This window comes from Euleptes europaea, chromosome 2 (genome assembly GCF_029931775.1).
Source record: "Euleptes europaea isolate rEulEur1 chromosome 2, rEulEur1.hap1, whole genome shotgun sequence".
Classification (NCBI taxonomy): domain Eukaryota; kingdom Metazoa; phylum Chordata; class Lepidosauria; order Squamata; family Sphaerodactylidae; genus Euleptes; species Euleptes europaea.
This window is the reverse complement of record NC_079313.1, coordinates 89851833-90095625: the sequence shown is the minus strand read 5'-3', so window position 1 is coordinate 90095625 and position 243793 is coordinate 89851833. Positions and strand designations below refer to the sequence as shown.

Sequence of the window (243793 nt, the reverse complement as noted above, 5' to 3'; positions counted from 1 at the left end):
CGCTGCTCTTAACCACTACACCACACTGGCTCTCTATATGACAGAACTAGCTGATGTATATAATTATAAATTACAAAGAGTACCCAGCTTGCTGGGGATAAAAGGAAGATGACTGGGGAAGGCACTGGCAAACCACTGCATAAACAAAAGTCTGCCTAGTAAACGTTGGGATGTGACGTCACCCCATGGGTCAGGAATGACCTGGTGCTTGCACAGGGGTCCTTTACCTTTACTTAATTACAAAGAATACAGTTTTGTGTTCTGTTGGAATTTGGTTTAATAATTTTTTTGCCTCATACTTCACAAAAAATGACCAAATATAGTCATCATTCATGCCAGTAATATGTTGTACAAGATGCAGCCATTTAAAAAAGTCTTCCAAGTGGCAATCTAACTTAATCCAGCATTAATTATCCTTTCAGCTATCTCTGGCAGATGTTTGTATTTGTTGTTCTTGATTTTTGTTTTTAAAAGTCTTTGGCAATTTTCAGTAATAGCAGAATTGTGGGAGCTGCTCTCTGAATCTCAAGAGCCCTGCAGTAGAAAGTAAATTAATCCAAACTTTACAATTTCCAGCTACAGAGCTAGTTGTGGGCCCATTTCCCCTCTTTTGTGTAGGAGGACAATGAATGTCATACTAAGCATTTCTTCTGAACAATATTTTTATTATGTAGTGTTCTTTATACAAAAAAAATCAGGATATTTTTTTACAGTGATTCAAAAAGATTTCTGAATATTTTGGGCTTCTTTTTTTTCAAATCGTTCATGCACTCCATATATTAAACATGTCTCCATAATCTGTAAATCTATTCACTGTAAATCATTCTTTACAGCCTCAGATATCCATTCATCTATTGGAAAGCAAATTAACACAATATTTCCTGCCTTTCCTTTTTTTCATAGAAGGCAAATAAATACACAGAAAGTACTGGAACAATTGGGGAGCCGTTAGGGAAAAGAGGTAAGTGTGGATATTTACAAATTAAAAACAGACAAAACCAAAAACATTCTGATAATTTCTTGGTGGGAAGTGTCTGAAACCTCCCCGTTGCAATGGAAGGTCTCCTGGCTTTTTTAAAATTCAACATGAGGGGGTCCAAGACTGCCTTCGGACATTACTATTAAAGCATGCTATTTACTGGAAAGGGGCATACTCTGAGACAGGCTCTCCTGGGTAAAATGGAGCCAAACAACATTCTGCAGTTGTTGGCTCCCATTATTAAGATGAGCTGCAGTGCAGAAAAGAAAATGGACCTTACATATTATTATTGCTTAGCCGACGTCTTTTGATGCTAGTACAGAATTAAGACAGATGCAATGGACATTTATTTTATGGATCGAAGTCCCGATTCTGTTCAGACCCACCTTTTGCATTCGCAACTTTCCAGGAAATGAAAGCAAGGATTTCTTTTTCCTGCAGCTGCAAGCTGGGATGGGGAAAGGCCACAGTAGGTCATATGAGTCAGGTAAAACTTGCAAATGAGAGGCTGAGTCCTATTGGAAATCAATAATGACCATCTCCTTTGTCACTCCCCTAAGATGTTTCTGACAGGTAGTGTGCTGCATCTTGTTTAGATCCATGAATCCAAGGCATTACAGGCAGATCAATTGCCAGGGTCAGGATTCTGTTATGTTAGTTGACCTGTGGGTCATTGCTGCAGGGTAGAAATGGAGTGGAGGAAAAGGCAATGTCAGGATGGCCCTGGCCTATGCACCTTTGCTGTTGGTTTAATTGCAGTGAGCAGCTTCTGTACAATTCAACCATCTCTGTCACCCACAACTTGAAAGGAAAATTAGCCAGTATTCTCACATCACTGGCATGTAAGGCAGACTCTTTCTTCCCACTCTAACATTCCACAGGAGAGGGAATGCATGTCCCTTTCAAGGCCACAAACACTGAATCAATTACTGTGTGTGGTGTACTGGTTAGACTAGGATATGGGATTACCAGGTTTAAAGGTAAAGGTCCCCTGTGCAAGCACCAGGTCATTCCTGACCCATGGGGCGACGTCACATCCCGACGTTTCCAAGGCAGACTTTGTTTGCGGGGTGGTTTGCCAGTGCCTTCCCCAGTCATCTTCCCTTTACCCCCAGCAAGCTGGGTCCTCATTTCACCGACCTCGGAAGGATGGAAGGCTGAGTCAACCTTGAGCCGGCTACCTGAAACCGACTTCTGTCGGGATCGAACTCAGGTCGTGAGCAGAGCTTTTGACTGCAGTACTGCAGCTTTAACACTCTGCACCACGGGGCTCTATTTACCAGGTTTAGAATCCCCAATATGCCATGGAAGCTTACTCAGTGGCCTAGGGCCAGCTACTCTCTCTCCACCTAATCTACCTGATGGGGTTGTTCTGAGAATAAAATGTAGGAGAGGAAACCATGTGTGCTGCTTTGGGCCCCCATTGGGGAGAAAGGTGTGGTATAAATGCATTAAATAGATGAATGAAGATGTCTTTCAGCCAGAGATGTTGCCTCATGTTTGAACTCACTGGCTTAACTTGTTCACAGCAATGGAGCCCAGTGGCAACATCTGAGTCACTCTGTTTACCCTAGAATATGGAGCATATGTTTGAGGTGCAGATCAGATATTTATGTTAAAAACACAAAATTGAACAGATGAATATATGAATTGATATTTTAATTACTTCTATAGTTGTGAACTGGTAAAGTTTAGAGAGTTAAGCCATTTGGAAGGTGGTACACACAGGGGATAGCATAGATGATCAGGGTCAATATCTGTACCTGTAAGTTAACACAATGGTACATGGAGAGGACTTTGGCTATCCATGCGCAACAAGAGGCTAAAATCTCAGCAGCCTTTTTAGTTGGTGGGCTGGACTTGGTTAGAGCCATGATGCATTGTTCAGCAGTGGCTGGTTATATTGCTTGCTCAAATCTCTTAAGTCTAAGAACGGGGTAATGCAAAGATGACTTTTTCATACTGGTAGCCCTGCAACTGGTGTGATTAGTTAGCATATGCTGGTGATAGTCTCATGTGATGCTCAAATTATGGTTAAAGGAAAATGCTTCTCCTCTAGTATCACAAGCATAAAGTTCAGCTTGTTATCAATGATAATTTTGGGAACTGGGGTGGATCTAGGTATGCCACCCTGAGCTCTTTGTGGAAAGGGCATGATACAGATTAGATACGCAGACAGAATCTTACTCTTCAGAGTTCTCCTGTTTCTCAAATTCCTCAGATATAATAAACAAGCAAAGTGATACTCACATTACTGCACATCTTGTTGTATCTATATTGCTTCCAGCCTAACAAAGCATGCTACGTTTCCTAAATCTTTCCCCCATCTGGGTACTAATCAGGCCTCATCCTGATTAACTTTAAAAATCAGACAAGATTGCTCATATCCAGAGTGATTTGGCCAGAGATCTTTTGAAGTTTTTGACATGTTACATCTGTGATAGAATTTGTACTGTGCCTAGTTCCATATGATTCTTGTTTCTTCAAATGATGTTACATGTATTTTATTGTAATATATTTTTGTTGTTGGAAGTCACTCCAGACATTGCAGATGAGGCAGGATATGAATATTTTAATAAAATAAAATAAAGCCTGCCTATGACTGTCAGCTTTCCTATTGTGCAAATGTTTTCTAAACCCTCAGTTCCTGTTACACCTTGCCAACTGCTTGGTTTCTTCAATATCTGATAAAACGCATTACCAGGTGATTTATTTTTGCACAACAAATGCGATTGCTGCTCATAACTTCTGTCAGATCCACATTTTTCCTGAAGGTGTTGGGACATTGCATTTTCCCTGATACAGTGTTTTGAGTTTGTTGTGCAGAGTTAGAAATAGCGACTACATAGTGCTTGTAACACGTTCTCTTCCCTTGTCCCATGCTCTCATTGCTTTGTGGTCTTTCAGACTTTTAAAAAATTAATTCTTTCAGAGCTGAGCACTCCCTGGCAAGCCCATACCAATATAGCATTCTGATGAATTCAGGCTTTTATTTTATAATTTGAAGGCTGTGTGCGTCTTCTCTCCTGTACAGGGAAACCCCTCCCCCCCCAATTTAACATAAAGAAAGCAATGCACTAGAATTTGGTTACCTCCTGTAACTAAGGTCCTTCCCTTATCCATTACATGAGGATGGAACACCTGACTCTGGATCAGGGCTAGGATGACTATACCACTCTAAGAAAATTCCAGTTTTTCAAACCATTGGAAAAGCTTGCTTGGTACTTAGCCGGCATTTACCTAATTAAATACTTTTTAGCCAAACACTTGAAGTAATTTCTCAAGGATAAGCAACTCATTTTGTACTGAAACCCACATTGGAACAACATATCCAGACATACCAGTGCAACCATAAATGGGGACCCTTAAGTGAGCAGGATTTTATAAAAAGCTTGCAGGATGCATATATATGTCTGCTTCTAGTATCCGTGGTATCTGACACAGCCCAATTGTCTGTATGTTTACCTGGATGCAATTGGCTTAATCCTCAATGAGTGTGTACAGAATGACAGTGTAAAGAGTGTAACATTTGATACACATTAAAATAAGATGCTAGAAACAGCTGAGATTTAGTTTCATACATTTGGTAAGGAATGTTACCCACTGGCAAATTAATGACTCTTTAGGGAAACAACCTATTTTTTTCCAGTTCATCCTTATCAGAGAGCCCATGATGGTCTTACAAGAAGGAGTAACCTCCTCTGGACCCTTAGCACCTACTACAGAAATATCTTACGGACAATTTTTGATTTAACTCTGTTCAGTTCTTTATAGGCTTTAGTACTTGATGTAGATTCATTGAAAGACAAAACAAAGTACTTCACTCAAAGAGTAATTAACATTTGGATTTCACTGGCATAGGCTGCAATGATCGTTGCCGGGTTAGTTGGCTTTAAACCGGGATTAGACAGATTCATCACTGGGTATTAGCTATGATAACTAAATTGAACCTTCATGCTCAGTGGCAATAATTCTCGGAATATCAGTGCTTTAGGGAGGCTTTGGCTTCTGTGCCCACTTGGAGGTCTTCTGAGCATATCTGGTTGGCTGCTGAGTGAAACAGGATGCTGGACTAGACCCTTTGCCTGATACAGCACAGATGCTCTTGCGTTCTTTACCATAAGATATGTATCGCTTGAATTCAGATCTCATATTTTAAACATAAATCCTAGGATAACTCCATTGACTGATATAACAGATCTTAACATTATTTGCTGAGACTTCACTTTCTTCTGAAATCACAACACAAATCTGGTGATGGGGTGAGCTTTGCTAATAGTGTTACAGATCCCTACTGTCTGCTGTAGTCTGAGAACCAGCATAATCTATTATTTAAAAAGAGGTATTTTTCTAATCTTTATTCAGCTCCTGAAATGCACCCCTACATTCTCTGGAGTCATCACTGAAAGGCAACGCACAAACTTCTCATTGCAATCTTCTTCAAACAGATGGTCGGGCACCGGCTTGGGAGAGAAGAAAATAATGCATAGCTCTAGCACATGATTTGGCTAGGTACAGCTGAGCGCCTAAATTGGGTTCTCAATAACACATCCCACATAAAAGTGGCTAACTGCTCAATCCTACACATTTTTACTTGGAAGTAAGTTTCACTTTGTGCAGTGTAACTTACTCCCAAATAACTGCACAAAATTGCAACCTTAGGGTGTCTGGTTTTCTCTAATTAATTACTAAAGAGTCAAAGTTATCTCATTCTATCTTTACATTTAGGGACAACAGCCTCTATACATAATATGGAATGCTTGTTGAGCTCATCTTAGCACTATTTGTTGCCCTAGTATGTTGTCAAATTGTTGTTTTCTTTCATGGTGTGGCTCATTTAGCATCACCCCTTGAACGATTCCACATTAGCCCATTATGGACTAGCTTTAACCCTAGATAGTCAAAGCAATATCCTGCTAAAAGGGGTGGGGCAAAATTGACAAACCCACCCAAAGGGTGACTTGTACTGCAGCTTGAATCAGCTAAGCATGTAAAACCTCTGGGATTATGAGACATTCTGACCATACTATTAACAGACTGTAGTCTGACCCAGTTTAAATGTGTGAGGGGGGGAATCCAGTCCAATCAATCCACACAACCATCCTGTCTCCACATTCCTTTGTGTGTCTTCTGCAGAGGCTTTACTTGAGTAGTTCTGCAACACAACATGGCTGCATTCAGGCTTTAGCTGAATTTATTTAACCTTACAGTAGCCCTGTTCACAAATGACAATGAATGCATGTACCATCCATGTAGTTACACTTTAAAAAAATAAGTGCATTAATTCTCATGTAATTCAATGCATGTACATGTGATTTATCCAGGTACTGGTCCTCAATTTCATTTGTAGTGTGAATATACATTGGCTTTCTTACAAACAGCTTTACACATCTACATGCAGGGTGTATGTGCATTCACTGTTAACATGAGAACAGGGCTAGTATCCAGACCTCTTACTTGTAGTGCTGAACTCCTTTACTGAACTAGTCTCTATTACCAAAAACATCCTAGTTAGCAAAGCTTCCTAGAAAGCAAACCAGTTTGCAAGTTTAGCCATATCATTCCGAACATCATGCTAAAACAGATGGTGAAATTTCTTGCTCAAGGCCATCAGTTTACATCTGTGAAATTGGCTATAGGTTTCCAAGCTCTCCGTTTAGCTACCCTCAGTGTAGTGAGTGAAGAGAACATATAGGGTATTTCGCTGAACTCTGTGTAGTATATAAAATTCTACCTTCTACAAGGATCCATGCTCTGTATGCTTGGCAAGCTGCAGAAGCCTCCTTATTTGTACGGCATGGACAGATTACAGACCATCACACCAGGGGCTTAAATCTATGGGTAAATATTCATAGTTTATTAAGCTTCAGGGAAAGCATGAAGCTGTTTAAGGCATATATGAAAGAACAGTGTAACAACAGAATCTGTATCTGAGGAAAAGGGGGTTACTGGGGGTTAGCATGTTAGCTTGCCTTGAGTGCCTTCCATGTGTAACTAACGAGATAGTGTGAGCTCCATGCTGCTGCTTATTTAGTACTGCAAAGGCCTCCTTCAGGCTAATTGACTAAAGTCAGTGTGTGTGCATGTGTGCGGGAGAATGACAGGCCCTTGCATTTGGTGAAGTGTACCATTTATCTTAAAATGATAGAAAGATGGACTAGTCCAGATTGGTTCCGAGTGCACGTGTACTTTTGTATCAAACATACCTAGGGACAAGGAATCCCTGATCTTTTCACAAAAATAACACTTAAAAAAAAACGACTGGAAGGGCCAAGGTCAGGTTAGTGAATTCTTAGTAGGTACCATCTTTTTTTTTTTAAATCAGCAGTAGGAAAGCATATGTGGGGTGTTGTTCTTCCTCTAGTGACCCATCCTCCCTTTCCTGCTACATACAGGTTTATGGGATGGTAATTAACACCATGTGTCTGCACAGGGAGCATTGCTTTTAGAGAAAAGAGATCAATCTCCCTGCCCCCCAGTAGTTATTCACAATCCCTCAGTTCTGTGCTGGATGAGCAGAGCAACGCAATTGTTTTCATTCAACTCTTTGAAGAAAAAAAAGATGCCAAGTAGCATGGGGAAAGTGAAACCTCCCTTTGGCACTTGCATCAGAACCCATATTTGAATAATAGCATTGAGATCCAAGACAATTTTGGTCAATGATGCAACACCCCCTTGCCACCCCATCCTTCTGCACATGGCTTCCATACTGGGGCCAAATGCAATTCCGTTTCATCATACAGGAACGAGTGTCATACAACTTGCTTAGTGAGGTTTATAAGCTAAGGCTTGGCTGAAATGACATCCAACAGAAGTGAATCACCAGAATGTTTCCTGTTTATAAAACAGCTGATCGTTTTTGCCAATAGCAAATTGCTTCTTCAATGTGGTTTCATGCTATGGTTAGCCTATGAGGCCCCGCTATCATCTCCCCCATCCTTATTTCAGATTTTCTCCATGTTTGGGTATTCCAACCCCCCCCCCCTTGACAGCAACTTTGAATCCTTAAAAAAAATATCTCAGCAGTGTACATTATTAATGAAAGGAGTTGCATTATCTCACAAAGTAAACATAGGGGTATAGAGGGGTGTTTATTTCAGTCCAAGTTCTGAAGCCTGGGGGGCGTAGAATCTGTGCATCCTGCTCTCCTGCTGATCTCCTGTGGGTCAGCTCAGATTTCAGCCGCTGTGCGGTCACTTCAGCAGCTTGTGTATTGATGCCATTTGTTTCCTAAAGAGATGATGGCGCTGGTGACCACCTGGTCTGGTTTTGTGTTTGGTCTTTGTTGTCCTGCTCTGGTTACTTTCCGTTACCATTGGTGACTTTGCCAACCCACATCAACTACATATCTTTTTTTGTTGTGGCTGTTTCAGTGGTGTTGCGTTATGCCAGGGAGTAGATAGCATTAACTGGTGATGTGGCTTCCGAGCTTTCATTGCCTTCTGTCTCCTCTTTGTCCTTCTTGACTGTGTACTGGCCAATGAAGGAGCCATCCTCATTGAACTGCCCTTCACCGCCTTCACCATAGTCCACCAAGCTGTCGTCACTTTCTTGTTGCTTTATCGTGCCGTCTAATGAGGTCTGACTGCCCTGTAATGGCTTGTTGTCTTCATCACTAGCATCAAAAGGAAAACAAGGGCCATCAGAAGTAGAAGGGCATGGATGGTTTCAAAGGAGCAGTAAAAAACAAACAAACCACCTTTAAACTTGTGAAAGGGTCCATCCACCTGCAATTCTATTCCAAAACCGTTAAAGCAGTGCTGGGGATTCTGGGGTAACAGGATTCTAGGTGGCTTATTGCAAATTATCTGGTAAGATCTTTGCAGATGAAGTAACTGCTTTAATATATGTAGGTACAAAACGTGACTATTTCCAAAGAACCTAAATAAATTAGAAAGGATCAAATTCCTTCTTCAAAGCACTGTTACGGTGGAAGCCCTGCTGAAGTGCTACGATTGTAAAATGCTTTGAAAACTGCATGAGCCCCAGTCCCTTGACGGCAAAGGTCCCCTTGATGGCACCAAGTGCTCTTTTGGCAGGAGGCTAGAGAGGCAGTAGTCACAGCTGAGTTAGCTCTAAATGTGACACAGATGTTTAAAAGCTATTGTGGCTGTTTTAAATTTACTCTTTTACATTGGCAACTTTTAAAAATGATATAGACCTGCTTGTAAATGGGCACTTTTTACTGTACCTGGTTATTTAAATGCTCTTTTTTGTAAACAGGGTTATTTTAAAACATGAAACTACACACCTTGTATTACACTACACACAACTCCATACATAGTACTAGATTTCTTCTTTTCGGTACTGTTGTCAAGACAGTTGGCAATACTGAGCAAGTGGTTGCTGAATTTGAAAGGATAGGCTAACAATCCTGTAGCTTTCAAAAAGACTAAGGCAAATTCAAGGATTATAAGTCTATAATGGCTATAAGCCACCATGGCTAAAATGTGACTTCCATAATCAGAGGTAACAAACAATACAAGGGACAACAGTTTTCTCCATATCCTCCTGTGAGCTCCCCAAAGGAATCTGGCTAGCCAGAGGGATGTTCCAGGGAAAGGTTTGGATTGACCAAATGGGAATTTTTCTGTGAGAGAATTAAAGCAGGGGCATTCATATATGTATTGGCATGGGCACGTATATAGGGATGGATGCCCTTTGCCCAATGGTTGCCTTCCTTTTACTCTATATTAATTTACATTTTAAAATTTTATTTTTAATCAATCTCCCTTGGCCATTGCTATGACTCTGAACTTTTTATCCCAGCCAGCACTGAATAATATCATTACAGGTTCTGTCCCTTCACCACCATTCCATAGAATAGTGTTTTGCCATTAGAACAGACTTACTAGATAAACAATCCCTGTATCCCATTATCTTGCCTGACAGTAGTCACTGCAAGCATCACCAGGAGGTCACATATAGCAAGCACAGGAACAATGCCGGAGTATTCAAGCTGTGTGTCGTTCCTTCCCTTACATTCCCTGGAAGGCTTGAACAGCTTGCAAGCCACCAAAGGACTTAAAGCTCACTAGATAAATATGGTGGCCCTTCAGGGACTCAAACAATAAGCCTGTCTGGAACTACAACAACAACAAAAAGTTTGTGTGTGTGTGTGTGTGTGTGTGTGTGTGTGTGTGTGAGAGAGAGAGAGAGAGAGAGAGAGAGAGAGAGAGAGAGAGAGAGAGAGAGTGTAATGTACCAGAAGAGCCACCACATGTAACTGGTAGTGTTTACTTTGGTGGATTGCAAATTGAACAGGTCTGTTATAGACACTGGAGACATTCACAAAGTTTTGTGTCCCCACATTCCTCACCCATTAATATGAGTGGCAATCAGTACCTCTTGTCATAGCAAGTGCGATAGATATGCACCGTGTGAAAGATGCATCACCCAATACCTCTTTCCAACCATCTGCCTGTTGCTATCTGTAGGAGGCTGTTCTGGGTCTTTTACATTACACAAGTGTGATTTAGAACATCACCTCCCTAGCCTTTTTGAAAGAGTTGGTGATCAGCAGTGCCTGAATTTCAGTTTGGTCTATCTAGCAAAAACATAAGACTCACGTTTGGAAATCATGGTTTAACCTGGGTTCCCAATACACCATACATGTTAATTTCATAATCAGCCACATTTGTAAGGAATTCAGTCAGAACTAAGAAGAACTATTAGGATAAAATAAATAGTTGCATTATTTGTTAGTGCATGGAGGCACAAGATAATGGCGAAGCCAAGGGATATTTGTCTGAAATATTTTTTCCCAATATTTAGGGAGTACTAAAATGTAGTTTGCATCAAAACGTGCCCTTTACATTCTGCCCCCAACCGAACTAGTAAATACTCCTGCTGGTGTTGACTTTCCACAGACTACAGTCCAGAGAACCACATAACTGTGTGTCTTTAGAATTCTTTCCCCCACCCCATTCCCCAAAGAGCAGCCTCTCAAACTGCTTTTGACAGAGAACTGCTGCTAAAAGTGTCAGAAGTTCTTCTGGGCACGTGTAAACCTTTTGGTCACCCCTAATGTTGCTCTCTGGACTGTGGGCCAACAAATGGGATTTGGTTGCAGTTAGTCCATTAGGTCAGTACACACACTCTTTCACATATAAATACAATTTATTTAGTTTGTGTTAAAATGGAGTATTTGCTGCTTGGCTGAAAGTATTAAATAAAGGAAGCTCAATTTTAAAACTGTTTTAGAGGCATCATGTTCAAGAGTTGCACACGTCAGAGCAAATATCTTGTCAGTGAAAGGTTCACAGAGAACCGTCACTCTGAATTGACACAGCCGTGGACAGCTTTGTTGTCCCCCCCCACCCCCCTTCGCCTTGTTTTGAAGCACAGAATTTGAAATCAGGTGACTCTAGCTTTTTAGGAGCATAACATAGAAGTAACTTACCTGAGAAATTGGAATGGATCAAAATCCTAATCCAGAAGTCCCTTTTTCATGTGAGTAATCCACCCTCAGTTGTGCAACTAGCTGAAGGCAGTCTTTGCATAATATAAGGATTAGTCACAGAAAAAAGGATGAAGTTGAGGGCCATGATAATTCAATTGGTTGTGGCAATGGCTCCCCATCTGCAGGCAGAATGCAACTCATTGGACAAAGGATGCCCCAAATTTCAAGTTAAGGGATACAAAATGATGATTTAATGGTGTTAGATGAAGGTTGGTGGTGAAGAGGCAGGGGGGGGCGGGGAAAAGCAGAAAGTAAGGTGTGTTTTAGTGATGGAACTGCTGAAAGAAAAAAGCTGTGTGCGCCAGACTTTGGGGCAGTCCACAGTCCTACCTTTCAAGAGACCTTCATGGTCCATGTAGAAAGACAAGGTGAAAAGGAGAAGGAAGAATGGGAATAAAACAGAGAGAGAAGCAGAAAGAGCCTGATCAGAGAGCAAAATGGTGAGGTATGCATTTCGGGGGGGGGGCAGCGATCAAAAACACCACTGTTTATCTGAGGGATCTACCACCTTATCAGACCAAGTGAAGTCAGCACTTGAAAAACACTCACATATTGTTGTGTACACATAAAAAAACCCTCATCCATCACAATATATATATTATGAGAAAATGATTTGTGGATGAACCCTTTAAAAATGGGGGGAGGGGATATCTTCTGAGCTAAGCAGTGAAAGGCTCAAAGGATAGTAGTGGCTGTTAAGCAGAGCTGCCAGCCTGCCTCGCCTCATTACATGGACTGGTGAAAAGCAGCTGAGGAGCCACTGGGTCTGGATGCCGGCGGGCCTGTCATGCTCTTCCTGCGATGTGAGGCAAATCAAGCACTGGTTTGAAAAACGGCCTTCAGAGAAGGCAGTTCCCACTTAGCACGGGCCGAGAATGGACAGCTCTGCACACGAGGGGCCTGTTTTTTATATTTCCCTGTTCGAGTAGGCTACAGGGTTTTTTATTCACCTCATTTATAGTTCACTTTTCTCGCCGAGACACAAAGGAGTCTTTGGGAGGGTCGACTACACTGTCACGCTGCAGTGATACAAAGACACATTAGTGCCATTATTCACAGATTATAAAGGGTAAATTTTCTGACACAGAAAATTGCCTTAATATGATAATAATAATAATAAAAAACGTGAAACGTGCTGTCACTCCTTTAGTAGTGACCGCAACAGGCACTGGGCAGGCACAAAAAAATGTGAGGTTGCTTAAGTCATCACCATCATGAATAGGAATCCTATTATCAGCTAGGGGAAACATCTGATATCTGAGGGCAGAGAGCAGTTCCACCTTCAGAATATTTTCTGCCATCATGAAATAGTAGCGCAAAAGGCCCAAAACAACAGTCACCTGTGTTCACGTGAAACTACTTTCCAGCAGTTGTTGGGTAATAGTGTCTAGGTGTGAGTAAGTTCTCTTGCTTTTTTAGCAATCAGTTGCCAACTACCCATACTCTCTATTGCCATGCTTTATAGAAACACAACTGATCTGTATTTCAGAAATTTGGCCCTGCAGACTACTGCGCTAGGCTGACTTGGAGCCCACTAATGATATGGGAGAGAGCAGGCAGTCGCAGTGGGAAGAAGACAGCAGCACAACCAATAGGCTCCCTACCCTCCTCTTTCCCTCTGTAAACCAATCAGTTGGTACAAGAAGGCATAGCCATGGGAACAGAATGCTATCTAAGGATAATGGTTTCAAGCCGCCTTAGTTTAGCCTTTGCACAAGGAGACCATTATTCTGTCAGCAGAGTAGAATGAAGTGACAGTAACTCTTAATTATAGCTACAGAGACTGGAATTCTGCATGCACAGGGCACCAAGGATGTGAAGGGCATGATGACAGCATATCAGGCATGCGTCTGTGAAGGAAGAAAGCAAACCAATAAAGAAAGCATGTCAGCTCAGATCCCGTTCACCTTTCGAGTTCCAACAGCAGCTCTCTCTGGACTAACATCCAAGTTCTGGTTTATCTAGTCAGTTTCCCTACACGCCCTCCCCACCCCCTGTAAGCCAGTCAGTTGGTACAGTAAAGCATGGCGACTGGAAAGAAATGATACCAAACAGTTGTACATCTTAATCAGCCAGCCCCGTGTCTGTTTCAGGTATTCAAATTCACCTTCATTTCTGGACACTTAAAGGATCTGTCATGTCTCTAACTCCCTGTATAAATGTGTGTAGTTCACGGAGAGGACTCAATGTGTTTTCTCTTTGTCTCACACGCACTAAAGGATGTGTAGTGTCTTTTCAAACCTTTCCTACTCCTAGTTAAGGGCAGACAGCGTTTAAGTTTAGAGGAATTGATTTCAGCACAGTTCTGACTCAACTCAATTCTAACAGAAGATGAAAGAATAGGATTAGAATTTGAACGGTCTCTTTTAAAGTAGTCAACAATATAGCCATATCTATGTTTTTAAGAGCCCTTCAGTAATTCTTTCTAAAAGCAACCCAGCACTGCTTGCAAAGTTTCTGATGCTATAATGTTTGGAGTTCAAATTTAAATTAGTATATTTAAATCATTCTTGATAGATTATACTTCTGTTCTTCCCATCCTTTGCATAGATTAGAACTAGTCCTTCACATTTCTGTGTACTAATTAAGGGCATAATGGCATAAAAGCCTGATAAAAGAGTATGCCATTCTTTTAAAATTTGTGCTAATCCCCAGGCAGCAGAATGGAACTGAGCTGCAAGCACGTGACAGGAAGTCATGTGATAGTCACGTGGCATGATAAGGTGCCAGTTATGATATCACCAGTGGGAAGAAGAGGCTCCACACCACAAGTGCACATGGAACACTGTAAGACGATCTGATGGTGATGTTGGGTGACTGAGATGGAGGAAAAAAGAAAAGGCAAAGGAGAACTTTTGCATATGTGTACAGTATTGGAGGACTGATTTTTAGAATATATGGGATGGCCAGGGAAGACAGAAAAGGCAAGAGAGAGCTTTCTCAGAGAGAAGTGTCTTGGAATTCACCCATCTAAAAATGGAGTACCCTTCAATGTTGAGTAATTCTGCCTACCTATCCTGCTGCTTTGCTCAGTGTGGGCGAAGAAAGGCAGAAGCTGCAGTGCCTTTGTTCTCTATGCACGTGCACTAGCAATAGGTGTTGCCAAAAAGCATAAAAAATGGTGGTTCTATAAGGGTTTGTGACTAAGCAAATGGAGGCTGATTACAAACACCCTCCAATGTCCAGATGGGCTCATTTTAGATTGGGACCATGGCATATGTGGAGGAGGGGCTTCAGCCTCCCCATGCGCCCCCCCCCCCATTTTCAGATTGGGAAAACAGTAGTGTGTGTGGGAAGGAGGCTTAAACTCCTTCTCAATGCATGCCATGATCCCGATGCAAAATGGACCCATGGCATTTTGGAAGCACAAAATGCCCATGACACATGTGATACTAAACCACAGGAAACTGGTATAATGTGAAGCAGCCCTGAGGCTCTGCATCCTCCGAAGGTCATAAGCCATTTATTGAAGACCGCTACTTTAGAACATTTTAGAAGAGCATGAGTAAACCACTCATTTATGTGTGCAAATAAGAGAATGGTTGTAGTTTATAGGGTAACAAATCAGTGTGTTAAAAATTGCCCTCAATAGCTAATATATCCTTTTGCGGAAAACAGTCACTATTGGAATGCAGTGATCTCAGAAATGCTAAACATGCGGAGTCCTCAAACAATCCACTCATCTAATCTCTGATCATATAGTTGTGTGCTGCAAGATTTACACACTGTGATTCTTTCAAAATTCTGTAGGAGACTGTCTGAGCAACATGGTATTCTCGAGACCAGATCTCACGTGGCGTTTTTCAGATAAGTCCTTCAACTATACTTCTGTTGGTTATCAAGTAATTCTGTGAACAGGGCCCAAATCCAACGTCATTGAGCAAATCATCCAGTGAGTTTTGAATAGCTTGGCTTTTTGTTTAACACCACAGAGGAAGGTCCTGATGCACCAAAGAGCAGGTTTGGCCGCTAAGTCATTTATATTAACAAAACATAATTAATCCAACAAATGCTAACAGTGTTACCTGTTTCCATTCCTTGGAAGCAATGGGGAAACAAATGTAAACCATGAACGCAGGACCCATCTGTGAACAGCCAAAGAAAACAGCTTGCTTTGGGAAGCTAAGATAAAGGTGGCTGCTGTCCTTAAAAAGATATCATTAGGCTGAGGGTGGTGGTAGCAATGGAACAAGGTCAACCATTATAAATGTCTATGAGGTGGGTCTGCTAGGTTGCATAGAGGATATTAACAAAATCAGTTATTTTGCTTACAGTACCGCCCTATGCAGAGTTACTCCAGTATACACCCACCAAATTCAATGGACTAGAGTCACTCTATATAGGAGTTCTGTTATGGTTCTTAGGGGCAAAAGTCTGGAATTTATTAGGATGCTTTTTGAAAGTACAGGATTTTTTTATAAGTCTAATCTGATAAATGTTTGGTTGCCCCTTTTTGGAACATGAAAGAGATAAATATCTACCTTTAAGATGCCACTAAACACCCTAACTTGGGTATACGTGATAGACGCAAAGCAAGTGTCTGATGGTACCGTAGCCTCTTATTGTGCTTTTTTATCTGATATGGGGGTTTTCACTGAAGCAAAATCCACGCTTAGAAATAATTTAGCCCTCGTTAAGAACATTTTATTATCCTTTCAATTTTTTAAGAGAATTTGGTTGATTTACACATCTAGATAAATCATGTGATACAGTCCTTGAGGCACTACTCATGCAGCTGAAGAGGAAGGACTTCCCATGCCACCATCCCCATCTGCTTAGACAAGGTTGGAAATCTTACCCTTGATAGGCTAATTTTCCATGGGCAGGGAGATTATAAAGTGTGGGAAAATTTTAAACCTGAATTCCTGCGCCTGCGGTCTAAAACGGAATATGTCTAGGGAACGCATACTATTATTTAGCAAGGCATGTATATTAGCCCTTTATTTTCCTTTGCAGAAATCTTGAAGCAGTAGGGACAGGAGGCAGCTGAAGATGTAGATTTATGAGATGGTGGTAGCTTGATGACTTTTGAATCAACAAAGGAGCAAATGAGAGGCAGGGCATGAATGTTTGTTAAACATGCTAAGCAGGAAACATACCTGTAATCAAATGATCCGTTATCTACTTTCTGGTCATCAGGGTCCAGGGGCACATCTTTGTTTTCTCGCACTGTGAAGACAGGGCCAGGCAAACAATTAAAATGAAAAATTATTTTATAGGCCTTACTTTCAAGCTTTCCGAGCTACATATTGAATAGTTTTCCCATTTATATGTAGGAACCCAGATGAAAAGGATCTGAAGTAAGAACAGTAACTGATACTGAAATGACTTGAACATGTCTTGGATAAAATAGAGCTGTGGGAAATAAACTTGTAAAGCCACTGATCAGTTCACATTTGTATATATTGACGCATAACATGGAATGATTTTATTAAAGAGACAAGAAGCAAAATTAAACATGGGCCAGTGGATAAACGTGACGCATGTATATCCCAGGTCAAGCAGGATTCTAGCTCAAGCCCATTCAAAATCTTGTCTGCTGCCACTTCTGCATTTATTACAACTTGTTTTTTTTCTGAGAATGTCAGGCTAAAAATTATGTTTGTTGCACATTGGAGAGAAATTGGAATAAAGAAATGGTCCTGTGAGTAATGCAGTTGGCATACTGTGTACTGGAATTACTGGAAAACTCTATCATGAGCTCAAAGAGTTGCACAATACAGCAAGGCCATTTGCCTTATTATAATCACTTTTATTCCAGTATTATTTCAATGGTCTTTAAAAAGCCTACACTTTTATCTATTACCATGCAGTGGGAAAGTGAGAGAGATTTGGAAGTAATAAACATACCACAGGATACTATGGCATGGAAGTTATGACTAAGGAGTGACTATTATAAATTACGAAGAATAAATCTTGAGATTATTAATGGAACTTCTTAATAACCTGTTTAAGATGACATGGTCAAATACTTTATCTCTATAGCAACATTTCAGCATTTCACTATCACAGTTCCCCAGTCTTAACCATCTGTACCATTTTGTAACAAAAGTGTGTGTAGATCTCTTTCATACACAAGCACACAAACCTACCTTTCCCTTTAACAGATGAGAAAATGAGGTATTCTCATCTAAACATGGTAGGCAGACAAGACACCTAATAGCTTCATCCTGAAATCATGCAACCTATTTCTACTGTTGTGCATATTCATTGTCATATTGCCCTTTCTCAGTACTATGTTCTGAATTTATACATAAATAAAGTTGCAGTTTTGGCAAAGGGTTCAGGGACAAGAAAACAATACAAAAGTACCTCTAGCAACTGGACTAAACCAGAAGAAGACAGGTAAATTTCAAATACATCTGGCAGAGAAAAGGCAAGTCTTGTTATTTTTTTTCATACCTTTTGATTTCATTACCTACTCCTGCAATTAATGCATAAACTGCTTGGAAATGCAGGCAGAAGCCCTCATACATACCCTGGTGTGATCACCTTTGATTTTTAATTCTTCCTACTGTTATTGTAAGGAGATAAAAGACTGAGAGAAGTAAGGCCTTTGCCTCCTATCCATCAGAATTATCTTTTAGAGGGGGAGGTGTTGCATGAAGGACCTCTAAATGATTTGTGTGTTGCAAAGTACTCTCTCTCAAGACAGGCAGAAAACGGACTCAGATAAGTTCAGTGTGAACAAGCTTCATACTGCAGAAACTTTATTTCTATTTGATGCAAGGATTTAGATATTGGTTACATTTTAGACCTTGTAATTTCATGCCATTCTCAGGCACTAAGGCGATTGCCTGTAGCTTAACATGGTATGTTCCCTGCCACAATCTTTAATGTGTCCTTCAGGATCTGGCTCCAAGCTGCCTTATACTTAGAAGTTGTTAGATCTTGGAAGACACCATGGTGGCCTTTACACCACCACAGTATACAACCCAAAAGGATGTCAGGAAAGGCACAATGTATTGGCGCTCAGCCCTTTCCCAACCTTTTGAACATTTTAATGAGATTCTTTCCATGAACAAGTTCTATTGCATACACTGAAGGAGCCAACACACTGAACAAATGTGAGGTCAAGTCTTAACAAAGGTAATGGGATCTGTAGCATTACCTCCTATCTAGCAAGAAATCCTACTTGTCTTGTCTTTAACGAGATTAATTCTTTTTAGTGCCACAGATGTTCAAAACATAGAGGAATAAATCCTCCGAGTGGGAAGGCTATTGCTAAGATCCTAAGATCTAATTAGATGCAAATTAAATACTTAAAACACGCACACACTCACACACATCCTAAGAGACTGCTCTTTCTCTTACCTGGATATTTCCCTCCTCGGCTTCTCTTAATGAAGCAAACTATCAGCAAAATGAGGACCAGAAGAGCGATGGCACACATCAGTCCAATAAACCAACCTTGAGTTGCAATGTCCCCTTGGTTCTTAGAATATGCTAGTAGTAGGAGTCAAAAGAGAAAAGGTGAAAGTAGAACTGAACCACAAACATAACAGAAAGATCAAACCAAGGCCAATGGATTCTCCCTCTCCCATCCATTGCCGTCCTACAGGTTTCAGGACTGCTTTATCTGTGGGGGTTACCACACTTTGTATTCCCAGCGATGTATTAAGAGTTTGAAAATGTTATAAAAAACACAGCTTTAAAAGGGTTTTTGGATACCACGGCTTATAAATGGTTGGAAGACGACTTCACAGCTAAAGGGGCCAAACAAAGTGTGAACTATATTTTTTTATAACATTTTCAAACTCTTAATACATCGGTGGGAATACACAGAAAATGCGAACAGTATTTTTATAACATTTTCAAATTCTTAATACATCGCTGGGAATACAAGTGCGGTAACCCCCTGTGTTCATATTCCTATACTCTGTGACTGCGTGCCCAGGAAAAAGCTGTTTTTAATTTGAAGCACAATGTTGAGCCCCTCCCCCAGCTGCATTGGAATCCACAATTCTGACAGGGACAATGCAGATCAAAGGGTAGCAGTAAAGATCAAAGGGTGGCAGTGGTGTGTGGAATGGGGTGGTCAAGAAACAAAACACTGCCCAACAAAGGAGGGTATATAAAATGGGGAAAAATCAGAGCAAAAGAAGCTGGGTAACAGATATGATCTTTTACTTATAGTCATAGTCATAGATTGCACAGCAAGTCCTCCAAGAATCAATTGAGGTCTTATATCTATGTAGCACACAGCTTGAATAAACTAATAAGAACAAATAATTTCCCAAGACATTATGCACTGCCTTGATAACTGTGAGTAGCAACAGAACTAAAAGGAATCCATGCCAAAATGAACAGAGTGGAGTATGTAATTGATTTATATTTTCAAGCTTTTACCCATTCTGAGTTTTTGAAGGGGGTTAAACATATCTTCACTAAAATATAATCAGCGAAAGAAATAGCCCCAACCATACCAGCTTAACACTGGCCTATTAAAACACTAAGAAATAATTATACTGGTTTGAGAAGAACCCAGAAAGTTGCTGGTGAAACTCTGAAGGTATTTACAACTCAAGAATGACTACTGAGATTGCTTTTTGCCTTTGACATAAGGACTTGGTACATGGAAGACAGAGACAAAAGGTTTTACCCTTTCTCTGTTGTTCCTCCTTTTTCCTTCCCTAAACTCTTTTAATCAATGACAGAGGACTCTTAGATTACTGGAAAACACACTCCCAAAAGGAGGAGAGATGGAAGATAACTACAATTTTAATACAGCAACATATTCTTGATGGGGAGCAAACACATTCAGTTTGAATCACTTACTGTGATGATTCTTCTGAAAAGCAAAACAGGTCTACCTTCCTACTCCAATAAGAAAATACACACTAGTGCTGCAATGGATTTGTATAGAAGTTATTTTCCCCGCTTCATGTATAAACAACATCAAAGTCTTACGTGAGCAAAAACTTAGTGAAGTCAATTTGTAGCTTAAGTAGCAAGTAGGGGTGGACTGTGAGGCAAAAAGGGCCCTGGAGAATGCCCCCAACCCTGCCCCCTGATGGAGAGGGAGGGAAGGAGCAGGCTCGCCACAGCTTCCACATGGCCCCCACTCAACTACCTTGTGCTGGGCGTGGAGTACTGGTTTGCAGTGATGGGAGCTCCTGCCCCTTGCAGTGGCCACCAACCCAAGAGTGGCAGTAGCTCCTGTCCATTTCACGTGAGCTGCCCCAGGGTTGGGGTGGCTTCAGTGGGGGGGGGCAGCCCCCCAAGCCATTGATTGGCCCAGCGGGACTTTGCCCAGTGGCCTTAATGGCTAATCAATCCCTGGTAGCAGTTGATTCTATCAAGCAAAGATCATTTCAGCTGACACAAACATTCCACATCACTTTAAACAAAACACTAGTACATTTCAGAGTCCATAAAAAGCATAGCTCATCAAGACTGTATTTCTTCCTCATTGTAGGAATAATTAACTTGGACCAAATTACGAAAAGACGTAATGGTTGAATTTGTGACTATTGAGTCAATGAGTCTCCCCCCACCCACATCCTGTGAATTAATGCAGAGCTGTGGTATAGCCTAATGGTTTTATAAAAACAGTAGTACCGAGTACTTCATATAAGCACCTTTCAAGCTATCTATGATAAATATTTTTAAATAGCACTAATGGAATATTATCACAGCTGTACAGAGTTGAAGTTCTGCCAAAATTATAATGAATATACACTTTACAATAATAGCTGACAGACCTTTCCCAGTCTCTGTCTGTGTCTCCTCACATAGTAGCTTTAAGTGCTCCATTCTGCAAACTTCTACCGAGAGTTTGCTCATAGGAAATGTTTTAGAGGACCCTTTAAATTACATTCAGACATGTGAATGAAACATTTTATTCCCCAGCCCTGCTACAAATCATCTTCCCATTTTTTTTTCAAAGCTGGGGAAACATGAAAAATGCATGCTTACGATCAGGATGTGTGGGGCTTAAAACCAAGAATCTCAGTCAGGGACTAGTCTATGAGCTACAGTGAACTGGGTGGACTTAGTTCTTGGAGTTCTCTTCCAATGTGGAAGAAATATGCATAAACAACATCATCCCCAGTGACTGGCAGGTACTATGATTCCTCTGGATTGATGTAAAGATCAGGACCTTGACTTTTCCCTTGTCAGCATAGCAGTACTTTCTAGTAGTTGCAGTCAGGACTCCATCTCAAACGGTTGATTTAATTGCATCCACGACATCTATATTTGAGTATGGTTGCTCAAACCTTGGGCCTGGCCCTGACACTCAAGGTCAAATGACACTAAATGGGTGGCTGGTGGTTGGCTCTCACAACATTTTTTGTTAATGTTAAAAAGCAGTGGCAGGGTGAGGGGATATTTGAGGTTATATTAATAGAGTGGGGGGTTAACCCTTTCCATGCTGTTTCCCCAATAGACATTGTTGCCCTACTATGAGTTGAAGTGTATGTGTGGGGAAGTACACATACTGTACCTGTCTTTTCACTTACAATGGGTAACAGCGGTTCAGTAGAGAAATTTCTATCAGGAAAACAAAGATTAGCTCCTCAACCCACCCCTGCTCTGCAGCTCCAGTTTAAATGCTCTTTCTATGCAACTCATTTCTATCATTAAAGAAAACATCTTGAGATCCTACAAGTAATGTGTAGTTTGGTCCTGAGTATCCATTATCAATCTGTTAATTATTTAAAAAGGGGCTTAGTTTAAAAATCTCTGCATTAAGAGTTGTAGTTGTTTCTCATGCCATCCTCCTTTGTCTCCCTTTCCTAATGAAACCAGGTTGAGAAATAAAATATCATGTACTACTAACAATATGAGGATAGACTGATTTCCTTTATGGCAGTCTAAGGAGTAGTTTACATTATCACTATATCTAATTCTCAACATGGCCAAATCTGTGGATACTTAAATCCAGAAATTGGGGCCATGAACAGGCAACACAGATCTTTCTATAACCTGAAAAAAGCCTCACAAATCTAACAAAAAGGGAAAAAAGAGAAATACCCTCCCTTGCCATTGCTAGGCAACCACAACAGTATGGCCAGCTTTCAAGCCTTGATTTCTGTCAGTAAAAGGAAGGGGAGGGGTCAGGACTTTTTCTAGGGCAATTTTAGCTTTTGTGGGAGGACTCTTGGGGCTAGGAAAAATGAAGTGTCCCCTTTGCAAATCCTTGCCGGTTCCCCATGTGTTTATGATTGGAAGAATCTGCCCTATGTCTTTACATACTTTTCAAAAGATATAAGAAGTTTAATTGACTGAAAGAGTGCCACATGCCCCTCCTAACCTTTCTGGTTTAAATGTTCCCTTTCCCTCCTGACAGTTGATTTACCATGCATTTTCCTTTCCTGTTATAAAAGCTCTACTACGGGAGGTGAGCATACTTTGAAGCAATGACATTTTTTCTAATGGAAGGAGCAAGATTTGCATTGAGAACTGCATTAGACTAATAGAATTTACAGACCAGGGGTAACGGGAGTAGAATTAAGCAAGAGGCCTTTAGATTGAATGGTGATTCTATTAGTGACACTAGCATGGAAAAGCTGTCAACAGAAGAATAAAATCTGGAAAGAATGAATCTTTAGAATTGTGAAACCTAACTCAAAACAATACAGATAAACAGAAGCATGAAATAGCAAGCGTGTTTTGGACAGTATGATGTTCAAATAATTTCTTCTAGTATCTATAGCAGGGGTGGGGAACCTTTTTTCTGCCAAGGGCCATTTGGATATTTATAACATCATTCGCTGGCCATACAAAATTATCAACTTAGAACTCACCCCCACATATTCTGGCTCTGCCCCCTTTAACCCCTCTATTGTTGCCACTTCCGCCCCCAGCCCTCTTGTAGTGCAGAGGGAATACGTTTCTCCACGACCCGGCTGGGAAAGGGTTAACATAGTTTCTTGGGTGGTCCTAGCAGCTCCATAGCTAATAATTCTTCTGCAAGGGGGGAAAAAGATTCATTTTCTCGGCAAAACAAACTCAAATCTGCCTTGAATAGAGGCTATTCCTGTCCATGGGAGGGGGCAGATCGCCAGTCTTAGATCATTCTGAGCTAGAGATCTGCCAGGACCCACAAAGGGCCAGACCAAATGATTTCGCGGGCCTGATACGGCCCCCGGGCCTGACGTTCCCCACCCCTGATCTATAGAACTTAATTCTAAACATGGCCCCAGAATGGTGGTAGGGTGGCTTCTACACCCTGCCCCCAGACTTGCAGAAAAAATCTGAAAAGTTTAAACAAATGCTAAAGGTTTGTGTGTTAAAATCTCCCCAAAATGGAGAATGCACTCTGAGATCTTGAGAGATTTTGACAGCTAGCCTTGTGGGGTTGCCTAGAAATCAAGGCACTAGAACCCAGGTCATAAGAACATAAGAAAGGCCCTGCTGGATCAGACCAAGGCCCATCAAGTCCAGCAGTCTGTTCACACAGTAGCCAACTAGGTGCCTCTAGGAAGCCACTAACAAGACGAGTGCAGCAGCACCATCCTGCCTGTGTTCCACCGCACCCAAAACAATAGGCATGCTCCTCTGATACTAGAGAGAATAGGTATGCAGCATGACTAATATCCATTCTAACTAACAGCCATGAATACCCCTCTCCTCCATGAATATGTCCACTCCCCTCTTAAAGCCCTCCAAGCTGGAAGCCATCACCACATCCTGGGACAGGGAGTTACACAATTTAACTATGCGTTGTGTGAAAAAATACTTCCTTTTGTCTGTTTTGAATCTCTCACCCTCCAGCTTTAGCAGATGACCCCGTGTTCTAGTATTATGGGAGAAGGAGAAAAAGTCTCCCTGTCCACTCTCTCCAAACCATGCATAATTTTATAGACCTCTATCATGTCTCCCCTTAGCCGCCTTCTTTCCAAGCTAAACAGCCCTAAGAGTCTTAACCGCTCCCCATAGGACAGTTGCTCTAGTCCCCTAGTTGCTCTAGTCTGGGCAACACTGGCAGAACACAAGGCTGGGAGAAATCAGCAGGGGCCAAGAGGGAAAATGTTGCCATCTCATCTTTCTGTGTACTGGCTGGTCATCACAGGGTATGTTTATCTGCTATCTAATAAACAAAGTATTTCTTATAAGGTCACATTATTTGCAGTTACAGCAAAAAAAAAAAAAAAATAAGAAAATGAAATAAAATCCAAGCCAGGATTGTGAGAAAAGTGGCCTACAAATGCTGGTTTTATTTCAATATGATACATCTGACTGATACGACTCATGTTTATGTACATGATTAATTTGTTTGCATTTGGAGTTCTTGATTTTTTTTACCAACAATTTAACATGTTTTGCAATGATCTTTGACTATTGTAATAAAGTTTGATTAACTCCCTTATTTTTGTTGCAGCATATATAACATCACTACCCCATTGGAATTGTTAAATAAAACAAGAGAATATACTGAAAATAGGGTATCTAAATTACATTCAGGGCCAAACTGGCCACATGAACAGTATCATTAAAGCATTAAAACAGTATCTATATTAAGTGCCCAAATCAGTAGACTCTTTCTGAAACTATGTATGAAACTAATTGAAAACAAAATGTTCCAAACATTCCTCCCACCACCACCACGCAGATGTTAGAATTTCTAGACCATTAACTGTATGAAGTTAGATGGCAAGGGACGAAGTTCCACACGAACTAATATTCTAGGATATTATTTTGGTTTTGGAAGACATTATTGTGGAATTATTGCTGGTTTTTATAGGTATGCAATGCATGCCTGCATTTATGTACATACAGGGACACTAAATAAGGTGCATCTCATAAGCACAAACAAATAATGCAGCCGATGTTCCTTTACATTTTTTGTATATGAAAGGATGGCAAGGTAACCTTGCGGTTTTTATGCCTACGGTTATTACATTTTAAAGGAGAGAAGAGTATATTTCTGCATCTTTTTGTGTTTCATTGTGTGTAACTACTCCTGCAGGGTATTGTGAGGGAGAGAGAGGGAAGGCAGTATACTCCGCAGGCCTCTCTTTCAAAGTTATGTTGGTAGCAAGGCCTTATGGAGGACAAACACTGAGTATACCAAGTTCTAGCAGAAAAGAAGAGGGAAATTTTACCTCCCATTTATTTTAAAATGATATATGACGCCTTTCTACAAAAAGCAGGTAGTACAGTGCATCAAAAATGGATGATACACCATGAAAGACTATCCCCAATTAAAGATATTAAAAATTGCAGTTCAAATCCAAACACACAAAAGCATCATTAAAACAGATAAAATCATACATCAGCATGCATCACCCAAACATATAGCATACCGCCCAAAAGGCTAAGGGTGCCTTCTGTTTACGGTGAGTAGTACACAGACAGTAGCATACAGCAACTCCTTTAGAGGACAGTATAATCCTCACCTCCCCAGAATGCAGGATGGTAAAATGATTGCAAGCCATTTAATGTGAGGAGTGGAGGTAGGTTGCCTGATGGTGAATGCTCTAGGCATGACCTAGTATATATGGACAGCAGCTGTGGCTGGGTGCCATGCTGTCCTCTAATGGAGCTGCTCCAAATACTGTCATACCCAAAGGAGCTAAAAATGGTGTTGGCCCCCCATGGAGGAGCGCGGAGACACACCAAAGCAAAGGAGGCACAGGGGGACTTCCCTCTGGTCCCTTCCCTCCCCAGCTTCTTGGGCTGATCACCCCCCCCGGGGCCTCTCTGCCCCTGGCCAGCCAGAAATCCCACCCTCCCCAGTTCTCTGCTTCCACCGTGTGCCGCCCCCCACCCCACCAGCCCAACCTGCTTCTCCAGCCAGGGCCAACATGAAGAGGAGGAAGAAGAAGGGTTGGTTTTTATATGCCGACTTTCTCTACCGCTTAAGGAAAATGGTGTTGGAAGATGTTGCCAAGACATGAAGCTACAATCAAGAATGCCCTGCTCCAGGCCAACATAAAAGGTACATTCCTCCAGTAATGCCTGGAGCAGCTGGCTACCTCCCACTCAAACTCACAATGCCCAATAATGGAAAATTATCCAAAGTATAATTTGCAAAATGGTCTAGATCCAAAGAGTGCTTGTTCACACAAAATAAATCATGACTGATGATGTTGCTGTTGCAATATGCAGAGTCTTTACAAGAAGCAAAGTGGATTTAAACAAGTATGCCAGAAGATTTTATTACTCATATAGACTAGAACCTGACACACGCTTGGGGGGGGGGCACCAGAAATACGTAAATGATAGCATTCAACTGATGGCGTATGCATCTCCAACATATATTCGAAGAGTAAGCACACTAATATCAGCCTGGTGTACCTAACTGCAGTAAGGAGGGAGAACTTTGCCAGGTTTCTCAGTAGTTATAGTTGGACATGTCTTGCCCATCCAAATAGAACCAATAAACCCCCAATAAAATCTACAGTTTTTGCTTACATCACAATTTGTGAACCTCCTGAAATGTAAAACCAGGGTCAAAGTAATGGACCTAATCAGCTGCAGTAGAGAGATATTTTCCATGCATTTCCAAATCTGAAAGATTTCACCTGACACGAGGAAGGAGAAAACAGTATCACACGCTACTCAGTATGACATACAAACCGCACAGGGACAGCAAAAATGAAATTTTCCCAATCAAGTACTTGGTTTCTTGCCTCAAATCATTAGCAGAAATGATGTCACTCTTATTAAAGAGATTGCTAAAACTGTATCAAATCTGTGGAATTATTTACAAATATCACAAAGGCCCTGTACCTTTCAGCTATCCAAGTCTTTTTTGCTTTTAGTGTCTTCATTCATTCATGAATAAATTTTTCCCCGCCTTTCCCTTGTGGCTCAAAGTAGTTTATTATTCCAAGATTGAGAACATACAAAACACATTAAAACCACAAGGGAACCCCTTCCCCCAAAAGCATAGCATGAAACAGTTCAAAGACCAGTATATGTGTTAGAGATTTCAGTTTCACAACAGTGCTGAATTCAGACCTTTGTCATGAGCAGAAATATAGGCACAAGCGGCTTCAGATTGTTTGACATTTTAGAGGGTTAGTGGGTATGAATCATGCTTTCACCATTTCTAATTTTTCCTCGGGACTCTTCTCTCCCCATTCTGTTTGTTAATTTAGAAAGTTACCATTGCTTTCGCTGCAGCCCGATTTAGCTGTGAGGCAGAGAGCTTCCCCGTGATCCCTTGCTTGGGCTGAGCATCATCTCATTGCAACTGGTCTGCAAACCATGCAAAACAACTAAGCATCTTTAGCTGGCATGGCAGCACAACATCCTCAAGGGCTACAGAACTCCAGTGTGCAAACGAAGCACATCTAGAAGCTTTGCACAGGTGGCAGCACAATATAAATGATACGCTGACAGTGTAATCCTAAAAACATGTTCATGGGCGTAAGCCCCACTGAATAGGCCGGAGTAGAATAATGAGGAGACCTGTTTAGAATTACTCTCTGTCATCTAGGGGGGCTCTTTTGCCCCACCAGCCTCACTTTTAAGTTGTGCCTCAGCCTTTAGATCCTGTTGTTGTTTTTGATCCTTCTCTTTTGTCTTCTCAGATTCTATCATTAGCAAAGTCTCATTATTGCCACTTATCAGATATCACTAACTTTGTTCTTTTCTTTCTCAATTCTGCCCATACTTTGGTTCCTTCTATAGTACCTCTTATTTATCTTTTCTCTCTCGTTTTGGAGTATTTTCCTCCACAGGATCCTCTTCACTGCTTGATAAACCTAATCTCTTTTCATCGTATTTTCTGTCTTTGGAATTTTCTGGTTATTGTTCCTTATTTACTATCCACTATATATCCACCTGTTGTTCCTCTTTACTATCCACTGTAATTCCATTGATTCTCTTTCTTTAACATGCCTTAAAACTAATCTAAGATAGATTATGTCTAATAATTTTTGTTGTGTCTTCCAGTTTTAGTTTCATTTCTGTCTAAATTCGAGTCACAGACCATTGGGCAAGGCTTTTCTATTGTGTGAATTATGCACAGTGTTTAGTTTTTAAGGCACTTCTCACACAATAAATGTCATCACTTTTACTTTCACATGCCTTCATATTAGAAGTCATATTAGAAGAGTTTTCTACTCTGGGTCTAAATCTCATCATATGTTTTAGCATTTTATACGTATAAAACTTCCTTGATAGCATTTTGTTTACAGCTTGCTACACAATGTCTGTCCTATTCTTCTTGTTGGGCTCCTACTGAGTGGATTTCAGATATTTCTTACAAGAAATCTGCACCTAACTCTGCTAGCCTGCTTCTACAAAAGGACCTACACACCCACTACAGGAGGCCAACTGGGATATTAGAGTGTATGATTAACTACCACTTGAGCTAGCTGCTTGAATATTTCTGTGCAATCCTAGCCAGAGTTACACCCTTCTAAGTCCCTTGAAGTCAATGGGCTTACAAGAGTATAACTATGCTTAGGACTGTACTGTTTAATTAATATTTCCTAAATTACAGAAATGGAAGTTCAGAAACTTGAATGTTAACATAGCAGCTACTGAAGTCTATAGTGAATTTAGGGACACACAGGGATGATGCATGGCAACATTCTGAGAAAATAAACTGATAAAATTTCCAGATTCCTATTTATTACTTCGTTTATTGGTATAAGCACAATACATCTCTTTGTGTATCTTCTGAAGGTTAAAAAAATCCCTCACACATTTCCCCCCACAAATACCCAGATATAAAATTCTTCATATGATTACATGTGTTCATGCGTCAGCTGGCATCATGACAATGGGAATAACCAGTGGCAACATGACAATGGTTACCATCAGTAGGTGCACACAAGTGCACCCCTCTCCACCAACACAAAAACATAACACATAGCAACAGGATAGCGGATTTCTTGACAGGAGGGTTCATCTTCAAGTCTAAACAAAAAGCCATGGTTCTCTGCCCTTGTTATAAGCGTTATGGTGCAAAATCAGGTCGATTTGCTAAAAGGCCATGCCGACACATTTTCAGCAAATAGTGCATAAAATGGAAGAGGGGAAAACATGCGTGCCAACCTAAGCTTCTTGGAGGGAAGATGGGATTAAAAATGAGATAGATACGTATTCAGATAACTTCAACAGAGATGATAAATTTCATTTTGTTAGCTCTATAATAAGGGCAGCATGTGCAATGTCAGCCAAAGAGTGGATGAAGTTTGTTCCATGCATGGCTTAATTCCTCCATCCAAAGAAATGGCACAAAAAAAGCAATAAAGTCTGGAATGGAACAAAATGTCTCCAAGATGTATTACACAGTGGGGCTGAACCCCATCTCACCTGCACTTGTGTTAAAGGTTATGTTCGAGCTGGTGATGGTATCATTCCCTTTGAGAAAAACCCGTACTACATACTTCTCCCCAGGAGTCAGGTTAATCAGCTCCATAAAAGGTCTATCAGTGGTAGATTTCATTGTTTTGTTACCTAAGAAACAGAAACCTCACATCAAAGGCAGCTAGCAGAAAAATCAGAGATTACCATGCTGGCAAATTCCACCAAAGTTACCTTGGGCCACTAAAAAGACATATGTCCCTGCTGATAATAAGCAGTGGGTTAGAAGGATGTATCATAGAGTTGGTTTTGGTATTATCAATTCAAAGAATTAGTGTACAAAAGTTGTGCCATTAATTCATGCTACTTGTATGTAGAAGAATGAATTGCCTAAAAAGCATTTAGGCTAATAAAGCACCCATTTCAATATCCTTAGACTGCATCCAGTTGAACCTTTCCCATACTGCAAGTTCAGCAATCTAGTACAAAATCAGAAGTACAAGAAAAAGAAATCAGGAGGTGTTCACATAACCATCTTTGAATACCTCTTAACTGGACTGGAAGCAATTGGCATATCCCTTACTTAGCTTTGTGTTGTCGTACTGAATCTGAAGGGTACATCACAGCTGAGCAATCCTCCCTCTGGAAGCACCCTTAAGCTATATTAACAGCACCATCCTCAGGAGAATTACACTCTTCTAGGCCTAAGGACTTCAATGGACTTAGAAGGGTATAACTTTGCTTAAGATTGCAGTGTAAAAAGTGCATTTTCTGAACTAATCACTGTACAGAGTTAAATAGAATTTACTTAAAATCTCTTATTAAGAACATGCTCATGGATTAAAATAAGGTTAAACCTGTATTAAATTTATGTGGTTGAAACACACATTCATATATTAAATAGACAATCAACCTTGTTACAGGTAAATCCTATGAAACTGCAAGTATTCCTTGTACTGTGAGAATTTTACTAATCGTGTTTGGATTCTGCATTTACCTTAGCAAACCATTGGCACAAATATCCCAACTTATGTTACAAAAAGGGTTGAAATCCAGAGCAACCCCTTTGCTAGCAGTGGCTGTGTTTTATCAGAGCATTACTGGCATCCCTTAAAGGCTCACCCAAGAAACAAGTTCTTACACTTCTGGCTTATCAATGGAGCACACAAGAAGCATCTCAGAAAAGATACTTGTGATACTGCAGGGATTAGCTGAGTGGGCTGCACAGGGTTCCCACACTATTAAGCCATGCAGATGTGCACAGAATAAATACTTTTTATTCTGTTACGCTAGGTAAAAGTCTTACAAGGGTTACTTATTGATAACTTGTTTCAAATGCTGTGAGTAATGCAAATGATGAAAAACTAACCTAATCTGTTACAAGCAACCCCAAAAATACAATATAGAGGATGCCCCAGCAAATTAAAACCATGGAAAGCATAGCTGCAAACACACATTTTGAATGAAAGAAAGACAGTCAGATGAGATTTGAGTTTAACTCTTAATCAAACACATAATTATACACTGCATATAACTAGTCTGCTTAATATGCTCAGCAAATCAGGAGAAAACAGTGTAGGATCACAATGGTTTGTGAACAAAGTATATGTTGGTTACTTTGATTGCTACTTACTAAAACAAATGTTCAGTACAGAAAAAAAGGAACAGATCTGGAATTTTAGAGATTCTAAATATGGTTTTACTATTAATCTCCAAAACTTCTGTTATAGTGGCTGGGCCAGTGGCAGACTCCAAATGTTCTCATCTGATGGCTGTGGGTTTTAACACTTTATCTCTCTCAACCCACAATTCGTCTCATTTTCCAAACCTCACCTAAGTATTTGCTGCCAGTTCGACATTTATGGATAGATTTCTATTTTAATCTGTGAAATTCTGCAGCCACCACAGACCGCTTAGGCCAGTTTTTAAAAGCAGCTGCATCGGGGTGTATTATTCTGAATCTACCACCAATGGGAAGGGGAGGTGATTAAATCCCATAGGGCACCAACATAAAAAGCACAGTTCCACTATAATATGATTTATAAAGTAAATACTATGCCTATTCCTTGCCTGCCCTCCCCTCCAGACTAAGCAACAGATGTAAAACTTGTTGAGACGCATGAAGATCTGTGAACAGCTCTCCAGCATATTTAAAAATTTTAAATGGCAACCGTAGGGTCTATGGCAGAGGGCCCTCCCCCTCCCTTTTCTTAATGTCACATAGCATCACAGAGGTGCTGTTTACCTCACCAGGGGAAACATTCAGATTGACTATATGGTTACCCCAATGGGGCAAATATCAGTTCTAGGAGCCATTTGAGGCTGGGAAAGGGGGAAAGGAAAGTTAAGCCTCTCTCCCTAATTCAAATTCAGGACCCACAAGCTTTTTAACAATAAAAACATGTTGGAAATGCATTCATGGATCCTCCTGTTTAGCCTGGTTTGACCCTGAGTTACACATATAAAAATCCATTAAACCCCTGAGAGATGTCAGGATCCCTTGTGGCATCAAGGACCCTGCAGTATTCCCATGCCCCAGTGCTTACTGTTGATATACTCAACCACAAACTCAGTTTCAGGATCAAACTTGTGGTTCCAGGTGATGTTTGCCCAGTTACTGGTAGGTGAAGCTTTTACGTCCCAGATGGGCTTTCCATCGCCAGCTGGTGAACAGGTTAGAACAGAGGTTAGTAAACTGGATTATAGACAAATATGCATTCTAATTTCTCTTCTGAATTAACTGATCACTTTAATATGAGGAAAAACTGAAAGCATAGTGTAACAGGATTTGGAAGCTAGAGTACTATGTCACATGGGAAATGAAAGAGAAAGTCTTGCATTTCCACTTCAAACCATATGTTAAATACTGATAGAACTTTTCTGTAAACATGTTCTTTGAAATGTCAAGGTTATATACAAATCTCTATCACACCAGATAAAATCACTCACTGAAATGCAAAAAGAGACTATGCTAAAACTCTTGGCAACCCAACCCCAATCATTCTGTAATGAGCAGTTTGGAAGGTGAGCTACATAATAGCCAAAGAGGAAGACATTTTTTTGAAAGCTTATGTTGCTGCCATCCACCTAGTTTGTATACCTATGCTTAGTCTACACATGAGCATTGTGACTGATGCCAATGAGATTCTATATGTGCAAGAGTTGTGAAGCCAAGCTCAATCAAGAACTACAAGGGTCTGCTCTAGCTTTGATGTAAGTTAGCAAGAAGTTATTGCAAACCATGAAGTGGCTACCTTATTAAAGGCGTTATAAGTAAAACAAGGCCAAGAACATCAGAGGTGACTTTTCCCTTCAATAATCAAGATTCATCACATCAGAAATGCAGGCACATTTTGCACTCTCAGTACAGTGCATCCACATCCAGCATCTTAGCTTTGAATTAAAAAAAATTGAAGGAAAATAATGTTATGTTGAGGACTTTTTAGAAAATGATTTTTTCCATCTAAGGTAAATGTTTGGAGGTACACAAGGTCAGTTTCTGGGTGCTGGGAGCCTGGCAAAATTGATCCGTACTTATAGAGGAGCCTCTTATAATCGTTTTGCTAGTAACTGCACTTACTGGGGACTTCTTGTTATTTAAAAATTTAGATGGCTGGCTACACAAAGCCAGAAAGTCCATGGGTCAAATTTTTACTTTGCCATAAACTCACTAGGTAGTCTTAGTTTTGCCGGTATCTCTCAGCCTCAACTGCCCTTCCTTATCTACATTGGCTGCATTCCAATGCCATGTTAAAGTATGGTTTGCACAACAAACGACGGTTGAACCATCAGATGTAAATAACAAATCCAGTTTGTGCATAAACATAAACTTCTTGTCTCTGTCCTGCCTGCCAATGAACGAAGACATCCTCCCAATAATGCCATCTTTGCAGCCAGGTGGTGCTATTCAAAAAATTGTGGTGTGGGAATTCAGACATCAAAACAAACCACAATTAGTACTCACCAGCTACAAAGTCTTGGTTGCATTCCTGGTACAGTGATGACTAACCATCTCTATTTGGGCATCACAGCCAACCAGGGCTTGATGAAACCAAGTTTTATTGTGATATATGAATGCAACCAGTATGAGGATGGTAACCTTCTGACCTCTTTTACAGGGCTGTTGTAAGGATTATTGAAATAAGGTACATGAAGTTCTTTAAACACCCTACAGTGCTATACAAATACTATTATTATTATAATTATTATAATCTTATACAAGGGAAGGAACATCAGGCCAATCTCTGTAAACTTCTGTGGCTGTAGAATTCCACCCCCCTCCCAACAACAGGTTTTTTTCCCTGTGCTAAATCAACAGCTGCAGTATCTAGTGCTGGGTAGCCCAGTTTATTAGCCAGAGAGCACCTGAGAGTACACATGTAACTAGTAATCTTCAGAATGCCCTTGCTATTCATTATTAAAAATCCACAGTTGTTCCTTGTTAACAAATATCTTACAGCCTTTTTTCCTGGAATTTTTAGCATGAAGAGCATCATGCTCCATAATGAAGTAGATCCATAACTGAGTTAATCACATTACTGATTTTGCCACATTAAGCATTTTGCAGATGAGAGCTTCTCTAGTCCACTAAAAGCATCTGTCCGAGTCTGTTTTAGGCTCTACAAGGGGATGGAGCTCTCTGGAACTGAAGAAAAAGCCACTATTGCTTTTCTTAGTGAAAGATGCAGCATTTCCAGTTGGTATTTCGTGTGATTTTGATGAAAGATTATTTTTCTTCTGAATGTTGCAGCTTGATATGGTACGACTGCTAAGTTTCCTGTTCTCTAACGAATGCAAATGAAAACTGGGATCCAAAGAATTGTACGCCTAACTCCCTTCCTGTTGATCACAGTTCTCCATGCTTTATGCTATTACCCATACAATCTGGGGCAGCAAGAAACTGTTCTGGGGTTGGTCTGGTTAGAAGTCCTGTGCATGCTTACATGGGTTCTTTTAATCTTGGCCAAAGTTATTAATTATGTTATACATAACATAATTAATAAGAGAGAGAAATAATTTGGAGGCGGGGGCTCAGATAATCATGAACTGCATATATATATAGCAAAGTTTACACTATTTTGACATTAATTTCAGTACTACTTTATAAGACTGATCCCATTAATAGAATACCATTTGTGGTGTTCAGTATTCATTGATTGGTCACATATACAGGACCTTTTGAAAATGGGGATTCAGACAGTTATCAAACTAGATACTCTGGGGCAATCTAAGAGCAGGTGCTGATGGTAATGTCCTGCAACTAACTTCAAGATAGTTATGGATGGCAGTGGTTGGCTTTTAAGGCAGATGGGCCTTTCTGAAGAGTCACTCTAAAGCAACTTTATTGCAGCTGCCTAGGGAAGTACACTGCCTCAGTATTTCATTTTCTGCTAAGCAATTCCCATATTATTGAGAAAATCTCTATGCTGTATGGCTTAAAAAGGCATTTGTATTTTAATGTTAAGCCTTAATTAATGGCATAAAGTGTTTGAAAAAGATCTAGGTATGGTTTAGATAGCTAATAGAAAGGAAAGTGCAGTACCAGAATCATCTGTTGCAATAGCTATTGTGCTCGCAACAATTGTGGTGATGGTAGTTGCTTCCGTAGTAGTCGTAGCTTCTGTGGTGGTAGTTGCTTCGGTAGTAGTGGTTGTAGCTTCAGTAGTGGTGGTGGTGGTGGTGGCCTCTGTGGTGGTGGCCACAGTTGCAGTGGTAGTTTGATCAATTGTTGAAGGCCACTGTGTTGGAACTAGGAGGGAGATGCAAAAACTGCATTTTGAGAGGTATTTGCATGTTTAGTCCTTGGCTTTGCTGAAGCTAAATGTGTACGTGAGAGAAGGCAAAGTGGATCAAGACACTCGCACACAAAAAATCCAGGATTAAACCAACCAAGTACACTGCAAAAAGAACAAAGCTCCAGTTTCACTTTCTTCCCTTGGTAGACCTTCTCTAGAAATAGCTAAGCCATTCAGCCATAGAGTGGGCAGGTGTGGGAGAGGCTTGGAATCTCTCAAATAAAAGCTTCATGCAAAAAGCCTGATAGGCAAGCACAAACATGCAGAAAAGCAACAGGAAGTGGGAGACCTCAGCCAAAGACAAATAATTGCCTACAAGTATGCTGTTTGCTTTTAGACTCCATTCACTGACTCAACAGATTGTGCTGGTTCTTGTAAGAGAGTTAGGGTACTCAAAGTTCTTGTGACTCTGAAAAGCAAAAGTAGGTATAACCGGATTGAAAAGGAAGATATAGGGACAGGTTCTACTTCTCAAAATGAAGCCACTTGTTAATCCAGCAAGTAAACCTTTTGATCAGCACGTTGGAAGTTCCAAGAATGTGGAACGATGCACAGCACAACAGTGTGGAATGCTATGAAAAACTGTAATTCAGCCATTTATTTTGAGAAAGACAAGTGCAATCAGCATGCGTTGATCCCTGAGTGGCTTCTATAATTTAAAATCTACCAAATTTAACAAACAGATATTTTAGAAGACTGTGAGGTGCTAGTAAGAAGGCTGAAAAGTCATACACACCTGCAAGTCTGGAAATATGTTTATAGCTTCTTTCAAACCTATCTGAGTTACCCTCAAGCACAAGGTAAAACAGTATAAATTAACTTTTAAACTATTTTCATATTAGTTAACTGTACACCTGAGGTTTCTCTTAAAATAAAGCACTTTGGTTTCTCTTCAGGTCATATATATCATATAAAACAAAGCACTCCCTTTCATTTATCACATCTGGTAGGAGAATGCTAGCATGTTCCATTTTTACTTAGCATTTCTACCAGTAGAAAAGGGCAAGAGTCCAGTAGCACCTTAAAGACTAACAACGTTTCTGGCAGGATATGAGCTTTTGTGAGTCACAGAAGAAGTGAGCTGTGACCACCCTGTCAGAAATTTTGTTAGTCTTTAAGGTGCTACTGGACTCTTGCTCTTTTCTACTGCTACAGACAGACTAACATGGCTACCCATCATTAGCATTTCTAGCAACTGAGAATTTTGTCAGTGACCCTTATGACTTAGGCAGGAAAAATGAATTAGCTACACTTTGTTTCTGGCTACTGAGGACTGAATGGATGGCCATTACAGAGCTTTGCAAATTAGTCAAATAAACTGTTCTAATGATCTGCACAACACGAGTAATTCAGAGGTGACTTCCTCTGGTGGATAATGTAATCCAGGAAATCAGAGGCAGGATAATACCCTGGAATTCTGCAAAAAAAAAAAAAAAAAAAAAAAAATGCTCAGTTTGCATATACTTTGGAGGACGGTGATGTACACCATAGTTATCACCTGCTGCTCCAACGGTTTGGGAGGAGGGAAGGTATCTATAGGCAGATTGCAATGGATAGGGAAGAAAAATGGGATGGGAGAGAGAGTTCTGCTTAAGTGCAAAACAGAGAACCTATACATTCCTTAATTTCTTGGTCAGACAAAGGGTTGCACCCCACAATCTGTCAGCAGAAGGTGCTGCCAATTGCTGATCTACCCAAGTTTCTCCTAGCCCTAGCAACTGTTTTCGATCCTGCGAAAATTATTTGCCATGGACCTGCATGGAGTACTCACCATGTGGGTTGGGATGCTTCAGTGGAGAGGAGGAAAGGGCCAAAATCACTTCCTGTCCTGCCAGCTGCATAACTGGATCTGATGGAGGAGGAGGCAGGGCACGATTTTTCCACCTCTGCCTCCTGAGCCATGTGGCTGTTACTTCACACATGGATCCTGTGAACCTGGAAATCAACCTTCCTAGGGAGAAAGCCAGGAACATCAAGGGTCCTTGCACAGACTTTGTATGATCCCTGAGTTGGATCCAACTCATACTATGGCCTTGAGACTCTGAAAGATGGCATCAATGTGGGTGGGATCTTCAGAAATGAGAAAGGCAGAATGCTGCTAATATGCTTGGACAGCATTATTTCCACAGATTGTAGCAAAGGAGGGGAAACCCTGGAAAAAGGGTGACTAGTCAGAGGAAGATGTCATATGGATGCTCCAAAAAAACAACCCCAAGCCTTCTTCAGCTTGGAAACCAGGACAGCAACATATCCGTGTGGCTGGAGCCTTAATGATGCATACTTTGCCTTGTCTGCACAGCACTGCAAATGTGACATTTTTATTGCCTAGCTGTTCTTTCTGCACATGCCTAGTATATTGCTGAGGAAAAGGAGTACACTGAACTACCTGCAGTGCTGAACAGAAGCATTTTAGTTTAGGGTTCAAACAGTGGGCAGATGGGAAGAGAAGAAAATGATCTTATCTCTACCCACTCAGCACGTTCCCATTTTTGTAGAAAAGATACTGTGCTAAATGGGCAATTGGTAATGATATGCCTTTAAACCGACAGAATTTGCCCTTAAGTAACCAAGTCTCCTTTAAAATTGACAATTAGATTTAAAAACTTTTAACAGAATAGAATGATCCAATTTGTCATGGAGCGGGCAAAGCCAAATTAAATTAAATGGTTGCACACCCTGAACTGGAGCTAGAACATTTCTCAGTGAACAGTTCTCTGCCAACAGAGATATCTGCAAATCACACATTAATTTGTTATAAGCTCTGCAGTAACAGGAGTGCTCACCACATCAGTTCTCAGACCTTGCAATTTCCAAAATATTTCATTCCAATGAGATTGCATTGCATAATTTAACCCCCCCCACACACACACACAAATGAAGCCCATTTCTCCCTGCCTCTTACAGGAGGAAGGCGTATGCTTCTTACTACTATATAAATATAATGGGGAAATATATTCCTGATAATAGCTTTGTGATGCAGCGTACTTAACAGTTTAAATTCATCTGCCTGCCATGAAATTGGGGCTGCACGTTTTGTGTATGTCTGTGTTTTATACATTCTTGGCAGCAGCAGCTGAAAGTGGAATTTAAGGCAACTTTTAGCCTTCCTTGCACTCTGCTCAGGGTCAAGACCGGAATCCTCAAAGGATATGAATGGGAACAGGAACTATGCTTTTGGCTAACAATACAGAAAATGGGCTGCCTCTTAGTAAACTTGAGGTGAAATAAGCTGGTCTGGGTTAAGGCGGGAGGTCAGGCTGTATGATGAAAATGGACCCTCCTGGTCATTAAAACTATTCTAGCCTTGATGGTTTTGTTATATTGCCCTCTAGGCAGAATCTCACTGAAAAGCCCTGCCTGGGAAATGTGAACAAAATTTGCTCTTGCCAAACAAATCCCACCTTCTTCAGCTCATACACTCCTACTCTTTCATTTTTTCAATTAAAACAAAAAATGGAATACTGATAGCTTCTCAGAAGTGCCAGAGACATACCTCACTTGGAACCCAACTAAACGTGATGGCAAACTCGCAGTGCCCACAAGTTCGCCATCATGTTTAGTTGGGCTCGAGGTGATCCAGTATTGCAGCATGTTATGGTTTCAAAAAATGATGCTAGTTTCTTCAGATTTATAATGTGATGAACTTAGAACTTTAAGCTTCAGGCTGCAACCCCTAAGAAGCCTTTCCTGGAAGTGAGCCCCAGTGGATAAAATGGGATTTACTTCTGCGTAGACCTGCTTAGGTTTGCTGTCATAGTCAATTAATCAGAGAAGATGGATAAACCAAAGCTTTAATTACAGACTTTAAAAACTGATCATTGTTTAATTGGTAGAGCTGACAACAAGTAAAACGTCTTGAGCGAGCTTCTGAGGGACATTGGTTCTATTTTCTCCCTGCATCAAACTTGATGAAACAGAAGCTGGCTTTTCCTTCTGGTCTGTATCCAAAGCTAGCAGGCAAGAAACCTTAAAAGGTGTCTATTTTTCTTATAACAATGCCAACAAGGACCACCAGGGCCATCAAGTCCAACCCCCTGCACAATGCAGGAAATTCACAACAACCTCCCCCCCACACACCCCTAGTGACCAGAAGATGGCCAAGATGCCCTCCCTTTCATCATCTGCCTAAGGTCACAGAATCAGCATTGCTGACAGATGGCCATCTAACTTCTTCTTAAAAACCTCCAAGGAAGGAGAGCTTGCCACCTCCCGAGGAAGCCTGTTCCACTGAGGAACCGCTCTAACTGTGAGAAAATTCTTCCTAATGTCTAGACGGAAACTCTTTTGATTTAATTTCAACCCGTTGGTTATGGTCCGACCTTCTTGGGCAACAGAAAACAACCTGGCACCCTCCTCTATATGACAGCCCTTCAAGTACTTGAACATGGTTATCATATCCCCTCTTCAGGCTAAACATACCCAGCTCCTTCAACCTTTCCTCATAGGACTTGGTCTCCAGACCCCTCACCATCTTTGTTGCCCTCCTCTCGACACATTCCAGCTTGTCTACATCTTTCTTAAATTGTGGTGCCCAAAACTGAACACAGTACTCTAGTTGAGGTCTATCCAGAGCAGAGTAAAGCGATACCATCACTTTGCGTGATCTGGACACTATACTTCTGTTGATGCAGCCCAAGACTGCATTTGCCTTTTTAGTTACCGCATCACACTGCTGACTCATGTTCAGTGTTTGGTCTACTAAGACCCCAAGATCCTTTTCACACACACTACTGCTCAAACAAGTCTCCCCCATCCTATAATTATGCATTTGATTTTTCCTACCTAAATGCAGAACTTTACATTTGTCTTTGTTGAAGTGCATTTTATTAGTTCTATCCCACTTCTCCAGCCTATCAAGATCATTCTGCATCTTGACAGGCTGGAGAAGTCTCACCTGAAATCTGCATGCATTTTAAACCTGGATCTTAAACCTGGATCTTACACAGACCTTCATTTTGTTTCTCCCACCCCTTTTCAAAGCTCTTTTGGGTCTGGAGTCTTATTACAGGGAACAATCTATACTTCCAAATTTAATGAAAAAGGAGTGATTGAAGACAGCCTTTCATTGTAATGATTTGGGGACCCTTTCATTTATTAAATAGGAGACCTCCCACATGTAGGAGAGAAACTGTCTCCCTTGCTTCGCAAATCAGCATAAATTCTGCCTCAAGTCTGACTTCCAGTCACAACTCAGAACAGTTTTGAGTGCAATTCCTTTAGTCTTGCCACCATCAAATATATATAATGAGCAGTGTTAAAACTATTGTGTCCTTTTTATTTGCCATCTACCTTTATGAAAAAAATTCTGTGGAGGGGGTGTTGAAAAATGGCTGCTCCATTAAAGGAAAGCACCGTCCTCCCTGGATTCTTATCACAAGTAAGGATTTGGTTGAAGGATTAATTAAATACACTTATGATAATCACAAAAGCTAGCTTGACTACAGATGGCTCCCCTGCTGCTGAAGACCCACAAAGTCCCCTAGCAGTACCTACAGGTTCACAGAGGCGGAGGTACATATGGCAGTTTGTCTTTGAAACAGCCTGAACAAAAACATATAGAAGAACAGCTTATAATAAAGGACAGAAAAGCACACACACATAAGAATCTGCACTGGTATTCATTTGAGGGGGAAACACTGACATCAGAGATGGATGAAAACTGTCAAGCCGCACAGCTCATTTTCCTGCTGCTTTTCCTCTAACGACAAGAAATAACACAAGCCAGTAGTATTATCCATACTACAATATTTTAACAACAAAATGTATATCCACTTGAGTATAGCACAGCATAACATGGTGGCACAGCAATAGCATTCCACAGCATCATGCAAAAGCACAGCAATCACAGTAAAGCTGTCAAGTACTCTAAATGGTGTTGGTGATATATGATGACACTAGGAGTGAAACAACACTGAAGTAAAATCCAGAGGAAGTGCAGTGTATATTCGGAGTTCATAGGTGGATGAATCCCAGCATGTATGCTTTAGAGACAATTGGTGTATATAATCTCTCTGTGTGTGGAGGGGTGTCTTTTCTTTTTTAAAAAATTTGATTGATTCAGTCAATAACTGCAGCAGTTTGCTCAGGCGCTTTCAAGACTAAATGGTTTATAGTGCCATGAGTTGGCATAGATAATAGCCTTCTACATTTGATACAATTTACTTTTTGCACTGAAAGAACCACCCACAATCCTTTTTCGGGCCTTGAGAAATGCTGTCAGATTTGTTAGTTTGTTAATTGATTCTGATCCCGAAGGTCACCAGTCCAATTGCTGCTTAAATTTTTCTGTTTAAATACTTGAACAAAACACCATTTGTCTTTCACCTGGCACAGAATTCCTTAAATGATTGAAAGAAGTAGTTCTTTTAATTTGTGCTGTTATATCAGGAGTGGTTTCTATTCCTTGTGAGTTAAAACAACAAAACAGACTACTAAGGAGTGACAACAGTTGAACTTCAATACTCTCTCGGAATCCTTCCACTCTTTGGAGGCTAAGGGATCATCGTGATTATTAGCACCAACAACAGGGTTAATCCTAATGGTCTAGTTCTGGCTACAAAGTGAAAGATGTATAAAATCAATTCAAATAAGTTTGCTGGTCATATGATCTATGCGTAATTCCACCAACTAGATGTTAGCCCTGGATTAAAAATACGTTTAATGTCTTAAATGTGGCAGATGGGTGTATTTTGAGATGTATTAAACTAGTTGTTCCCAGGTACAAAATAGAATACTGTTGATAAGTGGCCCTAAGAAGTTGTGGACATTCAAGAAGGAAATCTGCCTTGAGCAAGTCTGTGGAGAGGCAGCATATATACATCCCAAAATAAATATTGTAAAATTGCAGCATACCAAAAGTGATTTGCAAGATCACACGTCCATGTGGTTTGCGCTAGAGATGGTACCATGAAAGTGATTTAGGGCAATACATTTACAACATAGTAAACAGCTCACTGCTAGTAACCTTGTGATGTTTCAAAGTGGGGCTAAATGGAAGTAACAGCACATGAAAGAGGGGCATCTGCACATCTAAAAAAAGGATGTAAAGATCAGCTACATTTAACCCACAGTTGTCTCTTAAACAGAGACTCTCATATGAACAGCTATAGTACCAAATTATCAGGGCTAATACTGCATAAAGCACTTACTAAACCTGCTTCTGCTCAGAAAAGCAGATAAGCAAGGAACTAAAGCATTTTGCACAAAGGGAGTTTGGAACTATGGGAAAGGGAACACTGAATAACAAAAAGGAGAAAGACAGGTAAGTAGTGGCTTTTCACATAACAATCAGTTTAGTCTTTCTCCGGCATGAGTCTTTTCAAGCACCAATTCTGAATTCTCCTTTCCTTTATGGTAGTTTCAAAGGATCGGTTATAATAGAATTTATGCATAAGGGGCTGCTCTTCTCTCAAAAAGGAATCCATCTTCAGAAAGACATTTCTAGAAAAAAACTTACTGGTTCTAAAAAGGGCAAAGCCAGGCCAACTGCTGACTTATGTTATCTATATTTAGTGGACCAACGACTTCTTACAAAGTAGTTGAAAAGGTTAAGGAAATTGTAAATCAATGAAATTTCTACACACATACAGTTTTTTTAGTTCAGACCAAAGCACCAATCTCCGATTTGGTAACATGCAAAGTCAATATTCTGATTTTTTAAAAAGCAAGTGGAAAAGAATGTAAAACAAGATTATGGTGGGATTAACTATAGGATAGCACCTGTGAGGCCCCCACCTTTCTTCTTCAAGTTTTTATTTAACTGCTGCACAAATGCCAGGAGATAACCAGATGAGGCTTCCCCGTCACCCTATATCCATTACTGGAAAAAAGATTCACATGGAGAGCTGCCACATTTTTCTAGCCAGAAAATGTATTTTTTCAGAGCTGAAAAAAAGGCAGAAATTACACAGGTGAAATTTTCCCATCACTACATCTCCACACTAGCAAAAGCTGAGCCTACTGAATTTCAGCCCATTATACACAAGACACTCACTGGATGGGACTAAAGGTACAACTAGGTGATTCTGTTTTCCACACTGACCAGCTGAATGTTTCCAGGACACTTACAAGCTGGGCACAAAGGCAGTAAGACTCATATAAGCACTTGACAAAAGGCGCAAGTTTAGGGCCCAGAAAAAAGGAGCACTGATAAACATACAGACAACTGTCCAACTGGGAGGGAAGGTGGCATGGTATAGCATGGTATTGTCAGATCTTGGAAGCTAAGCAAGGTCAGTATTTGGAAGGGAGATCTATAATGAAGGCTCTGTAGAGGAAGGCCATGGCAAACCATCTCTGCTTCTCACTTTCCTTGAAAGCCCCTTGCTGGGGTCGCCATAAGTCGGCTGCAACTTGACGGCACTTTGCACACACACACACAACTGTACACTGTGCAATGAACTGTACTTTTGCAGGACAATGACTCAGCTCAAACCCAACCCCTTTCTGACTATATCTTCCTACACACTTGACACTGAGAGACACTGTCCTTCAGTGTTACTACTCTGAAGATGCCTGCCACAGTTGCTGGCGAAACGTCAGGAAAGAAAATTCCAAGACCACGGTTACACAGCCCGGATAACCTACAAGAGCCAACACAACTGTACAATTCAAAAATCTTCTAAAAATTAAAGGTTATTTAAATTTTTTTGATTAAATTGTTTTGTGTGCTAGTGGTAAAAAAGGTAAAGGTAGTCCCCTGTGCAAGCACTGGGTCATTACTGACCCATGGGGTGATGTCACATCCCAATGTTTACTAGGCAGACCATGTTTACGGGGTCGTTTGCCATTGCCTTCCCCAGTTGTCTACACTTTACCCTCAGCAAGCTAGGAGGATGGAAGGCTGAGTCAACCTTGAGCTGGCTACCTGAAACTGATTTCCGTAGAGATCGAACTTAGGTTGTGAGCAGACCTTTTGACAGCAGTACTGCAGCTTACCAGTCTGAGCCACGGGGCTCCTGCTACTGGTTAAAGAACAAATCAAACCGCACAGTAAACTGCAATGAACTTCAGGGTTCTTCAGTTTGCTGCAAGGCACTTCAGATCTTGTCAGAAAGAGTGACGAAGTAATATTGAATTTGCAAGATATGTAAAATGACTGTTAAAGATACCCTGATGCACTCCTGTAGACTGTAAAAGAAGCCAAAATGTGATTTTTACAGACACACCTGGGACCAGGTTACATAGATCCTTGGTGCACAAATTAAACATATAGACTTCATGGGAGTGAGCCTTGAGCTCATTCCTTATCTGTCCACCACAGATAAGGCCCTAATTTTCACCGAAGGTTCCATAGTGTCGCAAAACACACACTATACTCAGATAGATGCCACCAAAGCCAGCTTTCCATGGCATGAACTCTGCTATGGATGTTTTAGAAATGTTTACTACAGGAACATTGTCAATACATATGAGAGAAAAGATCCACGTCCCTTTTAGGCATACTTGTGTCTGTTGGCATGGATGCAATGAAATTATTTCTTTGATAAGCATTTTACAACAAGGAAATAGATGAAGCTGACACAGAGAGACTGTGGCAAATATCATGTACAGACCAGCCTGCAGAACTGAGTTTGGAGATAAAGTGACATACTTCTACAGAGCTAAATTATTTTTCTAAAGGAGGAACTAAGCCTTAACGAAGCCTCTTTTCTTAAGACACATAGAGAATGCTTAATGAGGTTAGGGTCTGTGAAATCTTGTCTGGGTGGGTTTGCCTTCAACTATATCCCAGCTGGCTCTGGATTTGGTGTGTAAGTAATGCTGATTTAATGACAGTGTTTCAAACTGCAAAACCGGAATCATTAGAAGGGCCTTGCTGCTGACACACTGTTACCTCTATACCTTGTGCGGCTGGGTATCTGATGCCAACTGGGGCTGCACCTCTCAACAGCAGTGACACACCACAGTTTTGTACAAAAAGCAAAAACAAAACAGTAGGATCCACTAGAATGATCACCACAGGATAGCATAATTGCATTGTATGGCAATACTGCAGACATACTGGTTGAAGGTTTACTATATCAAAAGAGTCAAGAGAATCAACCCACCCTGTTATAGGAGTAGATAAACGTATAATCTTGTGACCTCATGACTGGAAGCACATAAAATCATATTAGCGCATGCTGGCAAATACCCCACTCTGGCGATAGTAAAATAAAGAAAAGAAGTAAAGGTCCAGATGGAGGAGCACAGGACCACAGGATGTCACCACAGAGAAGGGGGTACGCCACAGATTTAGTGGATTTAGGCCTAATCCTCCCCTGGTGCCTATTGTGACGTACAAGTATATCCTCATTTGTATCTGAATACAAAATGTGTGTTAGAAGCTCAGCTGCGGGATTCAGAAGGGAGAAGGGGAATATTTTCTCATTTGAAATCTAACCCCGTAATGAGAGAGCACTGCAGGCCTAAAGATAAAGGGAGTCTTTGATTTGGAAGCAGAGCCTCATTGCCTATCAGGAGTCACAAAGGAACACTGTGAGGGGTGATGGACCCTTGGACATCTATCAAATGTGCAGGCAAGGCATGTGCAGTGCTGGAAACGGCAGCATTTAAATCATAAGCCATGCCATGTCATGAGGATTCTGTGGTGCTGTGCCTCTTGAAACTATCTTGACCCATTTGGGTGATGTAGCTGTAAATTTTACCTATACTAGAGTTAAGCTGTAAACATATTAAAATGGCCGATCTGATTTTTAATCTGATCCCAATAAGGTCTCCTATTTTGCACACATTACATAAAAGGCTGCAGTGTAGCTACTGAGGTCATTTTGTCACCCCAAACTGACAAGCACAACCAAGGACTACCTTTTAAGGCCAGTAATTCCAAGATGTTGATTCTCTGCCTCTAAACATGGGGCTGGTTTTCAAGCAACTATCAGCTGAAGCCTTTGGCTTGCCTCTATCAAAAGTGAAAGTTTACAACAACCACCTCTCATTTGTTGAAATCTATGGGACAGACCCAGAATAAACTTTCCATCAACAGAGCAGAACTTTCCTGCCTCCCCCCTTTCATTACCTACAAATTCTAATCTTGGGGGATAGGAGACCCCAACAAGGACACAAGGGGACCCTGAAGCAAGAATGGGGGAGATTGGTTGAAACTCCCCATTTAATAATCTGGATCCAACCCTGTATTTGTAAGTAGTCTGATTATAGGACACCACTATGCCTCTGGAATTCTGGTATCCTGAATACCTGCCCTCTCTAAATGACTTGTTAAAGGGTCAATTGGCTAGGCAGATTATAAAGAAAGAGAACTGTCCCCTGGCCCTAACTGTTACTATGCACAATCTACCCTTCAGCAAGGACTAATATTGTTGGGAAGCTAATACTCTTATCTGAAACTGCATTTGCTTTGATTTCAGGCAACAGAAGACAGCTTAGCCATAGGCTCTTCTAACAGCTATGGAATAAGACGGCTGGGGTTTGTTGCTGTGGCCAATGGCTAGGACACCAGAGCTTAGCTAAAACAGATTGAGGCACACGGCAGATGTGCTGCTTGCTAGATGATTAGCTAAAAGTAAATGCGACTGCAAGAGCCTCTAAGTAATTATTTTCCCCAGGGTAAGGAGCTCCACTTGCGTTCATTGTCATACAAATGGTGTCTATTTTCATTCGCTGAGGAAAGCACAGAATAGCGGTGTTAAATTTCACTAAATGGAATGTTCAGTAACTGGGATAATAGGATAATTCTAGAGTGTAGCACATGAAAAAGTAGCTGTTTAGTTAGAAAGCCTGGCATTGAGAAAATTCTGAAAAAATACAATCAGAAAATTAAAAAATCATGATTTTTGTCAGCATATCATTTTTAGTTTCATTTTGACCCTTTAGATCTATCTTCTGACATGCATTTGCTCTAAAATCTGGGCAGATTGGAGATGGGCTAAGTGTTTGTAGTACTGTAATCATTGGATTAGATCCACTATTGCAGTTGTGCAAAAGAAGGATGCAATCTCTGTTAATTCCCTCATCTCAGGCCATTTATGCAGGCCTGTTTCCCTCGCAGCCACCCCCCCCCCCCGACTGCTCCGCTGCTTCGTTTTGATTATGCATGCTTTTCCTGACTGTCAGAGGTCGCCTCATTCTCCCTACACATTCCTGGGCATTTTGCCCGCATTTTCTGGATGCTGTTTTAGCGAGAATCCAGAAAGCGGATAAAATGCACAAAAACAAGCGGAGAGTGAGGCAATCTCTGATGGTTGAGCAATGCATGCACAATCCAAATGAAGAACCGGAGCAGTCAGAGGGGTGACTGCGAGGGAAAACACCCTGCATAAATGGCCTCACTGTGGTTACTTGGGCCACATTCCAAAGCATTTGCTAGTATCCTGATCTCCTGAAAGGACTGGGCAAAAGCAAAGGGAGTTGCAGCAAGAAGGAGCAGGGAAAGATCTCCCCTGCAAACAGAACTCCCCTTGCAGTACTCTGAACTGAAAAGTAATTTGTTTCTCAGATATGAGTCTGTCTACAACCCAAAAGGTCAATCCTGCATACATGCTCTATTTCAATCTTAATGTATTTTACCTCTTTCAAAAATATTTCCTTCAAAACAGGCATGCATTTTTACATAGAAGAGGCAATTCTGGTAGGTTTAGCTTAGTGTAAAGGGGTGAAAAAGCTGCCCCTGCTGAAATTCCCTCTTGTATACAATTATTTGAACACATGAAATTGCCTTATACCATGTCAGACCACTGATCTACTAAGATCAGAGCTGTCTACCTTGGCTGGAAGTGGGTGTTCAGGGTCTCAAGGAGAAGGCTTTCCCATCAAGTACTACCTGACCCTTTTACCTAAAGATGCTGGCGATTCAACCTGGGGTTTTCTGCATGCTAAACAATGCTCTACAAGTAAGCCCCAGCTGCTTTCTCTGAGTGTGCCTGAAGGCACCCAAACACTAGCCACTTCGGTATGTAGCCATCCTGAGGTACAGTGGAGGGTAAAATCAAGATAACAGAATGTGACTTAAAGTCAATAGATGTGCACGGTGTGATAGCAAGAACCCCAAGGACCACCTGAACATGGCCAACATTTGCTGAACAATCAAAAGAGGATTACTAAACAACAGCACTTGGGAAAACAACTATTTTTCGTAGAAAGATAACCATAATCCTTAGGTGAACCAACAGACAGCATTCTATTTGTTAACAAGCTATTCCAGAAGTTATTTGTCCTATTCTTTGAACTAAAAACATCGTCACCACCACAACAGCTTAAGGCCTGAAGATGAATGTCTAGGCAGAATGAAATATTTTCCCACTGGGGAAACATTCATTTCAAGTGCGTGTTCCATTCATTCTCTTACTAAGAGACAGTTCTCATTAGTCTGTATAAGTGAAAGTAGGGCATTAATGTCATTTCGAAATTTCTCTATCATCAGAAGTTTCTTTCTTTCTTTCTTTCTTTCTTTCTTTCTTTCTTTCTTTCTTTCTTTCTTTCTTTCTTTCTTTCTTTCTTTCTTTCTTTCTTTCTTTCTTTCTTTCTTTCTCAGCTATGTAGGTCTGAAACACCAGACCTTTCCTGAGCTATGGAACCACACAACACATTGCACTCATTCTATTATTTTGAATTATTCAAAGAAAATTCTAATGGGTTGCTAGATTACAAAAGCAACTGCTTTCTCTGAGTGTGCCTATAGTGCAAGTAGGCTTTGGAAGGGCTGGGTTAATATTTTATGAACTCTGATGGAGAGCCAAACCTATTTCCAAGAGGTTTATTCCTTTGACAACAGGAGGAAATTGAAAGAGAAACAACCCACTAATTTGCTCCAAATCTAATGACCGCAAAAGATGCATATATACAGTCATTCAATAAGTGATATGATAGTGCCAAATTGAATGAACCATAAACATGAGCACTGAAATATGGTCCTGGTGAAGAACTAATCTTCTTAATTTTCTTTCCTTGTCAATTTGTACTCTGAATGCTAAAGCAATTTCTCTCCCATTTGTGCATACGTGGGAAAGAGACAAATAATATGTCATCTTCCAACTGATATCTACTCCTTCTCTTCTCAACAACAGACAGGATTCCAGTTTTGAATGGAGATACACAGAGGCACCTATGTAGCTTGCACCTCTTGCATTCCAGCAATTGTAGTCAACAGTCTCTCAGTCCCCATCAGGTGACTAGAACATACACATAGTTCTTCACAGATGCTAAAAATTAAAGATAATAGTGTCCAGTGAATTCTTGGATATATATTGTGATATTGTCACTCTGTTCCACACACTATAGGAGGGCTTATAGGGGGAAAAAATCACCTAGAGCGTCAAAACACCTTGAGAACGTCCTGGTAAGCCAAAATGTATGAACCCATGGTTACTATGCATCATAAATTTTCAGTTCTTTAAGGCTGAAAGCAGATCAATCTGCTACCCTTTGTAGTTCAGGGAATAAAAATACAGTAAATAATGAAGGGGGAGCCTTATACAAAATTAGATTTGCAAAGTAATATCAATAAACAGCTGCAAAAATATAGTGAGAAGCATCTGTAAGAAAAGGGAAACCCTACTGACAAAATGTTCAAACCCAGTGCAAGATTGACGTTCTAGACGGGCCAGGTAGCATGGAAAGGGAATTCTCCCTCCCTTTCTGTGAATGCAACAGCTCCTCTAAACTCAACAGGAGAGAACTTCCTTTCTTGACCAGGAGACAGCCATCCCAGAGCACCAAAGACTCCAAAACACATTCTCATTTTCAGTGCGGTGTGTGTTGTATCACTGGTCAAGGAATCTTGCTCTGTTTTTCTTGTGAACAGCAATTCCAGAGCACAAGCAACACACATCATCAGGAAAGGTATTCCCACTGTCCACTGCTTCATTCATCACTGTCCATTAGACTACACGTGTAGACAATAGGAGACTACACAATCCCTTTCCTAAGAGGCACTAGGGATTGCAAGGGGGTGGGGTCATCCACAAGTCTGCATTTTGTTCTTTCCCACCTGCCTCACTGCTCTTAAATAGAGACATCTCAGTGTTGTTAAGAAACAGCAATAGCAAAATATCAGCAGAAGCCCATCATGCACACATGCACAGCAGCAGCTCAAGCATTATGTTCAACCATCTCAATGAGCCAGTTCTCCTCCACAGAAGACACTGGACAAAATTTTCATTTTTTTTCCCATTGAAAGGGTTCACATGGCGCATGCTTCTAAAGTGCCAACTCGCCCAAGGAGACAAGCCTAATGGTCAATATTGCCCCATGCCTGTTATCTCTGCCAGCTGGTACAGTACCTGAGGTTGGAGCAACTTCAGAGAATGCAGCGCCAAACACAGGGAAGGGAAACACAAGGAGTGCATAGAAAAGAAGGGAAAGAGAAGACAGGAATATATAAAAGCACAGCACAAATATGATACATAAACATGGCAGGCTGAGGCTGTGGTCCAGAAGAGGCATTTGCACTCAGCCTCCCACTGCCGCTCCCAGTCAGACTCCACAACAATATCCATTCAAACCCATGTGAGATATTTTTTTTAATCTTCATTTCAGAGTGGGGAGGTAAATATCTGCACACAGTTGCAAGTCTTAGTTCAGCAAAATGCAAGTTTTTACATCTTGTTGGCTTCAGCAAAAAACCTCCTTCTAAAGTTCAGGGCAAAAATCAGTCCTAGTTCAACTTTCTTGCAAGCTCTTCATACTTATGTCTACGACAAAGGAGACAACACCCAAGGCAGTTCAACCATGATAATCGCTTGGATTCTTTCATTTCTGTTTAGAAATACCTCTTCTTCATGTACAGGAGGGGGGGGGGAAGCCTAGCAAGGCTTGTTTCAAGCAGCATTCTTCCATGTGATCTGAAACTCTTTGGCTGCTTAGTGTTCATTGTCTAGTGGTCTTAAATGCTTATGGAGACGGCGCACCATTTATTAATAACCTGAGTGATGAACACCTCGGCTTTTATTTGAAGAGCCTGCAAAACCTTATTCAGGAGGCACCACTGAGAGCTGTACCCTTGGGCTTCTTGGTACACAGCAACTGCAGTGATTGCAAAATCCGTGTTTAATTCCAGCTATGCTGCCACACCGAGGCAGTCACAGCTAGGCACGTGCTTACAGCAGCAAGCAGAAAGCAGCATAGTTTTGGCTTTTTGCACACTGCTGTGAACATGGGCATAACTATGCTCATGAAGCCATGCAAAATGTCCTGCACTTGATGTCAACATAAATGCAACCGTATCAGCTCATGACAGCTGACTGCTTCCACACAGGGATTTTTCTGAGTGGACAGCGGGAAGCTACCACCATCTTTAGGAGAATCCACACAACATTGTGCCTAATTCAGGCGTGAGTCATATGGCTTCTGTATTTTTCACTGATGAGCTGGATTAAAAACAACCTCATTTGATCTGGCTCATCATGGAAACTGTGGGGCAGCTGCAGGCGGAGCATTCATGAGGATGTGGTGCGCACAGCCAGTATGGGGTGGTGGTGGAGTTAAGCTTCACCTTCAAGATAGTGGAGCTAAGCTAAGCTCTGCCTTTCTTCTTCCCCCCTTTCAGCCCTTTAAAGGGCTTTTTTTTACTTTCCCAGCTGAGCTATGGTGTATCTTTATACCATGGCACAGCTGGGAAGAGGAAAGAGAGACCAAAAGGCTGTGGGGCCCCCTAGTATGATTGACACAACAGAAGAAAAAGGGGGGCAGTGACAACAGGGAGTGGTGTGGGGACAGGTTGTGTGGATGCCATTCCTGCCTGTATTCTGCTGCAGCCGGTGTGCATGTTTTCCCCCCCAAAGTTTGACACAGAAACAGCCAAAATCATACCAAGTAGATACCAAGAGGATTTTTAGCACAGGCCCATTTCAGCAACTTGTGGAGCAAATTTTCAAGTACCTTTGCAACCAACCCTAAGATACTGATCCAGTGCTATTGTTGCTAGTTGTTACCTGATGCTCAGTTAGGAGAGGAGAAATACAGGGGAAATGAGGTGCAAGAGAGGACAGCAATTGCACCAGAGTCCATATCAATCCAATTGCAACCCAACCATCATGGAGTGGCGTGCTACAGTCACCACCACTTGACAGGAAGAGGCAGCTAACCAGTGCATGCTGACATGGCCATGTCCCCTGACATCAGAGCTGCTTCTACCCACACACAGAACACAGCAAGGAAGGAAACAAAGGGAACACAGCACCCACCACTGGAAAGAGGATCATGGCATGACCAGGAGCAGCCCTGGAATTAACACACTCCAGGGAGCTCTGCAGATGCTGGTTTGACTTGAGTTCCCCTCCTGCAACCACATACTCTTTGCCTCATACACACACAGGGAAGGAAACATGGGCACTTCAGACAACGCACTCACATGCTTCTGTGGTTCACTCAAAAGAGGCCTAACAGAATGCCCAAGATCTCCCCCACTCAACAGCTGGGGACACAAACAGCATTGTCATCTAAGGAGTACCAACCTTTTGCCAGGCATGGGGGAGACAGACGCAAGGGCAGTCATGAGGGAACACATAACTGCATGTTCACAGAAGGCATTCCTGTCAACTCCACAGCAGCTTACTAGGGAAAGGCAACATGAGGTTGGATCCCACTTAAGGGGTCTGCTGCCAAGACAAGGACAGTCCTCGGAGGAGTCCCAGCACACCTGGGGTTTTGCAGCATCATATGCAGCCACTGGGTACGGACTGGCCAGGCTGACTGGCTGCTCCACATACCAATAATTTTGGCAAGCATTCTCCCATGCATCATTCCTCCTGTTGCATTCAGAAAGCAACACATCCTCATTCTTCCTAGCAATCCTTGTGCTCTGTCCATCCCTACCCCTATCATAGAGGCTATTTATCAAAAGTCAACAATAATGTGGATGAGCACAGGATCTGAGGACCCCTGCCCTCCCCCTGTAAAAACACTCCCTCAGCCTTCTCCTACAGAGAGTTGCCTGTTGAAGATAGCTGAGGCTAGCAAAGAACAAACGGTAGGTGATTCCTATCTACCAAACCCCCAAAATCAAAGACACAGCTGTAAAGCAATCCACACATTTATTGAACAGCATCAGGCATATTGGAAGCAAGGCTGGTGAATGGGGTGGCGAAATATCTTGTTCCAAGCAGGCTCCTGTGACGTTGCAAGCTGCACTGACAGGCCACAGGTGGAGCTGTCCTGATCACTGTATGTCTATGAGAGGGACAACTGTGCCAGTAAAACACTGGTTTGTTCAGCAGCTTGCAATGGTGGAGGAGTTAGGTAAGAACAAGAGAACTGACAGCCCCACAGCAAGGTAGCTGGAAGACAGTGGTCACTGCAGCCATTGGTTGTGCTATAGGCTTGGGAGATGGTTGGCACTGCACTGTGAATGGTGTCCATCCTCCTGTTGGAGAGACACAAGGACAGTTGTGAGTAGTGTTCCACAGTAGCCGCAAAGAACAAGTGGATCCCATAATTCTGCATGCGGTGCCCTTGCGGTTATTTCAGCTCCCCTCTCCCCCCTAGGGGTTCTCATGAGGTGGAACACACCTGAGGGGGAACACATAGCCAACACTTACCATCCCCTTTAAAATTTTGCATTGGAACTGGGTCTGCACTTTCTGCTGCTCCAAGGAGCTCTGATCCTGCAAAGAAACAGGCTCCATAACTGTTGGGCCAGCAGTACCAAAGGGTAAAGTCGAAGGGTTGGTAGTCTTCCAGGACTGTAGTTAGGTTCCTTTTGTCCCCACCTGAGCTGAGAGCACTGTGATGTACTGCCAGCCTTTCTGCAGCTTCCCCCCTCCTCTTTTGTACTGTATATACTCATTTCTAGCAACTGCTGAAGAAGAGGCTTATTGAGGCAATACAGAGAGTAGGTACATATTAGGGGCATGGAGGGATATTTGCAATAGTCACAGTTTGAGGCAGGGATTCCCCCCTCCCTTGCTTACCTGTGTGGGCCGCATTGTCCTTGAATCCCTAGTTGGAGACATGGAGGGTCCAGTTTGGTGCCTAAGCCCGAGGTGGAGTATCTGTAAGTCATCTGAGCACAGCAGGATTAGCAAAGTGCCTTTTCTATGGGGTGACCATCACCAAAGCTGAGTGTGTGTACTAGATGCGTTTGCCACAAGGCCAGATAGATATAGACCCATGCTGTGTGCCATATATTCTGAACTATGGGTGTCCTGGTTGGGGTTTATATAGTGCTTTGGAGAGTTGTGATTGGCTGCAGACTTAGTAGGTATCTTAAGCTGTTCCAGAACTTGTTGGTGGGGCGAGGGGAAACTGTTTCACTCTCAGTGTGTTGATTAGGACTTTTAAAAGGTACGCAAAGGTTTTCGCTGGTGTAACACTGTGCTGTGGTGGGATACAGGCTGGGGAGGCTCAGGATGCCAACTAAGCCCTGCTCCACCACTCATGCTGCCCATTTCTGTGCTGGCGTCATGATTACACTGGCCTGACAATGGCTCAGTGGCAGCGTATCATAAAGGTACACCAGCATCGGACTCAGTTGTCGTCCTAAGCCACTCACAGGCAGGTCTAAGGATGGCCCCCTCAAGCATCAGTAATGCAGCAGGACTGCAGAGAGTTCTGGTTAATTGTGGCATTGTGAGAGCAAGGCTTGTGTGTGTGTGTGTGGGGGGGTAATCAGCAACAGAACAACTGTAGTTTTCACTAGCTGAGAATTATTTTCTACTCCATAGCTGGTTTCAAGAGAGGCATTTTAGAGGACTTGTTGTCAAGGCTCTTGGCCCAGTTCAGATTATTAGAAACCATTACAAAAACACAGTCTATAAAGTTGTCAATTCTGTTTTTATCTTATGTATGTTGTGCTCAAGATCTTTGGTGAGCTGAGCTTGAAATAAAAGGAAAAGGACAACAGCACAGTGGGCAACACCTAAATAAACAGAATAACATTATTTTTTTTACAAACAGCTTCTAGAACTAATAATTACAATGGTCCACCTGTTTTCTGAGCTGTTCTGCACATTCTAAGCAAAACCCAAATTTGGAGCAGCATGTAGTTTTAGAAATCAAGGCGATGTAGATGTTTCTGTTGCCAGACAACCCTTAGCCAGTGCCAACCCAAATGTAAATTCATTCTGTTGTACAGCATGAGAAGAGAAGCATGCTAATGCTTTTGCCAGCTATGTAACATGCCCAGAGCATGCCTGTTTAAAAATGTAGGAAGAGCAACTCGATTTTAAAAATTTGTATTCAAGGAAATGTTTCCCCACATATTACAATTAGGAAGATTTTAAAGTAACAACCCATTTACTAAAGTAAGCCACTGAACTGAATTCAGGAATTCTTTTTTAAAAAATTACAGCATGTATAGAGAGAGCTTTGTTTCCATACTCCTTCCCCGAGGGCTACTGAACTTTAGCTTAGTTTGATGGATCTTTCACAAAGAATATTTTTATCCTTTTAGGAATCTCCAAGCTGTGGCTTTCCTCCACTGAGGGTCATTGAGGGGATGGGAAAGTGCCCATCATACTTCCTCAACTTGTCTCTAGCAGTCTAGTGGGGCATGGGGACTACAGGAGGCAGCTGTTTTATACCTCTCCACGCACCAATAAAAATAATCTTAAACTTGCTTGATAATATATGGTATTGCAGAGATGCTCCAGAGATGCTTATGTATGTTGTGCTCAAGATCTTTGGTGAGCTGAGCTTGAAATAAAAGGAAAAGGACAACAGCACAGTGGGCAACACCTAAATAAACAGAATAACATTATTTTTTTTACAAACAGCTTCTAGAACTAATAATTACTTGCTTGATAATATATGGTATTGCAGAGATGCTCCAGAATGGAGAAGTCAATTGCCTTAAATGCCTGCTTCATATAAGGATGGCAGCCACTAGGGCATATTTTATTAGGATCCTCTTTATGTCCTAAGTAATTTTTGGGATCAGAAATGGTTCACCCAATGCCTTCAGTGTACATATTATTTTTGCTCCTAGTTTTAAACAGAAACTCCATTAACACTCTTTCTTATTGCTAGAGCCAAGGGTCTAAAGCCAGTATGGCCACCAAAGTAATAAAGCCACCAAATTGGCAGCCTTGCCTAGTAGAAATTTTGCTCCTCTTATCAAAACCTTTTTCCTCTCTCCTTGAAATTCTGCAGATATTTTGAAGAAGATCCAAAAATGCTTTAGAAAGAATGGCAATGCTACTTGAGTCAAGTAACCTACGAGTGGATTTTCACAAGATCGCAAGGGAATTTCAGTAGCTAAGCACATAAAGCTGCCTTCTACTGAATCAGACCATGGCTCCATCAACAACAGTATTGTCTAGATAGGCTGGCAGCGGCTTGCCAGGGTCTAGGTTCTGGTCCTTTTATCTGGAGGTGATTGGGATTGAACCCTGGACTTTCTGCATGCCAAGCTGACACTCTATCACTAAGCCCTACCTCCAACAGCATTGCAGATACTGCACAACTTTAACAGGGTCATAATGAAGGAAGTAGTTGAAATTATTCGTAGCCCATAGCAGACAAAGCCAGAATTTCTTCGATCTGCAAGGCACCCCTTAACTGGAAGAAGTGATGTGGATTCACTGGAAACATTTGAAATGAAAAATTTTCTGATTCAAAATGAAATAAATAATTTAAATATTTAAATAATGTTTGTGAAATTTAAATTATGTTAGAAAAAGTAGGCAAAGTAGCCTGGACCATGTACAAACACTGGGTTTTGTCCACCCTTCATTTCCCACATTTAGCCCATCAAACATGATTGATTTGCCACACAACAACCCTGACAACTATAGACAAACAGACTATATTCACATATTTGGGGTAGAAAATTTCCCACAGAAAAATATTCTCAAAATTTTTCTGTTTTAGAAAAAAATTCCACCCCACATTACTGACTGAGATGTGGGGTTGGGTAGTCTGACCTGGCAGGCCAACATCCTTCGAGAAGACAGCTGCATCAAAGCTGGGAGGCATCCAGTGTAGACTGGTTGCCTTGGCAATGAGGTGGTGGGTCCATGGCTAGTTTGGTCACCATAGTGACAGGGGTTTGCCTCCCAAACCTGAAAGGTTGCATGTCCTGCAAAGGACCAGGTAGTTGTGTGGCCTCCAAGTGTATATTAGGGCCAGGGAAGGGATTCCTCAGAAGCCTGGTTGGATGACAGAAGTCCACATATAGGGAACAACACAGTCACAGACAGCGCAGGTATAGCAGACCCTAAGCTCGTGTATACTGGGCTTTAAAAAGATACATCAGATTTACTAGATGTTTGTTTAGGCAGCTAAATACAGCAAAAACGCACCATAAATATAAGAAAGTGGATGCTAATGATCAATAAAATAAATAAAAGATAAAAAGTTTCTACACAGCTTCAACTACATCTCTCGGATTTGAAAAAAAATCAAAGCAGACTTAGAATCCTGATCAAAATCTGAAATTTTTATAGCAAGCAGAGTTTTAGTAGTAAAAGTGTCAATCTTGCCAAGAAAAATTGTTCCTGACTCAAACTTTGTATGGCACTTGGGGAAGTTTTGAAAACTATATTATTAAATATATACAAAGGGAATAACAAACCTCAAGTAAAACAATTTAATTTACAGAAGACCTGCAAAGGTCAGAACACTGACAAGGTAACTGACATGATACTTACTCTGAAACCTTCAATACTGGATAGCGTCATGTGAAAAGGTTACAGATCTATGTCAGCAACAGGGTAGTAAAATGTTAAGCTCTGCCTTTGGTAAAGGTCCACGAAACAGCTCTGACACAGAAATCTCTCAGGCCCAAATAACTGTCCTATTTACAAGGACCACACAGAACATTTATTGCTGATGCTTCCACACCACTTTTCTGAAAAATGTCTCTTATTTTCAAACATTATAGCCACATCCATCATTATCTATATATTTAATTTCCAAGTGTGCCCCATGTCTGCAGATAATTATATTCGTAGATAGGGGGCACACTTATCCCAACAGGTTTTTCTACAGACTTATCTATCTAATTCCCAAGCATGCCCCCTGCTTGCAGATACTTAAATTGGCAGATAGGGGACACACTCACCCCCCCACAGGTTTTTCTGCAGACCCTCTAGGTCTGGCAGACCCTCTAGGTCTGCAGAAAAATCTGAAGTGTTTTAAATGGGGGGGAGGGTTAAATCACCCCAGAACTAAAAAAAAAAAAAAAAAGCATTGTCTGCATATGCACAGAGAACACATTTACGGAGGCGGCTGGGAATGGGGTGGGGGTTGCCTTGGTTGAGCCTGCAGCGGGCTTGCCAGGTGGGATTGGGACTGGGGGGAGGCCTCGGCGGGCTCAGCAATGAAGAAGAAGGATTCTCCCCGCGAGTTTTGCAGGCCCCCACTTGTTACATACTAATACTGAATGTAGTATCATAAAAGCACTGGTGCCTGGGGCTGTTTTTACTATTTTGAAATTTTTGCCAGGCATTAAAAAAACCTTTTTAATCATTTAGCAGACATTCAATGAATAAGCTAATTGCCTTCCCTTGTCTTGTTTCCCCAGTATTTACAATGAGACAGTACTTGTATTAAAAATTGCGTAAAGAAAAGCAGGCTACTGCAGAACATTAAGGGCCAAATAAGAAGTGTACTTCGAATTTCATATCTGAAGCTGCCAGCAATTACAAAAATAATAATGTCACACAAAAAAATCTTGCTATGTTTGGATGCCACAGGACTTTCAACACACTTTGCAGTACTTTGCATCCAGCTCTACAGGGCACACATGCTTCTCCACACCCAAATTGCACGTTTCCACTTACCTTCATTCAGTGGAGATGGTGATTCCCCTTTGGCAGGCTCCCCTTCCCCAATCTGTGTCCTGCTACGCAGGTCGAATCTATAGCGTGATATAGGATCCGTCCGCTGGAGTAAAAACTTTGTCTGATTAGGAGAGAAGTTCTCTAGAATTGTTCTGCCAGTTTTGGATCCATTAACTGGGGAGAAAGGCAGGCTGTGTAGGCTTAAGTCTTGTTTTGAGTAAAACACTCAGCTACACATTTCATCCCCTCTCAGCCTAGTGCAGCAACTGACCAAAGCATGGGCTTCATTAGAGTGTTAGTTTAAAAAAAAAAAAAACCCAGCTAGGAGAACTAAACACACCTCTGTTAAAATTTAACTCCCCTGCATCCTAAAGGCTATATACCATATTAGTCCTACAGAAGCTTTCAAGTACGGGGCATAACCAGTGGAGAGCCTAATTCTAATTCTTTGGGCAAAAATTACATTTTCTATCTGTCTGATGACAGTTATTGATAGGGCTGCATGGGGTCCAGATAGAGAGAAAGGCAGGCTATAATTTTAATAAACAAACAAATAGTTGGGGGCAGGAGGTTTTAACAAGTATGGGGTGTGGATGGGCAAAGTGATCTTTTCCACTATGCACATGTGCAGTGCTCTAAAATTATTTTTTTCCAGTTGCCCATGTCCACATTCTTACAAAATTCTTCCTAAGGAACACACATTTTACAATGAAGTAGATGTTTATACTGAGCAAATGCACCATATTTAATAAGGAACATGCATTTTAGTGACTTGCAAGAAATACCACTGCGCTAGGATAGGCTATTCAGATTATGGATCAGCAAAGAAAGAAAACAAAGCCAACAAACAAAATGAGTATGGGACATACAGGCTTGGTATCTAAGGGTGTATCCGATAAGAATGCCATTAGGATGTTCAGGGTGCTCCCATTCCAAAGTGATGGTTTCCAGGTTTGGCTGGCGGATTTTGAAATACCTTGGGGCACTGGGCACTTAGGGGAAAGGTGGGGGCAGGAAAGAAAAAGGAGAAGAAGTCATAAGATAACATTGCTGATATGCACATTGTTCAAAATAATACGCACATAGAAAGTTTGGAGCTGGTAGCATAGGAAGCCCACGTTACATTGCCCTACATGTGGTTTCAATTCAACACAGCCACGATCATATGCAGCAGTAGACATCTATGCTAACTTTTGATAGTTCTGCGTTTGCATAGAAGTCCCCTGGATTTAATGTATGGGAAGAAGAGGATGTGCCGCTGCCCTCTGTTAGCTAAACCACTCAGCGGTATGAGATGGTTTATAATTTCATGTAGTTAACATGAATATCAAAAGCTTGTTAGTACCTTTTGCAGAACCTTACAGACAAGGTACTCTGTTGATGGGTTTCATCACACCAACCCTTAAAGATGGCACCCCAATCAGACATGTCCTTTCATCACAGAAAATGTGTCTCATCATAACCAACAATGTTCCCTAGCCTCACAATACACAAACATATTGGAAAACCTTTACAATATTCTTTATTTTCATGATATGTTTGCTGCAATCAGAGCTAACCACTTGAAGTCCCCATGGTTTAGATGGGAGAGATAAGCCTGGGTGGCTCACAAGCTGCTGCTGCTGAGCGGGGAAGGGTACTGTGCCCCGTGCCTCTGGATCAGTATTGGTTCAGTGCAGAACAGACTAACCACACAGTGCACACTGTTAAGGGGCATGCAAAGGGCTTCCTTCCCCTTACACCACCACCCAGGGGCTGCAACCTCTTCCTATCCATCTCATATTTATCCTGCCTTTAGCATTACATTTTCATAACAGCCTTGTGAGGTGATGTAGGTTTAAAGAATCACCCAGTGAGCTTCATGGCAGACCAGGGACTTGAGTCCAGGTTTCCTCACTTCTGGTATGACACTTACTACATTTACATGCCATATGCTTTTGTGAGCTGCTATGGGAGCCAAATGTATGCTTAACTCCCTCCCATTAAAATCAACAACGCTTAAAAGTGCTGAACTTTGGCTTGGGTAGCAACAGTTGTTAGGGGGGAAAAGGTTCAAAAATGAAAATAACTGGTATTAAATTGCTACCATTTAAGGTGGTTTTTAAAAACATGAGGATAAATTCCTGAATATGTCTTCTGGAACATGTTGAAATCCCTCCTCCAAATCCAAGAAATCCCAAACTTTGAGTGGGTGTACAGCTTTAATAAGGCAAACACTCCCCCATCTCTGCCACACTCTCAGAATGTTGTTGGATGTACAAGAGACTCTCTGCTGTAAGCGCAGGAAAACCAAACCAGTTTCTTCAAGACCTGCTACACAATGCTATAAACTGATTTCCATAAACTTGGTGCTCTTAATCACAGATGAATGCTGTACGGATTAAATTGCTCATTTAGTTCTTTAACCTACATGTTGGGCTACCAATGAGTATGTCTGCTTAGGAAAGAGACAGACAGCTTTTTTCCCTATCAGCACTCACATCCCCATTTCATGCATGCAGTGAAAGGAGCCACAGGAGTGCTTTATCGCAAGTACAAATGGTAGGTCATTACTTTACTGCTATGACCTCCAATGAATAAGCAGAGCTTTTGCAGAATCTGGGTGATTTTGCTGTATCTGCTAGACACAAGACACTGCGCTCATCCTGCGAGGTTTTCCTAAGTGATGCACTTAGGGACTGAACTGGTTCTGATTGTGTCACTGCCCTGGGATTCACAGTAGTGATTGGTTCTTTATATGCAGCACAGTTAAGCAGAGAAACGTAGTTTAAAATCCCTTGAGAAGATGTTGCTGGCTATTTTTTATGCTGAAACTGTCAAGAGCCCTCTAGTATACTTCTGTGCACAGGGTTAGGTACTATAATAAAAAAGAACAGTGACAATAGACCCCGCTTAAGGTTCCGTCTAACAGGCGTGATGCAGGAATTGACTCAGTGGCTAAGCAAAAATCACTTAATTCAATTTAGGGCACAAACAGTTATGCTTGTCAATCTGTATAAGATAAATAGCGCATGTAGCTGCAATTAAAATCAGGGCCATGCAGGGGGAGAGGGGATTTAATCCTTCAGTCCTCACGCAATTTTGCTAGTCAAAACCAAACTCTAAACCCCATTATTGGCATTTTTTTTTTTAAAAAGTGTTCTTTTAAAAAGCATTTTAGCTGCCAAAAAGAGATGGAGCCAAACTAGGATTTCACTTTTTGGAAGATAAAAACCAGAAGAAATTCCTGGCAAGAGGGTTCTTGTATGAAAAATTATGTCCATTGTGCAATTCTGTCATTTCTCAATTCCCTGCAATCATTATAGACGCTGTTGTTCATCAGTTTAGTACAATCCATTAGAATGAGACATCAACTGCAAACATTAAAGGAGCGTTCATTGCCAGTTATGAGAAATGATGAAAAACTATTGATCCAGCTGTGAAAGCAAACGGAAATGGTAGTCTCCACTCTACAATAAAATCCAGAGTTCATCCTTGAGCATGTTAAGAGCAAGACTGACTATGAAGAGATTTAGGCAACAGTTCCAATACAGAGTTCTACATAGATATGGGAAGGGCATTCATTTTATAGAAGGGAGAATATAGACATTTGTCAGAGAGAAGATAAACAGTACAGCTAGCAATAAAAATCTGCAGCCAAAGGATCACTCTGCCTTTCCCCAAGCATTTTAAATTATTTCCATTTTTACTGAATTTATTCATCGACTACAATCCATTATCTTTTATGAATCCCAGTGGTGAGTGTCTGTGTAGCCTGATCTATGAAGCCTTCTACTGTATCCTCTTTGCTAAATCCACTCTTTATGTTCTTCCATGACACAGTACAGTGGCAGCAGAAGGCAATGTAGGAAACTAGCAAACCTAAACTTATGTCAAATGCTGGTGAATTTGAGATCTTTATTATAATCAGTGGCTCACTCCTCAGAGCCCAGGGAATTTTAAGGCTCTCAGTCTCACTTTCATGTTTCACACACAATGTCATTGTGCAAACCTGCAAAAGTTATGCAGAAACCTACCTCCTTCAGGTGTTGTGAATTCCTTAATTTCACTCCGAGGCCCATCTCCTCTCCCGTTGACTACAACCATCTCCAGTTTGTAGTTGCTGTAAGGAAACAGCCGGGACACTATGCCCCGTGTTCGGTCTCCAATAAAACTCTCAGACTGCCTTTTCTTGGAGACCCACAGATTCTTCAGCAAACTACTCTCTCTCCAGTAATAGGCCTTCAAGAAACATGCAAGGCAAGTGAAACTTTTTTCCTGTTTGGGTGTTACTGGACTTCAAGAACAAATTCTCTCCATACATTTGCTTCTTTCACACAAGAAAGATTAGTTCACACTTGCCAACCATTCCATGTAGTGAAGTGGAAGTCAGTATTGTTTATTGTTTGTTTTACAGATGGGAAAACTGAGGGAACGCAGGAGGTTAAGGAGTTGGCCAAAACCAAACAGACTTGAAAGGACCAGGCTCTCAGGCTTCACACTGTACTGCCCCACCTCTCATTTATTTAGTACCTCACAAAAGAATTCAATTTGTCCATACATATTCATGACCATTAAAAGACCTCTCCCCCCCACTCTTGAGAAACAGCCCAGTTGATTGGTTCTTGTAGGTTATCCGGGCTGTGTGACCGTGGTCTTGGTATTTTCTTTCCTGACGTTTCGCCAGCAGCTGTGGCAGGCATCTTCAGAGGAGTAACACTGAAGGACAGTGTCTCTGAAACAGCCTTAAAACAGCCCAGTTGCTGTTTTAAGGACAGCAAAATTGGGCACAAAGAGTGCCATATCATATGAAAGAAAGTTGTCAGAGGGTGAGAGGTAGAATACATGTCTGCTGAAGTGTCAAGACATTCTTAAACTATTTGCTGCTAGTTTTTTTTTTGGGGGGGAAGGGGGTTGCTTTGTAACTATTCTCTGGACTTTGTTTGGTATCTATCTATCCTGGCAATAACATTTATGGAAGGAGATGGGAGAGAGCGAGCATGATCTTAAGCACAGAAAATACTTAGGGTTCTTTCATTTTTCGTTTTTAAACTACTTTTAGTTCTCAGTTAGTACAATTTTTAAATGCAACAAGGCCAAAGCAGAACATTGGTACACAGATTAATTAGACATGACAAATATACACTAGGAATGACCCAGTAGTCAGGGGAAAGTGCTTGTAAAGTTACTTGCCTTATCCATAGTGAAAATCTGTGATGAAGGAAAGACAGCAGCTACTCAGAACTGCCCGTGATAAGTTGACTTATCATTGACTAGATGAAGTCACAACTAACCAGTATTATATGTATTTTGATATGATTGCTCAGAATGTTAAAGGGATTCTTCTTCTAAGAGGAAGCATAATTTTAAAGGTGGGGAAAAAGTAAACCCCATAATCATATACCTTTAAAAAAGACTAAATTGTAATATACATGGAGAGATGAATGTTATACTTTTTGAAACAAAAAAATATTTTGTGCTATCCTTTCCAGAATGAATGCAAACTGATTTTGAATCAGCATGAAATCAATCATAATTCAAAAGCTTTTGGCAGATAAAATAGGAGACCAGAACATGTTTCTTTAGAAACGGAGTGAAAATGCTATAGTTGATGATGAGTGGCCTCTGTAGTGGAAAAAAAGATAACCTGTCATACCTTTCCCTTCAAAACCTGAACACAATCAGACAACTTATTCCCATGAGGAAGCTACAAATGGCTCACTAGTTTAAATTTGTCTATGACGGGGACTGACCTCCTTTGATTGAACTCCAGTGGGAAAAAATATGCCCTGTTCACAAGAAACTTTGTTTTATCTGGCTCTTAAGCATACCAAGTTCAGATAGTAGAAAAGTGCAAGAGTCCAGTAGCACCTTAAAGACTAACAAAAATATTTTCTGGCAGGGTATGAGCTTCCTCTGTATCTGAAGAATGAGCTGTGGCTCACGAAAGCTCATTCCCTGCCAGAAAATATTTTTGTTAGTCTTTAAGGTGCTACTGGACTCTTGCTCTTTTCTACTACTGCAGACAGACTAACACGGCTACCCACTGTGAATCAAGTTCAGATATTTATGGAGGATTTTTCTGCAGCTGTAAATGTTTATTTGCCTATTTAATATGGGTCTTCAGTGTAATTTAGCAGCTTCTGGATCTTTCATGTCATCCCCATTGTATAAAGGCCACATGACTAGTCATCATTAGTGTCAGGGTTAGCCACATTAACAATCAAAATGATCTAGCTTTGTGCTCACTCTGTATTCCTTAAGCTGTCCCTGGATGGTATCCGGGTACACTTTAGTCCACTGCAGGCTGATTGCCGTACTGTTTAAAACTCTGAGTCTAATATCAGTGGGAGCAGCCTTGGGATCTAAGTGATCAGGAATAAAGTAAAGCAGAGATTAAGAATACACATAAATTCGAAGAAAGCTTTCATTCCACCTTGTAGATAGCATAGAAATTGACCTAAAGCAAAACCGGAGCTTGCTAGTAAATTTGTCCTGGTATCTCAGGAAATTACATAAAAAGGTACATCTGCTGCCATCTTGTGGGAAGAGGAAGCAATTTCACCTGCACAAGTACTGCAAGACATCCTACACTATTGTCATCCTTGTCTTTCTCTTTCCCCCACCCTGCTCTGAATTCAAGGTACAATGTGGTCAACAGATTTTCACAGCCAATCCAACAAGCAATATCAGACAGGTAAGTCTAGCAGCTTAAAAAAAATAAAGGAAGAAATGAGTGAAGAAAGAACACTCTTAACCCAGCAATGTTTCATCCCCAACAACTTCCTGCTATATCCCTAACACCACTTCCATGATACTACATAAGCATTTCACAATTCAAAATTCTCACTAACAGGACCAGAGCATCACTGAATGAGCAACATCCACCCATTAAAAAAACTTACAACACACCTGAGTGGCAGAAATGTAGCTGAATTGCCTCCTAGTGATATAGTAATTATATCATATACACCTTAACTTTTTGGCACTTGTTGCCTCTGGTCTTTTTCAAAATTTGTTTATCAGAGCTGTCAGCAGGATGGGTGTCCAGGCCATGAGCATCAAAGCCAGTTCTGGACTACTCTTGTACTACTCCCTGGTAGAAGAACGAGGAGAAGTGATTTAAGTCCCATCACTATGCATTTTGTCCACGAGGCTACAAGCACCAGCATTTTGGAGGTTTCAGAGGAATGTTGGGGAAAGGGGGATTTGAGGAAGGTCCACTCTGCAGCTTGGGATCCAAGCCATTGTCTGTCCCCAGCCTAAATAAAGCATTAAGTGGTTAATGTGGGTAGGGAGGAGGGAGTGTTTTAATTATGAAAGTTTGAATGCTTCATAATCTGCAGAGCTGCAAGGCCTGATGATGTCACCAGTGCTGAAGTGTCTTGATGTCTGCCTTTGGTTGGTTATGCATGGGTACTTTCACTTACTTTGGCCCCCGGTCTGTCTCGGTTGTTCCTTGGAGTTATGAATGAGTTTTCCCTCCATTCGGGATGATCTCGTTGCCAGCCCTCACAAATCCCAGGACTTCCCAGCCCGATTCTTCCATTTACCCTGAGCTCAGCCCACTTGAAATCCTCATGCATAAGGCAAAGCATAGAACACGGAAGCTTGGGGGAGGGACATTTCTCTCACAGAAAGAACTACAGCCAATTACAGAAGAAATTATGCTGCATTGCATTCTATAACGGTGTTCTTCAATGTAAGTTGAGAAAACCTTGCAGTTCACTCAGTTAAACTGAGTGACTGAAAAACTGAGCCACTGAAAAACTGCAAAATTTCACCAAGATTCTGGTGGAATCTCTTTTCCAAGCACTGTTGATATACAGGACAGAGTTTTCAGAAGGGTCTTCCTTCTGAGCGACTGCACACCCTGCCCATCTTTCTGACTGCCAAGGCAGACATGTGTACAGAAAAGTACTTTCAAAACAACAGTATTAGATTGTTCTCCATTCTTAATTTTTAAATAAATTAATACAGGATTGATTCATTCATTGCTATCATGATGCAGATGTGATTTTTAGATCATATGAATAGAGCACTAGTTAGGAAAGCAAAGTTTAAGACTGAAACTGATTTTTATGTTTAGAAGTCGAAACTTGGATTCCGTTTACCAGGGAAGAGATGCTCAAATCCTTGCAGGCAAAGCTTGAAAAGACTTGGCTATGACTTTTGTGATCCAGGAATGAAAAGAAATATCAATGTTTTTTCTACATTTGGTACTACTTGTACGATCTCTCCCAGCCAATATGTGAAGCACGAAAGGAGCTGTTCCTCCACCACATTTCTACCTAGCCAGTATTCCTAGTCATGTTGGGACCACATGGAGAAAAGTGAGATGGAAATCATTAATTTTATTCCCCTTCATTCAATACTGTTCTCTCAGTTTCTCCTCCTGTCCCCCTTTCATCTCTTTGTTCAAGTTACTTATGATGTTAAAGTTTGTCTGACGTATGCAAAACAAATAGAAAAAAAAGAGTAAATAAATTATAAGAGCACAAAAAATGCATTTGGCACTAGTATTCCGGTGTCTATACTGGCTTCCTAGAGCCTTCAGAACACCATCCAACGAGTTGCTTTTGATGTAGGAGGCCTTTAAGAGCCAAGATTAATCAGGTTTAAGAAATCTCGTGCTTCCTATGTTTTGCTGCAATCTCTAAATTCAACCAACAATATCACAGGAAAAAAATCATTCATGTACCAGGTTTCTGTTGCACTGACAGACAAAGCAACATTCTCAACGACTCCTTATTTATAAGAGACCTCTCCAGTGGACAGCCTGTCTATAGTGGGCCTCATTCGAATCTCAGCAATGCACAAATGTATTTTCAGAAGCAATCATGACCCTTTACCTCAGCTGGCACTCGATGGCCAAGCTACCCATTTGTGTCCTCTGTAATAGCTGAGTTCATCTGGTGGTGGGAGAAATCTACGACCCCAGGGGTTGGATAACTGGGCTTTAGACTTACCATTCTTTTTCCTTACAGCCCCGGGGTCTCTCAATATATACCAGACTATAGTCATTCTACCTCATCGGCATAGCTGCAAGGACCTCACTCACCATCACAGAATCATCTGGTTTAACTTTATATCACCAATACTTCTTTTTTTAAAAAATACAGCAAAATTATGAATTCCTTACAAATCTCACACCAGGGGATAAATAAAATATGAATACAGACTCAGGGAGATGAATGCCCTTTTTCTATGCACAATTTAGCCCGAGCAAAAGGCTGTTCGGTTCCATTGATTTCTAAGGGAAGATTTAAGCACCTGCTTGCTTCTCTCACTGAAATCAATGGGACTTAAAAGTGCTTAAATTTGCAACCTAAAGGACTAAGAGCAACAGGAAGAAGTTACATACAAACCCACACACACAAACTATGGGAAGTGGCATGTGTATTTGCACTCCAGGAGGAGTATAAATGTTTAAGCACCAGATTATTAAACAATTATGCAGTCTTGGTCTTGCAGAGCAATTAATCAGCTGACAGGCTGTGGATCACCAGGCAGCTGGACCAATCAGGTAATTTGTTTTCATGTGATTTTGGGGTTGGGCCTGGGTGGTGGTGGGGGCAGAAGGGGGCAGAAGGAATCTTTGTTTGGGAGCCCCTGGGGCTCTTGGCAGCTTGGAATGAAAACAAAAACCCTCTTAATGCTGTCTCCCAAAAGGACAGGCAGAAAACTAGCTTAATTAATTTGGTAACTTAGCTCGTGCTACAAACCTAGATGGCAAGAAAAATTTTGGATTCTCATTTTGGATTCTCAAAGGCTGCAGATTAAAGATACTGTGTTTACTGCATTTGTGTCCCACCCTTCTTCCAGGGGGCTCAGGAAGCCTTTCTATTTTATCCTTACAACAACCCTGTGAGGTGAGTTAGGCTGCTGAGAAAAAAAAATCCAAGGCCACCCCAATGAGATTCATGGCATTTGTCCATTAATTTATCTATGTATTGATACTGGTTTTACAAGTACCTACTTACCCACTTAAGTTACATAGACAGTGAAACTGAAGACCATGGCCAACTTATTAGATGTCTCTGAATATAAGTGCTACATCCACAAGATGGACATAGTAGTGTTGCCTAACCTCAACATTTGCAAAATGTACTTTTATATCTAATCTCAACATACTGGCCCAGTAGTAAAGGAACATTACATAGATATCTACATTAGTAGTGGTAATTACTATAGAAGTAGTAGTAGTAACTACAGAAGAAGAGTGTTTGGCACTGGAATTCAGTGCTTCTTTCAAAATGTGCTGGTTACGATAGAACTTGAACAGCATGAAAGCCCCTTAACACTGGCAAGTGTGAAGAAGTGAAGCGGACCCTTCTGTATCCCCAAGTCTCTCTGGCTAAGAGAATACTTACAATCTTCTCCTGAGTAGCCAATGACAACATCAGGTTCTGGAGCTCTCCCAAACTCATTTTCTGCCTGCACTTTGATCTCGTAGGTCACGTAGGTAGGTGTCTGCGTAACAGTGTACTTGCTGACATCACCGTTGACAGTCACGTTGCTCCAGCTCTCTCTAGTGTCTCTTCGCCTCCATTTCACAACGTATTTGAGTTTGGGGCCATAAGCTTGAGTTGCATTTAGTGGCTTGATGGGATTTTTTAAAAAGAAAATGAAGAGAAAATAGTTACCTTTGCCAACTTGGTAGCAAAGCAGGTGTACATCCCCTCTCTCCCATTTGCAGTTTAAAACTAGACAAGAAATTGAGAGATCCATAATCAGGTCTTCCCACTGTTTTTAAAGCTAAGCCATCTCAATAAGCAAAAGTACTCAACCCCAATTTGGACAGCACCATCTTCATTGTCCTCTTCCAGGGCCAACAGTAGTGCATGTAAGATATCTAAAAAGGCAAAAACCATGCAGGGGTGATAGGATTAACACACACACCCTGATCCAAACTGGGGTCACATGTCGCTGCAATTTAGCTTAAAAATGATGGGAAGGCCTCATTGTAGTTCTCCCAATGTCATATTTTATTTCACCCGAGGACTCCCGCACATTCAGGAACACAGAACCGAGAAACAAAACAGAGTTGCACTTACCTGTAACTGCTGTTCATTGACGTCTTCGGTGCAGTCACATATGTGGGACTGCGCCTGCGTGCAGGCCTGCTGCCGGAAACTTTTATTAGCCTCAAACCTCAAGTGGGGATGCCCCTCCCCCTAGCAGGCGGGGTCAGCCTTGGCGCCGAAAGCCCGCATGCTCCTGGGAGGAGCATCCCCCCTCCCCTCAGTTCCTCGCCCGCCGCCGACCAAGAACAGGAAGGGAATAGTTAAGCTCAAGGCAAGCAACCATACCTGGCCAAGCCAGAGGTCATCTAAGATGCTGAGCCTCAGTTCTAGACCAAATACACTCCTGCACATAAATTTTGCCTGTTTCACCTTTTCTTTCTTTCTTTCTTTCTTTCTTTCTTTCTTTCTTTCTTTCTTTCTTTCTTTCTTTCTTTCTTTCTTTCTTTCTTTCTTTCTTTCTTTCTTTCTTTCTTTCTTTCTTTCTTTCTTTCTTGATGACAGCGGGGTCAGAGTGAGGGATGTGTGTCTGCACCGAAGACGTCAATGAACAGTAGTTACAGGTAAGTGCAACTCTGTTTTCATCTTCCGTCTTCGGTGCAGCCCCACATGTGGGATATTAGCAAGCTTACCATTAGGAGGTGGGTGTCGAACTTAAGCGAACAACGTCTGCAGCACCACTCTACCCACATCTGCATCTCTTCTGGCTTGCAGATTCAGCGCGTAGTGCTTGACAAACGTGTCCTCGCATGCCCACGTCGCCGCCTTACAGATGTCACCGATGGGGATTCTCCTGTGTAAAGTGGCAGAAGAGCCCTGCGCCCTGGTGGAATGGGCCCTAACCTCTAGTGGACATGTAACTCCAGCTTCTTTATAGGCAGATCTGATGGCAGACACTACCCATCTGGCTAAGGTCTGAGAAGACGCGGGTCTTCCCTTCTTGGGTCCCTGATAACAAATAAAAAGGGAATTTGATTGTCTAAAGTGTTTTGTCCTGTCAATATAGTAAAGTATGGCCCTCCTGAGGTCCAGAGTATGGAGGGTCTTCTCAGCCTTAGACGTTGGATGCGGGAAGAACACTGGTAGAACCAGGTCCTGAACCACATGGAAATCAGAGATGACTTTAGGTCTAAATCTAATACTGGGGTGCAACACTACCTTTTCATTGTGTATCCTAAGAAAAGAGCTATCGATCCTTAGAGCTGCTAATTCACCTACTCGCCTGGTAGACGTGACTGCTATAAGGAATGCCACCTTGGCCGAACTAAAGGACATATGCGCTGAGGCCAAAGGTTCAAAAGGGGGAAGCATGAGCTTTGCCAAAACAGTGGAAAGAGACCACTGCGGTGTCAACCTAGGGATAGGAGGGAAGAGATTACCGAGCCCCTTCAGAAAACGTTTGGATAACGGATGGGAGAACACTGTATGACCCTCAATTTTATCATGGAAGGCAGATAAGGCAGCAAGGTGAACTCTTACGGATGAAACTGTGAGTCCTGACTTGGTCAGGTCCAAAAGATAATCCAGTATCCTGGGGAGTGGGCAAACGAAAGAGGATATACCGTAAGATCTAGCCCATCTGTCAAACCTCTCCCATTTCCTATCATAAGAGTAACGGGTAGAGGGTCTTCTGGCCTGTAATATCACCTCCTGGACAGGAGAGGACAAACCTATTGAGGGGTTGGCAGGATTCTCCATGCTGCAAGGTGCAGTCTGCTGATATCGTGGTGGACTAGGTCGCCCCATCACAATAGACCCGGATGGTTGGGAAACGGGATAAGAACCTCTCCCGCCAGGCGCATCAGTTCCGAGAACCAGATTTGTCGAGGCCACCTGGGTGCGATCAATATGCATGAGGTGTTGTCTGCTTTGATCTTCCCCAGTACTCTTGCTAATAGAGGGAACGGGGGAAAGGCATAGAAGAGGCCCCCCGACCACTTGATTTGGAAAGCATCCCCTAGTGACATGTAATCGCTTCCTGCTAGAGAGCAAAAGTTTTGCGCCTTCCTGTTGGACCTGGTGGCAAACAGATCGACCTGAGGGAACCCCCATCTCTGAAATACAGGTAGTAGGAAGTGGTCTTGCATTTCCCACTCGTGATTGGTGAGAAATTCCCTGCTGAGGGAGTCCGCCCAGGTATTGTGAACCCCTGCTATATGGATGGCCTGCAGGTGAATGTTGTTCGAGATGGCCACCCTCCAGACCCTGAGACTTTCTGCACAGGGGAATGGATCCCGTGTCCCCCTGTTTGTTGATGTAAAACACCGTGCAGGTATTGTCGGACTGCAGGAGGGTTTTGGAGTCTCAAAGGATATCTGCAAAGGAGGTAAGTGCATAAGGAGGTAAGTGCCCTTAACTCCAACATATTAATGTGCATAGAGGCCTCAAACACATTTCACTTTCCTTGGACTGACCTAGTACCACAGTGCCCTCCCCAACCTTCCATAGATGCGGTGGTGAGGGTGAAGTCAGGATTCCAATAACCAAAAGGCATGCCTTTCAGCAGATTGGGGTCAGATAGCCACCATTGAAGTGACCTAAGAATCCCTCTGGGGATTGAAAATCTGTGCATATGGGAGTGGCGAGTAATGTCATATGTTCTGATAAACCAATTCTGTAGATCTCTCATCTGCAATCTGGCAAATGGTGTAACAGCTGTGGTGGAGGCCATCAGTCCCTAGAGTCTCTGAATAGAAACCACAGGTTGGTGTCTACACTTTGTGAAATGGTTTATCAAGCTCTTAATAGCTATGATTCTATCTTTGGGTAGGAATGCTCTCCCACTGGTAGAGTCCAATATAGCTCCTATAAACTGGGCTCTAGGAGAGGGGATCAGTTTGGACTTTTTTACATTGACCAATAGCCCCAAATTCTCACACATCAAGAGAACCAGTGTCAGTTGGTCTGCAAGCACTGAAGGGCTAAGAGCTGTGAGTAGCCAGTCATCAAGGTAAGGGTATATACAGCATCCTAGGTCCCTCAGGTGGGACATAACACCGCTATGCATTTTGTAAATACCCTAGGGGCTGTAGCAAGCCCAAACGGGAGGTTTGATAATTCGCAATCCGAAAATTTAAGGCAGCCGAGGTGTAAGTTCTCCTGCCTAGTTGGTCCAGACGTCTACTCTCTTTATCTGATGGAGTAGAGTGTTGCCCTTGTCTTTGTCTGGCCTGCATTTCTCCAGTGACAATGGAGGATGGTGCAGGGTGTACCATCAGGAACCCAGCAGAGTCTTGCTTGACCCTGTAGAGGTTTTCTATTTTCTTAGAAGGAGGAGGAGTGGAGGCTGGCTTCTTCCAGACCGATTTAGTGACCTCCGAGAGTCCCTCCAGGATAGGGAAGGCAGCTATACCTGGAGAGTCAGGATATAAACGACTTAGGATTTTATCTTTAGGTTTATTATCAGAGGTGGAGGTGTTGATGTCCAAAGCCTCTGCCATCCTGATCATCTGCTCAGTCTTGAGTCTCAAGTCTTCAGAGGGGGATACAGCTTCTGTGTCACCAACCAGCTCATCAGGGGATGGTTCGGAAACCCCTTTGGAGCTTTCTACTGACTCTCTGGTTTCAGAGACCTCTGGGTCTGATTCCATCCCAGGGCTCCTCTGGGTTAAGGGTGTGAAGGGTGAAGGGAGCTGCGGGGTATGCAGAACTAGTGGCTTCCCTTGAATAGTGAACTGACGGAACCTACAGAATTCGATCCAGTCCTTCACAAGTTCAGGAGAGATAGTAGGTTGAGAAAAGGAGGTGGATGGTTGAGGTGTTCGCCTTGGATCCGGAAGAGCTGGGTCCGAGAGGATCGGATCTGGAGGATTCGGATCCGTGGGGTTCGGATCCGATAGGCTCGGATCCGAGAGAAGTAGGGGGTCGTCCAGCCGATCTACTTTGATGTCGGAGAAACATTGAAGAGGAGACCCAGAGTGGAAGGACGGAGTCCGCGGTACCAGGAGAGGGAGCGGTTGTTGGGGACGTGCCTCCACAGTTTTACAAGCAGGGATGGCTGCTTTGATAGATGAGCCGGATCCGTGGTGTTTATCCTTGTGTTTTGTTTTATGTTTGTACTTCTTGGCCACATGGGTCGGATCCAACTGAGAGCTTGGATCCGAGGTTTTCGGATCCGAGCCGGATCCGGGAGTCGGTTCCGAGCGGTCGGACCTTGTGTCTCCTGGGGTCTTGGATCCGGCGGACGGAGAGGGGGCCGTCAGGGCCTTCTTCCACAGCTCCGCATTCAATCGATTGGCGCGGGCATTGCGGGCTCGGGTAGAGAAGCCCTGGCAGATGACACATTTAGAGACTTTATGCCCCTCACCTAAACAAATTATGCTGGTCCGAGTGCGGGATCTTGGTGGCGCACTTGGGGCAAAGTTTAAGGGGGTCTTTGGAGCCATCACGGCCCTCAGCACGCGACCGAGGGGACCGAGGCAAATAAGGTTATTTCTCTCGAGGGTTTAAACCTCACAAATATCCAAACGGTGAGGGCTGGTTAGGCGGACCTAATGGCAGCTCCGATAAGGACGACTCACGATAGAAGTAGAGGAAAACGAAGAAACTCTGAGGAAGGCAAGGAAAAGCTCCGTTCTTGGCGGCGGCAAAAAAGGAACTGAGGGGAGAGGGGATGCTCCTCCCAGGAGCATGCGGGCGTTCAGCGCCAAGGCTGACCCCGCCTGCTAGGGGGAGGGGCATCCCCACTTGAGGTTTGAGGCTAATAAAAGTTTCCGGCGGCAGGCCTGCGCGCAGGCGCAGTCCCACATGTGGGGCTGCACCGAAGACGGAAGATGAACCAAGAATGCTATAGCATCTCAGAGACAAACAAGCATATTGTGGCATAAGCTTTTGTTGAACAGAAGCCACATAAAACATTATCTTCATATGGCAGCTATACACACTCACATGGATACTGAGAAAAGCAACGAGCAAGCTTTCAAGTTCCCCAGAACTCTTCTTCAATACAAAAAGAAACATTGGAGTGAAGGGAGGGGAGAATGGTGCTTTAGGAGATGATGGGAAAGCCCCGAGTCTGCAGTGGGTAGCAGTTTTACAAAAGAACACAAGAAATGTTACCATCCTAATTAAATTAAAGGTGCCAACATCATCTACCCTAATTTTTAAACACTTCTGTTATTCTACTGAAAGACTACTATGAACTGCAGACTTGCGGATTTTCCACCGTATTTTAAGCCATCTCACCTGAAGAAAAGTACTGGGAAACAAAAGAATTTCATGACATTTTAGTTGGTCTTAAAAAAAGATTATTTTTTTGCTACTGCTATTTTGGATTAACTATTAGCAATAGATCTATCAAATGCCTGAAGTATTGTTCTCACTTGAGAGATAAATGTACTACAGAGAATTTTTTTTAAGTAGAGTGTGCCTAAAAAGGCCGTAAGTGCAAGTTAGTAGTAGATTTGTCAAATATCTAGGTAGAACAAAATATATACAAGATAAGAACAGACTGATCAGTTACACAGACCTACTACAAAGCTTTACATTTCATGACACTTCGGTCTGGTTAGGACTCCCCCACACACACACACATACAGATTAACTCTTCATACATCAGATAAAGTAGACTCTAGGCCATGAAAGCATAGAGAATAATATGTATACAGGCTGAGTATCCCTTATTGGAACATCTGATATCGGGACTGATCTGAAAACTGGACCTTGTGAACCAGCATGCAGGCATTACTCACAGATCCTCAGAAGTGCCACTGATGGTCCAATGTACACAAAATTATCAAAAATATTGTTTAAAATTACATTCAGGCTATGTGAATAAAGTATATATAAAATAAATGAATTTCATGTTTAGACTTGGGTCTCATCCCCAAGATACCTTACAGTGGGTAGCCGTGTTAGTCTGTTTGCAGTAGTCAAAAAGGGCAGAGTCCAGTAGCACCTTAAAGACTAACAAAAATATTTTCTGGTAGGGTATGAGCTTTCGTGAGCCACAGCTCACTTCTTCAGATACAGCTAGAATGTGAATCCATCGGTCTTTAAGTAGACTTTAAGTACTTAAAGACCGATGGATTCACATTCTAGCTCTATCTGAAGAAGTGAGCTGTGGCTCACGAAAGCTCATACCCTACCAGAAAATATTTTTGTTAGTCTTTAAGGTGCTACTGGACTCTTGCCCTTTTTGATCCAAGATATCTTAGTTTGTATATGCAAAAATTCCAAAATATTCCAAAATACGGAAAGATCTGAAACACGGACCACTTCTGGTCCCAAGCAGTCCGGATAAGGGATACTCAATCTGTATTAGTTTTGTGATCCCTGACAGTCTCTTTGTTGTTCTTGCTCCATTTAAGCCAGAAAAGTATGCATTTTAATTAAGGAGAAACTACAACATTGGCTTACCATCCATGATATGACCATGTTATTTTTTGACGTTCCTGACCCTTGAACACCTGTGGGGTTAATTTCTGGACCTGAAATATATTAACACAAATTTTGTTTTAGATCATTGATCACAAAAAGTATACCATGATGCATCACTAAAAGGCTATGTCTCCTATAGCAGAATAAACCAAAAGAATACTTCTGGAATCATTCCGGAGGACTGCAGATTCTGCATAAGTGATGGAAGCAATGACCCCAAGTCAAATTGCAGAGTTGTCCAGGGGCCAGTAAACCAGGCTGTGGATGCCGTTTCTACAGAAAGAAAGATGATAACAGCATCTTTTGTATAGCTAGGGGCACTTTGCAAAGAAAACCTTTTCTCTAACTATGACAATCACAGCAATAACATCCAGATGCTAAGTAGGTAGGATGGCCATACGGCAAGATGGTATATGAATCAACAGAATTAAAACATTTATAGGACAGACTTTACAATGTTTGTGCAACTACAAACAAGCAGCAGCAGTAACATTAAAGGCTCAGGATGAAAGGAGTGTTGAATTTTCAGTGTAAAGAAAAAAAGAGATCAGGTCACTTGAAATGTGCAAGAGCTGTTTTGTAGCTGACACATGTTGGCATTGAGGTTTTGCAGAAGAATAACCTCATCTACTGAAAAAGGAAATGACACCTCAACATTTTATAAATTTGGAAAGGGGAGTATATTGCTTCTGTATCATCTATAAACTCCTCCCCCCAGACACCCACCTGCCATTCCTAAGCTGCAAGCTCCAAGACCACTCAAATATCATAACCACGCTCTCAAGAAATCCCATCTCTGACACTAGTATAGACAAAAAAACCAAAACATCATTTGAAATCATGGGAATGAGCCTTGGTTCTCACATTTCCTCCTTATTCCATTCTCCCTGTGTGCCATGATTCACTCTCTTCTTTCTTCTTTCTCAGCAACGCATAGTTTGCCATCGCATCCAGATTGGCAAGCTGTGGCTGACTGATTTGGTCTCCAAATCTGGTTTGAGGGCAAGCAAAAACTGTCATTTGCCAGACTGGATGTAGCTGCAAACTAGGGTCTGCTTCGAAAGCGAATGCTTAGGAGAAAGGGAAAGAGGGAGGTCCACAAACCGGAGGCTCAGTTGTGGTTTGGTGTTTTATATGAACACAGCCTGAATTTTCTTTGATTTACAAAGCAAGGTGTTCAGAGCTAACATCGCTTCGGCATTCCATTCTTTGAACTCTTTACATACACCCTGAATCTCAAACTTTGTGGCTTTTAATGGAATTGTACTAACTGACATTATTAATAAATGAACATGGAAATCTTGATTCTTGTGAAGTTGCAACCTGGATTTCTACTCATTCTGAAGATGCACTGTGATTGTGCTATAAAAATAATTACAAACATAAACTTCTGCGCAAGCATCAAACTGAAGATTTACAAGTCATTTGCAAAAGCAAGAAGAAAAAAAAAGCTCAAGAGAAGCAGAACAGTTAATTATAACCATAAATTTTAAGGTCCCAAGACAACTAATCAATGTGGTCCTAATGCCTGTTAGCTAACTGCTTAGGCTAACAGCTAAGTCCTACACCAGTATAATAGTTTGCTGGAGAGTCAAGCCTGACAGAGAAAGGTCTTCACAATGACAGCAGAAGTTGATAGGAAACTGAGCAGGAGGGTACTTGCTCTGTCACGCCAAGGCAGGCACACTGGGTAGTATTCCATTAATGGGTTAAAATTATCTCCTTATGGCCAAAACTTTAGTCTTTTATCTCTAGAAGATTCTAAATGATGCTTTGCATGCCTGCAGGACCCATGTGTGCCGGCACAGAGACCATTAAGATGGAGCCCTTTTTGCTCCAAATGCATTCCAGGCACCACTTACGTGCTCCGTTTGTTTGGTATCGCTCAGAAGGCAAGCTGGGATAACTGCTTCCTACTTCATTCACCGCTATTACTCGAAACTGGTAGTTGACATAGGGTGCAAGGCGCAGGACAGCAGAGTTGACACTTCCTGGATAGCGGGAATGGTTGTGCCAAACTCCTGGCTGGAATTTATCCTCTTCAAATTCCACAATGTAATCTAGAGGACAGAAGTAGGGAGGGCTAGTGAGACTTAGCTTGTTAGCCATTGGCTAATAGACTTAAAGAAAATTAGTAGTAGTCATAATCCTCAGGATTTCTAAGTAGAGGAGCATGCCCTGACCTGTGATGGGGCTGTTGTTGTCATCACCAGGTATCCATGTCAAACGTACACTCCTTTCAGCAAGGTCTGTTAGCTCAAGGTCACGGGGACGCTCTGGCCGTGCTACCAGCAAAGAGAGAGAGACATACAGTCTGGGCTTCTCTAATTAACATTGAATACCTAACTCTTCTTGGACCTTCCTACGAATTAGCCATTAATGGGTTTGGGATGGAAATGAGAATAAGGCCTGGCCTGCACATGCAATAGAATGTGGAGCATCCTCACAGACAGAGAAGAAAGGCAGAGACTACTGAGGTGGAAGAATAAACTTCAGACTTCAGGAGAAGGATCGCATTTTTTAATGTAAAAACTGTCGATCAGATTATGTGTTAGGTCTCTCCCTTTGACATCCTAAGTTCTTTGACTTACTTGAGGGAACTTTTTATGTGGGGGAGCATTATAACATACACCCCTGCCACCAGTAACCTGAAGAAGAACAGGCCATTCTGCCACCTCATTATGATGTATGTGCAGACCAAGCCTAAAGCTCTCAGCAAGCAAAAAGTGGAATTGGGTTCCAAATGCAGTGAGATAACTATTATGAGTATCTTAAAACTGCAATTCTACTTCTTACAAGTACTGGTGAAATGATTTTAAAAATACATCATAGGTCAGCATGACAATAGTGATATGAGCATAATAAATTAAGTGGCATCAGAAGATTAAAATACAAACTTTAAAATATAGTGAAGACAAGGTTCAAAAAGAAAAATGTAGATATCCTGACTTTTTAAGAGGAATACAGAAACACTGGTTTCAAATAAGACCATTATGTGTTTCAAAATAAGGGTCACTTCACATGACATGTTTTCAAATTATCAGTATGACCTTCTTTGGCCACTCGCTTGCAGAAAGAAATACAATATGAGAACCTAGCAATCCCAACTATGGCCACTGATTGCAGCAGCTACTGATGGCTGTAAGTAACTGCTCATTTCATACATAATGCTTCTTAATATCTGGGGACAGAGAATAAGGTATTGTGCAATGTAACTCTAAGCTTGCACAGAACTGGCATCAAATTGAGCAACAGGTGATATTTTTCTACCTACACCGATTTTCTATAAAAGGATACAAAAGTAAGTAGAACAATAAATATTAGTCATCTCAGTTTTACAAGCAAGGAAACATAAATATAGCGAGAGCCAAAGTTAACCTGCAAGAACAACAAGAGGATGATGAAATTCTTCCGTCGATTTTTAACACCAGGTTTCATCTGAGCAACTTAATTCAACTAGTTTTCATTTTCAAGGAAGGGGCAATAATGTTCTTACACTATACGGAGCATGTGATATGTGTAACAGAAGTTCAACAGAGCCTGTTCCATTGTGGTCCTGATGCTTACAGCTATCCAGTATATTTTGGGCCATCATATGGTAGCAAACTTTTCATGGCATTTCAATTCCACACCAAAGTTATTGTAGTGATCAAACATCAGTTGGCAATTAAAATGGATTAGTAGTGATTACCTTTCTTTTTTTTGTTTGTCTTATTATAAAAATAATAAATAAATAAATAAATAAATAAATAAATAAAAAGTAGTGATTACCTTTGGGAAAAGTTGTTATGCGGTTAACGGGAGAAGCTGAGACAGCTGCAAGGTAAGATATTAGCTATTTAGAGGGTTAGTTCAGTCCTTAATCACAGCTTGTTGAAGGGAAACAACAAAGGGCAGGATACCAGCCCTCATACCATTTAAAAAAACCATTTTTTTAAACCAGCATTCCAGGTATGTTCCTTAAAGTGTTTCAGTTGCTTTCAAGGTTCCCCTAGGGCAGGAGTCCCCAATTATATTGAGCCCATGGCCATTTTTGGAGTTTTGAGGATGGAGAGTGGGTGCCACCACAAAATGGCTGGTATAGGGGTCAGGCCCAATCACAAAGTGGCTGCCATGGGTACTGGGACTAATCACAAAATGTTGGAAGGTTGCAAGCCAAGCATTCCCCCACAAAGGAAGCAACTTTCTGAATGTGAGCCTCATGAGGATTCCTGAAGCATCTTGTGTCCAGTGAGCTGGAGGAAAGCCAGGACAGGTTATTTGCATATGGGTTGCAGGAAACCCATTGGCAGGTGCCATGGTGGCCATGGGTGCCATGATAGGGATCACTGCCCTAGGTACCCTTCAAACAGGACTGGCAAACATAAGGATTGCATAGTATATGGTTAGCCTTGGGGAGTCAAGAACCAAAATCAGCTCCACTCCTTTGATTCTGGATTAAGGAAAAGCTCCATTTATTGCCAATAGGAATATATTTCCTCCAAGTTATGCTAAGATCTGGCCACAAGTGCTAACGCAGGGGTAAGTATCAGTGCAGTAGACCTGCTGCTAGAACTCACCGAGGAAGGGACAACTTTGCTTTCAAATCATCATCATCATGTCCTTGTGCCAGAAGAATGCCAGCTACATAGTGGCAGCAAGAACAGACATGAGCAATTCCTCCCTAAATTGCCACGGTCAGTTCAGAGATTTATGCTCAGAGAGAAAGGTTTTTAGAGATAGGTCACTGAAATGATCTTGGCTGACTTTCTGTCTAATGACAGACCAGGCAGGTACCAATTGTTGTTAATAACATGTCAGCTTCAGAGGATTAGATGGTTAATTAAGGCATGTGGCACCCTCCAATGTGTCTTTCCAGGTAGAGCAATTTGTTGAAATAAGCTAACCAATGTTAGCCCCATGGACCTTACCTCATAAACTCAGTAAACTTGAGAGGAAGATGAAGTTACCTAGAACAGTGAGATGGGCTCTGGCAGTGTCTCTATCTAGCTCAGTGCTGGCTACACAAGTGTAATACCCTTGATCTTTTTCAGACACTCCATATATTGTCAAACCATCTTCATCCTTCTTCATCCTTTCAAAACAGAAGAATTGGAATTAAAAGCACAAAGTTTGCCTAAAAACGCTAGGCATGCCTAATCCCAATTGCAGGCCAACCTGTAATACCTCCTCAAATTTTCAGAAGCATTTTCATGTATGTGCAGCAAATGCAGGTGTTTTCAGAACAACTCCACTCTGTAACTTCCTTGGCTTCCTCCCCGTCCTTCCTTTGAACAGTTTAATAAATCCTTATCAGCCCCAACCATTTGTCAAGCTATAAAACTGCTTGGATTTTAAAGGCCAGTCTATTAGGTTCTTTGTAGCTTTTAAGACACGCATCACAAATCAACATGCACACATGCACACATATAGAAAAGCTCCTATATTTTTCTGTAGCTAGTTAAAAATCAAAATGGTTTAAATAAATCTATTCCCCATTTCAGTGAATGGGTCAAAATTCAAAACATTAAAAAAAATCAAAGATTCTAATGATTTTACTTCTGAACTCAAAGTCTTACTGAATCATCAGTAACACATTTTAACGTTTTAATTTCCCCCAAGGTATAACACATGTCAACTGTTACCAACTGGTGTGCTTAGAATCATAGAGTTGGAAGGGACCACCAGGGTCATTAAGTCCAACCCCCTGCACAATGTAGGAAATTCACAACAACCTCCCCCCCCCACACCCCTAGTGACCAGAAGATGGCAAAGATGCTTCCTTATTATCTGAGAATTATATGGCAATAGTTTCCAGGCCAAGTTTATTTCTACTACAAAAAATTAAATATATTAACGTGATCCAGAATGGTGGGGTGCTTCTTTCTGGCTAGCCTTGCTCATCTAATTGCCTTTAAGCTGTAAGATGCCAGCAGAGGCTACAATAATGGCAAAATGATTTAGTCATTCTTTGCATCCTACAGAGGTGTGAAGTAAAAAGTTAAGCTTTCCAACTGTCAAGACTGTAGGGTAAGAAAGATAAAGGTGGCACAAACCTGTTTCCTATGTAGAGGGTGCTGTCATCCTTGAGCCAGGTGACTGTAAGTTTCAGTGTGGGATCATATTTTACTCTGCATGATAAATGAATTGTAGAACCCTTCTTTGGCACTGTATCAGTTGGTCCAGTGGTGATCCTAGTTGGGTCTGTAAGGAGTTGTAAAATTATAACCTTTTGAGATATCAGCCCACAGACTAAACCTAAGACAGGACCTTCATCAAAACAGTGAAAGAGAAACCCACAGTCCTTGTGCAAACAGAGAATTCTTCCAGATTTCTATCACTCACAATGAAATCCCAAACAGTCCACTGAAGTCAGTGGACTTAGAAGGGTGTGATTCTGCTTAAGATTGCACTGTAATTCTCGCCAATAATTACAGCTACATGAAGAATAACAAAAAACCTTGCAGCCCTTCTTATATTCATGAATGGGGTCTACATCTTTTTTAAAAAAATAACACTTTATTTTAAGTTTATCTTTTAACAACAACAAAATAAAAATTCAACAACAGTAGGTTAAACATACTAGTACAGTCAAGATATATTCCAATCCTTGGTGTTTTTTTACAGAGATCATACCATTTGTTACTTTCTCTTAGCAGAACTTAATAAATGCAAATCATGCAACAGTTTTGTGGGAATCGTTTATTTTGTGACGCCCCCTTCTCCACATATTCTGGAAAAGGTAGCCATCTATTTAAAAAGTTTGTAGAATAAGATAAGTTATTTGCTACTTCAAGTTGTGAAGATATCTAAAATTACAAGGTTCCACACATTCTCATGAAAGAGATCTTAGCTTTTTTCCAGTATGAGGAAATCAGAAATTTCTCTGCCAATTCCCTTTTTAGACAGTTTTTGTGTATTAATTTTTCTAATAAGTCAATTAAGGCATCATAAGAGACTTAGTATTGTGTGATCTCTTTCAAGATCTTGTCCCAAAATAAACTAACTTTTGGGCATGTCCACCAGCAGTGCAGAAAATTAGCTAGGTTGCCACAGCCTTTCCAGCATATACCTGAGTCCCTGGCATGATATGATGAAGACGAGAGGGCGTGAGATACCACTGGCTCATAATTTTATAAGCTAGTTTTTTAATGTTGGTAGAAGCTGATCTAAAAGAGTACGTCTTCCAAATAGATGTCCAGTTGTCCCCAGATATATTAGATTTTATTTCTCTCTGCTACTTCTTAGTATATGAAGAAGCCAAAGGAGGAGAGTTATCTTTAAAAGTTTTGATGAATGAGGTTCACTTCTCATGCACTTTATCTTATTTATTTATTATATTTCTAGCACGCCCTCCCTGGCCAAAGCCAGGCTCAGGGAAGGGAACAATAATAAAATCACAGCTATACATATACATATCAATTAAAACATCTCATTAAAATCAATTCTCAGATTATTACCTAATCATTAAAATAAATGGTGCACAGCTTACTGTGGCACCCGTTGTGATGGTGATATTGCAGCCAAGCAAGCATGCCACCCCCTTATATGTCCCATAATAAAACAGAGGAGAAGGGGGAGGGAGGCCAGCATTGATGAACTACCTACAGCTGCCCTCAGCTGTAGGCCTGGTGGAATAACTCTGTCTTACAGGCCCTGTGGAACTCTTTCGGGTCCCGCAGGGCCCTGATGTCACTAGGCAGCGCATTCCAACAGGCCGGAGCCAGGGCCGAAAAAGGCCTGGCTCTTGTCAAGGACAGCTACACACTCCTGGGGCCAGGGACCGCCACCAAATTATTATCAGATCGTAAAGTCCTTCGGGGTGTACCAGGACTTTAGCAAAGTACTTTTGTGTCAGGAATCAGTTCAGCAAGTGGCTATGTGAGGATGATAGTTCTTATTACTCAAAGTCATAAGAACCATCCTGCTGGTTTAGACCAGTGGTCCATCTAATCCAGCATCCTGTCTCATGCAGTAGCCAACCATTTATTCTAAAGGTCCAACAAACAGTGCATAGAGGCTGAGGCCTACCCCTGATGATGCCTCCTGGCACTGGTATTCAGAGGTTTACTGCCTCTGAATGTGGAGGTTCCCTTTAGTCAACATGGCTAGTAGCCACTGTCAGATCTATCCTCCATAAATCTGTCTAATCCTTTTTTAAAGCCACCTATGCCTGTGGCCATCACTACATCCTCTGGCAGTGAATTCCACATTTTAATCACTCATTGTATAAAGAAGTATTTCCTTTTGTCCATCCTGAATCTACTGCTCATGAGCTGCACTGGATATTCATCAAGTTCTAGTACTCTGGGAAAGAGAGAAAAAGTTCTTTGTCTATTTTCTCCACCCTGTGCATAATTTATAAATCTCTACCATGTTCACCCTTAGTCATCTCTTTTCTAAGCTGAGAAGTCCCAGACTCTTCATCCTTTCCTGTTAAGAAAGGAGCTCCAATCCCCCAATCATCTTGATTGCCCTCTTCTGTACTTTTTCCAGCTCTACAATATCCTTTTTGAGATATGGTGACTAGAACTGTGCATAGTATTCCCAATGAGGTTGCACCACAGATCTACATAGGGGCTTTATAATATTGACTGTTTTGTATTCAATCTCTTTCTTAATAATCTCCAGCATAGAGTTTGCCTTTTTCACTATAACTTTTTCACTCTCCAACAACCCTCACCTCCTTCGGCCCCGTTGTCTCTGCACATGGCCCTCCTCTGCCATCCTACTTTCACTCCCAAGTTCTATTGTGCTTCTACCAATGTTACCCTGAGTGCTTACACTATTGTCCCTTTGGACTGAGTTGTCCTGCACTGGAGGTTTCCCAGTTCCTGTTGGTTTCCCCCGTAAGATTAGCTCTGCCACCTTTTTGATATTAAGTGCCAGCAGTGTGGTAAGTCCATCCGAAAGGCACAGCACCTACCACAAACTCATGTGGAAGCATCTTTGCAAGTTCAGAAAACTTTAGTAAGTATTTCAGGCTACAGCAATGTACTTCTGTGCAGGTACATGTTGTTGTGATTCTACCTTCCTCCTCCAATATCAGTTAGGGAGGCCTAAGGCAGGGAAATGCAGTGGGGTAGTATGCTTGTTCACCTACTATTCCATGACATTTTTCCTCCCCTTGGTTCAACCCCTTCCTTTATTCCCCCTCTCAAAAAACTTTCCTTAACAAAAATTATACTCTTGTGAGGGATCCTCCAATTAACTGCTGGAACAGGGGTAAATGAATGGACATGGTCCATTCACTGTACTTCAGTCTTTTTCTGGTCCTCACAGCCAAGGCTAGGATTTAGGACTTAGGAAACAGCCAGCATGGTGTAGTGGATAGTAGACCCAACTCCGGAGGATCTAGTCCACTATGTTTTATCATGCCTGTTATATGCGGAACCTAGAGCCAAATTCTTAGATGGGTTATTGAAAGGTATAGACTTTAGCTCTGAATCTGAAAAACAGATCTTCTTATTATCAGACACTAATTTATATGTTGCCTATAGAATGTCACTATTTGCCCTGGCTGCAAAGAAAATAAGAGCCAAAGAAGTTTTAAAGAGACTAACTGTTTAGAAATTTTTAGAGAGAACAATTTTTTAAATTTCAAATGATTTATATTGTATGGTAAATTTCTGTCAACTGCTGTTTTTACCAGTACCGTTACTAATTTTTAACTTCTAACTTTTAATGATTTTATTCCATATTTTTTTTGAAAACTATAAGATTATTTTGTAATGGCATATGGCTATATAAATAAATTTACTCTTACTCACCCTGGATAGTATTTGGATGGGAGACCTCCAAGGAATGCCAGGGACATGGAGGCTGGCAATGACAAACTGCCTCTGAAGGTCTCTTGCCTTAAAAACCCTATGGGGTCGACATAAGTCATCAGTGACTTGATGGCAAAAAAAAAGGGAAACAGAATGGGAATGGTTCCAGCTCACAGCCTACTTGAAAATCATAATTTGTTGCTAGATTGAAGACTGTGATGTGGAATTCAACAAAATAGCAATCCACAGCCAAACTATGTCAGGAACAACTCATCTAGTAACATCATAACATATTATATTGCTTTTCCTCATATAAGCAGATAACTTTCATGTTGCTTTGTAAGCTGAGTAGCTTGAATATAGCCCCACTGACTTTGAAGGTAAACTGGCTGTCCACAGTTCTCTTGTATATGAAGAATCCTAGCTATGAAAACAGCAACCATCTTACCTTTGACTTCCAGGCGAACCTGGATCTCTGCTTTGCCCAGAATATTAGTGGCCACGCAAGTGTATGTTCCCTGGTCTTCTTTTCGAGCCCTGATAATTTCCAAAGTCCCATTCTCATACATCCTATAGTTGCCACCATCCAGAGTGTTTCCCTGGCCGTTCTTGAACCTCACAACAACACAAGAAATCATTTGTAAGAGAGGAAAGAAACACAAGGCATGTTCGGCTGGAAACAATGCTGCAGAAATTAGTAACAAGTCTTACCATCGTGTTGTGGGGATTGGGGACCCAAAGAATGGGCAATCCAAAAGAGTCCTGTTGTTCTGAATAACTTTCATCAGCTGGTTACGAGAAGCAAGGATCCGAGGAGAAACATCTTAAAAAGACAACAAAATGTTACCTATCATTATAACTTGAACCATGTATCTTCATTATGCATACAGCAAACACCCCTTTGTCTTTTACAAGATGCTATTTCCTTACTGATTAGGCATTCACTACTTTCTAAACTCATCCCATGCAAGGAAGACAAGTGCTTCTGTGCTTGCCTATCTACATAAACAGCTAGATATTTAAGGAAGAAGAAACATTTTGATTCCCGTCCCAAAGGGCTGACAGACAATTAAAACATGCTTATGTGGCACAGACCCAAATTAGTCAAAAAGGTGCTGGGGAGGGGAGTTATGTCTCTGTTTTTGCTGCTCTACTGTGCACATGAAGAAACAAAAATTGAGAAATAATTTCTCCACCCAGAAACAATTTTGGCATGGAAAATGGCTGGGGGGACGGGAACGGGGGCCATTCGTCCCCCATAGTAGTATTCCAAGCCCAAATGGGCTCTCCTTTGTTTTTTAACAGACATTCCTCACAGCTGCTGTGTGGCTACAGGGAAACAGAGTTGGATCTTGGGAACCAGGACCCAACTGCATTGTGCAGGGGGTTGGACTAGATGACCCTGGTGGTCCCTTCCAACTCTATGATTCTATGAAGTCTTTAAAAGACAGCCAGTCTAGTTTGGGCCCACACTCCGCCTTCACCCTCATTCTAAGGAGTAAAGGATCAACAATTGCAGAACATTTAGCTTCCACATCAGAAATTTCCCTTCCATCATTCATGACAAAGTAATCTACCCTACCCATGTTTGTTCTGAGGTGCTATGATTGCATAGAGGACAATACCTTGTGTACATGTTTCTTATAAACTTCTTAGCTGAAAGTATTATATAATAATAATAATATATAATAATGCATGTATGTTCATTTGATTTGAAAATTAACCCAGTAATTATGAAAGAGGATAAGCTAAGGTTACTATTGCCTAGGAGAAACACATGAATAAAAACACAGACTGGAGTATACTCTCTCCCTTTTCCCCCCTGAACGTAATCCCTTTCCCCCCCTGAACATAACCAGTGAGTGATCAAGGATGTTACTTTTCCAGGGGAAAGGAAATCATGAATATATGACCACTTCAAAGCAAGGATAACCAGAAATGCTATGAAATCATTGTAACCCTTCCTCAAAACAGTATATAATGTGCAGAATTCAGAAGCTTAATTATCCTATGTAATGCTCACCTAATACACTGACAAAGGCATTGGCTAACAGGTACCCATGGTCATTAGATGCATTGCATTGGTACACAGCGCTGCTGCCAATCTGGGCATCCCGGAACATAACAGTGTCTCCATTTACTTCACGGCTTGGATTAGGAAGAGAACCTTTGAGGCAGACATCAATTTATTTAGCAAACATGTTATCCTGTACTTCTGTTTCAAAAGGAATAACCAAGGTATTTTACATTGAAACAGCTAAAATACAATCCCTATGAAAACAGTCATAAACAGATTAATCCATACAACCATCATTAAAAGCAGCAAATACCTGAAAGCAATCAAACATTAATAAAACTGGCTAAAATTATAAAATCACATATAGAGAGAGCAGCAGGATAAAACAAGGTAAAATAAACAGTGTAAAAGCAACATAAAAATAAAAACATGATATAAAGCATCAGAACAGCCTAAAATCTTCAGCACACAAAAATACAAAATTAAAAGGCCTCTCAGAAAAAGTAAATCTTCAGATTCTGCTGGAAGACCAACAAAAAGAGGTATGCACCTCTGAGGGGAGGGAATTCTGTAATGGTCAGGAGGGGGCACCACTGAGAAAGCCCTGAAAAGGCTACTCACCAAATCTCACTTTTGATAGTGTTGACTCCTGCAGCACAGTCTTACTGGCTAATTTCATGTCCCAAACAGATATCTATTTATTTTATGAAATGTGCTGTATTTTTCGCTCCATAATGCACTTTTTTCCTCCTCAAAAGTGAGGGGAAATGTCTGTGCGTCTTATGGAGCGAATGTGTGTGAATCTGGCCCCCGGGGAGAAAGGCAAAGCTGCTGAGAGGCCCTGGGAGCCACAACCGACCCCCGGCAGTGGCAGCCCGGCGCGGAGCCCACGCACCCCAGGACCGGCTTTAAAGCCGCCAGCCAGTTGGGGGGTGGGAGGCCCCTCCCAACCGCCCAGCGCAGCCTCGGGACCAGGAAGCGCTGGGGGAAGGTTAAATTCCTCCGCGCTGCCATCCCAGGCAGCGCAGAGCACTTTCAAGACCGCCCCGCCCAGCTTCTGGGGACTCCCTGGAAGCCCGTGGGAGGGGTCTTTAAACTGCTCTGCGCTGCCTGCCCAGGCAGCGCAGAGCAGTTTAACCTCTCCCCGCGCTTTCCCGGTCCCAAGGCTCAGCTGTTGGGCGGGGACCCGCCCAACAGCTGAGCCTTGGGACTGGGAAGCGCCGGTGTGTGTGTGCGGAGGTTAAACTGCTCTGCGCTGCCTGCCCAGGCAGCGCAGAGTAGTTTAAACCCCCACCGCCCCCTTCCTGGGAGTCCCTGGGATGGCAGCGCGGAGGAGTTTAAGGACCCCCCGCCGAGCTTCCAGGGAGTCCCTAGAAGCCGGGCCGGAGGGGGGGTCTTGAAAGTGCTCTGCACTGTCTGGGATGGCAGCGCGGAAGAGTTTAAAGACACCCCCCCCCCCGCCGGGCTTCCAGGGAGTCCCTAGAAGCCGGGGGGGGGGGTCTTGAAAGTGCTCTGAGCTGCCTGGGATGGCAGTGAGGAGGAGTTTAAAGAACCCCCCCCCCGGGCTTCCAGGGGCAGTATACCATTTGATTCAGAATATATTTTTTTCTTGTTTTCCTCCTCTAAAAACTAGGTGCGTCTTATGGTCAGGTGTGTCTTATGGAGCGAAAAATACGGTGTATCCCTCATTTCTGCTCTCACAATGGTCAACAAGGTGGCTAACAGATTAAAACATACATAATAAAAACCACATTTTAACCCCCCCAAAAAACACAAATCATATAAAACAATTAAAAACAGACCTAAACTACATACAAAGATATAAAAAACAACCATTAAAACATTGGTCAGAAAGGAGGGATGACTGAGGGAATGCAAAATGAAACAAAAAAGTCTTCACCCACTAGTGGAAGATGGCAACAGAAAAGGACAAGGGAGAAGGGAGGTTTGGTGCCATGACTGTGAAGGCCCTCTCCTAGGTTACCACCCACCTAATCTCAGAAGGTAGCAGCACCAAAAGCAGGACCCCTAAAGACAGCCATAGTGGTTGGGCAGGTTCATACGGGACTAAGAGGTACTTCATATACATATGGGTGAAAGCAGTTCTTCATATACTTTATTATTTAGGACTTTAAAGATCAACATCAGCACTTTGAATTGAGCTACTAGTACATGTTATCAAGTCCACTTCAACAGACAACCACTACCACCCCATTTCTGTAATTATGGATGTTATATATTTACAAAAAAAGTCATTAGAATTCTCACTGTATGGACTCATGATCCCAGACAATTCCTTTGTAGAATTCAGAATACTGTACTGAAGACAGAGCATGGGGTAATAAGAGGGAAGGTAAGGAATTGAGATAAGACCTATAAGGGAAGCTACACAGTAGGCTATGCAATAGAATATTAAATTTTCTCCACTAACACTTGAGATACTAATGGTCAGATTCTGTGACACATTCTACAATACATGGCAACTATTCTTTAACAGTAGCAATTGTTACAAGCTAATCCATATGCCTACTTGGAAATAATTATGGAGGCTTCAAGTAAACATGCAAAAAATATCCAAGTATCTTAAACAAGATAAGACGAATAAGCTGCAACAGAAAAGAGAACTGAATCTAGTACTCAAGAGTTCTCCTTTTACGGCTTACTGGTGTCAGGAATTAACAGAACATTCCCTCATGGATGAATGCATATCAGTAAAATGGGGCTGCTCATAGAAGAAACAGGGGTATCTGTCTAGCCTAAGGACACTGCAGATATGAAGAAAAATGTCAGTTTATAAATTAAGAAGGAGGGAAAAAAACACAAAACAGCCTGATGAGAAATGAGCATGTTCATTACCCATGGAGAGCAGTTGAATGTAAGCTGTGGGGAAAGAAGGAAATGAAGGGGATGGAAAGATAAGACTGCTGACCTCCTAAGAGTTTATAATAGCCTGGACGAGAAGATGTATATAAGGGGGAAATTTCCCAGTCACTTATCCCACTGTGATTTCTCATTGGCCCCCAACTTATTCATGAAAAATTCCATGTTGCCTTTAATTAATCATAGCCGATGCAGGTAGTGTAGTCTTTATTAATACCATAATCAGTGAAAATACCTGTGTATTCTTATCCAGAATCATGAATTCAAGAAACATACTGTCAGGGTTGTAAGCGACTATTGTCTGTTCATAATAGAAATGCTTACTTTCTATAGGTTCTCCGTTCACCAGCCACTGGATTGAAGGCTTGGGGTTACCATTGGCTCGGCAAATCAGCCTCCCACCCTCACCGGGAGCCAGAACAAGATTCTCTGGTTCATCCAACCAGTAAGGAGCAGCTTTAAAGCAAGACAGATAGACAAAGGCATATTACAGCTAATGAGTCTGCTCTCTGACCTTTCACAGCATATTCCATTCTAATTAATGAGCATATCATCACTTATCATCACGAGAGCCAGAGTGGTTTGGAGCAGTGGAGTCTAATCTGGAGCACCGGGTTTGATCCCCCACTCCTCCACGTGAGCAGAGGACTCTAATCTGGTGAACTGGGTTGGTTTCCCCACTCCTACATATGAAGCCAGCTGGGTGACTCTCTTAGAGCTTAGAGCTCTCTCTCTTAGAGCTCTCTCAGCCCCACCTACCTCACAGGGTGTCTGTTGTGGGGAGAGGAAGGGAAAAGGTGATTGTAAGCCAGTTTGATTCTTTCTTAAGTGGTAGAGAAAGTCGGCATTTAAAAAACAAATCTTCTTATTTAAAGACTAGGAGAAGTTTTCTACAGCTTTGTCTGCCAATCATATTTATCTATTAACAAAACTTAACATTTTCTGTGAAAAATGCAATGCAGCCAATATAATAATATAATTAAAGAAGCAAAAATATAGTAACCATAGCTAAAATTACAAGAATAAAAATATACAAAAGCAGACATAAGCCCATGTTTTACTAACATGGGCTTGGTAAAACCCACTCAAACCTTCAGCCTTATCTAGTATCCTCCAAAAAGCGTTTTTTCCTAGCAGCTTGGGGCATCATACGGTGCCTTCCTAAAACACTTTCCTTGGAGTAAGCCTTAATGAATGGACCTCTGTAGGATTCTAAGTAGACCAGTTTAGACTGTACTGCACTGCTAGACTCCCACAAGTGCAGAAATTTGAGTATGTCCTCCAGAAGAGATCTTAATGAATAGGGTGGTTCAGATAGGAGCAAATGCCCATTAGAGTATGCTGGGGTCAGGTTGTCAAGGGTGCTGCAGATTATAAAGAGGACCGTAGGTTGGGCCCAAAGCACAGTAGCACCCAATGGAGTTGGGTCAAAATGAATGTTAGTTAGGAATGTTCTGAATAATGATTGCCAGGTACGGGCATTGCACTCCAAGTGTAAGAGACAGAATCCCTCTTGGATAAAATTCAGACAGAATTCACCCACTTGGCAATAACTATCTATACAAGAACTGAAGAAGGCTTCTTTTAACCCCCACCCCCATTTAAGAATTTGATTGCCTTTTCATTGGGGAAAACCTTCTCCTTTCTTGTTAATGAGAAAATGAATATTATTCATCCATTTATTGCAAATATTCATATGCCTATCTTTCTCCCTAGCATCTTAGGACTGAGGTGGGAAATAGCAATATAAAAACAATTTGATAAACATTAAATTAGATATAAACATTTTAAAAGATATAAAAGATTTTAAAAATCTAAGATGTACTATGCCTATAGGGAGGGGCCATGGCTCAGTGGCAGAGAATTTGCTTGTCATGCAGAAGGTCCCAGGTTCAATCCAATGGCATCTCCAATTAAAAGGATCAAGTGATAGGTGATGTGAAAGACCTCTACTTGAGACCCTGGAGAGGCACTGCCAGTCTGGGCACAATACTGACCTTGACGGACCCAGAGTCTGACTCAGTGTAAGGCAGCTTCATAAGTGTTTATGTGTGCTCAGCAGATTATTCTCCCTTTGCCCAGGGTCAGGCTACCCCCAAAGCTCTCTGGAATTAATCTTTTGCAGCCTTGCTAGAAACCAGGAGAGTAAGAGCTCCTCCCCCTTCCATGAGACTGTTCCAGGGGTGTGGGGCAGCCGCTAAGAAAGCTTGGCCCTGGATTGTTGCCAAACATGCCTTAGACAACAGGGGGTATTGCTAGTAAACCTTGGTGGGAAGAAAGAAGCTGCTGCATGTGAACATGCAGGGAGGTAGTCTTTCACGTATGTGGGCCCCAGGTCATAAAGGGTTTTAATGCCGAGGACCAACACCTTGGAATGGTCCCAGAATGTTTTGAAGGTACAATTCCGTTAACTCAAATGAGGAAAAATGCTTCTCTAATACAGAATGAATAATGCCTGCCTAGATTTCTTCACCATACAACTACATTTATCTGTTTTGTTTGAATGGTGCCCTCATGAAATAAAAATCCCTCTATAAAGTAGCATGTCAGGGATTGGGTAATAACCTTTAGTCCCTGGTATCTGGTTTTCTATGTGCAGGGACTTATATATGTCTGAAGTTATATAGTCTAGGGACATGCGATCTACAACCAATTCCTTTTTAGCATTCCACCCATGAATCACAATCCTAAACTTGATTTTCGAAATCTCCTAAATTCCTGATCAGGAAAATCTCAAAATGCACTTGGGATTTACTACTTGTAGATGCTACGAACTCAATACAACAGGTATCTTCTCCCAGTACTTCTGTAAACACAAAGTAGAATAGGCTACTGTCTACATGCACAAAAATACTCCCTAAACTTTCTAAAACAAACCAACAGCTGACGGTTTCAATTAGAATAAAATATATGGTCCACATGCTCAGATGGTGGAGCTTACGTTGGTCTTGCTAGGATAGGCTACTAGAAGGTGGTTCTCTTCCGTTGCAACACTTGGAATTTTTGCTTTATAATTACAAAGACGCTAATAGACAAAGGAATAAGAATGTTATAGTAAACAAGACATACCCTTCACTCTCACTGAGACTGTGTGGCGGCTACTGCCCACTTTGTTGGATGCTAAGCAGAAGTATTCACCAGAATCTTCCTCAGAGACGTTAGCAATACGAAGTGCTTTTCTGAAGTTCTCATAACTGATCCTGCCTACTGGGAGCTCCCCTCCTCTCTTGTGCCAATTGATGTCTGGTGTCGGACTACGGGAAGAAGAAGAGAACAGGATTCGTGCACTCGAATGAAGACTCTTGCAACACGAAAAAAAGGCAGTTGTTCCCTATGAGGTGGCTTGTTGATAAGAACAGGAATCTCACTGCACGGACTCAAGATCTATAGGTTATATGCACATGATTCTACCCCTGTATTATTACTAAAACATTGTCATAACCACAGTAGTTATTACTTGTTCATAATGGCACTGTTGTATTCTATACAAATTTGTGGTTGAGTGTCCCATCAGAGTCATACTTTTCATATGCCCAAAGGAGACATCATTTTATTCACTAATGCTGCCCTCAGGAGGAATACTTAAAAAGTTTTCATTTTATTCCTATTAAAAACAGCAATGAAATAAAATAAGAAATACAGGCAACAGAACTGGGTGGGGGGAAATATTGAAGTGCTTGACATGTCATGAGCCCACCCTTCTCCTGACCCCAAGTGGTACGTACACTCCTGAGGCAATACATTCCAGCAAGAGATCCTCCCCTCTCAGAACCATCTGACTGCTTGAGGTCCCAGTAGGATACATGAAGCTGGGGTGCCTTTCAGTAACACCTCGGGCTGAAATCAGGACATAAGGGGAAAAACACACACATTTGTAAATCTTTTTCTCTGCGGGGTTTTCAGCAATGAAGAACTTCTGGCAATGAGAAACAGCCAACAGCAGGAAAAAAATGCAAACAAGTCACAAGACACTGCAAGTCTGAATGTCTTCTCAAGGCCTGACATAGAAATTGTTAGACAGGTTTGGGGCAGATGCTTAAATGATGAAGGCTTGAACAGAAAAACAAGAGGGACAGAAGTGGTGTACAATGGAACGACGGAAAAGTGATGGGTCACTTTATTCACAGTGAGAACAGATTAAATTTTATAATAGAGTTAACCTTTTATAAGTTCTGACTTTGAAAAGAGCATTCAAGATTTAAATTTCTAAATTTCTTATTTCTTCAAAATAAAATATTTATGTTTATCTCTGTGTACCTTTTGCACACTTATTGGAGGTAAAAATTTGAACACATTCTGTGTGTGTGTGTAAAGTGCCTTCAAGTCGCAGCCGACTTATGGCGACCCCTTTTGGGGGTTTTCATGGCAAGAGACTAACAGAGGTGGTTTGCCAGTGCCTTCCTCTGCACAGCAACCCTGGTATTCCTTGGTGGTCTCCCATCCAAATACTAACCAGGGCTGACCTGAACACATTCTATGGACATTTAAAAACCTCCTTTGACTTTTCACAATACTTTTGTAACAATAGTAGTAATACTAGTAATAATAAACAAATTGAGAAAGGGAACGGTATGTTTGCCAGACAGGGAAAATGTTCCCTTAACTTTTTCTTTTGTGCAAACATATCTAAAAACTTCTTACTCTTGGAATAGCCAGCCAGAATTAACAGAATAGTAAAAGATTGATTCTATAAAGGAAGCCACGGCCCTCAGTTTGCAAGACCTGAACAAGGCTGTTAACGATAGGATGTTTTGGAGGACACTGATTTATAGGGTCTCCATGAATTGGAAGCGACTTGATGGCACTTAACACACACACAAAAAAAACATTTTGGTACCCAGAGAGAGTAAGGGATTTGCACTAGAGATAACAATAATTTAATATGTTCAATTAACCAAAGTGAGGATGCACTTGGGACACAGTTCAACAATGCACACAGGACCCCAACTTACCTTGAACTGCACTGCATGCAAACCAAAATTATGTACCCAGGCCTCCATTAATCCAATACTATTTCACTGTTGTGAACGGAGATACACCATATATAAACAAGTGCAGAATTCCACATAAAAAAGACAAGGTGTGAACCTTGTAGGACTCCTAATGCACCCAGTGAGCTCTCTCACATGGAAGGGCTATCCCATTGCCTTCAGCTCCAGGGACAGCTCCAGGTTCAGGGACAAGCAACCCAAGTGACTACCTGGGGTGCTGGGCTTGGAGGGAGTACCAGGCTTGAGGAATGCCTGTAATAAGCTACATTCAACGTTGAATAAATAGAGGGGGGCACCAAGGATGCTCCTTGCCCAAGGCATCATTTGGATCAGGACCAACCCTAGCTCCAGATGTCTCTATTGTGCTGATAGGGCTGCTGGCAACACATAAGTCATTGGAGAAAGTCTGGGGCACGAAATAAAAGAGTTCCACAAACACACTGCTGAGCACTCTTCAAGCAGTCTTCAAGCAGCACCTAGACGAACACTTGTCAGGGATAATTTAGGCTGATCCTATATCGAGCAAGGCCCTGACCTGGATGGCCCAGGCTAGCCTGATCTCGTCAGATCTCAGAAGCTAAGCAGGGTCAGCCCTGGTTAGTATTCGGATGGGAGACCACCAAGGGATACCAGGGTTGCTGTGCAGAGGAAGGCACTGACAAACCACCTCTGTTAGTCTCTTGCCATGAAAACCCCAAAAGGGGCCACCATAAGTAGCCTGCGGCTTGACTGCACTTTACACACACACATCGAGCAGGGGATTGGACTAGATGCCCTGTATTTATTTATTTTTATTTTATTAGATTTCTGTCCTGCCCTTTCCTGACTACAGTCAAGCTCAGGGCGGCTAACACCCAAAATAATACAATGAATTAAAAGTACATACTATACAATATATAAACTATAATTTAAAAACCTTCTTGATTTTAAAATTCCAAATTGGTGCCCTTAGCATTAAATACAATGATGGGGATAACCCATCCGGGGGTGGGGGGGACAGAATGGGAAGGCAGAACCAAAAAATACCAAACAGAAATAAAAGTAGGGGTAGGAAAAAAAACAGGGAACAAACAAGAACAATTTGATGTTGAAGTTTTGATCCAGAAACCCACAAAGTCCAGGCAATTTTTGGCCACCTGACTCAACCAACCACATTGAGTCTACATCACTGAAGGCCTCCAGTGCCAGCCCCTATCTTCAACAAACAGTAGCTATGCAAACAAGTTCAGGAGAAGTCATGGGCACTCCTGCCTCAGCTACTTCACAGTATCATTATAGAAGAACCACTGTGAAAGATCCTTTGAAACTGGAAGCTGAAACCATACTTTGTATGGCCCCTTCCAACTCTAGGATTCTATGATTCACTCAAAAGTCTGGATTGGAATTTGTATCAATGCTATCAAAACAGTAATGTGAACTATTAAAAAGGGAGCAAGAGCATCTTCTGTATTTGTTTATCACTATAAAGAGGTGAAGAAGCAATGAAAGTAAAGAACTTGGCAATGATTTGTCCAGTAATCTCAAGTCTATGTTGGTCTAGAAATTCTCGCACTACCTACATTCTTCAACTACCTAAGTTCTCCAAAAGCTGGAGGTTTATGAAACCCAAAGGCCACACTAGACTTACACCATTACCTTCAACAGCAGCCTCCCTCTCCACCTTTCAACAAAACACTCTGAAAACAGAGGGATTTTCAAAGGCAGCTTGAGATATGGCATGGTGTGTCTGCTCTTTAAAGCAACAAATTCCACTGAGTGCCTCAAATAGCTCTTTAGATCCTTAATATTATATTTACACACAACTTGCAGAACTGTTTCATGAAAGTTATGGACAACTTTCTACATCTGATACATAAAGCACATGGTATTCTATCAGAGTTATCACCAAAATGTTCTCTAAATCACAATTCTATTTTACTACAGAGCAGTTCACTGAAACACATTGCCCTCAGATATTCAGCTTTCTGTCTGTAACCATGAAGAAAGACAGACGGAATGGAAGAAAACAAGCAAAAAAAGTTTTAGCGGCTTAGAATTTCAACAGCGTTTCTACGAGTCACATTTGAAGTTCAGCTGCAGTCAGCTGCAGCCCATCCTTGAAAGAAATGATTTGAAAACCATCCATTCAGAGTACGATATATGATTTCAACACATGAAAAGGAAATGAGGAGTCATCTCACAATTAATTTTATGAAAAAAATTACAACACTATCAGTGCAAACCTGCAAGGGAGAGGGAAGCGCACAAGGAGCCAACAAGGGCTTTGCTGGTGTATCTCATTAGACCTCATTACGATTTGTTGTTCAATAAAGTCAGGAGTGTTCTACATCTTTGTCCCTGTCTGTATGTGAAAGGATGAGACTAGCTCTACACCCTCCCTGCCTACCTCCTGCACCCCCTGAGTTCCCTGAGGGCTGCCCCTTCACACATCTGAGAGGGTGGGCTCTGACTGAGGATGCCCATGCCATGATCACTGTTGCTGGTTTTCTTGATGCAAGTTGATTTCCATTTTGTTGAACTGCACCACATAGCAGACATCCAGTGAAACCTTGAAAGGTGACCCCAAATATTGGTCTCCACCCCTTCCCCCTCCATACTCTGCTGGTTGCTCTGTGCAGCTTTTAGAAGGAACGGGTTGGTGGGTGGTCCAAGGTGATATGTGGCTGCTCTAGCACTGAGGGGCATCCCTGAGTCCCACACTCCTCCATACCACTGCTGGCATCTAATGCAGCTTGGAGATGTTGTAGCTGCAGAGGACCCAGGGTAGATGCCACAGAGCTGCTGCCCTGGGTGCAACATAGAGGGGTTGTGGAGTAGTGGCTCTGCCAAAATGACGGTTTTCCAGGGTGGCCCATTAGCTGGGCCATCCTGTTCCTCCTTCCAGGGTTTGCAGGGGCAAAACATTAGCTCTGAAGCTCTTACCTGCCAGTGGCTTTTCCCCGAGTGGGGACCAAATCAGGAGTCCTGGCCATGTAATACCAGTGCCTTTCCACTGAGCCATGCCTGCCTGTGAAGTAGCCTCTGCCTGGCACCATGTAGTTGGTGGTGGTGTCAGGGTTGCAGTGGAGAGCCTAATGCCTGGTGGCAAGGCTCCTTTGAACGTACCCCTTTGACCCAGTGGTTAGGATTCTTGTCTTGGGTATGGGGCTGGCCTCGGTCTTTTTTTACTTTTTCATAGGAGGGGTGTCGCTCAGGCCCTTACCAGGGAAGGGGTGGATGTCCTTCCCTTATGGGTTGGGGGCTGGGGTGACATGCCTCTGTGGGGGTTGCGCTGTTGCTGGGTCTTTCCTACTTGTCCACTCTGGGGGAGGGGAGTGACATTGAGAGGCAGTGGCCAGATCAGTGGGCGGTGATTGGCTGTGCCACTCACTAGGGCATGCTCAGTTGCCACTGTCTGACTGGTGAGTGTTGCTGGGGTTGCTATGGATTCTGGCAAGCTTGCTATGTCATCTACGCCTTGTGGAGGGGCATGTGTTGTTATTTCCCCTGTGGAATGTCCATAGAGGATGGACAGCAGGGCCTCTTCTGCGATGGCAACTGGCTGCCACTACTGCAGCAGCCCTCAGATTTGCGCTGTATATTACTGAATAGTTAAGCATGAATTAGAGTTTAATTGGGTTGATTTTAAAGCCTGAAACAGCAGACATTGTATACAATAACTGAATTTCCTGAAAGGACAAGGCACCTTATGATCTAAGCAGTGGTACCCTATAACAGAATCTGGGCATTTAAATGAAAAGTTAGAATCAGGATGAATGAACTGGGTCAGTGGGTGCAATAAATAATGAAACAATTATTCTGTTCTGCTCCAAGTGATTAAATCACTTGAACAATCTGCAGAATTCCATAGACAGTGACTGCAAAAGGTGTGAATGAGGGGAACAGATGCAAACATCTGAAGCTAATCAGACAAAGAGGTAATTACAACAACTATAGAAGGGTTAATACATAGAAATTAACTAATTAGTACAAGAGTTTTCCACAGGTACACAGATGGTGCTTGCAAGGGAAGTAGACCAGTCACATACATAAAAGACAACAAATAGTGAACTCAGATCAGCAAAAACAACTAGAAGGCCAAGTTAACAATTGTGCTAACTTGGATAAATGTCTGGCATTAAAAGACATTCATTGGTAGAACAAAAGGAAATTATGTCTTACGGCTATTGTCCCTTGCAGAATACTCTATTAATCAGTTTAGGCCAAAGATTTCTAACTCTGCTGTTGTAAAATCCATCTTGAATCAGTAGTTCAGTAATAGGCTTTGTTCTGTTTTGGGGGATGGATAATGAAGCACCCTTCCATGTGCATATGCAGGAAAGGAAGATATGAGAATAAACACCTACAACATTAAGTTAATTTCAGGACTTCCAAAACACACAGTCCATGACTTAAGAACCTCATTAGGAAAATCTACAGCAGAAACTTTAAGACTTGTTCTTAACTAGTATTATGTGAGATGACAATACATTTATAAGAATTTGGTTAGTTAATTATTTAATTAATAGATTACCACTATAAATCAATCTGTGATAGTACCAGGAAGATGTTTTCACCAAATTACTGATGATTCCCCTACTTTTAATGAAACTCTCTGTCACGGCTATGACAGCTTACATAACATGGAGAGACATTTCACCAAGAGCCACTCTGGCACAAACACAATGAATGGGAATTACATGAGAGAATTAATTTTGCTCTTGCATAACTCCTATTTACTTCAGTGGAGCTTATACAACAGATGTTTTCAGTTGATAATGCTGAGTGTCTTGGTATACACAGTCTTAATGTGTTTTTTTCCTATGGCCACATCTGCAAATATATTACTACTTGTACTTGGATTGTGAGCAATGCAACGTTTTTAGGCTTTGTACAGATAAATTACAGATCCAAGTCTGGTGAACTTGGCATTGACCAACCATTGCCGTAATGGTAACTTACTAGTAGGATTAATATAATCAAACAATATATTGGTGATGAACTTTTTAAAAAGGAACATATTTATAAAGCTTTCCTAGAAGGATCCACACACTTAAGTTTCACATATACGCACATGGTAATGTCAACTGCAGGCATTACCTTAGCACAAAAGACAAACACATTTGCCATTTACATGTCTGCTAGTATATCTATAATTAATGGAATGAAATAAATACAGGAACGCAGATGTCAGCCTGGATTTGGCTTACAATATTTCCATGCTCTGAAATCATATATATCAACATAACTCTATGTCAGAGCATCCAGGACAACTTATTTACCAGTGGATACACATGTGTCCTGGAATGTATGCATGCACACACACACACAGTGTCAATGTGATACAGTTGCTAGAATGCTAGACCTTGACTAGGGAGGCATGGACTCAAATATTTTCTCTGCCATGAAGTGTACTCAGTGATCTTGCTACAGACACCATCTCTCAGCCTAACCTAACTCGCAGGACAGTTGTGAAGATAAAATGGGCAGGAACCTCCTACACTGATCTGTGCTCCTTAGCAGAAGGGCAGGATAAAAATCTAATAAAAATAAATAAATGGCTGGTGTAATGCCAGTGCCTCTACTAATCTTTTATGGACTGTATGTACACAAAGCCTTATTCCCTCGCTAAAGCAAACCCTGTAACACTGGAATAATGAAGCTTAGCCAGATGCTAGCTACTCATCTATCACAGCATGCAAGAGGTAGAGAGTTGAGCATTTGGCAAAAATCCTCTTAATGGGATTTACAAATGCATAATGGGAAGAGATTATATGTTACTAAATTTCATGGTTCTATAATATAAGGAATCACGCATATGCTTCTGTGAAGAAAATATTCTGAGAGAACATCTGAAGAGAAGGGAATAGGACACTAACAGCATTTATGTCATTTTGTGAAAACAGAATATCAGCTCCAGAATATAATTTAAAATGGTGTTATCCAAATTTTTGAAACCAGAGGCTTACTTAGCTTCTACATTCAAAAAGATCATGTCTATTTTCTCAATCAGCTCCTAGAACAATTGGCAGGTGTGCTCCTTGTAATGGTGGATAGCTCAGTTAATATTCTTGCATAGATTTACCTTGTACATTTTTCCCATCCATCTTCCTCTTTGATCTGTCAGGAACGAGGAAGGCAGATGTGGTTTCTGGGCAGTGGTGATGATGTGGTATGGCCAAATGCCTACTAGCTGCTATAGGGGTTGTATCACAGAATCCCAGTGTCTCAGGAATCTCTCTGTCTCAGGAAGACCGCAGTCCCCATGTGTATGTAAAGCGCTCAAAAGTGCTCAAAATCTTACAGCAAAGGCTGTTACCATATATGGAATGAGAAATGCCTGATGTTCAAGCTGGTTTCAGAAAAGGAAGAGGCACTAGAGATCATATTGCAAATATACGCTGGTTACTGGAGCATATGAGAGAATTTCACAAGAAAATCAGCTTGTGTTTCATAGATTACAGCAAAGCTTTTGACTGTGTGGATCATGAAAAGTTATGGCTGGTTTTAAAGGAAATGGGTGTGCCACTACATCTGATCGTTTTGATGCGCAACCTGTACTCTGGACAAGAGGCCACAGTTAGAACAGAATATGGAGAAACGGAATGGTTTCCAATTGGCAAAGGTGTCAGACAAGGATGTATTTTATCTCCCTATCTCTTCAATCTATATGCAGAACATATAATTAGGAAAACTGGATTAGATTTAGATGAAGGTGGAGTGAAAATTGGAGGGAGGAACATTAATAATTTGAGATAAGCAGATGACACTACATTATTGGCAGAAAATAGTGAAGATTTGAAACGACTACTGCTGAAAGTTAAAAGAGAAAGTGCCAAAGCAGGACTATAGCTGAACATCAAGAAAACAAAAGTAATGACTACAGGGGTATTACACAACTTTAAGGGTGACAATGAAGTAATTGAAATTGTTCAAGACTTTCTATTCCTTGGCTCCACCATCAACCACAAGGAAGACTGCAGCCAAGAAATCAGAAAGAGATTGAGACTGGGAAGGGCAGCCATGAAGGAGCTAGAAAAGATTTTGAAGTGTAAGGATGTGTCACTGGCCACCAAGACTAGATTTATTCATGCCATCGTATTCCCTATTACTATGTATGGGTGTGAAAGCTGGACAGTGAAGAAAGCTGATAGGAAGAAAGTAGATTCCTTTGAAATGTGGTGTTGGAGGAGAGTGTTACGGATTCCGTGGACTGCCAAAAAAACAAATCAGTGGGTTATAGATCAAATCAAGCCTGAACTGACCCTAGAAGCTAAAATGACTAAACTGAGGCTATCATATTTTGGTCACGTCATGAGACGACAAGAGTCACTGGAAAAGACAGTCATGCTAGGAAAAATTGAGGGCAGCAGGAAAAGAGGAAGACCCAACAAGAGATGGATTGACTCAATAAAGGAAGCCACAGCCTTCAATTTGCAAGATCTGAGCAAGGCTGTCAAAGATAGGACATTTTGGAGGACTTTCATTCATAGGGTCGCCATGAGTCGGAAGCAACTTGACCGCACTTAACACACACACACAAAGCGCCTTCAAGTCGCAGGCGACTTATGGCGACCCCTTTTGGGGTTTTCATGGCAAGAGACTAACAGAGGTGGTTTGCCAGTGCCTTCCTCTGCACAGCAACCCTGGTATCCCTTGGTGGTCTCCCATCCAAATACTAACCAGGGCTGACCCTGCTTAGCTTCTGAGATCTGACGAGATCAGGCTAGCCTGGGCCATCCAGGTCATACTGTTAAGGAAGTCACTGCTGCCTCCATATTCCAATGGTGAGCTAGGTGGATGGTTTAATTTTTCAAAGCACATGTCTACCTCTCTTTTAGAATACTAATGTGCATTAGCACACAGTTTAGGAATAAGCATTCTCATAATTTAGGGCCAAATGACACATTATGCAGGAGATACCACAGGATGATCCAAATTTGTTCAGATCAGTGGTGCTGAGAGAGGGTCCCCCCCAATCTAAATCACCCCTCTGAAGCTGCGTCCATTCAACCAGTACCTCCTCTTTGAGGCAATTCCTGCTTCATTTCTTGAAGAGATGCAATAGTTGCTATAGAAGGCAACTTCTAGAAATGTCCTGTACTCTTTGATACCATATGTAAAACATATTTCTCCTTCTACCCTTGGCAATCTTTTCTAACTTGTTAGCACATCCTGGCAGTTCCAGACTGTTTTTATAATAGAGTACATTGGTGTGAACTTGTATGCCATTTAAAGGGCATCAATAGATTCAAGGAAATAACGTCTTTACTCAATGAGTGATTAAAATGTGAAATTCACTGCCAGAGGATGTAGTGATGGTCACAGCACAGATGGCTCTAAAAGGGGATTAGATAAATTCATGAAGGACAGGTCGATCAGTGACTACTAGCCATGGTGACTAAAAGAGACCTTCTCCAATGAAGAAGAAGAAGAGTTGGTTTTTATATGCCGACTTTCTCTACCACTTAAGGCAGAATCAAATCAGCTTACAATCACCTTCCCTTCCCCTCCCCACAACAGACACCCTGTGAGGTAGGCGGGGCTGAGAGTATGTGACTGGCCCAAGGTCACCCAGCTGGCTTCATGTGGAGGAGTGGGGAAACATATCCAGTTCACCAGATTAGCCTCCGCCGCTCATGTGGAGGAGTGGTGAATCAAATCTGGTTCTCCAGATCAGAGTAACTGATTTGCCACTATGTGAGACAGGATGCTGGACTAGATGGACCACTGGTCTGATCCAGCAGGGTTCTTCTTATGTTCTTATGAAAGTCAGCACAGCTTCATAGAAAAGGTTGCATAATCACTTCATCCATACCCTATCCTGTCTCCTCATAATCCTACATGACCTATTAGTAATCTCTGACCTTCCAGAGCCACCTACTTGCATGTAGCTTCCAACTTGTTCTAGATTTATTCAACATCAGTTTCTATAAATAAAGATGGGTCCACACAGCAGTGTTTCATCCAGCAATGAACAGGAAGCATAGGAAATGTGCCCGGAAACTGGAGGTATGTTATTCCCATCCAGAATACCCTTCCTTCCTAAACTTGAGAGACACATAGAATGAATGTTCCCTTCCAATGTAGAGTTTGGATCAACTAAAAGCAGCACATCTGACACCCCAACATTAGTGCTATGTAAATTCACTCTTATTGCTTGATTATGTGAAACTGATAAACAGACTGGCCATTAAATTGTAGAAGAGGGAAGACAAATTTAAGATAGGGGCCATAGGTCACTTGTAGAGTGCAAACAGACAATCTCTTGTATAATCCCTGACACTGCTGACTAAAATAGATAATACTAGTCCAGATGGGCCAAAGGTCTAGCACAGTGTAAGGCAACTTTAAATTCTCATATGTACGAAAAGAAAAATGAGACTGGTCCTTGCCTATTGCCCAGTGGAAAGTTTCTCTTGAACATAATTGTATCATTCTACAATTATTTGCTCATGATTGATCATTACGAATCCAGATTTGATCAGCATACAAAATGGACAATTGATCGATTCATCACCAAGATCTCAGGATTCACTGTAGAGATCCTACTAAATAGGAAATAGGATCCTGGAATAAACATTATCAGGAAAATTGGCTAGAAAAATGCTATCCTTATATATTTTTGATAACAGTACACAATAACACATGTTAGGCATATAGGAACTTTGTTTAAATTAAGCTGTTTGGATTTTTTTTTTTTTTTTTTTGCTGGAGACAGTAGCCCAGACCTGCCTTAACAAGACATTTCTTGTTTTCGCATAATGCACTCCTTGTAAGCGTAGAACTCTCCTCTAATTTTATATGCCACCTCCTTGAGCATCTCAAGGGCATCCCCTAATTCTAATTAAAGGAATGTTTCTTGTGACACTGCCAGTTTCTTAGAATATAAAATGCTCCAGGCACTTTGCAGGGAGGGGTATGGGTTAAAAATATATCAAACACTCAGAAGCCCCACTGATTTCAATCAAACGTATTTGCAAGTATATTAAACATTACGAAGTCCATTAATCTCCTCCCATGGTAGATTAACCATACAAAAGTCATTGCTTGATGTGACATTTATATCTGAGAATTTTCATAGATAGTAGGGTATTCCTGACTTCAAAACCATCATCACAATTCTACCATACATAAGGGATGCCCTCTTATGCAGATATTTATGTGTGGAGAGGGAGGGGGAGAGAGAGAGAGGGGGTGGAGAGAGAGAGAGAGAGAGAGAGAGAGAGAGAGAGAGAGAGAGAGAGAGAGAGAGAGAGAGAGAGAGAGAGAGAGAGAGAGAGAGAGAGAGAGAGAGAGAGAGAGAGAGAGAGAGAGAGAGAGAGAGAGAGAGAACTAGAACTGCAGCAGAAAGCCCTACTTCTGACCTATATGTGATCACAGGAATATATGAATGGAACTGATGCATACATGTCCGCATATTAATGTCACACCATCAGTAACCCTGCTTTTACAGGTTCTCAACTGAATGGAATTGTACATGCATAGGCTCTATTTATATGTTCCAGTCAACTTACAAAGATCTGGGGGTGATGCTAATTGCAGCGATCATGCTCCATATCACATGCATTCATTCTATCAAAACTTTGTAGCGTTAGCTATTCACCAACTTTTTCCTGCTGATTTTGCATGTTAAATGAGAGTTTGAGCACTCCTCAACTGTCAGTGAACTGTTTGCTTTAAGTTACTTTAATCTTTAACAGTTAATTGAAACAATTACAGAAAAGTTAAACTAGCTTTTTAGTAGATGTTAAGCATTGATATTGGCCTTCTTATCTTGTTATATCAGATGTAACTCACAGCACATGCTGACTGGCTCATTTGTACTTGTGTTGATTATCTCATATTTAGTTAAGAACCAACCAATCTAGATAGCAATCACATGATTAGAATAGAACAGATTTAGAAAAGGTAAGATTGATATTTTTCTATAAATATGCACTACCATGATATGCAAATCGGACTTATCTGGATGGAAGTCTCAGAAGAAGATTAGGTGAGATTTCTGGGTGTGTGACTTGGGCTTTTTGATAATCCCTCAAAGCAGTGAGACAAAAACCTGAAACCTGGTTTGCTTTTTAAAATATTACTCACTATAATATGATTAAGCAATGTTAGGAACTTTGATAATTTAAGCACTTTTTTTACAGTAATTGTAGTGTTCATTTTTACATGCCTGTGTTTCTTACTCTGTCTTGCACAATAAAGAGAACTGTTCCTTTTTTCAATAAAAAATAAAAGTCTCAACAGGCTTTTGGTCTGGTTTACTGAGCATAGTTCAAAGAACTGAACTCCCACCTTACTTGTTTGTATTATCAGATTTAAAGGTTCATAAACAACTCTGCTGCTAAATGGTTTCCACAGGAAAAGCCTTTTAAAATTGTTTAGTCCAGATTCTCTAATAGGATGGAAGAGTGAACTTGTTACATCTGAATGGCTAAAAAGAGCTACAGTCTCCAAAGAATTACAAAAAAATTCATACAGTGATGCACCAATGCTGGAAGTGGAAAAGGACTGCTTTGCTGGTTGTGCCGACTTTTTAAAAAAGTAGTTATGCTTGAACACTTGCCAGATAAGTTCATGTCCTGCTCAGTACTTGAGAATCAATAGTTCTGATGCATCTGAGTAAATCTGGAAGAATCCAGTTTGCACAACTACACTATTTTCTCATGTAGTTAAGCTGCTTGCAGTAGTCACCCACCATCACTCATCTGCTATGGCCTCTAATATTAAAAGGCAGACAAAAGGAAAAATTCCATTCAAGATTTTTTGAGTTGAGATTTACTACTTAAATGCTTCTGTACGTTGTCAGTGTCTGCCATGAACCCAGCTAATCTTGTGATTGGTTTCTGAAATGACTTTTTGAGTAGATGCCTCTAACTGTGCAGGCACCAAAAAACAAGCAATGAAATCTATCCAATGTCAGTCATTTAAAGGATGCATCTGACTGTGCAGGCACAAAGGGACGAATGGCAAGCAATTCTGTGCTTTATACAAATAGGTCAATTTTATGATCTGAATGATCATGACTCTGGGGACACTGCCTTTTCTCTGGTAAATGAAATGATGTTGTTTCCTAACTGGGAAAAAGCAGCCAGAAGTTATGGTGAGCAAGTGGCTACAATTGCAGGTGCAAATCTGCTCAGCCTGGTGCTATTCTTGAGATGAACTTTCCCATGGAGCATTGAGCTGATGTAATCAGGAGCTCACCTAGAGAGTAACTGGGGGAGTTTGAATGAGGTAAGTTATTTTGGCAATCGTACTTGTGTTGAAGTTTGGAGCATGTCTTTTTTAAAAAGCTAGCTAGATGAACAGTTCCCCGGAGCATTAGTTTTAACATTAACATTAGTTTTAAGTTAGCTAAATGCTGCAGCCACAAGGAGAATCATGTTTGTATTCAGTCACGAACAAACAATGTAAAAAAAACGGATCTTTCTCCCTCACCTCCCTGTACAAAATATTATGTCATTTGGGAAGCACACATTTCAGAAGAGGTATGCGGACCATGCATAACTGGGAAATAAAGTCTGCATGTTGTACAACAAACTGATTGTATGCATCCTTTATTAAGAGCATTGTACAACTTGCTACATTTGTGTTAGAGAAATCAGCAGGAGCCTTTGGGCTTATGCTCCCAACCAAGATTTTCGAAAAGCTGTTTGCTTTTATTTTATGAAAACTCTCCCCCACCCCACTTTCCCCTAAAGTAAATCCCCCTTTTCGCAATTGTTTACATAATCACACCATTTGCACACCACTTTCAACCTACTGCAAAAGAATGATTGTGCCCCAGGGGAGAGAAGTGATTGTATATCTGAAGCATAATTTCGAATGCAGGCTTCCCTCCAGTGTTATATTCTCTAGAGGGAGTCAGACAAAAAGGAAAGAATGGAGATTCTTTTGAAGCATTTATCAGACATGAAACACCAAGGCAAAGAATCTATATCACCAACCAGAGAAGAAAAATCAAGCATTTTTCTTTACACATTCTGCTTGCTATTCAATACTTATTATAATTAAAGATATTTCCTTTAAACGGACAAGTTAAATATACACAATATATATTTATTTGTACCAAGGGATCTTATTTTCAGTGAGGGTTTGATGAAACCTTCTGGGAGAGTTTTGCTGCAGCAGATGGGTGTTATTTAGATCATTTCTATGTAAACATGAGCTTCAGGTAACAGGTTTACATGATGTTAAACATCTGGCTACTGTGTCATGTTGGATGGACTGATTGTTTTTGTTTCACACACACACGCACACACAGAAATAAAAAATACTATTCAACACTGCATGAATAACATGCAAATTCAAAGCTATGAACTGTTTTAAGGACATTAATTCAAAGATTCCATTCACATCTGCCATTAAATAAGACAAACTGCATGTTCTGAAGACTACGAAAATGTGTTTGGTGAGGTCTGAATTTTCAAGATCCAGATATATAGTTTCAGTAGGCCATTCAAAATTGCCTTTGCCAGTTTCACTGACTGACCATCAAGTGATGTTAACACAATAGTAAGTCAGGTTAGATACAGAGGAGTTAGAACATGAAGTTCTCCCGAAGTCAGTGTTGACTCACCACTGTATATGTCAGTGTGATTTCGAAAGGACGTTTCATTATGGGGATGCTCTGTAATAAACAAAAGAACATGAGCGTACCAAAGGCAACAAAGCATGCACTGAGTAACAAAAGAAGCATAATGGAGAAGAGGGCACAAAAGGAAATACAAACACACATAACAGAAAATTCTAATAAAAGGAAACCAAAGCCAAAGGCAACATAACACGTAGATTGTTCCAAAAAACTTCAACACAATCTGGAAACAACAACAAAAGAGCAACAGAAAACAGCAATTAAAAGGAGGAAACTAATTATTCCTAGACAATGAAGAAATGTAGTTTCTTTTTAAAAAAACCATAAATTTAAATTATCAGCTGACATTTTCAAAGACATAGGAATGTTCAATTGGACTTTCAAATAATAGGAAATTCTCAGTAATTATGTAACATCCAACACACCATTCTGGTTTTCTAGAAGAGCAATTATTTTGTCATTAGACTTTCTAAAGTAGGTGAGAGAAACATAATAACTCATCTACTTTGCCCTTAGTACAAAATGATGGATTAGGCTCAGCCAAGTGACAGCTTTAACACAGAAAACATATTGGGATGAATATTAATAGTATAAACATGATTAGAGTGAATTGTGCTTCACTCAAAAAACTAATATTTGCTAAGAGAGATACCTACATTCTATTCACTCTCAAATTAACTATTATTTCTACTAAATTTTAAGAACCGGGGGTGGGGGTGGGGGAACAGATCAAGAATCTTGGCTCCACAGGCCAGTAACAGACATGCCTCCAAATGTTGGTTTTGACCAATTGTGGCTCAGCATCTATCTGTAGCTATATTTCAATCTTCAGCCAATGTGTAAATGCTACTTTGAGGCATTCTGTGACATGGGTACTGTATCGGTTGAATGCTCATAGTTCATAAATCTTCATGAGAAAACAAGCACTATAATTCCGATTGGCACCTACATTCAACAAAACAGCCCATGCCCTCAAACCATTCCAGATTCCTGTCTCTGAGTCCTCAGAGAACGCGGAATCAAATAAGTATAATTAGAATTCTAATCAATGTGAACATTTTCTAGAGTTAGATCATGATGGGTGGCCATGTTAGTCTGTTTGTAGTAGCACCTTAAAGACTAACAAAATTTCTCAAGAAGTGAACTGTGACTCATAAAAGCTCATACCTTACCAGAAATTTTGTTAGTCTTTAAGGTGCTACTGGACTCTTGCTCTTTTCTACTTTCTAGAGAGTGTGAATTCTATACTAATTTATTAGAAACCTGGCGGTGAAGGAGAGAGAAAAAAGTTGACTAAACACAATTGTTGATGAAATTATTTTGTTTCTAAGGGAAGGGAGAATATAGACTCCCAGTATTAATAGTTCAAAAATAAATACATAATAATATCCTAACTAGAATGTCATATATCCCAACCCTTGCACTACTCTAAAGTAGGATCATTCAGAAGCAGGATTAAAGAATAAGCCACATAAAAGTTTGCATTTGGAAGTTAATTTACTGAAGCTTTTAAAACGCTATATGTGTGGTGAGTAGTGATGAGAAGTTTGGGACAGGGAAGTGAGCTGAAATGGGAAGGGGAAGAGAGTTGAATTGCAAAGACACAGGTGGGAACATCACTTTTTTCTTCAAGCAAGAGAATCACGTTTTGCACCTGCCTCCTGAATCAAAGGGGCTACTATGTACATACAAGGGCACCCAGGACCTTAAAAAAGCCAAATGCTAGAACTCTGCCAAACCCAGCATGGTACCCAATGCCCTTTTGTTTGCAAGTAAAACCCCACTGATCAACTAAATTCACTTCTAAGTTAGCATGCAAAAGATCACAACTTCTCTCTTGTATCACAGTAAATTTTAAAAAGTATATTATTTTATTACACATATCCTGCCTTTTTTCCATCCTGGAACTCAAGGTTGTGTTCATAAATTCCAAGATACTCTTTCATCCAGGCACTGATCAGACACAGACCTGCTTAGTTTCGGCAACATTACTATAGTATGACCCTTCAGACTATATCCTGGACCAAAAATATACCTTTTGTTTTCTTTTCACTATGAATAGTGGATCAAAATAATAAAGTAATAGTTTGCAAGGGATGGACAAATTTGCAACACAAAACACAGGTCATGAACTGTTTAAAAAAAAAGTTTAGACTATTTGAGATACAGAGAGCATTTCATTTCCTTTGAATGCAAGAGACACAAAGAATATATCTGATATCCAGGAAGTCATCCTTCCACAGAAGGGCCTCCTGAGAATGAATTTGCACACTATTATAAAGCAGAGATCTGCAAGAGAATACTTAAGAGCAAGTATAGGTAACTGGAGTATGGCACAGAGCAGCCTTAACAAGCCTTTCAAAAGGTCATTGCTAACCTTAAGGTCATGCCTCAGAGTTAAGATTGAGTATTAAGAGTATGTGTAGCATACACATCAAGGGTTACACATCTGCACTAAACTTTTTCTGCTCAGATTCTTCCAGTTGCTCAGTTTTAACATTCTTCTATGACATCTAACAGACCAATAGCCTCACCTGGGACAAATAAGCTTACTTGTAACGTCATCACTAAAGCATGAACCATAAACACATGGGCAAGGGTTATTCTGAGAACTTATATACATTCCCCAGGCAACCCAAGTCAGTGAAAATCCTTGGTAAAGTTTTCCAGGATACCCCCAAATACACCCAGATCCTGCTGGTAAAAAAGATCCAACTTTCCACTTCTTCCCCTTATACTCTTTAGTGTCACTTATACAAACTGCAAATCAAATACCAAATGCTCCATGTGGCTTTTTCCTTCAATCAGCACTTTCTTCAAAAGGTTAACCATGACTCTGGATAAATCATGAACATTTTGCTGCATACTATTTCAGTTCTCGTGCAGGATTTATGTCAATAATATAAAAACTATTTCTTTGAATCCTTCTTCATATACTTGTCCACACACTGACTGAACAGTGCAAAGAGAGGAGTAGGATTATTTCCAATGGCCCCACCCCAATGCCTGTACATTCACCTGAACATATGCCTTCATGCAAATGGGTTTCTACTTTTGGAAGCATTCTTGAATGCATGGAGCAATCTATGCGTGTACAATCCTGCACATAAGCAGAAGCACTTAAAAATGTTATGCAGGGACAAGTTGCAGTATTTGACTGAACATACAGATAGTGTTGGGTGGTTGGACCAGCAGACACAATCCCACTTCTTTGACACATGTTCAGTGAACATGAGGCCAAACATGAGGCTCACATTATTAACTGGGCAATAGTTTGCTCTACAGATCATTTGCACATATTTTGGGGTTCACGGCAGTATTTTAACACATCCCCTGCTGTATCCAAACCACTCAAATGCAGTCCACTGTTAAAAAGGAAGGTAGATTTATATCAGTTCTGAACAAAACCCCATTGGCAAGTCCTGTGTGACACAGCAAGGAAACCATACAATAGTACAATTTTTAATGACATAAGGAGCACCAGCAACTTGAATCCAAACATGAATGAATGAATTTATGTTTACAACATTAGCCAGAACACCTCAGCCATGTGATCCAAACATGTCATAATCCTCTGCACAAGGCTCAAACGCTGTAGCCCCCCACTCCTCATTCCAAGATTATGGACTCACTTCCCTCTTTCCACTGTCACAACTTTCATGCATGGAGTATGCTGGCAGCAGCAGGGATGCCTAACTGCTGGAAGCCTGTAGGGCTGGCATCCATGGCATCAGTGAATTCATAGTTCAGCCGGCCTTGAACAGAGATGTTATCAATGTTTCAAGAGTCTGTAACTCCATGACCAACAGCTGCTAAAAATGTACCGCTAACATTTGAGCAAATTTTCAAAAAAAGCGGAGGGTGAAACCTTATGTTCTACTTTCAAACAGAGCTTCCTAATTTCAATTAACAATCCCTGGGAATTAGGTAAATGAGGCCTTATTCTCATACAATGCTGGTACAAAACCCAGCAATTAATTAATTAAAACGTTTATATCCCGCTGTTCCTCTTTATTCAAGGCAGCTTACAATAATAGTTAAAACAACCCAAGCTTAAACTAAAGATAAGACAGCAAGCCCAAAATCGTTCCCCTTCCTTAAAAGATGCCTGCCATTTAAGCCCCCGGCAAACAGGCAGGCCTTGCAGTGTTTCCTGAAGATCTTCACTTCTTCAGGGAGCCCATTCTCCAGAGCCATGATGGAAAATGTCCAACCTTGGGTTGATGTTATGGTCATCAGGCAGGCATCTGTTGTCTGTCCCACTACTTAGGGTGACCCAAGTAGTGGGACAGACAACAGATGCCTGCCTGATGACCATAGTCAGTGCACAGGGACATATGGAAAGAGACATTCCTTCAAATATGTGGGTCCCAGGTCATGAAGCGTTTTAAAAGACAAAACCAGCACCTTGAATTGAACTCAGAAACAGACTGGCAGCCAACGTAGCTGTTTCAAAATGGGCAATGTATGTTCCTGGCCTCTAGCTCGACGACAGTCAGGCTGCCTCATTCTGGACCAATTGTAGTTTCTGGGTTCTCTTCAAGGGCAGCTCCATTAGAGAGTGTTGCAGTAATCCAACCATGAGGTTACAGAAGCATGGATCAGTGTGGCCAGATCAGATTAGTCTAGGTACCATTTCTAAAGGCTTCCTTCTTAATGTTCTTGCAAACAGTTGATGATATCTGGCACTGAGGACTGTGCTAATGAATACCAGTGGAACTGCCATTGAACTGAAATATCTGAAGTGAATTCATTATGTATTCCTCTGGCTATATTCTACTGGATAACTGTTGATGGAAAACAGAAAAATAACCAGGGCCCTGAAAAATAGGCTCATAATGATGTTGGCAGTGACGCCCTGTCTCTCTCGCCCCTAAGCATGTGTCAGTAACATTGTGAGTGGACCAGAGACACCCAATATGCTTCTCATAGCACTAGCAAAGTACCCCTGGGAACAAAGAAGGGGTCAACATCAGGAAAAAAAAAATTAATGAGATGGGCAGACTCAGGTGAAGCAAAACAATTTGTACAATGCTGAACACATGCATATAACCTATTGGATATGCAGAAATGTGTAAAATGTGAAAAACTGAGAAAATATTGAAAACGTGTTGTTATTTTAACAAGCTGTCATAAGAGTTTCAGAATGATCATCACTCCATGAAACACTTCATTAACATGAACAGTTGCCCAAATAACCTTTTGAGAACGCTATGCAACACAGCACTCAAGTCTGTACATGGAAGGAGATATGGAGTGCAAATATCTGCAACAGGGTCTGGGAGTGTCCGGATATTAATGGCCACTGTAGAAATATTAGTGTGTTGTATCCTAGCTTTCCAGTCAGCTAATGGAGATGTTTTCCTCTGCCACAAAGAATCTTCTTTGCGCTGGAGGAATAAGGTTGCCTCAGCTGAACTGAGTGGCAGCATAGAATCCAATTGTTACAAGGAAGGTAGATATGTAAAAACTGACCACTATGGACACATGCTAGAAACTTGTTCTGTAGATATATCTGATCAAAGTCTCTGGGATTTTCCTATTTAATGTTTTAATCTGTAAATTAAAGAGGAAAGCTTCAGAGATTTTGATGTACATCAGAAACACCTATAAACAATGCTTCTAGCATGTCCACACTGGCCAGTGTCCATATAGCTATCAACTGCCTGCCCAACCAGTATATCGTATTGCAAACACATTTTGACCCCCATAATGCCATTATGATGCCCTGAGCTCCTTGGAGGAAGGGCACAGTACTTACATGACAAATAAAGTAAACTAAATACAGTTACAAGTAAAATAAATAGGATTGCATGTGTCTCCAAACATGTGGCAAGAAAACAACATCACTGAGGCAACACAAACAAAATAAGGAGACTGTTTTTCTGAATATAGCCAGAGCAACAAGGTACAGAAGAGCTCTTGCTCAAGCATTTCTAGCCCAGCAGGTCAATATAAATACTTACTGGTCAGGACCTTGAGAGTGTAAGGATTTTTCTGCTGAATGGTATGGGTGAAGGCAAAGCGAGCATTACAGCTGTAGTCAGTCAGGGCATCCTCCTGCATGACATTGGAGAAATACAAGTCACCATTCTGTCCCTGGGAGACACGCTTGTCTTGGTGGATTGACTCCATGGCTGTAAGAAAGAACAATAATTCTTGTTGGAACGAATGGCCTTGCACCCTTCCATTGGAACCTAATGGCACACAGGCTTGCTAAATACCTGGAAAAGGCATACATTGATTAATCCCAGCTGGGACTGCTGCATCACTAAATTCAAAATATGTCTGATAATGCCGAGCTAAGTACCATAACTATTGCTATGGGTGAAAAGTTCCATAGAAAACAAGTTGACTAACCTCTGACACAGTGATTCTTAATTGGGCAGGGGCGGGGGAGTCACACAGCCCCTGCAGGGGCAATCTACAAATCTTGAGGGAGCATTCAGAACTTTTAGGGTATAGATTTGGTATTTCAGGCAGCTAATTCTCCTGACTTCCAATGTCTTATGACAGCTGCTGGGGGAGAGCTGTTTTATTCTGCTCAGCCTGCAATGAGGATGAAATCCCTGATTTCTCTCATAGCTCCTTCAAAAAGTGACAGACAGCAAATAGGAATCATATACAATATTAAGAAATATCTAATGTATACCTGATATCTATATATTGTATGCATGATAAATATACTTGTATAAATGGGGGACCTGTAAGGACTTGTGGTGGGCATCTCACTTCCCCCTCTCCCACTATTTCCTCTTTCCCTTCCCTGAAAGACCCCATAGCCTCTCCTCTTTCTTTATTTCTCCCCACCCACTAGCCAATCTAATTTCTTCTCTCACCACAAAATTTCCAGGAATTGGAGCTGGCAACCCTAGGCCTGGCCAAAGTGAGTCTTCCCTTAAAGGCCAAAATTGATTTTCCTCATTTTAGTATTGAGAACATGAGAGAGGGTGAATGATAAACAATCTGCACTATTGTTATGCCATTGTTGCAAGCTATATGGCCCATTAGTGGCTGACACACACTAGAGAATCATCAAGGTAAACAGCCTAAACCAACATCTTGCATTTTATTAAGGAACACTCCTGGTATTCAAGTACAGCTCTAGCCACCTAGCCAACATACAAACTCACAGCTACTCATCCAGAAAATAGCAGGAGGTGGCAGTCCAGGAGGAGGATTGCATGCCAAGATAAGCGGAGCACCTTCATGAACCTCTTGAATGTCCAAGTTTTCCTTTGGCCACAAAGGTGACTCTGCAATAAACAGTAAGTTTCAAGATAAAATATACATCAGCAGGCACTAATTTCTGAAATTGCTTTCAAGTACTACACCCTCCTTCCAGGCAAGTGATGCTCATCAATATCCATCTTGTTTTTCATACTTTTTTGACTCTACACCCTGGTAGCTCATTGATTTTAATCTACTCGTAACCACTGCTGCCACCCTTTCCACCATCTTTGAGAAGACCTGGATGAAAACTCTGGTCCTGTCAGCACCGACAACTGCTGCAAAGATACCAGCATTTGAAAGTGGTGGCACAAGCAGTACAGTTACCGAAAACATTACTGCTCAATGACCCCTGCAGCAGTGGCTTCTTAATTCAGCCACACGGTGGGGAAAGAGGGGGGTGGCTGCATTTTACACTAAGAGAAGTTAATGGAAGGTACAACCAATTCACACTAATTGGTATACATCATGTACGTTAAGGTGTTCCATGTAAAAAGTGATTTCAGGTGCCCTTGACTACCTGTTGTTATTTTCTTTCCTTATTGGCACTTTACTCATCAGGAATTTCTTGAGAAAATCTCTTCTTCCAAGACAAAAGTCCTAGTCAAGAACTACTGAAAGGCTATAGAAAGAAAAGTTGTTGGGCCAAGATCAAAGTGTCCTGGCAGTAACTTCTATTGCCAATAATACTGAACATCCACACTTTTGAGAGCCAGCATGGGGTGGTGGTTAAGATTGGTGGACTCTAATCTGGAGAACTGGATTTAATTCCCCACTCCTTCACATGAAGCCTGCTGGGTGACCTTGGGCCAAACACAGTTCTCTCAGCACATGAAGAAGCAGGCAATGGCAAATCACCTCTAAACATCTCTTGTGCTGAAAACCCTACAGGGTCACCATAAGTCAGCTGTGACTTGATGGCACTTTCTACCTACCTACCTATAGTTTTGTTCATACAGTAAACCAAATCCATGTTGCACTTCAAAAGTGATGGCTTTTCTTACACAGAGGTCATCTTCATGTAAATAAAAAGTTACATGAACTGGGCTCAAGCAAAAGCCCAGAAGAACATAAGAAAAGCCATGCTGGATCAGACCAAGGCCCATCAAGTCTAGCAGTCTGTTCACCCAGTGGCCAACAAGGTGCTACTAGGAAGCCCACAAGCAAGAAGAGTTGGACTGAGTGGCCTATCTCTCTGCTGAGCCAGAAATTAAGTCTACAGTAATCACCCAGCCTAGGAGAAAAGGCAGCTAAAGATATGTGTCATGAAGAACAAACTGCAAACATATAATTACATCTAAAAGTTGCTGCCAGGGAAGATGACTGCTGGTATCAATTTTTAAAACCTGTATATTGTTGAAACATCTACCAATACCCGAGTTACAGAACAACAGTAAATTAAGTCATACTCTCTCTAAAGCTATAATCCCTGTAATTATCATACTCACTTGAAACCTGCAGGACGATTTTATTGGAAATGGCTGTCCCAAAGTCATTCCGAGCAAAACACTGATATTCCCCCTCATAGTCCTCTGGCCTACCACCACTGCGGAAGTCAATGCTAAGAGTACCCGATTTGCGTCTCATGCTTACTCTTGGGTCCTTTGCAACATTGAAGAACTTCCCATTTCGTGTCCATGTAAATCTGTAAATGGGAACATAAATGAATATTTGAAGCTGCTTCAAACTGAGCTAGTCCTCTGGTCCACTTTGCTTATCACTATGCACTCTTGACTGGCAGTGGCTCTGCAAGGTCTCAGGTGTTTCCACCCTCTTACCCATATGGGGATGTCAGGGGCAGAACCTGGAACTTTTTGCATTCAAACCATGGGCTCTACTACAGAACCATTGCCCTTCCTGCAGAGACACAATGAACCATTGCCCTTCCTGTAGAGACACAATGATTTGTTCACACAGGAAGACTTTTATCCACTGCTATATAGTTTATGCTCTGACCTGGATGGTCCAGGTAGCCCAATCTCTTCAGATCCTGGAAGCTAAACAGGGTCGGCCCTGGTTACTTGGATGAGAAACCACCAAGGAAGTCTATGGTTGCTACACAGATACAGCCAATGGCAAACAACCTCTGTTAATCTCTTGCCTTGAAAACCCTATGGGGTCGCCATAAGTCAGTTGTGACTTGTCAGCATTTTACCCATATACATACAGTAACAGTTTAATGATTATTTGTAAACTGTTCTGTCTCAGACGATGGATTATTCTCTCTTTTTGGGAGACATAAAATCTGAATACAGAATTTTATATTTAACATTTTACCACTCATAGTATGAGAGTTAAACAGTGGAGGAAATAAACAGGGTTAAAATCTTTATGTGGATTTCACTGGAATGACTGCCACATGGCAAATATAAATCATACTTCAGAATCTTTCTGCAAGGCATTTAGCTTCAACTGAAGCTTTATGACACAGACCCCCTCAAAATTCCCTTGGGGACAATTTGAATTTGGCAGATTTGTTTTGAAATACTTCTAACCTGCCTTTCCTCATCAGAGCCTAAGGCAGATAACAATGATTCCACTAATACATATTAAAAATCTAACAGTAGCAGCCTGATCTGCAACAGAAATAAGTCAGACAACTGCCTTCTGACATAAAAAAAACAGGTTTTCACGGCCCTCCTAAAAAACCAGCAATGAAGGGGTCTCTTGGATATCCAAAGGAAGTTCTTCCCACAATTGGCAGGTGGCCATGGAGAAGGCATGAGAACAGGCTATGGTCTAGAGTGGCACTTTAAAGGAGGGTACAACGATCAGTCATTTATGTGCTGAACACACTTGGCATGCAGACTCATAAGGGAAGATATCTTATAGGCATTTAATACACTTGGACTAGTTCCTTGTTACCTGAGCCACATTCCCTACTGTCCCATGAGGAGACTGACAAAATAGACTCTGTGATATGCTGACATATTACATCATTTCTAGTCGACCTTTTCTGATCAAGACTAGAAAGTACATGGAGCTACATGAAGAAAGGGCAATCAGTAACAAATCAGTAACAAAGGACAATCAGTAACATATTAAAAAAACTGTACTTACATGGGAAAGGGGTTGCCTTTGGCTTCACATTCAATTATTATGTTATCTCTTGGATCTACAATATAATTCTTCACAGACTGTTTTGTAATAGTGGGGGGCTGAGATACTGAAATGTATAACCAGGACAGAGAGAGAGAAGATGGATGGAGAAAATATAAGAAGAAAAGAATGCCTATTTGTTAGCACATGAAGCAAAATATCACTGTGCATTTCTGATTACATCCATGCCTTTTATTGTGTACAGACTACACATTCCAGAAACAAAACAATGAACTTCACAGTCCTCACATTCTAAGATAATTCAAAGTAATCACCCTACATTACATCATCCATTCTCTACATGTTGTTTTGGACTTCATGATTACTGGACATAAAATCACAATCCTAGAGGATGTTCTCTTCTATAAGCCCCTCTGAAATGGGTAAAGGGAACACATTTCCAAGCAGATTATGCCCAAGGTTCAGATGCAAAGCCATATTGTCCAACATTTCACAAAATAGAGACCCTCTTATCCATAACTGGATGGAGTCTTGCTTGGAATGGGGCCTCACCTTGGGCCATTTTCTTTGTGCTTACCATGGTCTCACTTGTAAAATTAAGCATTTATGAACCCTCTGGGCAACAGACAATATAAACTGAAGAACTTCACCACATCTTGCTCTAATCAAGTGGAACGCATAATTAAAGTGCCAGAAATAAAATTTTGTGAAAACTTTTAAAAATATATTGGGGAATACAAAAATAAACATCCAGCAGATGAGAACAGATCGCCTGTCAATCAAACATTTTTCTGGCAACAGTCTTAAACCTGCAAACGTCATAATTTGAGCTACAAAAAGAAATGACAACCTACCACTAAAATTAAGAGCACAGTGAACCTTGAGACTACAAACCAGGAATGTGTAAGGGATGAATGTAGATTTACCATGCAATCTGGGGATGGGGTGCCTCATAGGAGCCGGCGTGAGTCCTGCGCCAGTGCCACTCCATTCGGAGAAAAATAGCCTCTCTCTTTTAATAGAAATAGGGCTGCCAGGCTTCCTACTATGGTGGGAGATCTCTTATCGGCAGCTCCCTTTGCCTACCACCCATCTATGGTGGCAGGAGAAAAAAACCAGCCACATTGGCGGCATCACTACATTACTTCTGATGACATGGGGTAGTTCTAGGCAGCACTGGAAACTTCATGGAAAAACCACAGAGTTTGCAGAAATTCCTAGAACTACTCTGTGTTGGAAACTTTATGGTAAAACCACAGAGTTTGCGGAAATTCCTAGAACTACTCTGTGTAAATTCTAGGTTTCCTGGGAAGTGATACAGAAGTGCTGACAACGTCATGCCCCTACCCTTCCCGCCAGTTGTCAGGCTTGGCCTGGCAAACCTTAATAGAAGCCCTCCCCATCTTCATATTTCTCTCCTCCCCTCCCTGGCAGTTTCTCTCAAAGAAAAGTCTGGCTGAGTTGCATGGTAGTTGCCGGCGCCAGGCTGGGCCCAGTTGCACAGCAAGTCCTCATTCACATTTAGATTTCAGATTATCCTGCAAACCTAGGACTTCCTTCAAGTTTGTAGAAAAATGCTTCCTTCTCTAGCTCCCTTTTGTGGCTTTATTGATCCACACTATGGACTGGTTTGGAATTAGTTGTACATCTTCATGGATTCCTGTAACAAAAAATTAAACACACTGGGATTCTTTAAAAATAAATTTACTTTATTTTAGTGGTCTTGCTTTCAATATTTTTTCCAAATGATCAAAGCAGTAAAGCAAGGAACATGCTCCAAGGCACCTCGGATACATATAAAACATGCATATGTGCTACTTTGCATCTATACTACTTAAGAAGCCACGATCACATTCTACAAATGAGGGATACTGCAATACAGCAATAAGTGATTAGTAAAAGATTATTGAGATAACCTATGGGAGAGAAAGCTTAAGCAGAAATACTAGTAATGATAAAACCTTTAAGCATATGTAGAATGCTTTCCCTTAACACTGAACAGCAGCGGCCCCATTCCCGTGACAGTAAAGAGGAGTATGCATCTGCACATACAGAGACTGTCTTTCTCTACTGATAGATAGATAGATAGATAGTTTATTTGTGGCCCTTGGCCAGATAAAACAAGATACATGGACTAAAATGGTCTTACCCTCAAAGGTTTACAGTCCAAGTCTTAAATCACTTAAAAAAAATAAAATAACATCCGAGTTACATCTGCCATTTGGACTAAGAGACTACTCTGTGGCAATGAATTTTCATTGCGGCCGTACAAAATTTTGCTACCTGAGAGGTGATTGAGGGATTATCTCCTTGTAGGAGCTTTTCTATCTTTTCTCTTTCCCTGTCGGGTCCCATTCTCAGTATGAGGGGCTCAATAAACTTAGAATAGGGTATAGTGTAAAAGTTACAGTTCAGGAGAACACGTTCAGTGGTTTCTAAATCCCCTGATTTGCAGGGGCATAGTCTCTCTGCCCTGGGTATCTTCTTGAATTTCCCCTGTAACATAGCAGAGGGTAAGGCTGCGCACCTAGCCAAGGTAAAAGCACTCCTATATTTGTTTATCTCTGAGTAACGGAGATAGGCTGCTGGTGCAAGGATAAATTTGGAGTGGGGGGGAGCCATAAGTAGGGGCACTCTTGCTAGATCTACTTGTTGCTCGATATCTTTAACCCTTTGGTTTATAGTTGACTTAGCTTGATCCCACCCTAACTGAAGTAGTGCTAGGGGGGTAAAACACAGGTTATTTCGTTTGTCTTCAATTGCTATTATCCACTTTGACCTAAAGGTATCACAAAGAATCAGTGGAAGAAGACCCTTGGGGTTGAAATTAATTTTCAGCCAGAGATAAAGCGAGGACAAGACAACCCTTGCCTCCACCTTCATCATGCCAGTTTCTAAACGGATCATAGCATTTGATACACATCTTGGCATCTTTCTCTACTGCTAAGCAACTCCCACCTCTTCCCTGCCCACAAACTTAGCATTAAGAAGCAGGGTTTAAAGAGCATATCACCCATGCACTTCTCTTGTTAGAAAGGGAGTACCAACCCCACTTCCACTACAACCAGAAAGCACATACCTTATGTTTTTTCCACACAGCAATCCACTTCTAGTCCCTGTAACCTCTTTTTCTTATCAACTCTTTACAAGAATTGTTTTCCACATAACTCCCTCTCCCTTCTTGTTATAAGCAAACTCTATATTCTTCACAACAGAATTTATTCGTGCCAAGACTCAGAGTTCAACCCAGCAGTGAATTTTCATTACCAGGGCTATGTCCAGCCGGGAAAATTCCTGGAGATTTGGGGGCTGTGCCTGTGGAGGGGGGAATTTGGGGGAGGATTTCACCTAAAATCTATGGTAAACCATAGAGTTTGCCCACTGAAGCTGCCATTTTCTCCAGGGGAACTGATATATGTAGCCTGGAGATCAGTTATAATTCCTGGAGATTGGCAACCCTGGTTCTGGCATGTGAGTAGAAAAATGCTTCTGAGCATGTTCACAATTACTCCCCTCGCCACTGAACAACTGCAGTCTTCAGGCTTTGCCAAAACAGACATGGTGAAAATTCTGGATGTCAGTCTGCAAAATCTACATTGTACACACTTTTTTTTGCGCTGTCAAGTCACAGCTGATTTATGGCGACCCTGTAGGGTTTTCAAGGCAAGAGACGTTCTGAGGTGGTTTGCCATTGTCTGCCTCCACATCACGATCCTGCGTCCAAATACTAACCTGGGCTGACCTTGCTTAGCTCCTGAGATCAGGCCAGGGCATTGCACACATACATAGCTGCAATTCAGATCAGGCCCATGCAAGAAGGGCATAGGGGACAGAACTCTCCCAACTCAGTTTTGCTAATAAAAATCTGGTTTATCATGCTGTTATTAGCCTTTTAAAGGGGAGTAAGATATATTTTATAGGGTATGTCTCCTAGGGTTGCCAGGTCCCTCTTTGCTACTGGCGGGAGGTTTTTGGGGAGGAGCCTGAGGAGGGCAGGGTTTGGGGAGGGGAGGGACATCATGCCATAGTGTCCAATTGACAAAGCACCCATTTTCTCCAGGTGAACTGATCTCTATCGGCTGGAGATCAGTTGTAATACCAGGAGATCTCCAGCTCCTACCTGGAGGTTGACAACCCTAATGTCCCGCCCCTTTAAACCAGGGGTGTCAAACTCATTTGTTACAAGGGCCAGATATGACATAAATGTCACTTCATCGGTCCAGGCCATGTGTACCATAAAATTTAAATTAAACTAAAATGCCAAGTACAGGAGATACAAACTTTAGAGAAGACATAGGCAAAGCCAATTAAATATTTTTTTTAACTTTATTTTTTACTTAAAATAGAAATATGCTTAACACAATAACGCTCTTACAATATTTTCTTTTATTTAACAGTTTTTGATCATTGACACCTTGAAACTGGGAGGGTGGCTGCCTTGATTGACGAGCCCACTGCGGGCTTGCTAGCCCAGATCAGGAGCAGGAGAGAGGTGGCTACCTTGGCTGGCTCATGGGCTGGATAAGAGCTCTCAAGGGACTGGATCCGGGCCATATGTTCGACACCCCTGCTTTAAACTGTTAATTGCAGCACAGAGCGCCTACTTTCACTTAGCAAAACCTAACAGGTGTTGGGAGGATTAAATCCCTTCATCCCTTTCCATGGATCCCCAATAAGAATCACAGTTGCATTTGTTCACAATATACTTTTCAGAAATTGACAGGGATCAGTGGTCTTCATCATGTTTAATCGCGCCTTTGCAGCTGGAATGTTTTTTTGTGTGTGGAGAATATCCACATAATCCAGCATTTTCAGTACAAGGCAAGATTTCATAGTCTTCTCACTACAAGCATATTTATTAAGTTTCCACAACCCAATTTATAGCATAGTGGAAGAAGGCACCTTTCTTTTTATTGTTGCGTTTCGCCGAACGTGGCGTCCGATCCTGGCTGAATCCTGGCTGAAACAGGGAATAAAGGAGGCTAAAGTGACCATGCGTTTTCGCCCATAGTGTCAGGAAACTGATGATTGCACTCCCCATCACCCTCCCCCTCCCCATTTTTCTCCCATTGAAGTGTGGCAGGAAGGGCTGGCCAGGGCAGGAGGTCCCCTTTCTGAAGTGGGAACTGGTAACCCTAGAGTCAATGGAAGGATAAATCAAACTCTTCCCTTCTATAAATTCTCCTGCTTCCATCTGTCCCCTTCCCTCTTTCAATTGTAGCTCTGGCTGGCTTTCCCAAGTCTCAGTAGACCAAGAGAACCAGAAAGAATAAGCACACAGTAAGATCATTTAGCAATAAGGCTTTTTGGTTGGCAATGTAAAATCTTCAATGAGTGCCTGGGTTGCCAACCTCTGGGTTGAGCCTGTTCTCCTGGAAATACAACTGATCTCCAGGCTTCAGAAATCAGCAAATGGCAGCTTTGACAGGCAGACTCTTATTGCATCACATCCTAGCTGAGCTCCACCTTCCAAGTTCTACCTTCCCCAAGCACTGCCCCCAAATCTCCAGGAATTTTTCTAGCCGGAGATGGCAACCCTAATGAGTGCAAGACAATCAACTTTCAAAGAGTGTAAAATGCAGCCTTCATTCTGAAACACAGAGTATTGGATGGAAAACTACTATCATGTTTATGTAACCTCACACACAGACAGCACGCAATCTGTAATAGGTTATGAGGTCTGGAGACTCAAGTGGATTTGTAGTTTCAAATACGATTGACCTCTGTTGGCCTCCATTTCCTCTACTGTAACTCTGTTCCCTTTCCTGTGACCTGAGCAGTTGCCTCATCAACAGTGGAGGCATGTCTGCCTAAAACACAACAACAGTGCAACAACAGTGGCAGCAACATGCAAGTATCAGCAGAGCTAGAGCTCTGGCATCTAATATCAGCATACTGACGAGATAGCAAATTAAAGCACAACAAGGTCATCATAACCACACTGTGCCACCATAAAAGACCACATCTGGACCTACAAACGTATCTATCAGCACAAGGGCAGCAAAAGAGCATCCATAGAAAATCAAGTATGTGCTGCACCTGCTTGGGAATGCACATGCATTTGAAAATATTCATTATGTGTCACAAAGCAACTGGAGAAGATCAAAGCAGGTTCATGTCAAAGGAGCTTGAAGAGCAGCAAATATTTAATGAAATGACTCTAGCAAAAACAAAAAACAAAAAACACTACCCTTAGCTGCAGTGGAAGGTTAAACCCTCTCAGATTTACCAAGTAAGTAGGGAACCCCATAATATGGAACACAGATCTGTTCAGGAATCATGCTTGGAAAAGCAATCTCTAAAGCATGAAACGGTTTTATATCTTATGCCATTTGCCTGAACAATATAAACACATCTAGGTTTCTGCTCTTGTTAGAATATTTTACAGCCATATGTTACCACTGAGTTATACGTTTAATGCTGTAGTCGAAGCTGCAGAAACTTGTTTTCTGCTTTTAAGGCTCTTTGTCACTTGTCAGTACCACAAACCATACAGGTAAATACTCATCCTGCGCCCACTTCAGGCTTTTCAGCTCCCTTACAACCTTACTGGTAAGTGCAGATTTCTTCTGCTCTTTTTCCAGACACGAATAGACAGCTACTTCAGATAAAAATAAGCCAGAAAGTAGGACTTACATTCCTCTTGAATACTTGCTGTTAGTTCCAATGTGTAAGCATAGTAAAAAAAGAAAGAAACAGAAAGGGTTAGTCTAAAATATTTTAATTTGAAATGTATCTAAAAAGGTTAAATCTATAATTTTAATAGTTATTAATATTATTAGCCAAGGTGCACCACTAAATTTTGTTAGTTTTTAAAGTACCACTGGACTCCTTTATACATCTTAATTCTTATAGCCACAATTTATTCCAGCATAAGTGTTTGTGAGTAAGAGCTCATGTCATCAGATGCAGACCACTTATGGGTCCTGTTCCAATACCTTTACCAACATACTATCCTACAAAAATTGGGTAGGCAAAGTTTTCCCATAGTTGCATAGAGATTTACTGTCCCCTTAAATCTAATGCTGCTCTGTGAATGTATCCAGCACATTTGAATAATCAAGTAGAGTACATGAATGTATAAACTAGCTACTAGTGTGCCATTCTAGCATTGTCAACTGTTTTCCCATACATGGGTTTTAATACCTACCTTAGTTCTTTTTTAAATGTCAACTGGCCCTTGCAATAGGATAAGTTATATATATATATTTATTTGCACATCATTTACAAGATTACAAACATTTCAGCATTACAGGTTGTTTATGTACCAATAAAATGATGGTGTTGCATATCCAACAAAAGCTTACTACATGGCACTTGTCACTAGACAGAGACATGTTAGCAGCCTTTATTAACACAGTTAAAGTTAGCATTATGACCATAACTACTTTGAAACTAAATTACAGGCTCATTAGGTCAAAAATCGCAGCAACTATCAGACCGTCATGAATTTCCCACACAAAGTGATGTTCAAAATTTTACAACAAAGACTCTTACCATATATGGAATGAGAAATGCCAGGTGTTCAAGCTGAATTCAGAAAAAGAAGAGGATCATACTGCAAATGTGTGAGGGTTACTGGAGCGCACCAGAGAATTTTGGTATAAAATCAGTTTGTGTTTTACAGATTACAGCAAAGCTTTTGACTGTGTAGATCATGAAAAGCTATGCATGGTTTTAAAAGAAATGGGTGTGCCACATCATCTGATTGTTTCGATGTGCAACCTGTACTCTGAAAAAGAGGCTACTGTTAGGACAGAATATGGAGAAACAGAATGGTTTCCAATTGGCAAAAGTGGCAGACTAGGATGTTGTTCAATCTATACATAAAACATATAATAAGGAAAACTGGATTCGATTTAGGGGAAGGTGGAGTGAAAATGGGTGGAAGCAACATTAACTATTTGTAATATGCGGATGACACCACATTACTGGCAGGAAACAGTAAAGACTTGAAACAACTACTGATGAGAGTTAAAGCAGAAAGTGCTGAAGCAGGACTACAGCTGAACACCAAGACGACGAAAGTACTGACTATGGAGGAATTATACAACTTTAAGCCTGATGATGAAGAAATTGAAATGGATGAAGTTTTTCTATTCCTTGGCTCAATCATCAACCAAAAGCGAGACTGCAACCAAGAAATCAGACTTGAGACTGGGAAGGGCAGCCACAAAAAAGCTAGAAAAGATCCATAAGTGTAAGGACTTTTTGCTGGCAACCAAGATCAAACTAACTCATATCATAGTATTCCCCATTACTATGTATGGCCATGAAAGTTGGACAACAAAGGAGGCTGCCAGGAGGGAAGTTGATTCATTTGAAATGTGTTGTTGGAAGAGAGCTTTATGGATATCATGGATTGCCAAAAAGACAAATAAGTAGGTTCTAGATCAAATAAGTTTGGATTCTCCCTAGAAGTTAAAATAACTAAACTGAGGCTACTGTACTTTGGACATATCAAGAGAAGGCAAGACTCACTGGCAAAGACTATAATGCTAGGAAAAGTTGAAGGCAGGAAGAAAAGAGGAAGACTCAACATGAGATGGACTGATTCCATAAAGGAAGCCATAGCCTTCTGTTTGCAAGACCTGAGTGAGCAAAGTTGTTAATGATAGGATGATTTGGAGGTCATTAATTCATAGGGTTGCCATTAAACTGGAAAGGGCACATAATACAAACGTAGCAGTGGGACACATTAACTACTGCATACGAGCATCCAGTCCAGCACTTGGTTTACAGTGGGGTTCACAGTAGGGTTCAGCCACATGCCCAGGCCCTGGGATGCTCATGATACAAAACCCAACCATATTTGTCTCTAGCATTCTGCAGTCAAAAACTCCATGTGACTCATCAAGAATAGCACCCATGGATAGGCTTACTTTCTATGCATTTATCTACCTCTCAACCATCACCACATGCTGTGGTAATGAATGCCGACGTTCATTATACATTTGTGAAGGAGTATTTTGTCCTGAATTTACTCATTACTGAATACTCGATATTCAAAGAGTATTCACATACTCTACTACCGTATATACTCGAGTAAAAGCCGAGTTTTTTAGCCATGATTTTTGGCTTAAAAAACTCACCTCGGCTTATACTCAGGTCAATATGGTAATTCGCCTGCCGGGCCCTCTCCCAGTACTCTCCCACCGGCCAGCTGATGGGCGGGCTGTCCCGCCTTCTCCCCCCCACTCCACCCGATCGCGCCTTCTGCGCTGCGGCAGTGGTGGCTTCTTCCCCCCCCACCCCACCCGATCGCGCCTTCTGCGCGGCGGCGGCGACTTCTTCCCCACCACCCACCCCACCCAATCGCGCCTTTTGCGCGATCGTTGCACCTTTTGCGCGATCACCCGGTCCACCCCACCCCACCTTCTGCTGGGCGGCGGCGGTTTCTTCCCCCCACCTCCCCCACCTCACCCGGGCTGGTCCTCCCACTTGCCAGCTGACCCTGCAGGGCCTCCTGCGTGCAGGGAGGGGACCGCTGCCACTGCCTGCCTGCACGCCTGGAGCCCGGTCAGGTAAGCCTGCGGGGAGGGGGGGAGGGTTATACGTGGGTGCCTAATTTTTCCCCATTTTTGGGGTGAAATTAGGCACCTCGGCTTATACTCGGGTCGGCTTATACCCGAGTATATACGGTATTTCTCTTCTCCTTCTTCTCTACCTCATACTGCTTCTTAACTTATTAGTGTTAAGCAGATTACTAAAATATACAAAACTATACCAAATTTGAACAGCTGTGAAAATCAACCACAATTGCAAAAAATTTTGCAATGGAAAGAGTGATAGATCTACTATGATCTTCTAATAAAAAAGGTAATGTCTCCATATGATCTATATTTTGGAGCAAAGGAAAAATTAAAAGATTTCTAGCCTCATAAAAATAGTTACATTGCAAAAGTCACATGATACAGAGTGTCTACCTGCACCACAGTCACATACTCTATCAGAGTATGGTATTTTAAGTTATCTCCCTCTCAAAACTCTAGATCAGGGGTGTCCAATCTTTTGGCTTCCCTGGGCCACATTGGAAGAAGAAGAATTGTCTTGGGCCGCACATATAATACACTAACACTAACAATAGCTGATTTATAATGTTTTAAGTAAGTTTACGATTTTGTGTTCGGTCGCATTCATAGCTGTCCTGGGCCACATGCGGCCCAGGGGCCACAGTTTGGACAAGCCTGCTCTAGATGGTATTTAAGTGAGCCAACATAAAGGCATGCCTATACTGAAGGACAGTAAAATATGAACAGCAGTTAAGCTGGCCAAATGGAAGAATACAGAAAAACTGAGCAGAACAAACACGTTGTACTGAGGTAATTATACCTAAATAAACGTTTCTGAACCATGCTCGTAGCTCCTGTCTGGTGACTGAATGAAGGGAGTCAAAGGAAAGACTGATATTCTACTACTCTTATGTATAGGAGATGGGAAAATAGTTTCTACTTTCTCCCTTAACATTCATTATTTTTCCACAATCTTCTTGGGATTTCATGATCAGTGCCAAAGCACGTTTTACTACCTCATTGCCCACCCCTGATTCCAGATCATTTACAATCAAATTAAGAACCAGTACTATTTAATACAGGCCCTTGGGGGATTTAAGTGCTCACTTGCAATCATTGCGGCCATTTAATCCTCCCTGTTTCCTATTGTTTAATCATTTAGCTTTAAGAGGATCTGCCCACTTAACCCCTGACTACTAAATTTCCTTCAGTCTGCAGTTTTTCAAAATATTTATTTATCAGGTTGCCCTTGTCACAACATTTGCTGACACCCTCAAAGTTAAAAAAATAAAATAAAATAAAAAATTGGTGAGGCAAGACAACCCTTTACAGATAGCAGATAATCTACGGACCCCTACTTTATTATTCTTTTCACAAGTCAACCCCTATTTTTCCATTTTTCTCTAAAATAATGTATGTGTATCAGTCTAAAACGTCTTTTGTCTGACTATAGCTTATCCTCAAATTTGCTTAGGCATATTAGCAGCTGCATCTCCACAATCTTCCAGAGGACATTTGCTAGCTAAATGATACTACATTCAACACTGGCTTGACTGGTAGAGATTTGCTCTAACATGCGTCCTTGCACCTGTAGGAAACCCTAATCTCCATGAAGAAGAGAAGACTTGTGGAGGCCTGCGGTCTGGAGGAATAAAGCTCATTTACTCACAGAATCAGCAATTTTCACACTTATCATAAACCCACAGCAGCTGTAGCTATTTATGCACCACCTGCTTGACTTAGTAAAACCTGAAGCCTTTCAAGTTCAGAAATGAGAGTGATGAATTAATTAGCTGAGTCTCTGCCACAAACAATGGGCAGGCACCAGAGGGCTACAGAGGCTGAGCACTTTCTGGGTTAAATAAAAGGAAGATTAAAAATCCAATTCCCTGGCAGCTTGTAAGAAGGAGAAAGGGACTGCAGAGCTGGTTGCCTTAAAAAAACTCCTTTGAAATGGACCCAGCTGGGTAAGGCAGATGTTTGCCAGATCCCTTAACGCCTCCTATTGATTTGGGATGCACCACTTTTACAAGCTCCTGAGATGAGCAACAAAGCTCTGAAGAAGACTGCTTCATATTATTTATCAAGCCACCTTTAAAAAATAACATACAGAAAGTCCAACCCAATACCTGCTTTTTAGCAGGCTCTCCCATATGTAGATTAAGAACTGGAAAGGTCCCATGAGTGAATCATCTGGTAAATGGTTGGACACCCCTATTTGTATGTGTTTTTTTATCGCAATTGATACCAAGCAAATGCATGTTAAAGAGCAGGTACAGCAAGATGGGTACACAGCCCAGGTGCCTCAAACTGGTCTTTATGAGTGACAAACAGACATGGTCCAAATATTACTCATAGCACAAGAAAATGTGAGAAATTAAAAATAATTCATTTAAACTTGACTGCAATTTCCCCACATATAAAATAGTGGGAATAGTAGGAATAAATTGATAATAGTAATGTACTAATGAAGGTCTCAATGGAAAGAACTTTAAGAAATACAAAATGTTATTTTAAAAGGCACTGCAACCTTTTGTCTTCCTCCACTAATAGCACAAGTACTGAGTGTGTCTTTTTAAAAAACTTTTCTAAGGTCTGATTACACTTGATTAGACAAAATGACTCATTCTTTCATTCCAGTGTTAGGAAAAACCACCAACAGGAAGCTCCTTTTTTTAGAAATCACTTGTGTTGGACTTCACTGCCCCTGTTTTCATTTCAGGAGGCTCATATATCAGAACAAGTGCTGAATTCTTAATAAAATAGAACGAGAAGCAAGCAATCAAAAACTCAGTGCACAAAGTAAAATTCTTGATGTTCCTATAAATAAAGCTTAGCATTAATAAGCAAGACAGAGGGATCCTTCAATAAAATCCACAGAATACTAAAACAATGAGAGGCTGGCAGTGCAATACTAAGCATAGAGCTACAGCGTCCTAACCCTATTCACTTCAATGGGCTTAAAAGAGTAACTGCTTAGGATTGCATTGGCTCTCCACTGAACTCTAGATACCAGCAATCACAGTGTTGTGACTGACCTGGAACCAATATTTGTATCAAAGCCCCAAGTGTGTGCAAGATTATATATTGGCTTTGGAACTCTGTGTTTACTGCTAATACTCAGACTGTTTCTTAAAGCCACTTTCCAGATAAAGTAGTATTTGTTAATTCATTTCTATCAAATATGGCGATACAGTATGAAATAGGTGCCAATGTGGACTTCTACTTGAATAACTATACTGAAGATTATTCTGTTGCATTCCCTAGGATGATTGTTTTCCTCTGTTGGCTGTCACAGTGACTTGAACCAACTTTAAAAATTTCGAGGTCTGGCCAGCCCAGCTCAGGCCAAGGCGCTTTTCCAACTCTCAGCCCCCACTGCCAAAGTACAAGGGCTGTTCTCACATTGTGTCACATTATGTAAAAGACAGCTAAAATAGCTTCTGTATAGCTGTCTATCCACTCTGTAGGTATAGCCAACAAGGGTTGCCAACTCTGGGTTGGGAAATTCCAGGAGATCTGGGGTGCAGCCTGGGGGGAGGGGCAGAGTTTGGGGAGGGAAGCAGGGTTTCCAGCCCCCAGATTAGGTTTGGAGATCTCCCAGAATTACAACTGATCTCCAGACTACATAAATCATTTATTTATTTATTTAAAACATTTATTCCACTTCTTCTGGAGAAAATACCTGCTTTGGAAGGTGGAGTGTATGGCATTACACCCTATCAAGGTTCCTTCTCTCCCTAAACCCCACTCTCCCAGGCTCCACCCTCAAATCTCCAGGTATTTCTGAATCTGGAGTTAGTAACCCTAGAGGGGAGGGACCTCAGTGGGATATAACGCCATAGAGTCCAGCCTCCAAACCAGCCATTTTCTCCAGTGGAACATACTTCTGTAGTCTGGAGATCAGTTGTAATTAGTGTTGCCAACCTCCAGCTGGGGGCTGGAGACCTCCTAGAATTACAGCTGATTCCCATACTACAGTGATCATTTCCCCTGGAGAGAATTGCAATATTGGAGGGTAGACTCTATGGAACTTTACTCCACTGTGGTTCTTCCCCTCCCCAAACCCCACTCTCCCCAGACTCCACCCCCAAAATCTCCAGGAATGTCCCAATTTGGCAACCCTAAGTGTAATTCTGGGAGATCTGTAGGACCTACATGGAGACTGGCAACACTACAACTAGCAACACTACACTTCAAGCATTTTTAGTAGAAAAGTGGCATATGACTAATTTAAATAAATGAATAAATGTGTTTTAAATACATAAAGAAGAGTGGTACCGCTTACCACATTGCCTGCATACAGAGTCTCCCTGTCACCACCATCAGCTGCCTGAATTGTTCAGCAGTGGCAGAGAAACTCTTTATAATACATATGATGGGATTCACGTGGTGAAACGTGCTGCACATCATGACTGCAGCATAAAGAGGCTTCCACACATAAGCTGTTTCAGCTCTTTTTCTTAAGTCTGGTGCCATGTGTATACCAACTCTACAACACTATCTCTGACTGAAAAGTTTTATCCCTTGTTAGGTCATGGTTCATTCCAAAGTCTTGTACAGATGACAGAATAACCCAGTATCACAGTGCATTCCTGGGGTTGGGGGCCGAAACTCCTGTGGAGTTGATGTGACTCCTACGCCGGCGTCTATGCCACTTGCACCGCGCAAACTGGCACGGACGCCGGCGTAGGGGCACTTACGCCAGCCCCCCTGGACCAAGGCAGCAGTGCAGCCCTCGGACACCGGCGCAGCCTCCCGCCAGCATTCTCCTGGCACAAGTGCCCGTGCTGTCATCCCGGGAGGCATTTCCAGGGCATCTGGTGGGTGGAGCTGGCGCTAGGCAGCTTCCTAACCCCTTTCAGCCCAGGAACTCCTCCTAACGTGATGGCGGTGTCACACATCCTTTTTGATGGCGCAGCGTCGCTGTTTGCAATGGGACCTTTTGCCCCATTTTCAGGATTTTTTTAAAGCCCTCCCCTCCCTGCAGTGGCCGTGAAATGTCTGTGGAGGCGCTGTGGCAGCACCACGGCCATGCCGTCCCTGTCTGCGGCGACTTTCAGGAATGGGCTGAGTGCGGTTGTGTTTGTGTCCATAAATCCAAGTTGTGCAATTCTGGCCTACAATACGTTGTTATGGTTATTATGATGACAGGCTAACCAAGGCATTTTTTCATCCTCTTCAATATAAATGCTTATTGAATTATTAACCTTCAAACAAGATATGATTGATAACAATTATAAGTTGTTCTTCTACATGTTTTTCTAAGAGTGAACCAGTATTATTTTCCCCTGGAGTCAAAGCCTGCATGTTTCTTGATGACAGTATCTGCCTGAGAAGATGGTTAATGAGTCTCTCTTGTCCACTATGGAACACCTCCTATACAGTCTCCATGGCAATCATTGACAGCACATACATTCAAGAGTTCTAATTACCGGGGGAAGGGGTAGATCAGCCCACTCTGATCAGGCAGTCTATAGAACAGAAAAAAGCTTCACGTTTAAGTAAAGCCGGTTAGGATGAAACCAAATTTTGCTGGCAATTAGAAGCAGTTTATAAAATTTCACAGTCTCATAGTGTGAGGCAAATCAGTCCACGCAGGAGAAGCAGCTTTAACGACACTGTAGGGCTTGATACACATATCACAAGGCTAAAAGGCTGCAATCCAATGGATCCTCTTACTGCTGAGTAAGTGTTCACATTGCACATGTATTCCTATATGCAGTTCTTGCATGAACCTTTTATTAAAACGGACACTAATAGGACATCAGGCATGCCAAATTTCACCTTGTGACAGCATACATTTCTACTTAACAATGAAGAAAATCCTGTATCCAGAGTGGTCACTGTATGTCACTACATTTGTCTTTGGAACTATACCCACCAAATTAAAAGCATGATTATTATGTGAAGGAGAATGGGTGAATACAGATGAGTATTTATCAACTGTCAATGTCACCACAGTGCACATTCCAGGGGAGCAGCTGTGTATTGCAACCACAGTCTTGTGGTATCTTATGGACTTTACAAAAAAAGAAATGATTGTGGCATCAACTTTCACAAAGCAGAGGACAAAAAAGTGAGGTCAGGCTCACAAAACCTGTGCCACAATAATTTTCAAAAAGTTTTTTAAAATACTGTAAAGACTTTGTTGTAGGACTACAGTGTATATCAAACCATGTGATAAACTGGCTTTGTATTGCCAAGTGGCAGGATGTGAGGGCCAAACTAAATGTGATGGTGTCATCATGGCTGTCATGAGTATGCCATTACCATTTTAAAGTCATTTAAAATGCTGCAAGGGCCCAATCTTGAGCAGACTCACAGCGCGGCAAGCTGAGGCATTCTTGTCACACACCCCTCCATACTAGGGTTGCCAAGGTAGTAGCGGGAAATCTGCTAATTGCCAGGTAGTAGCAGGTAGTAGCATAATTTCCTGCCAGGTAGTAGCAGGAAATCTCCTGCTAATTCAACTGACCTCCAGCCGATAGAGATCAGATCACCTGGAGAAAAATGGTCTCTTTGGCAATTGAACTCTATGGCATTGAAGTCCCTCCCCTCCCCAAACCCCGCCCTCTTCAGGCTCTGCCCCCAAAATGTCCTGCCGGTTGAGAAGAGGGACCTGGCAACCCTACTCCATACACACATACTTATCGAATGCTGATACAGCCTTCCCTTGGCTTTGGCATTTGACTAGGTGGGGGGGGGGACACGACAAAGTAAGAGCGCTGCAGGCCCAATCAGGATTGAGCCCTTGCAGCATTTGAACGTGGCTTTAAAGTGGCACTGGCATTTTCATGGACGTTTGGCCCTAACAATGTAAATGTCAAGGGTAAGAACAAAGAGCATCACATCAATGCTTCCAAGGTCTACATGACTCAGTCAAACAACTCAACTCACAGAGGTCATACGTTAATCTGCAAATAGATTCAGTTTTGTACTGGAAGTTTGCTTTGATGTTGTCTTCTGGAACCATTTGCTAAGCACTCCACTGTTATGTTCATTAAAAGCCACAGGAGTTCAGCCATTTTATGCTTGCTAATAAAAATGGGCGGGGCTTACTTACATGACCCTGAACGAATTGTGCAATACAGTAGGACACAAAATTAAATTTGTTGCCTGGAAAATCACCAGCAAAAACATGAAATTATTACAATCCTGATCATGGGGGAAACTGCTCCATCTCATGACAAAATCAATTAGATGAAACTACATAGACATCTATAACATCGTTTGAATTTCCTGTGTGCTTTAGGTCATATGAATTTTCTGTCATACTTTTTAACACATTACCACTTCGCCCATGAACAACCGAATTCAAAGAAACACTTTGCATGCAATTATAGTTTCTAATTGATTCTGGGTTTTATCCAAATGGATGTTTTCATGGGCAATGGCCATGACTCTTGGGTGATTTCCACAAGGATATACACACATACAAAAACCCCATGGCTGCTAACCAGTCTTCACAAACATGTTCTCTGACCAGTTAAGAACATTACTTCCCAGATATATGAACTTCGAAATATGAAAATAAGTCAGTGGACTTACGATCCCGAGGGACTTCAATGGCTCTGATGAAGTGATGAAGGTATAAAGTGAGCACCACTCCCACATATGTTAGGAGATACCTTTGCATTACCATTTTGAATATTTGGCTAAGATCCAAAGTTCCCAGATTCCTTCAGCAAGGCAAAGTGGTGTCTTACTACTGTAGTGCAGTAGGATGTTTGGATTTACTGCAAAAAACAAACACAGAGGAATACGTTATTGACCTACATTTAGCTTCATATTTGTCTCATTCTTTGAGAAAGATTTCGAGTAAGATAGCTGTCACAGGAACAGAAGATGCATAATCAAACTAATACTTTTTATTCTGATAACAGAAGCCTGGTCAACATATGCAGCAGAATGAGGCAGAAGAATGAGGAGGTAGTAAAATGGACTATACAAGTGAAGGACTGTATATTTCAAAATTCCCCAACTTTAACAGTGCCATGTAACTAGCAAACTAGCTCAGCAAGCTAAGGGATAGGTTGGAACTGGGGTTGCCAACCTCCAAGTAGTTAGCAAAACAAGAAAAGAGCACCTCCGTGCTATTACCGTCAGGTTTGGAAACTGGCACGGGAAGAAATCAGTACAATAATACAAAATGTGTATATTGTGTTTCAAAACATTTCAACAAGTACAATGGACTACAACAAGTGACAATAAACAATATATACAAAATATACAAAACGTGTTTGATGCAGTCTATGAATAGTACAGTCTATAAATAGTAGAATCTTCTTAGTATATAGAAAAGTATTTTAAAAGTCCATCAGGTACATGTATAAATGATCACAGAGTCTTCATTAAGCTTGATGGGTGGGGGACGGCCGTTTCAAAATTTCTTCAGCCCCATTTCCAATCAAGTATCCAAGCTTAATTAGATTCTGTATATCATCAATGAAGCCAGTTCACCAGTTCCCGTAGGATACTCCCAAGTGTACGCAGCAGCTTAGCTTAGCCAAGTAGCTTAGCTTAGCTTAGCCAAGTAGTAGCTGGCGATCTCCTGCTATTACAACTGATCTCCAGCCGATAGAGATCAGTCCACCTGGAGAAAATGGCCCCTTTGGACTCTATGGCATTGAAGTCCCTCCCCTCCTCAAACCCTCCCCTCCTCAGTTGCCACCCTAAAAATCTGCCGGTGGCAAAGAGGGACCTGGCAACCCTATTGCCAACCTGTAGGTGGGGCCTGGAAATTTCCCTGAATTACAATAGATCTCCAGGCTACAGAGATCAGTTCTCCTGGAGAAAATGGCTGCCTTGGAGGGTGGACTGTATGGCATTATACCCTGCTAGGGTCCCTCTTCTTTCCAAATCCTGCCCTCGCCAGGCTCCACCCCAAAATCTCCAGGAATTTTCCAACCCAGAGTTGGCAACTGTAGTAGGCACTCTTCTTCAAGTTGTATTAATTATTGTTTTTATTTGCAGAGAGGTTTTACATGAGGGAACAATTACATTTTGACTGCTCTACCTGCGCTCTGAAATGCTACAGCCAATCCTGTCACCTCATAAACCCAGCCTTTACACATTCACCAGCGTGACTAGGCCTCAAAAAGACCAGGCCTCAGAGAGGCTAACATTAAGCAGTAGGTTTCCTCCTCCTGTCTTCTTCACAAAAGGTCTTGCCTGTTCTCATTGAAAAAAATAATGATTGCAAGGAATACTTTAAAAAGGAAAAAGGTTTCAGGTGCTAAAATTCATTTTGTTTCTGTCCTGAAAGACAGCATTTGTGGTTCCAGCATAGCTCTTGTGATCAATCTATTTCACTGTGGCTAAGCAGAGTACCACTTGACACAAAGTTTAAATATTCACCTGTGTGCCATTGGCTGTTCTGGTGCCAAGTGCCTTTTTTTCATCTTCAGGGCAAGGTCTGACTGCGGTTTGTTCCTCAGAATACGTTGCATGCAGACAAAAATCCTCAAGTAAAAATGTATATACCCTTCTTCTCAAGTCAAGGGCATACATATGTAAAGGTCAGACTATTTGCCTTTAAAATGCTTGGAAACAAGTTGCTTTTTTCCACACATTTTCAAGGAATAAGCACATAGAAATGGTTTCGAGAAAGAAAAAGGGATCCAAACCTCAAACGTTCCCCAGGTTTACAAAAAGGGGAGAAAAAAGCCTGGGTGCCCTACCTTGTAGATTATTTTTTATTCACATAATGGGATCACCCACCACTATTCGATGTACATTAGTAATTACTCCTGCATTTCACCGCAGCATATGCTACCAGATAAATTAGATATCACCAATTCAGGTAGTATGGGGGAATGATGCTGAAATATAGCATGTCTTGACAACATTTTCCAGATGGACTAGTAAAAGACAAAAGGATAGCCTAGGGTGTAAGAGGGAAGGGATGGTGGTAGAGAAATACAGAATTGCCTTCCTTTTATTTAAAGAAAAAGGGGACACCAGCCACCAGAAAGATGCAAAAGTAAAAGCCAGTAAAGGTGTATTTATTTAATAACCAGTATTTATTTAGGAAGTAGTTTCCAATGTGTTTTGCAACATACACAAACAAGCATACAATTTAACCACAACAATTTCAAAATCATAAAAAGGCCTCAATATGAACCAACAACAAAACCCTGCTCATTAATTAATACAATTAATTGCTTGATGAACAGAGTTTCCAACCTCCAGGTCAAGCCGACCGACCTCCAGGAATTACAGCTGATCTCCAGATGACAGAGATCAGTTCCCCTAGAATCTATGCCACTATAGCCAGCTGAGATCCCTCCCCTCCCAAAGGCCCACTCTCCCTAGTGTCTACCCCCAAATGCCCAGGAATTTCCTAATCTGGAGCTGGCAACCCAAACAATAGGGTTGCCAGGTCCCTCTTCACCACGGGCGGGAGGTTTTTTGGGGTGGAGCCTGAGGAGGGCGGGGTTTGGGGAGGGACTTCAATGCCATAGAGTCCAATTGCCAAAGCGGCCATTTTCTCCAGGTGAACTGATCTCTATTGGCTGGAGATCAGTTGTAACAGCAGAAGATCTCCAGCTAGTACCTGGAGGTTGGCAACCCTACCTAACAATGGTAAAAAAAAGTTCCATTTCCCTCTCTTAAAAATTCAAGAAATAGAGAAGATAAATACCCTAGACAATAATCATAAGCAACAAACTAATCTAAACTCATTAAGGATTGTACTTCTAAAATTAAAAGGACAAAAGCTGAAAATAAGCCCTTTATAACATCACCAAAAAAAGAAGAAACAGAAACTCATTTATTCAGAAGTTAGACATACATTACCTCGCTTTTTGATACATTACAAGGAGCTCTCTCCACACATGATTAATAGCAATGACTTACTGAGTTCCTACACATATTGAAATAAGAAAGCAAACAGTAATACCTCAAAGATTAAATCTCCTTATGCAACATTATGATCTAGTGAGCTTCTTTTCTTAAAAGTGACATAATTAGGACTGTCAACTCTTTGTTAAGCCCAGGATATAATTATGGATGTGGATTTGTGATGGTTATCAGAGTAGCCTTTTACTGGTGCAGCAACTGTTTTCTTCTGTTGGCTATTGCTTGCCTGTCCTCTGGTTTCTTTTTAAGGTTCCTCAAGGTTTTTCTCCTCATATACTTTGACAGAGATCTATATACTAATCGCGAAGTTGGCCAAATCTGAGGGCACCTAAATCCAGTTATTAGAGCCGTGAGTGGGCAAGACAGAGGTTTCTACAAACCTGAAAAATGCCCCAGGTTTGCGGGAAACTGTGAAATCTGAAAAACAAATACATGGGAGGGGTTAAAAAACCCCAAAATTATAATTGGAGCACCTGTAGCTTTAAGCAGTGGATTCCCTCAGTGGCTGTTGCAAGGAAATGACAAATTCCAGGCTTGGTTCTGTCAGTAAAAGGCGGGGTGGGGGGGCAGGGCCCTTTCCAGATCTATTTTGGCCTTTGAGGGAGGACTCATTGGGCCGGAGCTGGCTAGGGTTGCCAGCTCCAGGTTAGGATATTCCTGGAGAATATGTGGTAGAGTCTGAGGAGGGCATAATGTATGTAATGCCATAGTCCACCCTCTATGTAATGCCATAGAGTCCACCCTCTAAAGCAGCCATTGTCTTCAGGGGCACTGATCTGTGTTGACTGGAGTTCAGTTGTAATTCTGAGAGATCTCCAGGTCCCACCTAAAGGTTGGCAACCCTAGCAGAAACCTCTGGGTGACTTGTTAGCATCTGACTTGCATGAGTCAACTAGGCCTGGCTGCTTGCTATTCTTCAACAGCAGCCACCCTATTAGAGCTTCAGAGCAGGGTCTGTGAGACCCAGGTATGAATCCCCACCTTGCTGTGGAAGCTCACTGGGTGACTATGGACCAGTCACATACTTTCAGCCTAACCTACCTCACAGGATTGTTGTGAAGATAAAAAGGAGGAAAGGAGAATGTAAGCTGCTTTGGTCCCCACTGTGAAGAAAGGTGGGGTATAAATGAAGTAAATAAATAATAAATATAGCTGAAGACTGGAGGCATATGTAAGGTAGGTCAGTGAATGGCTGAGGAGAGACTGACACAGGGAAGGAGGAGATGATATGAGGGTTGCCAGGGGGAGGGAAAGAGGAAATAGTGTGGGAAGAGGGATACAAGGAAAAGTGAGATGCCACTAGAGATGCCCGACAAGTCCTTGAGGGTTCCTTACAAATCTAATTTTATAGTAACCAAAGTTACCCAAAGTTTGGGTTATAGTAACCCAAAGTTACAGTGTTTCCTTTTATGTGTAAATCAACAATATATACATTTTTACTGAGAGAGTTGTTATACAGAGTCCCATTCCTGACAATACTTGCAGATTTACCATACACAGAAATCTGAATACATACAAATCTTCTGGATGAATACTTTGTATAGTCATTTCAATGTACAATTCTCACAATACCCGTGCAAGGTAGGCTGGTACTGTTATCCCCATACTACAGATGCACTGAGGCAAACAGAGCCCCTTACTGAAGACTAGCCTAACAGAGTTTGTGACTCAGATGAGATTTGAACCAGCAGCTTCCCAGATCACAGGTTATTTTCTTCACCACTATGCTATACCAGGTCCCAGAGTTATAGTTCTCTTCAACACAACCACAGGTTTAATATCAAAGTGGGTATATTGTCCAATAAATATTAGTTCCAGACCAACATGAATAGTAACATATAAGACAGATTGCAAACAATCATTTTGTTTTCAACTGTATTTCAATTCCTACATAAATATACCTTAAAGCTCTATCATGTGTTACTGATAGAATGACAGATAGAATAGAAGTTTCCCTTTTGAAGTTATCAAGCCTGAACCAATTGCTGCAAACTTGTAAGAAGTGATTGTATGGAAAATTACTTCTGATTTCCAATACCTTAAAGAGTGATTATATGGCAAAAAAGAGACCTCTTACTTAATGTAAGCAATTTCTCATCTACTGGGACATCCAAAAATAACATTTGGCTACTTTTGGATGTGATCCCCCCTCCCCCCACCAAGAGTGTTCCTACTGAAGAACCCACATGTTAACTATATTTCATAATTCTGCATAAGTCTCTTTGGGGATCTTTTTGGATTGACAAGTGGGGTGGAAATGAAATAAATAAATATATTTATTTAGTTTATTTTCATTTCATCCTTACTCCAAGGAGCTCAAGAGAGTGTACATCTTCCTTCCTCTACCAAACAAGCCTGTGAGGTAGGTTAGACTGAAAGACAGTGACTGGCCCAAGGCAACCCAACAAAGGCTAATGGCACAGTGGGGATTTGAACCTGGATCTCCCAGATCCTAGTCTGACTCTCTAACTTCTGCATCACGCTGGTGGACATGACAATATGATACAGTTCTATTCGAAAGCTGGCCTAGCTTGCAGGTTTGAACACGCAGCAGAGCTAGCAAGGGCGGTGATATGGTAGACTCGTGGAACTTATCTACAACACGTGGCTCAAGATTGTGTTTCCGTGTAGCTTGCTTCAGATTCATAGCTTCAAATGGGAAAACTGCTTTTAAGCCATGACATTAATGAAGCAAGATATATGCATATCTTGTGCCCTCACTAAATTACCCCAGCAGTATAGAAGCAGAGTACATCAAAAGCTTTGCATTGCTTTCTTTGCCCCTTTTCTTCATCATTAGTACAGTAAATTTTGAATCTTGCTCTGGGAATACAATTCTATATGCATCAGTAAATCCTCTCTGTGTGTCCCAATTCCACCAGTCAGATTAAAGATTAAGGGCAGGTTTTTTAGCTTGTGATTTTTTTTTAGTCATTCTAAAGATTTTTTTGATCCAGCTGTTTCCGAGAGAGAGAGAGAATAGCAGTATCAAAGAATCCCAAGCCAAGGCCGGGCTCAGAGCAGCTCACATCAGATATCATTCATATACAATCTACATTACACTAAATTACAAAAAAATAATTCTAGAATTAAAACCAGGTTTCATAAAAACTAAAATCTGAAAACTGGCAACCAAATTCTCAACACAGAGGTTGACACAAGTTTCTTGGTGGTCAAAACTGGTAAAAAAAAAAAAAAACTGGTTGGAGCCAATCCACTGTCAGAAACTCAGAACAAATGTATGGTTTTATCATTTGAATTTCCCCAGCTTGGAGCTTTTTCTTTAGAAAAGTCATTACCAGGCGCCACTCCAAAATTTGTGCAGCCATTCCACGCAGATAAATGCAGAGGGTGTCACGACTATTCAAGCAACCAAACCCTCTATTTTAAGTCTAATTACAAAACTTTGAATGCCCCACTTTTTACTTAGAAGCATTGCGCATGGTAGACTTTAGTGTCTACTATGTAGTTAGTGTTTAGGAGTCAACATATTGATAGATTTAGAAGTTCTAAGTAACACAGGCCAGGCAATAGTAATTTGCATGCTTCCTGGGGATTAGGAAGCACAGTAAGAAGGCATTACAGGTCTGCAATGAACAGTATTAACTGTATAAGCGAACGAAAAACAGAAGTCTCCAACAAATAGTACCATACGTATTTCTCCTGGTATATTAACAGGGAAAAGAAGGGCCAAATTCAGATTCTCAGCATCTGAGAAAACTCAATGCTTACCAGCAGCCCGCTCATCTTTTTCTGGGCAAGGCAACTCACCGTGTTCCTGGAAGCAATTTGTTACCATGCTTGTGCAAGTGGGTGGCTTGCAGTCCGGAGACACACAGAATGCTGTTTGCCCACGGTTGTACATCAGAGCAGAACACTGCCCACGCTGTCCCGACCTTTCCTGTCACTAAGACCAAAATCCCACCCACACTTGCACTAATGCAAAAACAGCAGTGCTTAACAGAGAGAAGCACGCAGAGATGCTAACAGTGGCACAACTATGATTTCTCCACCTCTGGGCTAGTATAAAAGCCGGTAAGTTAATGTCACTTCTTTGTCTTTATTAAGCTGGCACTGCAGATAGGCGGAGCGCCATGACAATACTCATATATATGAAGGCTGTCGTGACGCTCCGCCTATCTGCTCTGCTTATTCCTTGTTCCAGGTGACAGGTGGTTGTCCAGCGCTAGTTTCTGAAGCAGATCTGGTAACAAGCTGACCACAACAGTTTACTTCTTTCAAATTATTTTTAAAGAAATAAATGTTTAAAGAAATTAACAAAAAGAAGGATTTTTAGCCCTCTAAAAGCCCTCTAATCTCACATTTATCTGGTTGTACTTAATAATGGTTACAAATTTAAACATTTACAGCAAAATTTGCTAGCTGGATAGGTAGTTATAGGGAAGGATAGAAGCAACGTTAGTCTACTTTAGTGTACATGCAGGCACACTCAGTAATCTTGGACCAGTAATTCTCCCTCAGCCTAAACTACCTTCCAAGGTTGTTGTGAAAAGCTAAAGAAGAGAAGGAGGAAATCACCAAAGCTCCTTGGAGAAAATCACCAAGGAGGTAAAATAGGGGAAATGATTTGCCAGGAAAAGAAATAAAATAGGGAATATCCCTGCTAAATAAGAACAGAGTTTGTATTTTTCTTTTTAACCCCAGTATAATTCTTCCCAATGTAAGGATCATGTGATCAGCTTCTATTTGCTACAAAATCACAATAAAAGTGCATGTTACATTTCTATCTGACAAAAGTCTACCTTCACACTACCTTGAGAAAGTGGAAGTAAGAAAGAAAAATGGGCAATTTCACACAGCAAGAAAGCAAGCTACATAGACCAAGTGTGGCAGATACACACCAGATGCAGAAACAAACAAAACCCGAGCAGACATTTCTCTGTGATGTTTATGCCTTGTGAAGATGGACATTACATGCTTCTTTGCATTTAGATTGCATACTGCAGTGCTTAATAGCATGTAATACTTGGGGATGAGAATTCAATCGTACATCCATGTCTGATTGAAAATGAAAGATAAAGAAGGATTAAGTGTTGCCGGTTGAAAGGACTGCCAAAGTAACAAATATATCTAGAGCCAAGATCATTGTAAGAATGGTACTAACACTCACACATACATTTCAAGGGTTTCTACTTTCTTTTCTATATCTCATGCAGGATTAATTCAATTTTAAAAACAAGTGATTGCAAAAGGGGAAAAACTTAAAGTACACATCTACTTCTACAGGAAAATCCAGCAGTCTGGGTTCTTAATTTAACTAATTCAAAACAAGTTCAAAATGGCAGCACTGAGGCAGAAGGGGAAATATACCTTTCCTTTATAGCACCCTATCATGATTGATGTGGAAAGCTCCCACCTGGCAGCATCAACAAATGCTCCACATCCTAATACTATCAAACATGTTTTCTAGCAGATCTCCAGGAGCTCAAGTGTAGGCCTTTCCCACCTCTGATAATTATGATTGTTGCGCCATAGATAGCAGAGGCTGCTGTCAGGGGCCTTCTGCAAGCTATGGATGCATTCTCTATGACATCTCTCCAAACACTCAGTATAACCAGACTTCAATCTCAAAACTCAGAAATTATGTGGGAAACTACCAGTGGAACAATGCCACACCAGCTCTAGCTCCATTCATTTTTGTATCATTATGACGCACTCTTGTTCTGTCACATTCTGTGGGTGGCATTTGCCAACGGAAGCAACAGGATCTCAGTCAAATCTCTATTTTGGCTAGCACAGAGCAGACTTCTGCTAAGAACAAATATTTGGGCAGGAGAGTGATTTAAGTGGCTGGTAGGGTAAGAGAAAACATTGTAAGGGTTACTGCAGAGTACGCTGTATGCCTGGATCTGGAAGAGTCACTTACAAAACATAAAATTGTTCAAACAACAAGTTAAAGGTTTCAAATGATATTGCTTAAACCACTCTATTTTCTCATGTCAGGGTTAAAGAAGAACGTTTATTTTGCAATATAAAAAATGTCAACAATATGCTAATAGAATCAAAGACAAAAAGCTAGCCAGTTAGTTTTTTTCCTACTCTTCTAGCTGGCACTATGGATGAGGACATAGTTTTAGATACAAGTGCAATAAAAGTACTTGTTACAGAACTGTGCCTACAGAAGACAAGAATGTCAGTTGCTAACCATTCTGGAGTAGCAAAACTGCACACACAGTTCTCAAATGAAAAGTCTTATTTCTAAACTTGCTTTTAATATATGAAATACCCATAGTTCATAAAGAAGCATAACTTTTAAAATCCCACATTAAGGTATACCAACAAAATCCAACCTCCAACAGACCTCAAAAAGACAAGACCAAACTAAGTATAGATAGCTAGATGTTCCAGTGTAGTGAGTGAACAAGGAAGAAGTAGCATACAAAAGTCAAGGTATGGAAGAGAAACATCTAAAAAGTGGGACAATTTTATGGAGGTCTGTACAACATTTCTGTTCACTATTTTCTATGCTGTTGTGTTATGGATGTATGAATGGGCAGCTGAATATACATAGCTGAATACGTTATTCACACATTCAGCCATGTATTCATACCTTTTGATACAGAGATTCACAACAAGATTCAACGTCTTGAGTACCAACGTACTTTAGCACAAAAGTTCTTCTGCATATTCTTTTCATTACAATTCAGTCAAAAAACAGCCTGTCCCATTACCCATGAATCCTGAGCCACCAATTCAAAGACACAGCACTACTTAAGCTAGAATTTGCTTGTAGTGAAACACTAACATAATATGGTATATCTGTTAGTTAATAATTGAGCTCAACACCACCAAGCTGAGATATACTCTACCCTTTTCCCACTTGCTTCAAATTTTTTAAACATTTAGCACAGGAAAAACACTGTCCCACACCCTTGATGAGGAATCGTTTTACTTAGCTCCTAATTAATTCATTTCATGTATTTGTGTGAATAATTACCATTCCATGTAAATGAAACTCTAAAAGTAAACATCATCCGAACCAAGCACTAATTATAGTCACGAAGAAAGCTCACACACTACTTGACTACCGTTCACAAAAATAGCCCCAATTATCATGTATTGTAGCAGTGGAAAGCTTAAGCGGCTTTTAATACAGATGGTGAGGAGGGCTGGTTCAAGGCATTTTACTGCTTCCTTCTGTGTGGCCACCAGCTGGATCCACAATGGGTTCAAGTTCATCCTGGCCTGGCCTGGCAGTGGCACAGATCCCTGAACTGATGCCTCCTTTTGCCTCTTGTGCTGTTGATGGCCAGGAACAAGTGAAGCTCTTAATCTGCATCTGCACACACTTCAAGGTTCTGCCCAAATAGCCACTTGGGTGATTTTTGTCAGAGAATCAACACAGATGGTGAGGTCCAGAAACCAAGCTGGACTTCCTAATCATAGTCCAACCTATCCTGTAGCAATCAATTACACACACGAATGATTACAATAACTGCTAGAGAATATTAAAGGACATTAACATACTAGGGCATAACATATGTGACTTTAGTGACTTTAGATAGAGATGCATTGTTTCCACTAGATGGTAATATTCGACTTACAATTAACATCAGTGGCATGAATGGTTAATAGAAGGTATGCATCAGATTGAACCTTGACTCATTACTTGAGTTATGTGGACACCATTATGAAAAGAGGACCTTCATTTTTCAGTTAAATGTCTAATATTCACAAGAGTACAAAACCCAACAACAAGCATTACATAATCCCCCATTCATGCAGAAATGATGTAAATTGGATTTCTGAGGTAAGACTGCTGACTGAGATAAAAAACACCAGAGGATACATTTGGGAAAGGGAGCAGATTGGATATGCTTCTGGCCTTTGTTATTCATACTGTCCAGCTCTCCATTTTGTTCTGTTCCCCCTCCTGTAAGCAAAGGCATAGTTTGCATGACAGACTGAATTATGTCATTATGGGGTTTTTTCTCACGACATCATCTCTCCTTTTAGAGGAACCAGTTCTTCATCCCACCCCCTTTTAGCACTCAGTGATTTGAGCTTTGAAACAGGCAAAATTTCTTTTCCATACAGATGTGCTCTAACTGCTATCAGCGGGCCTCTGTCAAAATAGACAGCATCAAGTTAGATGAGAACTCTGCTTGGTGAGACAGACGCCTTCTTCAGGTATTTTTCTGCACATTCCTTGAACACAGGTAGGGAGGCAGGGTCACACCCACTGGTGCTACCCCCTAGTATCGGACACACTCAGCTGAACATCTGAAATAAGTCCCTGGTATAAGATGTTTTCCCACTGGTATATTATACCCATGGATATTCAGAAGATGAACAACAAGTTAAGTGGTCACTGTTGGAAATGTAAGGAGATAGATGAGACATTCTACCATCCATGGTGGACAGGTAAGAAGATAAAACAGTTTTGGAGAGAAGTTCATTCTGTAATTCAAAAAAAATTAAAGGTGAAATTTGCATTGGATTCCAAAACCATGCTGCTGGGAATACTACCATCTGCTATTATGAAGTCTGCAGAAGAACTGGAGAGATATATGATTAGAGTGGCAAGAATTGTTTTGCGTCAAAGTGGAAGTCAGAAGAATGTCCAGACATCAAAGATTGGAGAGATAAACTGAATATGCAGTGATGGCAAAGTTGATAAATATAGTAAATAAAAGATCTAGAAAAGAGTTCAAAAAATGGGAACTGTATTATTTATATGCTATGTAAAGGTTTACATAAATACCGGTAGTAAGAAAACTGGTTAGTTTTAAGATTTAGCATTATAAAAGTTATTAGGTATAAATCCTATATACATTATATTGGAGATAGCATCTAATTCTGGTTAGAATAATTATGTAACTACAAAGTTAAATCAGAGATTAAAATGCTTAGATACAATAATATATGAGTAAGGCCCTCACTAATTCCTTTTGAAAATATATAAGTTGGTAGAAATTACTGATGGGTAGATTGGGGCATGGTAATAAGACAAAGGTAAAACATAGATATCATGATTGGAGTGCTATCATAAAAGACAATTAGCAATAACAGTATATGAGACTTTTATATTACGAGATAGAACTTATAATGAAATCATATGTTTTAAGAGCACCCTGCCAAAGTATGTTTTGGCACATTAAAATGCATTGTACTGTGTTGCGTTCGTTATGGTGTTACCGTATGTATTGTATGTTTTGTTTGTATTCAATAGTTTTAAAAATAAACTTTGATTTAAAAAAATGAAATGAGTCCCTGTGTGCATACAAGGGTGGGGGGAGCAGAAACCCAAAGCTCAGTGGGAAACCGAGGCATGTTAGCTGAATGCACCACTGCCAGGGCGGGGGAAGTCAGCAAGCATGATCCCACTGCCCTCTATGTGTGTTCAGAAGAATGTCAGAAGAGGACTCAAGTTCTCAGCTATAACCCCAACAAATTTGTGAAAGTTCTCCTTCCCCCACCCCCCAATATTCCATATTCTGCCAGAGAATGATGGACTTAGGAGAGGAACTGCCTCTGAAGAATAGGCGAGGTACATCCCAAGCTAATCCTCCCAAGTGGTACAACAAGCTTGGAGGTGGAGAAAGTATTGCCTTAGCTCAGTGTTCATTTACATTTTTATACCCAGCCTTTCATCCCAATGGGGACCCAAGGTGGCTTACATAATTCTCCTCTCTTCCATTTTATTCTCACAACAACCCTGTAAGGCAGGTTGACTAACCCAAGGTCATCCAGCAAGCTTCCATGGCAAAATGGGGATTTGAACTTGGGTTCTCCCAGATCCTAGTCCAACCCTCTATAGCACAGAACTTTTGTTTCTGCCTATCTGTTGTACTTCGAATGCAATATATAGCTTTGTCTTGACTGGATTCCCCCAGCCAGCAGCTGTTGCCCTGTAAAATGCCAGGCTCACTCATGACACTGCATCAATAATAAATGTTTCCCTTATCTTTGCATAAAGCAGCAAAGTCTCCCAATAACTGCTCCCTACCATATGAAAAGATGGGGGTGAACTCTCTTCCATCAGACTTTACTGGCTCAGAGGTAAACGAACTGAGCAAAGTGGTCATGATAGAAAGGGCAGTCCTTGGCTATAAAACACACGACTCTACCTGAAGCAAAGCAAAAGAACACGGTAATAACTCTGTTGAAGCTGCTTCAAAGCTGGTTCTGACCCCTTCTAGGGCTCTAACAGCTTATTCAAGAGAGATTACTTACCAAAGAAGCAAAGTACAAAGGATGAAAGTCATATGGAGACAGAAGACTTGGAAGCTGGATTTCTTCATATATGTATATATTGTATAAGATGCGTGTTCAGAAGAACCACCCTCAATTAAGTATTCCTTCAGTGCCTGTCAGCCACTACGTGTAACGTAACCTTTCAAAACACCTCCCCCCTCCATCTTTCAAACTCCACTCAGAGGGGACAGGACCTGGGATCTCCATCTGTTGTGACAAAGAACAAGTTTTGTAGCTGGCTTTTATTCATACAGAGGGACAAAGCGGGGTGGGGGTGGGGGTGGAGAGAACATGCTAATCTAATCTCAAGAGCGGAGAGTCACAGGGCCAGGGAAGAAGTCTTGGTTGACACATTTTGATCATTAATAGAACATGAACTGCATGCTAAACAACTGGGTCACATTTTCCCTCAGCTCAACTCCTCCACGCAAACTAAAAGCCAGCATAGAGAAAAAGCACTGTATTGCCAGTTGCTCCTTGGAAGAGTGCAGCAGCTTTCAAGAACGAAAATTAGCACAGGGCCCAATCTGAAAACTATAGAACAACAACTGGTTTGGATCAGGTATATGTTCTGGGCTCTGGGAACAAAGTTTCAGAATAGGGAAGGCTGGTTCCAAAGGACTACTGCATATTCAAAATTAAACCACGCAAGAGTATGTTTTAAGGAGGACCAAACTATCAGGCTAGAAGGGCAGTACTGAAATAAGTAATTATGATCAGTTCCATCTATGACCATTTGCAAAGGGAGCCGCAGATGAAGCGAGACTGCCTATATTACAGGAATACAGGGAAAGCTTCCTGGTGCCCCAATCAAAACAGGGTTGCACATGCCTGTAACTATTGTTCATCGATGTCTTCTGTGCAGACACACATTGGGACAGCGCACACAAAGGCCGGCAGCAGAACAGAAGTTTCTAGCTTCCCAAGGTACCAAGGAGGCACCCCTCCCCTACAGAGCAAGCACAATGGTTTTTCCCACCCAAACTATCTCGAGCTCTGAATGAGTGGCACCCCTGACCCTCAGTTCCTGCTTGTCTGCTATGAACTCTTAGAAAGGATCTTCATAGAAACTTAAAGCCAGAGAAGAGAGATCACAGTGGGGCAGGAGAGAGGGAATGCGTGGTCGTTTATGCATGGGAACTTTCACTCACATTCTCCCCAGGTATGCCTCGGTTGTTCCTTGGAGTTATGCATGAGTTTTCCGTCCATTATAGATGACCTCACAAATCCTGGGACTTCCCATTCCTCTATTAACCTGATTCTTCTATCCTGAGATCAGCTTAGGTGAAATCTCCATGCATAAGGCAAAGCGCAGGACACAGAAGTTTGTGGGGAGTGACGTTTCTCTCACAGAAAGCACTACAGCCAATTACAAAGCATTGTGTCAAGCAGTGGGGATTCAAATGCTTCCTGCTTCTTGCTTCCTTGGAATTCTTTCTGAGCAGAAGAAAGGATTTTAAAAATAAGGCTTCAGTCCCCCCCCATTCCTTTTAGAGAGCTCCATGTTGTTGTTGTTCTTTGTTTTTAAAATGCTTTTTAACCCAGCAGTTAAATTACAATGGGGGGGGGGAGAGGGACACTTTTCTCTCACAGTAAGAACTACAGCCAATTCCAAAACAGCATTTCAAGGGGTGGGGACTCAAATGCTTCCTGATTAGAGCTTGGGGACTGCTGGTGCGTAGATTCCGAACAGGAAAGTGTGGGTCCAGCGAGCAACAAACCTCAGGTAAAACTCCCATGCATAAATTACCTGCGTCTGCACAGAAGACGTTGATGAACAACAGTTACACATAACTGCAACCCTATTTTCATCTACTGTCTTCAGCATAGCCCAGCATTGGGATTTTAGCAAGGGAGGCAGTGACTTAAACTCTAAGAAGTAGCCATTTTGAACTATGGCCAAAACCCAAGAGTCAGAACAGATCTTGCGCCACTCAGCAGAGAAGTGATCAAGTCCATCTGAAAAACAAGCATTGTCAACTGTGGGCTGCAGAGATAGTCAGAATTTCTGTGCAGTTGGGTGTTGGTCCTTAGAAGAGGGTTGCTGACTCCCCAACCTGGACTCAGAGGCACTCTTTTGTCAGTGGAAAGGTCCAGTCTAGTACTGCTGAGGATGATGTTGTTGCTGGTATCTCTGGCCTTGGTAGAATGGTGTGACAAAGCCCTGCTGGCGAGAGGCAAAGCGCTGGTGGAAGTGGGAGGTGGTTGGGATTACACCCAGTGATGTGGCTGTCTGCCGGTTCTTTTTTAAAGTAGAAAGAAAACCACCTGTGGTGGTAGATAACAATGTGGAGCCTTCAAAGGGAAGGTCCTCTACTTTGCATCATGTGCCAAGAGGTAGTGCTGTGGTCGTAAAACTATTGCTGAAGCCATGGACCTAGCTGAAGCACCAGCATGTCTCTCTACATCGATTTCTTGTCTGAACAGTCTTATTGCCTTAGTCTGAATGAGTTTGGCCAATGAGCGCATGTGTTCGGGGAGGAACTCGAGATAGTGGGAGAGCTTCTCCCATAGGAAAAGATGGTATCCTCCCCCCCCCCCCCATGATGGATGGGTGGTTGTAAATATGGTAACGGAGTCCAGCTGAGGAGTAAATCTTTTGTCCAGGGGGATCCAAGCATCTGCTCTTTCTGTCAGAAGGTATGGAGTGCTGACTGTGTCTCTGCCTTGACTGCATCTCCTCGGTGACCAAAGAGGAGGGTGGTGAGTGGGAAATAAAACAGGAGTCCTGTTTTATTGAATACAGGTTTTCAACCCTGTGGGAAATTCCTGGTGTTGAGAAGGGTTTCTGTCATATGGGTACAGTGACCACATTCAGGCCCTCTAATACTGGGAAAGCGACAATGCTATGTGAGAGACGGCTGAGGGTCTTGTCTATTGGCCTCTTGTCAGTGGTGCTGACGTCTAGCTCTAAAGATTTTGCCATCTGCAGCATTTGTTCTGCTAGAGGGGAGGGATGCCCTTCGGTGCCTTAGGAAGCTAGAAACGTCTATTCCATGGCCGGCCTGCGCATGCAGAGTCCCAATGTGGGGCTTCACTGAAAATGAAAGATGAACATATGTTCTAGCGCTGTGCTGTGAAATGAAATAGAAGAATTCCCATGTTTCCTAGGCAGTTATGGGAGTGTTCTTCCCCCCACCCATTCCAACACAAAGGACAAACCTACACACCCACTTCCCCCAAAGCTTTATAGCTTCTCAGACTAAAAATGAGGCAGCAACACTAGAGGCTGGTTTAGTCCTCCTAATTTTAAGAGGATATGTGCCATTTCTTTGTATACCTCATCATATCCTAAGAAATAACCTCAACTGCCCTCCTCCCCCAAACTGTGCCCCAGGTTTAAAGTTTTGCAAGAGGTGGTAATGCTGCCAATTTTTTAAAAAAGGTAAAGGTCCCCTGTGCAAGCACTGGGTCATTCTTGACCCATGGGGGGATGTCACAACCCGACATTTTCTAGGCAGACTTTGTTTATGGGGTGGTTTGCCAGTGCCTTCCCCAGTCATCTTCCCTTTACCCCCAGCAAGCTGGGTACTCATTTTACCGACCTCAGAAGGATGGAAGGCTGAGACAACCTTGAGCCGGCTACCTGAAACCAACTTCTGTTAGGATCGAACTCAGGTCGTGAGCAGAGCTTGGACTGTAGTACCGCAGCTTACCACTCTGAGCCACGGGGCTCCTAATGCTGCCAATTAGCCACTGTATTTTGTACTCATGTAGTGGGATTGCAACTGAAGAATGTCATGACTCAGGCCTGCCTGAACTCCTTCCCGTGAAACCTGGAAGCAGTTATTTGCCCCATGTCTGCATATTTGTAGGCTTGTGATTGTGTGTAAAGTGCCATCAAGTTGCAGCTGACTTATGGTGACCCCAGGAAGAGGCTTTCAAGGCAAGTGGGAAGCAGAGGTGGTTTGCCACTGCTTTCCTCCGCAGAGTCTTCCTTGATAGTCGCCTTTCCAGAGTCTCCTTTCCAAATACTGACCCTGCTTAGCTTCTGAGATCTGGCAAGATCAGGCTATATCCCTTTCCGGACTTCTGATTATACAAAGGGTATGGAACTCAACGTAGGCTTAGAATGCTGTTCTTTATCATTGCTTTTCATATTTGAGGGTCATGACAACTGGTTAAGCCATAGCACATTCCTTGGAAGTTTCTAGTAAAAAGATGACCAAAAAAGGGAAGAAATTTGTACAAGGATGGAAGAGGCACAAAAAGAAAGCAGGAGGAAAGGGGGGGGGGAGAAAGGAGAGAAAAAAGAAAATCCCTTGGCAACACTCAACAAGTGAAATACCCCTCCGGAGAGAACAGTTTTTAATCAGCTTTGGAGAACCACTGGGACATTCTAGGTAGCAATTAGGCATTCAATCTTTATTTACATGCTACAGGAGGGACAGTAAAATGCCAGTTGCTAATGTTCCCGGGAAGGCAGTTACTGTTCTTGCTTTATGGCTTTCATTCACATAATTAAAAGTGATTTGATAACAGAGATGTCCCTACAGGGGGCTCTGAATCACATTTCAAATACGACAACAACAACATGTTAATGGTTTATACTGAAAAGTGAAACAGGACATTTAAATGGATACTAAACACTTATTTTGTAGGAAGAATCGCATTTTAAGGTCCACTAAGGATCACTTTAAAAGGGCCCCATGGTGCAGAGTGGTAAGCTGCAGTACTGCAGTCAAAGCTCTGCTCACGGTCTGAGTTTGATACTGACAAAAGCTGGTTTTGGGTAGCAGGCTCAAGCTTTCCATCCTTCCAAGGTTGATAAAATGAGTACCCAGCTTGTTGGGGGTAAAGTGTAGACAACTGGGGAAGGCAATTGCAAACTACCTCGTAAACATAGTCTGCCTAGTAAACATCATCACCCCATGGGTCACTAATGATCCAGTGTTTGCACAGGGGACTACCTTTAACTTTAAGGATCACTTATGTCATCGTTCATTCTTCCCACACTAATCTATAGGCTAGATTTCTCCCACTGTTGTTAATATAAATCGACCTTCGTCTTTGGGCCATATCTTGTATAGTAGGAAATGTTTTTTGTACCTTTTAAAAAATAAAATGTAACAACAGGATAATCATACTTGGTATCAGGTTGGCAGGCCGAGAGAACAATCCTGAGCAGGTGTATTCAGAAGCTAAGTTACACGTTATTCAAAGGAACTTTCTCCTAGGAAAATGTTATTAGGATTGCAGCCAGAGTTTCACAATCATAACTCAATAGTACAGCAGATGCCTTGTATACAGAGAGTCCTAAGTTTGAATTAATCCTGTTAAAACAATATCAGGTAGCAGATGTTGAGAAAGACCTTTCTCTGCCCAAGGCCTTGAAGAGGTACTGTCAAAATAGACAGTGTTGAGCTAGATGAATGAATGATCTGAACTGGCAGAAGGTGGCTTCAGATCCACCTTTGCCTAACCGTAGGTTGTTCAAATGGGGGAGCTACCAACCTTCAGGCAGTTGTACCTAATGTTTCATTACGAACTGACTAGCTTCAAATGTAGAGTACACAGCAGCTCAGTTATTATCAGGAGCTTGGTAGAGTTTGCATATTACACCTATCTGACAGTCACCCCATTGGCTATCAATCAGTTGCCCTGACCTGGATGGACCAGGCTAGCCCAATTTCACCAGCTCTCAGATGCTAAGCAGAGTCAGCCCTGGTAAGTACTTGGATGGGAGACTACCAAGGAAGTCCAGGTTGTTGTGCAGAGACAGGCAAACTACCACTGAACATCTCTTGCCTTGTAAACTCTACGGGCTCACCATAAGTTGGCTGCAACTTGATGGCACTTTCTACCACCACATCAGTTATCAGATTCAATTCAAGGTGCTGGTTATCACTGCCAAAGCCATGGCCTTGGACACACTTATCTACAGGAATGCCTCTCCTGCTATGGTCCATTGAGACTTCTCTCATCTGAACAACATGCCACCATGCAAATGTGTAAACACAGTGCCCCCTACCTGAGTTTTCTTGATTGCGGCCCCCTTCCATGTGGAACAACCTGTCTGAGGAGGTCAGAAAAGCTCCTATGCTTCTATCATTCCACAGAATGTGTGAAGCAGAAACGTTCAGGCGGGCATTTTTATAAAGGCAATAGGGCTGTAGTACAATGGAGTGGTTCAGGAGGGTGCTTTTATAATGGTATAGGATTGTAATCTATTGCACTGTTTATTGTATGTATTATCTTGCTTTGTACATCTTGTCTTCTGCTTTTGTAATCTATTTATTCATTGTTTATAGAATGTCATGTCTGACACTATTTTTTGTCTGTCTTCTAATTATGCAGTACTGGTCCTTTTGCATTGTTCATTGGATGTCTTCTGCTGTCTCATTGAATTGCTCTCATATTTTGTAATCTGCCTTGAGTTTCAGCGAGAAATAAATAAAACAAATGGCTTTTCTTCCTACACTATGGTGTGGCATACTTTTGCCATGATGTTCAAGCATTTCCAAAGTGTGATTAGGTTGTTCTTAATGGTCCCTCGGGGAAACCAGAGAGGTTTTGCTACATAAAAAGTTATTTTCCTATTGTTACAAAGGGTCAAGGTTTTCAAAATAAGAGATTTTCCAGTTCTACAAAACAATAAACATTACATCTAAATGAAATTCTGTGCTACAGCGACCTGAGCACCATTTATTCCAGATGCCCTAACCAGCATGCCAGCCTCTTGGGAGAAATTGTCAATTAACTCTTCATTAAAATTTCATACCTCAACTCTCCAGTGCTCTCACTAGTTCCCTTGTACCAGCTTGTTGGGCTGGTGAAGGGAACAAGGTAGCTCTCTTCACTGCCCATCTGCAAAACGGGGGATGCCTAATCAATGGTTATTTCACAGAACCTTTGCATGTAGCAACTCCACATCTCCTACTGACAACTATTGTTTCTTCTCCCGCAAGGCTCTCCATCTGCTTCATTGTGAAAGTGCCTTCTATAGTAACCCATATGTTGTAGCTGTCCATCAGGGAATCCATCCAAATCATGAGGTCGGAGGGAAGCAGGGCTTAGGAAGTCACAGGTCAAACAAAATAACAAGAATAATAATTTCCACACACTTGCTTTCCGAAGGTGAGAATATGGGATGATCATTGAAACCTTCTAATAGCTTTCATCGTTTACCAGTTGTTGGGATTTCCTTAAATAGTACATAAGCTATCTCTGCTCCACAAACTGGAATTTGAAGAGAGCCTTAGAAGGTGTCCTGATTTATGTTGTGCTTCAAAGATAACCTGTCCATTTCTTTATTTCCTCACTGATGTTAACAAGAACATTTTATGAGAGGAAAGATCCTTCGGTGGACATTGTTCAACTACCAGGACTTTGATTATTGATTAGGAATTGCTTTTTTTTAACCGTAGTTTCAGAATATGATGACTCTTAGCTAAAATAATAAGCTCTTTAAAACAAAAGTAAAACAAAACAAACAATCCACATTTCATTATTTTTCAACTACAGAAATATATAATTTTAAACCTAAGAGAATGTTTAAGAATCTAATTCTCAAAGTTTGAAGAACTAATCTTCAGATCAAAATATAAGAAGTTTTTTTAAATCAAAGTGTTACTGCTTACTTTTATCCCAGGTGCAAGTAGCAAAAATGTCCTAGTAAATATACAGCGCATTCCTGAGCCTCGAGGGCGAAAGCCCTTAGGAGGCCAGGAAGGGGCTGCGCCTCCATTTGGGCTCCCCACGCTGGTGCCCGGGCTACTTATGCCAGTGTTAGTGGCCCCAGCGCCGGCATGGAGGCCCAGACGGCTGGTCACCGCCATGGCAGCACCACCCCAGAATGCCGGCGGGACCTTCCACCAGCGTCCCACTAGCGTAAAGGCCTGCGCCGGTGTCCCGGGAGGCATCCCGGGAGGCGTTCCCAGAGCGTTCTGGGGGGGAGGAACTGCCATTAGGCAGCCTCTTGTCCCCTTTCACCCTGGGTACGCTGGTGGCAAGAAGAGCAAGGCTGACCCTAGCTATACTTTGCAGATTTTTTTGATCCACACTCAATGACCCAGTTCAGAATAAGATATATGACACTGAATTAAACTTTATTATAAATTTCACAGAAATCAGTAGCTGCCACATATCACCAGTTTCTCTGATCTGCTTGGAGCTGAATTCTTTTGTTCACAAGTTTGCTGTTCCCTGGATGGGCTCAGGAGCCAGAAAACAAGCCAAGCACTGGGTTCACTGAATGTATAATTAAAAGGGATGGGGGCAGAGGGGTTGTTAAGTCTTTCCCTTTAATTGCTAGCCTGGCCCCCCCTTTGGGAGGGAAGCATTCATTTCTCACAGTCATATAGCACCTCTCCCTCCTATTCCATGCACCACCTCTCCCTGCTATTTTCACAGTACATTGCATCCTCCACATCCCTGCCCTTTCTCTCTCTTGCCTTACATGCCACAAATCCATGGGGAGAACTCTGAATCGTTTGCAGACTGCAGGCGTTAAGAATAAAAAGCCACCAATATTGAAATGGGTATTATGCAAAAGCATCAAATGGCTGATTCCTAAAATTGCTCACAAACCAAACTATGGGACCTAAGAGGTGCAAGCAAATCATGCATTCTGAAGCAAAACATGGGAAACCAGCATAAACTGGCCATATTTCCAAAGGTCACCCAAAGCATTTATTGAGCGTGCCTCCTTTCCCCCCTCCTTGATTTATTCCTTACATGCAATAACCCTGAGAAGCAGCAATGGTATATTCAGAATCAGGAGCTATTTGCCTGCAAAAATATGGTCCTTCCAAATCTCACTAAAATTGAATGGGATAAGAGAAGTGGTCTACGACACATACCCAAACTGTATATCTGGAAACTGGAAGGAAGAGCAAAAGCCAACTGACATCTGAGCTTCCTTCCTTCATGAATCCTTGGGTATGAGTGGAGGTAAAGACCCAAAGAGCTCAGCCCAGGGGTTGTGATCTTGGACAAGGAGGGCCACTGGATTCATAAAAAGCCCAAGCTGGTTTGTTTTATTTAATTTGTTTCTATTGTTGTATACCACTTCTGGTCCATTTGAGGGTATAAAAGCAGGGAACAAATATTTAAGCAAGCTGGGTTCCACTTTCAAAAGTTTCAATAAGGCAAAGATGAAGACAGTACAGAGTTTTTATTTGGAATTTACTTTCATAACATAAGAAAGGCCCTGCTGGATCAGACCAAGGCCCATCAAGTCCAGCAGTCTGTTCACACAGTGGCCAACCAGGTGCCTCTAGGAAGCCCCCAAACAAGACAACTGCAGCAGCACCATCCTGCCTGTGTCCCACCGCACCCAATATAATAGGCATGCTCCTCTGATCCTGGAGATAATAGGTATGCATCATGACTAGTATCCATTTTAACTAGTAGCCATGAATACCTCTCTCCTCCATGAACACGTCCACTCCTCTCTTAAAGCCTTCCAAGTTGGCAGCCATCACCACATCCTGGGGCAGAGAGTTCCACAATTTAACTATGTGTTGTGTGAAGAAATACTTCCTTTTATCAGTTTTGTATCTCTCACCCTTCAGCTTCAGCAGATGACCCCGCATTCTAGTATTATGAGAGAGGGAGAAAAGCTTCCCCCTGTCTACTCTCTCCAAACCATGCATGATTTTATAAACCTCTATCATGTCTCCCCTTAGCCGCCTTCTTTCCAAGCTAAATAGCCCTAAGCGTTTTAACCGCTCTTCATGATCTTACAATTTACTGTACCAAAATCATCAGTTTCAAATCCTGACTTGTATGCGGAATGACTAAAAGTGCATACCTCACCACATCTTATTCTTCATTGTGGACGCAGGAGAAAATCTCGTTGGTTACCTGGGCCATGACACAGTGCTTGAGAAAATACTTGCACATGAACAAATTTACACTTTCCGTTGCAAACTGCTCATTAGCAATAAACCACAGTCAATGTTTCACTGTATAGTCTCGGGAACTTTGAAGGGGGTCCCAGTGGCACCTCAAAGACTAACAAAATATATTCCAGCCTAATATTTTGTGGGTCAGAGCCCACCCGCATCTCTCAAATTTAAAAATTTAGTGGCCAGAATACTCCCCACCCCAAAATCCATCTCCATCTTAGAAAATTCAAAGTACAAATGGCACACAAAGCCTTGCAAGAGCAGCGCCGGTATTCCACTGTATGACAGATGAGCAGCAGATGTCTAGGGCCATTGCCTGTAGCAGCAGGGGTGCCATGTTGACACAGCTTTGCTAATGAGAAGCAGCCCAGCCTATTTCCCTTCTCTGCGGCCAAAACATTCCCTGCATGCTTTTTTGGGCAACTCTGACAAAAGGAGATGAGCTAGGAATTACGCTAAAGAGGCAGGGGAAGGAAGCTTTCAATAACCTGAGATGGAAAAAGCCATAGCTGCCCTCAAGAAATAACTGCCATGAATAGGGTTGCCAGGACCCTCTTCGCCACTGGCAGGAGGTTTTTGGGGCGGAGCCTGAGGAGGGCGGGGTTTGGGGAGGGGAGGGACTTCAATGCCATAGAGTCCAATTGCCAAAGTGGCCATTTTCTCCAGGGGAACTGATCTCTATCGGCTGGAGATCAGTTGTAATAGTACCTGGAGGTTGGCAGTCCTAGCCATTAAGGAATCCAAGATGGCTGAGGAAAATGGCAGCTCTTCTGTATATGACTGCTTCTGAAGCATTGTGAAGACCATACACTTGTGGCCTGTCAATTTATGGCAATAAAACGAGTATGCCATGGGAAATAATTTCTTATTTTGTTCCCTGAAAAAGGTTCTTTTAAAAACTGCAGAATTTACATCTTTCCCCTGCCTTGTGGGCAGATGCAGGCCTTTCAATACTGCTTTTCTGAGGACTGTGGAATAAAGAGGAGATTCCACCTACGACAAGCAAGGCAAATGCCACTAACACCCTTCAATACAGTAGATATTTAATGCCATGCAGGAAGTAAAACTTCACAGAAAAACAGACTGTAGGAAACAGCAAAAAAGAATTATGTGGCACCATGAGGATTTACAGATTATTATGCCCTGAGATTTTATGAACTGAAGCACACCTGAGATGTTGCACTCTCTCTCTTTGTTACACACACATACAGAGAGAAATGTGAACAGAGGAATCAAAAGGCAAGGAAATGCAGGACAGACAATGGGGATCTTCTACATGGGTTATCTGCCCCGAGTTCAATGCTTTTGGGAAGTGTTTTTCCCCCTGCTTCCCCACAGCATTGTGGTGCATTTGTGCACCTCAGGGGGTTTCCCCAGTTTTTTCCAATATTTCTCAAACCTGCTTTGCTCCAAAGTTTTGGGAAAGATCACAGTGAAGCCTGGATGGCTGCTGTGTGGGTGGGAAAATTAAGATTTTCTGGCCCACAAGGCAGTCATTTTCCACAGCAGCTATTTCCTCCCCCTACTCAAGGGACATTTTCTTATTTTTTTAAAAAAAATCAACATTAGAATATCATTAAATTCATACACCACTGCAACTAGGGTTACCAACCTCCAGATACTTAAACAAACAAAGTAAAGCACTGAAAGCACACTGTGTATGTACAGAAAATCCTTTTATCTATGTAATAATAATGATAACTTGCAATTCAACCCGACTCTCTGTAACGTTTACAGAACATATGCAATTAGCAAGGCGGCTGTAGTGTGGAGGCAGGCAGCTCTCCAGAGCAAACATGAAAATCCGGAGTGGATTTCAAAATGAATGAACTTCTTCAGGATTGAAGTACGTTGTGCCAAGATATATAGTTCATTCACATAAGCCGCATAAGATGATAGGAATTACTTTATCCCGAGATGGGAGACCGGTAAGACCCATTTCGCCGTGGCTTTGTCCATCGGGAAAGTAGAGCATGAGATGGCGCCTATCTCTATAATGTAATACAATATAATTACAAAGGTTGACAATATATACAAATATTCCAAAATTAAACAAGGAAAATAAATATTACATACCATTGCTGAAATGCTTGTAGCATACAGATTGTAGGATGGCTTCTAGCAATCTTACAAAAGCATAGAACTGCCCGTATTTTATGCACAATAATTGGCAACAGGTGCTTATCGCAGAGAACAGTCTTAAAGGGGCAGACAGTTAACTCTTAGCAAGGAATTGCATAACTGTTAGCACTACACAAGCCAGCTAGCAATTACAGTTATAGCTGTGATATTACAAAAAATACAAAAATTACAAAAAACAACTTAAATCTGAAGCAGAATTTAATCCATTTGGAATAATTGTATTAAAAAGAAAAATGAAGCGTGATTCAGCTTGAGAAAGAATTCTATCAATATTTTGCCTAGAGAAAGGTTTGGGTTTATACTGCCAAATGACAAAAAATTGTATGTCATTTTCAGAATGGTGTAGTTCTTGATAATGGGAAACAAGTGGAGCCTCTGCCACGTGATTTTTAATTCGTGATTTATGCTCACCTACTTTGAGTCGAATGGGGCGTCTTGTTTTGCCCACGTATAAAAATCCACAGGGGCACTGGACGAGGTAGATCACGTTTTTGCTGGCACAATTAGAAAACTGCTTAAGTTTGAAAACGAAATTAGTATTGGTGTTTCTAAATTCTTTTACTGGCATAGAATATTGGCACATATTGCATTCCCCACATCGAAAATGACCTGAAGGTAAATTAGAAGTGGGTGGTGGTAAAACATCTGTATGGGTAAGATAGTCCCTAAGAGATCTGGTTTTGCGATAACCAAAACGAGGAATCATCTGGCAACCTGGTAAATCGCGTACTAGATGCCAGTGTTTGGCTACTATAGTTTGTATATCTCTTGTGTATTGGTTGTATTCTAATGAGGACGTTATACCAGAATACGTGGTCTTGTGTTTGGTTGTAAGTAATTGAGAGCGGTCCCGCTCATCAGCTTTAATTCTAGCATTATGTATGATTTGCTGTGGATATCCCCTGGTCCTGAGTGTTTGTGACAACTTTGTTGCAGCAGAGGCATAATGGGAATACAAAGAGGAATTCGTTTTTAATCTTAAAAATTGTCCATAAGGTAAGTTCTTACGTAAGTGTAATGGGTGAAAGGAATGAAAATGTAAAAGTGCCCCTTTGTCGGTGGCTTTTCTATATGGAGTGACTATGAGTTTTCTGGAGTCATCTATGACCACAGTAAGATCCAAAAAATTCATCTGAGTTGAATGGCAAGCTCCTGTAAAAATAATATTAGGATCTCTGGTATTTAACCACGAAATAAATTCTTGAAAAACAGTTGCATCATCAAGGACCATGAAGGCATCATCAATAAATCTTTTATACATCAGAATATGCTCAGAGTATGGATTATTATTATAAATATGTTGGTGCTCAAAAGCTATCATAAAGATATTAGCGATTGACGGGGCGCATGCGCACCCCATAGCAACGCCTTTTTTCTGCAAAAAAATATCATCTCTGAAACGAAAAAAATTGTTCTCCAAGACCAAATCCAATAGGTCAAGGAGAAAATGGGATGGAGGTATTAATGTGCTGCGGGTGTTAAGAAGCTCTGATATAATTGTACGTACAGCATCTAAGGGTACACTCGTATAGAGGGAAGCCACGTCCAAGGTGATCAAAACTGCTCCCTCAGGTATTGATGTGCCTTCCACTGATTGTATAAACTGTTTACTGTCAAGAATAAAAGATGGAGTATTTTCTGAAAAATCATTTTCCACAGCAGCTATTTCCTCCCCCTACTCAAGGGACATTTTCTTATTTTTTTTAAAAAAAATCAACATTAGAATATCATTAAATTCATACACCACTGCAACTAGGGTTGCCAACCTCCAGATACTAGCTGATCTATTGCTATTACAACTGATCTCCAAACGATAGAGATCAGTTCATCTGGAGAAAATGGCCGGTTTGGAAATTGGACTCTATGGCATTGAAGTCCCTCCCCAAACCCTCCCCTCCTCAGGCTCCGCCCCAAAAACCTCCCACCAGTGGTGAAGAGGGATCTGGCAACCCCAAATTGCAACAATAAGTATAGAGGAGGGTTGAGTGGTTGCCACTGCTCAGGGCCAAGGGCCAAAGGAAGCAGCTTTTTGCTGTTTGGCTTCTCTCCCGCAAGGCGGGTGGCATATGAGGAAATGCAAGGCTTTTGACCATAGATTTCTACTTCCTAATGAGCAGCATGAACTAGCACCCAAAATAAGGGGAAGTTTGTTGCCTGTAAACAAACAAACAGTGCATTGCATGGCATTAATTACTACATGAGCAAAATGCCCCCAAACAACCGCTCAGACAGGACATTAAGAAACTTTCCCCAGGATTACACAAGGTAAAAGTCAAATCCCTATCTTTGCTTTAAGCCCTACACTTAGGAGCCTATATTAAATCAAGAGTCAGATCTGATCCACTCATACATTTCAGTCTGAATAAATGGGAGACCATGGGAACGAAAGAAAAACAGAAATGTTACTATTTCAGCAAATGCAATGACGTTACAACTGCAGTTTCAATGCCCTTATAAACTCAAAGACAAAGTGATTTTCCTCCCTTCGCATGTATTTCCCAGAAGTAATACCTGCAAGCTTTACATATTTCCACACTGTTCAATCAATCCATATAAAAAACCAAAACCATTACTTAACCTGGCCTCATGCAAACACAGGAAAACTAGAAAGCAGGGTGGAAAGACGGTAGGGAATTTCACCATCCATCATACAGACAGAGATAAGTGAAATCTAATAACTTCATTTCTATAACACATTAAAACATGGGCAGGCATGATGCTTTTGAAAAATGCTATAAGATGCTGGCCTGTAAGTGGAATGTGCAAATCCTGAAGCGTTTTATGATTTCCAACACAAATCATTCTAAGAAATGTACAGCTAACATGCTATGCTCTGTTAAATCTTAATAAGGTCAAAAGACTTGAGCAGTAATTGCATGGTCAAGAGAAAAGATGGACCAAACACTATGACTGCTAAGTCCAACTTACAAATTCTGTTTATCGCTCTGAGGTCATAAAATAGACCTCCCATTTCTTCACAGGATGAACTGCCAGATGGTATATGGAATAGAGATTCTGTGCTTTGTAGATGCAAGAGTTTTAGCAGATGTAGCTTCTCAGAGTTTCAGCAGATGTAGCTTCTCAGACTATACAATGCCAAATCTGGGAGAAGATAAGATGCTGAAATTCTCCCCTCTACAAAAGTGCTAAAAGGCTCAAGAGCGCGTATGGACTCTACCTTACCCATAAGAGTGGCTGTTTGGAGTGGTGGACTCTAATCTGGAGAACCGGATTTGATTCCCCACTCCTCCACATGAGCGGTGGACGCTAACCTGGTGAACCGGGTTGGTTTCCCTACTCCTCCACATGAAGCAAGCTGGGTGACCTTGGGCTAGTCACAGCTCTCTTAGAGCTCTCTCGGCCTCACCTACATCACAGGGTGTCTGTTGTGGGGAGGGGAAGGTGGTTGTAAGCCGGTTTGAGTCTTCCTTAAGTGGTAGAGAAAGTCGGCATATAAAAACCAACTCTTCTTCTACTAACAGTTTCCCTTGAATTGGGGATTTCACAATTGGTTCAGTGCTTTTTCCCTCTGGAATCTTGAAGTCTTCTGTACTTTTGTCATTGCTTGGCTATCTTTTCAGGCTCATCTGCTTGAAAATGCTGAACACATGGACACTGGCTCAGGTTAACATATGCAAACAAAGCACCCGCCTAGAAAGGATGCAGATGGAACACACACTAGTGTCCATTTGGCTGAATCCAGCAGAGTAACTGGGTCAGTCTTCTCCCTTCCGCTTGTTGTTTGTGATGCTAAACAATGGTGACCTGAGCATGGGCTACATTTCAATTTGTGTCTCAGCAGCAGCTAGGGATGGTGGGGGGGGGACACATAGGCACGGTTGAATAGCTGTGAACCAACTCAGCATCTCAGACACACGTGGCTGTCTGCAACTAATCCCTAAAGCGAAACACACGCAGAGCAGCAGAGAACAGCGCTTGACAAAGCTCCATAACCTTTCACTGCATCCAATTAGAAACTGGAAAGTGTACTACATGGACTGTGCATCAAGTCATGAAGAAACTAATGAAGAATAAGGGAATTTAAGGACATGCCCTGTCCTCAAACACTGAACTCAGGAGCAAAAATCACAATCTGTAATCAAGGGGAGAGGAAGAAATAACATATTTTTCCGTGTATAAGATAATCTTTTTTTCTAAAAATATTTGGAAAAAAATTGGGGGTTGTCTTATACATGGAAGGTCCGCTCTCTTCCCCGCTGTCAGCTGAGGGATGGGGAAGAGAGTGGGTGGGGAAGAGCCCGGCTGCCCTGGCCGGCGGGCAACTGGCCTTCCTGTGGTTCCCGCTCTCTTCCCCACCAGTCAGCTGATGGGCGGGGAAGAGCCCGGTCTCCCTGGCCAGCAGGTGACCGGCCTTCCCATAGTCCCCGCTCTCTTCCCCGCCCGTATTTTGTACACGCCCCCATGTATAAGACGATCCCTGATTTCTTAATTTTGGGTTAAAAAAATACGGTCGTCTTATACATGGGGGCGTCTTATACACAGAAAAATATGGTATTCTGCGGAGGCCTCTTGTTTTTTAAATTCAATGGATGAACGGACTTTCTTTGCTTCAAGGAGCCAGAATGAGGAAGAATGTGGAATAAGACACTAAAATATGGAATGCTGAAATTCTTCTTTCAACCATTTTTTACTGTGTTCCACAGTGGCAACTTAAGCAGAGTTACACCCTTCCAAGCTCATTGATTTCAAGGGGCTTAGAAGGGCATAACTTGGTTAAAGGACACTTTTCCAACAATAAGCCAAGAGGTCTATCTAAACTTGAAATGCACCCGCTCAAACCATCTTTCCTACCAGCTTTTCTGCTGGTGGAAGGTGGGGGGGGGGGGGCTTTTGCCTTGTGAAAAAGCTATTCAGGGTAGGGATGTTCATACTGAAATTCGCGAGCTCAAAATATGCCCCCCAAATGCCCTTCAGGTCATGCTGTGTAATTTATGGAATGAAAACTAGAATTACATAGCATTACATAGAATTACATAGCATTACAAAAGCACACACACACACACACAAAATTCAGGTGGAATAAGGGACTGGAGCAGATGTTTTTACAGCAAATGATACCAAATTTGCAGGAAACCAAGTCCATCATCTGTCCTAACTCCCCCGCCCCATCCAAGTTTGAAAGGGATTGGACAAATGGGTCTGCTTTTATCCTGAACAAGGTGTCCCTAGAAATCAGTCTCCAATGTTTCCTATGGGGGGAATTGGGGATCTTTCCAGGGCTCTGGAGTGGGTGTTTGTAGAGCAAATATCATCGAAATTTCAAGGTACTAAGTTATCCCTCTCTCCATTATGGTTAAACCATATAGTTTTAGGTGAATCCTAGAGCATCACCCTTAGTGACTTCATGTTTCGTTTTTGCTGGACATGACATCACATGCTGGCATGTCCCTGGTGCCCCACCCACAATTTCCACCATTTTTCTCCCGCAACCTGGGAAGTGCAGGTGGGTAACAGCGGTTAATTGCCTAATTAATTACACTAGGGAAGCTTGAACACTTGCCAGTTCAGTTCATTTCCCATCCACCAGTGGTGATCAGGCAGCCAATTAATCAATGTTTGCAATCTTGCTTGCGGGAATTAGAACAAACAGGCTACTTGGAGCTATCAGTGGTCAACTCCCACAAGCTGGGAGTTGGTTTCTGATCTCCAGCTGGGGAAATTTTGCTCTGTACTGAGCAAAGTCTTAAAGTGAGGAATTAGGAGCCAACTCACAGCAGATCCGCTGGAACTCAGCTTGTTATGATGAAATTTGCTGCTTCCCAGATTTGTTGAGATGCAGTAAATTTAAGGATAGTGGTGATCAGAAGCCCAGCTGATTTCCTTTCTCATCTTCCCAGCCCAAATGTTTGGCTTAGGATGCAAAGAAAAGGAAAGAAATCTCTTCTTTCTCATTTCCCTTTTGCAATGCAGAAATTTAAAGCATTGCATCTGCCTCTGCCCAGCTTGGAGGGGAGGGAAGAGAAAGGAGCTCTTTCCTCTTTGCAGTGCAAAAAAACAAAAAACAAAACATTGTCTCTGTCCCTACCTAGCTTAGTCAGGAGAGAAGGGCTCCCTTCTCCAAATTCACTGTTTAGTTATTTTGCTGAGGGAGGGGGTGGATAAGAAGTCTGTGCCCCACTGATCCCCTATCAGCTGCAAACTTGCTCGGCAGCTATTTGAGTTGTTTGATGTAATCTGAAGATAGCCCTGATTGGCTCACAGTCTGATTATGAATGTCAAATAAAGCTCATCTGCTGAACAGGTTTACTGAGAAGACTATGGCATCCCTACCATATATACCTAATGGCCACAGGTCACAACTGGGAACATTCTTCACAAAAAGTGTGCGACCCCCCACAGTGGCAGTTGACAAAGGTTGCACCACTCTTCACTCACTCTTCCTCCTATCTTAACCTGAAGCAGCCATCATGGACCAAGGCACCAAGACTCAGAAGCCAAAGTCTCAGACAGAGAGGAGGCAGGTTCCAGAATCACCTCACAATGAAGCATCTGTCACCCATTTTGATGACCAGAAGGAACCTGACGAGGCAGCTCTCATATCACAGGAAATAGCTCAACCTTCCTCCTCGGACTCTAAACTCCCCACTTCAGAGACCACCACAGTCTCCCCCCAACTGACCTTAGAAGTCCTACAAGGCAAAAAAACAACAACAACCCAGCCCACTGGACCACTCACCACTGTAACCAGGCATGGATTTTTTAAGAGGTGGTGTCTTTAAGTGCTGGAGTCTTTAAGACAGGTGTAGCTTGCATCTCCACCTCCTTGCAAGAGTACTTAATGCCTCAATCCACGTCAGGCTGTTGGCACGGCATCTAAGCTCTCTGTTTTGTTGAATCTCCTGCCAGGTCTTGGGGACCTCAGCCATGAGCAGAACACTAACACGCCATCCCTCGTTCCACAGGCCTCTTTAAACATTTAAGAGTTTGGGCATGCATGACTGGCCTCACTGTGTTTAAAGACACTTGGGGAAGGCAAGCAGAATTAGCTATTCAGGTATCCGGTACGGGCAAATGAAGAAGAGGCAGTGAGAGTGGTGGCAGTGAAATCCACCGCCCTTCCCACAGTCCACTTCCTGAGGCAGTTGCCTCACCTTGTTTCCTCATAGAGCCAGCCCTGATCCCTTCCCCCTCGAAGGCTATATGTGGCATGTCTATCTCAAATGTAGAGTTATCTCACAAATTAACACAGTGTTTCACCTATACTTTTCAGCATTATTTATCAACATGCTTGGAATATTAAAAAGGGGAAAAGCACTACAAAATGATAGTTAAAACCCCAATGTATTTTGTTTCCCTTCATGGATACTATCAATTCCGCTATTTAGACAGGGCACCTGAATGGCTTAAGAAATTGCTTATTGTGTGTCTTTGGGTTGAGCAGTAGATATTAAGGGTATGTACTTTCCATACTTTTTCATTAGTTCCAACTTTCATTAAAAAAATGTCCTTCATGTGGAAACACATACATTACAAGTGGAAAAGAATTGCCTGAAAGTATTGGCTTGGATGATCAGTTGAAAAAATCTGTGTAAGTAGTGAAAGATTAAAAAGGTAAAGGTCCCCTGTGCAAGCACCAGGTCATTCCTGACTCATGGGGTGATGTCACATCCCAACGTTTCCTAGGCAGACTTTTGTTTACGAGGTGGTTTGCCAGTGCCTTCCCCAGTCATCTTCCCTTTAACCCCAGCAAGCTGGGTCCTCATTATACCGACCTCGGAAGGATGGAAGGCTGAGTCAACCTTGAGCCGGCTACCTGAAACCAACTTCCGTTGGGATCGAACTCAGGTCGTGAGCAGAGCTTGGACTGCAGTACTGCAGCTTACCACTCTGCACCACGGGCTCCTGAAAGTGAAAGGTTACTCAAAAGTTAACTGGAACTCAGATACATGTCTCAGACCTAACCTTTCCCCAGAGTTGCTTAAATCATTTTATTTCTGTCAAGGGCAAACAGTTCTGAAGCTGATCTACTGTGCAGAGCCTCTGCCAGGGGCTAAAGTCACTACATAGACACTAAAACTGATGTTATGGAACATGCTGCCTGCTGAATCTGTGGTTTTCACAGCCTGGACAGCACACGTTTAGAATCAACCAAGAACCAAGAGAAACTCAGACGGCAGACCTGTGGCCTTTAGTGGCACTCAGCAAAGCTGACTGGCCCCAAACCACTGTGCTAACGACTAAAGTTCCATATAAACTTGTGGCAAGTGACATGCCAAGTCAGGAAGCAAATCAGAAAGATATTGCAACTCAATTAAGTGGACTTTTCCCAGCATATAGAAAACATTAAATATCTACAAACCATTTCTGTATCAGAAATATAATTGAACAAGCCTATATTAACACAACATTTCTTGTGTCCTTTCAGTAACCTAGAAGAAACAGGAAGCAAAAGCCTCACCTGAACCAATGTTGGATTCATAATACTTTCAGAAAAAGGGTTGCTCCCCCCACAATTTTCATTATCCAGCAATTCTGTTCTATGACCCACTGTGTTGAGGCCAGCAGCTCATGGAATCAAGCACTCACATCACCAAAGTGGTAGGAAGTCCCACCACCATCTGATCTTCTTTACCAGTAGTTAGTTGTCTGCCATGGTTTTTGTAAAGTGGAAGGGATTACCCCCACTCCTCTTCAGGCCACTAATATTCCATAAAGAGAACCACTCTTCCAATTTTTAGAAAACTGGCCCTCTTCTCCCCTCCTTTCCCCAGTAAAATCTGTATGCGCCTGCTTACTATTAGAAGTATTAGCAGGCTTATTGCCAAAACTGGTTTGGGCAAGACATCAACACACTACTATTTAGCTCTTCAGCACTTAACGAACTAGCGTTTTTCAAGTCCAATGGGAGGATGTACACGTCTTACAGAGCTAGTCTTGGCTAAGAGAGAACAAGGTTTCATTTTCTGCTCTACCACAAGCTAAGGTCCCATGACTATCATGAACAGTCCTGCTGATCCAAATGAAATTGCCAAGATACTTCCACCCCACCTTTCCAAATCTGAAAACTGAAACTACACTTATATCTCATAGCAGGGTTCTGAGAAAAAAATAAAGGAATAACTTCATAGTTATTATGAAGTGCATAACTTCATAACCTTACCTTAATACTGTGGTTCCAGTTGTTTAAATACTCTGGTCTTAATCCCGGGTTAATACTGAACAGCCTATGGAGCAAGAGAAATGAAAGCAAACACAAGAGTCAGTGGCATGTTTGTAGAGTTATGTTCAACAAACAGTGTTCCAAAGTAGTTGCTAGGAGTTCTTCAGAGGTTCTAGCCAAGACTCTTTGTTAAAAAGTCATACGTTTTAAGACTTCAGCATTGGACACCATAAAGAGTCTTGTCTTTTCAGAAATACAAAGCACAAGTTCTACCTAAACAATGCTAGATACCATTTGGAATATTGACTGTAACTTTCATTAAAAGCTCAGCTACATAGATATGAAATACAATCTAGATACTTTCATTCCTAAATATATATAAGAATGTGATTTATAGGGATCATATTTTATCTATAAATACAGCTCAATTTAATCCTAGCCTCAGGTCATATATTTTATTCTGTACAAATCTACAGAGATACACCAATAATAGTTCTAAGTAGTGCAAAACTTTCCTTCTCATCACTGTGAGATAATTTATCATCATTGTCTGTGTGAAACACTTGGCTGTCAACTGTAATAATTATTGATGCTTGCCACCTTCTTTGACATCCATGTAACATCAAATCCACCCATGGCTAACTGCATGGCTAAAGGCATCCCCTTTACATCATATTTATCTTTTTTCTTCTTCTAAAAATACAAGATCCCTTGAGGATCACAATTCTGTACCCTGTGTCTGAATAATACTGCAGGCACTATCTCACTTTGAAAGCAATCCTAAGCATCTCTACTCAGACTTAAGTCCTGTGTTATTCAATGGAACTTACTCCCAGGAAAGTGCCCTTAGGGTCGCAGCCTCTGGTGTTCAAAGTTCATAACTATTCTGTTCACCAACCAGTCAAAGCTGAGCTAAATGTAAAAGATTTAACCATGCATGCAGCCATGGCTTTCTTCAAATGAAAGGGCAAAAGGAATCAAAGATCCATCACTAGCTGAAAATCGCTTCCTATCTTGAACCTCTGTCTTCCTTAACAAGGAGTTTATTCTGGCTCCTTGTACAAAATCATAAAACAATAATGTCCCGATTATTCTCTTTGGTGTTGCCATCTGGATAACAGTTGTCAATGAATCTACAGATCGTCCATTGCTTCAGTTCTTACGAAAACTCCTAAATGCCCCTCGATGTGTTGCTGGCGTTACTCTTCATTCCAAGTTTGGCCAAATGTCACTCGAAGCTAGGGCATGGTTGGCCGCCTTTAAACTACATCTTAAACTGTGCTTTATATCCCTCAAATACTAGTTATATGCTGTGTGTTGTTGTATTATGTATTATTGTTATGGTTAAGCTCAAGACCTTTGGTCAAAGGAGCTAGTAAATAAATGGAAATGAAGTTATATGCTGCTCAAGATCAATGGATCAAGGAGCTTCTAAGGGATAAAAGGAAAAGGAAAACAATAATGTATGCAGGACTCAGAATCCGTACTGAGTGCTAATTCCTGTGTCAGACCAAACAAACTCAATAGATTTCCTTGTAGCATTCCTACTATCCAAGGAAGAAAGCTGATGCAAAACATCAGTAAAAGTCTTCAATTGACAATGCCTCGCCCATCATGTATTGTTTCTTTCCAAGTCCCACCCAGCACTTCTGGCTATAGGACTTGTTCTAGGCTTGGTACTATTTGACTTATAAAGGTAAAGGTCCCCTCCCTGTGCAAGCACCGGGTCATTCCTGACCCATGGGGTGACATCACATCCCAACGTTTACTAGGCAGACTTTGTTTACAGGGTGGTTTGCCAGTGCCTTCCCCGTCATCTTCCCTTTACCCCAAGCAAGCTGGGTACTCATTTTACTGACCTCGGAAGGATGGAAGGCTGAGTCGACCTCGAGCCGTTTACCTGAAGCCAGCTTCCGTTGGGATTGAACTCAGGTCATGAGCAGAGCTTGGACTGCAGTACTGCAGCTTACCACTCTGCACCATGGGACTCAGTATTTGACCTACTAGATGACATTAAAATCTCTTTTTTTATGCATCAATTTTACTTCTTATTTATACTTCAAACTAATGCAGATGATACTAAACAGATGATACTAAATTGGGAGGCGAGGAGAGATGAAGAAAATCCAGTGCAGCTGTTTTGTTTTGTCCAAAGTGGACATTGCACTGCAAAATGTGACCCACAGAAGTATTCCAATGCTTCCCTAAGAATACTATAAATAGGGTTGCCAACCTCCAGGTACTACCCACAATAATTACTTAGCTGAACTAGAACATGTTATTCAAAAAACACAGATGTATGGCTTGGTGGTTGGTGGTTCGTGCCCATCCAGGTACGCCAAGCCATACAGCTGTGTTTTTTTGAATAACAACCTCCAGGTACTAGCTGGAGATCTCCTGCTATTACAACTGATCTCCAGCTGATAGAGATCAGTTCACCTGGAGAAAAATGGCTGCTTTGGCAATTGGACTCTATGGCATTGAAGTCCCTCCCCTCCCCAAATCCCGCCCTCTTCAGGCTCTGCCCCCAAAATCTCCAGGTATTTCCCAATCCAGTGCTGGCAACTCTAATTATAGTAGCATTATGCCCCTTGGACATCCTGACAATGCTGACTCAACATCTGACCCCTCACCTATGAAACAATCCCCATTATTATTTATTGGTCGGGAGCCTTAATGAATGAATTCATGGACAAATGCATACAAGAAGCTTTCTGTGTGGCTACAAAATGACAGCTCTTCTTAGGCAAGTCCAGATTAACCATGTTTGGGAGCCAAGAGTCTCCAAAGAGAAGTTTTCATTGGCTGTTTAATTACAGATGTTCAAAAGCAACCAATGTCTGATTGTTTTCATTCTTGGAGATGGGGGTGGGGGATGGGGTAGCAACAACTTTAGACTCCAACCTCCAACATGCCAAGTTTTTCTGATATTTTGCCCAGGCACACTTTGGGGTGTGTGGGAGAAGAGAAATCTGACCTTTACTTTAGTGCCAACATGGAAACGGCTTTCTTCTGAAAGACAGGCTTTTTCTTAAGTGTTACATTTTTAAAAAGTGTTACATTTTTAAAAGCCACCAGCCCTCCACTCAAATATTATTGCATTCTGCTAAAAAATCACCTTGGTATGCCTATGGTGTGCTTATTAACAGCCCCATCAAAAAGCTTTGTGGAGGACAAAGCCCAACTCAGCTGCATTACATCAGCCCTGCCGGTACAGGATCTCCTTAAAAAGGAGGAAAGTCTAGAGGAAGCTCTGCTTGTTTCTGGCTGTCTGTACTCAGTACATTTTCTGCCATATATACCAGAACAGTGGTTCTCAACCTGGGGCCATATGGCCCCCCGGGGGCCCCAGGATATTCCAAGGGGGCCACAGGTGAAAACTGCTGTGTGCATTTTGTGTGGCTGTTTATGCTTCTTTGTTCCTTGGCTATTTACAAACAAAACATTTAAATAGCTACCTGGTAAGGTAGGACAGGGGGGCCACAGGAAGGAAACAAGGTCAGAAAAAGATTGAGAACCACTGTACTAGAATACACACATTTGAGCCTACTATTTTATATCAGGATTTTAATTTCCATGCTGCCCGGATTGTTTAAGCATAGTAACCCTATGCTGGCACTAATTCCATCATTCCCCTTAAACTAATCAACGTAGATTATGCAAGCAATTTCCATATTATGAAGGGAAGAAAAAATGGTAGCAAAAAAGGCACAGACAGTAGTAGAATGCTCTACAGTTTTTTTCCCAGTAGGTTTTCACAAGGCGATGTGAAAATCACGTAGCCGATGCTTAATATGCTTTAACTGCACTTAGCATCTGAGGAACGGCTTTACACAGCAACGTATGCTGGAATAAAAATGTGTTCACGTTTAAAGTGCCGTAAAACATATTTGTTTCAGCTGCAATACATTAGCATAGTTACAACTGTAACCACACTTCAGTTCACATAAATCAAACCGATAAAGCAAGATGTAAAAACATGCTCTACAGCATATTTTAAACATGCTAAAGATTGATATTTCACAGAGACCCCAAAAGACTTAAAGCTGGTGGTCTACATACTAGCATGCTTGTTAAGAGCAGGCTTGCCAGCCAGGGCTGCATCACTGGAAGTTTAATCACATGTCCCCCTTTCCTTGTGATTCAATTATACTTTAAAACATTTTCTGTTAAAGCTGAAGATAAAATAGCAAACCCCACTCCTCTCCCCCTCTCCCCCCTGCCTTTCAAACCCCCTCAAAAGTCCTGGCAAACAGGCAGACCTTGTAGTGCTGCTAAGATCTCCAGGGAGGGCTCTCCCTCACCTCTTCAGAGAGCCCATTCCACAGAGAGTCATGTTGGAAAAGGCTTGGGCTCTGACTGATGCCAGACAGGCCACTCTAAATTCATGGAATAGCCAATAAATGGCTGCCTGATTACCACAGTTGGTAGACAGGGACTGGGCATATGGAAGGAGATGGTTCTTCACATCTGTGGGTCCCAAATTATGAAGGGCTTTAAAAGTCATAAACAGCACTTTGCATTGAACTCAGAAATAGACTGGCAGCCAGTGTTTCAAAATGAGCAACATATGTTCCTGGCAGCTTTGACAATAGTCAGGCTGCTGCATTCTGGACCAGATGTAGTTTCTGGGTCATCTTCAAGGGCAGCCCACATACAGAGTGTTGCTGTAATCCAGCTGTGAGGTTAGAGAAGCATAGATCAGTGTGGCCAGATCCACCAAGTCTAGGTAACATGAGAGTGGGCAAATCAGAGGCAGCTGATAGTAGGCATTTCTAGCCACCATGCCAACCTGCTTGTCAAAGAGGTAGGCAAGGTCCACTCCACAAGCAGCTCCAAGCTCTTAACCTGCTTTGAAAAAGCCAATGTCACTCCATATGGAACAAGTAGATTGAGTCCAGCTATAATATCAGCCTTCCCAACCAGAATTACCTCTGTCTTGCCTGGATTCAGTTTGTTCAGCCTTAGCCACCTGACCAGTCTCAAAGTACCAGTTCAGAACCAAGATGGACACATCTGGAAGCTTGTATAATGAAATATAAAGCTGGAGTCATCTGCATATTGGTGACACCCAACCCCAAAGCTCTGGACAATCTCACTCAGCAGCCTCATATATATATATTAAAGAGCATGAGTGAGAGAACAGAATTCTTTGGCACTCCATAAAATTCCACCCAGTTGATTCTGCATCTCGGGTGGAGACTCTTCCTGTCCAGTCAAACAGAAAAGAGTAAAAACCACCAAAGGGCTATACCCTTAATACCAACTCCATATTCAAACCAGTGGATAAGAATGGAGTGGTCGACTGTGTCAAAGGCTGCAGAGAGGTCCAACAGTATCAACACAGAAGACTGTCTTTTGTCCAACTTTAAATGAAGATTGTCCACCGGTACAACTAAAGCCATCTCAGTACTAAACCCAGGCCTTAAAACCAGATTGAAATAGGTCCATGGAAAAATTATAGAGTTTAGGGGGATTGCTAGAGTGTCACTGCAAAATGTGGCATCACTTCCAGTAATGAGACTGAAAGTGATGTTGCTGCGACATATTTTGGCTCCATCATTTCTCTTGCTGCTGCATTAGGCAGCAGTAGGGGATGGGTGGGTCCCTCTATAATCAAGAGTGATGTCAAAGGAGAACTGTGGTAAACCAGAAGGAGCCCATCAGGATTGGGGAGGGGGTTAGGGATGCCATTTCCCCATCACTGCTCCTGTGAAAAATAATGTTAAAAAAGTTGTCAGCAACGTCAACCCACTCTAGGAATCACCAGAAACTTCATGGAAGAAACACAGTTTTACCATAGGATTTCCATCAATTCCTAAAGAGGTGTGACATCACTTCTGGGTTTCCCTAGAAGTGATGTCACACTATTGCTGATGTTCTTATGTTCTTATGGCACCCCCTATGTTCTGGCCCCCTAGAATCCAGCCAGTTGCTAGGCCATGCCTGGCAATCCTATGGGGGGCTGGTTTCCTCCCCTGATTCTTCACCTTGAAAGGTTTGTTGGAAGGTTGTATGGTGAGAGGGAAGAAGAAGAGTCTGGACCCATTTCATTATTTTCACACCAGGTCTATCACTCTGTTGCAAAGAAAATTAGGGCCAACCCCACTCAGTCCTAGCCCATAATGACCAGTTTTTCACTACTGGATTACTGATGAAATGGTTGTCAAGCAGGTTCTGTTCCTAAATAACACTGGGGTTTGCACAGGCGAATAGTTCACTTAGTTAAAAGGTTACATAAACTTTTAAGAGCCTGTCAATCCAACGTTTGGATTCTGCCACAACTGCCTGATTCACATACTACAAATCAGCAGTAGGGCTCTTTCCAAGTCCAGTGGGCCTTGGAAGCCTTTTGCTGATGTGCCATTCTGTCAAACTGGGAGCTCGCAGGCACCGGCAGGTTCCTGGTTTATGTGAATGTAACGTCTTCAGAGGGCTCATGTTAAACTTAAATACTTACTAACTGAACAGGCATTTCTGCTTCCAGTGGAATTGCTGAGTATTAAGTGGCAGAATCCAGCTGTTAGGAAAGAATAGAAAGACCCCTGCCTTGAGATCCTGGAGAGCCGCTGCCGGTCTGAGTAGACAATACTGACTTTGATAGACCAAGGGTCTGATTCAGTATAAGGCAGCTTCATGTGTTCAACAACAGTGTGCTTTTAAAAGGGGGGAGGATTATACATTCATAATTAGGAGAGTTAAAACATTCAATTCCCCCCCCAAAACATTTTCTCAGAAACATTTTCACAGAATGAATAAAAGTTTCGGTCTAGCTAAGACCTATTATTGGGGGTGGGGACTTCAAGAATTTTGTTTCAAGTTTTCAGATGTGGGTAACATGACAGCTGAATGCCAAACTGTTGCAAAGACTCCTTCATTCTCAAACATGCATAAAATTCTAATAATATTTGCAAACAGAGAGTACGGGTAAGACTGAAAAGCCAAGGAACAATTCAAGTATTCATATCGCCACTCGTCATTGCTTTGCCTCGTTTGGTTGGAGGCGCTTGTTATATTTCTATGCAGCAGGATCCTATTCAACCTTACTTGGAGGTAAGCCCCATGGATTTCAGATGGGGACTTGCGTTCTAGTTAAGAATGCTTAGGATTTCACATTTAACGCTACTCCTGAATACTGGAAGGCCATGTATATACAACAGCACAGATGGCTCCCCAGTAACCCACAGCACACTTTCCAAATGAATCCATATAGCCATCACACTTTGCATTTTGTTTTCCTTTCACCAGAACTAAAACCAGGACGCAGAGGAAAGATGATGATTCGGATTGTGTAGGACGTCTCCACAAGCTTCTTGCAAATATTAGAATTAATGCTAACGTGGACCCTTAAAAGGGGAAATTTAGCATGTTTACAGAGCTTTTGTCCAAAAGGTGCTTCCAGATGACCAGATGTTTAAAAACAGCAATGCTAGCACTAGCTCTGTACAGTGGGAATGGAGCATTACCTAATTCCCATGCCACAGGAGAGGAAGCTCTTTGGAAGGGGCAAAGCAGCCTTCCCCAGCTCCAACAGCACCCCCCCCCCTTTAAAGGCAGGATGGGCAGGTGTTGCAGGAACTGAAGGGGGGAATTACATACAGCCACCGAAAGGGGGAGAATTACATACAGCCACCATCACTACCAATATCTGTTCTGGCCTTACTCATTAGACAGAAGCCCTGTTCACATTACAGTGAACATGTAACCTGTGTACATGCATTTGTAAGAATGAGCCAATACCCATCCACTTTACAAATGAAACCAGGGACCAGTTCCTGGATAAATATGGGGTTTAGGGTTGCTAACCTCCAAGTACTAGCTTGAGATCTCCTGCTATTACAACTGATCTCCAGCCGATAGAGATCAGTTCACCTGGAGAAAATGGCCACTTTGGCAATTGGACTCTATGGCATTGAAGTCCCTCCCCTCCCCAAACCCCACCCCAAAAATCTCCCACTGGTGGCAAAGAGAGACCTGGCAACCACACGTTCAGCTACTCATTCACTGAATGTAGCTTGTGAACAAGTGTAAAAAGAAAAATCAAGTGTACAGTATAAACACTGTACATGCAGTCACTGTAACTTGGGAACAGGGCTTATATGTCAATCTATCCAGGCAACTAAACTCACATCCAATCTCAATGCTTTCCTGTAACCCGCTTCTAACTTCATTAAAGGTACAACTTGATTATCAACAGCTTATAAATACAGAAGATCAAATATTCAACTTTTGAGGAAGTATGATGAAATGCTGAAACAGAAGGAGTAAAGAGGTCAATGGGACAGCAAAGGTGAAAAGAAAATGCAAGACTGGACCGTCTCTCCCTCAGAGAAAAGTAATCTAAACAGGAATAACAACTCTATCTAGGAGCAATCGACCCCTCGTGACAGATAATGAGGTCTGATCAGCTGTAACAGATCCTCTGAGAGGAAATTAAGCAATTCTAAATGCCGAGAACTAGGGCAGAACAATGTCAATGATCTTTCTTCTGCTCTAGGGGAGAAAATAACTTTCCAGATAATTCACACCTGAAAGGACTGTGCCACAATTGGGATGGAAGTAAAAAAAATTAAACATTTTTGATCAACCAGAACTTTAAAAAAATGGGATAGCAATGGAAACAGTTCTCTAGATTCTTAGGAAGAAATGAAAGACCCTAAGGTGTTGATGCCGGAGAAAATGGCTCGTGTGGAAATGCTCCACCAGGAAGTAGCACAAGATTATCAAATTGGCAATTTATCTTCCCATTCTAACCCTTGCAAGAGCAGCTGCCTTTTCTCTATCAGCTCTAGATAATTGTAGCACACACACAACTGTTGAGTTCACCACAAAGCAACTAATATATGTTTTTAAAACAGATAACTTAGCATCACAACAACTAAAAATTGTCTTGATAACTGGGCAACATCTAGGACTGCAGAGATATTACGGCAGCTTCGGAATGCACAGGTGCTTCTCCAACTCTTGGGAAAAAATAGTCAATACCATAAAGGCTTGCAGCCCTGCAACAACTATCCCCCATGTTGTAAAACTTTTGGAACTTTATATTCCTTGAAGAAGCAGAGTTGGTTTTTATTTGCTGACTTTCTCTACCATTTAAGGAGAATCAAACTAGCTTCCAATCACCTTCCCTTCCTCTTCCCATAAGATACCTTGTGAGGCAGGTGGGGCTGATAGAGTTTGGAGTGAACTGTGACTAGCTCAAGATCACCCAGCTGGCTTCATTTGTAGGAGTGGAGAAACCAACCTGGTTCATCAGATTAGAGTCTGCTGCTCATGTGGAGGAGTGGGGAATCAAACCTGGTTCTCCAGATTAGACTCCACTGCTCTTAACCACTATGCCACGCTGGCTCTGGATGCTTCCTGGCCCATTTTTTGAACAGGCACCTGATACTGCAGCTATAGTCTCACAAGTAAGGCTCTATCCCCCCCCCCCCATCCCTTCACCTCCAATGAACTGGATAACACACTGTTACCTTTTATTTATTTATTTATTTTTTAAATTTTTTATTGATTTTTTCAATACAAAAAAAAAGAAAAAAGAAAAAAAAAAAGAAAAGAGAGAGAGAAAAAAAAAGAAACAAACATACAATCAAACAAAATACATATATATAAATCTAAATGGGTATTCACATAACATATTAAATACATTTCATTTTTTAATACACTCATCAAAGAAATACCCTATTCCCCCCACCCACCAAAAGTGACCCATCACCATGACTTCCGTAGAAGTATCCGGTAGCTTTGTTTATTAATTATCTAAATTCTAATATTGCTTAAAAAATAATTTTCTATAACTCACTAAATAACAGAGTAAAATCCATTTTTGCCAACTTATCCCAATATGAGGTGGCCTTAGACCATGTTAACTTAAATTCTTTCAAATCATTTCCGTGCAAAATTTCCGTTAATCTGGCCATCCTCATATATAACCACAATTTCTCTCTCCATTCTATAATTGAGGGTTTACTTGTTTGTTTCCAAACTCTAGCTATCACAATCCTTGCAGCAGCAAAACTATATTGACAAATAATCCTATCCCGATTATGAATATCATTTGTGGGTATTCCCAATAGACAAAATAGTGGTTTTCTTTTCACTTTACTATTAATCAAATTATTTGTTTCTTTCACTATTTTTTTCCAAAAATTTTTAATTTTTTTACAAGTCCACCAGACATGCATATAAGATCCTCTTTCTTTTCCACATTTCCAACAAATACCTTTATCTTGATTATTTATTTTAGATATCATAATTGGCGTTATATGCCATCTATAGAACATTTTATAGAGATTTTCTCTAATTTCATTAGTTATTGTGAATTTAAACTCTCTTTTCCATAAATTTTCCCATTTATCCAAATCTATATTGAATCCTAAATCCTGCATCCATTTAATCATGACTGGTTTAATTCTTTCTTGTTCTAAATTAATTGTCATCAATAATTTATACATCCTACCAATCAATCCTTTATTTCCTTTATCTAATATTTTTTCTAACTCGGATTTATTTTTACTAAATCCAAGTTGACTATCTTTATTGAAAATATCTTGTAATTTATAATATAAAAACCAGTCTTTTATATTTAATTCTTCCCTACTTTTTAAGACCCATTTACTCTCCTTCCATTCAATAATACCCCTATACATCTCTATATCTAAATTTAACTGTGTTCCCCTCTTCATATAAGCTTCTATTGGGTTAATCCACCCCGGAGTTGTTTTTTCTAAAATCTTCTTATATTTTATCCATATTTGGAATAACCCAGCTCTAATAATATGGATTTTAAAATCCCTATTTATTTTTTCCTTTTCATACCACAAATATGCATGCCAACCATATCGAAGGTTATACCCTTCTAACTCTAATAATCGATAATTTTCTAATTTAATCCAAGTTCTTAACCAGAGAAAACAAGAAGCCTCATAATATTGTTGCAAATCAGGCAAACCTAGTCCTCCTGTTTCTCTTAATTGAATCAAATTTTTATATGCTATTCTATGTTTTCCTTTTCCCCACAGAAATTTTTGGATATCCTTCTTCCAAATTTTAAAAACTTTGAACCCCTTAATAATCGGTAAATTTTGAAATAAGAAAAGCATCCTGGGTAATATCATCATTTTAATTACCGATATTCTACCCCACAATGATAACGGTATTTTTTCCCAATTTGTCAGATCGATATTTATTTGTTGCCATGTTTTTTCGTAATTATTTTTAAATAGGTTAAAATTATTAGAAGTTAACCATATTCCCAAATATTTTATTTTATGTTCTATACCAAACCCTGTTGCTCTCACTAGTTCTTGCTGCTGCAAGGGTGTGAGATTTTTAACCAATATTTTAGTTTTATTTTTATTTATTTTAAAGCCTGCAAGTTTTCCGTAAACCTCAATCATTTTGCTCCATTCGACTATCTGAGTAATAGGATCAGTTAAAAAACACACTAAATCATCTGCATATGCCTTAACTTTATAATGATTTCTCCCTATTTTATAACCTACAATCTCTACATTCATTCTAATTTTTCTCATCAATACCTCTAATATTATAATAAACAACAATGGTGAAAGAGGGCACCCTTGTCTGGTGCCCTTTTGTATTTCGAATTGTGATGATAATTCTCCATTAATTACTAGCTTAGCAGTTTGACAAGTATAAATATTTCTAATAACCTTTTGAAAATTATCACCAAAACCCATATATTCTAACACTTTCCTCATAAAATTCCAATTTACATTGTCAAACGCTTTTTCTGCATCTAAGAATATCATTGCAAAAGGTGTATTATCAAATTCTGCATATTCTAATAAATCTAACACAACTCTTACATTTTGGTTAATTAACCTCCCCGGAAGGAATCCTGCTTGGTCTTCATGTATAATAGCATTAAGAATTTTCTTCAGTCTGGTCGCTAAGATCATTACAAACATTTTATAATCATTATTTAATAATGATATTGGCCTGTAATTTTTAACTTCTAGTAAATCAGCATTTGGTTTAGGTATTAAAACTATATTTGCTTTCTTCCAGGTATTTGGAATGGGTCCTCCCTGTATACAGTTATTCATCACTCTCAATAAATTTGGTGAAAGTTGATCCATAAAAGTTTTGTAATAAAGATTTGTAAAACCATCTTCTCCTGGTGCTTTATTTAATTTACTTTTCTTTATTACTGAATTTAACTCCTCTAATGTTATTTCAGCATCTAACAATTCTTTATGTTCCTGTGAAATTTTATCCCATACAAATTGTGTTAGGTATTTTTCTATCTCTTTTTCTGAAACTATTCCCTGTGTGTAAAGATTGGAATAATAATCTATAAAAGTTTCTGTAATTTTTTGTTTATCTAATAAAATTTTTCCATCCTTCCTTATTTTCAATATTGGCTTTCTCCTCTCTTTATATTTAAGTTGCCATGCTAACATTTGGCCTGGTTTATTTGAATGTTCAAAAAATCTTTGCCTATTATATAGTATTTTTCTTTCTATATCAGTAGTTAATAAAATCTCATATTGTTGTTGCAAAGTTTTTATTTTATCAACCTGTTCTTGTTTTAATAATTTAGTTTGTGCTTTTCTTAATTGTATTTCTGCCTGTTTAATTTCCTCCAATATTTTTTTTCTTTTTTGACTCTCTTTCTCTATACCACCTCGAGTTTTGTTGTATAAAAAAACCTCTTATCACTGCTTTTCCCGCATCCCAAACAACATCTTCAGATGTGCCTTTATTTATATTATCTTGAAAATAATGTTGTATTTCTGATTTTATTTTATCTGTAATTTTCTTATTTTTTAATAAATATTCATTAATATGCCAAGATTTATTTTTCTTAATTCCCACATTCATTTGGAACAACACTGCGTTATGATCTGAAAGAACCTTCGGTAAAATTTCAAGATCATCTAATTTACATATAATATCTTTAGATAGCCATATCATATCTATTCTAGAGTGAGAATTATGTCTTGAAGAGTAAAAGGTATATCCCTTTTTGTTACCTTTTTTCATTCTCCACGCATCAAACATTTCCCATTGTTCTGTTAGATGATCAAAGATACCAGGTATTTTACCTTCAGATTTCCCCCGTTTTTTTTTTGCTGATCTATCTAAACGAGGATCTGTTACTCCATTAAAATCACCCATCCATACCATATTTTCCGTGGCATATTCAGCCAATATTGGTATTAAATCCATATAAAATAATTTTTGGTTGTCATTAGGTGCATATATACCAACTAATACTATTTTTTGGTAACCACATAGAACCTCTACCATCAAGATCCTTCCTTCCCTGTCTTTATACAACATCCTTGGTTCAAATATTGAAGGAATATACATAGCTATTCCATTGACCTTTTTCTTATCATTACATGAGGTAAACAGTTTACCTAATTTGTTTTGTTCTAACCTTAAAACCTCCTTTGTTAAAATATGTGTCTCCTGTAGACAAAAAATGTTAGCTTTTGATTTCTGTAGATGATAAAATATTTTTCTCCTCTTATTTGGAGAATTTAAACCGTTAACATTCCATGATAATATTTTCATTTTTTAATTAGTAACTCAGTTTCCCCCAAATATAATACCCCTCCTCCTCTCCTCCCCCAATGATGACCCCATCTCCTTCTCATAAATCCTCCGACCCAATTCAGTCTGTATCCTCTTCTTCCGTCAATGATTTTCCTCCTGATGCTTCTGCAGCCTTCTCATTCTCTGTAAGATTCTTTTCAACCAGTTCTTTAATTGGTTGTTGTGGTGGTTTACTTAATTCTCCTTCATATCTCCGAAAGAACTGATCAACTTTAGCCATGTCTGTAAGTTTGAACCTCTTTGATTTGAATATAAATGAGACACCTTGAGGGTATTCCCATCTATGTTGTATTCCATTGTATCTCAGCCTTGCCACCAACTCTGCAAAATCCTTTCTTTTTCTCAGTAGTCTCCCTGGGATCTCCTTCATTAGTCTCACTGGTTGACCATCTATTGTTAGAGGATTATTGTAGTGTTTGTTTAGTATCAGGTCCCGGTGAGATCTAGAAAAAAGCTGTACCAAACAATCCCTTGGGACTTTGTTTCTGGCTGCATAAGCAGAATTGACTCTATAAGCTGTAATTATCATCCCTTCCACTATTGCTTCTTCTTCTTGCAAAAAGTCAGTCAAGAGCACTTTCAGATATTCTTTCAGATCAGAGCCTTCAGTCCGTTCTTTAAAACCGCGTATACGAATCCAGCTCTCCTTTATCCTCATTTCTAACATCGCCACATTATCTTCTTGCCGTTCTTCACGTTCCTGGCGAGCCTCCATTGTTAGTTCCATGGTGTCAACCTTTTTTCTGGTTTCTTTATTTTCTTTTGATTGCTTCTGTTGTTTTGCCTCCAGCTTATCTTGCTTCACAGTTAAAGCTGAAATAGAGTCCTGCAATGTTGAAATAGTTGCAGTGTTCTGATTAAGGCCTTGCTTCACATAATCCATATCCTGCTTCATTGACACAACTTCAGATTTTACTTCTGTCACTTCTTTTTTAACTTCAACTAATTCTGTTTTTACTGATGTCACTTCCTGAAGTGTTTTTGTTAACAGCTCTTGCAAGGAATTCAGCGTGGCATCAGCTTTCTTAGTCATTTTTGCCAAGGAGGTTGATCCAGTAATTGGAGAAGAGTCTGGAGAGATAGCTGGACTAGTAACAGATGGCCTTCTTTTTGGTTGTATAGATAGTTGAGTCTGAAGGGTCTTGGGGTCTTTAAAAAGTACTTTAGGATGCTTTTCTGAGTCCTTTTTATTTTTTTCTTCTTTATCTCCCATTGAAATGCTCAAAAAAGCAACATTTGTAATCCAAAAGAGAGGGGGGGGGGGAGAAATAACAGTCTCACAACATCAGTTCAAAGAATCTCAGTAATGGAGCATATCACTGATAAAATCAATCCTGAAGAGCAGTTGGCTCCTATAAGATGTTACCCATCAGTGTTTCATTGCCAGCTCAGTGTTCACAAGTCTGCTGGGTGTCTCTTGAAGCTGTCAGAGTCAGCAAAGCAAAAATTCAACTGCGCCACAGTCTGGCAAAAAGCCAAGTTTCTTTTTGTATTTGTTAGAGAGTATAGAAAGAGAAACCAGCTTGCTTCCCTTTAACCGTTGTACTACCAGACACCCCCGTGACTCTCTAGTTATACATCAAAAAGAGAAAAAAAAAACCTGTTTATTTCTTCCGTGCCTTTAAACCGCCGTCCCGATCAGCCTGAGAACAATGGCGCCGGCTTCTCCGCTGGCTTGCCCGAACGCCCCCCGCCGCTTCCAAGGCAGGGAGCGCATCAAGGGCAAGCCGCGAGCCGGCCACTTACTCGGCTTCCCCTCTACTTCAAGGGGAGCCGCGGCGATCGTTCGGAGAGGGGGGATTTCCCTCCCCCCTTTGCCGCTTTGATCGGGGCGCGAGGATCGCGCTGCCGCGGTAGTCGGCGGCGGAAGCCACTGTTACCTTTTATTCAGGATTTAAGAATCTGCCCTATGAAGGTTCAAGAGAGCTGGCAAAGTTGCTTTGAACAATCATCATCATCTGGATATGTTGTGACTGAGCAAGGGATCCTGGCTAGGAAGAACAATGGCTGGGAAGTAAATTCAGGTAACCAGATGAGCATTAATAGACTGGCATATTCCTTTTGACCTGCCTTAACCTTGAATTGTGATACAGGTCATCATGCCTGTTTAAAACTATTTACAGCCCTTGTGGGAATGAACTAAAGACCTAACAAAGGTACCAGAGTCAGACACAGAAAGAAACCAACATCAGCTCATCTTTCAAAGCCAGCAAATAAATGTTCCTTCTGGGATTGTGAAGAGTGACAAAGAAAGGGGCTGATATTAATGCTCCTTGCAGTTGTGCACACTGGCAAAACTACACCGAATCACACTGCAATCCTAAGAACACTTCCATGGGAGTAAGCCCCATCGAATAAAAGGGGATTTATTTGTAAGAAGACATACTTAGGATTGCTCCCTCGGAGTGCTTCTTTCTTACTCCGCCTGTGATTGTTGAACACCAGGCCAGATACTTCCTGCTCTCCATGAGGAAATGTTCAGCCATCATTCTAAGATGATCTCAGCTGGAAAATTCAGACCAAGCTTCACAATTACTTTGAGAAATCAGACTGGGTTACAAATGCGGAATTTTCAGTGTGCTGCTTTTAAAAAAGACATTACTATTCTAGTTTACTAGACTAGATTAACGGTAAGATCCAAAGGGACCCCTTTACACAGAGCAATCAAATGTGACAGAGTAAAGGGCAAACCATACAGCTCTTGACCCTGCAGAAAATCTTTCAGCCAGTGCCCAGAGTCAAGTAGTAATTCCATTTTTTGTGTGAAGCACAGACCACAAATGAGCATGCATGCCAAACACGGTACACATGTTACAAAATGCGCCAGTCCACATGTATAGGGGAATAGAAGGCCCACCAGCTAGGCTTACCAACTGCCCAGTGGGGGCAGGCAAAAGCCCGTCAATCCAGTGGGCTGCCCGCGCGACCAGCTGAGGGTCGGCAGGCAAAAGAGAGCTAGGTAGAGGGGGAGGTGCCTGATGTGCGTGTGTGCAACCTGCGCACTGCGCTGGCATTGCTTCCAGGTTTACCTGGAAGTGACACAGACACTCTAGCAACCTCCGGCAAAACTCTATGGAAACCATAGAGTTTCAGTGGAGATTGCTAGAGTGTCCGCGTCACTTCCAGGTAAACCCGGAAGTGATGTCAACGTGTTGTGCAGTGTGCATGCACGTATCACGTGCCCCCAGCCACACCCTGGTGGAGTGAAGGGACCTGGCAACCCTACCACCAGCCCCACCTTCTACATGCATCGATAGCAGCCTAGACAAAGGCTGTAAAAGAGCCTAGACAGAGGCTGTTTCCATGCAGTTGGAATACCTACATAAGGCCAGGCACTCAGTCACGCAAAGACTCTTTCATAGATTAAGGCAGACATGGTGTAGGAGCCAGAACAGGGCCCATAGGCAGGATCCCACTACCCCCTGCACATGCAGATGGTATACACTTTATAATGTGTGTTCACTCTCACTAAATCCCACTAGGGAAGTTTTCTGCTTGCAAGCTAAATTGCGATCCAGGCGTTTGGCATACTAAATATGTGGCCCTGTCCCGCTGATGGCTCTCCAGTTGCCACTTTCTGCTTATCCCGCTGCTCAAGGTTGCCTCCTTGCAATCTGCTTGCCATCCATTTCAATAGTAGCTCCCACCCCATGGAAGGGGCTCCCTGATGGGGTTGGGGGGGAACTATCCATAGAAGTCTTCAGTGGGTGCTTTAAAGGCATTTTATTTGCCAAGGTTTTTAATGGGCTGTTTTGTTAGGGAGAAGGTTAGTGGGGTTTTATTGTATTGTCTATGGTTTTAACTGGCAATTGTAAGCTGCCTTGAACTGCATGGCAAAGGCAGCGTATAAACATTTTAGTAAACATAAATAACTAGAAGGAGCCAGCTGAAGGCTTTGGTTAGTTTATGTTATCTTAGAGTAAATATACCACAGCAGCAACTGCAGAATCCTACAAACTGCTAGATTAGAAGCCTCTATATCTATATATCTATTAACCATATGAGGGCTCACCTGCGGATACCTAAATCCACTGATTGGGCCCACAATGGCAGAGAGGAGTTTTTCTCTAGACTTGAGGAACCCCCCTGCTCCAATGTTTACAGAAAAATCTAAAACAATTAAATCTCTCCCAAAGTAAAAACATTGTCTGTGCATGTGCAGACATCGTGCCTACCTCCCCCAGGCAGTGAGGATGGAGGGGGTGGCTGGAGCAGCGGTGACTGGGAGGGAGAAGCTGCAGTGTTCCTGGCAATGGAGGCTGGGAGCTGTGCCAGGTTGGACTAGGGTTGCCAGATCCCTCTTCACCACCAGCGAGAGGTTTTAGGGGCAGAGCCTGAAGAGGGTGGGGTTTGGGGAGGGGAAGGACTTCAATGCCATAGAGTCCAATTGCCAAGGCAGCCATTTTCTCCAGGTGAACGGATCTCTATTGCCTGGAGATCAGTTTTAATAGCAGGAGATCTCCAGCTAGTACCTGGAGGTTGACAACCCTAGGTCTGACACCAGTGAGAAGTGTGGCCTGGAGCCCCAGCAGCCCTAGCAATGGCATCAGCAATCGTTGAGGGTGAACCTGCAGTGGGGCAGGAGCTGGAGGTTGGGAGCTGCACCAGGCCCCACGCCACTGATGGAGGGGGGGACCCTCCATCAGTGTGCCTGTCAGTGGAAAGGTGTGTATGTGAAGGAATCTAAGAAGGGGGCTTCTCAGCTAGTATTTTTAACTCTTACACAAGCTGTCAGCCTAGTCAGTGTTCCTCCCCTTGATCTGCCCCCCCCCACCATCAATAAGGGGAATCTGGTGAGACCTCAGTCGAAGGCAACCAGCAGATCCTTCCCGTAATCTTATTTTGGAGGATGGGAGAGCTCAGACTTGGAATTAGTTAAAAAGAATTGGGGTGGGGGACTCTCCTGTGCAAAAGTGATAGAAAGAAATAGTGATGTGGTGGGGAGGGCAGATAGAGGGAGTGGGAGGGAGGGAGGGAGGGAGGGAGGGAGGGAGGGAGGGAGAGAGAGAGAGAGAGAGAGAGAAAGAAAGAGAGAAAGAGAAAGAGAGAAAGAGAGAAAGAGAGAAAGAGAGAAAGAGAGAAAGAGAGAAAGAGAGAAAGAAAGAAAGAAAGAAAGAAAGAAAGAAAGAAAGAAAGAAAGAAAGAAAGAAAGAAAGAAAGAAAGAAAGAAAGAAAGAAATTGTGATGGGGTGGTAAAGGCAGAAAGCGAGAGAAAAGGACAGGCTTGGGGGAGAGGCAGAGTAAGGAAAAGGGTGGCAGGAGAGGGAGAAAGAGTGAGAGACAGAGAAATAGAAGGAGAGGGGAGGAAACAAAGGTGGGGAGAATAGGATGGCCACTCCTGCAAGTTTCTTGGGGGTCCCACTTGTGTGTGATTACTTTTTGTAATTCTTTGACACAGGCAACCACATGGTTTTTAAATATGGGGAGTTGGCAATAGGCTTATATTGTCACTAAACCATATCACACAGTCCTGAATCCAAGTAACACGGCCTTCAGTTATTTGTTACAAGCCACTGGGAACAAGGCAGTTTCTTGTATCCATAACAACCTGCATTTATGCACAGGAATTCCCCAGTGAATGGAGTGATCAAAAATTATTCATGAAAAATAAGTGTGACTCTTGCCTCTGGCAATGTGTGGAAATTACCAAGCAAGGCTTCCATCTCTTCTCACAGCCTCTTTTTTCCCCCTCCCACCCCTCAAAACACAGAGTGCTGCTTTTCTCAATAGCACTAAGAACCACTAACAAATAGTCTTCTCCTTCAAGCTAAACAGAGGTATGCAATGCTTGAAGCTAACGTTAAGGCCTGGGTTGAAACTACATGAGTGGCTCACATCTGAGTTTGTTAGAAAGTTTGCTTCCGAATTTGATCAATCACTTAGAAAGAGCAACAAGCCAAAACACAAACCCAGATAGCAATAACCAGCTTAAATTCACTTAATAACTATTTCAGTCACTACTTACCAGAGGTCACACATTACCCTTCCAAGCTTAAATTCAACTGTTGATCTTAAATGCAGTAAAACCAGCCATGTGCCACCTTGCTCCATTAACCATACAGAACTGTATCTTTTTCAGTAACTCCACTTCAGGTAGATGCCAGACAGTCAAATAATACAAGGGGGCTTCTATGGCAGAGATATTCACAGTGACTCTGAATTCCATACAGTTTCCCGCTCATCTCATTATGCTCTTTTGCAAGCTTTTATCAAGCTGAACTCTTCCATTTTCATGGAGGCGATGGAGTTCCATTTACCAAGAGAAAGTTAACATTAGACTTCCTGGGGTATACGATAACAGGCCAGCAGAAGACCAACCCCTGCGTCTAAGACATGAAATGTTACAGTCCTTTTGGAATTTATCAGTCAACCAGTGTTGGGAGTTCCCAGAACCAACATTCTAGGATGTTTACAAATCTCTTACTAGGAGAATGTGATGCAGTAAACACCTGATGTTCCTGGCCGGAGGTGGGGGAGGAGGACTGTGTACTGAACACTGCTAAACATGCAAGCCAGCCTACAGCAATACAGAAAAATGCATTTGCCCAAATGTACTTGTTCTCCCGAAGTTACTTCAGACATATCCACACTACCCAGAAAAGCTAGATATCTAGCCAGCCAATGTCAGCAGTGGAAAGCTGGACTAGATGGATCCTCACGTCTAACGTTTGGCAATCCAGAAAAGTCGATGCAGCATGACTAACTGGATTCTAACCCTACAGGCAGGGAACGTATGTACAGCATCCATTATAAAAGTAACAAATGATTATGAAGGCTAGCAAAACTATATCCCCTTTATTGCTCCTTTGATTGAGCAGTACATGCTTGTAATGGGATCATGCTTCTCGTAGTCCAGAAAGACAAAGAATGCCATGTCAAGAGACTGGAACAGACTTTCCTCCCAATCCCAATTATAAGCACCTTTCCCCGGTATATCCAGCGGTGCGGCTGGAATTAGAACTGTGACTGTGTTCTAGTGCCAACCTAGGGATATCCATTATATCCTGGCCCTGGGCACCTCTCACCTGATCCTTGAGTTGCTGTACTTAGGCACTGACTAATGAGATCAGACCATAAGACAGAAGCATTGAATTTGCTGAAGTATAATTATCACCAGGGCTCTTTTGTACCAATTTACAAAATGTGCTCGCAGCACCTCTGATCCCACTGGTCCAATCAGCACTTCTTATTAACACCTACTGAAAATTCTATTTCCTCCCCTCCTGTATTTTCACATAACGCATGAATGGCTCATTTATGAAACCGACAAGAAGATCACCATGTACTTTCCCCCCACTCCCCCTCAATATGCAGCTCCTTGAAGTTCAGCATGACTAATGGTACTTGTTACCTCTGCTTCACTGGTTGCAATGTACGCTAAAGCATAAACTGAAGACGGTTCTCAAGACAATGACTGTGCAACATGCAATTACAATTGGGAGGATATACTGAATAGCAGCGGATGGCAATGGGATATGAAGCTTCTTGTTTGCACAGATGAAATAACAAAGGAACAACTTTAAAATGGCCTTGATCTGCTATTTTATTAAATAATACATTATTTATACTCAACATTTCTCCCCAGTGGAGACCCAAAGCAGCTTACTACATTACTCTCCACTCCTCCACTTTCTCTATTTGTATACCCTCCCTCCTGAAAAAAGTGATCATCATCCAAAGCAGCTTACAAAAAAAGTCACAATATCAAGCCAACACATTACAATAAAAAGCAGTAAGATTAAAAAAAATGTTGGAGCAGACGAATGTTAGAGTTTAAGCAAAAGAGAAAGAAAAGAGTTCTGGAACTGGGTGAATTGGGGAGTGTGTTCCAGAAGCAGAGCAGCCACAGAAAGAAGCCTGGCATTCTTACAGTTGTATACTTGGAAGTAAATCCCATTGTATCCAATGGCACCTAAGTTGCTCATCATTTTTCTATTAGGACTTTACCAGTTCAGAAAGATGATGGAAGAATCATGAAATCGGATGTTCCCCCATGATAAATTGCCAGCCTGTGGAAGCTAGAAAGTCACGCAAGCACACACACAGTCTTATATCCTAGTGTTTTTCCTGATACACTAACAGCCTAGTCCTGAAGGAGGGGGCAGATCCATGGCAGCCAAGAGCAGGGGAGCCGCACCACCTCCACAGAGGCAAAAAGAGATAGAAAATTTTAAAAAATGAAAAAGAAGGGGAAATCACCCATTGCAAGGGGGCTGTGCCACCAAAAGAGGTTGCACAGCCCTGCCACCACTCAAGGGGGCGTTTCCCAGGGCGAAAGGGCTGTGGAAGCGGTCTAAAGGCAGCTTCACCTCTGGGAACACCCTGAGAACACACCCCCATGCTGGCATGTGCTCTCCTTTCCGGGAAAGCCCTGCCGGTGTGGCTGCACTGGCGGCAGGGGTCAGTGGTGCCCAGATGCTTCTGTGTTTAAGTTCCTGCCCCGGTGTAGGTGCCACCAAAGGAGCTTCACCCCCCCTTCCGGAATGGGCTCTACGTTTCTACAAGCAGGGCCTTTTTGATGGAAAGGAGCATTCCCCTGAATTCTGAAGTAAGTGCGAGGAAGACTGGGTCCCAATAGTCTTTATGTTGACACAAGAAGCTGCCTCTGTTCGACATCCTTGTCCATGCCTTACCCCTGTTCAACCTCTCAAAAGTCTTGCTTGGCACAGCAGTGTTATGCAGCAGAAAAGGGAAAGTAGTGGCGCAACAAGGTGGTTCAACAAGATGCATCAGATCAAGACATGTGAAATGTTCCAGTTTTCTGGCCCAAGTGCCTGTTAAAGAAGCTGGTGTGCTGCTGGCCCTTGGTGAGTGACAGATCAAACCTCTTCTGCAGTTGATCTCCAGTGTAGAATACTTACCTCTTTCCCATGTGTTCCCAAAAACTGGAACTGCTTCTCACTCTCCCACACACGGAAAGAGAAAACTCGTAGAGACTGTCATTGCATTTGCTGACATGCCTGCAGAGGGACCAGGGATCACACATACTAGTCCTGCTCTTTTGTTGTGTCCAGCCTCTCCACAATCCCATCAGCATATATTCCTATCAGCACAACCCCAAGATGCATAGTATCTGAATGAGACATCAATAGCCTCCATTTTCCCAATGTACAGATCATGATATAGAGTGTCTGCTGCGCATACCCATTTATAGATAGCTGCCTGCCTCATAAAAAAAGAAGAAAATGAGTTGGTTTTTATACCACGCTGTAAGGAGTCTCAAAGCGGCTTATCATATCCTCCCCCACAAAAAAAAAACAGGCACCTTGTGAGGTAGTTGAGGCTGAGAGTATTCTGAGAGAACTGTGACTAGCCCAAGGTCACCTAGCAGTCTTCCTGTGGAGGAATGCGGAATCAAACCTGGTTCTCCAGAGTAGAGTCCCAGATAACTGGCTGAGAAAAACCAAGATTTGAGTGATCAGGTACAAGCTGAATCTGGGCATCACAAACTAACAATAATTAAAATAAACAATGGTTTCACATTATATCCGAATAAATAAGAAAATCCCCTTCATGGTAGGCTGCTTGCCAATTATCTTCAAAAAGAGAAAAGAAATGAAATTATTACAATAGTGTGATCTGTGTAAATTTTATTGTCCACAAAATTGGGATCACAATTTTTTAACCCAAATCAAAGATATTCAAGGCCAGACATGATCATTACCCAGCGGGCAAGGGGATCATGCTCCTATATGTTTTTAATGGCATGAGTTACAGAGCTTTTCTGCATGGGGTTTTTTACTCGGTTCTGGTCCCATGCTGCTTTGGTTTATCCCCTGATTTCTGCATGCATTTTTGTGACTTTAGTTTTCACTTCTTTTTCTTTTTCCCCATGGGTATTTCTGGAAGCTGACTTTGAGTTGGCTGTTTCCTAGTGTGTAATGTTTCTATTGGTTTTCTTTGTCCCACCCACCTCCAGCTGACTTTTCAATGATTGGTCTGTCGTCATTGTTAAACCATTCCCTCTCCCCTACAAGACGAGTGATTTCAGGGCGTTTTTTTTTAAATGGCCCTAAAATATCAATATAACCCTGTAGTGTTGTAATGATAGTTTAGACAGATTCTTAGAATACCCAAGTTTCATTTTTTAAAGTAAGTCTCTAGTCTTGTCTCTTGCAGACATATAAGGAAAAAGGCATATCTTTGCAGGGGAAGATAAAGACTTACTTAAAAAACCTGAAACCTGGGAATTCAGAGAACCTGCTTAAACTATCATTACAACACTACAGAGGGGGTACTCTGATGCCACCAATAACAGCATCAATGATGACAGTGCCCTCCCTTGAAAATCTTCATTTGTTAAGCACAGGGAGAGCAGACGTGCGGAAGTACCCTGCCCAAACCAATTCCAATGCTCGAGGTTCGACTTTCAAGAAAATCAGAAGCAACTCAAGCATAAGGAAGAGGTCACAGATGCCAATTAACAGCAGTAAAAGGGGACCGATATGTGAATATGGAAACCTCTGGTGTATTCTTTGCTGGCATCCCATATGGTTCATTATTTTATATGGTTCATTAGGAAGTATTCATGAATTTCTTACATATATTTCTCATTTTTAGAAGGGGATAAAGACAGGCCAAAAGGAATTCAAGTTAAGTTGGTGTTTAGCCAGTTTTTTATCCCACCCTCTTCCTCCAAACAGCTCAAAGTGGTGAACGTGGCTCCCACCAGGGAACTCCTTTTAACTGCACTGCAGGGCCTAAATCTGGTCAGGACTGCTGCTGCACAGGGAGAGGGGAGCTCCTGCCCCCACTGTTTTTCTGACATGAAATGGTGCCAGACAAAGATGCATACAAATAGACAGCAGACAAATTACTGTAGTCAATAGACTTAGAAAGGTGCAAGTGTACTTGGGGTTGAAGCATAAACTGTTGAATAAACTACAATCCTATTCCCTTTACAAAAATGCCCTCCTGAACAATGATGCTGTGACCATAAAGATGAATCTATTTTCCAGAGTTTTTAGTTTGCAAATGATCCTTTCTTTATTCCAGTACAGACAATGGGTCGGTTCCAGCACAAAATTTCCACATGTGCTACAGCGCTTGCTGAAGCAGAAATGAAAAAAGACCATGACAGATGCTTGCACAAAGTCAACCTTATTGTATCCCCCCCCCCTTGAGCTTCCACTTGCACAAGATCTGGTGTATAGGGTTGCCAGGTCCCTCTTTGCCACCGGTGGGAGGTTTTTGGGGCAGAGTCTCAGGAGAGCGGGGTTTGGGGAGGGGAGGGACTTCATTGCCATAGAGTCCAATTGCCAAAGCAGCCATTTTTTCCAGGTGAACTGATCTCTATCTGCTGGTGATCAGTTGTAATAGCAGGAGATCTCCAGCTAGTACCTGGAGGTTGGCAACCCTACTGGTGCAACAAACTTCTGGGCCCTATAATATACAGGGAGGAAAGCACTGGGCATTGCACAAGACCTTGTGCCAGCAGAACTGTGCCAAGTGTTTATGTTTTTGCTTATAAATGGCTGGACCCAAACCAATGAAATCATAGTGAAAAAAATTAAGCTTCAATATAAGCAAATAAAACTCCAAAAGTAGCTTTAACAACTTTACAGAAATGTAAGAGGAATAACATGTTTGAAGTTCCTCTTAGTATATGATGAGACCTACAGCAATGTATAAATGCATCAAGATACTCCTGCAGAGCTATACTGAGCATGTGTTTGTAAAGTGCCTTCAAGTCAAAAACAACTTATGGCAACCCAGTAGGGTTTTCAAGACAAGAGATTAACAGAGGTGGCTTGCCATTGCCTTCCTCTTCATAAAGACCCTGGTATTCCTTGGAAGTCTCCTATCCAAGTACTAACCAGGGCTGACCCTGCTTAGCTTCTGAGATCTGACACAATTAGGCTAGCCTGGGCCATCCAGGTCAGAACATACTGGCTACAATATTCCATAACCATACTTAATCATCATCCTACATAGGCAATAACAAAAACAAAGACATACGAGAACATAATACTTCTATTCTTTCAACACTTGACATTTGGGACAAATTTATGTGATGTCTGAGCCCTGAAGTATCACTATTAGCCTAATTTATTTTTAGTCAGCAATTCAAAATAACAAATAAATCTTTAAATGTTGGAGATGTAATTAAAAATCTCCAGTGGTCTTCTACTTGTGGTATGATTGTTTCCCCCCCCCTCAAAAAAGACAGATATCAGAGTAAGATACTGAAACAAATTAAATAGATGATGAAATAAGATTTACAGTGACTTGTCTCCAACACTAAAGCTGTTGGAACGGAATACACATTAATCATTTCATAGTTCCTGACAACAAGAAAGACTATTGCCCAAAAGGGGAAACCAGTGAAACGTTCACAGTTAAAGAAGACGTTACAAAGCTTGGGCATGCTGTTCCAAGCAATAATTAAGACAAATGAATTAGATCTGGCATCTGTCTGAGATTTGAAAACTTATCTTTTGGAAAGTGGACAGCAGTACTGAAATCCACATTTACACATATTTCTGTTTTTCAGTTAGTACGGTAACTATGTATATCTGTGTAAGTGAAATATTTGAACACATGAAGATGCTTTATACTGAGTCAGATCTAGAGTTGCCAGCTGTCGGTTGAGAAATTCCAGGAGATTTGGGAAGGGGAGAGACCTCAGTGGGGTATAGTGCCACGAATCCCACCCTCTGAAGCAGCCATTCCCCAGAGGAACGGATCTCTGTTGTCTGGAAATCAGTTGTAATTCTGGGAGGTCTCCAGGTTCCTCCTGGAGGTTGGCAACCCTAGTCAGATTGCTGGTCTATCATGGGTAGCACTGTCTGCTCTGACTGGATTTCCAGGGTCTCACACCAAGGTCCTTAACATCACCTGCTACCTGATCCTCAGCATTGCCCTCAGCCTTACTAGAGGGTCGTTATAAAAAAAATCCCCAGGGCTCAAAGATTTTGTCAGTGTGGCAGTGGGCAAGTTGATACCACAGAACACATTACTATTCTGCCCTCTTCATGAAAATGCTCGTGCTGAAATGATTTATCCATTGTTGGTAAGATTCCCAGGCCGGGACTCAGCAGACAGGGTCATGAAATTGTTAAGAGGCGAGAACCCTCAGGTTACAACTCAGGTTGCCAAATTCTGTGCTGTCTCTATGAAGCTTCGTAGACTCCTGCAAGAATGATGCTATTGGTACTTGTTGCACTTTTTTCTACTCCATCCACCTTTTTTCTACTCCATCCACTTTTATGTAAAGTGTTCTTAAAATTTATATAAATATGTCTCGGTTTTTTAAAATGCTCTTTTATATTGTTCATGCGAGGTTTATTGTTGTATAGTTTTTACTGGTCTGATTGACTGTACCAATAAATATTATTATACTGCTACCTGATTATTTTAACTGGTGATATCTGGGATTGAACACAGGACCTGCTGTCTCTCTATCACTGAGTCACAGCACTACTCCTAAGTATTATTATTGTTGTTTCTAGAGTATTTGATAACAGTGGAACCTATTTTAATTCTTACAAATAGGAGAGAGAGAGAGAGAGAGAGAGAGAGACAGTATAGAGTCATTTTATTCTTCCTGTTGAGAACAATGTGAGCATTTTAAAATGCCCTCTACTTGGAATACTTTCATTGGTGGTATCATGCACTAAGAAAACAACTACTATTTGTTAAGTCAGGGTGGGGGTGGGGAATGAATTTTAAAGAAGCCCCTACAAAGGGTAAAAAAGCCCTTGTGCCGCCCTTCAAACACTGAATCATACTTCTCTTTTCCAACACAGACATCATCATATTAAGTGGTCCACAAGCATAAAATGGTTATCCTGCTGAAGGCTGCCCTACTCTCCAGCTTGATATTTAATATAGCCCTGGGCTTCACATTTCCTTATGAAAACCCTCCACAATAGGATTTGGTCCTAATGAATGAGAAGAGGGCCTCAACGCAAAATATTCCCGTTCATTTCTATGGCCCCTCTGTCTGAAGGCTTTTTTAAAAATCTCCTCTATATTACAAAGTACAAGAGAGCCCAAAATCCATTGTATGAAGAACAACTTTCCATCCCCCTGAAACATGTTCCCTCCATAGCAGTATTTTAAATAAGAACTACTTGCATACAAATGACGTACCACAAGAATTTTTAAGAAGGATAAGAGATGCAAAGTTCCATTTAACATCGCCTCCCTCCAAGGGCAAAAAAACCCCTCCCCAAACTATTTTTAAAAGTTTTTTTTTAAATAAGAAAAAGTAATGTATTCAAGAGAATTTTTGACAAAATTAGATTTTCATCTCATGCTATATTGAGGAGCAAACGTGTGTGTGTGTATATATATAAAAACATTCTAAGTATGAAGTTTAAAAGTGATCTTAACCATTAACCACTACGCCTCTACATATAGATACTTACCAGGCACTGATAATCAAACAGCCCAAGAATCAAATTATTTCCATCTCCCCCTGTCAGATAGAAAGCAAGTTGCATTCTACTCTCTCTGCCTGAAGAGCTTTGAATTCAAGCAAGTGAAATCTCTATGGGCCCGGGCAACACACAATAAATCAAAGAGACTCAAGGACAAGCACGTGAGGGACACAGATAGATTAGTTTTGTTTATAGTTGCAAGCACAACGCAAAGCCAGCAGTTGCAAACAAAGCCAAGAAGGTAAAGCAGAGATATCAGCGCAGAGAGAGAGAGAGAGAGAGAGAGATCAGAACTCAGGTTGCCTTCAGCATATCCACAGCTCCCAACACAGCTACACAAAGAGTCTCCAGCTCTATTGTTCTGCTACAACTGGCCCAGAAGTCACAATTCAATATTTTATCTCGCATCCCCTTTTAGAGGATGAAGGCATAGAGATGCTGATCTTTAAGCTCCCCACCTCTCTGTTCTAAAAGATTTCAAATTGTAGAGCCTGGAAAAAAAAAGTCTACATACTTCCATACCCAAAAGTTTGGTATCAGATAAGGAGAACAAGCCTACCTTTGTCACCTTTCACACTTAAGCCATTTCCCCCTCTCTTGCCAATTGTCGATTCAATGGTCTTTCCATCTCCTCTTTCTCATATGGGAAGGTCCTCCATACAAGACAAGGAATATTGTGGTTGTTTTCAAAGGCCAAGGCAATGTCCAGGTAGTTCTGCTAGTGCAGAATATTGTCCCTTACTGTTTCCAAGGAAGCAGATTTCTGGCCTTCAGCTGCTAAGAAAACCGAACATACCTTTCCCAAGGGCAAGTATGAATGTAAATTTAGCTGTGGCAGAAAAAAAACCATTCTCTGCTTTCCATCCCTCCTCTTCCTCCTCCTCCGTGGCTCAGATAGAGAGGTTCATTCTCTCAAGCCTACCAAGCCTCCAAGTACCACAGCAAACGAGAGAACGGACAACAACCGTGTATTAACAGCTACTCCACGCTCTCCTTGTTTATTCCTCCCGCCCCTCTCTGTGGATTTCCCTCCTGAATAATGCAGGAGCTGTAGTCCAAGACACTACCCACTCTATGCTTCTCTCAGAGTCAGCTGAAAACGGGCTCAAGTGCCAGCCGGAGCCAGTCCCCATGTTCTGCACAGTGCAAGCCAGAGACACTTGTCCGACAGCCTCCCACCCCCCCGCCCAACCCTGTTGTTCCAAAAGATGCTGTCTCCTTTTATATCAGTCCTGTTTATGAAACTGAGCGGCTATATAGGACAGATAACATGATGTAGAGGGGGAAAGCGCTCTTGCTCCTGCATCCTTCAGGGCAGCTTCTCAAAATCAAGCAGGATTTTAATAAGGGAACAGAGTACTTAAGTCCTCGGTAGACAACGTTCTGTCAAGGGCTAGGAAACCCTCACCCATTTTCTAGTAGAAGATCAAACTAACCTCAGGTTTAATGGAATGAGTTCTCCTTCAGGCCTTTTCATGTTCCTGCCTGCTCTCCTGGTGCAGGGAAGTGGTTATTGGACAACTAAAGGAAGAGGTTCTTCTGTCCATCTTTGCTCTTCTGTTTTTAGCTCATGCAGCCTCTGACTGTAGCTACTGAGGTTCCTTTTGCCCTGAATTTTTAGTGCCTGACTCTTGCTTGCCTTAAGACTTTCCTATTCCAGCCTTGCACTGTAGTGGACCTGGTGCTTCCTTGCAGGATGGAAATTCACAAACACCCTGGGTGGGGGTACTGATTTAGAGAGGGGTAAGGCCCACACATGCCAACAGGTGATTCCAGTTTAAAAACTAGCCAAGCTTTGGTAATTTACCCACGGAAGCAAGCAAATGTAGCCGAAAACTCAGGTAAAAGTTCAAGGCAGACCTGAATGTGCATCATTCATCACAATCTTAAACAGAATTACATCCCTTTAAGCCCTTTGACTTCAATGGACTTAGCAGTGTGTAACTCTGCTTACAAGTGCACTGTTCTTAAGGGCAGTGGTAACCATGACAGCTTCTACTGAGCTCACAATACAAGAAGGGGCCAAGGCTCAGTGGCAGAGCATCTGTGTGGCATGCAGAAGGTCCTAGGTTCAATCCCTGACATCTTCAGTTAAAAGGATCAGATAGTGATGTGAAAGTCTTCCATCTAAGACCCTGGAGAGCCAATGCCAATCTATGTAGGCACTACTGAACCTGAAGTACCAATAGTCCGATTCACTATAAGGCAGTGTCATTTATGGGAGAGATGAGCAAGTCCTGATAGATTTCTAGTTAGGGAGTGAAATACCGGAACTGTGCTGCAGTTGCATTACCCATTTACTGCTGAAGCTGACAAGCCAAAAACAGCTCTTCTAGCTGCCTAATTTCTTATTACTTCAGAGCTGCATTCTGCTGACCACGCTGGGCCTAGCAGAAGTCAAACAGAAGTGCCAAAGTGGCTGTGGCTTTGTTTTTCTTGTGTTTGTGTCACAGATTCGTTGCAATTTTTTCATCAGGAATATCCCATTGCAATTTTTTTCATCAGGAATATCCCACAGATTCCACTAGACACATTGGGTTACAACTCATAGTACCAGGGCCATTATGAAAATTCACATCAGATTAGCAAGGTTGCCAGCTGGCCAGGTAATAGCGTCCTGTCCGTTTAATAGAGGTTTAATATTCAGAAATCAGGAAGTTAATCTGTTTCATAGCCATGGAGGTAAATAACATCACCTGACAATTGCTGCAGATCAAACTGATACTAAAGGGACACAAAGGGATGAGTTTAAAAGTTGGCAGCCTTAACCATGACACATTAAGGTGGATCTTTTAAACTATGATATACAGCAATGACAGGCAGTTGTTGTTTTGCTCATTCAGATGAAATCTCTTCCTTCATTTCCCAAAAGAATTAAATATAGAAAAAGGATGTAAAAATTGAATTATCTAACAGCCCATTCCAGTTCATTTGACTCGGAAGTTAAGCCAGACTGTTCAATAGAATGTACTCCCAAAAAAGTATGCATGCACAGCACTGCAGCCTCAGACTTGAATTTTGCTAACCAGAGACTGACAATATGCTGGCTTCCCAGACACCTTGGGCACGATCACATAGCAAAGGACTCACCAACTTCCTGCAGTGCCTCCCTGTGTTGCAGCTGTTCTGCTGAATCACTTACTGCATTGCTGGCAAGCCTGATGGGGAATATTTCGAGAGGTTTGCAGAGCTTCAGCCCTAGGACACTCTGCACGGTCAAGCCAGCTAAGTGTTTCACTGGTACAGCACTGCAGAATAGTGAAGGCATTAAGACACAATGCAAGGATAATTGCTTCACAGCGGGAGCCTATATAGCCCGAGCAGGGCTGCCCCTGGGTATAACTGGCTGTTTTTTTTAAAACATTTAACACATTTGTGCACTGACCCAGGACTAGCTGCCCCAAACGGAAAGTTTCCCCTGGCTCTGAGGCACAGTGTATTGTGGTGTCAGGTGGAATTCGATTTGGAATAGGTTGGATCTTTCCAAATCTTTTGGGAGAATTCTCAGAAATAGGCCAGGCTTGGGGGAGGAGGAGGTAAGAATCCTCCCAAGTGCAAAGTCTTCTAATCTGTCACTTTTCCTCTATCTCTCTAAGCTTACAAATTGCAGTGGTGGTAGGGGGAAACAAGCAAGAGAGCTTGCAAAGACCTAAGTTCCCCATACTCTTCAAAGAAGGCTTCTGAGCTTGCTTGAAGTCTTTTTTGTCAATGTGATCCCTGGAAGTTGCAGTTTAGTAGTAGATGCCATGATAGTTTTAGGATTCAAGTGAACACATGAACATATGAAGCTGCCTTATACTGAATCAGACCCTTGGTCCATCAAAGTCAGTATTGTCTACTCAGACCAGCAGTGGCTTTCCAGGGTCTCAGGCAGAGGTCTTTCACATCACCTACTTGCCTAGCCCTTTTAACTGGAGATGCTGGGGATTGAACCTGGGACCTTCTGAATACCAAGCAGATACTCTACCTCTGAGCCACAGCCCCTCCCAGTGGAACCTTCAGTGTTATTTTGTAAACTTGATCATATTACTTGAGCGGGTAATATTTTGTATCCTTAAAGCAATTTCCTAAAGTCCTTCCTGCCTTTGTCATTAGCCCAGAACAGCTGCAAAGATAATTTTGCAACCAGCCTTACTGGGTAAGATTATTTGTACTGGCCAAATGACCCTAAACAGATCTCCCAGAACTTGAAAATTACAATGTTACAGAATGAGTTTGAGAACAGCAAGTTCTTTTGTACATGACATTGTGAGGAGATGTGAAAAGTATTCACACTTATGCGAAATACTCCCTGTAGCCCAGAGAGCTGCTCATGGATGAGAAAAAGTCCTGAATTTTGGGAAAGTTAATTGTTGAGCATCTAAGGTTGGATGCTCCTTCCCCAGAATACATGGGTCTCCCTTTCTGCCTTCAAAATACATCCTTCCACAAATCCTTTGGCATACTACTCCTTTACTCATCACTCCTACCTGAAGTAAGTCTGGAAAAAAAATAGTTTATCCATTTAGTCTCCCCTTCCCCTTTGGCTTCCATAATATTGAATTTTCAGTTATGAGCTCATTGGGCAGGGACTTATTTTTTATTGTAAATTTATAAATCACCAGGTTCACTGATGACGCTACAGCAAACAATACCCTATCTATCCCACTGAAATCCACTACTTGTGACCCCCACATTGGGGCTCATGCACTTCTCTCTCCAGAAATGTTTAAATGGGGGGGTTTGTAAAAAAATATTTTCCTGCATCTCTGTATTGTTATTCTACCAACCTGCTTTTTTTGCCATCAAGTCACAACTGATTTATGGTGACCCCGTAGGGTTTTCAAGACAAGAGACATTGGGAGGTGGTTTGCCATTGCCTGCTTCCACATCACGACCCTGGTATTTCTTGGAGGTCTCCCATCCAAATACTAGCTAGGGTTAGGGCTGAGAGTGTGTGACTGGCCCGAGGTCACCCAGCAAGCTTCCATGGCGTGTGTGGGGATTTGAGCTCAGGTCCTAATCTAACACCTTAACCACTACACCACGCTAGTCCTCAATCTACATTACACATGTGCAAAACTTGTTAGCAGAGTATGTAAGTACGCAGAGAAGACTCAGTCTCACTGATTAAAGATAAAGTTGCTTTTATTGAAGGAACTACATTCTAGGATAGGAAAGCTGAGAGACAGAGCCTCTAGCGGTCTAAGTAGCTAAGGAGGGAAAGAGAGGGTAGAGTGACTTCCGAGAAGGAGGAGGAAATTGCCCCTAAGAATATCAGTCTAAGGACAGACAAGAGGTGTGGAAAGAGGGGTGGAAAGGTCTCTAACCTTACTGCCCTATTTAGCTGACCACTTGCCCACCCCCTTCTGGGTCTTCTTATCAGTTCCTTTGCACGCTAGACATTGCAATTCTTCCAACACCCCTTCTCAAGATTCCAACAAAACGTTAGCCCTGCCCCCACCCAAAAGCTTGCTCCAGACTGCCGAGCTTTATTCCATTTCCTAACATGGTCATTCTTAGCATCTGAGAAAGCAAACTGTCCTGTGTTGAGATCAATCTCTGGCATGGGTAAATAAAACATAGGGTTGAATGATATCAGTTTTGTTCACTCAGTTTCTCCTTCTCACTGCAGCTCCTCCTGTCTCGTGTGGGTTTTTATCCACATGGGACCCCATGATCCATGGTGTAGCTTTCTGGTGCTCAAAAGGTGCCCCTCCTCACTCTTTCACCAGTGGAAAAGCTGGGAGGATCTGAGACATAAAGATTAAGAGTGTTCTCCGCCACTTAAGGAAATGAAATGAGAAAGGGGAGAGGAGAAAGCAAGGCAAGAGGCAGGCCTCAACCTGGACAAAGGAGGAGCTCGAGGAAAAGGAAAAGCTTGATTAAAAGACAAATTGCCCCACGGACCATGAGCAAAGGCGCCAAGTACAAAGGATGGGAAATACAAGCCTTGTACACATGGCCTGACCACACAGAGGCAACATTTCCCCCACTACCCTCACTCTGGCACAGAGCCTTCATGCAAACAAACTGTACATGCAGTTGATTTCTGGGTCCATGGGGCTCACACAGACAAACAGCCATACAGTTCAGAAGCCGCTGTGAGGAGAGGTTGAAATCATCCCCCTCTTCCTTCCTTTGGCAGGAGGCAGGGTGTAAATGAAGTAAATAAACAGGCGACCACTGTGTTTCCAAGTTCAACACAAAGAAACGAAATTATGGTAGACCGAAGCAATATCATATACTCGTCTGCAGCCACCAGGTTCCACCTACTGTGGTACTGAGAAACCTGGCAGAGACAACTGAGTCAAACCTCTACCATTTTCATCCAGCCAGGTCTTGGTAAAGCATCCCAGATTACTCCACTCATCCTGGATTAAATTTTGAATAACAGATGTTTCATTATTTAGCAAACATAGAATTCAACAACAGGACTTTCAAACTCAGCAGATCACTGTTAAGACACCCAAAGTAACTTTGATTGGGAAGGGGATGGGAAGGAGGCAGAACCCATAAAAACCTAACTTCCCTTTTCCCAATTTGGCATCTGGCTCTTCTCATCACACTTTCTTCTGCCCAACACACTGGAGGTACTCAAGTTAGTGCCGCCCCCGTACACTACCACACCCTGAACCCATCTAAATACACCTTAACCCTGGCAAGAGAAGCAGTAGACAAAGATAAGCATATCAATAAAATGTCCTGAGATAATGTGCAAGACAATAATCTAGCAAGCAAGAAAGGAAAAAAAACTATCTATAAACTCATACTCAATTTTGTGTGGGGGTGTCACCCTTATCAATCCTTTATAAGGCAATGCTTGGTAATTTTCTGACATCTCTCACAAGAACGGTCCAAGGGTACCTCCATTGTTGCTGGAGGAAATTCAGTCATTCAAAACATCCAATATGTTGGAAATTTTGTGCCTAACACAAAACAAAGAGGAAGTAACTCCCCAAACAGTGAGTAGCAAGAGAACCTCCCTTCAGTGTTGGCTTTTGGGGTGACCCTAGTGGGCCCCAGACTAAAGCCTCCCAGGCAGAAGGTTTTTTCTGTAGAAAAAATTCCCACACCTTCTGGATTCCTGATTTTTAATCTCCAGTCCAACTACCATCTCAGGTACTTTATTGTTTTGGGGGAAAGGTATTAGGCACATAGAAGTATCACAACCAACAGAAGTAGCGAGTGTTGTTGGGAATCTTGCACCAGCTGGGTACCAGCTGGGTACCAGCTGGGTACCAGCAGCAAAAGGGTACAGCCCTGCCTCTCTGCTGCACTAACAGCGATGAGCTGTCAACAACTGAACTGTTATAAGTAAGTTTGGCCAATCAGCAAAGTTACTGCAGTAAACAAGCAAAATCACATTTCCCCATTCAATTGTTTTTTATCCTCAAGGAATATAAAGACAGATCAAAATAAACATAGTATAAACGGGGGGAAAGAAACCCAGACACCAGCATAAGCATATTCTCCAACAAGGAAGTCCAGGAGCAAAAGGTTACAATAGGGTCAACACAGACAATGAGAACCTGTCACTTCCCATCCGTATCTATGGAAACCAGCACTAGGTTGGGAACAAAACTGTCAAAAATTATTGATTGTGCAAAATTACATTCAGCCACATGTGACATTTAAACCTTGGGGCATAGGTGCCCAGTACAAACTAGGTAAGAACAGCATCCAATTTGTAAATGTTATGCTGTATTTCAAAGCCACACAGTCAATAGAGGTGGAGAGAATGATGTTGTAAGCTGCTTTGGATCTCCATTGTTGAGAAAAGCAGGGTATAAATATCTAAACAAACAAATATTTAACAAGATTTTTTAAAAAAGAAATAGGCATACTGATGGGGTAACAGGGGAGCACACACAGTGCTGCACAACAACAAAATCATTATTCTGCTTGCTTTTAGTAAATTAGCTGAAACAATTGCCACCTTCACTAGCTACCCAAAACTCCCCAGGTACTGCAGAGACCAAAGCAAAATGGTTGCATTCCATACTGGAAAACCAGCAAGCTCAGCATGGATAACAACTACAGGACTAGGAAAAGATGCTGACCTCTAAGGTGATACCACAAATTGTTGGCAGAAGTCAGCATCTAATGACCAAGTACCAATCTTGCACAGAGTTGAGCAAGTTTTAAATGCTGAAGCACCAACGGCATCATCACAGTTCAAGGAGCAACTGGCTTTGACCAGCACTATGCAATTCACACATGCGGCCTCACTTTGAAACCCCAATCCTGTGGCAGTTCATCAAAGTTCAGAAAAAGCCTCTACATAACTCTGCTGATTGCTTTCTGTGTAAGGATAATTTCAAGAAGCCAGCCACAGCAGAATGTGGAGGAAGTTCAGCATTATGACACTCCTGGCGTTTACTTAATGGTCTGATAAAACCAACTCTGACCTTGTGGATTTAAACCTGTCAGTTTCCAAAATGTATTCACAAAGTAGATTTAACAGCACAGTGCAAGGTCTCCTATATGTGCCCATTAACATTCATGGAACAAAGGTGTCAGAACTATCCAGGGATGCTTAGAGGATACAGAGAAGGCTGCATTACACTAAGGAGTCTGGAGTTAAGTAATCGATCTCATACAGACCATCTTATGAGTAAATATGCATACGATCAAGCTGTAAATATGCATATGATCAGATTGTAAGTTCCACTGAGTTCAATGGGGCTTATTCTCAAGTAAGGATGCATACATTCTCTGACTTAGTCTGTTATCCTCCCAGTTATGTTTATGTAGGCTTGCCAACAGGCCAGTGGGAAAAAAACAGTCTTCCCTTCTTCTGTGCCTTCTACAGAAATCAGCTACGAAGATTGTCACAGCACGGAACAGTATCACAACATAGGCAGATAAAGCTGCTATGAAACCTATGATTCCGTAATGCTCAAATGCCTCCACGTATTGCCTGCAAGGACCCAAAGCCGCTGGGGGCTTCCAACCCAGGACAAGCCCAAGGGGTTTTGGAACTCCAGGCAACCCATGACTTTGCCTCCCTGCTGTGACCTGTCTGTTACAATCTGGGCACCTCCCCACACACACAACCCAGGCTGATGCCTGGATTCTACCTCCCTCCCATCTGATCCTGATCCAAACCATAGATCATTACAAAATAAATCACCTGGCTTGCTGTTACAGTGAATCTATAGTAAAAGAATTGGACTGTTTGTCCATCTGTCAATTTATGGCAGGCGCAACTCATCAGAGAATAAAGCTTGAAACTCAAAATTGGCCACCAGGTTCAGGGTGACTGTGGGAGATCCAGGGACAAAACTGAAAGGTATGGGAATATCCTGGCTCAGGTTATCTTGAGACAACCCCTCCCCCCATGTTATTTGCAGTAGAAGCTAAGGGGCTCTGTTTGTGGCAGGCATTACTCATCAGAAAATAATGCTACATGTTTGCCAACTGGCCACTACCAACCCCAGAATGATGATGCAAGTTGCAATGGCAAAAAAAAAAGGGAATTGGAACACCCTGACCAGGTTATCTTCACAATAGGTAACATTTCATAAAAGAGCTTTTAATCAACCTGTCATGCGTCTCTAATACTCAAATCCCCAAACTGCCATGGAAGGTTGCTGGGTTACACACTCTCAGCCAAACCTACCTCACAGGGTTCTGTGTGGATAAAATGGAGGACAAGAGAACAATGCAACTTTTGGTCCCCACTGGGAAGAAAGACTGGGTATGACATTTGTTATAAATCTAATTTGTAATGACATTAAAAAGATTACATCATTTGTCATATAGCAAAGTAGCATTTACAAAGGGCTATTAGATCTTCCACAAACACAATAATGATAACAACCCCAGTGCCTGAACTCGGAGTTCTAGCTTCTGTTCTACTTTTACTGGTCTGATTGACTGCATTAATAAATTGATTGATTGAACTTCTGTTCCACATGTATAACTGCTAGAACAGATTAATGTTCCATTACCATGCATGTAAAGGGTAGAGGAGGGGGAAGCATTCTTTTACTACTTTGGTAGATGATGGGAAATACCGACTCCACCTCCTTCTGCTCATATTATTAACAAATGTTTGCTGTCATACTACCATAAAGTACATTCTGTTGCCAAGCAGAATAGGCATGAAAAGACCAAGAGAAAATATATGGGGAGGGAGAAGAGACACGGAAAAATCAGATGGAGGGAGAGAGAAATGAATGATAAAAGAGTGGAAAAGAGGGAGAGAAATTAAGGAAAAGAGAAGGAAAGGTTGCTTTATCTTGCTGAAAGACACTAACGACTGCTTTGCTTCAGTCTTGCAGAAAGGCGAGTCCAGCCATTAGTCAAAGGCCATTTATGCATGGTTGTTTCCTTGTGGTCACCCCACCAACTACTTTGGGGCTTTGCTTTGATTATGCTTGCATTTTCCAACCATCAGAGGTCACCTTGTTCTCTCCGCTCATTTCGCCCGCATTTTCTGCATTCATGTTTAGCCAGCATCCGGAAAACGCAGGGAAACATGCAGGGTGAGGTAACAGCTGATGGTCGGAAAATAATCAAAAGCATAATCAAAAGAAAGCCCTGAAGTAGTCTGCGGGGTGACTATGAGGAAACTGCCATGCATAAATGCCCAAAGTACCTTTTACAGTGCTCAGACTTCCCTGCGCCCCTAGTGGCTGCAGCCAGAACTGCATCAGAAAGAAAATCATTGGAGAGGCATTTGGCTGGATGCAGCATGACGATGGCTTCAGGGGCCCTTCAGCTGACTTGGGCCCCTGAATTTTGTCCCCCCAGACCCCCCCCTTAGTGTCCCTGCTACTGCGGAGCTGGAGTTGAATTACAGCACATCAAGTTGTGTGTTATATGAGTAAGTGGCAATTCAAATAGTCTGCCACAATGTGCCTCATTAGGGTTGCCAGGTCCCTCCTAGTAACTGGCAGGAACTTTAGGAGGAGGGTTTGGGGCCAGCGTCCAGCATCTCCTGCATCATGATGTCCCTTCCAGTTTCACACAGAAGCACTGGCATCACACCAGGGGGGAAGCTCTAGCACTTGCCCCAAAGTGCTAGAGAATCCCTTCAATGCAATGCGGGGGCTTCCGCATCATCATGCGGAAGTGACATCATCATGCAGGGGGTGCTGATCACTCCCCCCTTCTGCTGGCCTGCTTCCACCCATCGACCTATTGAGTGTCGGCAGGAAGCAGCATGAATTGCCTGCCATTATCGGGCAATTGGGAAGGCTATGTCCCATTCAACATGGGGAAAAGAAGTTTACATATCAGACATATGTAGAACTGTGGCCTACAACACTTTAGCATACCACTTTGTAAACTGTCTAGTGCCATAACCAGTTCCTCCAAACCCATTTATATGCATGCCCGGCCTCTTCCCTCCACTCTTGAAGAAGGAGAAGAGTTGGCTTTTATATGCCGACTTTCTCTACCACTTAAGGTAGAATCAAACTGGCTTACAATTGGCTTCCCTTCCCCTCCCCACAACAGACACCCTGTGAGGTAGGTGGGGCTGAGAGAGTTCTAAGAGAGCTGTGACTTGCCCAAGTTCACCCAGCTGGCTCCGTGTGGAGGAGTGGGGAAACAAATCCAGTTAACCAGATTAGCCTCTGCCGCTCATGTGGAGGAATGGGGAATCAAACCCAGTTCTCCAGATCAGAGTCCACCACTCCAAACCACCGCTCTTAACCACTAAACCACACTGGCTTCAAGATCCTACTGCCACAACTCCTAGGAGATAGTTTCAGGTGGGCAGCCATGTTGGTCTGCAGTAGAAGAGGAAGATTTGAGTTTATTAGCACCTTAAAGACAAGATTTCCAGGGTATAAGCTTTCAAAAGTAAAAACTCCCTTTTCGTTCTTGTAGGTTATCCGGGCTGTGTGATCGTGGTCTTGGTATTTTCTTTCCTGATGTTTCGCCAGCAGCTGTGGCAGGCATCTTCAGAGGAGTAACACTGAGGGACAGTGTCTCTCAGTGTCAAGTGTGTAGGAAGAGTAATATATAGTCAGAAGGGGGTTGGGTTTGAGCTCAGTCATTGTCCTGTAAAAAGTATCAAAGGTAATGTGCTAATCATTGTCCTGTAAGTATCAAGATAATGTGCTAATGAGGATGTGGTATGTTAATATGGAACCATTGTATCCTGAAATGATCTGTTACTATGTGGAATCTATTGTGGACAATTGGACAATTCTACCAACTATTTTGTCAGATTGCACAGAGAAGCCATTGAAATTCATAAAATCAGCACAACTTTAACAGAAAAGAAGAGAGTTTAAGAATGAGTAAGGCTTGGCTTCCTGTCCTGAAAACCTTCAGACTAACAAAGACTATAGTCCACAATAGCCATGCGGATTAGCTTTGGATTCCACATGTTAACAGACCATTTCAGGATACAGTGGTTCCATATTAACATACCACACCCTCATTAGCACATTATCTTGATACTTACAGGAAAATGATTAGCACATTAACTTTGATACTTTTTGCAGGACAATGACTCAGCTCAAACCCAACCCCTTTCTGACTATATATTACTCTTCCTACACACTTGACACTGAGAGACACTGTCCCTCAGTGTTACTCCTCTGAAGATGCCTGCCACAGCTGCTGGCAAAACATCAGGAAAGAAAATACCAAGACCACGGTCACACAGCCCGGATAACCTACAAGAACCAATGAACTCTGATCGTGAAAGTCTTCGACAAAAACTCCCTTTGTCAGACATATCATGAAAACTTACCCCCTGGAAATCTTGTTGGTTTTTAAGGTGCTACTGGACTCCAATTGTACAATCCCTAGGGTTATTCAAACCCAAATCCACCTTTCAATGTATCTCAGTACCATCTCAAATTGTTTGTTAACACATCCAAATGGATTAGATTGACCTCATTTCCCTTGTGCAAAGGTATTTTCAGGTTAGCCTGTCTACTACAGTCAGTATCTCAGGATGTATTCTCTCACAGCTTTAATTATTCCCAATCACCATCACTCCTTGTGCCGATTGTCCTTGAGACAGAGGAGGAATAGAGAGGCAGGGAAGAAGAATCAGAACAATGAATGCAGTGATTAACCCCGATAAGGTCAATACATTTGCCCTGCATGTTGAAGCATCTTTTTAGAATAAGTCTGACACCTGCATCATGCAGTAAGGACAAGAGTGAATACACACAAGCTTACCCCATGTCAGACCCAAAGGCTCCACATGCAGTGCTCACAGGTACAAGGCCACTTCCCTAAAAAGTCACTGGCAGCCAGAAAGATGCTGCTCAGAACAGAATGCTGAAGTCCTTAGGCATCCGTCTTTCTTAAAGTACCAAGTTTGGCACAGGGGGATTCTGCAAAAACTGGCAGCCTCACCTGTACAGCCTATCGTAGTTAGGGTAGGACTTCTGTACTATACAAGGTACCAAAAGTTAGTTCTAACCACAGCATCTAAATTCAACAATATATTCAATTTCCACACTATTTAGGGAATTGGCATAAAATGCACAAGGTATTTATATACCACCCTAACTGTGAGTCCTGTAAACTCTCTTGAATTGTTCTAAAACAGGATGCAGTTTCTAATAAGCTGATCCAAACTGCAATTCCTCCGACTTCTAAGGAACCAAAACAAGCAGCAGAGTTCTAAACCTATGCTACTTGTTAAATGCATCTTTTTACAGAATAAATAAAGCCCAGATTTTTCTAGTTGTCTCCATCAACGTGAGTCGCAACAGTAGAAAGTATTCTGACCATGCTTTTTTGCATTTGTTCCAAAGTTTCTCCATAAGAATAGGGCAAATGGTCCACAATCCATAATTAGAAATAGCTTTCAAACAAACATCGGGCATGCATCCGCATCCAACCCAAGCAGCTTCCCAAGCTCAGAAAAAGGACTTGGGCCTTTGCCTCCTAGGAAAAAAAAGTCATTAATTCTGGAAATTTGGTTTCTCTCATACAGTTTCTTGCCAAATAAAATGAGGTGACACCTACAGACAGTTCCTGTAAACCTTGGCATGGTACTTTTCTTTGACACACAAGCAGTCTTGAGATAAGGTGAAACTATTGGTAATGCTACAGTACTTCCATGCTCATTCATGTCCAGAAAAAAACATTTAAGTAATTACTGGAATCCATTTTATATTCAACTTGTCTGCTTGTAGGCTTTGGCAATATGTAATCTCTGCCACTGTTAATATGCCAAATGTAAGGTTTTTCACAGTCCAAGCCTGGGGGGAGAGGGCTGAAAGTGCTCAGGGAGCTGTCTGAGTTATGCCAGCATATCTCAGAGATACGCCTTCACAGGTCCCCAGCACTGCTCCACCATGCTCAGATGCTGTCACAGCCCTGCAGCAGCTGGCCATTGGCGAAACAGAGACACAGGTGCCTGTGCTGGCATGGTTGTGGGCGGGCCTGAGGGTGTGGTTGCATTTAGTCAGCTTCCAAAGCCGTTTCAGGCTGGGAATGCCCCGGAAAGTTACATCACCAAAAACACAGTGTAGCCCATAGGTGCCCATGGAAGTGAAAAATCAACTACCCCCCCCCCAACAGATGCAGACATGCCCATGAGAACATAAGAACATAAGAAAGGCCCTGCTGGATCAGACCAAGTCCAGCAGTCTGTTCACACAGTGGCCAACCAGGTGCCTCTAGGAAGCCACAAACAAGACGACTGCAGCAGCACCATCCTGCCTGTGTTCCACCGCACCCAATATAATAGTCATGCTCTTCTGATACTAGAGAGAATAGGTATGCAGCATGACTAGTATACCCCTTTCCTCAATGAACATGTCCACTCCCCTCTTAAAGCCTTCCAAGTTGGCAGCCATCACCACATCCTGGGGCAGGGAGTTCCACAATTTAACTATGTGTTGTGTGAAAAAATACTTCATCTGTTTTTAATCTCTCACCCTCCAGCTTCAACAGATAACCCCGCGTCCTGGAGCTGCTCAGGATGCCTACTATGGGAGCAATGAATCACCTCCCTCTCCTGTAGCAGCCAAGTCCCCTCCCCTAATGGTGACATGCCCAGCCCTACAAAAACTCTGGCTAGGATGCCGCACGACTCACGAGGAAGGGCAAGCGGCATGGGACTCTGTCTCAGCACTCCCTGCCATGTGGATTTAGAGCAAGCAGCAAGGCACTTTGGAGGCGGGAAGAGCACAGAAAGGGCACTTAGCACTACTGAGCAAGCACATGAACACATGAAACTTCCTTATACTGAATCAGACCCTTGGTCCAACAAAGTCAGTACTCAGATGGGCAGCGGCACTCCAGGGTCTCAGGCAGAGGTCTTTCACTTCGCCTACCTGCCTAGTCCCTTTAACTGGAGATGCCGGGGATTGAACCTGGTACCTTCTGGATGCCAAGCAGATGCTCTGCCACTGAGCCACAGCCCCTCTTCACTTTGTGTCCACACCCAAAGGGAGAGCAAAGTCCATAATCTGTGGTTGACCTCTCCCATTTCAGAAACCTAAAAGGTTTCTGGAGCCAGGACCCAAAGGAGTGGCTAAGCAGTGACAGGTAAGCAGTGGCCGGGTTCCCAAACCCCCTTCCCCATTCCTCTTGTTCGTGCCTGAAACCATCTTGGTGACGCCATCTCCCACAGCACTGCAGTCGACTGGGGGTGGCAGGAGCCGTGGCCTCTCTGCACCACGGCCCCTTGCGCACAAAGGGGATTGGTGTGTGTGGAGTGCTGTGGCAGAGATGCCAGGGGGAGGAAGCCCAAGTGTTTTTGCTCTGCACTCGGCTGTACGCTCACTGGGCTCCTTTGGTTGTGTTGTTAGTTGCCTGCAGCCTAAGGAAATTAAGTGGGATATAAATAAATAAATAAATAAATTCAATGGTTCTTGTAGGTTATCCGGGCTGTGTAATCGTGGTCTTGGAATTTTCTTTCCTGACGTTTCGCCAGCAACTGTGGCAGGCATCTTCAGAGTAGTAACACTGAAGGACAGTGTCTCTCAGTGTCAAGGGTGTAGGAAGAGTAATATATAGTCAGAAAGGGGTTGGGTTTGAACTGAGTATTGTCCTGCAAAAGTATTGTCCTGTAAGTATCAAGATAATGTGCTAATGAGGGTATGGTATGTTAATATGGAACCATTGTATCCTGAAGTGATCTGTTAATGTGTGTAATCCAAAGCTAATCTGTATGGCTATTGTTGAATGTTGTCTTTGTCTGGAGGTTTTTCAGGGCAGGAAGCCAAGCCTTATTCATTCTTAAACTCTCCTCTTTTCTGTTAAAGTTGTGCTGATGTTTATGAATTTCAATGGCTTCTCTGTGCAATCTGACAAAATAGTTGGTAGAATTGTCCAGTCTTTCAGTGTCTTGGAATAAGACCCTGTGTCCTGTTTGTGTCAGTCCATGTTCAGCCACTGCTGATTTCTCAGGTTGGCCAAGTCTGCAGTATCTTTCATGTTCTTTTATCCTTGTTTGTATGCTGCGTTTTGTGGTCCCGATGTAAACTTCTCCACAGCTGCAACCCCAACCCCTTTCTGACTATATATTACTCTTCCTACACCCTTGACACTGAGAGACACTGTCCTTCAGTGTTACTACTCTGAAGATGCCTGCCACAGTTGCTGGCGAAACGTCAGGAAAGAAAATTCCAAGACCACGGTTACACAGCCCGGATAACCTACAAGAACCAATGAACTCTGACCGTGAAAGCCTTCGACAAAATAAATTCAAGTTTAAGCGAAGTCCCAGTTTCAGTCTCTGGCATCTCCCCTAAAAGCTTAGCTTCACAAGTCAAGTAATGTGGAGTGCCTGATTGTTCTCTTGGAACATTTTTACCAATTATCTGTGTACCAACATTCCAAAAGTGACAGCAGCTGTTGACACAGATTAAAGTGTCATTTTTGCATTCATAATCCAGGAACACTTTAACTGTGTCTTTCTCTGAATATTTGGGTCAATTAAATGCACTTTCCAGGAATGTCGTTGTTGTAAATAGGAGATCAGGAAAAACTCTTTATCATGGCATTAAAAAAAATAAAACAACTCAACTTCATAGGGTACAATCCTGTCTAGGCCATATTTGAATCGCCTGCCTTTCCTGAAGTAAAATAAAAAATTGTCTTGCAACAGTTGACAGATAGAATGATCTGTGAGAAACAGGGAAAAAGTGTGGAGCCTTGTCTGCTATTGGGTGTAAGGGAGGAGAGACTGAGGGACAAGTGGGTAAGAATGGCCTAAAGAATCTCTGGTTTATTGAAAAGTTCTTTTTAAAAAAGTAAACACGTTTTCTCCAGATTGTAACCTGTGAATTCTAGTCAGGCCTCTCATCTCTGATACACTTAGAATCCTCACCTAGAGTCCCCTAAAATTCCCATGAACCAATACGGCTGCTCTGTATGGAGCCAGGCCATCAGTTCATCAAGCTCAGCAGTAGCTCTCCAGGATGTCAAGCAGTCCTTCCCAGCACCTGGCACCTGAGATTTAACCGGATCTGGCAAGGACTGAGGAAGAGACCTTCTGCATGCAAAACAGATCATCTACCACTGAGCCATAGCCCCTCCCCTAATTCTGACCACCACCCTTGGTCATCTTCTTAACCCTGCTTCCACTTCTAAAGAAAGAGCCCTAAAGTCTACTGTGTACTCCACAAATCCCGATTCCTGGTCAAACTTAGATCAGAACATAGAAAAAAGGGCTCATAGGCACCCTCAAATGGCAAGTTGAACTGACAGAGCCTGTGGAACCCAGTGCGGGACCCACCGGGCAGAGACTTGATTCCCCACGCAGTTTGAAGAATAAAAAAAACTGAGAGAAAAAAGAAGGTTGCCAGCTCTGGGCTGGGAAATTCCTGGAGATTTAAGGGTGGAGCCCTGGGAGAGGTGGGTTTTGGGGAGGAGAAGGACTTCAGCGGGGTACAGTGCCATATAGTACACCCTCCAAAGCAGCCCTTTGATCCAGGAGAATGGATCTCTGTAGTCTGGAGATCAGTTGTAATTCTAGGAGATCTCCAGGCCCACCTAGAGGTTTGCAACCCTATGGGGGGGGGGGGAGACTGAGAAAGTATGCCCTATATACAAACTCTCTATGGACTGCACTTTGAGAGCTAATGTTCTAAAAGGCACCGTTGAGTGTGTTACAACTTCATATGTGTAAAAAGGACAAGTTACTCTTCAGGGTCTAATTTTATTTTGCAATGAGTAAACATGCTTGAGGTGATAACAGATTTTAAAAGCAAATATGTGAATGAGCCAGCATGCAGTGTGTTCGTCTTGAGCCGAATGCACACCCCTAATCCCCACAAGGCTGCCAAAAGAAGAGACCCATGGTGCAGAGTGGTAAGCTGCAGTTCTGCACTCAAAAGCTCTGCTGACGACCTGAGTTCGATCCTGACGGAAGTCGGTTTCAGGTAGCCGACTGAAGGTTGACTCAGCCTTCCATCCTTCCGAGGTCAGTAAAATGAGTACCCAGCTTGCTGGAGGTAAAGTGTAGATGACTGGGGAAGGCAATGGCAAAACACCCCGTAAACATAGCCTGCCTAGTAAACGTTGTGATGTGACATCATCCCATGGATCAGTAATGACCCGGTGCTTGCACAGGGAACTACCTTTACCTTTAAAAGAAAAGTCCCCACAAGGCTGCCAAAAGACTCCCAGATTACAGCAAATTTTCATAGAATTTAGTTGGTTTTTTTGCTGTCAAGTCACAGTTTATGGTGACGCCGTAGGGTTTTCAAGGCAACAGATGTTGGGAGATGGTTTGTCATTGCCTGCTTCCACATGATGACCCTGGTTTTCCTTGGAGGTGTCCCATCCAAATACTAGCCAGGGTCAGGGCTGAGAGTGCGTGACTGGCCCAAGGTCACCCAGCAAGCTTCCATGGCATGAATGGGGATTTGAACCTAGTCTGACACATTAACCACTACACCATGCTGGCTCTCCAAATTTTACATTAGGATTAGTAAATCTCAGGTAATACTGGAAAGAATCTGCTCTGTAACCACAGGGTCCATAAAAGTCTTTCACAACAACTTTGGCCTTAAATCTAAAATAAAAAGTCAACAGGAGCCACTTCAAGTCAATGATCGTTCTCCTCTTTTTGTAAATTACTGACATGCTAATAATTTCACCCTAGCAGCCCTGCCTGATACACTCGAATCTACAGCAGTTTTCTGCCTCACTGCTTCAGCCTTTTAGTTCAAGGCAACGACAAAGCAACTTGAAATATTGTGACATCACAGAAATGACTTCAGCAAAGGTTATACCACAGGCAATAAAGGGTCATTTAGGCGGCACATAATTTTGTCTCTCCTTAATCTCTATGATTAGAAAACGATGAAGAGACACAGGGGGAACTTATGGGGACTTGCTGGGAAGAGAAATCCCATTTTCTCCCTCCCCACTCACCAACCGTTCCCCTCCATGTCAGCTCTTGATTCTTCCTGTTTCTGCAGGCTCACCTGTCCTCCTTTCTCTTCTTCCCTCTTCCACCCGCGCCCCCACCCCCGGCTCTCCTTTTTCCACCTTCCCTACTTCAAAATAATGTGACTTCTCTTACCGTGTCAAAAAAAGGTTGCTTGTGTGTTAGGTGACCAGACGAACTGGCAAGAAGCCACATAGCCCACCTTCCATGGCTTCTGACTCCAATGCAAGTCAGCAGAGTTCAGAAGTCCTTTGGGCTGTGTGTTACTGCTGGACAGCTGTTTGTGCCCAATAACTTGCTGAGTTTAGCCTAGTGATGGTAAACAGGGATCTACATCATAAAATGTGTTGTCACAATTGGCTCTGCGGTTAGTGTTCTCAGAGGCCAAGAACTCAGAAACATCTATCCACAAGGCAGAAAGGAATCTAAGCATTGGTTACAGAAACAGTCATGGCATATCTGTTTTATAGAGCTCATATAGAGTCATTAATCTGAGGTGGAAAGTCTTTATTCAAATCTCGCCTAAGCTGTACCCTCACTTGGAGGCCTTAAGTCAGCAACTGCTTTCTTAGCCTCAGTCCTACATCCGCAACATCGTCCTGCCTTACAGGATGATTTCACTGAAATAAGATGATTTCAATAACGTATGAAAACTGCTTCCCTCCAGCACTATATCAATAGTGTTATTTTTATGAATTGGAAGAACTTCATAAAGGCTTTATTTGACTTAGGGTTAGCGGTTTGAATCAAAACACGAACACACGAAGCTGCCTTACCCTGAGTCAGACCACTGCTCTATCAAGGTCAGTAGAGGCAAAAGCACACCAGGGTCTCAGGTGGTGGTCTTTCACTTCATCTGCTCCCTGATCCTTTTCACTGGAAATGCAAGGATTGAATTCAGGACTTTCTGCCTGCAAAGTAAATGATCTACCACTGAGCAATATCCCTATCTAAGCAATAGTCTAAGGAAAGTACTGGCAGATGTGGATTTTTGCCATGATCCCTATCCCTGAATTCCCTTCTAACCCCAGGAAACTTGATTCTTGAGGCTGTGAAACTTGCATAGACTTGGAGCCATGCAAGGTCTCTAGGCTGTGGTAAGGAATCTTCTCTTTTGTCACTGGTGCTGTTTTTGCAGAAATATAGGAACAATTGCACCCCTTCCCCCTCCTTGCTGCAGTTCCATGACTTGAGAATCAAGTTTCCTGGGTCAGAAGGAAATACCGGGAGGAGGGGAACATGGCGAAGAGTCATGACCCTTTACAGCTGATGACACACAAGATCTTACCCAGTGGCTACAAACCAGGGTGGGACAGGACAGACAGAAAGACTGAATTTGACTATTTAAGATTTAATCAAATCTTTAAGAAACATTAGAATATCCACGGTACTTATTTGGCTTCTACTAATATAATACCCAAACATCTCTTGAGTCTTGGCATGTTTTTCTTCAGTTCAGAAAAAATGGCACCATCTCCTAAGAGAATTTAATAAAAACTGGGATATTTAGTTGAATCATCAAAGTCTAAGACAGGGGTGTCCAAACTTTTTTCAAAGAGAGCCAGATTTGATGAAGTGAACATGCGTGAGGGCCGACCATTTTGCCTGACATTCTTAATTAAATTAATTAAATGCAAATTAACTATTTTATGCAAAGTTTATTGCAAACGGCATACTTATTATGCCCATAACCACAGACTGTACCACAAAAACCATGGCTACATTCCTTCCTTTCCCCAAAGCCCCTTTCAGCTCACCGGATGCCCCCCAGCTTCTAAATTTCCAACCTTCCTTCTGTAGGGAGGGAGCAGGAACTCTTCCTCCCTCCCCCCACTCATGTGCCTCTCTGGGACTGTCGACTCTCTCCCTTCAACCATGCCGGGGGTATTCTGTCCTCCCCTCATCTGAGCCAGGAAATAAACTGGTTTTCATTCTCATGGAGTCCAAGATTCAAACACTCTGACATCTCCCGTGCAGGGAGGAATGTGGAGTTTTTCTCCCCATGAGAGCCAGCGTGGTGTAGTGGTTAAGAGTGGTGGTTTGGAGAGGTGGAGTCTGATCTGGAGAACCGGGTCTGATTCCCCCACTCCTCCACATGAGCGGTGGAGGCTAATCTGGTGAGCTGGATTTGTTTCTCCCGCTCCTACACACAAAGACAGCTGGGTGACCTTGGGCTAGTCACAGCTCTCTTAGCCTTACCTACCTCACAGGGTATCTGTTGTGGGGAGGGGAAGGGGAGGGTGATTATAAGCCACCCTTAAGTGGCAGAGAAAGTGGGCATATAAAAACCAACTCTTCCCTTCTTTCCTTCTGACCTCTTTGCTCTCTGCTCGGGGCTTTGACCTCTGGAATGAACACGGTGTCCTCTGCAGACTCGGCCCCGTCTGAACGCGCCTCATTTCCAAACACGATACATGCCAGGAGTCATTTATTTCCCCCATCCCTTCTTTCGAAGCAGCCACTTGCCTTGGAGAGAACCTGCTGGGGGGTCTGACTCCAAACACTTCCCGCCCCCAAATCCAGCCCCCTCTCCCCCCGCCTTTCCTTGACTCACAATCCCCCCACTCAAGACCCATCCAGTCTCTACCCTCCTCCCTCCCACCCACCCTGCAAATCTGGATCCCTCGCGAGGCCTCCGCAATGCAGGGAAGGGGCTGCATCTCCCCACCCCACCCCAACCTTCTGTAGAGAGGAAGGAGGAGAGCCAGACGGAGCAGCCCCCCCCACTCCCAGGCTTTTCGGTGTGTGCATGTGTGTGTGGGGGGTGTCTTTCCTCTCCCGGATTGGGCCAGCCTCTGACCTCCCTTGCATTTCCCTTCCCCCCTGCCACCTTTCCCACCCTCGAGTCCCCCCCAACCCATCCTCAGGATCCCCCTTGACCCACTCCGGAGGAGCTGCTGCTGCTTTTCCATGCTTCAGAACAACAAAGGCCGTGTCCCCACGCATGGGCTCTGGGTAGGAAGGAAGTGGCCTCTCTAGGGTTTCAGACTCGCTGGCCTTCATTCCGGGGGGCGGGGCTGAGACAGCCAATCAAGGCGACCCTCCACCCAAGCATCGCCCCCTTGGTCGGGGATGCAAAGCACAGGCGCAGCCCCCACGCGCCCCCTTTTCTCTCTCTGCAAAACAGGCTGGGGGGCCGTATTAAACCGGCCCAGGGGCCAAAATTGGCCCCCAGGCCGGACTTTGGACATGATTGGTCTAAGACCTTAAAATAATTGACCACTGGGTATGAAAGATGAGCAATCCAATTCCAAAAGCACCAATTCAAGATCTCCAGTGCAGTGGCACAGAAGACATTAGGCAAAGATAGATAGTTACACATGAAAGCCACAAATATTATACAAACACAAGAACACCACTGCTTTAATAGTCAACATTATTGGCCATCATCCAAGCTTCAACAGAAAGAACACTGCACATTGTACCCTTCTGCCCCACAAGAGTATCAATGAAACCTCTGAATACTTACAGCCCAATCCTAACGGGAGGGTGTGTGTGAACAGGCTTAGGAGTTGGCGTGACCCCAGTGCCGCGTTAGTGCAACTTTAGCCGGCACAAGCGGCACTAACACTGGTGGGGGCCACTTACTCTGGCTCTGGGGAACAGCGTGGCAGTGCAAGCTGCCAGCACCACCTAGTCAGCAGCATTTTCCCCGGTGCAAGGGCTTGTGCCGGTGTCAAAGGGGGCATTCCCGGGAGTGGAGCTGGCTGTAGTCAGCTCCCAAAGCCCTTTTGGTCCCGGAATGCCCCCTTTAGCCAGGACTGAGTTACATCTGCAAAAAGGGAGGCATAGCCCTGTGAAACCCTATGGAGGAGTTTCACGGGGTTTTGTTGAACTTACCTTTTTGCCTTTCTTTTTCGGGCTGGGAAGCTGCTCAGGAGGTGGCATGGCTGTGCTGTGCCCAGGTGTTTCTTAACCACTCCCCCTTAGGATTGCACTGTATGTGGTTAAGATGAAGTCTACTGTTTCATACGACATAGGACTTGATGCCCAAGTTTTAAACACAGCTTTGCAACCCATCCCCAAAAGGTACATGTTATTGGGAAATAGGGTGGGGGGAGAGTCTTGGCTGTCCCTCCCCAAAGGAAGTTATTTCCCAATCATTTTTCTCCTCAGATGTAACCTGCAGTACTTCCTCCATGGGCTTCCTTTAAAATTAAAAGAAGAAGCTACATTTGAGGTGAAATCAAATGGCAATCATCATGACAAACCACCCAAGTGATTATACAATACTTCAACTTCCTCAAAGAAAGCACAATTGCCACTGAAGCCAGTACAACTCCACAAAGGCTGAACAACCAAATACGAACTGACAGGATGGTATTTGCAATGTAATTAGCTGCCTTCAAGAGTATGCCATCGTATTGTTAATTTCATCTCTGTTAAATAACACAGCTGTATTTTAAGGATTACTTTCACCTCTGGATCACTGGCTGAAATCTTCAGCAAGCTGTTAGCCTAAGCAACACATCTCATAATAAACAACCATTTTGAAATTCTGAAGGAGAACTTGCTGTGCTTCACTGCTTATAGTAGGAACAAATCTTTCCCTTCTGCAAAACATGTCACCCAGCTGGGAAAAGATAATAGTCACAGACTTTTAAAAGGCCGGAAGGGGCCACATTTAGTGTTTACACTCTCCTTCTGCATGACAGTACAGAAAAATTCAGCAAGCAATGCTTGCTCCCATCCCAGAACTTGGGGGGGGGGGGGGAGAGAGAGAGAAGGAAAAGCACAGCTGAGTTAACTTCATTGCTCCAGGCAAGCTAGGAGGATACAAAAAAAACATTCAAATGTTGGGTTGTTTCTATATTGCCAAGTGGAGGAGTGGGGGATCAAACCCAGTTCTCCAGATTAGAGTCTGCTGTTCTTAACCACAACACCACATTGGCTCTCTACATAAAGTGGAGTCAAGGTAATGGACTTTTTTTTTCAATAGGACAGAAAAAAAGGTAGAATTGATGGTTTCAGGGGCTGAATTGTTAAATTAATGGGAATTTTAATGAATTAGTTTATTGAGTTATAGAGAATAATACAAAACAATCAGGTTGCATTTAAGATGCTGTACTTGAAGAGAAGCCCTGACCTGGATGGCCCAGGCTAGCCTGATCTCGTCAGATCTCAGAAGCTAAGCAGGGTCAGCCCTGGTTAGTATTTGGATGGGAGACCACCAAGGAATACCAGGGTTGCTGTGCAGAGGAAGGCACTGGCAAACCACCTCTGTTAGTCTCTTGCCATGAAAACCCCAAAAGGGGTCGCCATAAGTCGGCTGCGACTTGACAGCACTTTACACACACACTTGAAGAGAGCCAGTGTGGTATAGTGGTTAAAGTGTTGGACTTAGGGCTATGCATGCAGGTTTGGTATTTTTCAAGTTTGGGCTTAATAAACTCAGAAATTTTCGAAAAATCCAAAAAAGCCAAATATAAGGATTAGTTTTTCTTCCTTTCAATAAATAAAAAAAAATTGGGTTTATTAAACCCAAACCTGAAAAATATGTGGTGCAGAGCTGAACACTGGGCTCTGCAGAGCATAGAGTTCAATTCTGCGCTGCCTGCCATCTAAGAAGTCCACATGGACTTCGGAGGTAGCAGCAGCAAGGTAAGAAGGGAGAGACGGAGGGGAAAATGGTGGCAGTGTACCTGCCTCCCCCTCACTGTTGATCTGCGGGGGCAGTTGAATACAGTGTTATTTAGGAATGCATTTGACTGGTTTAGTTTTTATTTATCGGCAGTCCTAATTGGAATTTTTCAATCTAAATTGTGACCTTTTGTGTTTTTTTTAATTGTTCTATTTATACTGTTTTTAATGTGTTTTTATAATCGTTATATTTTATTAAACAGTCTTGAGTTCCACAAGGAAGAATGGCACCTAATAAATATTTTAAATACATAAATAACATAAATATTACTATTCATAATATTGATGATGATATTGAGGATGAAAATTGTTAAAAGTCCACCTCAATTTCAAGTATTCATTGTATGCAATATGAGCAGTATGTTAGAATCAAGCATTTACCACACCTTTCTCCCAATTGGGGGAGACCCAAAACAGCTTACATCATAATTTTCTTCTTCATTTCATCCTCACAACAGCCCTATGAGGTAGGTTAGGTGGAGTGTGTGTGACTGGCCCAAGGTCATCCAGCAAGCTTCCATGGTGGAATGGGGATTTGAACCCAGGTCTCCCAGATCCTAATCCAACACTAACCACTACACCATGCTGGCTATTGGACAAACAGTTTCTCTTACAACATGAGAACAGGCATAATTATGTTCGAGGAGACCAGTTGTTTATTTAGCAAGTATCCTTTCCCCAATATTAGAGTTTTTAAGAAAATGATAGAAATTCACAAAACAGCTTGCTGACACACAACTCTCACTATTAATGCTCAGGTCCCACCAATCAGAGGTTTGAACCAGAGCCTTCAAAACTTCTTTCTTGCATCCCTATCCATTAACCTTCAAAAACTGGAATTTACAGTGTCTACAAAATCAGCTTGTGTTTCACAGATTAAAGCAAAGCTTTTGACTGTGTGGATCATGAAAAGCTTTGGCTGGTTTTAAAAGAAATGGGTGTGCCACAGCATCTGGTTGTTTTGATGCACAACCTGTACTCTGGACAAGAGGCTACTGGTAGAACAGAATACTGAGAAACAGAATGGTTTCCAATGGGTAAAGGTGTCAGCAAGGATGTATTTTATCTCCCAGTCTCTTTGATCTATATGCAGAACATATCATAAGGAAAGCTATATCAGATTTAGGTTAAGGTGGAGTGAAAATTGGTGGAAAGAACATTAACAATTTGAGATATGCCAATGACACCACATTACTGGCAGAAAATAGTGAAGACTTGAAATGACTGCTGCTGAAGGATAAAAACAGAAAGTGCTAAAGCAGGATCTAGCCATATTAAAATCTTTGTAATACATCACAGAGAACTTGTGCAGGATACACTCTAGTATATGGAGTTTTAACAGAGAGAACTTTAGAAGTTTCACGTGTGCAATCACACATGCCTATTACAAAGCCTCATTTATCTCTGCCCGCCGTACACATCTGTGCACACATCACAAGAACTAAGCCAATGAGCTCACAACAAGTACTCTGTCTCTGAGCCTGTTGCAAATGTGACAGCAAGGCAACTTAAGCAACAGCAAGAGTACAGTTCACTATACAGAAATAGCTTTATAATGTCAGAGGCACGCTGCACCACCGAAAACATCAGCCACTCTCCTGACTTTTCACAAAGACGACAGTGTAGCTAAACATTAGGAGATGGTGGTACCATATATAACAGAGAGGTACGGTCTGACATAGTGCCGGACATCTCTGTGACTGTCTACAGAATGAAGTCAACACTCTTTTGCACACTGCATTAATATCAGCTACATAATAATATCAACTGGACCACTTGATCAGTTTAGGCCTCTGAATTACACATTCAGATTTTTAAAGCTGCACTAGTACTATTAAAGCTGTTGGTTGTATTCCTACATTCTGACATACAAGGGTTTATCCACAATGGGCACAAACAAAACTTGTTTCTGTGCTTTCACGCTCTTCTTCCTCATTCTGTTACACGTGTAGCTTGATCAAGAATATCCAGGTTTGAAAAGTCTTGAATAAAACCAATGTGCCATCATGTCTGAATGCAGGCACCTGGGCAAATGGGAATCCCTCCTCCATGAAATTCTAAACTGCATTAAATCAAGGTTTAGAATCCAGATTTGTGGAACATAAACAAATTCCAATTTGCTCAGGTGCTTGCATTCTGGAACCACAGTCAATTGGAGTTTGATTGATGATTTCCCAAATCCAAAGGTTTTTAACTGCACTCCATGTATGAGAGGAAAGCATGCAAGTGTGGAGACAGAAGAGCATGCAAGCATTGCAAGAAAACTGTATTTATGCCTGCCACAAATGTCACAATGTCTGAATGTGATATTTTCATTCTAGTATAGTTTACTCAAAAAGGGCAACATACTACCTCCCCAGATACCTGAAAGGCAGCAGATGCCTAACCATCTGAGAACTTACACTGCTGCCTTTGCTCTGAAGGACTATTCCTTTGTCATATTTGTATTCTACTTGCAGGACACATAAGCATTAAATAGAACTAGAAAGCCCACCAAGAAAAAATTAGCACCTTGGACAGTTATTTCAAGAGAGATGAATTTGTACATTGCTTTCTCTGTGTGGCAACTACAATTTTCACCCTCTCTCAGACATGTGCTATGATGTGCATGCATGTGGGAAATTGCTCTGGCCCTCTTCGTGAAGCTAAATCCAGGAAAGTTTTGAGTGTAATCTACTGAATAGTTGCAACCTTCTTGTTGCCTGTATCCTGTGCAAGCTGCCACTCAGGTTTTCAAAGACCCTGGGCCCTTGGGAATAGGAAACATTTTAAAATTCAAAAACAAAGCTCTGAAATGTTATTTCATTGTAGGCATCAAGAACACATTCAGCCCTGTTCTCTAAATACAGCATTCCCTGATACATCATGTAATAGGGTCTTTAAGCCTGCAATGCGAAGCAGAGCATTAGCTCTCCATAAACGAATAGGCTTCAACATTATCCTTGGTAGTACTAGGGTTTGTTTGTTATCAGTGCTCTGTGCGTTGTTGCCTAGGGTGCTTTGGCAGATGGGTGGGATATAAACGATGAAAATATGTAAGACTGCCTGCAGGCACATTTGAACTCCATTCAATCATACAGTGAGACTGGAAGTGTCACAGACACAAGGATTGATCCAGTTGAACAACACACTTGATCAGAGAGAAATGATAAAATGAATGATGGCCAGAATATGGCTAATGCAATATAGCTAATAACTATATTATCTTCTGCTTCCTCCTGCCACGAGAGAGAGGGCAGCAAACAGCTTTGCAGTCCTCCATCATATCTTGATGTAGTTCAGTTAAGAATTCCCTTTTAACAAAACATTTCTCTTTAATGGCATTTTATTGTTGTTATTTTTATCCCTGTGAGCAAATGGCCTGAATTCCTGCTAACATCCCCCCAAAACATGCTCAAACAAGTCAAGGTTACTGGAGTATTAGGGTTGCCAGGCCCCCACTGGCAACCAGTGGGGGAGGGGTGGATGGAGCTTACCAGCCACAAATTGAAGCTTAAGCCTTGACACTGTCGGTGTGTTTGTTGTGGAAGTGATGTCATCATGTCGCCGACGACATGGGAGATGCTCTAGTATTTGGTCAAAAACTCTATGATAGAAGCTGTTTTTACCATAGAGTTATGCCCAAATACCAGAGCATCTCCCACATCATTGGCAATGTGATGACATCACTTCCGGAAGAGACATCAACATGGTAATGGCAGCAAGGCCTAGGCCTCAATTTGCAACTGGTAAGACCTCTGCTGGCCAGCACTGGGGGATGGGGCCCAAAGCGGGGGATCCCCTGCTCCCAGCAGGGATCTGGCAACCCTACGGAGTATTGAACCAAATTTAAAACTATTCATCCTCATTGTTATAAATGTGCTCTTCATTTACTTGAGGTCCATTCACTTGGCCCAAATAATATAAGCTATACTAAACTGCTAATGACCAACCCCTTTCCAATAGAAGTAGTGGTTGAAGTGTTGGACTTGGGATCTGGGAGACCCAGGTTAAAACCTGTACTCTGCCATGATGTTTTCTGGGTGTCCTTGGGCCAGTAACTCGCTCTCATATTTAACAGGATTGTTGTGAGGATCAAATGGAGCAAGGGAGATTAATGTACAGCACCCTGAGCTCCTTGGAGGAAGGATGGGATTAAAATGTAACAAATAAATGAAGCTAAAACTCTGCATGTAGTCTAGGGGTGCCTATCTGTTTTTTTGGGGGGTATTTTTCAGATTTAGGTTTAATAGACACAAAAAATTTAGGAAAATCTGAAAAAGCCAAATCCCTATACTATTATGGTTTTTTCTGGATATCTGAAAATTTTAAGGTGCATTATAGTCAATGACAAATCTTTGTGGGGCTCTGGGGGTGTGTCTTATAAGGTAATGGCACCAAAATTTGCAGCACAGCTGCTGGTGAGGCTCCTTACAAGAACCCCAAAGTTTGGTACAGATTGGGTCAGGGGGTCCAATTTTATTGACCCTCATTTTTTCCTCCATTCCTCCTATCTTGCTCCCTCCCCCACCATTCTGAGTCATACCTCTCCGAGACATTTCAACAGGAACCTTACAAAGGTTTCTTGTACAGCACTTAGGAATATTTTAAATGCTTAACAGTCAAGCACTAATAATAGCAGTAAGGTGTTAAGCGGCCCTCCACCCGCAATCAAGGAAGCAAAATTCTGAAAGGTATCTGTTCGGACAGCTCTCAACGGGAGACCTACAGGAGTATGGAAAGTTCTTGCATCCATCATACCTGGGTCTCTGAGACCCTCATTCAAGCATCATAAATGAGGAGAATGACTGTCCCTCAAGTAATTTTTTTGTAGCAGGTCAATTTATAGGGCTTTTTTTTCCTAGCAAGCACTTGAGGAAGTTTCAGTAGAGGCAGTCACTGAATAGTTTAGGGCCAGTGTGTGTCTGATTGGGGTTGACTTTGAAGAGTTCTACATTGTTTCAGCTTCTGGTCTGAATGGGAGACGCTGGAGAGCTGACAACAAGATAGACAAGCTAAACCTCCTTGCAAAATGATATCAGTTTCAAAATGAAACTTGCTTTCTTTTTAATTATTAAACTTTGCACACTTCCCCAACACAGAGGGGCACATCAGTGTATTTTGAATGACTCAACATTTTTATGTAGATAAAATTGTTCCTATATGTGCAAGGGGGACCACCTATCTACAAGTAACCAGCAATTAGTCAAGTACGGTAATGTCAGGAGTTACCTTAACTCCATGGGTGTAGAAACCAGGACCCAGCCCACATAGCTAGAGCTGCAATGCATATAAGCAACAGACTTAATACAAAAGGTGCTGGCAAATCTTTCCTATTGAGAATGTCTTGAGAAGGACATCAAGATAGCCATGTCATGCTTAACAAAGGTTTGTGTAGACATGCGGCAGAATGAGGTTGTAATAAGCTGGCAGAGTGCTGAGGAGGTAAAATAGGTCCTACATCAGGCTGAAGAGGAAGGACTGTATTTTCTACAGTTCCCCTACATTAATAATTATTCGTACATGAAAAACTACCATAGCATGCAAAGGACCAGGCTAGAACCTTTATCACGGATGTGTTGTGGTTTTAATTTGCAGGGAGTTTTTACATGGGTATCACTAAATATGTGGTTCTCCCCACCTGCAATCTGAAGCAGTGCAGCCCTTTGTGACACCTCGGGATTCTATCATCTCACATTCTATTGCTTGTGAAGACCAGGCCTCACTGTATTTAACTAGCCAATCACTGGTTAGACCTGTTGAGAGTCTATCTATACAGTGCTGTGTGAATGCCTGGGACAAGATTTCTTCTACTAAGTCACTCTTGAAGGCATTCACCTGAGTCAGCTATGCTACATTATCCCTATTCATAAGGCACTAATCTCCCACTTCTTATCATATTAACTACATACAGTGATTAGGGTTGACAGGTCCTGGCTGGCCACTGGCGGGGGATGGGGGAGTAGGGTTGGCAGATCCAGGTTGGGAAACTCCTGGAGGTTTGGGGATGGAACCTGGCGAGGACAGGGGCATCAGTAGGGTACAATGTCATAGAGTCCACCTCCAAAGTCCATCCATTTTCTCCAGAGGAACTGATCTGTGTAGTCTGGAATTCCGGGGAATCTTCAGGCCCCACCTGGAGGCTGGCAACCCTAGTAGCGATCCATAGAAGAGGTATAAAACCCTCTTTAATTTATCCATCATTACTAGGGTTGACAACCTCCAGGCGGTGGCTGAAGATCTACTGGGATTACGACTGATCATGTGTTATAGATCAGTTCACTTGGAAAAAATGGCTGCTTTGGAAGGTGGACTCTAAGGCATTATACCCTGCTGGGACCCCTCCCCAGGCTCCACCCCCAAAATCTCCAGGTATTTCCCAACCGGGAGCTGACAACCCTAAAGAACACATGATGCTTTTAACCTCTGTAAAAAGAAAAGGACCTAATTAGCAAACTGATGTTAGCAAATCAGCAAAATCACATCTAGGAGGGATTTTTCAAATGAATGTAAAAGAAGAACTAAAAGGCATTGATGCAATGTGATAAGAAAAATATTTTTCTAAAGAGAGGCATCTGCATACAAGATTTGGCATGCCATTCTGATCAGAAATATCATTTTGCCTTTTCACAGTGGTAGGCCCAAATAAAATACCCAACAACTGAGGGATGAACACAGGCCAAATAAGAACTAGCAACTAGAGAATGAGGCAAAGTTAAATTACGTCCATGTCAGCTGATGGTTCAGAATATCCGAATTAAAACAAGTGAATGCTTTTTTTCCTGATATTGGACACCCTGTTACTGTCACATTGCATTCAATTCACTTCATCCCCCCTCCCTCCCCACACACACAGAAGCAGAACAAATCAAGATTAGCCTAGCTTCAGAAAAGTGAGCGCAAAACAAAAGATAACAGGTGGATATGACAGACAGACAGGCGGAGTAGTAGACAATGCTGGTCAGAACACTAGGCAATGATCTCAGCACCACAGCTGCCTAACTGCTATCAAGTGAGCAGATCCGCTGCAGGGGATCTGTTCAGCAAGGATGGCTGGGAACTCTCCAATTAAAGCTTAGATTGTGCAATCTGATCTGCCAGTCAGTCCCTGTATGCATGTGCCAAAAACTCCCCTCCCCCGCCTCATTGGTCACAACCGATATTCTGCCCAAGAAATGGGTTTGGCTATCAGAAAACAGTAATTCCCCTCTATACTCAGATAAACAGAAATTAAGATGGCATTAAGTTTTCTGACAGCATCCTTTTCAGGTGCCTCCAGGAGCCAGGTCTGAGAAGATAAGAGTCCAGCAAAGCAAAGTAGATGTGCCCTGACGATGGGAGCATAGGCGAAACATCAAGGCGGACAAAGGAATGGCACATGAGTTGGTTGTTAGACAAAGAGACACATTTGTGACCAACTGACTCACTGGGAATGGGAGCCTTTGGCCCTGACTGAGCCAGATAATCTAAATTGTGATTCCAGCCAGTGATGTTGAAATACAGCATATGCAGAATTGTCCTTGTGCTATTTTAAGAGAGACCTGAAGGCGAGAAAGGGGAAAGAAGGGACTAACCTGGAAATACTTTACTTGGCTACTCCAAAACAGAAAAACCATTCACTCCTTATGGAAGAAAGGGAATGGTGCTTGAAGTGCATGGAGCCAGCAAATAATTGAAATTCTCCCTTGTACCCCAACAGGGTTCCACACCTGCAGTGACCAGGACTCCAAAGGTACAGTAACCACCAATCTTTCTCTAGCATGATGCAAGAGACCCCTCCTTAGTTTCTCCATGTTTTGTAGAGATTTCAGAGAGAAGTAGTATCTCATTTCATTCTAGGTGAAATACATATACCCCTCCCCTCCCTTGAGTCCTTATGCATATGCAGAGGGTTAGGGTGGGGGTTCAGAGTCAAGCTTCCCACTCTCTACTGGCCTTTGCAGACATTCAGAAGCAGCGAGAGATTCTAGCTTTTGTGTGTTCAAGCCCAGTTTATGTTGACTCTTCCCCAACCCAGAATACTCTGCACATGCTGGCAGACTTGGGGTAGGGGAAGGTAGTCAAGTAGGTAAACAGTCAAGGCCAGCCAAAATCTGTGGTCCTCTGTTGTCTATCCTTCTGCCACCCATGATGCCTGACTCAGTTTCACAGTTCTTTATGTAATATTTCAGAGCTGGAAAACATTTCAGAATTTTAGGTGGCAGGACAATAGAGCTTTAAACCCTCCCTCCCAGGGTTCCTATGCCACTGTTTGACAAGTAGAAACCTCTACAAGGGCTTGCCCATATCCCAATGCTAGAAAAATCTACACACTTGTTGAATATTCGTAAAGCATTAAACTGTTAAGGGTACAAACACCCTGCCATGAAACCAATGACCTTCCTAGAGAGCATGGAGACATCCAGATTTTTTAAAGTCCTGCTATGGTTGTCTTTTGTATAGATGAGACGGGGTGAAAATAACCTCTCAATGAAAAGTGTCAGAGTAATCATGAAGTTGTAAGGTATAAAACAGTGATTTAGTCTAAGCATACCCAGCTCCCCATTACACAGCAACTCACATACTATAGCATAGTGTGCTGCAAGCAGAATTGTGTAATGGTGCCTGCCAAGGAAACAGCTCCATGAGATTCAAGCAGGCTCATACTGGGAACAATGGTCAAAGGTGCATCTGAGTTTGCACAGGTAGAGTCAGCCCAGACCCCCTATCACCACCAGTAGGGACCTATCAGATTCTAAGTGTGTTCAAAATTCGTATATTGCATCAACAAAAGGGGCATGGGAGGTACAAAAGAGCAGACTTTTCCCCCTCTGTGAATATGACTGATGACCATCCCTAACATTAATGCCAATTGCATACTTTACTGAAGGGTCAAACTACATGCTACACTGGAGTTCCATGAATGGAATTCTGGACATGTAATTTGATCCTTAAAAACCAGTCGAGTGTTTGGAGGAGGGGGATCTGATCTGGTTGCAGGCTGCAATATTGGGGGAGGGTGGGTGGGCTAACGCTTCTTCCTGCACCCTCTCCCTAATCATCTTCCCAGTCCACTTAAGGATCTGCTACAGAAAAGAGCCAGACACAATATGGGTTTGGAGACCATTTTTGATCAAGGAAATATGGGGGTGGGGATGGTAAAGAAAGCTCTTCCCCAGTCCAGATCAGTCTAGCATCACATGCAGTTAGGCCCTAACTGAAAGCAGAATTTGGACAGTGAAGTGGTTCATATTTGAGAATAGCTGTAATACTCTGGTTGATTTGGAGTGTGTCTTGATTCAAAGAGTTCCAGATCTGTAAGGTCTTGAAAGCCTTTAGAATCCTAAGGTCATTTCTAAGTCCATTTAAAACAAGTTCAGACACACAGCTTTCCAGAAGGAAGTTGGTAACAAAACTGGTAGGGTAGCTTAGGGCCTAGAATCCAAGTATCCAGTGCCTCAAGGGCACTTCACATTGCCCCTAAAGTTACCCTATAAAAGAGTGGTCTCAACTATCTAGATTTCTGCCTAGCCAATGTTCTTGTGCTTCAGGCCATGAGGACAGAGAAAGAGGGTGCCCTGTACCATTCCATAATGAAGTAGTATGTACTGCAATTACTTCAGATAAATATAGGATGACAGAGTTCTACATTCCAGAATCTAGAGCAAGAGAAAACTGTACAATAAATAAAACATATTTTTGCTATTGAATTCAAAGAGCACGAAACAGAAATCATCCTCTTTAAACTTAGCATCCATTGCAAGGTGCTTAGCATCTATTGCAAGAGATGAGCAATGGAAGTGGTTTGTAATGCACCTTGTTTGTTTTTTATAGGAACAGGAAGAGATGTCAGAGGGTATTTATTTTGAAAAGATTAGCATGAAGCTAGTTTTGAGTAACATCAAGGTATTTTGGAGAAACAAAGTACTTGTGCTGGCTATCAGAGTTTAGCAGTCTACTGAACAGGCATCTGAAAGGAATGCAGATCACAATAAAAACACTAGCTTCTCTATCAAGCTCCTTGAATTTTTATTTGTATCTTCAGTGTGGGTTAGGAGCACCTAGGAGCCCAAAGGAGTCTTTGCTACATTTCCTCTACAGAAAGGAAGGGCACCCCAGCTCCCAGCAGGTCTGTGGTATGCCAGTCCTTTAAAATTTAAAGGGACATTATTTTCTATGGATGGTACTGTTGCCCGCCTGATCAATACTATGAAGTAGATATGAAGATGGAGAAGGAGATATGGAATGTGACTAAAGCAGAAAATGTTGTAATACTGGGTAATTACCCTCTCGCTGACTGCAAATGTGTGCTCAAGTCATGGCATAAAAATGAGGTTCCTAGATATCATAAATGACTGCGTGTTGGAACAACTGGTCACAGAGCCAACCAGAGGGGTGGTGACTCTGGATTTGGTTTCAAGTGGGGCTCAGGATCTGGCTGGAGATGTAGATTTTGTTGCACTGTTTAGAAACAAGTGACCACAGTGCTATTAAGTTCAGCATGCATGTTAATGGAAAGTTGCTCCCAACATCAAAGACATATGGCTTCAAAAGAGCAAAGTTTACAAAAATGAGAGGATTACTCAGAAGGATGTTAAAAAGGAGAATTAGAAGAGTCACGGCTCTCCAGGATGCTTGGAAAGTACTTAAAGCCACACGGATTCAGGCCCAGCTAAAATTCATACCTCAAGTTAGGAAAGGAACCTCCAAGTCTAAAAGGATGCCTGTATGGTTAACAAGCCATGTCAAGAAAGGCAAAAAGGCTTCATTCACAAAGTGGAAGGTTCTCCCAATGTGGTGAACAGAGAGGAACATAGATTGTGGCAAAACAAATGTAAACTGATAATAAGGCAAGCAAAAAGGAAATCTGAGGAGTGGATTACTCAAAACATCAAGATAAACAATAAGCACTTCCTCAAATATATTAGGAGTTGCAAATCAGCCAGGGAGCCAGTTGGACCATTAGATAGCAAGGGAATGGCAGGATGGCTTAAGAAATGTGGTGAGATGGCAGAAAAACTGAATGAAATCTTTCTGTCTGTTTTCATTCTGGAAAACGTGGGCCATGTGCCCATATTAGAGTCACTATTTTCAGGAAGTGTCTGAAGACGTGAGTCAATTTGAGGTGACTAGAAATGACGTTCTAGAACTACCAGTAGCAGACAGCATTCACCAGAGGTTTCTCAAGAAGCTCAAATGTGAAATTGTTGATCTACAAGCCAGTATATGTAACTTGTCACTAAAATTGGCCTCCATACTGAATGACTGGAAAATAGCAAATGTTATACCATTTTTAAAAATCCAGGGGGGCTCCAGAAAAGTACAGGCCAGTTAGCATAAGATCTGTTTTAGGTAAATGAGTAGGAATTGTTATTAAAGAATGCATTATTAAGCACAGAAAAACAAAACCTGTTGATGGACAAACATCATGGCTTCTGCAAAGTGAAGTCCTACCTCCCCAACCTTTTAGAGGGCTTTGAGAAGGTTAATACGCCTGTGAACAAGGGTGATACTTGGCCTTCCAAAAGACTTTTGACCAGGTATGCCACTAAAGATGCTTGAGTAATCTTAGAAGATAAGAGAACAGGTCCACTTACTGATTAAAAAAATTGGTTAAAGGACAGGAAGTAGAGAGTAGGAATGGACAGGTCTCACAATGAAGGGGAGTGAGCAGTTGGGTCCCACAAGGATTGGTATTGGGACCAGTGCTATTTAACTTGTTCATAAATGATACAGAATTGGGGGTGGACAGTGTAGTGGCCAAGTTTGAGGATGATATCAAATTATTCAGGATGGTGAAAACAAATGTGGATTGTGAACAGGAGGGTCTCTGAGAAATAACATGGCAAATGCAGGTCATTGTAGTCAACTGCAAAGTGATGCACATTGGAACAAAAAATCCTAACTTTAAATACGTGGTGATGGGGTCAGAATTGGTTGAGACTGAGAGGGAAAGAGACCTTGATGTTACAGCGGATAGCTTGATGAAAACGTTGACTCAGCGTACAGCAGCAGTAAAAAGTAAAAAACAGCAGCAAACTTCATACTGGAGGTTATCAGGAAAGGAACTGAGAATAAAATGGCCAGTACTATAACGTCCCTGTATAGACCAATGACGAGGCTTCATTTGAAGCACTATGTGCAGTGCTGGTAACCATATCTCGAAAAGGATATTGCAGAGCTGGAAAAAGTACAGAAGGCGGCAACCAAGACGATTGGAGTACCTTGTCTATGTAGAAAGGTTAAAGCATCTTGGACTAAGTTTAGGAAAAAGCTAAAGGAGGACTTGATAGATGTTTATAAAACTGTATGGAGCAGAGAGAGTGGATAGAGAGAACTTTTCCTCCCTCTGGCCTCCAACGAGATTGATGGGCAATAGATGCAGGACAGATAAATGGAAATACTTCTTTGCTCAATGAGAAATTGTGGAATTCACTGCCCGTGGACATAGTGATGGCCATAAGCATTGCATTAAAAGCGGATTAGACAGATTTGTGGAGGAGGTCTATCAATGGCTATTAGTTGTGATGACTAAGGGAGTCTTCATCATATCCAGAGGCAACCAACCTCTAAATACCAATGCTGGAAGGCAACAGTAAGGGAAGGCCTTGGTCTCTATGCCCTGTTTGTTTACCACTATGTGAACGTTGCTGGATTAAACGGATCACTGCTCTGATCCACCAGGGTTGTTCTTATGTTCTTGTGTAATTAAGTAAGGTAAAGAGATGCAGTTGGCTTTCAAATTTTAAAGCCTGCATCCAAATAAACCTCAGCTACTGAAAAGACGCTGAGCTGAACTTTAATTAATTAAATTAAAGTATGTCCTCCTTTTCTCTTTTTCATTTTGTCCTCATAACAACCCTGTGAGGTATGTTAGTCTTAGAGTGTGTAACTGTCCCAAGGTCACCCAGCAAGCTTCCCTAGCAGAGTGGGGATTTGAACCTGGGTCTCCCAGATCCTAATCGGAAACGCTAACCCTACATCACACTGGCTCTTAATAGTTGTCCATTCTAATCCAAGAGTATTCTTTCACCAAACCAGCACTGCGGAAATGAACAGAGACTGAAGACAAATATTCTGCCACTAGAACCTTGACTATTAGCTTAAGACTATAATGGATCTGAGGCACAAAACATGCTGGGAGAAAGAGTGTACATATGATTCAGCAGTTTCACCCCCCTTAATCAATACTAGCTGACTGGAACTGCATATGCAAAGAGCGCTTCTTTCTACAGAGGGCCACGGATCTGATCTTGCCCACTGATGATTAACATGGCCTCTAACAAGATTATTGCTACGTGTATCGTATCATCCCCCCCCCAATATTATTTAGCTGTCACGCCGGAGGGACTCCTATACACCAGCATCCTGTTTCTATCAGGGCTTAGTACCAGATGCTTCTGAAAGACACCCTGCCCTCCCATCCCAAAACCAATTAAGACAGGCTAGCTTTTCATAAACCCCCAGGGGCCCCTTTATGCCCAGAACCATGGCAGTTGAGGTCCCCTCTTATTTTCTTCCTGAGCACTCAAGCTCTTTCCAGAAACAAACATACCAGCATTTAGGCGCTCAGCATTTTACAGCCAATCCTTTAGAGATTTAAATAAAATGTTTTCCAACGCTGGCCTTGCTACTCCCTTTCCTACGTTATTGGCTAGATTAAAGGGGGGGGGGGAGAACCTAGGGCCCTTCAGATCCATCCACCAAGCAATAGGTTTTAGGCAGCTTCGTTTTTAAAGCAAACTATTTCCAAACACATAAAACCGGGTTAAGGCCATTCGGCTGATCCGCAGCAACGTCCTAGGTAGGGGGAATCAACGTTGGGGGCCAAGGGACCCCCAAACTGGAAAAGCCCCCACCCCAAAGAGCACCAAACCATAACCCCGACAGGAACTTCCCCAGGGCCGGAGGGCTTTGCTCTCAAGCATCTCCCCTCTCCTCTCCAAAGCAGTGGGGATCCGCCAGCCCTTCCCCAAGCACAGAGCGCAGGCCAGATCTCCAGCCCCCCCCTCCCCGACCCTCCCAAGGAGGATCACGCTGACGCAGCCGGATCGCGCCCCGAAGAGAAACGCCGGAGACCCGGGGGCTCCTCGGGAGGTCCAGCCGCTCGCCGGGGGCAAAGTCAGGTTAGGGCTGCAGCCAAAGAAAGCCGAGGGAGGGAGGGAGGGAGGGAGTGGGGGGGGACAGGATGGGGGAGAAGGGAGATCAGGGATGGGGGAGAAGGGAGATCAGGGATGGGGGAGAAGGGAGATCAGGGATGGGGGAGAAGGGAGATCAGGGAAGGGACCCGGGCGAGAGAGGCAGCCGCACCCCGGACCCTCCTGCTCCAGCGGCCCCCAGCAGCGGGGCCAGCCCGGGACGCCCCGCATCTCGCCGCTGCCAACACCCCCCTGCTGCAGCCGCAGCGCGCCTTACCTGGCCAGCAGCCGCCGCCGCCCCGCCCGCGCCCCCTTGCCTCCGGCCAGGCCAGGCTCACAGCGGCCTCATCCCTCCTCCCCAGACTCTGCTGCCGGAGCCCCCTGCCCCTTCCCCCGCGCGCCCCCCAGCCTTCCGCAGCGCCTCCGCTCCCCGACTCCCGCATTAGGGCACGGACCGTCGAGCGCGCCGCCGCGGGGCCGCGTGCGCGCCGCCGAGCGCGGGAGCCCGCTCCCTCCGCCTCGCCCCCTCCGCCGGCGCGCCGCGTGCAGGGGAAGGGGGGGACCTTAGGGGGCGGGGGGCAATTAAGAGGGGGGCGGGGACGAATTACCCGTCGGAGGAAACGGTCGGGTTAATTGATGGGGGGGGAGTGGAGGGGGGGGGAGTGGAGGGAGGGGGCTCCCCGACGAAGGCGGGCTGGTAATAAGAGGAGCCTGGAGGCGCGCGTCATGGGCAGGTGGAAATGACACCGGGGACAGCGTGCAGGTTGTAAAGAGAATGCACAGTGGGTCGCCGGGTCGGTCTGTCTGCAGTAGTAGGAAAGGGCCAGAGTCCAGGAGCACCTTCGAGACGAACCAAAATATTTTCTGGCAGGGTAGGAGCTTTCGTGAGCCACAGCGTGAGCTGTGGCTCACGAAAGCTCCCACCCTGCCAGAAAATATTTTGGTTAGTCTGGAAGGTGCGACTGAACTCTGGCCCTTTCCTACTATGTAAAGCACTGGTTCCCAACCAGGGGTCTGTGGACCCCCAGGGGTCCGCGAGAACTAAATTAAGGTCCGCGAAACAAAGTTATAAACCCATAATAAATTAATATTTTCAATTAAAAGTTCTCTATTCTAAAATATATACATTCAAATATTATTCTAAGCTTAATGTTTAACTAACAGTTATGATTAAAGTTTATTTTCAAATTCTCTGAATTTTTATTTTGAACCTTGGGGTCCCTGCACCGAACAAAAAAGTCCTAGTGGTCCCTGGTCAAAAAAAAGGTTGGGAACCACTGATGTAAAGAGAGTCATTGGTGAAGCGAGGGAAGAGGGTCGGTTCAGCCTTGCAACTGCGGACGAGTTATTGGGAAGGGAAGTTTATTGGGATGGGTCATGGATGGGACGCTGGCCGAGTGCCGCGTTCCCCCTTCATCGTCAGAACGGTGCCTGTTCAGCCACAGTGGTGGAAATCCCTTTGAGCCTGTGTTCCTAGGGTCGCCTGTTAAGTCCGCACGCATGATGTTGCCCACCGCCAGTCGGTGGCTGGAGATCTCCTGCTGTTGCAAGTGATCTCCAGCCGATAGAGATCAGTTCACCTGGAGAAGATGGACGCTTTGGTAATTGGACTCTATGGCATTGAAGTCCCTCCCCGAACCCTGCCCTCCTCAGGCTCTGCTTCCGGTGGCAAAGAGATACCTGGCAACCCTATGTGTTGCACTTTTGAAAGTTGTCTGGTTGATGACACCCCATCCTACAAGAATTGTAAAACCTGTACCAGGCTTTACAAAACACGGCACTATTTGTGTGTCAATATTAAGAACATAAGAAAGGCCGTGCTGGATCAGACCAAGGTCCATCAAGTCCCGCAGTCTGTTCACACAGCAGCCAACCAGGGGCCTCTAGGCAGCCCACAAACAAGACGACTGCAGCAGCACCATCCTGCCAGTGTTCCACAGCACCTAATATATTCGGCATGCTCCTCTGATCCTGAATAGGTATGCATCATGACTAGTATCCATTTTTACTAGTAGCCATGAATAGCCCTCTTCTCCCCTCTTAAAGCCTTCCAAGTTGGCAATCACCATATTGAAATGTAAGACCCATAGTTTCTTTTTGAAATCCATATTAAGCCACAGACTAGGAAATGAACAACCTGGTCAGGCCTCCTAAAATGTTATAATGTATACTGATGGGATGTGGGTTTTACTTGTACATTGGTGACCACTGAAGAAGGCCCATGTGGCCAAAGCACATCTGGTCCTTTGTGGTTTATTATGAAATTCATGTTTCATCAACTTCATATGATATAGTTTTTATCCCAACAAGAAAGACTCTGAAATACAAAAGAGAACCTAAGAAGTGGCCTGCTGGATCAGACCAGAGATTCATCTAGTCCAGCATCCTGTTTTGCACAGTGGCCAATCAGTTGTCCTGGAAGGCCAACAAAACAGGGCATAGGGGCCAAGGGCTTTGCCTGAGGTTGCCTCCTAGCACTGGTGTTTAGAGATTTACTGCCTCTGAATGCGGAGGTTCCCTTTAGTCATCATAGCTTGTAGACATTGATGGACCTATCCTCCATGAATCCGGCCAGCTCATGGCCATCAGTACCTCCACTGGCAGTGAATTCCACAATTTAATCACTCATTGAGTAAAGTATTTTCTTTTGTCTGCTCTGAATCTATTTCCCTCCAACTTTATTGGGTGCCCCTGAGTTCAAGCAATATAGGTAAGAGAGAAAAAAGTTCTCTCTGTCCATCTTCTCCACTCTAGACATCATTGCATGCCTACTATATCAGGTGCCGTGGAATACAGGCAGGAGAATGCTGCTGCAGTCATCTTGTTTGTGGGCTTCCTAGAGGCATCTGGTTGGCCACTGTGTGAACAGACAGCTGGACTTGATGGACCTTGGTCTGATCCAGCAGGGCTTTTCTTATGTTCTTATAAATCTCTACCATGTCTGCCCCTTGGTGTTCTTTTTTTTTTTTTTTTTTTTGTAAACTGAAAAATTGCAGACTCTTCAACCTTTCCTCATAGGAAAGGTTCTCCATCTGGGGTTGGACAGAGCTCCTTGGCAGTTCATGTAATGGAGGACAGATTTTCCTGTACAATAATAGTTGTATATTTATTTATTTAAAACATTTTTATGCTATCCAATCAGAGTCCACAAGGCGGCAAGCATTAAAACATTTAAACAATTAAAATACAAATAAAATATAAAATTCAACTAAAAACACATAAAATATAAAATTCAATTAAAACACACAAATAAACAACATTAGAAGGAAGGCCAAAAACTGTTATTGGGGTATGCCAGACGAAACCAAGAAGTCTTCACCTGCTGCCAAAAGACAACAATAGAGGGAGACAAACTAATCTCCCTGGGAAGGGAGTTCCAAAGTTTTGGGGCCACGATGGAGAAGGCCCCTTCTTGGATTGCCAGCCATCTAGTCTCAGATGGCAAGGGGCAACTGGAGCAGGGCCTCAGAAGATGACCGGAATGAACGGGTAGTTTCATGTGGGAGAAGGTGGTCTTAAGCTATGCTGGTCCCAGGCCATGCGGGGCTTTAAAAATCAATATCACCAAGGTTGAATTGAGCCCAGAAGCAAACTGGAAGCAAGTGTAGGTAGAACAAGACTGGAGTGATATGGAAACTTCCGGTAGGGCTGCTGAGCGAAGCACTGTGTCTCCCCGGGGGCTCCCAGTGGGGGAACCAAGAAACGTCTTAAATAGGGGTGTCAACGCGCACCCCCGATTCCTAAATAGTGCAACGGGTGTCAGGGAATCTCCTGCTACCGATGAAGAGCGGTTTGACTCCTGAACTCTCTGAGTTTTATGGCTCCGGAGATTCAGAAGCAGTCCCGCTGGCTTGAGGGGTTTTACTTCGCCACAGACGTCTCTTTGGAATTAGGCTTCGCTCTCCCCTATCTACTACTATCTAAGCAACAATACAGAAGTAAGAATACCTACTCTCCTAAAATCTGAGTAAGTTTAAAAGAACTCTTTTGTTTTACCTGGATTTGGAAGTCCCGGGAGATTGCTAAACACATCTGTCGAATCCATATCTCCCCACCCAATGTTTAAATGACTCTTTAAAAACAAGAAAAGATCAGATAAACCGGCAGGAATCTTATCAATTTGATCAGTGGGAAGACATGACAACTAAGATTTTTGAAAGATGCTTCAGTTATCAATCTGGAACTACTACGTATAAAGGGGAAGGTGGAGGAGTAATCCCCCCCACCCCAAAGAGTCGTCTTTCTAACTAAACAAAGCTTTCCTGCCATGTCCTTCCCGGAAACAATCTATCATAGCGAGAGAGCCAGAGAACTTGGAATCGGAAGTGTGGCATTAGTGTGTAACTGGCAAATATCTCCCAAGTTCCTGAACATAAGGAAGACGGAAGGTTTACGACCCTGATTCCTGGAGCACCTCTTTGTTATTTATTACACTGGTGTATTTGCCTGGATTTTACCAACTGATTCTTGTAGGTTATCCGGGGTGTGTAACCGTGGTCTTGGTATTTTCTTTCCTGACGTTTTGCCAGCAGCTGTGGCAGGCATCTTCAGAGGAGTAACACTGAAGGACAGTGTCTCTCAGTGTCAAGTGTGTAGGAAGAGTAATATATAGTCAGAAAGGGGTTGGGTTGAGCTGCACAATGATTCAGCTCAACCCAACCCCTTTCTGACTATATATTACTCTTCCTACACACTTGACACTGAGAGACACTGTCCTTCAGTGTTACTCCTCTGAAGATGCCTGCCACAGCTGCTGGCGAAACGTCAGGAAAGAAAATACCAAGACCACGGTTACACACCCCGGATAACCTACAAGAACCAATGAACTCTGACGGTGAAAGCCTTCGACAATATTTTTACCAACTGAGTTTTAACAGAATTTTCAGAAGTAGCAACCATGGAATATCTGACTAAACAGCTGGAACAATTCTCTGCTTCGATGAACATTCAATATCAACTTATTAATCAAAAACTGGACATTATCTTAGACGATCTCAAAGACATAAAAATCCAAATTATCACAATGAGGTCAGAGGTGATACTA

General features: G+C 42.1%; 1 protein-coding gene across 8 annotated transcripts; it reads right to left on the bottom strand.

The window, feature by feature from the left end:
* Positions 1–8207: 8207 nt before the first annotated feature.
* NFASC (neurofascin) lies at positions 8208–239090 on the bottom strand. Of its 8 annotated transcripts, XM_056867422.1 has the most exons (28): positions 239027–239090; positions 171722–171785; positions 137078–137265; positions 120015–120120; positions 118403–118599; positions 116858–116980; positions 115691–115861; positions 109710–109760; positions 94880–94991; positions 94224–94408; positions 91479–91610; positions 88281–88424; positions 86969–87080; positions 86706–86872; positions 82544–82691; positions 81458–81582; positions 80280–80324; positions 78692–78793; positions 78371–78568; positions 76488–76558; positions 69480–69708; positions 65356–65471; positions 63144–63348; positions 59997–60119; positions 59128–59301; positions 18756–18887; positions 16541–16610; positions 8208–8594 (listed from the first exon to the last, which is right to left on the bottom strand). In XM_056867422.1, exons 3-28 carry the CDS (start codon positions 137169–137171, stop codon positions 8363–8365), a joined length of 3564 nt encoding a protein of 1187 aa, XP_056723400.1. In that variant the 5' UTR covers positions 137172–137265; positions 171722–171785; positions 239027–239090; the 3' UTR covers positions 8208–8362. The 8 variants fall into 8 exon arrangements, with proteins under 8 accessions (XP_056723400.1, XP_056723401.1, XP_056723402.1 ...); XM_056867423.1 differs by lacking the exon at positions 80280–80324; XM_056867424.1 differs by lacking the exon at positions 109710–109760 and having other exon boundaries at positions 239027–239083.
* Positions 239091–243793: the final 4703 nt, after the last annotated feature.

Bases quoted from the DNA above. Each gene is read 5' to 3' on its own strand.
- NFASC (XM_056867422.1), bottom strand. From the start codon at position 137,171: ATGGTAATGCAAAGGTATCTCCTAACATATGTGGGAGTGGTGCTCACT. The intron at 94,992-109,709 runs GTGAGTCAACAC...TCCTGATTTCAG, and splicing joins TCACACTGACATATACAGTG to CCCGAGGTGTTACTGAAAGG. The intron at 81,583-82,543 runs GTTTGTGCCACC...CTGTTTTGAAAG, and splicing joins ACCCTCTACATAGGAAACAG to GATGAAGAAGGATGAAGATG.